The 230,702-nt window shown below is 39.2% G+C and overlaps 4 protein-coding genes and 2 long non-coding RNA genes across 15 annotated transcripts; 4 read left to right on the forward strand and 2 right to left on the reverse strand.

Moving 5' to 3' along the window:
• Window positions 1-693: 693 nt before the first annotated feature.
• LOC148843198 (uncharacterized) lies at window positions 694-4,930 on the reverse strand. The gene is made up of 2 exons (XR_016103578.1): window positions 1,254-4,930; window positions 694-956 (listed from the first exon to the last, which is right to left on the reverse strand). It is a non-coding gene; the product is annotated as an uncharacterized LOC148843198 (long non-coding RNA).
• A 31,728-nt stretch (window positions 4,931-36,658) lies between these two features.
• Window positions 36,659-40,406, forward strand: LOC148843199 (putative receptor-like protein kinase At1g80640). The gene is made up of 10 exons (XM_088956471.1): window positions 36,659-37,085; window positions 37,601-37,771; window positions 37,914-38,143; window positions 38,241-38,373; window positions 38,463-38,526; window positions 38,660-38,756; window positions 38,966-39,068; window positions 39,446-39,564; window positions 39,708-39,797; window positions 39,881-40,406. Exons 1-10 carry the CDS (start codon window positions 36,911-36,913, stop codon window positions 40,043-40,045), a joined length of 1,347 nt encoding a protein of 448 aa, XP_088812597.1. The 5' UTR covers window positions 36,659-36,910; the 3' UTR covers window positions 40,046-40,406.
• Window positions 40,407-58,664: 18,258 nt separating this feature from the next.
• LOC148843200 (protein ENHANCED DISEASE RESISTANCE 2-like) lies at window positions 58,665-196,358 on the forward strand. Of its 9 annotated transcripts, none has more exons than XM_088959601.1 (23): window positions 58,665-59,095; window positions 63,309-63,383; window positions 63,655-63,708; window positions 69,286-69,351; window positions 69,740-69,798; window positions 100,518-100,594; window positions 102,614-102,736; window positions 108,571-108,605; window positions 112,166-112,266; window positions 112,345-112,440; window positions 112,606-112,670; window positions 117,931-118,002; window positions 162,124-162,294; window positions 175,434-175,636; window positions 175,791-175,857; window positions 186,609-186,784; window positions 187,351-187,452; window positions 188,773-188,820; window positions 190,453-190,596; window positions 190,705-190,800; window positions 192,226-192,327; window positions 193,728-193,814; window positions 195,835-196,358. In XM_088959601.1, the coding sequence occupies exons 1-23, from the start codon at window positions 58,895-58,897 to the stop codon at window positions 195,862-195,864; spliced, it is 2,250 nt and encodes a 749-aa protein (XP_088815727.1). In that variant the 5' UTR covers window positions 58,665-58,894; the 3' UTR covers window positions 195,865-196,358. The 9 variants fall into 9 exon arrangements, 8 of the variants coding, with proteins under 8 accessions (XP_088815727.1, XP_088815729.1, XP_088815733.1 ...); XM_088959603.1 differs by lacking the exon at window positions 195,835-196,358 and adding an exon at window positions 194,049-194,314 and having other exon boundaries at window positions 58,707-59,095; XM_088959605.1 differs by having other exon boundaries at window positions 58,709-59,095; window positions 102,665-102,736; window positions 195,835-195,997.
• LOC148843201 (uncharacterized) lies at window positions 73,829-74,533 on the forward strand. Its single transcript, XR_016103731.1, has 3 exons — window positions 73,829-73,942; window positions 74,088-74,172; window positions 74,306-74,533. It is a non-coding gene; the product is annotated as an uncharacterized LOC148843201 (long non-coding RNA).
• An 11,477-nt stretch (window positions 196,359-207,835) lies between the features above and the next one.
• Window positions 207,836-211,936, forward strand: MOL1 (Leucine-rich repeat transmembrane protein kinase family protein). The gene is made up of 2 exons (XM_088956714.1): window positions 207,836-210,761; window positions 211,453-211,936. Exons 1-2 carry the CDS (start codon window positions 208,016-208,018, stop codon window positions 211,761-211,763), a joined length of 3,057 nt encoding a protein of 1,018 aa, XP_088812840.1. The 5' UTR covers window positions 207,836-208,015; the 3' UTR covers window positions 211,764-211,936.
• A 2,572-nt stretch (window positions 211,937-214,508) lies between these two features.
• ASP5 (aspartate aminotransferase 5) lies at window positions 214,509-222,616 on the reverse strand. Of its 2 annotated transcripts, none has more exons than XM_088957549.1 (12): window positions 222,438-222,616; window positions 222,140-222,214; window positions 221,920-222,006; window positions 218,651-218,845; window positions 218,436-218,474; window positions 218,254-218,343; window positions 218,026-218,134; window positions 217,826-217,935; window positions 217,059-217,202; window positions 216,819-216,985; window positions 216,438-216,702; window positions 214,509-214,880 (listed from the first exon to the last, which is right to left on the reverse strand). In XM_088957549.1, exons 2-12 carry the CDS (start codon window positions 222,212-222,214, stop codon window positions 214,749-214,751), a joined length of 1,413 nt encoding a protein of 470 aa, XP_088813675.1. In that variant the 5' UTR covers window positions 222,438-222,616; the 3' UTR covers window positions 214,509-214,748. The 2 variants fall into 2 exon arrangements, with proteins under 2 accessions (XP_088813675.1, XP_088813676.1); XM_088957550.1 differs by having other exon boundaries at window positions 222,352-222,564.
• Between the last annotated feature and the right edge of the window lie 8,086 nt (window positions 222,617-230,702).

Raw genomic sequence — 230,702 nt, forward strand, 5'->3', positions numbered from 1 at the left:
ACTGTCATCGTCCTTGCTTGGGGTTGGGGATGATGTCCAAATTATCAAATGTCCTACCACCAGACTCCATACGGTTAATAACCTAGTAGCAGTGAAAGAGCACATAATAATTTTGGTGAGTCCTCCAGAATTTTCCATCACTTATGCATAAGACCATAACAACAGTTTATTAAAAATATTCATGTATAAATCCAAATTCTAGTTAATTTGGTGGGATACTGAAATATGGTGTTCTTGGTTCTTATTTCAGCCAAAGAGATGCCTAAGACGAAGCTGCAGAAGTGTTGTAATGTATCTTCTCATGTTATTTCTTGTTTGTGAAGCGTGGGTTGAATAACCTTTGGCATCATTTCTGAAATAGTGCATTTGGTTTGTGGAAGTTCAGAATGGATCCATCTGTTTGGTTGGGGGGGATCAAAATCTAATTCCTATTCTTGGTGGGTGGAATGGCATTCCCCATTTGAGGGAATGGTCATTCTCTCCCCCTCTCCCTGGGATGAGCACATTCTGATTCCAATTCTGACTGAACCAAATGCACCCTTACTTTCTTTTTTACCAAGTCTTAAACAATTATCACCAAAATGTTGGCATCTGAGTTTTTTAACGAGAATGGAATAATGCAGTTTTTTTATTTTTTTAAAGGTTGAATGGGATAATGCAGCTAACCTCTATTGGGACAAGTTTCTCACGTAATGACATAAAAGAAATTTCATTTCTATTTAACTTTTTAATGACAAATTTTACAACGAGCTGGTGGGTGAGAGACCTCGTGATTTGTGAAGGATGCAAATGTTCAGGTTGATGCGCGTCCTTTCAACCAATGGTGCCTCGAGTTTCAACCATGTTCTGAGGAACTTGAGAAGCATCAACAAGGTCAGAAACTTGATCCTCAGCTTGAAGAGCAGTTTTCAGTAATAGCCGTTCATTGGCTGGAATTGCATCTCGTGCTTCTCAGCCTGGTCAAATGTGGTCAAGTTGATGGAGGTCAGGGAACTGGAGTTCTAAATGGGTTTTAGTTCATTCATGACTGTAGATCAATTTAAATGGGTCTTGGTTCATTCATCTACTTCTCTTTTTCTCTAAATTCACTGCCCATCTATCCTTGAATGAATTTTTTAACCAAAAACAGAAAAAAGAAAGAAATCTTAAACTAAAAAAACACCATAAAACAATACAAGAACCCAGGATTTTTTCTTTTTTTTGGTCTTGTTGATTGATAACAGAAGTTTTTTGTTGACAAGGAAGCAACATACCGATGGATATGAGGTCCAGATAAATTTTGACTCTAAAGACAGCCAAACTTAGCAAAGACGTGAAGGAGTCTCCCTTGATCTACAATAGTTGTATTCTTATCTCCAGGTTCTGGCTCAGCTCAACGAATTTTACCACTCAGACAAGGCCAACTAGTTCTCTCTCAACTCCGCCACAAGACGTCCCAACCAGGAGTAATAACGGTGGCAACAACCACCGGATAACAGCTTCAGAATCAAAGTTGATTGTGCCAATTAACACACTCAGACATCGGCAAGATAAATCTGTAGCAAGTGCGGCGAGCACATGGCAGGCATAGCTAGCACAATTCCCAAATGCACCCCACAAAAATCAGAAGCTTCTAAGCCTTCAAGGAAGAGCTCCCCCAGATTTCAAGCTATTTAATCTAAGGAGACACTCCGAAAATATGCCAGCTCTAATCCAATTGATCATGGCAATTTGATCGACGAATACAGACTACAGAGTTCAGGTTGCAAGGATATTATCAGCTACTCATCAAGAATAACTAATCGTGGATTGGTTACCTGCAATGGAGGCTGCCAACCTAGGCCATGAACTATCACCCATCGATCCGTCCAGGTAAGTATGTTTTACAATGCTTCTTGATGGTTTCGACTAACATAGGCTGCATTTGGCAAATAAGAACTTATCTTGTTACAAATAGGACATTTTAACTGTAAAATAAGATATTTCAAATGCAGGCTAAATACTCCATCCTCCTGTGACAAACCTTTTCATTGCACCTCCGTCTTATTTCAGCTGGACGGGGTTATGTGTAACAACCACCTGGAAGAGGTGACGTCTGTTTGCTTGAGTTAAAAAAAAAAAAAAAAAAAAAAAAAAAAAAAAAAAAAAAACCTATTATCAAACACTTCTTGAAACAAATCATCTAATTTCATCAAATATATGTTTGGAATCGTTGGAGTTTATTGATTAAATGCAAGGTTCAAAAAATCGTTTGAAAAAAGAAGAAACGCAATAATAAACTCATCAAATATGTGTTTGGAATAGTAAGAGTTTATTGACTAAACGTTTTGTATTTGATTTATTTGAAAAACCCCCCAAAAAAAACAACGATAAACTAATTAATAATTAAAAAAATTAAAATGAAGTTACCCCTAACCATAAAAGCATACATAAACCGAAATCTACTTTTACAAGTCTACACATAATGGATAAACGGAAATCTACTTTTACAAGTCTACACATAATGGATAAACGGAAATCTACTTTTACAAGTCTACACATAATGGATAAACGGAAATCTATTGTACTAACAGCAGCGTTTGTTGAATAAATGCATACCACTTCATAGCCTGCATTATTATTATTGTATTCAAGATCCTTGGCTGCATTAGTATTAGCATTAGCTACATACAAGAACCTTCGGGAATGTATCTTTTGGGATTTTCCAAATGTTGTCCCTACCCATCTAGACATACAAACATGACTTTCATGACCCATTGCCACACGTTCAAAGCACCTTGGTGTTGTCTACATTTGCAATCAAAACGCTTCTGATTCAAGAATGTGAACTAGATAACAGGGGATTTGGCAAATCGAAGGAAATAATGGAGACTCTGTTTTCAACCAAAAGCTTGGCCAGATTCAAAAACTCACTCATCTGTTGCAACCACCAGTTTTTCACTTTTTTTTTCCCACACAAAGTAGGAATACCAATATCTGCGCAATTGGATCTTCTTCTCGAACCCAGCACCATATTTTTTCTCTCCCATGGATGCCTCCCAGGTTCGCACGATGAATATAGACCACCACATAGCCACCGATGAGATTTCTGATCAAATATCAGGAATTCAGCAATCAGCATGCTTTCCAAATCATCGTCCCCATGGAAGCTAGATACAAGGACCCCTGGCACTAAATAATTGATTCAAGAATCAATGGACTCGAACTCAACTCCTTCGAGCTACGATGACCCCTACACGCAACCCCCCAGTTCTTCTCACGCAAACCTGTTGCAGAATCTGATGCTTTCATATCTCATTATTACTTAGAATTTAGGAGCTGCATGTCTACTGGATGAGGAAAATTATTCAAAATGCCTGTATTCAATTTTCACCATCTTCAAAGCTATAAAAAAGTGCAGAGCACAAAGAAGTTACAAGAAAAGCATAAAAAAGAGAAATATAAACCCTATCCCTGACATAGCAAACTAGACTAACCAACATCCCAACAAACTAGACTACATCAGTCATCGGTTGGATGAGGAAAATTATTCAAAATGGCTGTATTCAATTTTCACCATCTTCAAAGCTATAAAAAAGTGCAGAGAACAAAGAAGTTACAAGAAAAGCATAAAAAAGAGAAATATAGACCCTATCCCTGACACAGCAAACTAGACTAACCAACATCCCAACAAACTAGACTACATCACTCATTAGTAAATTTGGGCTATACGAGATATACATGAACATGAAACCCTAGAGTTAAATGGAATGAACGAGTGAGAAGGGTCACAAAAGGAGAGAAAAAAAAAACTGAAGGTTAGAATTTGTGCTAGACATATAATCATATGTCACCCTGAGAGTGGAAGAGATACTGCGCTACTGCAGTGCTTCACTTTAATCGCTTCCTTAGCTCCCGTACAAATCGGGCTTCCTGTTGAAAAAATAAAGGAAGCCCGACAAGCGGAGCTATCGACAGTGACGAAAGTTTCGGACCATCAGATCCATCAACAGGCCACTAATTCCAACGAGTAAACAGTGTAGAAGGCCGACAAACTTGATCTCGAACAACAATCACGACAAGTGGAGACGCAGAAGTCTTCGCAGATCATTTGTCGCCAAATCGTTGTTCATAGGTGCGCCCTTCTTGGTGAAGAAGGCAGGGAAAGGGAGGGAACTCGGAGGAGGCGAAGAGAAAAAAACCGAGCCTGCAAACACATCCCCATCTGCTGCCCTCGCGTCTGTGAGATGGATCTGCTTCGGAACCATTTCAGGCTCCGGACCCAAACGATTTGTCGAACATAAAACCGAATCAACATCGTTTTCCTTTTTTACTTCCTCCACAGCATCATCGACCTTCGGTGGCTTCAACTCCTCCCCACGCTTCAAGATAGTTACTTGGCCCATGACAAGAGTTTTAGCCGGAGGCTTCACAACATTCGTTCCGCATCGACCGTTACCGTTCTCCTTCTCGAGAGACCCCGACGGACTGCGCATTCTGCGGCGGTTCCGCGAAGAATTAGGACTAATGTTAGTGCCAGAGTTAGGGTTAGGGTTTCGGTTTCGGCGATGTCTGATCACAGGCGACGTTAGTGTTTCAAAGGGGATCCGATCTCTGAGACAATCTTCAGAGCGGAGAACAGCAGTTCCCATGGCTACCAACAGGCTGAAAAAGAGAATAAACAACGAATCTCTGGTTTCAATTATTTTCAGGAGTATACAAACCCTGAAACGACCGACGATCGGGTTTTATGGAGAGTAAAGGCGGTCGTCGCGCAAACGTACAATATAGGTTTTCTTCTTGTTGGATTGGAATTTCTAATCTAGAGCCTACATCTTGTCCAGAGCCATTAACCGACATAGAAGATTCTAAAACAACGGTTCTTAAGAATGAAGCAACAAACCTAATTTGAATCATTATATAAGCCGAAATTTCTTAGGCGATAAAATATGATATGGAAAGAGTTAAATAAAAATAAAATAATATTAAAAAGTTAGAAAAACCACCTAGAAAACTGGTTTTCGTGAATCGTGAATACCGTTTATATGACGTGGAACCAAAAACGCCAGTGGCTGAATTATCCACGGGAGGGCATTTTAGTCATTTGAGGTAAAAATGAGAATGTAAATTTGGTCGAAAAAGAAGGGCAGTTCAGGGAAAGAGAAATCGTGGAATCTCGTGAATAGAAAACAGCTGGCATTTGACCGCTTGACACGCTTCTAGAGCGGGCTGGTGTGACGTAGACGTCGACGTGACACGTCTTCCAATCAATCGGTTTGTCTTGGGTGTTTCAGGAATTCTTGATCTTTTCAACTGGGTATCAAAGATCGCTTTCGACGTGGCTCCAGCCCAGGAGGCCCGCGGCCATCGGGCGGGACAGAATCAGAGCGGCCAGCGGTTCAGCGCCAAGAATCAGGTCAGAATTGGAGGGCAAGGACCGAGCCGCAAGTCTTATTCATGATCGCCCTCCTTTTTCTCCCAGTGGGTATGTTATACGGAAGAACCTCTTTCTTTCTCTTTCACGTCACTGTAGAAATTCCATCCCCAAGGAAAAAACAGGACCGAACCCTGTTGGCCAGTCCCGTTGGACCGATGACACGGTGATGTGTTCATGATTCTGGTCCGAATTTATCTTTCCATTATTTTACCAAAAAAAAATTTTGTTTCGGTCAACAATCTTTCAACACAGATGGTTGAACCAACGTTTTAAAAATCAACCCGGAACAGGAACCGTTCTAATTACCAGTTTCGGGTTGATGGTTTGACAAATTGATGGTCTATTCCAACTTAAAAATTAAGATAAAAAATAGTCAAAACCGTTGAATGGATCAACAATCCGACCACCCCGGTCAACAAGTATTGGTCAAATCAATAGTTTTTGGCCAAGGACTCGATTAAACAGAACTAGTTGCTTGGATGGTTCTTAGGCCGAACGGTATGACTAGACTCTAGATCTATTTCCTACCCATGACAATTTTGCCCACACCTACCCACAAAACACTACCCCCGTGCATTGGGAACATCTCCCCATGTTCTTTTATCAAATTTATGTGGCATCTATGAAAATATTATTTTAGTGATACTCATACTCCAGGTGGGTAAGTAACTTTCCCACTTGGGGGGAAAGTTGTTAATACTTAGATATGATAAAATTGTCCCTTTTAATAATGGTTTTTATAATTAAAATGGTAATTTTCTTATTTACCTAAGAAATAAAAGAACAAGGATAAATGCACTTATTCGGGTAAATATTTCCTAGGAAACACTTACCTAGGTAAAAAACATCCCGAAAAGTAAATAGGGCCTTGGGATGGCAATTTCTACCCTACCCCGATGGGTACCGACTCCTACCTTCCCTGATGGGGTGGGCTTTTTTGCTTGAACGACAAGTTTTTGGATTCTACAACCTATACGGGTACAGGTAGGGCATAGTATTAGGCAAAACCTGACCTGCCCCAACCCACATATTGTTGGAAAGCATATAAACTTTATTTACTAGGTCTTGTATTTAATAATATTTTGAATTTTACATGAAGGATGATTGGTAGTTTATGTATCTTTTATATGCCTTAATCAAATAATTGGAAATTTTCATGGGTATTTGTGTTTCTTTATTTATTTATTGCTTATACATGACAATAAATAACAAGAAATTAGATGTAGGTTATAAACCCAACTTACCCTTGCCCTTGAATGTCGGGAGGGTTTGGATTCTCAAAATCCAACCCACTACGGGTTTTGGAGTAGGTCTAGGTTGGGAGGTTTAAGGACACAGGTAGGGTCTAGAATTTACAAAACCTTTCCCGAACCCACCCTATTGCCAATTTACAATCCCTAATGGGGCCTAAGATCCAAGTCTCATAAAAGGCCCATTTGTTTTTAGGGAAATAGGAGGGGGAAAGTTGGTGAGCAGGCCCTTGATCAACTTTCTTGTGTTCTTTTTTTGATAAGTTGTGGATCCCACAATAAAGTTATTTTCCCTAGGTAAGCTCTACCCATCTATCAGGTGAGTAAGGGAAAATTTACAAAACATAAAATGGGACACATTTTCTCATTCTAACAATGGTTTTTGATGAAGGAAGATTTGGCCCGACCTCTTTATTACGAGACACATGGCAGAAACGACAGCTCGGCAAAAGGGGTCAAGCCTAGGCGGGAACAAGGGCACATTTCGCCGAACTAACCTACCTTGTAACAGCTCGGGATGGACTTCGCCGAACTGACCACCTTGTAACAGCTCGGGGTAGACTCCGCCAAATTGTCGCCTTGTAACAGCTTGGGATAGACTTCGCCGAACTGACCTTGTAACAGCTCGGGGTAGATTTCGCCGAACTGACCCACCTTGTAACAGCTCGGGGTAGACTTCGCCGAACTGCCACCTTGTAACAGCTCGGGACACACTTCGCCGAACTGACCCACCTTGTAACAGCTCGGGATACCTCCGAGCTCAAGACCGCCTTGCTCAGCACTTCGCATCATCTTCTAGGCACCAAAGCCAAACAAGTCGTACCATGCTTGGCACCAGGGAAGTCCATGCCCGAGGGCGCCACGCCTGACTGACTTGGGATCTGACGTTTTGGCAGCAGCACTCTAAACGGCCACCTGCCACTGCCATTGACGCCGCCATCTCCAGTTAGACGGTTAGGCAGTGACGGTTCTGTCTCAGCAGAAGGGATGACGGCCGAGTTGACAAGCACAAGGGTAATCATACCCGATCTGACAAGGGCCTCGGGACGAGTACGCGAAGCGACTATAAGAGCCCCCTGCCCCCCGACAACGGAGGTATGCAAACTTTGCGCTATCTGGTATTACCTTGCTTTTGAAAGATTCTAACTTGAGATTCGGAGCCTCTACACCGGGTTCCCCCCGGAGCTTTCCCATCTCTCCCGTTTCAGGATCCCTGCTACCCCGTTCGAAAGCAAGGCAGCGGACAGCTAAGACTAGCCGGATCGCGCTCCATCAATTGGCGCCGTTTGTGGGAAAATGCTTCAAAAAGCCTCCCTCCAAACTTCGATACCCCCTTTCTTCTTCAAAAATCCCAACACTCATGGCCTCATCCAGCAACACCGGACGCGACACGGAGACAAACGCCACCGGGGAGCAACTTCAAGTCCCCGTAGTGTGCGTCGGACAGTTCACCATCCCCCTTTCGGCGGATGGGATCCCCATCCTGAACACGCCACAAGCAGTGGCACCCGTAAACCCTCCTACCACAAACGTCCCCTTTCCTCTCCCCATTGAGACAACTACCACTGAACCAACCACTACTTCACCTCGCCACCCCGCTCCGAGGCCGGTCAAGGCCTCCCCACAGGATGGGCGCCCCCGCCAGGCGAAGGCCTCCCGGCTCCAAAACCACCCCAACAGCTAGGCCTCGTCCCCAGGCCAAAGAGAGAGAAATGTCATCCCCGCCTCGCAACCCGCGGGTGGGTCGGGAACCTCGCCCGTGAGGTCGGCACCCCGGCGCTCCAAGCCCGAGCTCCCGCTCACCGAAAATCAATTCAGCGCCCTGGCGGCGGACTACCAGCACTCCGAGCCCATCGAGCTCGGTAACACGAAGGCCAGCAGCGCCAGCACAAGGCCCGCTCAACGGCGAAGGCGCCGGCGAAGCCGCCAGACCGCCACCCGCACCTTGTCGGAAGTCAGAGGCAAAGCCACGAGCTCGGATGAGGTAGGGGCTACCCCGGCTCTCTCCGTTCCTTTCCCCCTCGCATCGGAACTCCTAGCGGTCCCCTTACCCAGAGACTTCAAACTCCCACCTCTGGACAAGTACGACGGGTCCTTCGACCCCAACGACCACGGTGATGCCTTTCAGTCGCAAATGCACCTCGCCAGGGCTAGCGAATCGTGCATGTGCGTGGCCTTTACCACCACCCTCATGGGGGTAGCCCGCACTTGGTACAGGAACCTGGCCCCCGGGTCGATAAAGTGTTGGGCCCAATTCGTGCAAGTCTTCACCACACACTTCGTCACCAGCCGACGGTGCCCCAGAACAGAGGAAAGCATCTTCGGAGTGGTCCAAAGAGAAGGAGAGTCTATTCGGGGCTACATCAAGCGGTTCAACGAGGCATGCTTGCAAATACCACGGTTGGACCCCGCAGTGCAGCTCGCGGCGGCCAAAAGAGGGGTGACGCACAAAGAGTTCAAATGGCACATGGTGGCCAACCAGCCCGCGACCGTGGCCGAATTCCTCAAACTCGCGGATAAGTTCATGAGGACTGAGGAAGAGATCAACCAGCGAACCGAAGGCGGGAACGAGAAAAGAAAGAGAGAAGGCGAGCTCTCCAACCCGGTGAGTAGAAAAAATCTGACCCGGGAGCCGAAGCCGAACGATTCCTTCCGGGCCCCCTTAGCAGTTCGGACGGACTACACGCCGTTGAACACGAGGCGGACAGAGATCTTAATGACGATCAAAGACGCTCCGTACGTTAAGTGGCCACCTAGCCTGAAGGGAAATCCGAACGATAGAAACAAGAATTTGTATTGTACTTTCCATAGAGACCATGGTCATAGCACCAAACAGTGTAATAACCTCCGGGACGAGATAGAGGGACTCATCCGTCGCGGATACTTGAGAAATTTTGTACAGCACAACAATAACAATAAAGCAGGTCGGCAAGGGGAGCAAGAAAAGGATGCACCCAAGTCTAGCAACAGACCTGCCGAACCGTTGCAGAAGCAGCCTCCGGAAGAGAGGCCAGTTCGGGGAACCATCCATGTAATAGTGGGAGGAGCCCGGACTTCAATTCGCGAGGTGGCCCTCGAAGAAAGGAACCCCCCAAAGAGGCCAAAGACCGAAGAGCCAATCTTTTTCACGGAGGACGACGCGCGAGGAGTCCACTACCCCCATGATGACGCGCTTGTCATTAAGCTAAGGATCAGCGATTTCGAGGTCAGGCGCGTACCCGTAGATTCGGGCAGCTCAGCGGACATCCTCTTCAAATCGGCATTTGACCAGCTGCAGTTAAAGAGGAGCGAGCTGAAGCCCGTGAACACTCCCCTGGTAGGTTTCAGCGGAGAGGAAGTTAGGCCCATCGGGAAAATAACTGTCCCTGTGGAAGTCGGCACATGGCCTTGTGCGGTCAGACTCAACCATGATTTCCTGGTAGTCGCGACCCCCTCCCCATACAATACCATAATAGGGCGGCCGATCACGCATGTCCTACGGGCGGCGGTCTCCACCTACTATTTGGCCATGAAGTTCCCAACGGACTTCGGTATAGGGGTAGCGCGGGGCGACCAGCTCGAGTCCCGCAAGTGCTACGTTGCCGCCCTAAAGGGAAAAACCAAGGCGGCCGACGACCTCGAGCTGGAGCGGCCGGCGGAGCAAGGTGAGGAGCGAGCTTCGCCCACGGAGGAAACATTCGCAATCCAGACTTCAGCTACGGACCCAGCTCGCACACTAAGCATCGGAGCTTCCATCGAAGACCCCCTACGAGCCGAACTGGTGAGTTTTTTACTTCAAAATTTAGATATTTTTGCCTGGTCCGCGGCCGACATGCCCGGCATTAGCCCCGGACTGATAACTCACAAACTTAATACTGACCATGTAGTCAGACCCGTTAGACATAAGAAACACAACTTAGCCCCAGAACGCTGGAGAGCGGTCGACGAGGAGGTTGAGAAGCTCCTCGCAGCAAACTTCATAAGGGAAGTCCACTACCCGAGCTGGGTGGCCAACCCGGTGTTGGTAAAAAAGGCAAGCGGCAAGTGGCGCATGTGCGTCGACTATACCGACCTGAACCGAGCTTGCCCGAAAGATTGCTTCCCCCTCCCCAAAATTGACCGCCTAGTGGACGCGACCTCGGGAAACGAGTTGCTAAGCTTCCTGGATGCCTACTCGGGCTACAACCAAGTTAGGATGGACCCATCTGATGAGGAAAAAACCAGCTTCATTACCGAGTTCGGCCTGTATTGCTACAAAGTCATGCCCTTCGGACAAAAAAACGCCGAGGCAACTTTCCAAAGACTTGTAAATAAGCTATTTCGGCCCCTGATTGGTACGAAGATAGAGTGCTATGTAGACGACATGGTCGTCAAAACTCAGTTTTCACAAGAGTTAATACAAGACTTAGATTCTGTCTTCCAAATCCTGCGACACTTTAGCATGAAGTTGAATCCCAACAAGTGTGTCTTTGGCGTCACCTCGGGCAAGTTCCTAGGCTATATTGTCAATCGGCGCGGTATTGAGGCCAACCCGGACAAAATAAAAGCCATTCTAGATATGAAACCACCTCGGAAAGTAAAAGAGGTCCAGAGGCTAAACGGCCGCATAGCCGCTCTAAGCCGCTTCTTATCTAAGTCAGCAGACCGCTGCCTACCCTTCTTCAAGGCAATCAAAGGCAAAGGGTTCGAATGGACCCAGGACTGCCAGTTCGCGTTCGACGAACTAAAAGGTTACCTCGCTAGTATACCAACCTTAGCCCGGCCCGAGGTGGGCGAGGTTCTACAACTGTACCTCTCGGCGAGCGACGAGGCGGTCAGTTCGGTACTAATAAAGGAAACAGACCGGGTCCAACAACCCATATATTATGTTAGTAAAATTTTGCAGGGAGCAGAGGCAAGGTACCCGGAGATAGAAAAACTTGCATACGCCCTAATAATAGCAGCTCGGAAACTCCGCCCGTACTTCCAGGCTCATACAGTCATCGTCCTAACTGACAAACCTCTTAGACAAGTTTTACTCAAACCCGAAGTCTCCGGTCGACTGACGAAATGGGCCATTGAACTCAGCGAGTACGATCTCCAGTACAAACCGAGAACTGCTATCAAGGCCCAAGCTTTGGCAGATTTTATCGCCGAATGCACTTTCAGCCACGAAGCCCCACAGGTCGAGCCCGAGGTCCCCATTTGTGGCGAACCCGGAGCTCCTGAGCCCATAGAGTTCGAACCCCGTGAAGTAGCATCTTGTGTGGCATCTCTCCTAATCAGGCGAAGAGCGAATTGGGATGAAGAGCCGTGGATCCTTCACGTGGATGGTTCCTCGAACTGGTAGGGTAGCGGAGCTGGAATAGTCTTGTGCGGCCCGAGCGGCACAAAAGTAGAGTACGTGTTACGCTTTGAGTTCGCGGCATCCAACAACGAGGCAGAGTACGAAGCGCTAATCGCCGGGCTGGACCTAGCGCGAAAGTTTAAGGAAAAACACTTGGTCATCTGCAGCGATTCTCAGCTCGTGGTAAACCAAGTTATCGGCGAGTACGAAGCACGCGATCTCTCCATGATCGCATATTTGGTCAAAGTAAAAGAAGCCCTGCTCAACTTCCGGTCACACATCATCAGGCAAATCCCGAGGTCCGAAAACACTGAGGCCGACGCCCTGTCCCGGTTAGTCAGCACGAGTCACAACAATATGAGAACTGTGTACATAGAGGACTTACCTCGGCCTAGTATTCTCGGGGGGACAGAGGAGGTCGCTCCCATCTTAGAAGCAGAGCCGAGCTGGATCGATCCACTCATGAGCTTCCTGATAGACGAAACCCTCCCTATAGAATGCAATGCTGCCAAAAGGGTGCAGCGCCAGGCAGCCAAATATGTCATAATAGACGAACGGTTATACCGACGGTCGTACACGCTCCCCTATTTGCGGTGCCTGCGACCTACCGAAGCCGAGTTTGTACTCTGCGATACTCATGAAGGCTTGTGCGGCGGACACTTGGGGGGCAGAGCACTCGCCCAAAAGGCACTTCGACAAGGATACTACTGGCCAACGATGAAGGTAGAAGCTGTCGAGCTCGTCAGAAAATGCGACAAGTGTTAGAAGCACGCTAACATCCACCATCAACCTGCCTCCGACCTCAAATACCTCGCCAGCTTGTGGCCCTTTGCACAATGGGGCATCGACCTCCTTGGGCCATTCCCACCAGCAACAGGCGGGAGAAAATTCTTAGTTGTTGCGGTAGATTATTTTACGAAGTGGATAGAAGACGAACCTCTGGCAACTGTTACGGCCCGAAACATACAAAACTTCTTTTGGAAGAACATAGTATGTCGGTTCGGATTACCTCGGGTTCTAATTTCCGACAATGGCAAACAGTTCGAGGATATCAAGTTCCAAGAGTGGTGCCAGGACATGGGGATTCGGCAAAATTTCACGTCAGTCGCGCACCCACAGGCAAACGGTCAGACGGAAGTAATGAACAGAGCCATCCTGCGCGGACTGAAAGCACGCCTGGATCGAGCTAAGGGATTGTGGGCCGAAGAGCTACCAAGTGTCTTATGGGCTCACCGAACGACCGAAAAAGCAGCCACGGGAGAAACCCCCTTCAACCTCACCTACGGCACTGAAGTGGTGATCCCGGCGGAAATCGAAATACCAGCGTTGCGATTAGAAACATACGACGATCGGATGAACGGAGACGAGTTACGGACCAACCTCGACCTACTAGACGAGGTAAGGGACCTCGCGCACATCCGAACAGTGGCATACCAGCAGCAGGTAGCTCGCTACTACAATAGCAGAGTAAAGCGACGAAGCTTCTGAGTCGGCGACCTAGTCCTTTGGAAAATTATGGTGCCCGAACCCGGTGTCGGCAAGCTTGGACCTAATTGGGAAGGGCCCTATAAAGTAAGAACAGCACTCGGGAGCCCATATGAACTCGAAACCTTGGAAGGCAAACGAGTACCCCGAACGTGGAACATCGTGAACTTGAGGCGATACTACCTATAAACCACCTAGCGAAGTGGACGAAATCAGGCCATGTGCCACAAGGCAAGCCGAGGAACTTCAACACATTATCAGCTCGGCAAAAAATCAGTTCGTGGCATAAAAGACCACGGAAATCTAAAAACCCGGCAAAGAAACAGCTCGGGAAAGATGAGCAAGGGGAAAAAGGACACTCCATTGCAAGAAAAAGTACACTGGCAAAAAAAAATAAAAAAAAAAAATTACATGCCCGAAGCCACTTCTTCGCCATCGGAAGGCACTTCAACAACACCCGAAGGCCCTGCCTCTCCTTCAGAGTCCGGCTCGCCATCGGCAGCATTGGCCATCTCCCGAGTTATGCGCGAAGTGGTTATGGCACTTACATCGAGGTCGAGGTATGTATTCTAGGTCATCCACCGGCTCAACTTGAACCCCCTCCTGTAAGAGTCCACCATCAGATCGTCAAAACGCGGGGAGGCAATGTAGTCTTCAACTGCCTTCTTTTTGGCGTCTTCAATGCCTTGGGAGAAAATCTGCGTTCTCTCCCTAATGTCCTCCTGAAGATACTCGACTTGATGCTGCAAATCCAACTTCAAGTCCGCCATGTGCTTGACAACTACCCCCATGGCCTCGGCGTCACGTTGAGACCTCGCCTGTCTGGCCATCGCGACGCGAGCAGCCCTTTCAGCAGCGTAAGCAGCCGCCTCAGCAGCCCGGGTATTTGCCTCTGTAGCACGGAAGGCTTCTTCAGCACCATGAGCAGCAGCCTCAGCAGCTCGCGCCTGTCGTGAGCTCCTCTCCACTTGGGCCGCCAAGGCATGAATCGAAGAATTCACCTACCGAAAGAAACAAGTCAGCAAAAAGACAACAGAAGCAACGGAATTAAAAAAAAAAAAAAAGAATCTCACTTACCACCATGGCATGTGTTACGGCGCGGCAAGCGACCTGATTCAAGGGAAGATCGGTCCACGCCGCGACCTCCTCGGGGAAAGTAGCATCCCTACTCTTTTGAAGAGCGTAGTTCGGCATCAACACGCTCCTAAACTCCCCTTGAGCTCCCGAGCCTGAGGGCCCAGCCCGCGTATGAGCAGACCCGGAGTGAGGAGCACTTGAGTATGCAAGAGCGCCCGTATGAGTGGTTTCAGCGAAAGGTGCCCCGGAAGCCTCGTGCACCGGTGGAGTCACTTCGGGCTCCCTGGGTAGATCCTCTGTCATATGGTCTGGGGCTTGGGGCTCCTCATCCATGGGCAGCTCGTTACGAGTTCGCTTGGCGACCCGCTTCCTCCTCTTCATACCTTGGAACAAACGCCCGTCGCGAGTTCTCTCCGCATCCATCACACCTACAGAACGAATTCGACATCAGAAAATGAAGGAACAGCAAACAAGAAACCACATAGCCAGAAACCTACCCAAACTCAGGCCGGCTGCAAAAAGCTTAGCCTCCGTTAAGTAGTGGTGGCACTTTAAGCCTTGCCGTGCCCACTGCCGGAGACCCTTCACCGTCTCTTTATCAAGAGTTACGCCCGAGTCGGGAGCGGCCTCACCCCACCCGGTCTGAAAGGGCCATCCTTGTGCACTTCGCACGCCGAAGTAGTCCCGCTTCCACGCCGGCACCTTGTTAGGGAGATCGTGCAGAAGCTTAAAACCCTGGCGAGGAGTAAGGTAATACGCCCATCTCCCCCCAGGAAGAGGACCCGCCTGTCCCTTGAGCATCAAGATAGAGGAGAATATCTCTAAGTCCAAGGGAAAGTTCTGCTCGCAAAAAAGGGATATCGTCCCCACCAGGTTCCGAATAGAGTTCGGATGAAGCTGGCCAATGGTGACGCCGAAGTGGTTTATGACTTCGACGAGGAGGGGATGGAAAGGAAGTCGCAATCTTGCGGCGAGCTGCTATCGAAAAATCACGATCTCGTCGGGACCGTGTTCCCAAGGAAAGCTACCCGAAGGAATGAAATATGTGTACCCCCTAGGAAGATTGTAGGACATAAGTATGGATTGAAGCCCCTCAGGCGTCATGGTCGAAGGACCAAACCTGTCTAGCATCCGACCTCGGCGGGAGGTAGACGCCAAACTGCCCGAAGCAACTCGGCCCACTAGTTCATAGTCTTCAAGCTCCACCTCGGGATCACTGAGGCAGTCTGGGGACACGGCTCGGTTGGTGGAACCTACGTCGGCCCTACTCGAAGAATCGTCTGAGCTATCAAAGTTAGACATTGGGGAAAAGATAGATTCAAGAAAGTACTCACTGGAAAGTTTGAAGAACAAGCTAAAGAACCGTGAAGACTGTATAACCAGCCTTGACGCGAGCTGGAAGAGACTCACGCGAGTTGGAAGGTTGGACGCGAACTCGATAGACAACCGCAGAAGTGACAAACCAACCGGGGTCCCCCACTATTTATAGCTACAGTAACCAAGAATCGACCGGGCAGACTGAAGACGATCCGACGGCCCACGTTCTTACCAACCGCGTAACCCTTAAATTCGAGACGTGATTGGCGCACGTCTTTCCAAAAAAAGCGAAACGTCAGCACGTCTTTTTGAAACCAACGTCGCTTCGACACGCGTCTTTTCGAATCTGACGCGTCGCACGTCTCCCTGATAGTCGACGGCGTACGTACAGCAGTGGCGTGCCTTTTTGAAATGACCCGCTGTCACGTCCCAGCGGCGCGAGTTGGTTTGAAATTTAAAACGCACGGTCACAACCACCAGCATTCTTGAGTAAGGCACGTTTCCAGCCTTCTCGAAAACCGAAAAAACCCTAGCAAAAGCATCTCGTACAGTGAAGGTTTGAAGGACGGGACAAATCTACAACCACCTCGTGAAAACTCCCCGCACCATGGCAAGGCCCTCGGCACAAGGAGTGGGGGGCAATTGATGAAGGAAGATTTGGCCCGACCTCTTTATTATGAGACACGTGGCAGAAACGACAGCTCGGCAAAAGGGGTCAAGCCTAGGCGGGAACAAGGGCACATTTCGCCGAACTAACCTACCTTGTAACAGCTCGGGATGGACTTCGCCGAACTGACCACCTTGTAACAGCTCGGGGTAGACTTCGCCGAATTGCCGCCTTGTAACAGCTCGGGATAGACTTCGCCGAACTGACCTTGTAACAGCTCGGGGTAGATTTCGCCGAACTGACCCACCTTGTAACAGCTCGGGGTAGACTTCGCCAAACTGCCACCTTGTAACAGCTCGGGACACATTTCGCCGAACTGACCCACCTTGTAACAGCTCGGGATACCTCCGAGCTCAAGACCGCCTCGCTCAGCACTTCGCATCATCTTCTAGGCACCAAAGCCAAACAAGTCGTACCATGCCTGGCACCAGGGAAGTCCGTGCCCGAGGGCGCCACGCCTGACTGACTTGGGATCTGATGTTTTGGCAACAGCACTCTAAACGGCCACCTGCCACCGCCACTAACGCCGCCATCTCTAGTTAGACGGTTAGGCAGTGACGGTTCTGTCTCAGCAGAAGGGACGACGGCCGAGTTGACAAGCACAAGGGTAATCATACCCGATCTGACAAGGGCCTCGGGACGAGTACGCGGAGCGACTATAAGAGCCCCCTGCCCCCCGACAATGGAGGTATGCAAACTTTGCGCTATTTGGTATTACCTTGCTTTTGAAAGATTCTAACTTGAGATTCGGAGCCTCTACACCGGGTTCCCCCCGGAGCTTTCCCATCTCTCCCGTTTCAGGATCCCTGCTACCCCGTTCGAAAGCAAGACAGCGGACAGCTAAGACCATCCGGATCGCGCTCCATCAGTTTTATATGGTAAAAAAGTCATTGTATAACTTACCTAGGAATCAAAAGAACATGGGTAAGTGAATTTATCCGAATAAATGTTCCCCATGAAACATTTACCTTGGTAAGTGGCCTCTTGAAAAACGAATGGGGCGTGAAATATACTATATATATGTAACATAATTATGTACATATAGATATCATATATAATTAAATTACATAAATTTCATAATTAATAATTTCAATATTTGTATTTATATAAATTTATTTATAAGTTAAAAAATAACTTTTAAATTTTCATTTTTTCTTTTAGATACAATAGGGTAGATTTAACTTAAATATGAATTTGATCCAAGTTTGATGTATTGAATTTCAGATCAGATTCATATTTTAAGTTTCAATAACTAGATTGGATTCAGATGTGGTTGGATCAACCTAATCATGGTTTTTAAAATCGGACCGGACTAGATGGTCGGACCAAAAAAACTAGGAACCGGTCAGGTGATCAGTTTCGTTTTCCCAAAATTGGATATTTGCAAAAAAAAAAACGTTGATTTGGTTAGCAAATCGCTGACCTGGGCAGTTGAACAATTCGAAACATTCAATGGTTTTGACCATTTTTTAATTTTTTTGTCAAAAAGAGCCGACCATTCGACCCAGGAACCAGACCCCTAACTGATTCATTCTCTGGATCAGTTTCAAAAACCTTGAACCTAATTACAGTCTTACGTAAAAGGAACTCTGTTTTGAGCATTTGGCAAAAAGTTTTTTGCTAAATAGTTTTCCCATGAATAATGGATGGGGAGATGAACAAAAGAACCCCTTTTGAACCCCCAAATTAGAAATTCATCTTAAAAAAAGTTGCTAAAAAAATTATATGAGTTCAATTATGATATCGAAAAAAAAAAAAAACTATGATGTGGAAAAAACTTGATACCAAAAAAAACTTAGAACCAATCAATTGTCATCATAAAATTAGAAATCAATCGGGTGGATTTCACCAAAATTCACAAGATGCCTTTCCGGTACAATGTCTTTTTGGCATAATAGATGGTCGTTCTTCTTCTAGTTATTGACTTACTTGTCGAAGTGTCTAACCCAACGTATCACCCGGTGACCTAAGACTTTTCCTCTTTGTTGCAGATTAAGCTTTGAGGTGTTCTTCCTACTCTTCATTGTAATTGGTGACCTTAGACGTCATCAACATAAAAAAAAATGGCACCACTCCATTAGGAGTTGAAATCAGCCCCCACAAGATAATTTCTTATAACGTTTCACAGCATATACCCGCCGTGTATTGGGAACATCTCTCAATGATATCTTATCATTTTTGGTATTATCATCAGGAGATATTGCTAATACACGGCGAAGATGTACTATAGTATGTTGTGGGGGTTGATTTAAACTCCTTCATTGGATTGTTTGAATATTCAAAAATGGTTATTTGAAAAATGACACAAACACACATTTCCACATTAATTGAAGTAAAAGAAAGTCACCAATTTACCATTGCTGCAAAAGAAGGCATTGAATACATATAATAATATAGATTAAAAAGCTAAATTTATTTCCTTTGGAATATGTCAATAAATCTCAAAATCCTAAATTTCTAATCCATCTATTTTTGAATGGAGGATAGTTTTGGGTATTAAAAAAATTGATGTCAAGTAGAGTAATGAGATAACAATTTCTAATTGCTTTCAAAGGTAGGACTCACCACCTAGTTGGCCGGAAACTTAAGTTGTTTGATCTAGTGTTTAGTGCTTATTTTAAATTTTAATTATAAAAAAAGTAATTAAAGTGCTTGCCCGGCACTCGACAGTGACAATGAAGGAATAGGGGTATAGAATCAGAATCGGAATGTGTTATTCTGATTCCAACTATTTAGTTGGGCGGAATTGGAATCCCATTCTCATTCATGATTGAATGGTATTCCCCCATTTGAGGGAATAGCCATTCCCTACCCCTTCCTTGGAAATGAAATCCTATTTCAGCTGATTTCAATTCTCATTCTCATTTCTGTCTGAATCAAACAGAGTATGGGAATGAAACATTCTGATTCCAATTTCGGAGGATTTCAATTCCATTTCCAATTCCATTTTGATTGCAAATCAAATGGGCCCTTAAAAAACTCAATTAAACTTTGATTGAGGTATGCATGTATTAATTGAGTGATACAAGCAAATATAAGCAATTTTAGGCGAGACAACACCTCCTTTCTCAACTCAGTGGTGTCACTCTGTTAAATAGAAAAACCCTAGCTCCGATGCATCAATCTTTTAGGATGAAAAACTTGAATGAACTCAGAAAGTGACTATGGTCAGCAACGAGGACAAAGCGAGACCTACTATATGGCGAGAAAACAAGTGAAATTATCAAATAGAAAAACACAACAGACGTCTAAACAACAAGTTTCTCTTCTCTTTGGTGATTTAATGTTCGTTTTATTTATTTGTATATGCTTAGATAGTACTACTGAAGTTGGTGGTTTATCTTCATGTTATGATCTTTATTGATTTTCTCAGCCTTCTTTGTTTGAACTTTGAAGAGGAGTTACGACTAGTCAAGTTTTAGTTTGTTTAGTCCATTTGCTTAGATAATTCTATTTGCTTCCTTCTACTTCCAATTTGACTTTTAGTTTAGCTTTAATGCAATTTTACTGCATTTTCTCACCACCCAGTGAGTTAGTTGATCGAAAACTTAAGAATTGATGATCAACTGATACACGAGTATGCTTCCTTGTTTCTCTCTTCTATGTGCACTTATCTTCCTTATTCTTTTTTTTTTTAATCATATCCTCCTTCTGAGGCTATGTTTGGTTTGAAGGAAAACGTAGGGAAATCTATACATAGGAATGGCAACGGGGCGGGGATTACATTTTCCGTCCCCGACCCCAACCCCCAAATCACCCCCATCCCCGTCCTCGATCCCCATCAGGGAAAGAAATCCCCCTATATCCCTAACCCCAACGGGGATGAATTCCCCATTGGAGACCCGAATCCCCGAGAAAGCTGATGTTTCTTTCTTTACTCTATTTTTCTTTCTTCTAAATTTCTCAATTAGTTTGGATCCATAGTCAAGTGGGGTGATGCAGAATGTTGACCCTTCCCTTCTATCCTTGCTTCATATCTGTTTTTATACATGATGAACTATTAGTATCATCGCCTCCTATTGAAGGCAAGTAGAAATACAATGGATCAACAAATAATGCTAGCAAGCAGGAGATAAGAAAAACATGGTTCCATTGCACACACATGCTCACTTCTTGGATCAAGTATCCTCTTCCACCATGGTTCATGGTCTTCTAGAAAGACTTTAGACTTCCCTAAACTCAAACGCTCTCCATTTCTACTCCTACCCCTACCTCCACCTCCCCCATCCAATTTCAGCAAAGGAACTGAAACCTTATAAACTGGAGATGCTTTTCAAGGCACCGAGAATTGCCTTTTGCCCATACGAATTTAGGGAGTTGTTGTTTTCCATCACGATAAAACCTAAAAAGTTTGATACCCATTATACAAAATACCAGAAAGTTCCCAAGATTAAACCGAAAATGAAATTAAGAAAGAGAAGAAAGAGAAGAAACTGTTGCAAGTTGAGGCCGACGATGAGAGAGAGTTCGATGGGTGACGGCGATGGCGGTTGGCGGTAATAGATGAAGGTCAAAGGAAGATTGAAGAATTGAGTTTTTGTTCTTTCTTCTTTGAGTATCTCTCAATCTCTGTCCTTTGTCAAGACTCGAATGGTAGCCTAGTAGGTGGCAACGATAGACGTCCGATGTCCGATGGGCGAGTGGCGACAATGACAGCGGTCGACGAATCGGCAACAAAGATGAAGGAAGAAGAAGACTAGGGTTCACGGTTCACTTCAGAGTTCTTTGTCTGTCGATTGCCCAGCGTTTGTGTTTTTCAAGTTTTCATCTTTAAAAATAAATAAATAATAAATAGTAAATAATATTATATATTATATTATATAATTATATATTTATTAATCAGGGTCGAGTTGGGGTGAGGATTGCATTCCCCATCCCCGTCCCCGAACCCAATCATGGATTCAGGGATAGTCCCATCCTCGACCTCGAACCCGCCAAAGTACCCCCCATCCCCGTCCCCATCGGGTCGAGGAGCACGGGTACCCGTCGGGAATAAGGAAAATTGCCACCCCTACCTATACAAGGTTTGTAAAGGTTTCCCTACCTTTTCCTTCAAACCAAACACAACCTTATGGTTTCTATTCCCTCTCATCTCCTTTCCTTTGTCTATAGAGAATCTTGACACTCTTAATCAAGCCTTCCATAATATGTTTCATGAGAGGCCATCGGCAGGGAGATCGGCTTCCATCAGGGCAAACCTGTGCCAACACCATTCTAACAGCCTTTTGCAACATTGCATTGGGAAGATCTCTGCATGAAATAAAGCATATAAGTACAGAGATATTCTCAATGCAAGGCAGTAAAGACTGCTCAAATGGGCTTTGCCCTAACTAAAGCTAAACTCGTCGGCAGGGGTGGAGTTACTTAACATCCAATCACATATTTCTCCCAATATCAATGGCCTTTAGTAGTTCTCTTTATAGGCCTATTGACCAGTTCTCTAAATTAGAACAAGGCATCTATAATCTTGGAGGTTAAATTAATCTCATTTGCTTATTTCTTTGTTTCAATGAAGTTATTTTTGCCTCTGATTTGGATATGAGGATGACTTTAGGTGTTCCGTGAACAATGGGTGATACTACAACCCTAGGTATCTAGTAGACCCCAATATGCTTGGAACTTGCATGAGTTAGATGTTTGATTGTAGATTTATGTTTTCCCGTTTGAAATTTTAGATGAGAATGTTGGTCATCCTCTTACTAAGCACATTTGACCAGTCAAGTCCATCTCCATTGTACAAAATTATGTTAGAGCAAAAGTCACTACCTACATTCATGAACCTTTGAAGACAAGAGTGTTTTTCTATGTGAATAACTAGCTCACTTTTAGATACAAAATCTTCATTGGGTTTGATATCTCTGTATAAAACTTGGCCATTTCTTTTGATGGTGCTCCTTATCCCTCCCTACTATCCAACACCGGTCTTTTGATTCCTATTTCCATCCATGTTCCATGCACTTGTTAGGACTGTTACTACGTGTTGAACTTGCCCCGCACAAGAGAGGTGATGTCCTCAATTTCGGGACTTTGTTCAATTGTCAAACATAGTCTCCACCCCCAAGATCCCATACCAGTTGTGTCCCATGACAATTATGTTGTTACTAGACTGGTTCATCTAATCAAACCCTCTATTAACTAACAAGTGGTCCTAATGGACTTCGATGAAGAAATGACTCGGTTAATCCCATGCAAAACTTGCATTCTTCTCCCACTCCTTTTCACTAGCTATGTTAGGGTTTCTCCTAAAACATTCCACTTAGTATTCTCTAAATCACATTTTGTCTACCTTCCCAAATTTTCTTATAGTTCATGTGGGAAATTCTCACGAATTCATTTACTCTTGGTGTTAGAAGTGGAAGAGGATAGACCAAGTTTACATGTCTATGAGGCCTGAATCATTAGTAGTACTTTTCGTGGATTGTGTCATTCATCTTGATAGGGTGGTAGACCCTACGAGTCACACTTCTCAACAGATCTTGTACCTTCCTTCCACAGAAGCTGAGACCCCCACTAAAGGCTCTACACTTCCTGTTAAGGTATATTTCTCCATAACTGTCTCTTTTTTTTTTGAAGGTGGTGGTGGCTAGCCCACAACAACCACACTACCGCTAATGAAATTGTAGGTTGAACTGTCATAGGGGTTGTACGTCCCAAGGATGTTTAAGGGCTTAGGGATTTAGTTTCCAAATATAATCCTGAAGAAAGAACCAAAGGGTTAGTGGTGTTCAAGAAAACTCGTTTGCAAGTATCTCTTTTTGCTATGTCAGATAGGTATGTCTTTCTGAAGATTAGTTCCTTTCCAATTCACTCTAATTTGCTTATATCGTGAGCCCTGCAAATATAGGAGGAATCAGTTATAGAAAATCTCTTGGTTATTTGTTGTAAGTTTTCCTTTTATTTTAATTAGAGATTTTAATGAATTGGTTATTATTAACATCGATCATCAGTCTACCTTTAGGTTGTGTTTGGAAACGATGCAAATGGAGTGTAAATCTTGGTTCAGTGTAAATTTGCACTCTAGTTCACTTTTGCCTATGACGAATGACAAAAAATACATTTTCCAATGCATATTTACATTGATAGTAAGATGTAAAAGTACATCAATTAAAAAGAAGTAAATTTGCATTCAAGCGAGCATTTGATAAAAAAGACATGCTTTATTGGAGTTTGTGTTTGCATGCATTACAGCTAAAAGTCTGTTTGGTAGGAATGTAAACTTTGTTATTGTAAAACTAACCCAATTTTGCAATTTATATGGACCGCTTTACACTCTACATATTTGCATTCACACTTATTTACATCATTTCCAAACACAGCCTTAGGAACCGTATTTGAGGGTCTAAAGAATTTTGTAATCTTTGTTTAAGATTAGATTTGGTATAGATTGTTGTTAAGGGTATGGTCTTACTTGGTTTAATAAGCACAAAAAAGAGAATGTATAAATATATCTTTGGACCGGGCTATTGGCTCTATTGACTGGATAACCTTATTTAAAAGCCTTTGTAGGTTTTTGGCATTTTGGCTTTCTCATGATAAATGTTGTGATCTAATTACTAGTGGGTGGGATTTGTAAATCAATGGTTTTGATGCTTATAGAATCTCCTCAAATCTAGATAAAATTAAGAAGTATATGGTTTCTTAGAACAAGAAGGAGGTGGAGACTTACATTTTTGGTGGGATACTTTGGATGATCTAATGTAAGGCTAAAATGAATTTTCAAGAAAAATATTTGCATGTATCTCTTCTATATCAAAAAAGAGATTAGATAATGGAGGATTTGGAGAGTTTTTAAAGATAGAAATCAATTGTGGCTTTCACATGGGGATAATAATAATAATTTTTTCATGGAAGTGAAAAAATTGAGATAAGGAATTCCATAGATTAGATTAAAGACTCATTGGGGAACTAGGTTTCTAATCATAATGAGATTGATGTTGATTTTGTGAATAATTTTAAAGACCTTTTCTCTACCTCCTATGGTAGGGTTGGCCATGCTCGTTTTCTAATCGAGCCAAGCTTGAGCCCAATGAAACTCGACTCATGAGGCTCGCGAGCATAGTATAATAAATAAATAATTTTTTATTATATACATACATACATACATGCATGCATGCATATATACATACATATACATATAGAAATGTATATATAATAAATAATTTTTATTATATATATAATATTTTTATTTTTATGTATAATAGTAAATAATTTTTATATGTATATTTTTTTGTATATATAATAATAATTTTTTATAATTATTATTTTGTTGTATGTAAAATAAAAAATATTTTTATATGCATAATTTTTATTTTTTAGAAAAACTTGGCTTGTAGTCGAGCCGAGCTTGAACTTGTGAGCTTTGAACCGAGTTGAGCTTGAGCTCAAGTCTCTAGCTCAAACTCTAGCTAAAGACTATTTCAACAAGTCAAGCTCAAACAGCTAAGTATTCGACTCGACTCGAATCCACCCCTATCCTCTAGTCTTGATGTTGAGGAGGTTTATTCCCTTTTTCAGCCCATTATCTCTAATGAGGATAATGATCACTTAATCCTTTTCCCTTCTATAAGGGAGATACGAAAGGTTATTTTTTAGCATAGGATCTTTAAAAGCCACGGGGCTTGATAGAATGCCTACTTTGATCTACAAAGAATTTTGTGACCTAATCGGCTTTGACATTATTTAGTATGTTCAAGAATTTTTTTTAGGAATAAAATACTTTTGATAATATTGAATCACACTTTTATCTGCCCAATTCCTAAGAGGCTTGATCATGCCAAAATTCAAGATTATAGGTCTATAAGTCTTTATAAAGTCATTTAAAAAATTTTAGCTTCTAGATTCAAAAAGCCTTTTGGATAAAGTACCTCCCCTAGTTAGGCTGCTAATTTTAGCTTCTAGACTCAAAGGCCTTTTGGATAAAGTACCTCCCCTAGTTAGTTTGCTAATTTTAGCTTCTAGACTCAAAGGCCTTTTGGATAAAGTACCTCCCTTAGTTAGGTTGCTTTATTCCTAGTAGGTGTTGGACAATGTGATAGTGACTCATGAGATTTGTCACCGTTTGAAACATAGAAAGGTAGGTTTTCGAACCATGGCTCTAAATCTTGATATGGAAAGCTTATGATAGGCTTGATTGGTCATACTTGGTGGTTGTCTTGAAAGCTCTGCTTTTTTATGACTAGTATCGAATGATTTACCATTGTATTTATATTGTCTCATTTTCTCTTCTCATTAATGGATCACTAGAAGGTCATTTTTGTCCCTTCTTGGGGGTTACGTTAAGGGATCCCTTATTCCCTTACCTTTTTATCATTCAGCTTGGATTTCCAACTAATCACATTCTGCTACCCTTCTTACTAACTCAATGACACCGTGACAATTGTCTAATCTTCGTGTGATTTCTTATTACGTGCAACAATTTTCACATGATAATCCACTTTCATCGCCTTCCACCTTGAGACGAAAACACAGTGGCGGCAACTAGAGCTCATTTCCCTCTAGAGTCCCTCCCTTCTTTCGTCCCCTCTGTCGTTCTCTCTCTCCCTTTTTCTTTCTCTTTAGTTACTGTCCATCATCTCGACGAGAATAGAGAACTCACAGCAATGGTATTCTCTCGGCGTAGGAGATCCAAACTGAGATTGGTGACATGTCTAAGAATGTTAAAATTGAAAGTTTAGAGGTTTGGGAAGGATATGAACAAAACAGGCAGAGGAGAATATCTAGAACTTGTCATGTAGATGATGTAGTCAGCTCGTTTGTCTTTTTTCTTCACAACCCACATGCCATACCAAAGAAATGCAGAGGATAATGACAAAAGAGACAAAAAGAAACAAGAGAAGATAAGCGGAAAAGAAGCAAAAAAGAAAAAAATGTTGCAAATTGGGTTAGGGTTTACTTGAGCTATGCTTTGCCCGATGTTGGATGCTACAACAGAGGGGACTTCATTATTCTCCAAACTGCTCATTCCAATGCCGAATACATACTGCCTTGCAATCGAGAGATTCATGGGACGACAATATTCATCATTCAAAGTTGAGTGGAGTGTGATTTCAATTAGGGAAAGCTATTGTCAGTGCTGCTCAACCAGTAGAAGAAGTAGGGCGACAGAGCATTGGAGGATAACTGTGGGAACTTGAAAATAATGAAGAAAAAAGTAACAACTATGAGAGAAGGCACAAGGGTCAAAAAATGGTGAGGTGTATGCCGAAAATAAATAATCATGCTGAGAGAATACCATTGCTGTGAGTTCTCTGTTCTCGTCGAGAAGACAATGAACATTAGCTAAAGAGAAAGAAAAAGGAAGATTGAAGAGGGAGAGAGAACAACAAAGGGGATGGGAGAAGGGAGGGATTCTGGAGGGAAATGAGCTCTGGTCACCGCTGTTGTGTTTTCATCTCAAGGTGAAAGGCGAGGAAAGTGGATTCTCACGTGGAAATTGTTATGTGTAATAAGAGGTCACACGAAGATGGGACAACTCACCCTATCATTTGAGTTAGTAGAAAGGGTAGTAGAATGTGGTTAGTAGGAAATCTAGACTATTTATCATTGCTATGGAGAGCTTTCTAAGCTATTTTTTAGAGATGAAGAGGAAAGTAGGATCGAGGATACTTTCATATCTAAAGAGGCACCTCCTATTTGTCATTTACTTTTTCTGGATGATGTGATGTTGTTCATTAGAACGTACAAAGTTGAGATTGATAATCTCAAAGTGGTCCTTCAATAATTTTAACAATTTTTTGGTAGCTGATTAATTGTGATAAATTAGGCATCATTGTTAGTAAGAATATTCATCCCCAACACCAACGCATAATAAAGAAACAACCCAATACTAGGAATTTGGACTTCAAGTCTAGATATTTAGCTATCCCTCTCTTTTGGAATAAGCAAAAACACCAATATCTTTTGTTCATCATTGATAATTTAAAATCTAAAATGGCTAAGTGTGAGGATTTAGCTCTTTCTATGGTTGATGGGCAATCTTTGTTCCAATCTATTTTTTCAAATTGTTCTTACACAATTCCCTCAAAAAAAAAAAAAAAAAAACTAATGTTCATTTTTAAGAATTATGTGGGGACTAGACCTATTCATGGGCCGGGCTCGGGTCAGGCTTTCACTTGTCACTAATGAAAATATACTAGGCCCGAGCCCGAGCCCGGCCCGACCAATGGGCCTATAACTTGGGCCCGAGCCTAGCCCTGGTAAAAAGCCCGATACTCGAGCCCGAGCCCGAAGCCTGACCTAATTGAAAAATAAAACAATTTTCCCTATTCAAATTATAATTAAAAATTCAGATAGTATTTTTTTTTTCTATTTAAATGAACAATGGGCCTACAAGATGGTATTTTTCCCTTTCTTTTATATTTTAAAACACAATTTTACATTCTTAAATCAAAAAATTTATTCAAATGGACATAATCACATAACTAATTTTAAGTTTAATATTAGGTCGGGCTGGGCCGGGCTCGGGCCAGGCTATTTTGACAAAACCCGAGCCCGGCTCGAATTTATTGTGGGCCGGGCTTTTTTGTCGGAATTTAAACCTACTGGCTTATAAGCATGTTCAACCCCGTCAGGGGGTCGGGTCGAGCCGGGCCGGCCCGTCGAGTCACCCGACCCATGAACAGGTCTAGTGGGGACTAGTGAAAGTTTATTTTCCAGATACTCATCTCCTAAGTGGACAAATTAACTTTCCCTTCTAGGGGAAAGTTGTCAATACTTTGATGACACAAAAATGCCTCTTTTAATAATAAAATTTTTTATGGCTAAGATTGTCATTGCCTTATTTACATGGGAAATAGAAGAACATGGGTAAATGCACTTACCCGAATAAATCTTTTCTAAAAAAAAATTATCCAAATAAATACATTTACCCCAATAATGACTTACCCAAAAACAAACGAGGCACAAGAGAATAGCCTCCTTTTTCTGGAAATCTATAGGCCCTGCTTTGCGGGAATTTTTTTCACGAGGTCGGAGGAGTTTGCTATCTGGCCTATCTTCTTTTTCAATTTCTCATGTTAAGCGGCAAGCAAATATGTCTGCCTGTAAAGTTGCAAGCCATTGTATCTTATGATATTGGAAACTAAAATGAATGAAAGATTTGCTATTATTCAATAAAAAGAGAACTAAAATTATACAATTATATTTAACTCTTATGACCTGCATCAAATAAATGCAAATATCAGTACAGATAACTCTTATTATATTTTTGCAGTTGCACCAATAAAAGCTGTCAAAGGGGAGCTCTATTAACAGCTCAGGTTGTCAAATTTTGATAACCAAAATTTTCTTGTAAATGATTCTATAATGAACAAATTCAGATCTCTAGATTTCTTGTAAATGGCTGTATGATGATAAGTTCCCATACAAAGATTCCTAGATCAATTATAATTGTTGGCCAAAAGTATAAACGGCCATTCTGGCAAAGACCCATTTCCCTAAATTAGCCGATTCATTTCTCTCTCTCTTGAATTGTCATTAATGAGATATCATCTGCCTCATCAATATCAGCAAAGGGCCACCATAATTTGTTTATTAAGCCATACTATCTTACTAGTGAAACATCATTTGTCTAGGGACAATTTCAGAAACACCCTTGTCATTATAATCATCTGCTGCCTCTATCTACTTTGTTAACTAAATTATTAATAAAACTTTCCTTTATTAATTTATTTTTCCAGTTGGCATCGACAAAGTTTTCTAACCCAGAATTCATGTTTTAATTTCAAATTTTACTATCAATATAACTGTTAATTCATCACTAATGCAAACTGGAACCAGTTTGTCCCTCCACTGAAGACTGAAATTTAAAATAGAGCATCCTCGTGCACAGCAGTTACTGATCTCTTAGCTCATACCTGGCAAGTGGGACTCCAGGATTAGGCAGTGTTTGGTAATAATGTGGCATTGTGTCGTTCTTGTGATTTGAGTTGATCAAAAATATGTGCTGCCACATAGGGGTGTCAATTGGACTGGATTTGGTCCAATCTGATTCAGTCTAATGTGAGTCCATTATAAATGGATCTGGACCAATTCAATCCAATGAATGTTTTAAATTAATTTGGATCGGTCCAATTCAATGTCTGAACTGTTCAATCTGTTCAAATTCATTTTAATTTAGATTGGTTTTAACCCAATCCAGTCCATTGACACATATATTCTTATCTTATATCAATGGACCAGCTATTATATAGCTCAATCCAATCCAGTCTAATATAGATATGTTACGGACAGACCATGTCCAATCTAATCTAATAAATATTTTGGACTGGATTGATCCAATCCAATATGTTTTGTTAGTCTATTCAATCTGTCTAAATTGATTTTGGACTAAACGGGGTCCAATCCAAAACCGATCCATTGACACCCTTACTACCACATCATGATACATGAGCTTCATTTCAATTAGAAAAGTGTACGTGTACTAAACCTCAATTTGGCATTTTAGATAAAAATAACAATTTATATTATCAATTCAAATTATTTAGATAAAAAAAAAACTTTATAACACAATTTTACAATGATCATCACAAAATGCAATGGTAACCCAACACTATTGTCGCAAACACCGTTTGAATTACTGGTTCTTTGGTTCGAGAGGAATGCACAATCCGAAGGATGGATACCTTTATATTGCAGTCATAATCGGTAAAAGCAAACATCGTAAACATCTCTCATACTTGTATTATACTTGTATTTATTTTTTATGGAGTGATGTTCCTAATTCAGGGTGGGATGTGACTGTGAAATTAGTGTGAGATATACTTTGTGGAGAGCAAATCCCGATTGTTATATGTATGCAGTTACAGGATCCGGGTGGATTAAAGCGAGTCCATGGCAGTTCGTAGTTCTATGCTCTTGTAATGGGAGGCTTGAGAGCTTAGGTTGCAAGTGGGCAGAGATTACCGATTCATAGGATGTACTACTGATAGAGGTTCCTTACGTAAGGCTTAGTTTGGGAAGAAGGCAAATGCAAATATGTTCACAGCAAAACCTAATACAACATTTCTAAACCTTTGTATTTGCATTGTATATGCTACTTATTTGTATTCTTTCCAAATAGAGTTTGTGTTTGATTGCAATGCAATTTTATTTCTACTAGTACAAATGCAATGAGAGTGCAAATTATCACATAATTTTGTTTTGGGTTATACTTTATTTTGTTTCATGTCTTAATTTATTTCATTTATATTGCAACCAAACAAAATAAGCTAAGGTTTGAACAAAAATAGATCACAATTTACACTCAAATCATTTGCACTGCCATAGTTTTGCATCAGCCCAAATTTATTTGCATTGCAACCAAACTCGTAAAAGGAAAAAAAAATCACCCTAGTCATTTGTCATTAATATATTTGAGACTTAAATAACTAACCATTTGGCGTTATTTGGGATGTGATCCGCTAGAATTACATGGCGGAGAAAGAGAAGCAAACCCAAATTTTCTACTCACTTCCTCTACCTGCACCCTATCCACAGTACATTGAAGCTGCACATTTCACAATACAAAATGATTATGTATGGCTGCAATTCAAGGCAAGTAAAATGTAAATAGAAAGAGTTCAAATAAGTCCCCCACAAGATTGCCCCCACAATGTCCCACAGTACATCTCCACTGTGTATTGAGAACATCTCCCAATGATAATACCAAAAATGATGATATCATCATCAGGAGATGTTCTTAATACACAGTAGGGATGTGCTGTGAGACGTTGTAATGGACAATCTTGTGGGGGGCTGATTTGAATTGGAATAGAAAGGGTAATCATGGGCAGGAAATCCCTTTACCACCCTAGACGAATCTCCTATGTTTGGAGTTTGGACTTGCACCTGTCAACTCTGAATGCGACGGGCTGGGCTGAAGAAGGGCCCATAATATGTATTCAAAATTGTTGCACTGCTCTCAGCCCAACAAAACGCTTGCATGCCCAATCCCTTGCAGGCTGCTGGTCTATGACCCTGCAGATGGGCTGAATTTGCTTACGCCATATTGATTGGTTCCAACTAATTATATTGTGCTTACTCCATATTAATTTATATATATTATATCTATATATCTAGCTTTTGTCAAAGAAAAATTTTGTTAAACTTAAATGAAACCTGCTTTAGAAAGGCTACCTGCCCACCCATGTTACAATTATTCAAAGTTGGGTGAAATATTAATTCAACCACAGTCTTCTAATTTTTATACAGAAAACAATGTCGGAAAGACATTATATCCAAAAAAAAACTTGTGACCAATCAACCTGAAGTTACGAATCAGATGGTATATATCAAGATTCACAGATGGGCTTTGATCGGTCAAAACTCTTTTTGGATAGCATCATAGAATTTCCCAATTTAGAGACCCCACTAAAGAGTTGAACTTTTAGGTTGAATAGTTTTTTGAGATTAGAGCCTGTTTGTCCAAATGGTTTAGATTTTGTTTACCACCCCATTATAATCAATTAAATTTCAACACGAGGGACCATGTTAGAGAATAGAAAAAAATATTTAAAAACCTCACCTACCAGTTTTAGTTTTTAGGTTGAACAGTTTCTTAAGAATAATACTGATAGTAGAGACTAGAGAGATATCATCAATTTATTTGCATATATAGGCATGTCGAGCCGGGATTGGCATTGACAATTCTAATCCAGACAACCTAGATTTCATTAGGCTTCCAGCAGGCTCAAGTAGTGCACTAGTGCCCTTATCTGAGTCCACTTTGCCATTAATGTTTTTAAAACCAGACCGAACTGTCTTTTAGCTAAAAACTGTTGATTTGGTCAATGAATTGCTAATCCAAGTAGTTGAACCATTCGAACCATCAACTTGGATAATGATTTTTGGCCATTACTTATTAATGGTCAGTGAATTGCTAAAACAATGTCGGTTCGACCCGGGAACCGGACTCTGAACGGTTCATTGTCTAGTCTGGTTTTAAAAGCCTTATTTGCTACAATATGATTTTGACACACAGAGCTAAAACCATTAATCATAGCCTTCGATGTATTCAAAGTGGGGTCACAGCAATACATCGAAACTGTGTTGTAGCAAAAGCAGTTACCCCTAACCCCTTAGGCCCTTCCCACCCCCTCTGTGCATTCAACATAGAGCATACATAAACTCTTTACCTACTTGAATAAGATTTCCCAAGTAATAATGGCTGGACAACGTTGGTTGTCCATGGCCACACTCCACGGCCCAAGCTGTAGTAAGCTCTTTTTACATCATCGTCCATGTCTTATCCCAATTATTTTGGAAGGGCTCTTTTTGTACATCGTGTTAATTGATAATTTACTATATACTGTTAGGAGATCGGCTTCAATGCTCGTAAGACTGTGCTCAAACCATTTATACAGTCTTTTACACCATGCATTGGAAATATCTCTATATTTATATGTTTTTTTTCATGGAGAGATATTTCCAAATTCAAGACTATAAGGGATTGTGCCAATGCTGTGAACATGATCTAGTAAGTATTCTATTATTACACACACTAACAACTTGTCTTGTAGTATGCTCTTCCAGCTGCATCAATAAAAGGGCTGGAAGATTGATCGAATAAAAGTTTGCAAGGAGAGCCCTATTGATAGCTCAGGTTATCAAACTTGGACAGCCAAAATTTTCTTGTAAATAATTGTATGATGACTAAATTCAGCTCTCGAAAACGTTTTACCAAAGATTGCTTATAGGCTTTATCTGGCTGAACCCACCTTACAGAGTCCAAAGCCAACCCACATGAAAAGCCCTTCCAAATTAAACTGATATAAGGGAGCCTTGTCAAGATGATGCTTAATTGAGTTAAATGATGTAAGCAAGGTGTCAACCAGTTGATTTGGGATCAAATTCTGCCTGCATCAATGCTGGGTGGGTTTATGGGTTTGGGGATGGGTCCCTCGGTTGTGTAGCCCGTGGAGCAAAAATAAATAAATAAAAAGTTGAAAAAAAAAGTCAAGTGGGCCCTAAAACAAGTTTCCAATACAAAGATTTCTAGATCAATAACAACTTTGGCCTAAAGTATATACAACCTTACCTGCAAAGACACATTTCCCTAAATCACCCAATTCATTACTCCCTCTCTTTCTTGAATTGTCATTGATGGGACATCATCTGCCTCATCAATATCAGCAACTGGGCATCATAATTTGCCTCATAAGCCACACTATCCTATTACTCACTTTATCATTTATCTAGGCAATTTCAGAAACACCTTGGCATTAAACCTGTTGCTGCCTCTATCTACATTTTTAGTACTAAATTATTAAGAGAACCTTCCTTTTTTACTTCTTTTCCCTATTAACATCAACACAGCTTTTGAGGCCAAAATTCATATTTTAAGTTTAAAATTTACTATCAAGATAAGTGTTAATTCATCACTAATTAAAACTCCAACCAGTTTGTCCTTCCCAAGATGGTCGCTGGCGACTGAAATTTAAAATAAAGCATCCTCCTGCACAGTAGTTGCTGATGTGTTATCTCATATCTGGCAAGTGGGTCTCCAGGTTTAGAATACTAGAACTGAATTACTGATTCTTTGGTGCGAGGGATGCACAATCCACCAAAAAGATACCTTTGTATTGCAGTCATGATCAGTAAAAGAAATTCTCAAAAGAAAAAACTTTTGCTTTATATCTATAGTTTGCACTGATATAAGCATGCGCGTACCAAAACACAGGTATAGGATCCAGGCATGTGCACATAAATCCACATCACACAGAAGTACAGGAAGTAGAGAAAAATGGATGGAGCTGAGGTGCAACTCTGCGTTCATCTCTCTCCAGTCTCTTTACTGGTGTTTGGGGGCTTTTTCATCTTAATGAATCTTTAGAAAAACTGTTTTTTAAGTGCTTTTTTGTGGATCAACATTTTCTTAAAATAGCTTTACGAAAACTTGAAAAGCGAAAAAGCAAACCTTTTAGAATTTTCTAAACGATTTTTTAAGCTTTTGGTCCAACAAAAGCCCATTTACTTTCAACCCGGTCCACAGTCCATTACTCCACTATACAGCCTAAGCCTTTAATAACCATTTGAATTTTGAAAGTGGGAACTGGAAACTTCTCACCTTGATAAGTTCATATAAAATACATGGTTTCTATTAAAAAAGATATCTAGGTGTTGCAACTTAGCTGTAAGAATCATTACCTCTCTCCAATAAGAAATCACAAAGAATCAGAGACAAAGCACCAAACCCCACTTACTCTTTCTCTCTTTCTCTCTCTTTCTCTCTCTCTCCTAATTAATTCATCTCATGTATATGCATGGCTACCTTTAAAAATACCTGATGATTAGTCTTAATACAGTACCCACAACTCCAGGACAGTGAATCTATGGGCCCATGTGCACATGGCCCAAAATTTTCTGCTTCTAAGCATTAATAAAGTAGAAATTTTTATTGGACCAAAATACCCTTCTGTTCTTTCACATTGAAGTTCCTTTTTTCCCAATATTTTCAGCAAATATTTCCTTTTTATAAGTCAAGTGGACTTTTTTATATTCAGAAATACAGAGAGGTCTCTGACAAGTGAATAAGTGATACTCCTTGCCCACTAGAAACTAGAACTAAATAGCATGTTTGTCACAAGAATTAGGAATCAGTTGAAGCAAAAAGAGACGAACAGCCCTCGTTGTTGACCCAGTAAGAGTGCCACAGTTGGATCGGGTCAACCCAAAATCTGGTACCAGCCAGTAATGACAGGCTGCTAAAAGAAATTTGGGTTGTCTGAGCACTGAGTATGTCCTTTTTGTCAACATTTGCTTATCAGGAAATCAATAGAACCAAAATCTAATTGAACGGGTATCTTGGCGGGTCGGATCAAGCACAACCGCCCCTACAGTCTCCACCATAGTCCAAAGAAAAAAATACTCTGCTGACCTTTAGATCTTTGACCAAAATGCTGCTATGGTGGGACCCCCGCCCAACACCTATTGTCGACAACAGATTGGCTCATATACATTTCAAGCCTATACTTTACCTAACACGTGATATGTCTTCTATTATTCGAAGGAATTGTTTACAAGGTCAATTCAGTTATTTTGTTGTACACAAGGGTTAACATGGTCATTTTGCAATTTTATAACTACAAAAAGAAATAAAATACATATTTTAAAGCATTAAATTCAAATTAAAAATTCAAGAGAGATCTTACGTGAGTGGCCGCAATAAATCGTTCAGTCGTCTCTCGCTAACTCCCACGTTTTGATCCGCTCCTTCCCTGCCTTCACAAGTGGGAATTTGAACTCAAGTCAACAGAGATCCTTTTGACTGAAATGCCCTTAATGATATAATTAATTTATCAAGGATAACACTGCAAATAACTATAGTTTATTTAGTGCAAGTAGACTGATTGATAATCCAAGTGAAATCTGCCTCACTTAAGGCATAATTGAATCAATTAAACAGCCCTAAATATATTATTTTTATCTATTTTTCCATATTATTCTACCATCTGTTTGATGAAAGTTCTTACAGTCTTTTTCAAACAAGATTCTTGTTATATTTGATGATGATGTATACTACCAAGGATACTGCACAAAGGGTCCCACTTCCTTATAAATCGAAATCTTAGAAGCTGGAATCCAGACCTTCAAGTGTAGTCTCCAACTCCCAATCACTCCTTGATGTGGATGGTTTCAATAGGAACTGCTTTTAATTTCTCTAATCTAATCTAAACTTCATCATTTCTTAGTTGGCCAACTTGTTCCTCTCTGGGTATATAATATATGTAGATTTCTGTCTTGCTCCCTCCCTTCAATTGGTAGATGATAATTGTGCTTGGTAGACAGAAGATACAGTAATGAACTTTTTTTTTTTTTGAGAAGTTTTATTGGTGATGATGGACCTCTGGACTCAAGAGAGCTTTAATAGTCAATCACGATTCTGTGAAGTGAAGCGTCTTCATTCAACAAATTAGATAGAGCTTTTTTAAACCAGTCTCCTCAAGTTGTATTTTTTATGTTTAGTTTGGAAGGAGAGCTCAGACCCAGATGAGCTTTATAGTCTTTGGTTATGGTCAATGCAACTATGCAAGCAAGCTGCTGGTACACTGAGAGAAGGTTTAAAGTGAAGGGTGTTTTGGTCATTTGGGAGGTCCATGAACCCAGTGGCAGCGCCTACTCCCTCCACTTTCCGTGTCCGATCATAGTCACAACTTTTAGGCTTCACCTTTAGATAACTGCCACATGATTGTTCGAGCTAATTTAGCATTTGCCCACCCCAAGATAAAACAGGTTTCCTGTTTTCCCTGCAACAGTCTTTTGTCTCGTTTGGCTTTTGCAGGGAGAGAACGAGCAGAGCAAAAGCGGACTAATTCAAAAAAAAAAAAAAAAGCAAAGAAGATCCAAAAATCCATGCGTCCATAGCTTTCACAGATTTCCCCCATTTTTCTTTCATTCAGGAATACATCCCTCTGTCTGTGTCTTGTCATCAGAGAGAGATGAAGGGTCTTCTTCTTCTTCTTCTACCCATTTGGACTTCTTGCCTTCTTCTGCTTTCAGTCCTCAGTAATGCCAGGCCGGTGCATTTGATTTCCACTATTTCTGCACCTGCGTTGTCCCCTGAACACGAACCCGTTTCTCCAATTTCTGCGACGACGGCGGCAATTTCTCCAGGTATTCGAGCAATGGCATCCGTTTTCTTCGTTTTACTTCATGGATTTCTTGGCTTCTCGAGTTCTGTTCATTTAGTTATATGCTTGCTTTCTTGCTTCCTAGATGGGTAGAGTCATTATGTGATTGTCTTACTTCTAAATTCAATTTTCAAAAAAGTTGAATAACACTGTTCATTACACTCAAACAAAGAGAAAACAGGAGAATAGAAGGTTTACTTTCTTTCTCTTTTCGATTTTGTAAAATTACCGATTTTCTTCATAAATACAATAATATCGTCGTTTGTCTCTCCTAAAATTTCTTGGTCAACCAATCAAATGTTTAAAATTCATTTATTTGATCAAATCGAAGAACTTTTTGCTGAACTATTTATTTTATTTGTGGTCTTTCTATCCATTTTTGGAGGATGCTTTTTTTTTGGTCTTTTGAACTGTTTCTTCGGATTTGAATTTTAATTCGCTTTTTCCCCAAAATAGTACTCCTGTTGAAATGTTCTTGTTGGAATTTTCTGAAACCAGGGATGCAAGAGGTAAGAGCAGAACAACGTCACCACTCAGACAAGAAATTGCTTATACCACTAATCTTTACATCCTCCGCCTTGGGTATAATCATGCTATCTTTCCTTTTCCTCTGGGTTTACCGATTGAAAAGCTCAAGCAACTCTGTTCAGAAGAGCTTGCAGAACTCGGGTATCATTTTCTTTCCAATAAAACCCGCTTCACTTTTCCTTCGTTTATTTGATTGAATCAGTGAAGCTACAGTCTTATACTTCTTTTGTGCATTTGTCTTTGAATTTCAATCTAGTGACGCTATGAGAGTTTTTTGCTTCAGGTCCTATTTTGGGTAGATTAAATTCCTTGAGCATGACTACTACTAAGAAGGGATCCGTTTCTGTAATTGAGTATCGATTGTTGGAAGCTGCCACCAACAACTTCCGTGAGAGTAATATTTTGGGCGAGGGTGGCTTTGGACGTGTTTACAAGGCTCGGTTTGATGACAACCGCCTTGCTGCAGTAAAGAAACTAGAGAGTGGTGGGCAGGATGCTGAAAAAGAGTTCGAGGTGCTGTTTCTCTTGAAACCCGTCTAGATTTCGGTGTTGTTTGATTTCGTTTTATGTCTTAATGATTATGTTTTTCCATTGTCAAATAAAATTGCAGAATGAGGTGGATTTACTCAGCTGCATCCGGCATCCAAATATAATTTCTCTTATGGGCCATTGCATTCACAAAGAAACAAGATTTCTTGTTTATGAATTGATGCAGAATGGATCTCTTGAAACACAATTGCATGGTATCACTTTGTTACTTATCCAAGGCCAGTGGAAAAGAAGTTAAAAGATAGTGAAAGAGTAACAGCTTAAATTTTGGTTCATGTTGTAGGACCTTCTCATGGATCAGCTTTAACTTGGCATATCCGGATGAAAATTGCCCTGGAGGCAGCAAGGTGAGTTTATCAGTTTGTTAAGCCACACTCATTTTTTATTTTTTTTTTAAGTTTTCTCATTTACCTGATTCTGTAGTTTCCTGTAATCCATTCTATTTTTCTGTAATCCATTGACTTCAATTTTGTGATGCAGAGGATTAGAATATCTACATGAACACTGTAATCCTCCAGTGATCCATAGAGATCTTAAGTCATCAAATATTCTTTTGGATTCCAACTTCAATGCAAAGGTAAAAAAATTCTGAATCAGGGAGACTGTCCTATTTTTTCACCAATAATATTTTATTGTTAAAATTGAGACCAGTTGGTCTCTTATTGAGGCTCTTTATAATCAATAATATGTAATATATTGTTGATTTACAATTTTTCATTATTGACCTCTTGTATAACTCTTTAATTCCTTATTTCATACATATTTTGACATTTTGTCTTGATTCAGCTCTCTGATTTTGGTCTTGCTGTAACTGCTGGGGCCCAAAACAAGAACAACATTAAGCTTTCTGGCACTTTGGGTTATGTAGCCCCAGAGTACCTTTTAGATGGTATGCCAATTGAGTTCACTTATTACGTGTTGATTTCTGTTTCTCTCTGATCTGTTCATTTAATGTTTTTTGTGAACCCTGCTGAACTTGATAATGTGCATATTCTGGTAGCTATAAACTTTTGTGTAAATCTTTTCTTCCATTCTTTCTTTTCCCCTGAATTTATCTGGTGGACTTTTAAGGTTGGTTACTTTGCTTCAGGTTATAGACCTATCATAAGTGATATTTATGTCAACTTATATTAGTACACCACATTATTTTGGACAATCAGAATAACACTGGAAATATCCTTTGGTACCTCAGGGTTTCATCACCTTGAATTCCAATTTAGTTCATTAGCAATATTGACCTGGTTGATCATATTGTCAAATTTTCAGGTAAACTGACAGAGAAAAGTGATGTCTATGCTTTTGGAGTTGTACTTCTGGAACTCCTAATGGGAAGAAAGCCTGTGGAAAAGATGGCACCAGCTCAATGCCAATCTATTGTCACATGGGTATGTTTTGTTCTAATCCCCATCTAGGCTGGAAAGTTTCTAGGAAATCGACAATCAGATCCCTAGCTTTATTGCTTGAAACTTAAATAGCTGCTTATGAAATCTTTAATGTCATTTCATGTTTCACTATTTGCTCCATGCAGGCCATGCCTCAGCTCACTGACAGATCAAAGCTTCCAAACATTGTTGATCCCGTAATCAGGAACACAATGGATCTGAAACACTTATACCAAGTATGAACTAGAAACCTTGTATTTTCTTCACTAGTAAACATTGTTGTCTTCTTTACTTAATCAACTGCAGTATTATTGTGTAGGTTGCTGCTGTAGCTGTTCTGTGTGTGCAACCAGAACCAAGTTACCGGCCATTGATAACAGATGTACTGCACTCCCTCATCCCTCTTGTTCCTGTTGAACTTGGGGGGGCACTGAGAGTTACAGAATCTTCACATCCAGTTGGCCCCAAACCCGCTGCTAACTGATCGTGCAAGTTGAACATGAAATTATTAAGCATGTTTCATGGGGCAGCACCATGTCAGGATCTTCAGATGCTTAGAGCACAGATTGGCAATTTCATCAGTCTCAGTTTTTCAAAACATGGTTGATAATATTGCATCTGCTGGAATGTACTCTTTCCAAGTATTCCTGGTTATTTGCTCGTGTGATAATTTTTCTTTGGAAATGGGGAAGATTGAAGTTGGTCCTGTAACAGAAGAAAGGTCTTGGTTCCTATACAAAATTGTAAATTGAAGCAAAGTGAATTAGTTGTTTCATACCTTCCGGAAATTACCTGTGCTGATGAGTAAAAATATCAATATTGAGCAAATCTTACATTTCTGCAAATTCAGTTTTGAGAGCTGAAATAATTACTGTTGTTCTTTGATTCATAGAGATGATTCACTATTGGATGTCTTGACATCTGCCGTTCATTAATATAATATAACCCTAGTGTAAGAGACTAAGAGTCTATTGAATAGAAGATCCAAAACATTTTCACTGTTAACTTCTAATGGGCTGAAAGGGGTATTCCAGATATGGTTAGTATCATTAAATTAGGCTCCTCTCTCTCTCTCTCTCTCTCTCTCTCTCTCTCTCTCTCTCTCTCCCTCTGGTAAGCAACCGAATCATTCCCCAGGATGCATCCAAAAAACTGCTACCAACCACCCTCATTTTGAGCTTTGGAGCTAAACCCTGATAATTTGGATAAAGCTTATTTTAGATGAGAATCTGTCTCCCCACTCCCACTCTGTCTTCCCTTGGATCCTTTTTGGATTGTCAATAAAATATTGGGATGAGGTCATTTCAGCTTTTCTTGAAAAGAAAACTGACAAATCGATCTAAGTGATACCTTGATGGTGGTGTGGGATCAAATGCCATTCAATTTTCAGGTGACATCGACATAGTTGGCTGATTCTATCTTCTTTTGTATGATACCATGACACACTATGAAGATTGTATATGACTCCTTAGTCCTTACAACCCAGAAAACAGAGAAGACAGTGCTGCAAACCTGGAACTTGATCATGAGCTGGGAATAGCTAATTAATTTTCTTCTGTTGCTCCCTTTCAGTTTTCACCTGTGTGGAATAGCTTATGGATGGGATGATTAATCATCCAATCCAATTGAAATGATATTTAAGATCTCCTTGGTGGAGCCCACTGAGAGACTTGGTTGGATTGGGTCAGACAGGGGGGCCATCCCTCAACAGTCACCATGCACGTTTAGAACTAATGCTTTTGTCTCTATTTGATGAAATGGTGTAAAATCATATTGGGCACGGCAGGGCTCAAGAGCAAGCCTTTTTAACTGCTAATAATACAGTTGGGGATTTGTATGAAATTCGGATTTAATCCTCACAAGACCGTCCTCACACCCTCCTTACAGTCCCTTTCATGCAATTTGGGGATATCTTTAAGGCTGCAACTTGGGACGGGTTAGTCCTAACCCAATTCGGAAAAGTTGGGTTGGGTTGGATCGAGTTGATGCTTGGATTAGGGTTAGGGTTGAAATTTAATGAATCCGACTTTATTTTGGATTGGGTTAGGATTGACCCCTTGGGCAATCCAACCCAACCCAAATCTGACTCTAGTACATATACACCATCACATACTATAATTTATTTCATTTAAGATAACCACTTCATTTAATCCTAATTGAAAATACTAAAACCTTGATAACATATTTTATGTTTTTTGAATACTTTATTCTTTGTCTCCTCTTTGTTGTTTGCCACCCATAGCTTGCTGCCCATAAAAGATCTATTATAAATCACCATAATAAGCTATAGTCATTTCAAATACTTTTTTTTCCTAAACTTTGTACTTAAAGAACCAATAAAAACATCAACAAACAAATACTAATAAAATATAAGATTATTATATGTAATGAAAGTTGAGTTAAGATCTAAGATTAAGAAGTTTTACAAGATTTTAAGGGATGGGAAGAAGGTTGGGTTGGGTCCAACCAGAAGTTGACTTTGGGTTGGGTTATGGTTGAAGGAATTCAGTTAGGGTTAGGGTTGGGGGTTTAGAACTTAGGGTTGGCCTCAACCTAACTTAACCCGGCTCGACTTGCAGCCCTAGATATCTCCCTACTAATAAAATTTAGGAAAAATTCCCGATTAGTACCCTGTGATTTGGGCCTAGTGCCATTTTGGTCCCTAAACTTTAAAATGCGATAATTCAATACCTGGGCTTTCAAAACATGCCAATCATTACCTACTATTAACTAGTCCATTAAGTAGCTGTTAAGTGGCATTTGAAAAGACAAATACCCTTCAAGTGTCATCTAATTCTCTTTATCAACCATCAAAATGTTGATAAAAACTGAACAATCCCAAATCCATGCCTCTTTACCCCAACTTTCTTGAATAGAAGAGGTAAGGATTTGGGACTGTTCATTTTTTATCAACACTTGGATGGTTGATAAAGAAAATTAGATGACACTGTAAGGGAATTTGTGTCTTTTCAAATGCAACTTAAATGTTGGTTAATGGATTGGTTAACAGATGGTATTGGATTGGCACGTTTTGAAGGTTCAGGTACTGAATTATCGCATTTTAAAGTTCAGGAAAGTGGCACTAAGCCCAAATTACAAGGTACTAATATGGAACTTTCCCAAAAATTTAAGTACAGAGATATTCCCAATGCAAGGCATCAAAAGTATGTGAGGACGGTCTTAACACAATTTTGTGAGGATTAAGATTCAAAGTTTCCATATGATACATTCCATATTAGGTGTATCGTATTGGGAATTGCTCAAAAGCCCAAATAAAGGGTGTTTCAAACTTGATCATTTTCAAGGGGTAGGCATGCTTAAAACGAGTTCACATCTCTGCCCCACAACACATCCCCACCGTGTATTGGGAACATTTCCTTATGATGACATCATCAGTTCTAGTACTATCATCGGGAGATGTTCCCAATGCACGACAGGGATGTGCTGTTGGGCGGAGATGTGAATTCGCTTAAAACTAATCCCTTAACCTATTTTGAAAAAGATTTATGTTATTAAGTAGTGAAACAACCAATACTTCTTTTGGCGGCTTGGTGTGCTTCGATATGTTGCTTGCAAGCTGTGCACAATTGCTATGCAACCAATGATGAGTGAATATATCTATATTCCTATGAAAAACATTAGCCGTTGAGAGCGATTTTGGGAAAGTCACGTTACCATGAGAGTGGGTAAATTAGTAATTGTCCCTTATTTTATTTTAATAAGAAAGAAAGACATGAAAATGAATAGGTGCACATACCCATCCTAAAAATTCTCTCAACAACCTATGTTGCTGGCCCCCAATACTCAAAGTTATCCCATGCAAAGATTGAAGTATCAATATCGGGTATCATATCGGGCCACTAGGATATGGATACGAATATTCTTTGGAAACACATGGATACGGACGAAAAAATATGGATATGCCGAAAAATGCATATAAATTCCATAAATATATTAATAACATTATTTTTAAGATTAAAATAGCCATAATTGATGTATAAATACATAGAAAATGTATATTCTAAAGGTATATGTGAAAAACATACTATAATTAAATGCATAGAAATCATAAAATTTTATTGATATTGTATCAATCAAGAATACTGGAACATATTATATATATTTTTTACAAATTAATACATGCACAAAGCTATTATTATGTTATTTTCTACTGAATTTCAAGGCACAAAACATATGCAACTATTATATGTGAATTATTATATCGATTATTTTTTAGTTTACAATTTTAATTTTTAATATTAACCAAAATTCAACTAAAATTAATTCTCAAAAGTTTAGTTAACAATATTTTTATTTTTGTAAACAATAAACACGTTACTATAAAATGTAATTAAAATATAAATTATAAATTTGTAAAAATATATAATATTAACTTAAAATATATCAAATATATTAAATTTTCTATGGAACACATCATATGAAAATTCATAATTATTAACTACTAAAATAATTATTCCATTATTAATATTTTTATTTTCATAAATTTTGATATAAAAAAAATCATTTTTTGATATAAATGTAGATTAATGGATTTGACAAATTCCATTTATATTATATTCTCGAGGTTTTTGTAAATAATATTTTTATTTATATATATATATATATATATATATATATATATATATATATATATATACTTTTATTTAGTTCAAGTTAAAATATTAAATAATATTTTATAAAATTTTAAGATACATATCATGTTCAAATTTATAAATATTAAGTACTAAAATAATAATTCTATTATTAATATCTTTATTCGTATAAATTTCTTGAGATTAAACAAATGTTTGATATAAATGTGGATTTAAGAAATTATTTATTCTATTATTTTATAAAATATTAGTTTTGAATATTATTTTTTTATTTTGTTGGAATTGCTAAACGCGTATGTATTTTTTTCCGCATTACACGTGGACACTAGAATGGAAGAAAATTATTTTATTTCATTAAATTTCATAAGATGAAAAGTTGGCATAGTTGATCAAGTGTGCGGTTAAGGCTTTAACTTTGGGTGATTTGTATTTGAATCACTCCAGTCGCATTTTTTTACAAATAAACGTGCGCGCGAGAAACACGTCGATTCGTATTGTTCCGTATTGATGCATATCAGTTGATACAACACGATATGGGTCGATACGCCCCCTATTAAATGCATTGTATCGATATTTAAATCCTTAATCCCATGTAGTGTGACTTAAAAAAAATAATAATAATAATAACATAATTCATTACACACAACCTTACGAGCAAGAATCTTAAAACACGCCCAAGAATCTTTCACTTGGCAAATCTAGCTTACACAAAGACCCTTAAATATGTGTCATGCCCATGTTCCTTTACTTCATGTATTCATGGAGTAAGTTTTTGGTCCAAACTGAAATGACCCTGCAATGTGCAAAATAAGCTCCTTTTATAAGTATGTTTGAAATTAAAAATTTAAATGGCTACTATTAATTGGATAGGACTAGGGTTCTATTTGAATTTTGGGTTGTTGGTTTTGCCCAATTTAATTAGTTAAATGCATCTTTCTTTAATTAGTAAAATTTAGATATCAACTAAAGGGTAAAGATATAAATTAACATTATATAAATCAAAATTAACTTTTATAACCTACACCAAAACAGACAAGTATCTATTTTATATATGTTATAGATAACATTTAGGTGGTTACTTTTGTTAGAGTAAGACATAATTAAGTTATTATTTAGTAAAATAACATTAAGGTTGAAAGCTATTAGGTGGGCCTTGACCCCATGATTGGATTGTTGCATTTTAGAATTGGTGACTAAAGTTCAAATCTTGGAGAGCTTGTGCATCTATCTCGCTCCCATACGCTATATTGGTGGGAGCCTTGTGCACTATGCTTAATTAAGGGCCATTTTAATAATGGTTGAGCTTATAGGAATTTTATTCCTCAGCCTCTTTTTGATTTTTGATTTTGTATCAAAACATTTATCATATCATTCCATGCAAGTCATAAAAGTTAAATCAAAATATCATTATCATATATTATAAGGTTAATACTTAGGGTCTATTTAATTTACAATTACTGGAATCAAAATTAATTGAAATGGACTCTCATTTGGAGAGAAAGAGAGGAAATTACCATTCCCTCAAATAAGAAAAATACTATTTTACTAAAAATGGAAATAAGATTCAGATTCTACGCAAGCAATCAAAATGTTGCTAGACACTATTCCGGCAAATCACTATCGTTACCATCTTATCTTAAAATGTATGATGAAGTTTTTAAATCCACACATGACACGACGTCAACTACGCTCAAAGGCTTAAGGTCCTGAATGGCCTGGAGAAACCATAGCTTTCAAAAGAGTCGACTTAGAAAGATGCCACCAGGGAAAAGAAGCATAATTGACATTTATTGCACTTATTATTTGAGGGAACATGGAATACCTTAGCAAATCCTCTTCCACCGGTTGCACCTAACCACCAACCAAGTCGCAAACCAAACACTAGCTAATTCGTGGCATTGATAATCAATACATCTCAAGGATCATACGTGTTAATTCTTACTTAGACTTCGTTACAAGGCTTTATTGCAAACTGCCAACTGTTTGGTTGGTAAGGTCTGGGGTGATGGAATTGAATACCCTCAGGGATCCGGGTCACCTACGAACAAAACACGTTCCAACTCTCTACCAATACTAATAGATTAAGTTGGAACGTGTTTTGATGGCAGAAAATCCCAATTCCTCCCTCGGGGGTGATAGACTAAAATATGATTTATTAGCAAGTCAGAATAAAATAAAATCTTTATCCTTTGCATTTATAAGTGGTTCGTATTATAACCTGGCCTTGATAGCACTATTAAATTAAATTAAAATTTATTAAGATATTATATTAACAATAAAATTAACTAAAAATAATTTCCATATTGTGTATCATGAACAAAATGAAGAGTTCAATTATGGTACATTCATACGTTAAATCCAATTCTCGATTAATCACATTAAAATAAAATTGTACTTATTTTTCATTGGTTCATGTTTCACAAAATGTATTTTCTATTTATTAAAATGGAATGTACTAAATTGGCACCTCTTTTTCTTTACAATTGCACTTATTTTTTTCTGATTTTTTTTTATTTTTTAAATTTTAAAATTTAACAAAATAACTCAAGTGGCCAATTACCTTTAAAACTTTTAACTCTCTCTTAGCACCCATTTTTTTGTTCGGTCCCTTCACCCTACCTTTTTGTACCCCCTCTTAAACTCCAAAAACTTAGAAACACAACCAGATCAACTTGAGACTTTCTAAAACCTGAAATGCCCTCCTTTAACACAACCCACAAGGTAAAACAACATTTAGATCAACATCAACGTCCAATTAAACAGCATCTCCAGACTTAAAAAACTATAACTTAATTACACATCGATTTTCGTGACTAAACTCCAAAGATCCACCGTTCATCATGTCGACCCCTTTCAAACGGCCCCGATCTATACAACATTCAAACTCCAACTTCTCAAAATCAAATCCAACACACCCATCACCTCAAGACCACTAGGAAGCAATCAACTAGTGAATCACACCATAAATCTACGATGAGCAACCGCAAAAACATCAAGATCCCATTCTGATGGCCCTGAATGATTACCAAGATTGACCATATCTTTTTCAAATCATAACCATCCACTTGACTCCTCCCCTTAATCCATGCCCATTCACCAAATTGTAGCTCAAAATTCACCCGTTTGACCCCTCATTGAGACTATGTCCTATTTTAGTAAATCTTATTAATTAGAGCTTATCATCTGATATCTCAACTTCACATGACAAATCAAACTTTACTACTGTATTCGGAGATCCAGAAAACCCCAACACGTCAAATTTCATGACCAAACACCTCCGTTTGACCGTTGAAAAAGTAAGATTCCATTTCAAGCCATTCGTTAATTGAAAAACCATAAGCTAAGACTATGATCTGAACTAAAACAACCAATCTACACCTTTGATCAAAGATCCATCACTTCCATTAAATTCAGGACGTCCAAAAGTACCAACCCACCGGATTTCATCCCAAAATTCCCCTGTTTGATCATTCATCAAACAAAGATTCTATTTCAATAAATCTTGTTGATTCGAACTTGTTAGCCATAGATTTCAATCATCCTGAGCCTATTTGATCAATCAGACATCACCAATTTGTTCAGATACAAAAAAAAAAAAAAAAAAAACCCTAGAACATCAAATTTCACATCCTAATTCACCCATTTGACCATTAAACTAGAAAAATACAATTTTGACGCACCCGAATAAATTACCATGTCATATGTCCCAACCTAAAGCCTCAAAAGGGTGATGGTTGATGTTAGACCCATTTTTTACCCATTAGAACACTTGGACCAATGAAACAGAGCCTAATAAGCTTAAAAAGCTCAAAATTCCAAACAGACCCCTACTTAAGATCAAGAAAAGACAAAATAGCTTTTAAAAATTCATCAAATTTATGTTTTTTGCCACTGTCAGCCCCAAATACGGGGCTGCAACGTCTGGCACACCCTAAGCTCCCATTGGATGCACAAAACCCGTGAAAACCATCCCTAAATTGAAAACAAGGTTTCACCAAATAGAAAAGCCTAACTGGGCACATATTTCTTTAAAGAATCTTTGCCTATTTATAGGAAAAATCTTTGTGGAATCTCAAACACTGTAGTTGAGTGAATTCATACTTGACCCCCCTCCCATTTTCTATAAATACTAATCTAATTTAAGCTCAATAAGGGAGGAACTGAAGGGAGGAAACCTGAGAGAGGTCTATAGAGAAAGAAAGAGAAAGAAGGGGGAAGGGTAGTTTTCCAACTTTTGTAACACCCCATTCTACTTGAAATTCTAAAATCCTTGAAGCCAAACTCAAGCCTCATCCCCTACTTTACAAACTTAACACTAGAAGCGTTCATCCCATCTCCTGCCTTTCAAGTTTCATTTGAAGTCCTTTCAGTTGTTGGAGAGTTGGTTTCAAGGTTGTACACAAGAGGTAAGCCTCCCATTCAACTCTCTCTGCTTTTAGTTTAATTTCAAATTACTTAAAGTCCTAAAATCCTGGAAAACTTGCATTTCCAACTTCCTCCAGATTGAGAAAAAAAGGTAGAGAAGCGAGGGTCTTAGGGAAACTAGTACTTAAAACCCGATAACATCATTTCAAATCAATTATAGGCGAAGTTGGGAACATTTTTGCCAGATTTCAAGAGTTTTGAGCAATCCTGTTAATTTGTGTTTTTCCAGAATTTGAGCCTAAACTTCTCCCATTTTGGGCTACTACAGTAGCTTGGAGAGAGGGGTGCCTAACACCTTCCCTCTCCCAACCCTTTGAACCCAAAATCTCTCTGTTATGTGCTTCCCTTGGTTAAGGATAGAGTCACTATCAAATGCTTAATTCGAATCTTTCCAAACCCGGAAGTGAGGGCCCATTTCCTCTAAAAATGGGTGGTGACTCCAACTCTTTGAACCGGCCATGAGCTTCTTGGAGCTCACACTCTCCTCATTAACTCACCATTAAATCTTTTAATTATCACTTATTAATTATGTCATTAACTCTCTTTCCTTTAATAACTCATGCCACTAATTCTCTCTTCCCTCCATTACTCCATTAAATTGCCTAAAATTCATTAATTATATCTGTCTTTATCCATTTCAGTTTAATTATAACTTTAAATACATTAGATATATTTACATTAAAATTAGAATTATTAATATAGATTAATTATATTGAAATGGAGATTTTCAATGATACATCATTAGGCTAAGTAATCTACTTCCATTTTAAAATAGTTAATTTTGAGTTAATTAATCAAGTAATTTGCATTTCAAAATAAATATTATTTTACTTTAATCAACAAATAAAATCAGTGTTTTAAAAATTATCTTGGAGGCTGAATAGTTTTTGCTTCTAGGTCATAGGTTATCGATCAACTGTCTAGGTTGGATGAGTCAAACCATGACACATCATCCATTTATAAATGTAGAATATAAGGTCTATTTGTTTTTAATTTTTAATAAATATAAAAGTCAAAAATTAAATTTTTAGGCCAACAATTGAGGTTTTTTTTTGGTATAGTGGGGTTGCAAAGATTGCACAAAGTTTTATCCAAAACAAAGAGAAAGATAATCCCCAATCAAACAACTAAGCACAAAGCTAAAAGCTTATGCATTATATATATTGTAACATGTAACCTAATGGCTATGTCAAAAGGGTCAATGGTTCAATCACAAAGGTCAAACAGGGTGAGTTTTAAGAAACCCATAATTAGAAATAAGGTTTTTTCTTGAAGGCTAATTAGAAATGAGGTTGAGTGATGGTTTGAATGATTCAACCATTTGAGTTAAGGACGAGTTCAAAACATTGAGTGAAAGATCATAAAAATTATATTCCATTTGAAAATAATAAAAATTAATTAACCATACAAAAAATAATTTAATAAGTTTTACTTAAATAAAATAAAATAATTATTAATTATTATTGATAAAAAATATTTGTTAAGATAATAGAAATAATTTAATTAGTAAAAAAGTATAAGATAAATTAAAAACTAATATCAATTTAAAATTAATACAGAAAAAATGCAAAACTATATAACAATTATTAGTTTCATAGTTAATTTTTTCTAATTTAAAGCCGACTTAAGTTCCATTGAAAAATAAAAGCTTAATATAGTTAAGTAAATGTAATAAGGATTAATAAAAACTATATATATATATATATATATATATTTAAATATAATTTATTTAATTTAAAATCAATTTAATTTCCGTTTAAAAATAGGAAAAAATATAAAACTTCTAGGGATTTTCTAACAATCCTATGAAACTCCTTATGTTTTGACCTTAACAAAAACCTCTCCTTTTATTTTGATAAAAAAGGTGCAAAGCCTTCCTTTCATTAGCATTCCAAATAAAAATGCTGATGTAATGTATTAATTTTTTAAAATACGAAATTTACCTTTAGCCAAATTCATTCACATGTAAATTTATTAAATACCTTAAAAAAGATTTGGTTCCTTTTATTTCACTTTGGCCTTTTTACCTGACTTCATCCAAAAAGATTAGGGAAAATTACTCTTTGAAAGTTGTGTGACAAAATAAATTAGTGGATGGTAAAGTTGAAACTTTAAATTGTGTACAATAATGCCTTTACAATGACAAGGATATTTTGGTAATTTCATTGTCTTTGTTACTGAAAAGCCAAGTAAAAGGAGGTATTTGCACTTTTTTTTTTCAAAACCATTAGGAAGGGTCAGACACAAAGGTGTTTATAGATATAAGAGGAGGGTTTTTTATAATTTTACTTAAAAATAGTGTAAAAAATAATAAACCAATAAAAATTAATAAAAAACCAACATTACGATACAAAAATTAGTACAAATTTATTTAGAGCATAGGAAATTGGCCACTCTCACTAAAACACAAATTAGATTGTGATCTGATAATTAAACTAGACATAAGCCAAAAAATAATACTTGAACTGGGCTTAATTGGAAATGTCATAGAGTTCAATCCTTAATTTTGCTTATAAATAAAGCCCACACACTAATAAGCTGTAGGTCTCATGTGAACCCTAGCTACTTTGCCCCATTCCTGATACCCCTATAATCTTTAGACTGTAGTATGTAATTTTACCCCAATTGAAAAAAAAAAACAATTTTGATAATATATACAACACAAATATTTAAATCAAGTTAGATTGGATTAGGTTGGATACACATATGATCCCGTTATAAATGAATCTAACTAGGAATTATTACCACTCTTAAATGATCATATTTGATTTTTTTTTGGTAAAAAAAGATACTCATTCCATTGAAATAAAATCACTAACAGAGTTCATACAAGATTTATCACAATGGAGAAGCTCTCTAAAACAAGAAAAACGAGAAAACAGGCTGGAATGATGGGGTAGGTTGGGGCTGAAAAAACAAGAAAACGAGAAGCTCTCCAAACTTTCCTCTGATGGTATTTGCTCCCCAAAAAGATGGGGTGGGTTGGGGCTGAAAAAACTTCAATGGGTAAATGAAGCAAATATTGCAAAACTAGGATGGAAGATTTTCAAAAATGAAGATAATTTATGGGTCAATGCACAAATATTTGAAAACAATTTTTTTTTGAACTGTTAGTATTAAAAATGGAATCTCTTGGGCTTGGAGAGGAATCCTCTAGTCAAGGGAAGTCTTGAAAAGAGGAATGGGGTGGTAGTTGGAAAATGGTAAATCAATTTATTTCTGGAATGACAAATGGGTGGAAAATTCACCCCTTGAAGAAAATAATGATGAAAACATTGAGAATCCGGAGTTAATGGTTAGTGAATGTATTGACGATCGGTGGAAAGTTTGAAGAGAGGAAAAGGTAATAGAAATTGTTTCTACTTTTTCCTGGCAGAAAATTAGATCCATCTTTATTCCCTCTGTGAATAAGGATGATAAACTTATTTGGAGATTGGAACCAAAAGGTATCACATCTACTTGTGATACATGTGGTGAGTTAGAGGATATCAACCATATTTTCTTCCAGTGCACCTATTCTAAACATATTTGGATGATGGTTTACCCTAACATTGATAGTCCAAAAGATGAAGATGGAAATATGAAAGATTGGTGGGAGAGAATTTCGAACCACAGATAGGAATTTAAATTAGAAAAAAACGGCTTTTATATTATGGTTCATCTGGAAGAGTAGAAACAAAAAGATTTTTGAAAAGTTGGAGACTCCCCCTCCTCAGGTTTTGGAGAAAGCAAGAATGGCTTTTTATGAGAATGTAAAAGTTCATCAAATCGAACTCGTTAGAGAGTGTTCTAAGAAGTGGTGACCGATTATTTGGAAATCCCCAAAATGCAATACAATCAAAATTAATTTTGATGCATCTTATATAAATGGTTTCAATTGTGTTGTGAGGACCATTGCTAGAAATTATGGTGGGAAAGATTTAGATATAAAAGCATATTTTTTGGGTGAAGCCACAATAAATATGGCTGAGGCTTGAGCTGCATGGGAAGCCCATAATATGGCTTGAAACTTCAAAGATTTTCCCATAATTATAGAAGGGGACTCCAAGCTCGTCATTTCCTGTCTTCGTGGAGAAACTCGACCGTCGTGGAGTATACAAAACATCATTGAAGACTGCACTACTTTGAAGACCCAGTTCGCGTTTGGTTTAGAGTACCGGCATGTCTTTCGTGAGACAAATCAAGCTGCTGATTGGCTTGCTCATCAGGGCCAATTCAGTCCTTCAGACTCCTTAAATTTTAATATCCAGGATCTCCCTCCCCGCTAGGTTTTATTTGTAATTGTGATTCTTGGGGATGTGCTACCCCCAGGCTTGTATAACACTGCTTGGATTTATCAAAAAAAAAAAAAAAACAGAAACAAGAAAACGGGCTGGGGGAATTTGAACCCAGAAACAGATTGGGCTTTAGAATTAGCAAGTAGGCACCGCTACTAGAAACTCGATTAACATAAACACAGCTCACACTATCAAAACCTGAAGCTTCCTGTAAAACGTCTTCAAAGAGATGTCTGAATGCTTTTCCAAACTCTTTGTTTAGAGAGAAGACATGAAATTGACATTATCACACTTAAGCCATAGCTTACAAACCAGCTCTTCTCGCTAAATACTCAACAAAATCTAGGAAAATTAGAAATTGGTTGAGTTGCAATAAAGGATTCATTCAAAAATGTTATTAAGATTCAATACCCAGCATGAATTCCATTTAAAAAACTTCCATTCGTCCAAACAAAGGCAAAACGTTCGTGGGGGCCGCTGCTAGGGATGAAAGAATCCCCACTAATCATTGAAGAATCATGGGCTGGTATTTTTGTGAAAACCACTAGCCTCAAGTCTTGCTGAATCTTGTGAACATGATCAAGCACCAAAGTTGGATTAGTCTCCAAGTTATCAAAAATAAAAATGTTTGATCTAGTCTAGATACAACAACATATAATTAGGGATGGCAATAAGGTGGGTTTGGGGAGGGTTTTGTAAATTCTAGGCCTTACCCACTTCCCTAAACCTCTCAACCTGTACCTGCCTCAAAACCCGTATGGGGATTAGAGAATCCAAACCCTCCTTGTACATGAAAATGCAATGCCTTCTTCCCCAACCTTACCTCCCCACATTCAAGAGAAAGGGTGGGTTGGGTTTAGAAGCCACATCTAATTTCCTATTACTTCTTGTTATATATAAGCAATAAGTAAGTAAAATAATCCAAATAAACAAGTTTTTCAATTAATTTGATTAAGACATGAAAAACACAAGCTATCAATTATCATTCATATAAAATTCAAAATATTATTAAATTTAACACCTAATATATAAAGTTTATATGCTTTCCAATAATGTGTAGGTTGAGGAGGGTCAGGTTTAGCCTAATATTGTACGTTATCTCTACCCATATGAGTTGTAGAATCCCAAAACCCATCTCCTCCCCAAAACCCATCCTTCAAAAAAAAAAAAAAAAAGACATGTCCTGGGATAAGGTGGGGGCGGGTACCCACCGGGTAGGGTTTGCCATCCCTACAAAGAATAGCAAAAAGGAGTAAGCTATTGTTAATTTCCACTTGCTCAATGTTCTACTAGTAGAAGGGCTCGCAAAAGCTAAATTATTGTATAGGAGAAATGAATTTGCAAAAGGTAATTTTTTAATTAATAGTTTTTAGGAAAAATATTTACATAAAATAAGTAGAAATTTATGGATAATAATATATTAAATTTAATAAAATAAAATAATAAATAAATAAAATTTTCATATTTGAAGTCAAATTTAATATAAATTAATTAATTTTGTTGTTAAATAAAATACAAATATTTTTCTCAATTTCTTGGCCTAACTTTGGGCTTTATATGGGGGTCGAGCTTGGGCTCAAGATTTAGGCTTGATGGTCCGGTCATGCTTAGGCTTGAGCCTGATTATGTTCCATTGATATAAAGGCAAAGCCTAGCATGGCATATGAATAGGTTTAATCCCAACCCCGAGGTGGAGACAGGGGGACCCCAAGGAGCCATGGCCCCCCTATGGCCCAACAAATCCCCACTCTTCATATATTTTCCCACTCCCCACCCCAACAATTTCACCCCCTCCCCCCAATGGCCATCCATATTTATTCCCCCTACCCCCTAATCCACTTAAATTTTGGCACCCCTCATATAAAAAAAATCCTAGCTTTCCTCCTGCCCAACTTAGACCTAACCTATTGATAGACCTAAATTACCTCCTCCCCAATCCACTTAGATTTTAGCCCCCTCATAAGAAATTCCTAGCTCCGCCCCTACCCAACACAAGCCTAACCTATTGATAGCCCTAAATTATTAGGCTCGGGGAGAAAGAGAAATAATTTGTTAGTAAAATAAATTATTAACTAATTAAATAATTTAGTAAATAAATAGAAATCTATTAATAATAATTTACTTAATTTTGTAAAATAAATACATCAATTAATTATTATAATAAAATAAATAAGTAACTATTTATTTATTATTGGAATATGACTGGTCCAAGTTATCTAGAACCAAATCCAACCCATTGGCAACCCTAAATATTGAGTGCATGTTGAATTAAATAAATAAAAATGACGGATAATAATATTTTTAATTTAATAAAATAAAACATTAAATAAATAATTAAAATTTTCACTTCTGAAGTCAATTTAATATAAATAAATCAATTTTGTTGTTAAATAAAGAATGCAAATCTTTTTTCTCAATTTCTTGGTCAAGCTTCGGGCTTTATATGGGGGTTGGGATTAGGCCTATAAACAGTATTCAAAAATTCAAAATTCGGCACCATCGAATTGAATTTTCCATTATAGATTATATATAATATATAAATAAAAAAATTTGAGATTCTCCATTTTCGAATCTCCTTTCTCATTTTGCATTGAATCACGCAAACATTAAACATTTGAATCTCTGTATCTGTCTCTAGTCTCCATCTCCTTCCAAACCTTAACCCTCCCTTCACCGCTACCACTCGAGCAACCACACCGGCCACATCAACGACTTGACGGTCGAGTACTGGTTACCGGCCATCGCCCCTCATCCTCTACCTCTCCCCAGTTTTCTCTCATATCTCATATAATAACTTCTCCTCTATCTCTCCTCTTTCAAATCTCGATTCAGCATCATAGCCGCCTGAGCAACCACCATCACCAACAACAACGTCAATGATAGTAGTCGAGTAACAATAGTCTCGATGACAACCACCATCATCGGCGGAAATCATCATCTTCTCCTCTATCTCTCCTTCGCTGCACTGCCATCGTCAGTTACAGTAGTCTCGTCTCTAAGACTACAACCCAAGATAATATTGCGAGAGTGCCAACATTCTAGCATCACCGCATCACTGGCCACCACTGCCATTGGTCAAATTCGAATCGAATCGAATACTCGATTTGATAATCGAAATCGAATTCGAACTAAAATATTTGATATCTGTTGGATATCGAATCTAATTCGAATATTAGTATTCACAATTGGTTTCAAATTTGAATCTAGCCTGATTTGATTCGAATTCAATCTGTTTACAGGCTTAGTTGGACTTGGGCTCAAGATCTAGGCCTGATGGTCCAATCATGCTCAAACATGGATATGAATATGTTCAATTGATATAAATGCAAAGGCCACATCCCGATGCGGCCTATGAATAGGTTTAATCCCAAACATAGGGGTGGAGCCAAGGGGATCCAAAATCTACCTATTGATAGTCCTAAATATAGGACTATCAATGGATCGGGTCTGGGTCGGAACTAGTTGGAAGCAAAAAATGACCCAACATGAAATGCCGAGGACCCAAACCCGATATGGTTTGTAATTTTTGGACGGAACCGAACCAATTGGTTCTCAAGATAATCGAGTCTATATAATAAATAAAAAATAAATATTTATGTATAATATATATTTAATATTCTATATATATTATAAGTATAGTATGTATATAACTTATTTATTTAATATATTATACATTATATATAATCTATAATCTATAATATATAATGTATAATGTATAATATATTAAATAAATAAATTATATATATATATATATATATATATATATATATATTCTAAACCGATAGTAATTAGGACCCAGAATTGGCCCATTGGTTCCAGTTCTGAGAACTAGAACCAGCCCAATCAGTTTGGATCGTTGGGTTGGACCCGACCCATTGATCCCTACCTAAATGTTGGGCTCAAGGGGAGAGAATAATTTGTTAATAAATTATTTCTAAATAAATACATAACTTAGTAAAATAAATAAGTAAATGTCTATTAGAACCTTTCTCAATGTCAAATCTCCTTTGTTTTACTAATTTATAAATAATTTATTTACTTTTATTAACTAAATAAATGTTTATATAATAATAATGAAATAAATAAATTAAATAAATAATTTAATAAAATAAAATAAATAAATGTCTATTAAAATATTTCTCTCAATTTCAAATCTATTTTATTTTATTGATTTATAAATAATTTATTTGATTATATTAAATAAATAATAAATAATTTAGTAAAATAAATAAATAAATAAATGTCTATTAAAATCTTTCTCTCAATGTCAAATCTTTTTATTTTATTGATTTGAAATAATTTATTTAATTTTATTAAATAATTAAGTGCTTATATAATAATAAAAGATAAACAAATGAATAAATACAAGTTGAGATAAAGAATAGGAGGAAAGAGAGAATTAAGCGAGAGAGAAGAGGGATGACATTTTATTTTGTAGGATGGCATAATCATAAATAATTTTATATGGCATTGCTGTAATTTTCAAATATCATAGAGGCATAGTTGTAAAGAGAGTAAATTTGTCTTATATGTGGCATTCCTATAAATTTTGAATGCCTTATAGTCAATTAAATTGGAAGGTTGGTCATATATGTGATAGTTTTGTAATTTTCAAATATCATAGAGGTAATTACAAGTTGGAAAGTTTGTCTTATATGTCATAGCCATATAATTTTTGAATAACATATGGGCAATTATATGTCAATCATGGTTTGTCTTTATGTGACATTTTTATAATTTTTAAGGAAAAAAGCAAAAGTTACTGTTAGATTCCATTTCTTGCATCCTGAGGCTTTTTTTTGTACACATTTCAACTTAATATATTTATATAGATTAGAAACCAAGGAGCTAAACCAATCTATCGCTATTCTTGGTTGATTAGAATCAAGTGCCATACCCAAAAAGGAGGCAAACCAATTGGGGCACACTGCATAGCAGTATAGCAAGGCATGATGATACCCATTCAAGTGTTAGCAACTTCCTCCCTCATGGAAAAATTATTTGCCCTATGAAGATAACTGGTACCCATAAAAATAAAATTTCCATGGTCCTCACATAAATCTAAAAAAAGAAAATGGATTTCTTGGTCGCTAGGAACCAAAATTACATTAACCAACTTTCCCCCCTCTCAAAAAAAAAAAAAAAAAAAAAAAGAATGCCCCCTAACTATTGGGCTCCATGGTAAAAAAGAATCTTATTTAACCAAGTAAAACCTACCCATGTCACACGTAGTAATTAACTTTCTCACCTCACGAAAAATTTATAAAATATAATGTGATAAATTTGTCTTTTTTAACACTAGTTTTTTTTTTTATATATATAAAAAGACTATATTATTTACCTTAAAATCAAAAGAACATATGTAAGTAAGAAATGCTACCCAAAAAGCATTTAGCTCTATAAATGCATTTACCTAAATAAATGAAAATTTTATAAACAAACGGAGCCTAAATTTCAAACCCAACCGAAATTTATAAAACAACTGGGCCTAAATATCAATCCCAGCCCCATGAGCATAAAGTCTCAAACTTGATATTTTGAAGCCACATAAAGTCATATAGAAAATTCTTCCCACTAAGTCATTATTTTGATCTACCCTAATTCTCTTGGCCCTTCAACTTACGATTTTTCTTCTCAGTCCTCTCTTTAGTCTCCGCGTGTCACGTACATGCACGTGCCTTGCACGTGAGGGGCTTACAATAGTAATAACGGCAAAAAAACTAAAAATTGCTTATATTTAAGCAACTTCCGGCGTTCCCGCTAAAATCTCAGCACTTCTGTTCTCCATAACCAACAAACATTAAAAACGGTTCCCGTTGGTCGGAGCCCCCTCTCTCTCTCTCTCTCTCTCTCTCTCTCTCCCTTTCTCTGGATTCCTCTTGGATCCCACCTCCTACCTCAGCTTCTCGCATTACGACCAACACATCACAGCTCCGTCTCCTCCTGTTCATTGGGAATTGATCGAAATATAAATTTGAATAAAGGGGGTGTTCGGCAAAGGAGCTGTATGTTGTTTGGATGTCATCGTCGCCCAAAATGGTTAACAATGAAGGATTGGAGAATGGGTCGGAAGAGAGGAGGATGTTCGAGTACTTCGGTTGGGTTTATCATCTGGGCACCGACACTATCGGTCACGAGTATTGCCATCTCCGCTTTTTGTTTTTAAAGGGTACATACCTTGAGATGTACAAGCGCGATCCTCACGAGAATCCCGGCATTGTAAACTTTCTTCCCTTTCTATTATCTTTTTTCCGCTTGATTGATATTTAATTGGTTTTGGTTATTCATTTTTAGCTCTGGGCATTGAAATTTGATCACGAGAACTACTAAAGATGAGGCGGAATGCGCCAGAATCAGTTAACGAAGTCATCTAAATCCTAGATGTAAAAGATTAGTTCAAAACAGATGTTGACTATGCAAGAAAACGATTACAGAGGAAAGCTTACTCCAAGTAAAGAAAGCATTATTGTGGTCTCAATAATGAGCTTGAATTCTTTATTGTAGCCAAGAAATTTACAGTTACAGAGTGACATAAGTACAATTTTTTATGTCTTATTGCTTTTGATGGGTTTATGCCCTTCTTGGAAGAGTTAAAGACTCAAAGCTTTGGCCACGTTGTAACCATACTCGCCATTCCTCAAGCATGCCCGAGAAAACAAAAATGCATGCTCACTGTCATGAGACAAAGTATTGTAATAACTGAGGGACTTGGATTGTCTATACACTTATTAGAAGAGTTAATACTTTGGACATGTTGAAATCATATGACCATTCACCAAACATGTCTGAATAAATGAAAATGCATGCTCACTGTCGTGAGAGAGTATTGTAGTAACTGAGGCACTTGGATTGTCTATGGAGTACCTGTTAAAATTATGCTATATGTAATAATGATGGGCCACAATACTGCAAGAAAACACAAAACATATAAAAATATAACTTAGTGAGCCAGCTTTTACTTCCATTCACATGAAATATTTGGCATGCTTCATAGTGGATTTCTGTTCCACCTTCGCCCGTGGACATAGGCTATAAGCCGAACCACGTAAATCTGTGTGTGTTCTCTGTGCTTGTTTCTCTTCATCTCTACCTTTACTTTAGTTTGGGTGCCATTTGAATCTGTTTTCTTGGGTTTTTCCACAACAATGGTTTTCTATGCACATCACTAAGCTATTGTAGTCTACTTTCTCTCATTTTATTACCTATTGGAGCTAGGCCTAGGTTCCTTTGAATGACTTCATTTCTAACACTATCCTTTCTAGTTTTTCCACTCATTTAACTCAGGATGCACATTTCTGTCGCATTCACTTTTAGGACATATTGCTTCTTGACTGCCCAACACTATACTCCATATATCATTTATAGTCTTGCAACTGTTTTATAAAAAATTCCTTTTAACTCTAGTGGTATTTGCCTATTACATAGGACTCTGGATGCCCCCCCCCCCGCCCCCCCCCCCCCCCCCATTTTGCCCATCCTGCTTTAATTCTATGAATGACATCCTCCTCAATCTCTCCTTGTTAGGAAATATTGAACCGATGTAATGTAAGAGGTCACATGGAGTTATCTCTCGGCCTCCAATCATAAATGTACCCTGAGTTGCACTCCTATTGTTGTTGTTATTGTTGTTATTGCTATTACATTTATATAGCATATATTCTGTTTTGGTCCTACTTATTTTAAAATTCCTATTTCCAAGGTATTTTTTCCATAAACGGTGTTACCCTGTCATGGCATGCTTTTGGTTTCATACAATATTTCCAACTTTTGTGACAACGCTGTGATTGATAGACTTGAATGTATGTACTAATCATGATCGCGTCTAGCAACCTGTCCAAACCAAGGTTCTAAATGTCAACACGGGCCGATACGCCGAGTGTGTCGGCCTGTGTTGGTACATTTTTTTTACGTTTTATTTATTTTTTTCGAAACTGGTTCAGAGGGGCCGGTTGAAGGCCTGGCTACCCTTGGAACCGGTGGCTGACCTGATACAACCCCTGGAAGGGCGTATCGGTAAGCCATCTGCACGATTTGTATCGGCCGATATGGGCCGATATGGGCCGATACTAGAGGTGTAAAACAAGCTGGCATGACACGACCCACGGGTGGCCTACGAGCCATGCTGCCCTCCCCTGGGATAACTTGGGGGGTCGGCCCAGCACGACCCACGGCCCAGGCCCATGCGGGCCCATGCAGTGCCACGAGTCGGGCTGGCCCGTGGGCCAAGCCTTGGGCCAGGTTGGGCTGTGCATCGAGCCAAAGCTATTTATTTAAAAAAATTGACAAAAAACTTAAAATTTTAACTTTATATGAATTTTGATGTATACAATTGCTTATATATACAATAATTAAATAAATTAGTATAATAAAATTAAAAAAATTATTTATTTTATTAATATATTATACACTATATATTGTTATATAATTACCATTTATATAATATTTTATAAGTATATATAAAATATATATAAATAATATATGGGCCATGCTAGGCCGACCCGCTCGGTTGTGCCGGCCTGGCCCGTGGACCTAAAACCCCAGGCCCAGCACAACTTGCATGGTCGTGTCGGGCCTGGCATGGCTCGCGGACTGTCGTGCCGGTCCAAATTCGTGCCGGGCCACGGGCGGCACAACCCGATTTACACCTCTAGCCGATATGTATCGATACTTTGAACCTTGGTTCAAACCTCCTTAGGAGAATCCGAAGCAGCAGAACTAGCCTGTTGTCTCACTATATCATACTCTAAATTCAGACCAGCTAGGAATTCAGAAACCCTATTAGTCTCAACCTGTTTTCTATAAGTTTTTGCATCCTTTTGACTTTCCCACCCAATGGTTTCTAGGTGATCAATTTCATGCCATAAAGATTTCAGAGTGGAGAAGTAAACTGAGACTGGTTCTCCCCTTGCTTGAGATTATTTACTTCACATTTTAGTTCATAGGCCCTAGCAACATTGAGTGGCTGAGGGTAGGTCTCCTTCATCACTTCCCAAATCTCCTTAGCTATTTTTGCCCACAAGTACGGCTAATATGAAGCTGCATAGCCAAGTCATGACCAAATAGTTCTCCTGAACACATTTGGAATATGAAGGGTCTTCCTTGGCTGGTTTCTTTACACCCCCATTCACATAACCTAACTTCCCTCTTCCCCAATTTTCATCATGGCTGACTAAGCTCATTCCAAGTAATTAGAACCATCAAATTTAATAATGGTAACCTGAAAACTGTTTTCTGCCATGTTTCTAGCCCCCAAAACACCTTTCCCTTGAGTCTTAAACTTAGCTCCTGCCATTTCTATAAGAGGTTTATCAGAAGAAACAAGTTCTTAGCAAGAAAAACCCCCAAAAGAGAAACTTTTGTGTTAGAACAAATCTAGTAATCACCCAGAAAATGTTTTGGAAGCTGAAACTAGCCTAGAAATTACCCAGAAAACAGTTTGGAATACTGTAACTGATCTAGGAATCACCCAGAAATTTGTTAACAGTTAGGTCTGGTCGTAAGGTTAAGAAAAAAACCCTAGAGAAAACTCCGAGGAAACAGAAACTCTAAGCCGCTCCTTCTAGATAGGTCACAGTCAGGTCCGATCATAGGGTTAAGAAAAAAACCTTAGAGAAAACTCTGTGGAAACAGAAAAACCTCAGCCACTCCTAGATAGGTCTGATCTATCTCTGATTGGTATTGATCTCAAGGAAAAATAAGAACTTACCCAGAAAAACTGATCGCCACTTCCAATCCGAATTTGAACCCTAAGCTTGACCTTTCTTGTTCTTCTCTGATTCTTCCTGATTAGAAAACACTCTCCAAGCCTCTACAAATCCTTGGACAACTGCTAAACCCTTCCGGTAACCTCCAAGAATTAGCCGATGAACAGATCTTGCCAAACATCCAGCCCTAGGAAGCTCTCATGCAGTTGGCTGGATTAGACACACATGAGAAACCCTAGATTGGCTAATCAGGACTGTTATCAGTCCAATTCTTGATGCAAATTAAATGAGAAAAAGTAACAGGAAAGAAGAAGAAGAAGAGAATAGAGAGAAGAAAGAGGAGAAGAGAGAAGAGAGAGATGAGAGAGAGTGTGGGTTGACCAGAGTTGTCGCCCTACTCAACTATTTATATTAACATCAAAAAATAAGGCAGCAATTACACTAATGCCCTTACTGCTTACATAAGTAAATAACTAACAAAACTAACAGCAACCTAACAACAAATATACAACAACATATCTATCAATATATATATATATATATATATATATATATATATATATATATGTGCACAAATACATAAATACATACTTGGGTGTACCCCCCTGCATACTTATCCTTCCTGTTTTAGGATATTAGTTAAGATGTATATATGCTGTTACATATATGTACTTAGATTCTACTTTTTCTCCTTGTTTACTTAAAACGCCTTCCTTTTTTGAGTGCAGATACCTATCAGGAAGGGTGTCATTGGGCACACTCTTATGGTTGAGGAGCTAGGGCGTAGGAAGGTCAATGATGAGGTAACGTATGAATGGTCTTTACTTTCTTTGTTTCAGTGTTATATGTGCATGTTGGATTTTTACAGTTTATAGAGCTTGTGTGCTTTTCTTCACTGCGATATGCTTTCTTAACAATTAAATAGAAAAAAAACGTAACTTCCCTCCCTTCCTCCTCTCTCCTAACCATGTAACTGGATTTTGTCATTCTTTATTTGGTTCTTGGATCTTGGTTTCTCTTTTGTCTGTTTTTATGTGTCTAACAATAAAAATATATCTTTTAAAACTTCTCTAGGATATGTATGTGCTACGCTTTTACAACCAGTTGGGTGACACAAAAAAAGGAGAAGTAAGTTATCATATTTTGTATTTTATTTGTTTGTTTCAATTGGTTCTAGAATCTACAACACATAGGCATCAAGTATAGGAACATTTTCTATGTATCTTTTCGTTTTGGAAAAAAGATCAGATACTGTTTTGGAATTTGCCTTATGTACTAGAATTATTTGCTCGTTTTCTGATAAGTAAAAACTTATGCACTAGAATTATTTGCTTACAGTGCTTATTAAGTTTTTTCCCTTCCTTTTTCTTGAAAAGGTAAATACAATTTGTATTAATGTGTGGCAGAAAAGAGAAAACAACCATAATCATCACAATGGCAGTCCTTCCAGATCACTATCCAACAGCAGACGCCCTCTATACTGAGTAAAAAGACGCCAACAAAGCCCCAAGTGCCAGCCCCAATTGGTCTCTTTACCCCTTAGCCTGAATCAGGTCCAATTTCTCTAGTTGATATAAGTCTTGGGCGGAAATCTCCTGGAATAACTTCTGGGCATCAAGACTGCAATCAAAAATCTCCAAGAAGCCTCAAACAACTGGGCGACAGCATAGGAGAATGATCAGAAACTTATGTCCCCATATATCCTGCTGATCCTAGAGTGTATAGTGTGAGAGAAGAAGAGAAAATGAAGGGACCTGCTCTGATACCAAGAAGGAAACTAGAACGACAAAAAATTAATGTTTAATCAAAGAAAACAAGTAGGAAATCAGAGAGGAGAGTTCAGTTTAATGGAGGAGAGAGAGAGAGAAGAGAAGAGAAGAGAAAATGAAGCGACCCACTCTGATACCAAGAAGGAAACTAGAACGACAATAAATTAAGTTTAAAAGAAAACAAGTAGGAAATCAGAGAGGAGAGTTCAGTTTAATGGATGAGAGAGAGAGAGAGAGAGAGAGAGAGAGAGAGAGAGAGAGAGGGTTTCGGAGGAGATAAGCAAACCATCTCTCAGCCCCCTCTAATCTTCTTTTATCTGCTCTAATCACAATTAAGATGTAATTGCAATGTTGCCCTTAGTAGGGCGGCTGGAGTAAAAGAATTCCGAATAACAAGGCCCAAAATGACTTGGACCCATAAATATTAAAAATAAACAAATGAAAGAAGTAAAAAAGGTGTGGCCCAACAGCTCAACAGTATGGACTGAAAATTTTACTCCCAGCTGATGTAGTAGTTTGTCTCTTGTATGCAGTTGGCTGGGTTCATGTTTGGGGTGGAACCCCGCCCCCCTTGTGGTATCTTTATTTGCTCTCTCTAATAAAACCTTACCTTTCAGAAAAAAAAATCCTTAATAGTCTTGCCCTTATGAAATGAAGTGTAGTTTGGTCCTAGCTAGTGGTGGAGCTAGGAATTTTCTTTTATTATTATTATTTTTTTTTGGGGGGGGGGGGCAAGTTAGATAGTTTTTTTGGCTTATGTTAAGGAGAAAGCTATATTAGGCCAATCACATTATGGGGATTCACAGCATAAACAACAAAAATATTGTTACAAAAAGTCAGAAATGCATAAATGATGAGGGGTGAGAGAACTGCCATATCTTTGGGTTATAGGTTTTGTGGCAACTAGAAGTGTAAAATGGCATATGTTATGCATATAAATTTATTTTGTACATTATAAAATATAAAATATTATATTTAATATATTATAAGTGTCATATTATCATATTTTTTAGAATGATAAAAGAGAATTTCATTAGAAACTGAAAAAAGAGGTACAATGCAAGACAGTTGGTTGTCAAGCTGACATACCAACCAAACTCCAGACAAACTCAAACGGCAAATAGCTCATTGTTACAAGGCTGTAGTCCAGAAGTTCTCTAACAGATCAGTTCTGTTCACTTGATTGAAATCTGGAAGATGAAGAACCCAATCTGAAGCTACTGTACCCACTGTTGCTACCAGATGATCAGTGCTCTTTGACCTGTCCTTAAATACACTTCTATTTCTCTCATTTCAAAGTGATCAGCAGACTGCAAACAGGATGCAACTCCACAGGATCCTGAATTTCTTGGTTCCTTTGAGTTTGGGCCATTTAGAGAATAGTTCTTCTGGAGAAGAAGGTTGAAACACCATTTGTCCAAACAGAAATAAGTAGAAATTCCAATAAAATTTGCCACAATACAGGAAAAGAACAAATGAAGGACTGTCTCCTCCTCCATGTGACATAAATAGCAGCAGTTCGCCAAATTAAAGCCTGTCTTCAGGTGACCTGTAGTGAGAATGCTGTCATGGGCTACCAACTGGGCAAAGGCTTCCACCCTTGGGGGTACTGGATTACCCCACACTCCTTTTATCTGACCTGACTCTAGGCTCTCTCTTACTAATGTCTTGTATAATGATTTTACTGAGAACTTTCTATCTTTGCTCTCTTTCCACAACAAACCATCTCCTGTGGCTACTGAAATGTTTATTCTTTCTAGTTTTTCCAGCAACATAATACACTCTTTTGCTTCTTGGTCCAATAAAGGTCTTCTGAATTTGGGATTCCCGATCAACTGCTCCCCTCACCTCTCGTAACACTGATCAATTGTAACTTGTTGTTCAGTCAGCCTGTAACCTTGGGCAAACCTCACACAATTTTCCTACTTCAGTCCATTCATCTCCCCAAAACATAACACTAGATCCATCCCCAACTTTGAATCTCACCAATCCCCTGAACTCCTGATTAAATCTCACGATTCCTTTCCAAACACTTACCTCGTAAGAGCTCCTTCTCTTGGTTCCCATCCAAGCCTCACAACCCCATATTTCCCAACCACCATCCTCCTCCATAAGGCTTCCTTTTCTCTCTTTTGCCCAAATCTCCACAGCCATTTCCCTAACAATGCTTTGTTAAGAAATTTTATCCTTTTCAGCCCTAAACCTCCTCCCTCTGGCTTGCAAACCTTTTTCCATTTTACCAGATGGAACTTCTTGGAACCCCCACCCCTTCCCATAAAAAGTCCCTTTGAACCTTCTCAATTTTCCTAGGAGAATTCTTCCCCCCAAGTGATAGATACTGGCCTTCCACCTATCCAGCCTCTTCTCCACCCTCTCTATAAGGGGTCTCCAAATACTGACATCAATTGGATTACACCCCACCGGCTGCCCAGGGTAGAGGAAAGGTAGCTCCCCAACCTTACAGTCCAGCACCACTGCAAAATGATCCAAAGCTTCCCTACTCAAATCTCCCACTCCTATCAATATGCTTTTTTCTAAATTCACTTTCAGCCCTGTCAACATCTCAAAATTTGCCAAGATTTCTCTCAGATTTGCTACTTAATTTATTGAGGTGTCTAAAAAAATTAGAGTATCATTTGCATATTAAGGATGAGAGATACACAGACCTTCTCCACCTACTTTAAAGCCTTCTATGCAACCCCTTTGAGCCCCTTTCATCATAAGGAGATTAAGTGCTTCCATCACTAATACAAATAACAAGGGGGAGATTGGATCCCCCTGTCTCAACCCTCTAGACGCTTGAAAGAATTCTGATGAGACCCCATTGATTAGCAATGAAAAAGAATCTGAAGATATACACCCATACATTCAACCCCTCCATTTCTCCCCAAACCCCATCAACCTTTGCATTTCCTCTAGGAATCCCCACTCAACATGATCCTACCTTCTCTATGTCTAGTTTACAGACCAAGCCCAGTCTCCCACTTCTTATTCTTGAGCCAATGCATTCACTAGCCACCAGCACCCCATCCAGAATTTGCCTCCCCTCTACAAACTCCATCTGAAATTCCCCTACCACCTCATGAATCACCTTTTTTAATCTACAAGCCAAAACCTTTGCCAATAATTTATATGGACTAAACTTATTGGCCTGAAATCTCTTATATTCACTGCCCCACTCTTCTTCTGAACTAGAGAGATAAAATTCCCTGAACATTTTCATAAAATCCTCCTCCATGAAATACCAGCAGATTTTAATGAAGTTGAAATTGAAGCCATCAGGTCCTGGTGCTTTATCACCATTAATCTTCAAAGCCTCTTTAACCTGTCCTACCTCAATCTCCCTCTCTATCCATCTTGCTGATCCCTCACTTAGCTGCCTAGGTTCTAAGCCCCCCGAGGCCACCCAGCTCCAATGCCATCCTGTAGAAAGCCTCTTGTAATAGCCCTATCACTTTCTCTTGTATCTCTCCCCATGTTTCTACCATCTCCTCTATTTGAACTCTTGTGATCATATTTCTTCTTCTCTTTCCAGTTGTAAAAGCATGAAAGAAGGGCGTGTTTTTGTCCCCTTCTTTTATCCAAGTTGCCCTAGATTATAAGTGTCATATTATAACATTTTTATATAAAGTATAAGGAAAATTCCATTACAACCCACAACTTAAAAAAAAGGTGCAAGCCCACAGGCAAGGCTGGCCTGCCATGGGCCACAGTCCCAAATGGCCCACTATAGTGCGGGTTGCACACCAAAAGCATGGCACAACTCACATTACACCTATAGTGGCATCTCCCAAATGGCCAAATCCCAAGCTTGTGCAAGGCTGCAAGCCCCCCACCCTATACTTTCATGTCATGCTAGCACGGCTCGCTATAGTGTGGGTGGCACAACAAAAGCATGGCACAACTCACATTACACCCATAGTGGCATCTTCCAAATGGCTTAATCCCACAAGTAGAGGAAGTAGGGTTCAAAGAGAAATAGGGTGGGATGGTTTGGATTTATTATGGCTCTTTTATGAAAGAAATAAACATTTTATTTTTATTTTTATTTATTTTTGTGAAGGGGCATTAGAGAGTTAGAGAGCGGTAATTAGTGGGACTTTTATGCTTTGGGGAGGCCAAGGACCCACTTTATTACATGTCCGCCCCTGCCTCCACCCAGCAACTATATAAGTAATGTTGGTTTTAACAAAATTCTTGGAGGGGCCAAGGACCCCCAACCCCCAACCTTTAGACTTCGCTCCGCCCCTGGTCCTAGTATACCTATGCAACACCCAAACTCTTAGTATATTAATGTTGCTTAACAAGTTTATGATAAACCTAAATGAAAATCTCTGAGATTGAACACTATAAATCATAAATATTTCTACTTATCTGTCCATTACTTTACAATTATTCACCGGACAAGAAAAACGTAAGGAGGATGTTCCAAGAGTTTTGCCTTAAGTCCATGTCACCCACAATATCAATGGGCAATTCGTTCTACTATCTTTTTGACAAAACTGCCCAATAGTGTCAAGATGGAAGAAAGAAAATTTTTGTTACACTGCTTTTTTTAATAATTTTTGTAGTGTTCTAGTCTATAGCAGGATGTCTTCTTTCCCTCCTTTTGTAAGCTATTCACATATATAAATAATAAAATGTTTATTATGAATCAAAAGAAAAAACAAGAAAAGGAAATGAATAAACACCACAAGGTTCATGATATTGACTTTCTTGCAATATCTCCAACTCCCCCCTCCTCTGGGAAACCTTGATATAGGATCTACTATTTGGATTATGTGCCCAAGTCCAGCAGCACCACCTGAATAGAATGCATGTGTGATCCTATATTCGAGTTAATTTCTGTTTTTTTCTTCACCGTAGAAATGTGGATCCCTTTCTTTATCTTCTTGGAATGAGCTCATTTTTTATGGAACTTTGATTTCTTTGCAAGATTGCTTGTACTACTGCTGGAGAAGCTCGGAAGTGGATGGAAGCATTTGATCATGCCAAGCAACAAGTATGAAAATTTAGCTAAAGTGATATTTAATGAAATATGGTATTCTGTTTTAGAAAATCCATTGCGGTTCTCTTGGTCTGCAAGTTATATGTATATTGTTTGTCATTGCAATATAAACCTGTATTTTTTGTGTTTGCTACAGAAAAATGTGTCAAGGGTTTAGACTGCTTCAACCATAATTGATCATTAAAGATAGAGAAAAAGAAAAAGAAAAGATTAGTCTTAAGATAATATCTTGTTTGCTTTTCTTTCCTTTGTCAATAGAAAACTTGTCTTTTCTTTCCTTTTCTTTCCTTATTATTCCAATATTGATTTGTTCAATGGAGAGATCTGCTGATCTCAGAATTGGATTAATATTTGTCTTACTGATGCACTTTTTTATTTGTAGGCTGAGTATGAACTTTCAAGAGGAAGTGGCACTACAGGGAAATTAAACACAGAAAGCGAGTATGCTTGATATTTTTATCTGCATGCTGTGAATGGCTTGCATGGGTTGTATGTATTCTTTGAATTGTTTTAAGGGGATATCTAAATTGTTGGTTTGTTAAAACATGAAGAAAGTTACAAACATGGTTCACAATTTCGATACCAATAGACATTTCACCATGCAGAGATGGGAAATTTTGCTTATTGACCAAGCCATTTGGAAAATCTAAAAAGTCAGGAAAACTTTATAAAACATGGAATTAGTTAATAAACCCTTAGGCTATGTTTGGTTTGAAGGAAAAGGTGGGGATAGGAAGGGATTTACGGGAAAACTTATACAATGTTTTGTAAAGGTTTCTCCACCTTTCCCTTCATTTCCCTGCATTTTCCTTCAAACCAAACATAGCCTTAGGTAATCATCAGAAGTATTGCACAATTAAGGCCCAAAACACATGGATTGGTACCATGGGGACGTTAATGGAGGCAGCAAAGTGGAAGCGAGCATTGAAGGTGGAAGCAAAAGAGTTCCTGATTGAAGAAATCTGAATCAGAAGACTGAAGAGCTTGAAGATTAGAGAAGCTAAGAAGGCTGTGGTACTGACTGAAGGACTTGAAGCTGTTGAATGGGTATGGGACTTCGTGTTCGAAGTAAGTTCAAAAGGCAAGCAACCCAACTGGAAAGAGCTTGGTACTGAAGGAGGAAGAAGGTACGTGATAAAATGCAAAAAAACATTTTAGGCAAGGAAAGAAGCAACTGGTGTGCTTTCTCCAAGGTAGGAAGGGTCAAGGATGGCAGGAGGTTGCAAGACTACTTGAAGAATTTTTGGCTCGGGCAAAAGATGTCCAGACTGAGTAGAGCTCAAAGGCTGTAGTGAGAAAGAGCCTATTGAACAGGAGTTTCTGATAGTTAGAAAGGTAAATGGAAACAATAAGCTCATAAGCCTCCAGCAGCAGGATTGGGGGAGAAAGTATGGGGTTGAGATTAGGGGTGGCAACGAGCCGAGTTTTTACGAGTCATTCGAGCTTGGTTTGGCTCGATTTAAACTTAGCTTTGAGCTGAATTCGAGCCCAATTTATAGACTTATTTACCAATTGAGACGAGCTTATACATATATACATACACACCTACCTATATACATACATATAATATTTTTATTTTATATATAATAAAAATAACTAATTATTATAATTATTAATTTTTTAAATATCAAATAAAATAAATTTTTTATATATAATTTTTTACTTTCATAAAGCATTTTACTCACAGTCGACTTATTGGAGTTCAACTCATGTTATCTTGGTGAGCTGAGCTTAAATAACTAATTTGGCTCAATTCGACTTGACCCCCAGTTGAGACCTCTTCACCAACTAACTGAAAAAGGGTTGCTGAAACAATTCTGCAGAAACCGAAGGTTATTTCTATCCAGTAAGATTGGCGACCTCCATTGAAGTGCAACTATGGAAGTAGGGGAGAAGGAAGAAAGACGGAGGGACCGAACTAAGCACTTTACGTGGGGCGCAAGAGAAGAAAGTTGACATTTTTTTAGCTAAACATTGACCTGAGACTCAAAAAGCAATAGTCAAATGACCAATTTAGGAGCTCAGGAATAAAAGATGGGAAGACAGATGGCAGAACTTTTATGCAGGCCCTGACAAGTGGTTTAATGAACAACAAGAAGGTGGGCAACATTCATTTGTCAAAAGAGATTGGGACCAGGCCGGGAGCTAAACAAGTCCAGGCTCGGCTCATGGACCTAAACCATGTGATTTTTTAAATGGTCACGTGGGAGGAGGTGGAGTGGCTTTTAAAAGCCCAACCCAGCCTATTATGTCACGACTTCAAAGAGAGTCATGTGCCTCATTTATACATGGCAATTAGACCTGTTCATGGGTTGGGTAGTTCGATGGTCCACCTGGTGTGTGCCTCGGTTGGGCTTGGTCAATAGGCCTCTAGACCTGACCTTGGGCCTAACATAATAAGTTCGACTGTGTTTTGGGCTGGGCTTGGGATTTGTTAAAAAAGTCCGGCCCGACCCGTCTCAGCATTATATATTTTATAAAATATATAATATGTATTTTATATATTATATAAAATATATAAATAATATAATATTTATTAAAAAATATATTTATAATTTAATATATACATTTTTTATTCTTTTCTTTATAATTTCTCTCTCTATTCAGTTGCTTCAACAATAATAATAGTATGGGCTAAATTTCAGGCTCGGGCCTAGGCCCGGGCTTCAGGCTTTTTATGAGGGCTGAGCTCAAGCCCAAGTTGTAGGCCTGATGGTCAAGCCAAGCTTGGGCTCAGGCCTTAGAAAAATCTGTTAATACAGAGTAAAAACCCGGCTCGGCCCGACCCATGAACAAGTCTACTAACAATTGGGTTGGGTCAAGACACTTCAAGTTGATTTTGGGTTGAGTTGAATTTCGGGTTGGGTTATGAGATGCTAGACCCTAATCCTAAATGTTGAGGTTAGGATTGATCTATGGATCAATTTGGGTCATTCTAAAAAATAATTAAAATAAAAAAAATAAAAAAAAACTACATGAAAATATCAAAATTAAGGGAATTAACCTTATAATTCTAAATGTAAAATAAAAAAAATTGAACATTTAACAATTTAAAGAATAAACAATAAAGAGTAAAGATTAAATAGAAAAAATTAAAGAGTGGAAACTTCAATGCATAAATAATCCTAATTAGACTTGACAATCGGATCAACGGATTCACCCATGATCCAACCCAATCCATTTTTTTTTCGGATTGGGTCAGGTCGAATCATTCTCACATTCATAGCTAAATATGAGACCCTGACCCTGTTTTTTCGGGTTGGGTTGGGTCGAGTTCGCGGGTTGGGTCAACTTTTTGGCAGGTCAGGCTAAAATTGTTGGGGCGATGATGGATTGTAACACTGGTCTATCATCGTCTCCATCGATCGATCCTAACCCTGTGAACTCCAAACATCACAGCCAGGCGGAGCTCTCAACTTAGGCTTGGATTCCAAGCAAGGGAATCCTGTCTATTCACCTGAATGACGCAATCCGAGGTTCAAAAAGCCACTGTTGAAGACCTAGGAGGAAAGTGAGGGAGAAAGTGACGCGGAGTTGTATGAACCTTCCAACATAGGCAGTATTGAGGAAGACAAAACCTTGCAACTGAATGAGGAGGAGAGCTTTCATGCGGAGCTCCTATTTATGGAAGAGGTTACAAACGACAGAGAAGGTGAGGTCGAAGCTAGTACTACAGAGAGGGAGAAGGTATCTTTAGCAGAAGTAGGGAAGTCTGCGTCTCCCAATAAGAGAGACTCAAAGTTGAGATCGCAATTAGCTCAGTAACCTGGTAAAGAGATTTCTACTCCATTCTCTGGAAGGAAATCTGACTCACCAGACATGGAAGAGCGTGGAGAACCACCCGAACCTCCCATGTCAGTTATTCTTGTCAATTTTGTTTTTGGTACTGATAGTTTCCCGGTGCTTGGTACAGATACAACGGTTCCCTCACCTGTTTCCGAACCAGATACTGAAGGCTTGAAGGGGACTAGTATGGCAGGGGTGGAGGAAGGGAGGGGAGTGGAAAGAAGAACAATGGAGAATGAGGAGGCTGATAGAATCTGGAATTTGATCTGGGGTGAATTTGAGGGTTTAAAGAAGAAAGAAATGGAAATAGAAGATAGGGGTAAGTTGAAGTTATCTAGACAGAGGGAAGAAGAAGAAATAGGGGTCCAGGGTGGTAAAGAGTTAGAACTTGGATTCAACCAAGGGAATGGAATGGATAAGATAAAGGTTTATGGTAGGAAAAATGAAGAAAAGAAAAAAAAAAGAAGGAAGAAGTCAGAAGTGGAAAGGTTGAGGTTGGATGTTGAAGTGATATTGAGTTTAATGGAAGTGGTGGAAGAAGGAGAAAACAAAACTAGGGATAAAACAGGTTAATAGGGTTATTTTTTGAAAAAACATTATGAAAATAATCAGTTAGAATGTAAGAGGACTTGGGAGTGCGAGGAAAAGAAGAGCTATCAAAGATTTACTGAGAAGGGAAAAGCCAGAAATTGTTTTGATACAAGAAACTGAACTGATGAAGATGGATGGGAGGTGGATAAGAAGCATTTGGAGTTCAAGGGGTGTTAGGTGGTCTTTTATGTAAAAGAACTATTGAAGGGTAGTTTTGTAATTCTACTATACTTTATTATTCTTTCTTGTACTGTATAGGCGTGTACTTTAGTATACAGCTCTTTTGTTCTTTGTTCTCTTTGTAAGGACATTCTTGTTCATTTACCTAAGATTAATATAAATCTCTTTTCTAGGTTGGTTCGATTAGATTGCACAACCCTAACAGATCTGAACCTTTGTCACTTTCCTTGCTCTTTCACTTTCTCACGAACTGACATGGTATCAAAGCAGGCTTCTCTTTGATCCTTATCTCATCCTTTTTTGATCAATTTGACAACTTTAATCATTGCCAATTGACTTTGGATTGTTTCGATTTCTCTAAAGACACGCTCTCTGTGTTTTGTGCATCTAGGGAAAGAGATTTCATTAGATCTCTCTCGTATGACATCGGTTTGCAGTAAGAATTGAAAGGAAGTGTCGCCTAGGCCCTCTCATCGTATTCTGAAATTTTCATCGAGATCTGAGAAGTTTTGAGAGAGATCTATACATCTCTTCTAGGTGGTTGCATCCAGACTTTACTTTTCTAGGTTGTGTTTCAAGTTTTCTCCATTTACTGGAACTTGGACAATTTCTGGTGATTGTAAGAGGCTTCTATTATTAGTTTCTTTGACTCTCATAGTTTGATTACTATATTGCTTATTCGATCAATCTTTACTTTGTTTCCTTTTCATTATGGCTCTGGAAAAGATTGAATTTATTTCTGTTAAGTTCGATGGGAACAACTATGCTCTTTGGAAATTCCATTTTCAGTATTTTGTTGAAGGGAAAGGCATGTGGGGTTACATTGACGGTTCCACTTCCATGCCTAACACCAGTAATGTCAAAGGGCTGAAACAGTGGAGAACAGAGAATGCTCAAGTTACCTCATGGATATTTGGCTCTATCATGGATGTCAGTATTCTGATGGGAGGTCTCAAATCTGCCAATGACATGTTTGAATACCTTGAAAAAGTATATCAGCAATCGAATGTCTAGACAATATCAGATTGAAATTGATATCTTCTCTTATGTTCAAGGAGAGAAGCGGATTTAGGAATACTATGCAGGATTTGTATATCTCTGGACTGAATATGAACTGGCTCACTTTGGGTATCTGTCTACAAATTGTTATGTGAAGACTATGAAGAAGCATCTCAATAAGAGAAAGACTGTGCATTTTTTGATGCACCACAGGCCTGATTATGAAACTCTACGCTCCAATATTCTCAATAGAGAACCAGTGCTTGAAGTTGATGCAATCCTTGGAGAGTTGTTAAGGGAGGAAACTCGTCTTCTTACCTTATCTGCACTAGATCAGAAGAAGGAACATGAGATTGATGCTATGTTTTTAGCTACCACACAGAAAGGTAAGAAAGACTTTTCAAAGTTGCAGTGTTATGAATGCAAAGAGTTTGGTCACGTGGCATCCCATTGCAAGAAGAAAAACTTTTGTACCTACTGCAAACAACAATGACACATTATAGTGGAATGCCCAACTAAGCCTCCCAAGAAAGGACAACATAAGGCTTATCAGGCCTCAACTGAATCTATTTATACTGATACTGCCACCTCATCATCAGCTCACAAACTAGATGCTCAGGGAAATCTGATTGAAAAAAAAGATTTATGAGCTCATATTCAGTTTTTTTTTTTTTTTTTTTTTGCTTTTTCTGCTTTTGGACTGGCTAGTAAGTTTGTTTCTTTGTATTCATCTCCTTGCCACATGTGCATTATTGATTTTGGGGCCTCAAATCACATGACTGGGGCCTCCTTCAGTTAGTCTCCTAAACCTAGCACCTTTGACAACCATATTATTACTGTTAGTGGTGATTCTCTACCTGTATATGGTTGTAATGATTTATTTTTATCCACTACTAAGACCAAACCCTTACATCTTCCCAAAACTTTCTATGCCTAAATTGACTACTAGTTTAATTTCTGTTGGCAACTCGTTGATGATGGTAATAATGTCTTATTCTCGTGATGGTTGTTTTATTCAGGACCAGCACACTAGGGAGCTGAAGGGGAAGGGGCGTAGGCTTGGGAGGTTGTTTGCTCTGGAATTCGAGAATAAGAGGTCTTCACCGGATTCTTGTTTGCTATCCGTTACACCTAGTTCTTCTATTTCTTCCTGTAATAATGTCTGGCATTTATGGCATAGACGTTTAGGTCATACTCGTGCTAAAAGTTTGGATCATTTAATTTCCTCTGGTTGCTTTCCTTTGAATACTTTTTCAGTTAAAAATGTTGATAAATCTTGTTTAACTTGCTGCTATAGTAAAAGTCATGTTTTACCTTTTCCATCTTCTACTGAACATGCATCTGCTATAGTGATGACTGTACTCGTCACGCATGGTTTACTTTCTTCGAAAGAAATCAGAAGTCTTCTCAATGTTTAAGAACTTTCATGCCACAGTAATGACCTAGTTTAAAAGCACCATAAATATTTTGAGGTCAGATTCAGTGGAAGAGTACTATGATGGTAAGGATGGTGAGTTTCAAACCTATCTTAAACAACATGGCATTCTGTCCCAGAGAACTTGTCCTCATACTCCTCAACAGAATGGAGTATCGGAGTGCAAGAACCATCACATTGCTAGTATGGTGAGATCCTTGATACAAAGACTCTCATACACCCCTTACCTTTTGGGTGGAGGCGACCTGCGCTGCTATTTATCTCATCAATAGTCTTCCTACACCTATTCTTGAAAATTCTTCTCCCCATCAGTCCTTATTTCATCGTCCACTAAACCTATCCATACTTCGTGTCTTCGGATGTGTTTGCTTTGTCCACCTCCCTCCCCATGAACGCACCAAGCTAACATCTCAATCAGCTATGTGTGCTTTCATGGGATATAGTACGGAACACAAGGGGTTTCTCTATTATGATCCCAAAGTCTGTTGGTTGCGCATTTCTCGCAATGTCATCTTTCTTGAGAATCTTTCATTCTTTGAACATATTTGTAAATTGTTTGCACCATCCATTTCTATTCTTCATAATTTTGGATCTAAATGTGATTTTCCTTCTCTCCAACCTCTTTAGATGTATTTCAGGAAGAATCCAGTTCGCCCATTGCCTATACCTCCTCCACCTCCAGCAACAGTGACTGGTCGGTCATTCCTCTCCACCCAACACTATTGTAAGTACAAATTCTCCTCCTGAGGATTTACCTTCATCTATTCCTTTACGTCGATCATCTCGTATTTCTCGTCCACCTGATCACCATGGCTTGTTTTCGAGTCATAGCTCCTTCTCAGCTATTTTTTCATCCACAGATATTCCTAAGTCTTACAACCAAGCCATAGCAGTTGAGCATTGGAAAGATGCTATGGATTCAGAGGTTCAGGCTTTATTGGAGAATGATACATGGGATCTTGTCTCTCCTCCCCCAAATGCCTCCATAATTGGTAGCCGGTGGGTTTACACCATGAAACTCAAATCTAATGGTACTCTAGATAGATATAAGGCCCATCTGGTTGCTCAAGGCTACAAGCAAGAGTATGGAATTGACTATGATGAAACTTTTGCACCTATAGCCAAAATGACAACAGTTCATTTGCTTTAGCCATTACTACTCTCAAACAGTGGACAGTTTACCAGATGGATGTCAAGAATGCCTTCCTCCATGGAGAGTTACAGGAGACAGTTTATATGAAACCACCTTCCGGTTACTTTGACAATCCTCTGTTGGTGTGTAAATTGAAGAAATCCCTATATGGCCTTAAACAAGCTCCATGAGCTTGGTTTGATCGTTTTCGTACAGTAGTGTTGGAGGCTAATTTTCAGCAGAGTGCTTCAGACTATTCTCTCTTCACTCTCAAGTAGGCTTAGGGATTGACTCTTCTTTTGGTCTTTGTTGATGACATCCTTATTATTGGAGATGATGTGGATGATATTAACAAACTCAAACTTTTGCTTAGTAACTCCTTCAAAATGAAAGATCTTGGGCCAGTAACATACTTTCTTGAACTCGAAATTCAAAGATGTCATCGTGGTTACTTTGTCAACCAACATAAATATGCTTTTGATTTGGTGACTCTTGCTCGCTTGACTAACTTTAAACACGTTGATACACCTCTGGAGCTTAACTATAAGTTGAGTAAAGATGAGGGTGATCTCCTTCCTGATGCTACCCTGTATAGACAACTTGTAAGTAGTCTTATCTACCTAACTATGACTAGATCGGACATTTCCTATGCGGTTCAGATTGTGAGTCAGTTTGTTTCTGCTCCACGTTAGCCTCACTATTCCGTAATTCTCCGGATTATTCATTATGTACAGGGTACACTATCACATGGCTTATTTTTCTCATCCTCATCATCCACACAACTCTGAGCTTGTGCAGATGCCGACTGGCCAGGTTGTCCTGACACTCATTGCTCTACTACTGGCTGGTGTATACTCCTTGGTGATTCTCTGATTTCTTGGAAATGCAAGAAACAACAAACGGTTTCCAAGTTATCTACTGAAGCCGAGTACAGAGACATGTCTTTAGTATGCAGTGAAATAATCTGGCTTAAGGGACTACTTCATGACATGAATATTGATCACTCTTCTGCTATTCCTCTGTTTGTTGACAACATGAGTGCAATCAAGATTACAACCAATCCTGTATTTCATGAGTGCAACATATTGAGGTGGATTGTCACTTCATTCGTAACCTTCTCCATGCGGGTCACATCTCACTCCCACATGTTTCATCGGATCTACAACTTGCGGATCTCTTCACCAAAGCCATGACCAAAGCTCGACATAACTTTCTTGTTGACAAACTGATGCTATGAGGGGGAGTGTAGAAGAGCTACTAAAGGGTAGTTTTGTAATTCTACTGTACTTTATTATTCTTTCTTGTACTGTAATAGGCGTGTACTTTAGTGTACAGTTCTTTTGTTCTTTTGTTCTCTTTGTAAGGACATTCTTGTCCATTTACCTAAGATTAATATAAATATCTCTTTTTTGGGTTGGTTCGATTAGATTGATCAACCCTAACAGATCTGAACCTCTGTCACTTTCCTTGCTCTTTCACTTTTTCAAGAACTGACATTTTAGCCCTTCTTGTGGGGCCTTAGGGGGAATGGTGGCAATGTGGAAGAATGATGTGGTAGAGTCAATGGAGAAATTGATAAGGAGGTTCTCGATATCAATGAAATTCAAAAACATCAAGAATGGTTTTACATGGGTTCTCACCAATGTCTATGGTCCAAATAGATATTGGGAAAGAAATGAAATGTGGGAGGAATTCTACGCTATTAGGGGCTTATGGGATGGACCATGGTGTGTGGTAGGGAATTTTAATGTGGTGAGATTCTCAAATGAAACAAACAACACCAACCAGTAGGTTACCGCTAGTCTGAGGAGATTCAATGAATTTATAGACTTATGAACTAAAGGAAATTCCCTTGTTGCAAGCCCAATTCATGTGGTCAGATTTCCAAGAAGTGACCTAATGCTCAAAATTAGATAGATTCCTCTTTAATGAACTTTGGGAATCCCATGTAGGAAACCTAGTGTCTAGAGCCTTACCTAGAGTCACCTTGGATCACTGTCCTATTAAGCTATGTTCACAAACCTTTGCAAATGGCCCTACCCCATTTAGGTTTGAACTTTGAAAACATGTGGCTTATACACCCAAACTTTTTGAGGAATGTGAAGGCATAGTGGAATGAGGTGTTACGTGGAATGGAAAGGGGTTAGATTTCACAAAAAATTAAAGAGATTGAGAGAGAGAGAGAATTAAGGAATGGAATAGGGAGCAGTTTGGAAGAGTAGAGGAGCAAAAGGTTACTCTCTTGTCTAAATTAGAGGAGCTAGATGAGAAAGAATCCTAGGGGACTCTAGTTGTAGAGGAAAGAACATTAAGATGTAGGGTTAAGAAAGAGTTAGAAGAAGTATTCTTAAGAGAAGAGATTTGTCGGAAACAAAAATCTGGTTGCAAATGGATTAAAGAAGGGGATGGTAATACAAAATTCTTTCATGCCTTGGCAAACAGGAGGAGGAAAAATTATGTAGCCAGCTTAAAGATAGGATGGAAGGAGATAACCAATTAGGAGGAAATTGCTAAGATTTTTGTGAACCCTTTCAAATCAATTTTTAGAAGGCCTTTGAATGAGATAATGAATATAGCAGGAATCGGGTGGCCATGTGTGGAGATTGAGTTAGCTAATTGGTTGGAAAGGGATTTTGAAGAAGTGGAAATTCGAAATATTGTTTTCTTAATGGATAGATCCAAAGCCCCCGGGCCAGATGGGTTTACAATGGCCTTTTACTAGGATTGGTGGGAAATTGTAAGAGATGACTTGATCGAGGTTTTCAAGGAATTTGTAGAGAAGCATAGAATTAGCCTAGGGGTGAATGCAACCTTTTAGCTCTTATACCAAAGGGAGCTGATGCTAGTCATCCAATGTACTTTAGACTAATCATTCTAGTAACCAGCATTTACAAGATCTTATCCAAGGTCCTCTCGTTGAGATTAAAATTAGTTCTCCTAGTCGTAATCACACAAAATCAAGGGCTTTCATTCAGGGGAGGCAGATAGTTGATCAGATTCTAGTTGCTAACGAATGTGTGGAGGACTTGAAAAGATCGAGGATGAAAGGTTTTGTTTGCAAGTTGGATTTGGAGAAAGCTTATGACATGGTGGACTGGACCTTCCTTATTGAGGTGATAAAAAATTGTGGGTTTGGGGAGAGATGGTGCAAATGGATCTTTGGTTGTGTTAAATCTTGCCACTACTCCATTTTGCTTAATGGAATTATTAGAGATTTCTTTCCAACTCGTTGGGGCTTGAGGCAAGGTGATCCCTTCTCACCCTTTCTATTCACCCTAGTAGTGGATATGTTTAGTAGAATGATCTTAAAGGCCAATAGGGAGACTATAATAAAAGAGTGAAAGGTTGGAAGAAATAGGGTCCCAATTACTCATTTGCAGTTTTCTAATGATATTATAATATTTTGTGAGGGTGGAGAGCAAATTTTGGTAAGGAATTTGAAAGAGCTGGTGAAGAGGAACTGAAATTTAACGCAGATGTGCATGGTAGGAATCAACTTGAAGGAAGAGGAACTGAACATTACAGCAATATTTTAGAGTGTCCTATTGCCAGTTGGCCCCTAACCTACCTAGGACTTCCTCTAGGTGCAAACCCCAAGGAAAGCAGATTTTGGAACCCCATAGTGGAGAGATGTGCAAAGAAATTGGCAGCTTGGAAGAGGAGTTATGTATCTCTGGGGGGAAGGATTACTCTGATCAAATTCACACTTGCTAACCTGCCAATCTATTTCCTATCAATGTTTAGAATCCCCTAAAAAGAAGCCAAGAAAATTGAGAAGATTATGAGAGATTTCTTGTGGGAACCGGGTGTTGGAAGGAAGGATCATTAGGTTAAATGGGAGGTTTTGTATAGGAATCTTCAACAAGGAAGATTAGGTATTGGTAGCATGGATAAAAAGAATAAGGCTTTGCTAGGGAAATGGCTTTGGAGGATGGAAAGGGACAAACTATGGCATGAAGTAATAGGCAACATGCATGAAAAGTTGGGGTGTAGGTGTATCTAACAAAGCTACTCTGGCCTCGCCTTGGAAAGCTATTCACAACATTCTATGTCACTTTCTTTGCTTCATCAGGTATGATGTTTTCTCTGGGGTTTCTGTTAAATTTTGGGAGGATACTTGGGTTGGTTCTTGTCTGTTAATGGAACTCTTCCCCTCTTTATACTTTGTTTCTTTGTACAAAAATGTGTGTCAAGATTTGTTGTTTCCCCTTTAAATCCTGCGGGACTCAGTTGGGACTTTGGATTCCATGTAGGTCTTAGGGATAACGAATTTTTGGCTTGTCCAGACCTTTTACAACTCCTTCAAATTGTTTGCTTGGAACCTGGTAAAACTTCAGAAGTGGATTTTGGCCCTCAACCCTAAGGGTTTGTTTTCTTGTGCTTCTTGGTTCAAGACCTTTTGTGATTTCTCAAGTTTCTTCCTTTCCTTTTAAAGAGTTTTGGTGTAGACCCACTCCAACCAAGGTAGTACTTTACCTATGGAGATTACTATGTTATTTGATCCCTCCTGTTTTACTTAAGGTTTTTAAAACCAAACTGGACAGGGAACCGTTCAGGGGTCCGATTCCCGAATGGATGGCCCGTTCTGACAAAGAAATAATAAAAAAGTAAAAAACATCCAAAAAGTGGTCCGTGTCGATGGGTCACCGCCTAGGTCAACGGTTTGTTTACCAAATCAACAGTTTTTGGCCAAAAAGCGGTTCTGGGCCTGGTTTTTCCGGTCTGACCATCCTGTCTGGTTTTGAAAACATTGGTTTTACTTGGTCAAAGAAGAGAGGGAGGATAATGTGATGTGTCAGAGCAGCCTTGATTTGGACCATTTGGGAAGAGAGAAATGCAAGAATCTTCTCAAAGGAGAGAAGCAAGGAAGAAATCAGGATTTGTGAGATGGTTAGGGTGATCCACTAGATCAAGACTTTGGAGTTGTTCTCTCAATTCTCCTTTGATGATATCTGGAGTAATTGGGAAGTAGTTGCTAAAAGCTCTATGAGAAAGGACAAAGTGAAGGTGGTCTAGATACTACCAATTGAAGGTTTTGTTAGCTGAATTTTGATGGGAGTAGTTGAGGTAATCCAGACCCTTTTGGAATTGGAGGGGTGGTGAGAGATGGAGAAGGTAAAATTATAGCACTTTTTTCTGGCCCTACGGTATGGGTGATTCTCTCAAAGCAGAGCTGCTTGTTGCAATTAAAGGGGTGTAGATAGTGAGCTAAACTTGACAAATGTGGTGATAGAGGGGGACTTGAAATTGGTGGTAGAATGGCTAAGGAATCTTGAGTCTACAATTTGGTGCTACAGGAGTGAAATGAAAAAAAATTACATGGCTAACAAGGAATATGAATTTAAGGATACAATGGGTGAGGAGATCAACAAATGGGATGGTGGATGCTTTGGCTAAACAAGGGGTGAACAGGTCTATTTTATTCAGGGCACAATTGTAATGTGTTCTCTTTTTGTATGAGAGGTAGTAGCTCGTGCCTCTCTAAGGAATGATTGTAAAGATTTTAACATAATGTTTGTTGAAGATTAATTAGTTTTATGATGTTTTTCTTGAAAGGATGAGAGATCCATCCCATGGACGCCCAAAGATTGCGGAATAAGGGGCGAATTTCAAAAATTTTTCTCTCCCTTCAACTGGGAATCACATTCCCTATTTAGAAAATCATATTTTTAAGGATCAATCTTGAACCTTAAACTGAACCAGATCTGAACCAAAAGGAATGGGAGAGAATAATACCTGATACGGAGAAGTAATATCTCCCAACGAAGGTGTTCACGCCCAAGGAAGGATCCAAAGACTGCTCCCACTGAAGATGGCGCAGTGCAGGATGGAGTAGAATCAGTAGTGTTCTTCCCCAAGAACCTTGTCCTTCGCAAGAAACAGCAAGATGGAACGTAAGCACAGTTTCCTTCTCAATCCTTTCTCAAAGAACTGATGTCAAGATCCAATCTTAACTTCTCCCGCAGCTGGAGATCGAACTGGCAAACAGGGCGACAAGAGCAGGGAGGCGGCAAGAGAGTATTCGCAGGGTGCAGAATTCTCTCTTCTTGATTTCAGCACTAAAGAAGATCTGATGTGTTTATTGGTATCTCTCAAGGCTGCCGCCCCCTCCTTCTTTTTGTTAACTTAAAAGATCAGCTCCTAATCCCATTAGGAGGTGCTTATCCAAATCATATTTGGATCAGCCTTCTCTTCTAGTGATAAGGATAAACCCTTATGTTATCTGCAGATTAGATTAGCTTTATCCTAATCCCATTAGGAGGTTTCTAGATCTGAATCACATTCAGATCTGGACTCTCTGAGTGGATAGGATTAAGACCCTAGCCTAACTGCTAATCCATCTCAGAATTCGCCCATTTAATTAACTAAATAAATAGCCCAGTTCGAAATGGGCTTTAGGCCCATTAAGCTTATGTGCTCACTCAACCTTCCTAACTGCTGCCCAGTTGGGCTTCCTTGTATGGCGTGGGACCCAAGCATTGATCTATACATCAGCCACATGGGTTCGGCCCAGCCTTTGTTACAATGCCTGGTCGAATACACTGTTAAATACAGTGAACCCCCTGAAACCCATCGAATGGGATCTATGGGCCCAACACTTACCCTAAGTGGTCCCTGGGCCAAGCCACCTTGTAACACCCAGGGACTGTGGGCAGATGCAAGATTAGCCCATCATGTATTATCCTCAATGGTCTTACACTTAACCTCTCAGCCCATAATGATCATACACTGCCCGACAAGAGAGGACCTCTCCCTCGGCTGCAAGGAACAGTGTTGCACTCTCCACTTATATGGATCCCGGGAATTAAAACCTTTTGCAAACATTTTAGAAACCATAATATATATACTTTTATATCTCATATAAAATATACTTTGCAAAACAAATCTCAACGATTGAAATCGGCTGCCGGCAGTCTTGGTTTCCAACAGTGAGAGCGCATCCCCGATCATTACCTTTGTCCGACAAAGGGGCTGATCCTGTCACTATGATCACCCACTCAGATGAATTCTCGGATTGTCCCAACATACCTAGGTTTTGACCCCCGCTAAGGATCTCACTGATTGGTACATCAAAGACACCCCGATCCGACACCTAGTGCAATATCATAATCGAGTCTAGGGGTCGGGTGTAACTTTCCAGTTTTGCCCATCAATCTCCAAGGTCCAGGGCAATTACGGAAATCTGGTCCAGTTCAAAGATTCAATTAATCCCACACTGTATATGCCTAGGGTCTCACCCCGGTTGCTGAGACAAGCCACCCCAACCGACTTGGTGGCACCACAGTGTCAGCCTTGTCAAGATAGGTCTCCCCAGACCGACCCACTAGCTGTGAACATTCTAAACTAACACGAGTCTCAATAAGTGTCCAGTTTAAGGGTATTACACAGAAACATACCAAGGGAACATGAATCAAATATGCACTTTTATTCATTTACAATAAACTCATAAAGTACATCAATTTTGATTGAAGCTAAGGGCATACAAAACTGTCTAACAGCTCCCACTTGCACTTAGGTCCAATCAGGTACTAGCCGGAGTCCCATGCTTTCCACGTGTTTCTCAAACACTTTCTGTGATAGTGGCTTTGTTAATGGGTCTGCTACATTTTCTGCTGACGCTACCTTCTGAATCAGGACGTCCCCTCTACCAACAATCTCCCGCAGTACGTGGTACTTCCTCTCAATGTGCTTCGACTTCGAGTGGGCTCGTGGCTCCTTAGCCTGAGCAATGGCTCCATTGTTGTCACACAACAATGGGATGGGTGATGTGTTGGACGGAACTACTCCCAACTCATGAATGAACTTCTTCATCCATACGGCTTCTTTGGCAGCCTCACTTGCAGCAATGTACTCGGCCTCGGTCGTGGAGTCTGCAGTGGACCCCTGTTTGCTGCTTTTCCAGCAAACAACACACGATCCTATCGTAAAAACATATCCAGATGTAGACTTTCTATCATCTGGGTCTGACTGGAAATCGGCATCTGTATACCCTTGGATCTGTAGTGAGCTACCGTCGAATACTAGACAAAACTCTTTTGTCCTTCGAAGGTACTTAAGTATGTTTTTCACAGCAGTCCAATGCTCCTGCCCTGGGTTGGCCTGAAATCTGCTTACTACACTCACTGCCTGAGCTATGTCAGGACGAGTGCACAACATGGCATACATGATACTCCCCACGGCAGAGGCATAGGGAATGTCTTTCATGCCATCAATCTCCTTAGAAGTCTTGGGAGACATCTTCTTGGAGAGAGTGACTCCGTGCCTGAAAGGAACATTTCCTTTCTTGGAGTTTTCCATGCTGTATCTTTTGACTATTTTGTCAATGTGGGCAGATCGGGATAATCCTATTATACGCTTCGATCTATCTCTATAGAGTCGAAGACCCAGTATATAGGAGGCTTCTCCAAGATCTTTCATGGAGAATTGCTGTGATAGCCATACTTTCACCGTAGTTAACATACCTACATCATTCCCAATGTGTTGAATGTCATCTACATACAGAACCAAGAAGGCAACCTTATCTCCACTGTACTTCCTGTAAACACAAGGTTCATCCGGATTCTGCTCGAAGTCAAACGATTTGACGGCAGAGTCAAAACGGATGTTCCAACTTCTAGAAGCTTGCTTAAGTCCATAAATGGATCTATTAAGTTTACATACCATGTTTTCCTGACCTGCAGCAATGAAGCCTTGTGGCTGCTGCATATAGATATCTTCAGTAAGATCTCCATTTAGGAATGCAGTTTTGACATCCATTTGCCAAATCTCATAATCATGGTATGCTGCTATAGCTAGCAAGATTCTAATGGATTTAATCATGGCCACAGGCGAAAAGGTTTCCTCATAATCGATGCCCTCTTTCTGAGTGTACCCTTTCTCCACCAGACGAGCCTTGAAGGTCTCAACCTTACCATCGGGGCCCTTCTTCCTCTTCCGGAAGGGTTGGTTTCTGTGTGTGTGGTATTAAATTATTTTTTGAAGGTCTCCAATCAATTTTTTCTTACTGTTGAACTGTTTGAAGTAAAATGGAGTGTTGGAATGCCGAGATGAAATCTACCGGTACTATGGGACTGGGTGTTGGAGGTAGTAGTGATATTTTTTGGTCTATGATCATTACTACAGTAAAACTTGATGGTACAAATTATTTGGAGTGGGCACAATCAACTAAGATGGCTATTGGTGCCCGTGGAAAATTAGCTTATCTCACTGGGGAGAAGAAACCTGATACAGACTCTTCCCAATGGGTGCAAGAGAATTACATGGTAATGTCTTGGCTGTGTAATTCTATGTTACCTCATATTGCAAAAAAATTCCTATGCGCTAATACTGCTAAGGAGATTTGGGATAGAGTGACTGAAACCTACTCTCAGAAGCAAAATGAAGCCAGAGCCTATCAGTTAAGAAATCAGGTGACAAGTATGAAACAGGGAGAAAAACCTCTTGCTATGTATTTCTCCATGCTGAAAACCCAATGGCAGGAAATAGATCACTTAGAAACTGTGGTATGGGAAAGTGTAAATGATGCAGCAACTTATCACAAACTGGTAGAGAGGAATAGGGTTTTTGAGTTCTTGGTAGGGCTGAACCCTGAATTTGACATTGCTAGGCAGCATATTCTTTCTATGGAGGGTCTAACACTCTCTCAGGCCTATGCTTTCGTCTCTGGAGAGGAGAGTAGGAGGAATGTAATGCTGAGACAGCCTGGGATTGACCAGTCGGCTATGGTTGGTACAACAAAACCTATGTCGAATGGAGACAGGGGGAGTAGTAAGACTAGAAGGGAAGATAAGAAGGACTTGGTGTGTGGTTATTGCAAGAAGCCTAAGCATACCGGGGACACTTGTTGGAAGCTTCATCCAAATCTTATGCTTGCTCGAATAAGAAACAAGAAGGAAAATGCAAATGTAGCCACTACATGAGACTCTTCAGCCCCTCTCTCCCAAACTGATTGGGAATCCATTACAATAGCAGCAGTGAGAACAGAATTGTAGAGGTTTGGACATCTTATGAGTAAGAAAGATTCACCCAGATCTAGCCTTCTAGATGGATAGCAGAATGCAGGAGCCAACTACACCACTTCCTTTGCACATGCAGGTAGTTCATATGCAATTGTGAATCTTGCATCCACTTTAGGTGAGGAGGGACCTCCCTGAATTATAGACTCAGGAGCATTTGAGCATATGACTAATGCCCCTACCATTTTCAGTTACTATCAGTTGTGCTCTAGTAGAGACAGAGTCTCTATAGCAGATGGTTTACATATGCCCATTGCTGGGAAGGGGACAGTTAGAGTGACCAATGATATAACTCTGTCATCTATTTTACATGTCCCTAGACTTCATACCAACCTACTGTCTGTTAGTTATTTGACAAAAAATTTGAATTGTTTTGTGACCTTTCTTCTTGGTAATTGTGTTTTGCAGGATCTGGAGTCAAAGAAGATGATTGTGAGTGGTCGTGAGGTGAATGGAGTCTACCTTCTAGATGAGATTCCGAGACATCAGGGCCATCATGTTAGCAGCAGCAGTAGTAGTGGGCCAGAGTCAATAAACCAGATTATGCTTTGGCACAATCGCTTGGGACATCTTTCTTTTTGTTCTTTGAAATATCTTTTCCCAAAGTTTGAGTCTGTTCAATTATCTACTTAGGAGTGTGAGAGTTGTCAGTTGGGAAAGCATTGTAGACAATCTTTTAAACTAAGTAATAAAAGAAGTACTTCTGCTTTTAATATTGTTCACACTGATGTATAGGGGCCATATCAAATCCCTTCCATGGGTGGATTCCGTTATTTTCTCTTGTTTGTGGATGATTATACATAATATTCTTGGATATATTTGATGAGATCACGTAATGAGGTTCCTAACTTAGTACGACAATTCCACCAGATGGTTCTCACACAATTTGGAGTGAGAATTAAGGCTTTTAGATTAGATAATGCTAGAGAGTACTTTGAGAATGACCTAACCACGTTTCTTTTAGAACATGGTGTAGTTCATTAGAGTAGTTGTGCATATACTCCGCAACAGAATGAAGTTGCTGAGAGGAAAAATAGACACATTGTGGAGGTGGCAAGGAGTCTTATGGTGTGTGTTTCAGTTCCTGTGCAGTTCTGGGGAGATGCAGTTCTTACATCCGTACATGTGATTAACCGTGTTCCTTCATGGACTTTGGGGTTTAAGGTGCCATTTAGCCTCCTTTTTCCAAATGGAGAGATATTTCATCTACCTTTGAGGGTTTTTGGCTGTGTTTCTTTTGTTCACATTCTTGGCCCTCATCGCAAGAAATTGGATCCTAAGGCCAACAAATGTGTTTTTCTCGGGTATGCTCATAACCAAAAGGGGTATTGCTATTATGACCCAGTGTCGAGGAGCAGATTTGTCACTATGGATGTTACATTTTTTGAATCCACATTCTTCTCGAATGGTTCTCCTCAGGGGGAGGGTTTTGGGGAGGAGAACTCACAATCTGTTCCTCTTCCTGTTTCTGTGGTGCCTCCATCAGTTCAGCTAGCATCTACATCAATTCAGCCATCACCTGCACCATCAGTTCAGCTAGCATCGGTTCAGCCAGCACCTGCACCTCCAGTTTCATTCCCTGAGCCACTACGGGCAGCCTTACAGCAATATCAGCGCCGGCAGATGATGGTTGACGCCACACATCCTCGACCCTCACCACTCTCTGTCAGTCCTTCTAAAACTCCAGATTCGGCAGATATAGTTCCAGGTATTCCCCTTGAGCCTGAGCCTGAGCCTGTTATGTTTTCTGATGATAATGTTTCTGTCCCTGACACCATTGTTGCAGCTGATCCCACTGACCTTGATCTTCCCATTGCACTTCGTAAGGGGAAGAGAAAGTGTACAGTCCACTGCATTTCACACCATCTTTCCTACATTGCCTTATCACCCTCCTACCGTGCTTTTCTTTCTTCCCTGGATTTTGTGTCTATACCCAGGAATGTTACTGAGGCTCTCTCCAAACCTGAGTGGAAAACAACCATGCAAGATGAGATGGATGCTTTGGTCAAAAACCAAACTTGGTAAATAGTTGATCTCCCCTCAGACAAGGAGACAGTCGGATGTAGATGGGAATTCATAGTGAAGTATAAGGCCGATGACAAGATAGAGGTACAATAGTGGTATAAGGCAAGGTTGGTAGCAAAAGGGTATAATCAGATCTATGGTGTTGATTATCTGGAAACCTTTGCACCAGTAGCTAAGATGAGTTCAGTTCGTATCCTTTTATCTCTAGCAGCCACCTATTCATGGCCCTTGTTCCAGGTTGATGTCAAAAATATTTTCCTCGATGGTGACTTACAGGAGGATGTATATATGGACATTCTAGCAGGCTATGAAAATGTTGGTAAAGGAAAGGTGTTCAGACTCAGAAAATCTTAGTATGGACTAAAACAGTCACCTAGGGCTTGGTTTGACAGGTTCAGAGGGGCAATCATCCGTTTTGGATACACACAGACACAATCTGATCACAACCTCTTTGTGAAAAGGAAAGATGCTTTGGTGTCAATTCTGATTGTGTATGTGGATGATATAGTGGTGACAAGAAATGATCTGGAGGAGATTGATGATCTCAAAAAATCATTGCAGCAAGAATTTGATATCAAAGATCTTGGTGAGCTTAAATACTTCTTAGGGATTGAAGTTGCAAGATCCAAGCATGGGATCTTCGTCTTACAGAGAAAGTATGTACTTGACCTACTACGAGAAACTGGGAAGTTGGGGACCAAACCAACAGACACTCCTATTGATCCAAATCACATAATTAATGGTGTGGATGGTGAATTGGTAAAGGATGTTGGGAGATATCAAAGAATGGTGGGCCGGCTGCTGTATTTGTGTATGACACGACCAGATATTTCTTATGCTGCCAGTGTTGTGAGTCAGTGCATGCATGCACCTTGGGTTCAGCACTAGGAAGCTATTGAGAGAATACTTGCATATCTGAATAAGCACCCTGGCAGAGACATTCTTTTCTTAAATCATGAGAATCTGAAGCTAGAATCCTTTACAAATGCAGACCGGGCAGGATGCTTAGATGACAAGAGGTCTACATCAGGAGTGTGTACCTTTGTGGGTGGAAACTTGATCTCCTGGAAGAGTAAGAAGCAAGCGGTTGTGGCAAGGTCAAGTGCAGAGGCTGAGTATAGATCCATGGCTCATGGTGTCTCAGAACTTCTTTGGATTAGATCTCTTTTGAGTGAGATTGGGGTGAAAGCAGAGGAACCTATGATGTTATACTGTGACAATCAGGCTGCAATCAATATTGCCCACAATCCAATTCAGCATGATAGAACAAAACACATTGAAGTTGATAGACACTTTATAAGAGAAAGGGTAACAACCTGAGAAGTTTGTTTTCCTTATGTCTCTTCAGAGTTGCAGCTGGTTGATGTTCTCACTAAAGGGGTGGCAAGGAACAAGCTTGAACATGATCTACGCAAGTTGGGAATGTGTGACATTTACTCCCAAATTGAGGGGGAGTGTTGAAGATTAATTAGTTTTATGATGTTTTTTTGAGTAGATGTTTTATGTTAGTTGTTAGATAGGAGGTGGGGACCACAGTAGTTATGTGAGTCCAAATTTTATTATGTTTTTTGAGTATTATATATAGTTGAAAAACAACCCACTTGATGTATGGAACTGTTTGAGATTAGATGCAAACCAGAAAATAAACAAACAAGAGAGGGAGAGAAGAGAGAGTTGGCGGCAATGAGTGTTAGAGAGTAAGAGGTTCGAACAGAACCTCTCTCTAACACTCTAAACATCTTATTAATAAGTTAATCTTTGACAAATTACAGAGAGGCCCTTGAGTGGGCAGGAAAATACAAAAAACAGAACATTATAGAGTATGGGCCCAGAATAAGGCCCACAACAGAGAGAAATATAACATAACATGAAATGACAGTCTATGGGCCATTCGGCCCATCTTCTCTACACTACCCTTCAAGCTGAGCATAAATGTTAATCATGCCCAGCTTGCCAGTGTCATGTTGAAGCCTTGCCTTGGAAATGCCCTTGGTGAGGAAATCTGCCAATTGTCCTTCAGAAGTAATGAATGGAAGACACACTTCACCGGAGGAGACTCTTTCATGAATAAAGTGTCTATCAACCTAAATATGTTTGGTTCTATCATGTTGTATCGGGTTGTGAGCAATGTTGATGGCAGCCTGATTATCACAGTACAACATCATGGGTTTGTCATGATCAATCCCAAGTTCTTCCATTAAGGACCTTAGCCACAACAATTCCGAGACTCCATGTGCCATGGCTCTATATTCTACTTCTGCGGAGGATCGAGCCACAACTGTTTGTTTCTTACTCCTCCAAGAGACAACATTACCAGCCACCAGACTGCAATACCCTGAAGTAGATCTTCTATCATCAATATTTCCAACCCAATCAGCATCAGTATAGGCTTCAAGTTTCAGATGACCATGTTTGGCAAATAGAATTCCTTTTCCTGGAGTGCCTTTCAGATAACACGAAATCCGTTCTGCTGCTGCCATATTGGTATCTCTAGGAGCATGCATGAATTGGCTAATGCAACTGACAGCATACGCAATATCTGGCCTAGTCATGCACAGGTACAAAAGCTTCCCAAGAAGTCTCTGAAAGACCCCTTTGTCTTCCAACAAAGTTCCATCCGAAGCTGAAAGTTTGTGACTCATATCAATAGGAGTTGCAACTGGTCTTGCACCCAATTTTCCAGTTTCAGACAACAAATCAAGGACATATTTCCTCTGGGAAATAAGAATCCCATCCCTGGATTTGGCAACTTCTATGCCAAGGAAGTATCTCAACTCCCCCAAATCCTTAATCTCAAATTCTCTACGGAGGAAAGACTTAAGGGCCAGAATGCCTGAGGCATCATCACCAGTCACTGTAATGTCATCAACATACACAATGAGATACACTGCTAGAGATCCACTTTTCTTCACAAAAAGAGTATGATCTGACTGTGTCTGAACATAGCCAAATTTAACAAGTGCAGCTCTAAATCTCTCAAACCAGGCTCTAGGAGATTGTTTGAGGCCATAAAGAGATTTCTTCAGTTCACATTACCTTTCCTTGCATATCTTTCCCATACATTCCTGGAGGAAGACACATGTAGACCTCCTCATGTAAATCACCATTCAGAAATGCATTCTTTACATCTGACTAATAGAGAGCCAATCAAAGTGAGCTTCCAGAGATAAAAGAACCCTCACAGATGTCATCTTAGCAATAGGGGCAAAAGTCTCCTAATAGTCAATCCCATATGTCTGTGTGTAGCCTTTTGCAACAAGTCTGGCCTTGTACCTCTCAATAGTCCCATCTGCCATGTATTTAATGGTAAAAACCCACTTGCATCCAATTGGATCCTTCCCTTCAGGCAAATCCACCACCTCCCAAGTATCATTTTCATGTAGAGCATCCATTTCAGTCTGCATGGCATCTCTCCATTCTAGAATCCCAAGAGCTTCTGATACAGACCTAGGAATGGGGTTAGAAGCAACTGAAGAGAGGTAGGCACAATATGAGGGGGAAAGTAGGTCATAAGAAAGGTGTTTGGAAATGCAGTATGCAGTACACTTCCACTTTCCTTTCCTAATAGCAATGGAGACATCAAGATCTGGGAAGGATGATTCCAAGGGAGCTGAAGCAGTACCTGTTATCTCATCTGTGATTGGAAGTGTATGAGTCTCATCTGTTGTAAGGGAAACCACTTGCTCATTCTTGGATCTTTGCCTTTGATACACTTTGGGATTATGGGTAGGATGAGGAGGTAAAGAAATAGGAGCACTAGGACAAGAGGAATGAAGTGGCTGATCCTCCTTTGATTCATTTGGTGAGGATACAAATTTGTCAAGAGACTCAACTGGGACAGAAGGGGAAGAACAAAAACTTGTGACAAACTCTCCCCCTGTTGACAATGTCCTTCTTGAAAGGAACCATAAAAAGGAGAAAGTTCATCAAAGGTAACATCTATAGAGACATGTCGGGTGCTAGTCTTTGGATCAAAACAACAATAACCCTTTTGGAATGTGAACATAATAGGTATAGCCAAACACACGAAGAGGAATTGGGAAGAGATCCTTGTCTGGATGAAGAAGACTGAAGGGGGATTTAAACCCTAAAACCCTGGATGGCATACGGTTTATGAGATAGGTAGTAGTAAGTATAGCATAACCCCAAAATCTTGTGGGAACATGTGAGGCAAATAAAAGGCTCCTTGCAACTTCAACAATATGTCTATTTTTCCTCTCAGCAACTCCATTTTGTTCAGGGATTCTAACACAGGAGCTTTGGTGAATAACCCCCATGTCAAAGAGATACAAGGATAAACTCTTCTCAAAATACTCTTTTGCATTATCAGATCTGAAAACCTTAATTCTGGTATCAAATTGAGTTAAAACAAACTCATGAAATTGCCTCACAAGTCTTGGGACTTCATCTCAGGATTTCATTAAGTATATCCAAGTGAATCTAGAAAAGTCATCAATAAACAGGATAAAGTATCTGTAACCCCCCATAGAGGACAAGTGGTAAGGCCCCCACACATCAGAGTGTACAATATGAAAAGGAAAAGAAGATCTTTTATTGCTCACAGGGTAATTTTTTCTACAATGCTTTGACAACTGACATAACTCACAATTGAGACTGGACACACTGACTCCCTTAAACAGTTTGGGAAGCAAATGACTTAAAGCAGAAAAAGGTAAATGACCAAACCGACAATGACTCAACATAATTTGACTGACAGACTCTGAAGAAGTAGAACCAAAAGCAACATTCTTGGGATGATCAAAGCATTGGCCAGGGGTGTCGAGCAAGTATATTCCATTCGCTTCATGGCCACTCCCAATCACCTTCTGAGACTTCAGGTCCTGAAACACACAATGAGAAGGGAAAAAGGTTACACAATAATTCAATGACTTGGTCAAGCTACTTACAGATAACAAGTTGGTATTTAACTTAGGTACATGAAGAGTGGAAGATAAGAGTAAAGAGTCTGTAGGCTTGACAGTTCCCTTGCCAGAAATAGGGGCAAGAGAACCATCAGCTAAGGTGATTTTGTCACGACAAGGAAGCAAATCATATGACACAAACAAAGTGGAAAGGTTGGTCATGTGATCAGAAGCACTTGAGTCAATGATCTAAAGGGTCTTGGGATTACCTGAGGTGGATGCATGGTTAGCAGAATCCCTTATACCTGAATGAGCAAATGCGGTGGTGGCTGGACTTCCAGAAGGATTGGATGATGAAGTTACACCTTCAAGCTGGCTGATCATCTTTCCAAACTTCTCATATTCAGATTTCATGGCTGCCAATTGTGTACTGGCAGACTCAACCTCCGTATCTGTACTTGTGGCTGCATGTGCACTTCCTGTCTTTCTACTATCATTCTTCTTCTGGAATCGGATAGGGACAAGACCGGGATGCAATTTCCAGCACTTGTCCTTGGTGTGTTTCGGTTTCTTGCAATATTCACACACCACCTCCTTCTTTCCTGTGCCACTGGGAGCTCCTGTAACCCCTTTGGGTTTAATTCCCATATTTGCAAAATGATCATTGGTACTGACTCCTTGAACCTGCACTTGCCTCCTACTTTCTTCACTACTGACCAAAGCATATGCTTGAGACAATGAAACATCTTCATTGGATAAGATGTTTTGCTTTGTAATGTCATATTCAGAATTCAGCCCTGTCAAGAACTCAAAGACCCTATTCCTTTCAACCAATTTCCTATATGTTTCAGCATCCTTAGGGGTATCCCATGTCACAGCCTCTATCAAATCAATCTCTTGCCATATAGATTTTAGGACTGAGAAGTATGCTGCAAGTGACTTCTCCCCCTATCTTAGATTCTTCACATCATTTCTCAGTTTGTAAGCTCTGGCAACATTCAACTTCTGGGAGTAAGTTTCTGCAACACTATCCCAGATTTCTTTAGCTGAGTTCATCCACAGATAATGCTGACTAATCTGTGGCTGCATTGAGTTCACAAGCCACCCAATCACTGTGTAGTTTTCTTGCACCTATCTCTCATAAGATGGATAATCCTCTGGAGGAGCTTTCTTGCTCCCAGAAATAAAACCCCATTTTCCTTTGCTACAAATATGGATTTTCACTGATTGTGACCAAGCCAAGTAGTTGGTCCCATCAAGCTTAACTGTAGTTACAGCCAGTATAGAATCGGTTGGGATTCCCAAAATCTGTCCATATTCAGCAGCATTCTTGTTTTCAAGGCTTGAGAAATCCATCATGTAAAGGCTCCAATTAGGATTTTCAATAGGTTTCCCAAGGTACTGGGGTCTTGATGAGTTTAGTTTGAGTTGAATAGGCAACAACAACTAGCTCACAGAATCGGTTCAATCTTGATAACTGTGACAGTCCAGTTCGGTGGTAGTTCTTTCTTTACTGTTTCAGCCTTCAAAGGACACCTAACAAACCTCCAATCACAAGGTATTTCAGGTTCCCAACAGCCGTTGTCCGAAAGAGAAGAAAAAAGGCCACAGTCCTTAAGAGACCTTTTGTCAAACACTCAGTGTGCAGTAGTTAACAGCCTACTGTTAACTAGAAGAAACCACTTCAAAGTGTTCAATATAGGTCCAAGAAGAGGCTGGGGTGAAGATGAGACTAGTACCACTTAGTTTTAGATCAATTTTTGCAGCTTGGCAGTCCAATAATCAGCCGAATAGCACTTCCAAAACAACCCCAAAATTTCTGAGTAGAATCAGTCCAGCAATAGTGGGCCGAATGGAGGTGGGCTTTGAATGCTTTAACAGTCCTCCCAAACAACAAAAAATAACCCAGCAAAGGACTGGGAAAAGACTTACAGCAAGAGAGTCTCTGGTTTGAACTATAAACCAGGCCGAACACTTGTTCTCTGAGATAACTTCGAAATTCTTTTTCTCTGATTTCAAATTAGGCCAAACAACTTGCTCTCTAATTCTTCCTGGTCACCGAACCCTTCTCCAAGTGTATAGAAGCTTGGGCACCCTCCAATGACCTCCAAGAACCAGGCGGATGACTGTAAACTTTCAGCCCTAGAACCTCCTCATGTAGTTGGCTGAACTAGAACCACATGAGGGACACGCCAATCAATGGTCCGCTCTGGTACCAAGTTGAAAAACAACCCACTTGATGTATGGAACTGTTTGAGATTAGATGCAAACCAGAAAATAAACAAACAAGAGAGGAAGAGAAGAGAGAGTTGGCGGCAATGAGTGTTAGAGAGTAAGAGGTTCGAACATAACCTCTCTCTAACACTCTAAACATCTTATTAATAAGTTAATCTTTAACAAATTACAGAGAGGCCCTTGAGTGGGTAGGAAAATACAAAAGACAGAACATTACAGAGTATGGGCCCAGAATAAGGCCCACAACAGAGAGAAACATAACATAACATGAAATGACAGTCTATGGGCCATTTGGCCCATCTTCTCTACATATATGCTGTTTTATGTTTTGCGCCCTATAAGGGCATAGTTGTCTTTGTACTGCTCTATTATTTTAGTATAAATAATAAGTGAAGGGGGCGGCCAGATTATTGCTCTCTTTTCTTTCAACTTCTCTTCTTCTCTTCTTCTCCTTCTCTCTTCAAGAAACTACTTTCTTTCATATTTTTTAATTCAACGGATTTCTATTGTCTTTTAATAAAACTTAAATTATTCACCAAAAAAAAAAAGAAAATTAGGCCCAAAACAACATAGCAAACAACTATATAAATTATTAATCAAAAAGAGAAGATTGGGATACTTAAACATGCATCTTTCTCTGTCTTCCTTTTTAATCTTTTACCTATCTTTTTCTTCATTGTGTGTGTCATGTACTTGCCATTTTGACTTTTGTCTTAATAGCAAGCCTATCATCCAATCACCCAATCCTCATTTGTTCTTTTATGAAAATATTTGTACAAAACTATGATGATTTTAATGAAATATTGGAAAAGGTTCTAATAGTATTCTAAAATTTTAAATCCTTATTTAGTAAAGGTTATGGCATGTGACAAGTATATTGGAAAACCAATTTGGGATTATGCCAAGCAGATCAACCATGAAAGCTATTTTTGTATTATAGATAGAAAAGTTTAGAGAGAAGAAAAGAGATCTTATGGTTTTCATTGATTTAGAGAAAGCATGTGATAGGGTCCTTGTAGAAGTAATCTAGTGGGTTATAGAAAAGAAAGGAATCCTAGCTAAGTATGTGAAGCTAATTAAGGATATGTATGAGGATGCAAAAACCGACATTTGAACACCTGTGGAAGAGGCATTAAATTTTGCAATTACAATGGGTTTTCTCCAAGGGTTAGCACTTTGTTAAGACACAAATAAAGGGAATAGAGGGACAAGTGTACAAGAAAAGGCCACGTCAACCTTTAAGTAATGTAACTGACAGCCAACCACTAGAACAAACTAAATAACAAACTGGACAAGTGGAGAGGCTGATATAACAGAATTGTAATGGAAGTGTTATAAATAAGGAAAGGAAGCCAGAAGAGGAGGTATTGATTTTGGGAATTCTCTCTCTCTCTCTCTCTCTCTCTCTCTCTCTCTCTCGTCAGGAGGCAGGCTTCCTCGAAAAGTCCCTGAGTTAGGCAGTTACCTAACACACTTATTCTTTAATTATTTGCACTAATCATGGATGAAGTCGCTTGGGCAATCCGGGTTTATTTGGAATGGGGGTGTTTTGAGGAATGAGTTTGGAGAGGTGGTACTGCTCTACTTGGGTCCTTTACGAGTTGGAGATTCTGTTAGAGAAGAGTTATTAGCTGATGTACAAGGGGCGCAATTTGCAAACCATTTGGGGGGTAGAGCAGTTAATCATTGAAGGGGACTCCAAGGTGGTGGTGGGCTGGCCGAAAAACTCCTAAGGATGCTATATGGTGTTACAAGAATGAAATTAGGAAATTTAATTGGCTGACAAGGAGGAATATGCTGATTTCTATACAATGGATGGGGAGATCAGCAAATGCTATGGCTGATGCATTAGCCAAACAAGGGGCAAATAGGGAAGAATTGTTTTGGGCTCAGCTGTGATTTATGTAATTTATTACTAGCTTACTTGTGAGCTATTGGGAGAGGCTGAAGCTCACACCTCTCCATGGGATGTTGTATGAATTTACAATTCTAAAACAGTTTTTGAATTAATAAAACTTCTATTATTTATCAATAAAAAATCATGGATGAATTGACTAAACATAAGAGGAGGTCTTGTGTTGCTTGATGTTTATCGATGACATAGTATTAAATGATGAAACTTAGTATTTTCAACCTATCGTTGACCTGGCTGGTTGAACTGTCACTCGGCCATGATTCCGGGTCCAGTTCTTATAAAACTCGGAAATTCCTCAAAAACCGTTTGACCTGGGTAGTTGAACCGTTGACCTATTCAACCTGGTCATTAGGTCACAGGTTGCACACTAAATATGTATACAAACTTCTAAAGGCCATAACTTTGCGCTCATATGTCTGATTGGGGTGATCTTTTTTTTCTTATTTTGGGTAATTTTCCATGTTATTTTCCCCAAACCTCCCAAATTGCAACTTTTAGAATTTTTTTTACAAATAAAAGCTAAAATTGATTTAAAAATATAATTTAATATAAAAAATGCATATAAGGTCTTGGGGGATAATCAAGTGGAGTTTCTAGAATGAAGATTTGAGGATGAAATTAAGGAGGCAATTTTTTCAATAGATAGGTCAAAAGCTCCGAGGCTTGATGGTTTTATAATAGCCTTTTACCAAGATTCCTAGGACGTAATCAAAGCTGATTTGGTTAGAGTCTTTAGTGAGTTTCATAGAAGAGGAGTCATTAGTTCAGGTATGAACTCACTTTGGTCCCAAAGAAGAGTGATGCTAACCATCTAGGGGATTTTAGACCTATTAGCCTAGTCACCAATATCTACAATTGTCTTTGAGAATTAAGAAGGTGATTCCCTTACTTATTTCACAATTTCAAGGGGCTTTTATTCAAGATGGGCAATTAGTTGATCAAATTCTAATTGCTAATGGATGCGTGGAGGCCCAAAAGAGGTTAAGAAAGAAGGGGGTTGCAATCAAGCTAGATTTGGAGAAAGACTATGATTTAGTGGAATGGGAGTTTTTAATTGATATCATGAGAAGGTGTGGCTTTGGGGACTTGTGGTGCAAATGGGTCAAAGGTTGCTTACAAACTAGTTACTCCTTAGTTATTGTTAATGGTTTAGTATTTGATTTCTTTGAAGGGTTTCGTGGCCTTAGACAAAGAGATCTACTCTCTCCCTTTCTCTTTACTTTGGTAGCTAAAGTGCCAAGTAAAAGGAGATGACTTGAGGACTCAGTGTTTTAAAAGCACAAGGCTCAAGGGCCAATTTGTGCCTGAGGCGCAAGGCGATGCACACTTCTTTTTAAAGCAAGGTGCAAAAATACAAAAAAAATGCTAAAAAGTAAAAAATATTAAACATAATATTAATAAAAAATATATTATTAATTGCCTTTTAAGAAGATACTTTATTAAAATGAATGAATGAACAACATTGGCAAATAGGGGCTTGCCTTGAGGGGTATGGTTGGGGATCCATCCCTGGCCCAACCGCTAGGTTTAAAAAATGCAAAATAGCATAAAATTCTCAAAAGGCACACGCCTAGGCTAAGTCACAAGGCGCATCAGGCAAACGCCTAGGCACAGAAGGTGTGCGCCTTTTGAAAGTGTTGCACCTAGGACTTGGGTGAGGCGCCTAGCTTCCTCCCCTAAAATGTGCCTCGTCTATGCACCTAAACACACCTTTTAAATCACTGTAAGGGCTATGCAAAAATCTTTAGGTTGTGAGAGGGGAGAGTGGCCCTTGAAATCCACCCTTGCCAACCTTCCAGTGTACATGTTAGTTTTTAGGATGCCCCAAGAGGTAGTGAGGAAAACTGAAAAAATCATGAGAGATTGTGTATTTCATTGTACACATGTTGGGTACCTCATTGTGTTATTAGTTCATTGTCCTTTTTCATATGTACTATTCTCAACCAGTTTTTAATTTTTGTTTTCCTTTTCTTTTTTGTGGAAGGCTTAATCTTGAAGGACATCGACCTTGGATGAGACGATATGCAAATAGCTTGAAAAAGCTTATAAGAATTGGAAAAGGTGAACATCATAATTATCTTAGTTTGTTTTATATTTGGGTGATGACTTGTTACCCATCAGATTGTAACCTCTTTTTGTTTTAATGAAAGTTTTTCTTATAAAAAAAAAGGCTCTAGAGTGAGCCTTGGACATGGTTGCTTTTAGTTTTACATATGATTCTTTGGTGACAAAATATTCATATTGAGATTTTTGGTCTTATTTATCATTTTCTATGGTCTAGGTGTAGACACTCATTTAGAGTGAGACATTTACATGTTTTCCATATATACAAATGTTCTTGTGTTACAACATTTTTTTTTTGCCTTAAGAGATATTCTCTATGACTTCGTTTATTCCTGTATATGGACAATGAGTTTCTGAAAGGGTTTACACATTGTCTACATGCAATTGTGCATGATGTGGAATTGTCCATGTACCTAATGGATGCTTGTTGCACATATGTCTTCCTTCTGTATCTTGCCTCTGCATGCTTGTGTATCTGACATGAACTTTTTGTTTAATTGGTATCAAAGTTATATTAATACTTAACGAAACATACCATATGTACACAAAGTGCAGCCACCAGTGCCAATTGACTCAAGCCACCTAAATAGAAGAAAATAAGAAATAAACATCTTTTTTCACAAGAGAGTCTAGATCTTTGGCATCCAGCATGAACGCCTTTTTCAAATGGATTCAAAGATTTGCAAATTCCTTAGCCCACTCTCTGGCAAGAGGAGTTAACAGGGAGGAATGATTGGGGGGAAATACAATTCTACAACTGCTGTTTCAAGGATACGTTGGTGCTGACCAACAAGGTAGAGCCTGCAACTGCGATGCTGTACAGTAAAGTGGCTAGGGAGAACAATCAAAATTCAGGTAAAGAAGGACCTGTACCAAATCAATTATCTCAGCAGAATGTTCATAAGGAAGTAAGTAAGAACCACCTTAGGCAAAATTGGAACTTGCCCAAGAGGGATAAAGAGCAGGTCATGGGAAGGGATTGGTGTGTTGAAAAGAGGATGGAATGCTCTCAAGCAGGACTCAAACCAAGGGGATATGTGACCATCAATCCTCCAGATTAGAAAGACCACCCGAATGCAGCTCTTCTGTCCCAATTACTCCTGAAAGAAAAAATCCTTATAACCTTGTCCATTCGGTTTTAGTTACTGATGACTGCTCTGTGTTTGTAGTTCCAAATTCCCTCTCAACCCCAGAGCTGGAAGCCCATGATAAAGATAGTGGACAGACTTTAAGGAGTGGGAAGGAATACAAGGAAAGGATTCAGAGGAGGACTTGGAGAGGAATAAAAGAATTTGGGAGATCATTGTGAGCTTTTCAGAAGAATTTGAAAGGAAGTATTTAAAGGAGGAAGAAATAAATAAAATAAGTAAAAAGCTGATGAATTAACTGAGAGAGAGTTTGAGGGTGAAAAGGCAATGAATTTGGGGGACTTGGTGGCAGAATTTGTAGGAAAATTCCGGTGCAAACTGAAGGATTCAAATACCCTGAAAGTGTTCTTACGGAAGCAGGAGGAAATTAAGTGAAGTAGAGAGATTAAAGAGAGACATGGAGGGGGATAAAACTTTTGGAAGGAGAGGGGAACAAAGAGAGGGGAATAAGTAGATTGTCTTAAGTAGGAGGGTCTAGGAGGTAAGATTGAAATGAATTAATAATCTGGAATATCAGGGGTATAGGGAGTGTGAGGAAAAGAGAGAAAATAAGAGAGGTTATTAAGAAGCTGAATCCGAACATGGTGTTACTTCAGGAGTCTAAATGGGCAGATTATGATAGTCATGAATATGGTGATGGGCTAGGTAGTGCTTGACTGCTTGTACCTTTTGCAATGCATATATTTTAATTTTTTCCAAACATTGATAAAATTGATGATAAGTTCCCAATAAAAAAAATAGAGCATAAATAATTCTTTCATCTTAGCTGTGAAGCTGTGAGGCATATTTACCTCATCTTGTGTAACTTTTTGAGTTTAGAATAATGACATCTAGTTTCTTCTGTTTATTTTAACTTTTGGTATTATAGGCCCAGAAATGCTTCTGCGTCAATCATCAAGGCTTGGTAATTTCTTGTCAGATGGATTTTTTGAAGGCAATGTGGGGGATGCAATTGAAGCACATGAATGGAAATGCGTCCGCACTGTTAATGGTATTCTTTCTTTCTCTGAGGCTTTTGTATTTATACATTGTTGTACGTCTAATCTATATAACTGGCTGTTTAACTTCTTTTGTGTAGTTGGTTTCCCTTTACTTATTTTAAAGGAGAACAGAGATTTCTGTGAAAAAAAATTATAAATGAATTGTCCACAATATTAATATTTTTAATGAACAAAATCCTGACAACATTTCAGATCCTAATTAGCTGCCTCTTCCTATTGAAGATCTTACCATTTGTTTGTTTTCAATCATAAAATAGACCATGAATGGAACTGCACTTATATGTTTGCATGAGATACTCCTGAAATTGCTGGTCATGCTGCAAATCCTTCACTACCATTCACTGGATTCAACTGTGGCTCCCTGAATCAGAAAAATGAAGAAACTTTGACCATCCAACACCAAATGAGAAGTGATGCAGAGGTTATTGACCGCCTCATCCTTTTTTTTCTTTCATTTTACAGAATACAACGGTTCAGTATGTATGTATGCATATATGCATATATATTAAGGGAAATTTACTAGAAGCACCAAGAAGGAAAAAGTACAACAATACCAACCCTCTCTAAGGAAGAAATCTAGGAAATTGCTGACCAATCTGTTTCTTATATACCAAACTTTCCCAAGAAACATATTCAGTGTATATTCTACTATTACTTATGAGTTATGACAGATCTATTTGCAGGAAACATGGTATCCAAGGTTCAAAGTATTGCAGGGTATGCATATCGGTGTGTATCATATGATATCTGGTTTCAGGGTCACTGGTACATTGAATATTGAACTTTGGTTAACATGTTTAAATGACAGTAGTCATGCCAATGTACAAGCTTTTGAAGTGACAGATTAAAAAATGTAAAAGAAAAAATAATAGTATTCTAATGATTACACAGTAAGTATCGAGTGTGTCGATACTTTAAACCTTGATGGTATCAGAGCATAAACTTCTATAGATCAAATTATTTTCTCTATTCTTCTCTTATGCACTAACCATTCTCTAGTGAAAGATATTTTCTTTTAACAATGATTCCTTTTTGGTTTAATTTCAGATATGTAATTGGTTTGTCAACTTGACAACCATTATGTTTGAGATGTACTGCATTTTTTCAGTTTAATGAAATTTTCTTTTGATTCTTCAAAAAAATATTTTCATCTATTTTTAAATGGTTGTTGGACCAAGATCTCTTTGTTTTGAGTTGCTGGACACTCTGAAGGTTAAAGAAGTCCTTGTATGGACTCAAACGATCACCAAGGCCTTGGTTCAACAAGTTTCATCTAGCTATGCAACAAATAGGCCACAAACAGTGTCAAATTGATCATGCATTATCTGTGAGAAGAGAAGGAAAGATTACAACCCTGATAGTGTATGTTGATGACTTGGTAATCATGGTTGATTGAAAAGCTGAAATTTAGAATCCAAAGGAGTTCCTAGCCATTCAATTTGAGGTGAAGGATCTAGGTCCCTTGCAGTATTTCCTTGTAATTGAAATGGCTCGCTCACAAAAGGGGATCTTCGTTTCACAAAGGAAATACATCCTAGATCTATTACAAGATTTAGGAAAGCTAGGGGTGAAGCCAACTTACTCTCCCATTGATTTAAATCACAAACTGGGTGATTGTTGTGGTGAAACTATCAAAGATGTAAGGCAGTTCCAGAGATTTGTGGGAAGGCTCTTGTACCTGTCCATGACCTAACCAGACATTGCTTATGCCATGGGTGTTCTTAGTCAGTTCATGCATGCCCCCTGAGACCACATACTTAAAGGTAACTAAGAGAATCCTTAGGTACCTAAAGTAGTTTTTGGGGGCTGGTTTACTATTCTAGAATCATGGGCATTTGAAGGTTGAGGTATATACAGATGCTGACTAGGCCGGATTAGTTGATGATAGAAAGTCCACTAGTGGGTATTGTACCTTTGTGGGAGGGAACCTAGTCACATGGAGAAGCAAGAAACAAAATGTAGTAGCTAGGTCCAGTGCTAAAGCTGAGTATAGAGCAATGTCCCATAGAGTGACTGAGGTTATGTGGATAAAAAATCTATTGAGTGAGTTGGTTTTCTATTTGATAGTCCCATGTCCTTGTATTGTGATAATAAGGCTTCTGTTAATATTGCAGCCAATCCAGTTCTTCATGATAAAACTAAACATATTGAGGTGGACAAACACTTTATCAGGGAGAAACTTGTTAATGGGGAAGTGTGTGCTCCATATGTTAGTTCCAAGGAGCAATTTGTGGACACTTTTACAAAGGGCCTACATCACTTGCGGCACAGTGACTTATGTGACAAGTTGGGCATGATTGACATCTATGTCCCAACTTGGGGGAGAGTGTTAAAACTGTCATAAATCTGTACTTTAGTGCCATAGGGGCATATCTATAATTTACTCTTTATGTTTTATTAGTTTGGGTTGCACTAATATAAATACTAAAGCTGATGCCACCAACCTATCCTTTTGACTCCAAATCTTCTGCCTTCTCTTCTCTTTTCTCTCCTCTAACATTCTAACATTCTAACATCTTTTTACCAAGAAAACAATTAGCACTTAGTTTATGATTGGGGTCAATGGGAGTTTCAATTGGTTTGCATCCATCTTTCCAGCCTCATGAAGGATGTCAAGGACATACTTTCTCTATGAAATGAAAATTCCATCCTTTGGCCTTGCCACTTCAATTCCAAGAAAGTATTTGAGACTCCTGAAATCTTTGATCTCAAATTCAGAAGCAAGAAATGACTTTAGTTTCACTATTCTAGAGTTATCATTTCCAGTGACAACAATATCGTCAACATACACTATCAACAAAGTCACTAGGCCATTAGCCCTTCGTATGAAAAGAGTATGATTTGCCTGTGATTGAGTGGACCCAATTTTAAGAATAACCTTTTTGAATCTATTAAACCAAGCTCTAGGAGACTACTTGAGCCTATAAAGGGATTTCTTTAGACTATAAACCACCCTCTCTTACTATTAGGGAAACTTACTCTTGGGGAAGATCCATGTAGACCCCCTCTTGAAGATTTGATTGAGGAAGGCATTCTTCACATCCATCTGGTATAGAGGCCATGAACAATGGGTAACAAGAGATATAATCACTTGGATAGAGTTCAGTTTGGTCATAGATGCAAAGGTCTCTTGATAATCAATCCCATATGTTTGGGTGTACACTTTTTCCACCAACCTAGCTTTGTATCTTTCAATTAAGCCATCAGCCAAGTTCTTAACTGTATACCATTGTTTTAAAACGTGGAGACGTGACGCAAGGCGTTCCACTACCTAGAGGCATGAGGCGTAGTTCAGAATGCAAGAGGCATAAGCCTCCCGAACACAAGGAGGCATAAGCCTCCTTAAGAGGAGGGGGGTTAGGAGGAGGATGAAGAGGAAGGGGGGATCTCATTTTTTCTTTATTTTAATAAAAATCTTTTATATTAAGAAGAATAAAGATGCATAACATTAGTTGAAGGGGGGGGGGTCTTGTCGAAGCGGAGGCAAGCGAGCTTTCTTGAGGCGTACGCCTTATCTTTTCTTATCTTTCCTTTTCTCTTTTTTACTTCTCTTTCTTTTTCTTTCCCTTCCCTTTCTTTTCCTTTCCTTTTTCTTTTTCTTTTTTGTCTTTTTATATCAAATGTGCATGAGGCGTACGCCTCTGGCACGCCTTAAGAAAAAAGCATGAGGCGTACGCCTCTTGCACTTGAGGCGTATGCCTCAGAGGTGTCAGCACCTCTGGCATACGCCTCAAGGCGTTTTGGGAGTGCCTCGCCTGGAACGCCTCCCACACCTTTTAAAACACTACTGTATACACCCACTTGCAACCCAATGGGACCTTAGCCTCAAGAAGTGGAACAATCTCTTAGGTTTGATTCTTTATGAAGGCCTCCATCTCTTGGTATGCATACTTCCACTAAGAGAACAACATTGCATCTGTAACATTATGAAGAATAAAAATGGAGGAAACGCCAGAAATATAGGCATAGTAGGAAGGTGAAAAGCATCATAAGAAACATAGTTAGTGATGGGATATGCAATGCATTTCCTTTTTCCTTTTTGAATTGCAATGGGAAGGTCAAGGTCAAATTGTGAGATATGGGGCTTAAAAAAGTAGGAATAGGAAGCTTAAAGTCAACATGAGTCTCAAGTTCAAAGTTGCTTTTAGAATTACCTAGAGCTGGGTGGCTAGATTGTATGGACATTCAACCTTAGGAGTAACCTTCCTTCTGAGCCTTATGAATCACTATTGCTAGGATTACTACTAAGGAATAGGGAAAGGATGAGTAGGAATACTGTCATTGCAAGTAGGAAGGGAGGAAAATGAACCAAGAATATCCACAAAAACAAGAACAAGGAGACAAAATGGAGTTCAATCTTCACAAACACTCTCCCCTTGAAGAGAAGAATGGGGTGGCTGAAAAAAGGAGAAGACTCAAGAAATGTAACATCCTTAGACAGTTGGATAGAGTGGGGGTCAAATCACTTGTACCCCTTTTGGACTAGAGAGTAACCTAGAAAAACATACTTGATAGACTTAGGATCAAGTTTGAAGCGAGAAGGATTCAAATCATGAACAAAGTAACTACAACCAAAGACTCTGAGAGGAAGACAAAATGGGATCATTAGAAAGGAGAAGCTGATCAGGAGATTGAAGGTGAAGAGTTCGTGAAAGAAATGTTTTAATGATGTACACTGCTGCTTCAACTGCATTTCCCTAGAAAGTCTAGTTCCGATTGTCCTCCCCGTGCTTAGGTCCTAAAATAGACAATGCAAATGGAAAAGTGTCACTTAACAATTATGGGATTTGTTTAGAGTCTTCTCCCCCTAGCGCATATTGCAGGTTAGCTTTCGGAGTTGGTAGACTCGAGCTATATTTCTTTCTTGGAGTATGTGTCCATAACACAACCCCAAATATCCTTGGTGGTGGAGAGAAACATGTAGTTGTGGGCAATATGTGGCTGCATTGAATAGACCAGCCATGACATAACCAATGAATTATCTCGCACTTGGAAAATTTAGGGCCATCAAATTTCAGCTTCACCTCCATGCCTATAATGAATCCCAACTTACCCCTTCCTCCAATGGTAAGCTTGGCAGATTGAGACCACTATTCACTTTTCACCAATTAATATAATCAATAAAAGTTCTCTTTCTGACCATAGAAAAAAAATGGTTTTTCCAAGTGGAAGAGCAAGCATTTACTTGGAAATGGAATGAAGCTTGATGTATTGGATAGCTTATCTTATTAAGCATATGCCGAGCAAGGTGTTACAATATTGGACCAACATTAGTTATTGTTCCCTCTATGTATGGTAAGTTGGATTCTAAGTCTATTCCTTGTGTCTCCCTTGAGTATTCTCCTCAAAATATAAGTATTATGCAAAATACACTATTTAAATGGACACAACTATGTAACTGAAAGAAAACATACTACTATGTACAAGTTACATAATGCCTTTTAAATACAACTACATAGCTGTCACCTAGGTAAGTTGGACACTAAGTCCATTATCTTGTGCTTCATCTTGACACCTTAAAGGGTTATACATTCTTCTACTTTTCTATCTAGTTGATCTCATAAGAAATGTGCGTAGCATCTTAAGAAAAGTTTCAAAAACTTCTAAAATGCTATGAGGAATAATTTTTATTCTCTAGCTAAACGTTTAACTCTGTGCAAGTAATGTATGTGATGAAACCACTTGTACTCTGCATGCTCCAATGAGTATGTAATGGAAGGATTTCTCTTTGAATCCATTTGCATGTCATTTTGTTTCTTTTTTATTTTTCAGTAGGGTGGATTTATCATTGCCCTTTGTAAATGCTTCCATTTTGTGCTTTCAGGTATTAGAATATTTGAGGATATAGATAGTTTCAAGGTATCTACTCTCACTCAAATTTTATTCATAATGCCTATATTATGTGATATATGTTTTCCAATATTATGTAGATTCCCAAATAAATTGTTCATAGTTGTCTTAATGGATGCATTAATACATAATTCAGGAGAAAGAATCTTGTTTTTGTTTTTTCCTAACATGATTAGTTGGATCTTTTCTTATATTTTGGATCTTTTGAGATCTATACTAGGCACTTTTCTTGCTCCTTTGATGTGAGAATTGAAGCACTTATTGTCTTTTCCACTTGAAAGATATTTAGAAAACTAAAATTTCAACCAAAATTAATAAGCTAAAACCAAAAGTTGAAGAGGATTCTACTAAACTTGATTTGAGCATCAAATGATATATTCACCACCAATCGGTGGAAATGTCGATTTCCCAAATATAGGAAACACATCAGAAATATCATATGGAATATTGTAAAAATTATCGACATGGTGGAAATATTGTACAATACGAAAAGTATAGAATGATATTTTATGAAATGATAAAAAAACCATTGACATACCTTTTTTAATTATTATCTTGTTCCAAATCAGTAAACAAAGCTAAGAAGCTAAGGTTATAGGCAAAAGAATGTGTTCTGCTACACCATTTTGCTATGGAGTATGGGAACATGAGCTTTGATGAATTGCCCCTTTTTACAAGGAAGAGTCATAGATGCTTTTCAAAATACTCGCATTGCCAGACCTTTTTATCTTGATGTTCTTCTCAAATTGTGTTTCCACCATTTTAAAGAAGTGTTTAACAATGGAAGGAACTTCATCTCTACTCTTTATCAGGTATAGCCAAGTATATCTAAAGTAATCATCAATGAATAGTATAAAATATTTATAGCCACCTATACAGGGATAGTATAGACCCCAAAAAGTAGTGTATATCATGCTGAAAGCAACGTTACTCTTTCTATTACTTGCAAGATATGTATTTCTACATTGTTTTGAGAGATGACAGATTTAAAATTGCATACTTAAAATGGACACAAACTTACACAAGTTTGGTAACAAAAACTTAATGAACTTGCATATCTTGAAAAGAATCAAATTTTCCTTTCAACATTACTCGGTCTAGCATAGTAATCCTTGCTTAGAGACTTGATAAAAAAGGTAAACTCCATCAGCTTTATGTCCAGTTCCAATCGTCCTCCAAATTTTTGTCCTAAAAAGCATAATGAGAAGGAAAAAAGGTCACTAAAAAACTAATATATTTGGTAAGAGAACTAACAAATGAAAGGTTTTTGTATAACTGGGGAACACAAAGAACAAAGCTCAGGGAAAGATAATGAATAAGCTTGACTTCATCCAAGCTAGAAATTGGAGTCTGAGATCCACCATCTACAGTGATTTTTACTTCCCCTAGGGCCAATTTATAAGTGAATTGGAAAGGCATAGCAGTCATGAAGGGGACCCAAACTTCTCAAGCTGAATTAGTAGGATCTTGAGCTTCTCCCTCACATCAAAGGGATCATGTGTAGGTACATGCACACTAGGAGGAAGGCAATTAACTGCAGTAGTAGCAAGATGAGCATTTCCCTTCTTTGTTGTTTTAAATTTTTAAGGCTTTAAATGTGGATTTAGTTTCCAACACTTTGTCCTTGGTGGGTTTTGGCTTCTTGTAGTATTCACATACCGCTTCATGAGGCTTTTCATTAACACCATGTTTATTTACACACTGCTTGCGTTTGGAGGACATGTAAGCTGAATGGTCCATCACTGAAGTCTGCATCATGGAAACTCTTCTACTCCCCTCTCCTTGTACCAAGGTGTATGCAGTAGCATGAGAAGCAATATTTGCACTCGAGATATGATGTTGGGTAAAATCATACTCAGCATTCAACCTTGCTAAGAAATCAAACACTCGGTTTTTCTCAATATACTTTCGGTACTGTTCACCATCCTTAGGATTCATCTACTCTAAGGCCTCTAGATGGTCCATTTCTCCCACGGAGACTTCAAGGAAGAGAAGTACATGGATACAATCCTCTCTCCTTGATGCATATTACAGGTTTCTCTCTAGAGTTGGTAGACTTGAGCTGTATTTTTTTGCCTAGAAGTACATAGCTATAACATGATCCAAAATATCCTTGGCAGTGGAGAGGAATATATAATTCTGCGCAATATGAGGCTGCATCAAACACACCGACCATGACATGACCAAAGAATTATCCTGTTCCCATTTGGAAAAATTTGGGTCATCAGGTTTTGGGCCTTTTGGCATCCCCTCCTTACTAGTAATGAATCCCAGCTTAACCCTACCTCCTATAGTAAGCTTGGTTGGTTGAGACCACTATAGGAAGTTGGTTCCATCAAGTTTCAGTGAGTTATCATACCACTAGAGACATGAGCATTTCTCAGGAGCACTCCAAAAACAGTCTATTTCACAATTTCATTTGACTTGGATAGGTTTCTCGACAGCTCTACAACACTCCAACAACCAACTGACACACACTAGATCCACTAAGATAGGGAAACACTTGGTTGGGGTCCAATAGGAGGCCAAAAACTGAACTGATGATAATATATGAGGAGAACAGAATCTCCCAAAAAATACCTAGGGTTCAGAAAATGTGGAACCACTTCCCATACATCTAGAGGAGTCAAACGACCCAAGAACAACAATTTTCAAGCAAGTACCAACCTCAAATGGAGAGGAGAAAAATCCAAACATCGAACCAGTATTTTTCTATAAATTCTAAGTGTGGAATCCAGGAAAAATCATAGGAGCATTAAATGAAGATGAGAACCATACCAAAAAAATCCCTAAAATCAAGGAGCACCAAACTGAACCAGTTTCAAGAGTTGTTGTTGGTACCTATATGACTGCTGATGTCATCTGGTGGCGATATGATGCTACCAGGTTTTCCTGAGTTCGAGAGTTGACAAAGAAGGCTCTTCCAATATTCCTTCCCGCTCTGATACCAATTTGTAAGAGTGTGGGAGGAAGAGAAGAAGAGAAGAGGAAGAAGAAGAGAGAAGAAGAATAGAGGAGGAAGAAGAGAGTTACGGGAGAAGAGGGTGTGTTACTGTTCACACCCAAAAAGTGCATCTTATATCAAAGAAAAATTTACATTTATACCCCTATATGGGCACCCAAATACAAATAAGAATGGAAGACAACAATGCCCCTCCCAAATACATATTCTCAATATCTTGTACTCCACATAGTGCTGGTAGCGTTCACTGGGGAATATGTCAATTCCAGTAAAATTTCATGTTGCTACCCATGGAAGTGGAAATTGAAATTTGTCATGGAAACTATCTCTTGTACTCCACATGTTGCTGGTATGTTTATGGGGAATGTCGATTTTGGTAAAATTTTGTGCCGTTACCCATGGAAATGGAAATATGTCGTGGAAATATTAGGGAAATTAGGGACATTTTAAATCATGCCAATATTAGATGTGAATGGCAGAAAAAAAGGTTATTGACACTATCTTTTGGATCTTGCTGACTGCTATTAAGGTCAATGTCTAATTTGCATTATTGTCCTCTATCCTATAATCTTCAACATTTTCTTTAAAATCTTTTAACTCTATGTAGAGTGAGAAAGGTGTCCTCTTAAAGTCTGTTGGAGTTGTTGATGCAAATTTGGATACTGTCTTTGATGTGGTTTTGAGCCTTGACCGACATAAGAGATATGAGTAAGTCAAATGAATATCCTTTTTTTTCTCTTTTTCAATAGGTCAGGCTATTTATCTCTCTAAGAATGGTCTTTGCAGGTGGGATATGTTGACAGGTGACCTAGAGCTTGTAGATTCTGTCAATGGGCACTATGATGTTGTCTATGCAACATATGACCCAAAACATCTAACCCGGTGAGTTGTTACTAGTGACTAGCTCCTCTCTTCTTTTGAAAATAAGATGCACTAGTGCAGTGATCATTGAATCTAATTACAGTCCTTTTAATAAAAATTATTAGAGAACTTTCTAGCATTTTCATTGTTGCTTTATTTATTCCTTGCATATCTTGCTATTTCCAGGTGGCAATCCAAAAGGGATTTTGTTTACTCTAGGCAATGGTTTCGTGGACAAGATGGGTCATATAGTAAGAGTCCTTATTAATACCATGTCTTTTCTCAAAATATTATATTAATATTAAAAAGTATACAAGATTAGGGGTGTTCATTATATAGTTCAAACCGCAAAACCGAATCGAACCAAACTGAATTTGCAGTTTGGTTCGGTTTATACCTATAAATGGTTTGGTTCGGTTTGAGAATTTTCTAAATTGCAGTTTACGGTTTTGGTTTGGTTTATTGAATTTTATAAATCAAACCAAACCATAAACTGAAATTATATATATAATATAGATATATGATATATAAACATTATATATAATATATCTAAAATTCTAAATGAAATGCTAAAATTATAAATATATAATGAACTCTTTATTTTATTATAAAATAATAAATGAAAGTTTTAAGTTTTAAGTTTTAGGGGAGCTATTTGGGTTGGGTTAAGCCCAAAAGAATCATAGAATGGTCCAAAGTCCCCAAACCGTATTAGAAACTGCACCAAACCATAATAAAACAGTTTGGTTTGGTTTGGTTTCAATACCAAAACGGTTTGGCTCGATTTAGAAATTTCTCAAACCGTAATTTACCGGTTTGGTCTGAGATCTTCTCCAAACCACACTGAACCAGACCGTAAACACCCCTATACAAGATGCACATAAAAGGGGAAGATAAGGACAAGGAGAAAACAAAATATCAAACTCCAAAAGCTAGGTTTCCCCAAAAGAGGCCTTGTAGTGTCAAGAGAATAAAATACAACTCCAAAGACAAAATACCACCTAAAACACAGAAACAACCTGAAAGGGACCCGCCAAACAGTACCTGCACTTAAACAAAACAGCCAGAAGGACCACCAACCTGACCAATACCAACATGAGACCATTTCTTGATCAAATTTGTCAGGATGGCTGACTGTAAGTTGGCCATTTCTTGATCAAATTTGTCCAAATGGGTAATCATGATCTTATTGCATAGAAAGCCAAATGTTGTGTATATGACACCAAAATCAAGCCATATCCATATGGACAAGTTTTAACCACTTAAATTTGAGCCACAAGTAATTATTGAGACAACTTTATCTCTAATATCCAGTTGAAGTCCAAAATAATGTTTTAAAATACAAAGGTGTGAGGGAGCCACTAGGATCTACTAATGTACAAGTATAAGCCTTGAAGTGTAGGCTTCAGTCTCACAATATCTTAGTATTAGCCTTGAGAATTGATGTAAAACTCTACATCTCTTCTTCTTTTTCTTCTTTTTCTTCTTTTTCTTCTTCCTTCTCTTAACATACTTAACTGTTCACTAAAACTCGAGTATGCAGCTTGAGAATGAAGGATATGTGATAGGATGTTGAGAAAGGGAATAGTGGACTGAGTCACAGTCTTGAATTTGAGTCTTTGGCAACTCACCTTAGTACTCTAATTCTAGATTGGAGTTGAGGGGTGCAAATTGGGCTGGGTTAGGTTGGGTTTTGGCCAATCCTAACCTAACCAAAAGTTCTAAACCCCCAACCCTAACCTTAACCCAACCCAACCTTACTCCCACCTCATAAAGTCGATCAAATTCAGATCTAGACTCAATTTTAATACATTTGTTTGTTTGATGTTTTTATTGGTTCTTTTTAGTACTGAAGTTGGAAAAATAAATGCTTCAAATGATTAGAGTCTATTATGAGTTATGACTTATGATAAATCTTCAATTGAAAATTTGAAATCTTGAAATCAACAATAATGAAACATAAAATTATGGAAAGAAAACCACTAATGACTGCTAATATTAGCCACAAGAACATATCATATAACTGTGTGTGTCTATGTGCGTACACAATAGTCAGGTTTGGATTGGGCCAGGTTGTCCAAAGGATCAACCTTAACCCTACCAAAGTTAATTCTGGTTCATACATTTCAACCCTAACCCTAACATGATCACCAACCCAACCCAACCCAATTGGGGGAGAGCAGTAAAAGTGGGGCTGTTTTGAGTTTCTTTCCTCAGGGGGAGAGTAGTGAGAGTGGAAGTGGGGCTGTTTTGAGCAGTGGGAGTGGAAGTGGGGCTGTTCCTTTACCTATTCCACTGGGTAATGAAGGTTGTAGTGGTGAGGGTGGTCAGAGGGAGCCGGAGTTGAGAGTCTATCACAGGCGATGCAGGCAGGTTGATCCTAGTCTTCGGTAGTCCCGGCCAGATCCAGTTCCTTCTGCGGCTCCAGATCCAGAGCCTACTGAGATACCTCTCGCTGTTACCACTTCCCCTCCTGTGGATGACCTTGATCTCCCTACTGCCATTCGCAAAGGGAAACGACATTGCACCACTTCTACAGCTCACAACATCTCACAGTTCCTATCCTATGATCGTCTATCACTATCTTACCGGTCCTATCTCACTTCCATTGTCGATGTCCCTATTCCAAGAGCAGTGCAAGAAGCCTTATCAGTTCCAGAATGGAAAGATGCAATGCAAGTCGAAATGGATGCCCTGTTGAAGAATAATACCTGGACACTGGTTGACCCACCAAAAGGAAAGAAACCGGTGGGATGCAGATGGGTATTCACTGTGAAGCATAATGCTGATGGCTTTATTGAAAGATACAAAGCCCGTCTGGTTGCAAAGGGATTCACTCAGACTTATGGTATAGACTACTTGGAGACCTTTGCCCCAGTAGCCAAGATGACCACCATTCAAGTTTTGTTATCCCTTGCAGCAAATCATTCTTGGCCCCTGTTTCAGATGGATGTTAAAAATGCCTTTCTGAATGGAGACTTACAAGAAGAGGTTTACATGCAGTTGCCTCCTGGATTCTATGATACAGAGACAGGTAAGAAGGTTTGCCGACTGAACAAGGCATTGTATGGTTTGAAGCAGTCACCTAGAGCCTGGTTTGATAGGTTCAGATTAGCCTTGGAAGGTTTGGTTATGTACAGGCCCAGTCAGATCATACACTATTCATCAAAAGGATGGAGTCCTCTCTGACACTACTAGCAGTATATGTAGATGATATTGTGGTGACAGGAAATGACAATCATGAGATTGAGTCTCTCAAGCAGCTCCTTCATCAAGAGTTTGAGGTAAAAGATCTTGGTGCACTACGGTATTTTTTGGGTATTGAGGTTGCTAGATCCAAGCAGGGGATTTTTATCTCTCAAAGAAAATATGTTCTAGATCTGTTGGCGGAAACTGGAAAGCTGGGTGTTAAGCCGGCCGATACGCCCATCGAACAAAATCACAAGATTAGTGCAGAGGGTGGGGACCCTCTTGAGGACAAAGTTATGTTCCAGCGGTTGGTTGGAAAGCTTCTATATCTCTGTCTCACTCGGCCGGATATCAGCTATGCAATTAGTGCTGTCAGCCAGTACATGCACTCCCCTAGAACTTCTCATCTTCTTGCGGCAGAACGAATATTAGCATACTTGAAGAGATGCCCGGGTAGAGGTATATTACTCAAGAACAATAATCATATGAGGGTGGAAGTCTATACAGATGCCAATTGGGCTGGAAGTGTTGATGACAGAAGGTCTACCTCTGGATGTTGTGCCCTTGTGGGAGGTAACCTTGTCTCTTGGAGGAGTAAGAAGCAGAATGTTGTTTCCCGCTCCAATGCTGAAGCGGAATACAGGTCAATGGCTAATGGAGTGGCTGAAATCTTATGGCTGAGGTCACTACTTGAAGAGTTGGGTATTGACTATGAAAAGCGGAATACAGGTCAATCACATCCAATATGCAGCTCGCGGATATCCTCACCAAGGCTGTACCGAGAAAGAAGTTAGAGACAGACCTATCCAAGTTGGGCATGATAGATATCTACTCCCAACTTGAGGGGGAGTGTAGAAAACACTGATGTGGGCCCCACTGTAGTGGTCCCCACTGTGTTCGTAGGACAACAGTATTTGTTTCAGTTATAGCAGTGTCAGTTTGAGTCAGTTTGCTAATTCAGCTATTATTTATTTCAGTTTTATTTACTTTCTTTATTATGTAAGTACCAAGGGCAGATGTGTCCTTTCATCATGTACTAAACATAAACCTATAAATATTAAGAGAGTGGCGGCGGCAGATCAGTCAAGAATCTGTCCCTCCTTTCAGCAACTTGTGTTCTCTTGCTTCTCTTCTATTCTCTCCCTTTTTCTCTCATCTTCTTTTCTGTTTTACAAACCTAAAACCTTTTAGGATTCAAGACTGATTACAGTCTTGATCTTCTACTCTTACTACTACAAATCATGTCCTTTATGAGTTTTCCCAAAGCTCTTCTAGCCCTTCAACTCGTAAGAAATCACTTCTTCTTATGGGTTCTGTGATAGTCTTCTCTGCACATAACCAAACCATCTTAGTCTATTTTCTATCATTTTTTCACCTATAAGTGTTACTCCTGGGTTCCATAGTTGTCAAGGCAATGCCTAGGCACTATAAATATGTTTATATTCTTTTTTTTATATTATAATAATAAAAACGAAATTATTATGTAAAATATTCATTTTTTGGGTTTATATACTGGTTTTTTATTATTTTCTTATTTGTTAGGGTTCAATCAACACACGAGTTGGTGTGCATGCTGTCTTGAATCCTTGAAGACTTCAAAACCTGAACTAATAAGCAAAGAAGAACATAAAATTTTGTCCAATAAACACATTTTTCTTATTTTTTTGTTTCTGTTTTTCTTCTCCTGGATATGCCAACTTTCTATGTTTTAATTTGTAGTTTGTACTTTTTGATAATTACTAGTGAAAGATGATTGCTGGTTACTATGTTTTAATATGTTGATTTTATCAAGATGTTGGTTTTACAAAGAATAGTTTTCCATGCTAAATGTCAACCATTACTCCTGACCTCTCTATCCAAGCCACACATATCTTTTCATGCTAGCAAAACTGTCTACCAAAGAATTAGCTGATCCAGAAATGACATACACCCTTTATTATACTAGTTGTTGAGCATATTTGTTACATGTAAACTAGTGTTTGAATTTTTTCAGTTAGCCCAAATAATTAAACAAAAATTAGAATCTAAATGTGCTAATATAATAGTGGAAAGAATGCAAAAGGAGAGCTAAAGTCTTAAAATGTACTTTTTACTTCTTATATGGTAAAAGGGTTCTGTTTATTCTACAGATTGGCAATATTTCATCCTAGTACATTGACTATTTGTACTATCAAACTAGTGGTTCTGATTAATAAATTATAAATGACATGTTCAAGTTTTTCCCCCTTTTGAGATTTAGTTAAACTGCATATGGCGTACAAGAAGAATTAGACCATAATCCATACCAAAACCTTTACACCTTGTATGCATTTTTTGCTGCAGCCATCTTACAAAGTCCAGCCATACACAATAAGCGGCCTCCAAGACCCGGCTATCGACGTGTCAGAATTAATCGTAAGATGTTCTCAAATTTAAGATCTTAATATTTTTCTGTGGTGTTGAGTACTTTCATCTTTCATATTTGGCATCATAAAAGGTTTTGTTAAAGTGGGCATATTCAAACTTTACAAATTTGATGATACCAAACATTATGCTATTAGCCTAGGAGATTAATATATGATAGGCAGTCTTACTATAAGATTTTCACAAAACAAACCATTTCGGGGATAAAAGGCAATTTGGCCACCATTGCAGAAGGTCCAAGTATTAATGCTTTCAAAGAACACTTCTATTAGAATAGTTAATGTTTAATGTAGTATTTTCCGCAGCAGCACAGGTATATTTTTAAATTTTATCTTCTGTCGCCCTATTTATATTAATAAGAACTAGTGCCACCAGATTGATTATTGCTCTCTAATCTCTCTCTTCTCTTCTCCTTGAAGACCCTAAGCTTGCATAGTGGGAATAGGATAACTCACTGGTAATGTCTTGGCTGGTCTGTTCAATAAAACCTCACATTGCTCATAACTACATGTTCCTCTTGACTACTAAAGATATTTCGAACAGGGTTGTTGCCACTTACTCACAAGTTAACAGTATTGCTAGAGTATATCATCTTAGGAGAGAACCTTGTAATATGCATCAGGGGGAGAGAACAGTGGCATGTATTTCTCCTCTCTACAATCTCGTTGGGAAGAAATGGGCCATTTGAAAACTTTTGAGTGGAATGATCCTATAGATGTCGAGCAGTATAGCAAGTACATTGAGGAGAACAGGGTCTTTGACTTTTTGGCTGGCTTAAATCCAGAGTTTGATTTCACTAGGCAGCATATTTTGAGTGTAGGCATTGTCTCTCTGGCTACTGCTTACTCTCTTGTGCAAGGGGAAGAAAGTAGAAGGGCAGCCATGGTGCAACCGTCTATGATTGAGCACTCTGTCTTAATGTCCTCTAAGCCTAGGCCAAGTGGCGGTAAGCATCCTACTACTAAGAAGTTTGATGATGTCATCTCTGAATATTGCAAGAAGTTGAGGCATACTAAGGAAAGATGTTGGTAACTCAATCCTCACCTTGAAACTGAACAAGTTTAAAACTGGAAAGAAAGGCAGTGCTCATTTGGCCATAGTTGGTAACGAGGGTCAGTCTTCTAATGTGAGCACTCAATCTCATGACTCCTCTGACTTGATGGATAAACTTCAGAGTCTTCTATTGCACTTGGAAAAGAGTGGGGCATCCTCCTCATTTGGTTCTAGTAATCCATCCAGTGCACATGCTAACACAGGTACTTCTCTTGCTTGTTCTGTCATACAACCAGTTCGTACAAGAGAAGAGAACAAAGTTCTAGGGTATAAAACCAAATCTATCGGCTCCACCCCAAGAGTCAACAATTATAGATATTTACAGAGAAGTCTAGGACTAAAGAAGAAAATAAATATTTACATAAAAGCTCTCATAGAAAATAAACAAGAAGGAAAATACAATACAACAGGGAATACAAAGTATGATACACCAATGAGACTCTTCACACTCCCCCTCAAACTGATGCAAAGGCATTACCATCAATTTGTTGACAAGGAATAAATGTCTAGATCTCGTCATGGCCTTGGTGAAGATATCATCAACCTGCACATTAGAGGCAACATGAGGGAGAGAGATAGAGCCAACAAGAAACAAGTCTCTAATAAAATGGAAATCCACCTCAATGTGCTTCATCCTTTAATGAAAAAGACAAGGTTAGAAGCAATCTTTATAGAACTAGTGTTGTCTGCATACAAAGGGATAGGAGTAGAGGAGTGACCAAGTTCCCCAAATAGAGATTGAAACCAAACAATTTCACTGCATACAGATGACATTGCCTTGTACTCTGCTTCCGTAGATGACTTGGAGATAGTTTATTGCTTCTTACATTTTCATGAGATAAGAGAATCACCCATGAAGACATACCACCCGGTAGTGAAACGACATGTGCTAGGGCAGCCTGCCCAATCTGCATCAACATAGGCCCTCAATTGAATAGGGGAGGATGAAGAGAAGAATAGTCCTTGTGATAAAGTGCCCCGAACATAGCAAATATCCGAAAAGAAATAGAAAGTGCAGATAACTTGGCTACTCCCGAAAAGAAAGAGATATGCTCAAGGAAATTGTGTCTAGTGTGAGTCATAGCCTTGGTAAAGAGATCGACCAACTAAAGATTGGATGACACATGAGGAAGAGATCAACCAACAAATGAGTCTTTCATGCCTTCATGAAAGACTGGATTTGAGGCAATCTTGATTGCACTCATGTTGTTAGCAAATAAAGGAATGGGAGTTGAGTGATCAATGGTCAAATCATGAAGACGGGCTTTAAGCCAGACAAGCTCACTACAAATAGAGGACATGGCACAATATTCGGCTTCAATAGATGATTTGGAGATTGTCTGTTGCTTCTTACACTTCCAAGAGATGAGGGAATCACCTAAGAAAACACACCATCCAGTGGTTGATCGTTTGGTGTCAAGGCAACCGGCCCAATCAGCGTCAGCATAAGTAGTCAACTTATGAGACGAGGAAGATGAGAAGAAGTCCATGAGACAAGGCTCCTCTAACATATCTAACAATCCAAAGGACAATAGGGAAATGAGGTTGCCGAGTTGATACAAACTGGATGACTACTTGCACAACATAGGATATGTTTGGCCGAGTCATGGTGAGGTAAATAAGGCTTCCAACAAGCTAACGATATAATGTAGCATTAGGAAGGAGTTGTCCATCATCCTTATTGAACCTTAGGTTGAGTTCCAATGGGGTATCAACTTGCTTCAAGTCAGAGAGATTGACCATCTTAATCAAGTCACTAGCATACTTGTGCTGATTAAAAAAAATATCCTCGATCACTTTGGGCGATCTCAAGACCAAGCAAGTAGATTACCAGACCAAGATCCTTCATTTTGAAGGATTGGTTGAGAAGTTTCTTCAATTGAGTGATCCCTTCCAAGTTATCGCCAAAAATAAATATATCATCAACATCAAGGATTAAAGTACTGGTATCGAGTATCGCATCAGACAACTTGGATACGAATACAGATACTGATACGCTTTGGAAACGCATGGATACGAACGAAAAATATGGATACACTAGGGAAATACATAAAATTTTCATAATACATAATAATATTAAATTTAAGGTCAAATAACCATAAATAAGCATAAATACATAGAAAATGTATATTTTAATGGTGTATATGAAAAAATATATTACAATTAATATAATATGATGCATATATCATTCAATTTTATTGATAATGTATCAATCAAGAGTCCAAAATGCAAAGCATATTTTCCTATTCTATTTCAATTATTATATCAATTATTTTCGATTTTACTATTTTTACTTTTTTTACATTAACAAAGAGGTCAACCAAATATTAAATTCTCTATGTAAATTAAAATATCTATTAATAATTTATAAAATGTACATTCTCAACTTAAAATATACCAAATCTATTAAAATGTCTAAGATACATACCATATGCAAATTCATAATTTTTAACTTTTAAAATGATTATTCCATTATTATATTTTTATTACTATAATTTTCTAATTAAAAATCTTGCTTTTTTGATATAAATGTAGATTAGTAGATTTGATAGATTCAATTTAAGATTATATTCTTGAACAAGAATGTTTTTATTTTCTAAATAATAAATATGGTTTTGTGTAATATATATCGTGTGCAAATTTATAAATTTTAAGTACTAAAATAATTATTCTCTTATTAATATTATACTTTTATAATTTTTTTGAGATTCAAATAATATTTTGATATAAATGTGGATTTGATATATTATTTATTTCTACTATTTATAAAATACTGATTTTAGGTATTACTTTTTAAATTTTTAGTTGGAGTTAACCGTAATATGTATTATTTATTTGAATCACAATTAAGTAATAAAGAAATAAAATCTGTATTCATTTGAAGCGCATGCGCATTCACATCTCGCGGGTAGCATATCGTTATATATCGGTCCGTATCAATATATATTAGCCGATACAGTGCGATAAGGATTGATACACACCAGTATCGGCCTAATACACACGACTGGCAGGATACATCTCTAGTCATAGCGTATCCCATGCCAGACACTAATGATACCGATACGATACACTCCGTATCAGATGTATCGTATCGATATTTCAATCCTTGGTCAACATACACTAACAGAAGAGTCACTCCCTAGGGACGTTTGAGAATAAAAAGGGAATAACATGAGGAGCTCTGCTGAAATACTGCTTGAATAATAACCCCTCTGAATTTCTCAAACCAAGCTTGTGGGGCTTGTTTGAGCCCAGACAAAGACTTCTTAAGTCTATAGACTAAAGTAGGATCATCACAGTAGCCTAGAGGATGTTTCATATATACCAACTCACGGAGACGCCCATGAAGAAAGACATTCTTTACATCCATTTGATGAAGAGTCCATTGCTTAATAGAAATGATGGCAAGAATAAGCTGAACATTAGTCATCTTAGCCACCAGTGCAAATGTCTCTTCATAGTCAATGCCATGTTCCTGTTTGTACCCTTGATCATCCAAGCGATCTTTATATCTATCCAAACTGTCATCAGAATTCAGCATGACTGAGTACACCCAATGACTACCAATAGTGGAGGCATCTGCTGGAGCAGAAACAAGCTCCCAAGTACCATTTTCCAATAGGGCTTGAATTTCCAAGTCAATTGCAGCTTTCCAATACCCAATGTCTCTTCATAGTCAATGCCATGTTCCTGTTTGTACCCTTGAGCAACCAAGCGAGCTTTATATCTATCCAAACTGCCATCAGAATTCAGCTTGAGTACAGCCAATGACTACCAATAGTGGAGGCATCTCCTGGAGCAGAAACAAGCTCTCAAGTACCATTTTCCAATAGGGCCTGAATTTCCAAGTCCATTGTAGTTTTCCAATACCCAATTGCTGCATCTTGTTGGTAAGACTTTGGGATATTTATGGAAGACAAAGTAGCAAAGAGGGACCTATGGATAGTAGAAAATCCATAGCGGTCAAGAGGACAGGAAATTCTGGAAGAATGTCATAAAGGAGTGGGAGTAGTAGGTGAAGGATCACTTGCATGAAATAGATGTGGGTGGAACAAGGTCTAAGGATGATAGAGGAGCAGGCATTGGAGTCGATGAAGGAGGTGGAAGCATAGGCATTGGTGTAGCTGGATACATCCTGAGATAGAGTTGAAGAGGCAAGACTGGAGACTCAAAATCACTTGTAGGAGTAAAGTTATGCAAAACAAAAAAAGATGGTGTAGGTAATTTAACATGTTCAAAGAAGAACAGATTCTCAAGAAAGATAACATTTTGAGATATATGAAGACGACGAACTTTAGGATCATAACAAAAAAGGCCTTTATGTTCTAAATTGTATCCCATTAAGGCACACATAGATGATTGGGCAGTGGGCTTAATGTGTTTATGGGGAGTGAGATGCACAAAACAAATGTAACCAAAGACATGAAGTGTAAAGTAGTTTGGGGAACAATGAAAGACACAATAAAATGGTCATTGATTACCAATGACTAAAGATGGAATAATGTTAATGAGATACACAACAATGCTGGCCGCCTCCACCCAAAAGGTAACAGGAACATGGGAGTCAAGCAGAAGGGATCTCACCATACTCAAGATGTGTCGGTTATTGCATTCAATAACTCCATTTCGTTAAGGAGTTCCTAGGCAAGACCTTGGGATAGAATACCCTGTTTCTTTAAATAGATTTGAAACTCTTCATTTTCGCCATCAAAATATTCTCCCCTTGAGTTAGAACGTAGGATACGAGTGGTGGCATTATGCTAGGTCTTTACCATGGTGTGAAAGTTTTGAAAGGTAGAAAGAACTTTTGATTTCTTCCGGAGAAAGTAAACCCAGGTTTATCTAGTGCAATCGTCAATAAATAAAACGAAATATTTGTATCCAAGTCTAGATATAACATGAGACAACCAAACACCACTATGTATTTATTGAAAAGGAACAATAGCATGCACAGAAGAAGATGGAAAAGGTAAAATATGACTTTTACTAAGACCACAAGTTATGCAAGACTTGTCAATATTCTTAGAAACAGAAATAATAATTGGTAAGCAACTAGAAGAAAATAAGTGATCCAAGTTCTTAGCATGTGTGTGGCCTAAACATCTATGCCATAAATGCCACACATTATTACAATGAGAATGTAAAACATCACTAGTAGTGGAAAGATGACAAGAAGCCAGAGACGAAGATCTCTTCTCAAGCTCAAGAGAAAACAGCCTCCCAAGCCTATGCCCTGATGTAATATTAGGTATATGCCGCAAGGGGCACTTTAGTCTTTTCTCCTTTCTTTTAAGTTGTACGGTTGCCCTAGTATATATAATAAAAAAGGCTGGCACCACTATCATCATCTTGAGTCTCTCTCATTCTCTTTCTCTCTTCTCCTCTTCTCTCTTCCTCTTCTCTTCTCTTTGCCCACTGTTCTATTGATTAAAACATGGTATCAGAGCAGGACAGTGCTCTGTAAATCATCTCCTTCTATTCGAAACTTTTCCCTGCTCCTCTAGACTGAGAATGGAAGAGACAAGTGCAAACTCCATCTAAAGACTGTTCGTTCCAGTTCCTGCCCCTGTTTCTTGGACCGCAACTGATTCATACGGCACCCAGAGACCAGTGGATGACTGATTGAGTCTTCTTAAGAGGTCGGCATTCTCTTTCTGCGGTTTTCTGTTTGTTCCTGAGTTGGAAACTATAGAGAATCCTGGACTGAATACAAACAGAAGTTAAAATCAACTTTTTTCTAGTTCTTGGCTGGTTAAGTTGTTCTGCTTGATTGAATTATATAAAGGGAGTTTGTCCCTCTTTGTGGGTGTGAAGACCCAATAATCTTCATCTTTGAGGAACCTAGGTAGGTCATAAGTGACCTGGTTCGACTGACAGAGTGCAGCAGCCTTTTTTTTAATGTGTTCTATAGTTCGTATTGCCTTAAGAAGGGGCCTATCAGATCTGTGAATATCTGTGACAGCAAGGCCAATGCTCTGATTTAGCAGTTCTTTGTGTTAGCCTAGTTGGGTGAGGACTGTAATAAGCTTGTGTCTGCTGCCTACATTCGGTTCCCATGAATTCTGAAGATTCTGCAACTTCGGAAATCACCTCATATCAAGGAGGGATTTCTGGTGGTTATGATACCCTTCACTTTCCTATCACCATTACCCCCTTGGACGGCAGAAATTATTTAGCTTGGTCCAAGGAGATGTGACTGTACATTACTGCCAGGGGTAAGGCCGGATATATAACTGAGAAGACAAAGGAACCTAAGGCTGGAACTGCTGATTATGATAAGTGGGACCAGGAAAATTGCATGATGATGTCTTGGCTTGACCTCAATGCTGCCATCAATCAAGCAAAATTTCATGTGGGCTGAGACAGCAAAGGAAATTTGGGATCAAGCCAAGGCAACATACTCAGAACAGAGACACTATGCACGGATTTATCAGCTACAGGCAGAATCTTCAACATGCAACCAGGGTGAGAGGAGTTTATCAGCCTACTACTCTGCTCTCGCATCTGTCTGGAAGGAAATGGACTACTAACAAACCATTGAATGGGAGAGTGAGAAAGATGCCAAGGCCTACAAACAGTTGGTCTCCCAGCAATGGGTGTTTGCTTTCCTTCTTGGCCTTAACCCCATGTATGAGCCTATCCGCTACAGATTTTGGTTAGCAAGGATGTCCCGTCCGTCCAAGAGGTGTATGCTTTAGTTCAGTATGAGGAAAGTAGGAGGTCTGCTATGAATCCTCCTGAAGGGGAGACCATAGCTTTAACCGTGCGAAGTAACACCAATTCAGCAAGAAAGCGGGAAAATCAGAAAAAAGTGGATGATAAGGATAAATTGTGGTGTATTCACTGCCAAAAGTCTAGACACACCCGTGAGACATGTTGGGAACTGCATGGAAAACCAAAATGGGCACAGGAACTCAACAAGAAATCAGCACAAGAACAGAACAAGAAGCCAACCCAAAAGATGTTCACCTCAGCCAACCTCACCTCACATGAGTCTCAGGATTGTCCCTCTAGCTCTGATCCCAAGGAGGATATTATCAGCTCCTATCAGGCAAGAAAATTCCAGATCCACACCTTCTACCTCCTTTGCCTCTTCCTCAGGTAACTTAGCCTTTGCTTTTCATGTGTCTACTGATACCCCAGAGTCCCCGTGGATTATTGACTCTGGTGCCTCCAACCATATGACTGGTAAGTCAACTTTGTTTTTATCATATACCCTTCCATAGTTTTCAAGGCGCCCAGGCAAGTCTAGGCGATGAAATCAGAAAATAGTAGGCCTACGTGTTTCTACCCTTCATGAGCTAGTTACATGGTTTTATACATTAACCTACAAACCTCTAAACTAAATTTTCTACTTATGATTCTTGTAGTTGTGCTTAAAGCATGCAACACAAAATATTAGAAATAGAAATTCGGACTTAAAAGAAGAACTTAAGAGGACGTAGCCCCTGTGTTTGACCAAGAAAAGAAGAAGAACTTAAGGAGAAAACAGGGAGGTAGAGCCCTGTTTTAGACCAAAAAAAGGAAAAAAGAACAAGGGGCTCCACTGCTGTTTTAGACCAACAAAAACAAGGGAAACACTAAATAAAAGAAGAAAATGAAAGGAAGGGGGCAGAACCCCTTGTTTCAGATCACCAGTGAAGAAGAAAAAATGATGAAGAAATTCAAAGAAATGAAGAAGAAAAGGGGGCGGAACCCCTGTTCCAGATTACCATCAAGGAGGACAAAAGTGCAGGTAAAAGGGTGAAAAGTTTGCAGGAAAATGAAGAAGAAACGAAGGGGGCAGAGCCCCTGTTTGTTTCCAAAAATGATATGCAAAAAACGGATGGAAAAGACAAAAAAAAAAGGAAGAACCAACAAAAAGGAAGAAAAAAAGGCTGAAAACTGAGAAGAAGAAGATGATTCATTTGACTACCTGGCATATTCGAAGTTGTTTAGACTTTTAGTTGGTTATGCAGCATTGCAACAACAGTTGGAGTTGGACTGTGTGTGAAACATACCTGACTGGACAGCTCTCCCTCTTCTATTCAGTTCTGCCATGAAAATAAAACCCTAAAAAGACAGCACTCTTCTTCTAATAAAAAGAGTGATAATGTGTGATAGGTTCTATTGTAATAACAAAAACTAACCAATAAAAACTATTTGCAGCAAAAGAAAAGTAAAAAACAATATAAAAATATTAAAGAATCAATGTATTAATGTGTCTTGCATCTAATCTAGGCGTGCACCTTGGAGTTAAGCGCCTGCCTAGTCGTCTAGGCGTGCGCCTAATACAAACTTTGTATGGCGTCTGGGCGAGGAGAAGTTTGAAAACCGCCTAGTCGCCTAAGCATTGCCTTGACAACTATGTACCCTTCTCTCTGGAAAAGATAAAGTGAGGCTAACTGATTGATCCTTCTCCTTCATTGCTGATCGAGGATCTATATCTTTACCTTTTGTTCTCTCATTATCAAATGTTTTGCATGTTCCAAAAATGCCCATTAATTTGTTATCCATTAGTAGTATTACACATGCCTTGAACTACTCAGTAACTTCCCTTCCCAATTCTTGTGTTTCCAGGATTTGGATTCCGGGAGGACGATTGGTAGAGGGAGATGGCCTATATGTGCTAGAGAATAAAGTTGGTCTTGTAGTCTCAGAGTCTTCTAGTCAATCTAGTAATAGTCAAGTTTTTTTGTGGCACCATCGCTTGGGTCATATGTATTTTAAGTCTTTGAAGTACTTATTTCCAGAGTTATTTAAGTCTGTTTCTGTTAATGATTTTCAGTGTCAAGTGTGTCAACTAACCAAGAATTGTAGAACTTCATTTCCTTTACGTAATAAAATATCGAATTTTCCTTTCCACATTGTGTTCTCTGATGTTTGGGGACCTGTAAATATTCCAACTGAGAATGGCTACAAATATTTTATCTCTTTTATTGATGACTTTTCTCGATTCACTTGGGTGTACCCTATGCAGTCACGAGAAGAAGTTCCTAAGCTTGTGAAAAATTTCCAACGAATGGTCTACACCCAATTTTAGACAGAGATTCAAGTCTTTCAATCAGACCATGCCAAGGAGTACTTTCATGGTGACCTCTCCAACTTCTTTACTTCCTGTGGATCTATTCATAGGAGCTCTTGTGCAAGAACTCCCCAACAAAATGGGGTTGTAGAGAGAAAAAACTATCATATCTTAGAAGCTGCTCAAGGACTCTTGCTGTAGGTGCAAGTTCCAAAAAGATTTTGGCTGGATGTTGTTATGACTGCCACATATATTATCAACAGGATGCCCTCTCGGCTGTTGGAATATAGGTCCCCTCACCAACTCCTCTTCCCCAAGGCTCTAATGCTTCCCATACCCATGCGTGATTTTGGGTGCCAGTGCTTCATTCATGATCTCTCCCCTACTCGGGGTAAACTTGATCCTAAGGCTATTATATGTGTTTTTTCTTGGATATCCCCTTTCTCAAAAGGGTTATCGCTGTTTTGATCCGATCTCAAGGAAATATTTTGTCTCAATGGATGTCTCGTTCTTTGAAAATGTTCCCTATTTTTTTGTTTCCCCTCAGGAGGAGAATCTTGGTGAGGAGAAACAAAAACAAACTCAAGTCTCATTGCCTTCCCCACCTGACCCTCCTCCATTTTGTGTCTTTCGGAGACAACATTACAGAAGTCAAGGCCAGCAGAGTTCAATAGCCAAAGGACAGCTTGAAACTACGCAACCAATGCCATCGAACTACCAGGAGCTGAATCAATGTCCTCACCCAGGTACTACTATCCCTGTTGAAACTCCTGAACCCATTGACATTGACACTTCAAATTGTGATCTAGACCTTCCTATTGCAAAAAGGAAGGGGGTTAGATCATGCACCACACACCACCCCATGGCTCAATTCTTATCCTATGAAAATGTCTCATCTTCATTTGTTGCTTTCCTATCTGAAATTGATAATGTCTCAGTCCCTAAAAGTGTCACAGGTGCTCTCCATTCTCCTAAGTGGGCAGAGGCTATGAAGGAAGAAAACAATGCCCTACACAAAAATGGCACATGGGAGTTGGACCTTCCCAAGGGAAAGGAACCTGTAGGGTGCAAATGGGTGTTCTCTGTAAAACATAGGGCAAATGACACAATTGAGAGATACAAGGCTAGATTTGTTGCAAAGGGTTTTTCGTTGACTATGCAGAGACTTTTGCGCCTGTGGCAAAAATGAATTCTATCCGGGTTCTTATCTCTTTGGTAGCAAACCTTGACTGGGAGCTTCATTAACTAGACATTAAAAATGCCTTCTTGAATGGGGATATGGAGGAGGAAGTATACATGACTCAACCTCCTGATTTTTGTGCTAAGGGTAAAGAACAAAAAGTGTGCAAATTGAAGAAGCCCTTATACGGCCTAAAACAATCACCAAGGGCTTGGTTTAGCAGATTTCACCAGGCAGTTCAACAGATGGGGTTCAGGCAATGCCACTCTGATCACACACTTTTTGTAAAGAATGAACAAGGGAAAACAACAACTCTGATTGTTTATGTGGATGATATTGTCATTACCGGTGACTAGGTCTCAGAGATACAAAGGTTAAAAAGGTTCCTAGCTACACAATTTGAGGTGAAGGATCTAGGTCCATTGCATTACTTCCTTGGAATTGAAGTGGCCCGCTCCAATAGGGCATCTTCATCTCTCAAAGGAAGTACACCCTAGATCTCTTGAAAGATATAAGAAAACTTTGGGCCAAATCTGCTGACACTCCTATAGATGTGAATCATAAACTTAGGGACTGTGGTGGTGAGCTTTTGGAGGATCCAAAGCAGTACCAAAGACTTGTGGGAAGACTGCTCTATTTATCCATGACTAGGCCTGACATAGCATATGCTATGGGGGTTCTCACAGTTTATGCATGCTCCTAAGGTAGCACATCTAGAAGCGGTAGATAGGGTATTGAGATATCTAAAGAAATTCCCAAGGACAGGCCTATTGTTCAAGAAGCATGGTCATATGAGAATTGAGGTTTACACTAATGCTGATTGGGCTGGCTCCGTAGATGACTGGAAATCCACCAATGGTTACTGCACCTTTGTAAGGGGAAATCTTGTTACTTGGAGGAGTAAGAAACAGAGTGGTTGCCCGGTCCAGTGTAGAGGCAGAATATAGGGCCATGTCACATGGAGTTGTAGAACTACTGTGGATCAAGAACCTTTTAAGTGAATTGGGTTTCCAAGCTAAAGATCCTATGTCACTCTATTGTGATAACAAAGCAACTATCAACATTGTTGCAAATCCAGTACTCCATGATAGAACCAAACATATTGAAGTTGACAAGAATTTTATCAGAGAGAAGCTTGAGAAAAGAGAAGTTTGCACCCCTTACATCGGCTCAGAGGAACAACTTGCAGATGTCTTTACTAAGGGATTGAATTCCTTGCGGCATTATGATCTATGTGACAAGTTAGGGATGATTGACATCTATGCCCCAACTTGAGGGGGAGTGATGTAATATTAGGTGTATGCCGCAAGGGGCACTTTAGTCTTTTCTCCTTTCTTTTAAGTTGTATGGTCGCCCTAGTATATATAATAAAAAAGGCTGGTGCCGCTAGCATCATCTTGAGTCTCTCTCATTCTCTTTCTCTCTTCTCCTCTTCTCTCTTCCTCTTCTCTTCTCTTCGCCCACAGTTCTATTGATTAAAACACACCCCTTCCCCTTCACTTTCCCAATGCATTGATCCTATATAACACAACCATCATAAGAAAACAAAACCAAGTTACCATCATCAACAAGTTGACCCACATAAATAAGGTTGGTAGTTAATTAAGGAATAAAGAAGGTTTTTGGGAGGTGGAAGGAAGATGATTGAGAAGTAGAAAGAAATTAATCATCACAACCAACAATTTTTAATGACTCGCCAATCACCACTAGCAGTAATACTCTCGTCAATAGAAGAGTAGGGTTTAGGATTCTAACCAAAGGAGGCCCAATCATATGATTTGAGGCCCCTAAATCTATAATCCACATATGGCTAGGAGAGAAGCAAGCGGTAGAAGACTCACCAAACTGGCTGATAACAGAGAAGGTAGATGAAATAGCTGAAGACATAAGATTCTGTATCTTCTCCTCAGCCAAAGTACCAGAAGATTCCCCCTTTGAATCTGAAGTGGAGGAAACAATAATATCAAATGAAGACTTTGTGACTATCTGAAGTGCCTTGTGTTGACTCTTGTTACAATGAGAGGCCACATGTCCGAACTCCTTGCACTCATAGCACTGAATTTTGGAAAAGTCCATCTTTCCTTTTGGCTTGGTGGCTATAAACACAGTGTCATATCCATGTTCTTTCTTGCTGTCAAGGGAGGACTGTGTGTACAATCTAGTTTCCTCCCTTAAATGTTCACCTAATATGTTGTCCAGATCAGGCACATTTTCCCTATTGAGTATGCTGGACCTTATCAACTCATAATCAGGTCTAAGATGCATAATTTTCCTTTGATTGAAATGCTTTTTCATAGTTTTCACACAATAATCAGTAGTTGTGACCTGAAGACTTACAAGCTCATATTTTGTCCACAAATTAACAAAACCAGTATAGTATTCATGTATTTTTCTCTCCCCCTAAGTGTATGAGAATATGTCCATTTCAATCTGATATTGTCTAGACATATTTGACTATTGATACACCTTCTCAAGGTAGTCATACATCTCCTTAACAGTTTTTAGGCCCCTCATAGGAATATCTACATCAATAGTAACTGAATTCAATATCCAAAATATGTGAATCAGTCATCTAATATCAAGATTAAATTTAGTGATTAACAGAATAGAACAGATCTGAATAACTGTATAAGAGAGGAAGATGGCGAAGAGAAGAGGTAAGAGAAGAAGAAGTCGAATTAATCACCCTTCTCCTCTAACCCTATTTTTTATTAATCTCTAAAAAAATTGATGATGACAAGTATACCCCTAAGTGGGCGGCCAGCTTGGCAGTTACATAAAGAAAGTAAAATAAGAACAAATAACAGGCCCATTAAGTGAGGCCCATCAACATAAAATAAATGATAAAATAAAGGATATCACATGAGAGGCTGTTAGGGCCCATTCGGCCCAGTCTCTTTACACTCCCCCTCAAGCTGAGCATAGATGTCAATCATGTCCAACTTGCTTATATAGTGTGTCAATTTCCCCCTGGGAACTCCCTTGGTCAAGGTATCAACTAGTTGCTCTTCTGATGTGATAAATGGTAAACAAACTTCTCCTCAAGAGACTCTTTCCCTTATGAAATGCCTATCAACCTCAATGTGCTTAGTTCTGTCATGATGAATAGGATTATGTGCAATGTTGATAGCAGCTTGGCTGTCACAATAGAGCATCATTGGTTTTTCGTAGTCCACCCCTAACTCCTCTAGAAGGGATCGTAGTCATAGTAATTCTGACACACCATGAGCCATTGCCCTATATTTTGCTTCAGCTGAAGATCTAGCAACTACTGATTGTTTTTTACTCCTCCAAGACACAATATTCCCATCCTGCCCAATCTGCATTAGTAAAGGCTTCCAGCTTCATGTGACCATGCTTAGCAAATAGAATAACTTTCCCTGGAGTACCTTTCAAGTAGCACAGAACCCTTTCTGCAGCAGTTAGACGAGTATCTCTGGGAGAATGCATAAACTGATTGAGAACACTTACTGCATAAGAAATATCTGGCCGAGTCATGCAAAGGTATAACAACTTCCCAAGCAGTCTCCGAAACACTCCTTTATCAGACAAAGGTGCACCATCTGTGGCAGAAAGCTTATGATTAGGATCAATGGAAGTGGAGATGGGTTTAGCTCCAAGTTTACTAGTTTCAGCAAGAAGATCAAGGACATATTTGTGCTGAGATATGAATATACCATCCTTAGATCGAGCAACTTCAATGCCCAAGAAATACCGAAGATCTCCCAAACCAAGCCCGAGGAGATTGTTTGAGACCATAAAGGGATTTGTGTAGTTTACACACCTTGCCTTTCATTTCTTTCCCATACACTCCTGAAGGTAGAGACATATAGACCTCTTCATGCAGTTCTCCATTCAAGAAGGCATTCTTAATATCAAACTGGTGTAGGTGCCAGTCAAAAGTAGCTGCTAGAGAAAGTAAAACCCTGACTGAAGCCATCTTAGCTACAGGAGCAAATGTCTCCAGATAGTCAATGCCATACATTTGGGTGTAACCCTTAGCAATCAATCGAGCCTTAAACCTCTCAACAGAGCCATCAGATTGATATTTAATAGTAAACACATTTACAACCCATTGGTTCCTTTTCTTCCGGCAAGTCCACAATGTCCCAGGTATGATTCTTATGCAGTGCATCAAGTTCGGTCATCATAGCATCCCTCCATTCAGCTTGAGATAAAGCTTCCGGTACAAACCTGGGTATCACATGGGAAGAAACAGAGGCAAGAAAAGAGTAGTATGATGGGGAGAGAAGGATGTAAGATAAGTGTTTGGATATACAATGGGATGTACACTTCCGCTTGCCCTTGTGAAGAGCAATAGGAAGGTCAAGGTCTGGAATAGTCAGAGATGGGTAAGTAGAGGGCTGACCTGTTTCCTTAAGAATGATGGGAGTGGCAAGATGCTCTTCTGAAGGAGTGAAAACAACCTGCACATGTCTGATTCTCCGCCTTTGGTACCACCTCTGGAGAGCAGGAGGGGGAGCAGGGACATCAGGGGTAGGTCCAGTGGAAGAGGTGGTACCCTTCTGTGTTGAAGCATATCCCAGAAACACGCACTTATGAGCCTTGGGTTCAAACTTGTGCCTTTGGTGACTATGAATATGCACATAGCAAGTACACCCAAACACCCAGAGAGGAAGAGAAAAGAGATCATCATCCAGGAAGAGAAGACTAAAAGGTGTTTTAAAGCCAAGGACCCGGGAGGGCATACGGTTGATCAGAAAGGTAGCAGTAAGAACAACATCTCCCCAAAACTTTATAGGAACATGAGATGCAAATAAAAGGGATCTGGCAACCTCAACCACATGCCTGTTCTTTCTTTCCGCCATCCTGTTTTGTTGTGGAGTGTAGGAACAAGAACTTTGATGAATAGCCCCAAAAGTTTCAAGATAGGTGGAGAGGGTTCTCTCAAAATACTCCTTAGCATTGTCAAAGCGGAATATTTTGATACGGGTATTAAACTGGGTGAGGATGAGTTCACAAAAATTTTTCACAATAGCTGGTACTTCATCCCTGGATTTCATGAGATAAATCCAAGTGTAACGTGAGTAATCATCAATGAAAAGGATAAAGTACCTGTAACCCCCCATGGTTGGCATGTGGTATGGCCCCCACACATCAGAGTGAACAATATGTAAAGGAGAAAATGACCTTTTATTGCTAATTGAATAGGAATGTCTACAATGCTTTGCCAGCTCACATGATTCACAATGAAGACTCGATAAAGACACTCCTTTAAACATATCTGGGAACATATGACTCAAAGCAGAAAAGGACAAGTGACCAAACCGAAAATGACATAATAAAATTTTGTTAACAGACTCTGACACGACTGACTCTAAGGCAACTCCATGAGGTGGTCCCAAAGCTTGATCTAGTGTGTCCAACAAGTATATTCCGTTCGCCTCATGGCCACTCCCAATCATACTCTAAGACTACAGGTCCTGAAAAACACAATGAGTTGGAAAGAAAGTTGTGCTGCAATTCATTGACTTTGTTAAGCTACTAACAGATAAGAGGTTTGTGTTAAGCTTAGGGACATGAAGAACAGAAGATAAGAACAGGGTGTCAGAGGTCTTTATATCACCTTTACCAGAGATGGGGGCAAAGGACCCATCGGCAAGGGATATTTTCTCTTTCCCAGAGAGGAGGTGATATGAGCAAAACAGGTTAGATAGGTTGGTCATATGGTCTGATGCACCGGAATCAATAATCCAAGGGATTTTACGATTACCTGAAGTTGAAGCATGATTCGCAGAAGCACGAGTACCTGAGTAAGCAAAAGCCGATGAAGATGTTGTACTGTTGGAAGGGTGAGTTGAAGAAACCATAGCTTCCAAGTGATTTAGGAACCTCCCATACTTCTCAAAATCCAGCTTCATTGCAGCCAACTGCTCAATAGTTGATTTTTCTTCGCTTTCCTTACTTCCCCCTTCAGGCACTGTAGCAGCATTAGCAGTCTTGGATTTTCCCACCTGACTGCCCTTCTTAGGGTTATTATTGTTCCTAAATCTATCAGGAAGAAGTTCAGGGTGAAGCTTCTAGCAGGTGTCCTTTGTATGCCGTGGTTTCTTGCAATGTTCACACAACTGCTCTCTTTTCTCAATAGGGCCCTTCGGTTTCATTCCCGCATGTGAAAAATGTTCTGTAGATGGACTCTGCAACTGCACCTGCCGCCTACTCTCCTCACTACTTATCATAGCATATGCCTGTGAAAGAGTAACCTCATCCCTGGCCAAAATGTTTTGTCTGATAATATCAAACTCAGGGTTGAGTCCAGTGAGAAACTCAAACACCCTATTTCTCTCCACTAGATTTCTATACATTTCAGCATCCCTTTACTCTCCCATACCACTGTTTCCATAACATCAATTTCCTGCCATAGGGACTTTAGTATAGAGTAGTAGATTGCCACACTCTTCTCCCCCTGTCTCAGGTTCTTCACATCACTTTTCAATTTGTATGCTTTGGCTACATTCAATTTCTGTGAATAGGTCTCAGTTACACTGTCCCATACCTCCTTAGCCGAAGACATCCAGAGATAGTGATGGCTTATATGAGGTTGCATAGAGTTGACTAACCATCCTATAACAGTATAGTTCTCTTGCATCCATCTTTCAAATTCAGGGTCTGTCTCTTCGGGTTTCACCTTGCTGCCTGTGAGATACCCGAGTTTTCCTCTACTATAAACATAGATTTTTATAGACTGGGCCCAAGCAAGATAGTTCGTCCCATCTAGCTTAATTGTGGTAACACCATCAAAATGGAATCTACTGGAGCAGGTCTAGAAGCTAGCACCTGCTTGAACTCACTTCCGTTTGTCTCCATTAATCAAACGAAAACCAAAGAACATAAAATTTTGACTATGTAAAGTTACTTGAAGTCAAACCAAAACTTGGGTGCTTGAAAAACTAGGGTTTTGCTCCGTCCAGCAAATGGGCGGGAGGGAGAAGACACTGCTGCACCTACCAGAGTAACCCAAACTCTTCCAAACCTGAACCGCCCTCCTTTAGCAGTCACAAGACACCTTCCAAGAATAGAGCGCCACACCCAAGCTTCACCTTTCCTGGTAACTCGAAAATCTCCAGTTGGCTGGGTTTTGGGCAGCAGAAAAACAGCATCACTTCTTGGCAAAATCTGGCCAGAACTAAACTCTCCAAACCCTTCTACCAACTAGGCAAGTGATTCTCTATACTATAGAGAACCTCTCTCTCCATACACTCTCTTGATTTTAGAGTGTACAGGAACAAAGAAAAAAGAAGAAAGAGGAACTGAACCCGCTCTGATACCAAGATGTGAATCAGTCCTCTAATATCAAGATTAAATTTAGTGATTAGCAGAATAGAACAGATCTGAATAACTGTATAAGAGAGGAAGATGGCAAAGAGAAGAGGTAAGAGAAGAAGAATTCGAATTAATCACCCTTCTCCTCTAACCCTATTTTTTATTAATCTCTAAAAAATTAATGATGACAAGTATACCCCTAAGTGGGCGGCCAGCTTGGCAGTTACATAAAGAAAGTAAAATAAGAACAAATAACAGGCCCATTAAGTGAGGCCCATCAACATAAAATAAAAGATAAAATAAAGGATATCACATGAGAGGCTGTTAGGGCCCATTCGGCCCAGTCTCTTTACACCAAAAAACTATTTTGGGCATTATTGATTTTCCATTGTTTAGCATCTGTAACATCAGGGATGGTTGTGGTACCATCCAAATAACCCCACATACCCTTACCTTCAACAAAAAATTGGAAATAGAACTTCTAAAGAGCATAGTTTGTTCCATCAAACTTCACAAAGATGATGTCACTCCTTTTGTATCCCATATTCAGCCAAGAAAACGAAAATACAATAGAAAAGTTGATAATAATGACCAAAAGCCAAGAAGCCACCTTAAGGAAAAGTAAGATAATCACTGGAAACCACTGAAAGTCTGAAACCCTTAGGATGAGCAAGCAAAGTCTGAAACTTCAGTCTAAATGAATGACAGTCCAAAAAAGGAAATTGTAAGTAGCAGCCACCCAAAGGAGAGGATCAAAACCCCTTCAAATCTTCACCAAAGCAAGAGAGATTTGTACAGAAGAGATATCAGATCTAGGCGACACCAGATCTGAAGTGTGGCCTTGATCTGTGGTCTCCCAAGAGAGATATAATGAAATCTCTCTTGCTGATTGCGCAACTGTCTGAACAGCAGGTAGTGTTGATCAAAACAGCCCTACACACTTCCACCAGTTGAAGAGTGCAGTAGATCTCAGTAGAGGGATGAGATTACTGCCCACAAAGAGTAACAAAGAAGCAGGATGGTGATCAAAAAGCAACCTGCTTTGATACCATGTCAGTTCCAGTCGAAGAGAAGGAGAAACAAGAGTCACACAAATTGATGGGTGTGTTCTATGTCTGACACGCCCAGAAAGAATTATATATATTATTATGTGGATGGATAGTTTTGTCCTTACAAGAATAGATAAATACAACAGTGTACAAAGAAGTATACAAAAGAGACAAATAAAGGTAAATTTACAATATTAGCCCTCATCCTCTCTACACTAGCAACCACATTCCATTTCTTATTTTTCAAGTGGTCAAATTACTATCTACAAAAGCGAAATTACTTTTTGACTTCCTACCAGATGGAAAATTAGCCGATCAACATCTATTTACCCTTCCACCCCCAAATTGTTTATTATTTTTTTATAGTGTTCCCATGAACTAGATCTCCTTTTAGATTCTGTAATGTCCAAAAAATCTGAGTGTTGATATGTGATAAAGTTCTGATCTGCACTAGAATTCTGTTAGTATTAGTATTAGAGAGATATTAGAAGGGATACTAGAGAGAATAGGAGAAGAAGAAGAGAAGAGAAAAGAGAAGAGAAGGAAAATCTGGTTTGAACTAGAGAGCTTAATCTCTCTCTCTAGTCAGCCAGGTTATATTTATATGTTTCTAGTCAATAAACAAAAGACTATTATGTCCCTACTTAAGTATGGTACACATCACTTAACATAAACATTACACATCAGCTTTAAACATAAATAGAAAGACTAAATTATCCCTATACAGTTGACACTAACACTCCCCCTCAAGCTGATGAGTACATATCATATAGTCCCAGCTTGTTACATATGTAGTCCACTCTTCCCTGACTCAACGCTTTGGTGAACAAGTCTGCCCATTAACTTCCAGTATATATGTAGTATCTATCACTCTACTAAGCACCTTTGTAGAGAAGATGGGCCGAATGGCCCATAGGTTGTTTACTCTTCTTGTTATTTTGGGCCCATCCTGTCAATGTTAAGTTATTTTTTTTAAGTTCTTTGTAAATTCTGCCCAACTAAGGGCCTCCTTGTAATTACTCAAAAATATCTAATAAAACAGTGTTAGAGGGCTGAGATAGAGACTGTTCGAAAAACTCTTCTCAGAACCCTCATTGTCGAAACACACAAGTCTCCTCTCCTCTCTTCAGTTTCAACATGGTATCAGAGCATATCTGAACTTGAACGTCCTAGGGCTGGAGGCTTAATCACGTACTACCTGATTCTTGGAGGTCATTGGACAAGCCCAAGACTAGAATCTCTAGGAGAAGGGGTTCGGTGACCAGGAAGAATCAGAGAAGAAGAAAAAAAAGGGGAAGGGGAACAGCTCGGTTCTGTTTTTGAAGCTCGACTGTGTTTGGACTGCTGAAGCTCGAACTATAAGTTGTGCTCAGTTTTCTGGTTCTGTTTTGCATTACCTTCAACTGTGTTTGGACTGTTGAAGTGTTCGAAAATCCTAGCTGTTCTGTACTACCTTCAACTCCATTAAATCTGGTTTAACCCAGAATTTTCTGGGCTGTTTCTCTTCTTCTTGGACTATGTTGTGTCATTGTCGGATTATGTTGTGTCATTGTCGTTTTGGTCATCTGTCTTTTTTGGCTTTGAGTCATCTATTCCCTGAACTGTTTAAGGGAATTAGTCTGTTCAATCTTCATTGTGAGTCTTGTGAATTGTCAAAGCATTGTAGAAGCAAGTATCCTTTGAAAAATAAAAGATCTTTTGTTCCTTTTAATATTGTGCATTCTGATGTGTGGGGGCCTTACCACTTACCCTCCATGGGTGGCTACAAATATTTTATCCTATTTATTGATGACTTTTCACGATTCACTTGGATATTCCTAATGAAATCCCGTGATGAAGTCCCAAGACTTGTAAAACAATTCCATGAATTTGTTCTAACCCAATTTGATACCAGGACTAAAATCTTCAAATCAGACAATGCAAAAGAATACTTTGAGAAAAACCTATCTTGCTATCTTTCTGACATGGGGGTTATTCATCAAAGCTCATGTGCTAGGACCCCAGAACAGAATGGGGTTGCTGAGAGGAAAAACAGGCATATTGTTGAGGTTGCAAGAAGTATCTTATTTGCCTCACATGTTCCTACCAGGTTTTGGGGTGATGCTGTATTTACTGCTACCTATCTCATTAACCGCATGCCATCCAGGGTTTTGGGTTTTAAGTCTCCCTTCACTCTTCTTCATCCGGACAAAGATCTTTTTCCTATTCCTATTCGTGTCTTTGGCTGCACCTGTTATGTACATGTTCCAAGTGTCCAAAGGCATAAATTTGAACCCAAAGCCCAAAAGTGTATCTTCCTTGGTTATTCCCCCAAACAGAAGGATTACTATTGTTTTGCTCCAAAGTCTGGCAATCGGTATGTCTCAATGGATGTCACCTTTGATGAGTCTTCCCCTTTTTATGGTTCCTCTCTAGAAGGACATTGTCCACAGGGGGAGAATTTGACACAGGTGTTTGCTGTTCCTCTTCCTGTCCCTGTTGAGTCCCTTAATGTGTCTGCCTCTCCCTCAAATGAATCAAGGTTGGATCAGTCGTTCCATTCTCCTTGTCCTGGTACCCTACCTCCTCGTCCTGTCCTCAATCCCAAGGTGTATCAAAGGCAAAGATCCAGAAATGTGCAGGTTGTTTCTCCTACAACACATGAGCCTCCTACACTTCCAGTCACAGAAGAGACAACAGGTACTGATTCAGCACCTTTGGATTCATCCTTCCCTGACCTTGATATTCCCATTGCTGTTAGAAAAGGAAAACAGAAGTGCACTACACACTGCATTTCCAAGCACCTTTCTTACAGTTTGCTTTCACCTTCATATTTTGCCTATCTCTCTTCTGTTGCTTCTCATCCTATTCCCAGGTCTGTATCAGAAGCTCTTAAGATTCCAGAATGGAGGGATGCTATGAAATCTGAAATTGATGCCCTACACAAGAATGACACATGGGAAGTGATGGATTTGCCTAAAGGGAAGGATCCTATTGGTTGCAAGTGGGTCTTTACTATCAAATACTGAGCTGATGGTACCATTGAAAGGTACAAGGCCAGGCTGGTTGCAAAAGGCTATACACAGACATATGGGATTGATTATTTAGAGACTTTTGCACCTGTTGCCAAGATGACATCTGTGAGGGTTCTTCTATCTTTAGCTGCTCACTTTGACTGGCCCCTTTATCAATTGGATGTGAAGAATGCATTTCTGAATGGTGAATTGCATGAGGAGGTTTACATGTCTCTTCCTCCAGGGATGTATGGAACTGATATAAAAGGGAAGATATGCAGACTGAAGAAATCTCTTTATGGACTAAAACAGTCCCCTAGAGCATGGTTTGAGAGATTTAGAACAGCACTTGTTAACTTTGGTTATGTGCAGACACAGTCCGATCATACTCTTTTTGTGAAGAGGAGTGGACCTCTGGTAGTATACCTCATTGTGTATGTAGATTATATTGTAGTGACGGGTAATGATGCCTCAGGAATTCAAGATCTAAAATCTTTTATCCATACAGAGTTCGAGATTAAAGATTTGGGGGAATTGAGATACTTTCTTGGCATAGAAGTGGCTCAATCCAAGGATGGGATTCTTATCTCCCAAAGAAAGTATGTTCTTGACTTGCTCTCTGAAACTGGAAAGATGGGTGCTAGACCAGCTGCTACTCCTATTGATATGAGTCATAAACTCTCAGCCTTAGAAGAGACATTGTTAGAAGACAAAGGAATCTTTCAGAGACTTCTTGGGAAAATTTTGTATCTATGCATGACTCGGCCAGATATTGCATATGCAGTCAGTTGCATAAGCCAATTCATGCATGCTCCTCGAGACACTCATTTGGCAGCTACAGAGAGAATCCTAAGTTATTTGAAGGGCTCCCCAGGAAAGGGTATTCTGTTTGCCAAGCATGGTCATATGAAACTTGAAACTTACACCGATGCTGACTGGGTCGGGAACATTGATGACAAAAGATCTACATCTGGGTATTGCAGCTTGGTAGCTGGTAATGTGGTTTCTTGGAGAAGCAAGAAACAATTGGTTGTTGCTCGGTCTTCTGCTGAAGCAGAATACAGGGCCATGGCACATGGGGTTTCTGAATTATTATGGCTAAAATCTTTGATGGAAGAACTTGGAGTTGAATATGACAAGCCAATGATGTTATACTGTGATAATCAGGCTGCCATCAACATTGCTCATAACCCAGTGCAACATGATAGAACCAAGCATATTGAAGTTGATCGACACTTCATTAGGGAAAGGGTCTCTTCGGGTGAAGTGTGTCTTCCTTTCATCACATCTAAAGGACAGTTGGCAGATTTTCTTACCAAAGGCATTCCCAAGGCAAAACTTCAGCATGATACCAGCAAGCTTGGCATGATTGACATCTATGCTCAGCTTGAGGGGGAGTGTAGAGAAGATGGGCCGAATGGCCCATAGGTTGTTTATTCTTGTTATTTTGGGCCCATCCTGTCAATGTTAAGTTATTTTTTTTAAGTTCTTTGTAAATTCTGCCCAACTAAGGGCCTCCTTGTAATTACTCAAAAATATCTAATAAAACAGTGTTAGAGGGCTGAGATAGAGATTGTTCGAAAAACTCTTCTCAGAACCCTCATTGCCGAAACACACAAGTCTCCTCTCCTCTCTTCAGTTTCAACAACCTTCTCTCTCACAAAGTGACACTCAACTTCTATATGCTTTGTTCTCTCATGAAACACTGGATTAGAAGAGATGTGGATTGTAACTTGATTGTCACAATAAAGCTTCATTGGAGTGTCAATCAAATATCCCATCTCCTGTAAAAGATTTCTCAGCCACACTAATTCACAAGTGGTATGTGTCTTAGCTCTGTATTCAGCTTCTGTACTGCTTCTTGCCACAGCTATTTGTTTCTTACTTTTCCATGTCACCAGATTACCTCCAAGGAAAGTACAATAACCTATAGTGGATCTTCTATCAAATACAGAACCAGCCCAATCAGCATCGTTGTATCCCTCTATTTCAAGATTTCCTCCACTCTTATATATCAAGCCACAACTAGAAGCTCCCTTCAAATACCTTACAATCCTTAGAACTGGATACTAATGTGGAACCCAAGGTTTCTGCATAAACCGTCTCACCACACTAACTGCAAATGAAATATCTAGCTGAGTAATGGTTAGCTAGTTTAGCTTACCTACCAACTGCCTGTACCTTCCAGGATCTTCAAATTCCTCACCCATATCATTGCTCAACTTGGTATTTGGTTCCATAGGTGTTTTAGCTGGTTTGGCATCTAACAATCCTATTTCTTCCAACAAATCAAGAACATACTTCCTCTAGCACAAATTAATACCATGCTTAGACCTTGCTACTTCTATCTCCAAAAAGTATTTTAATTTACCAAGGTCCTTTGTTTGAAAGTGCTCTTGCAGGAAGGTCTTCAGCCTATCAATTCCCATTCTATCACTGTCAGTAATGACAATATCATCTGCATATACCACCAGTAAGATCTTCCCAGCATACAAATCATGATTGAATACTGAGTGATCAACCTGACACTTTTTCATACCAAACTTCTTTATCACTTCACTGAATCTACCAAACCACATACAAGGAGACTATATAAGTCCATAAAATGTTCTTCTTTAGTCTGCACACCTTACCATTCTCCCCCTGAGCAACAAACCCTAGTAGTTGCTCCATATAGACCTTTTTAAGGAGATCACCATGTAAAAAGGCATTCTTGATGTCAAGTTGAAATAGAGGCCAATCATACATAGAAACTAGAGATATCACAGCATGGACTTAACCAATTTTAGCAACAGGAGAGAAGGTCTCCATGTAGTCAATACCATATGTTTGGGAATACCCTTTGGCAAGCAGTCTAGCTTTCAACCGCTCTACACTACCATCAGGTAAATACTTAACAATGTATACCCACTTACAACCAACAGCCTGCTTACCACGAGGGAGTGTAGTGAGATCCCATGTATGATTATGAGCTAAGGCAGAGAGTTCTTCCATTGCATGGCGCCACCCTGGAGAGGCAAGGACTTCTTGGACACCCATATGAACGGGAATAGAAGATAACAAAGAAATAAACTGGTGATGGGAAGCAAAAAGGTGAGTGATAGAAACATAATTAGAAATGGGATGAAGCGTGCAATTGCATTTACCTTTCCACAAGGCGATAGGAAGATCAAGGTCAGAAATTGGGGGTGTGACCGGTGTGGTAACAACTGTCGGATCTGTCGACTGTGACGAAGTTGGAGGAGGAGCTTGTACATGTTGTCGATGCATATACACTTGATGGATGGGTGGCCGTTCAATAGGAAGTTGCACCACAGGCAAAGACTTAGTCACAACTGGAACAAGTGGAATGGGGTCCTCAATAGGAACTGGAATAGGAGGAGGTGAGGAAGAAGAAGAAGAAGGGACATTACCTGACCCCAAGAAAAATGGAGTATATTAAAAGAAAGTAACATCAGCACACACAAAGGAACATCGAGAACTAGGGTTATAACACTTATACCCTTTTTGGGTCCGGGAATAGCCAAGGAAGATACATTTAGTGGATTGTGCATCTAATTTGTCCTTTCCCGGTCCAAGATTATGAACAAAACATACAAACCCGAAAACCTTAGGAGTAAGGGGAAACAGAGACAAAGTAGGAAACAAAGTGGTGAAAGGGGAATGACCTTCAAGGATGGGTGTGGGCATCCGGTTAATTAGGAAACAAGATGTAAGCACAACATCACTCCAAAAATGTTTGGGTACATTCATATGGTGCATAAGGGATCGAATAGTTTCCAAAAGATGACGGCTCTTTTTCTCAGCTACCCCATTTTGTTGTGGGATGTAGGTACATGAAGTCTGATGAATAATGCCATGTTGTTCCAAATACTCCTGAAACAGTGTATAAAAGTATTCTCGGCCATTATCAAAACAAAGAATCTTAATGTGTACACCAAATTGGTTGCGAATTTCAGCATAAAATTTTTGGAAAATGGAAAACAATCCATTCCTTTCTTTCATTAGGTAAAGCCAAGTCATCCTTGAATAATCATCAACAAAAATAACAAAGTATGATGAGTTATTGCTCACCTCAGAACAAAGAGAGAGAGATAAAATGGGATATTCATTCACGCCACTTACTACATGATCAAGGCCTTATATAGCTGGCCTACATGTATGCAATCATGAACAAAATATCTTCTGGTGGTAGTGTAACTAACTCTGGAAAGGCTCTGCCAATGTGGCATGCTAGCCTCTTTGTCTTCTAGTGAAATGCTGAACGGTGGAGGTCTGCTCCACACCTGCAGTTGGGTTCGAAGGGGGTGTTTGGTTCCCAACAATTCCTCCCCCCTTAACATTGACCTTGCCCTCAAGGTCTAGGTTTGGAAACCTTTCATTCAGCCTAAGATAAGGTTCCCAAGTGGCATCGTCTGGAGGAAGCCCAACCCACTCTACTGTTAGACAGTTTTTGTATGCCCTTAGCTTCAATCTGATTTGATGTGCTTTTGTTATTTAGTGGAAATAAATAAAGTGCATGTTTGATTCATGTTGTTTGGTTTAATTCTGTGTAAAACCCTAAAACTGGACATTTATAGAGACTCGTGTTAGTTTTAAATGTTCACAGCCGTTGGATAAGTCTGGGGAGATTTATCCTGCCAAGGCTGATGCTGGTGTGCCACCAAGTGTTGGGATGACCTCTCTCAGCCACCAGGGTAAGACCCGAGGCACATGCAGTGTGGGATTACTTGAATCCTTGAACCGGACCAGATTTCCAGTATTGCCCTGGACCTTGGAGATAGATGGGCAAAACTGGAAAGTTACACCTGACCCCTACACTTGATTATGACACTTCACTAGGTGTTGGATCAGGCTGCCTTTGATATGCCAATCAGTGAGATCCTTAGCGGGGATCAAAACCTAGGTATGTTGGGGCAGTTTGAGAATTCATCTGAGTGGGTGATCATAGTGACAGAATCAGCCACTTTGTCGGACAAAGGGTAATGATCGGGAATGCACTCTCTCTGATGGAAACCAAACTGCCGGCAGTTGATTTCAATCGTTGGAATTTTGTTTTGCAAAATTAATATATTTATATATATATGTACGGTTTCAAATTGTTTGCAAATGGTTTTAATTCCCGGGATCCATGTGAGAGGAGAGTGCGGCACTGTTCCTTGCAGCCGAGGGAGAGGTCCTCTCTTGTCGGGCAGTGCTTGATCATTAAGGGCTGAGAGTTTAAGTGTAAGACCATTGAGGATAATACCTGATGGGCTAATCTTGCACCTGCCCACAGTCCCTGGGTTTTTATAAGATGGCTTGGCCCAGGGACCACTTAATGTAAGTGTTGGGCCCATAGGGTCCATATGATGGACTCAAGGGGTTCATTGAGTTTTTCAATGAATTCGGCTGGGCCTTGTATTAAAGGCTGGGCCGAACCCATGTGGCAGGTGTGTAGATCAATGCTTGGGTCCCACGCCATACAAAGAAGCCCAACTGGGCAGCAGATTGGAATGTAATTAGACACTGAACACTTAATGGGCCAGAAGCCCATTTCGAGGTGGGCTGATATGATCACCCATCCTTGGGGCGAATCTGAGATTAATGTTAGTAAAAGGATTGGGCCTTTAGCCTTATCCACTCTTGGAGACCAAATTCAAATTAGATTTGAATCTGGTAACCTCCTGATAAGATCAGGAATAAGCTAACTTTATCTGCAGATAGGATTAAGATTATCCCCTATCCAAATACTGATTTGGATTGGGATAACTCCTAATTAGGAGGATTCTTAATCAAGAAGAAAGGAGGAGAAACCCTAACCAAGAAAGAGAAATATCAGATTTCGAACCACCCTTGAAGAGATATAGGATATCTCCTGCGAATTGAGATAGGATCTCATTCATACTCCAGAAAAAGAAAAAGGCAGCTCAGCCTTTTCGCCTTCAGAGTTCTCCTCCTGCCGCCGCCATCTGTTTTTGCAAGATTAGATCTTTGCAGAAAAAGAAAGTTAAGAAATTTGTTCTTGACATTAGTCTTGCAACAAAGACTAAAAGGATTCAGTGTTTAGTGTTTCCAGAGGATTCTTGTGAAGGATCCAGTGTGTAGGACGCACCCTGCTGGTTCTATTCCATTCACAGTTGTGTCATCTTCAGCAGGAACGGATCTTGGAGCATTCTTTGGGCGTGAACACCAACTTTGGGAGATACTGCTTCTCCGGATCAGGTATATTCCTCCCATTTATCTTTTGGTACAGATCTGGTTTGATTATGGTTCAAGTAGGATCCTTGAATATTGTATTCTAAATTTAGGGAATATGATTCCCAGTTGGGAGAAGGTAGGAAATTTTTGAAATTCGCCCACCCATTCCGCAACCTTTATGGCGTCCATTAGATGGATCCTACCATTCTTTCATCTACCTTGACTTTGGGCACAACCTAACCACCTCGTCGAACCCAACAGAAATCCACAATTCTTACAGGTTCAGTATCAAGGTCCCCTTCTGCAGTGAACTGGGGTAAGTTGGGTGAGACAGGGGTCTAATTCCCCACTGCCTCTTAAGAAGTAAGATGTGAAATACTGGATGCAGCTTTGAGGTCGCAGGGAGATCCAACCAATAAGCAACAGGGCCCACTCTTTCCAGAACCCTATAAGGCCCATAATACCTAGGTGCTAACTTGTGCCAAGCCCATCTTACCACTGAGATCTAGCGGTAAGGTTGGAGCTTGAGATAAACGAAGTCACCCACCTAAAATTCCAATGGGCGGTGGTGAGCATCATAGTGGGCCTTCATTCGTTGCTACTTGCTAGGCCTTTGTCAAATTGGACTTAAGCAATCTAAGGATCTCATCCCTTGCAATCAAACGGGTCTTCACTTCTGCCACATTGGATGACCCATACTCATATGGTAATATGGGAGGAAGTTTTCTACCATAAAGAGCCTTGAAGGGTGTCATTCCAGCAGCCGACTGATAGGTCGAGTTGTACCAGTATTCTGCCCACGGGAGCCAGTGAGCCCACTATTTGGTCTTTTCCTCTGCAAAACATCTAAAGTAGGCCTCCAAGCAACGATTAAGAACTTCAGTCTACCCATCAGTCTGCGGATGATAACTCGTGGAAGGGTGCAGTTGGGTTCCTTGCAAGCGAAAATATTCCTTCTAGAATGAACTCAAGAAAGCAGGGTCCCGGTCTGAGACAATGGATCTTGGGGTCCCGTGCAGCTTGCCGATGTCCCGGATGAAGATGTCAGCCACCATAGCTGCAGTGTATGGGTGAGGTAATGCAGAGAAATGGCTGTACTTGGTGAGACGGTCAACCACTACCATGATAACCGCCTTTCCTGCAGAACGAGGAAGACCCGTGATGAAGTCCATGGAAAGGTCTTCCCACACCTGATCTGGAATTTTGAGAGGTTGTAGAAGGCCAGCGGGAGACTGTGATGAGTATTTTTGTTGTTGGCAGGTTTGACATTCAGATATATACCGTAATACATCCTTATGTATTCCTACCCAATGATAGTGGCTGTTGAGCCTCTTTGGTCCGTAGCACCCCTGAGTGTCCTCCTAAAGCGGAGTCATGAAACAACCTTAGCAGTTCAGCTTTGTGGGCCGAATTCTAGGCAACAACAAACTGACCCCTGAAGAAAAGATCAGGCCCCACAACTTGGTAACCAGAAACTTGTGAAGGGTCTCGATTCCACTTATCTCTAATGGCCTGCAACTCTGGATCAGACCTGGCTTCTTGTCGTATAGCTTCAAATAAAGGGAAGCTGGGTGAGAGCATGTTAGCTGGGCTAACTCTTCTACTCGTGACAATGCATCAGCTACTTTGTTTGTGGCCCCCAACTTATATTCTATGAGGTAGTCAAAGCCCATCAGTTTACTAAGCCATTTTTGCTGCTCCGGGTTATGCACCCTTTGTTCTGCTATGTACTTCAAACTTTGTTGGTCTGTTCTAATAACAAACTGGCATCCCAAGAGGTATGCACGCCACTTTTGCACTGCCATCACTACAGCCATCATTTCTTTAACATAAGTGGACTGATTTTGGTGAGTTACTGAGAGAGCCTTGCTGAAATAAGCAATGGGCTGCCCTTTTTGCATCAGGACGGCCCCTACTCCTACACCCGAAGCATCACATTCTATTTCAAAGGGCTGAGAGAAGTCCGGAAGAGTGAGGACTGGAGGGCTAGAAACTGTTGTCTTCAATTCTTCAAAAGCCCGTTGGGTTTTCTTCAGTCCACCTGAATGAATCTTTCTTTAATAGACACATTAGTGGGCCGGCCATGAGCTCATACCCCTTAACGAAGCGCCTATAATATCCTGTAAGCCCAAGAAAGCCCTGCAGTGCTTTTATAGTAGTGGGCTTGGGCCACTTCTGAATGGCTTCTACCTTTTCTGGATCTGCCATGACCTGACCCGCTGCAACCACATGCCCTAAGTACTGAATTTGTCCTTGCCCAAAGGAACACTTTGTCATTTTGGCATGTTACTGATTTCTCCTCAAATTTGTGAGGGTGAGTTTCAGGTGTTCCATATGTGTGTCCCAATCCCTGCTATACACAAGAATATCATCGAAAAACACCAAAATAAATTGCCTTAGAAATGGCCTAAAGGTGTCATTCATGATGGCCTGAAAGGTTGAGGAGGCATTTAAGGCATAGCCAAGAACTCATAATGGCCATCGTGAGTCCTAAAGGTCGTTTTGTGGATGTCAGACTGGTGGACCCGGATCTGATGATACCCGGAGCACAGGTCTAATTTGGAGAACACTAATGCCTCCCCTAACTCATCAAGTAGTTCATCAGTAAGGGGTATAGGAAACTTGTCATTCACCGTAATTTGATTTAAGGCTCGGTAATCTACACAAAAGCGCCAACTATCGTCCTTTTTCTTTACTAAGAGCACGGAAGATGAAAAAGGGTTGGTGCTGGTCTGTATATGCCCTTTTTCCAATAGCTCTCTTAGTGCCTTTTCAATTTCCAGCTTCTGAAAGTTAGGGTATCTCTATGGCCTCACGTTGGCAGGATTAGAGCCAGGTAAGAGAGGTATCTGATGATATGAGTCCGGGATGGGAGTAATTGGTTCGGATCCTCAAATACATCGCCAAACTGATTGAGTATCGACCATACGGCCCCATGTTGGACTTCAGTGGGGTGAACACAGCCCTGGTTGTCCAGAATTGGAACTGTGGGCCGAAGGCCTAAGTGCATAAATATGGGTTGGGTGGCAGCTTTGGAGGCCTGTATCATGGAGGTTAAAGTATCACTTCAAGGGCCTGGAGGCTGCACCCCTTGTAAATGACAAGACCGGCCATCCTAGTGAAAATCCATTTTCATTTTGGCCCAATCACATAGTGCAAGGCCCAGACCACGCAACCAATGAACCCCCAAAATAATATCAGCCCCTGAGAAATCCAATGGGTGGAGATCTACCACAAAATTATGGCCTTGTATGAGGATTTTCTCCTTCTTACATACACCATTACATGACATCTGACTCCCATTAGCCACATGAATCGAAAACAGAAGGATGGGTTGTATGGTCATACCTAGCTGCTTAGCCAAACGGGAAGTGATGAAATTCAGGGTGGAGCCACTATCAATTAAAATCATCACAATCCGGCCCATCAATCTCCCTTCAGTAGAAACCACTATCTGCTAATTCGGTCAAGCTTCTTGTGAAAGGAAGAGGAGAAAGTTGTAGATTTCAGCAATAGAAAGAGAAAAGGGAAGGAAGGAGAAGAAGGTTACCAAGGATTGTGTATCATTACCCTAGCCGCCATCCCCTCATTCTATTTATATTTAACTTAAATATGAGATATTACAAAGATGCCCTTAGTAGGGCGGCAACTCAAACTAAATAGTTATAACCCTTTAAAAAATAAAAACTAATGGGCCCAAGGCCCAACAGCTTCTTGATTTAAAAGAAAATAAACTAAACACAAATCAGCCCACTCAACAACACAAATCGGTGGCCCCACTCAACACTCCCCCTCAAGTTGGGAGTAAATGTCACACATTCCCAACTTGCGTAGATCATGCTCCATCTTATTCTTTGCAACGCCTTTTGTGAGAACATCAGCAAACTGCAGATCAGAAGAAATCTATGGAAGACAAACTTCTCCAGAAGTTACCCTTTCTCTGATAAAATGTCTATCTACTTCAATGTGCTTAGTTTGGTCATGCTGGACTGAATTATGGGCAATATTAATTGCTGCCTGGTTATCGCAGTATAGCATCATAGGTTCTTCTGCCTGTACACCGATTTCTTCTAACAGAGAACGAATCCAGAGAAGTTCTGAAACTCCATGTGCCATGGCCCTATATTCGGCTTCTGCACTTGATCTTGCCACAACTGTTTGTTTTTTACTCTTCCATGAGATTAGGTTACCCTCAACTAGGGCGCACACTCCTGAAGTTGATCTTCTGTCATCAAGGCATCCTGCCCAATCCGCATCTGTATAAGCCTCTAGCTTCAACTGTCCATGATCAGTAAGCAATATGCCTCTGCCTGGATGTCCCTTCAAATAAGCAAGGATCCTGTCAACTGCCTTCCAGTGCTGGTCTCGTGGAGCATGCATGTATTGACTCACTACACTTACTGCATAGGAGATGTCTGGTCTTGTCATACACAAGTATAATAGCCGACCCACAAGTCTTTGGTATCTCCCAAGGTCCTTTACTGGTTCACCTTCTGATGCACTGATTCTATTGTTTTGATCAATGGGGGTGCTAGCTGCCTTTGTTCTAAGCTTCACTGTCTCTTGGAGAAGGTCCAAGACATATTTCCTTTGAGAGATAAAAATTTCATGTTTCGATCTTGCAACTTTGATGCCTAAGAAGTATCTCAGTTCTCCAAGATCCTTGATCTCAAATTCCTTATGCAGGTTCCTCTTCAGACTATCAATCTCACTCAGATCATTCCCAATGACAACAATATCATCCACATAAACAATTAGGATTGACACCAAAGATCCCATGCGCTTCACAATCAAGGTGTGATCAGATTGAGTTTGAGTGTAGCCAAAAACAATCAGGGCCTTTCTGAATCTGTCAAACCATGCTCTGGGAGATTGTTTCAAGCCATATAGTGACTTCTTCAACTTGCATACCATTCCCTTTTCAGCATCATCATAAAAACCAGCTGGAAGATCCATATACACCTCTTCTTGCAGATCCCCATTTAGGAAAGCATTCTTCACATCCAGTTGAAACAAGGGCCAAGAGTATGAGGCAGCAAGAGAAAGGAGTATCCGAACAGAGGTCATCTTTGCAACTAGCGCAAATGTCTCTAGATAATCAATGCCATAGGTCTATTTGTACCCTTTTGCAACAAGTCTTGCCTTGTACCTCTCTATACTTCCATCTGCCTTATACTTTACTGTGTAAACCCATCTGCATCCAACTGTCTCCTTGCCTTTTGGTAGGTCCACAATCTCCCATGTTTGATTCTTAATCAAAGCCTCCATCTCTTCCTGCATAGCAGTCTTCCACTCAGGTTTGGAGAGAGCCTCACTAACACCCTTGGGTATAGACACTGAATCAAGAGAAGAGAGACAAGCACGGTAGGAAGGAGAAAGTCCATTGTAGGATAAGTACTGTGAAATACAATGAGCAGTGCACTTTTTCTTCCCTTTTCTAAGAGCAATAGGGAGATCAAGGTTATATGTAACAGTGTTAGTAGGACCAATGGGAACTGAAATAGTAGTGGGATCAAGAGGAATACCTGAATCTGTATCAACCGAATCTGGAGTCTCCAAGGAATCGACAGGAAGTGGTGTGAGTTCTGTTGTAGTGGAATCAACCGCTTTATAAAGTCTCTTCCGTGAGTAATGTTGTGAGATGGAACGCAAAGGAGGTGGCAAGGTAGGTGACATCGGGTGGTGGTCAAGCACAGGAGTAGACACAGAGACTGGAACTGGGAGAGGGATTGACTACTGACTTACTTCCCCAAAACACTCCCCCTGAGAAGGACTCCTTGAGAAGAAGTACGTAGATTCAAAAAAGGTAATGTCCATAGTAACAAACCGGTTCCCAGAGACTGGACCATAGCAGCGGTACCCTTTCTGATTCTCTGCATATCCAAGGAAGACACATTTCTTTGCCTTGGGATCAAGCTTCGAACGGTAAGGACCAAGGATATGCGCAAAGCAGACACACCCAAACACCCTTAGAGGAATATGAAACATCTCCCCCTGGGGAAAAAGAAGGCTGAATGGAGTGCTGAATCCAAGTATACGAGAAGGCACCTTGTTAATCAGATATACTGTCGTGAGAACTGCATCACCCCAAAAACGAACCGGAACTGTAGCTGTGATCATCATGCTTCTTGTCGTCTCAACAATGTGTCTATTCTTCCTCTCTGCAACACCATTTTGCTGTGGACTGTAGGAGCAACTACTCTGATGGACAACACCATACTCCAATAGATATGAGGCAAGATGTCTCTCAAAATATTCCCTAGCATTGTCAGATCTGAACATCTTTATTCTCGTTCCAAACTGTGTTAGTACCATCTGGTGGAATTGCCTCACCAAGGATGGTACTTCATCGCGGGATTTCATCAGCTAAATCCAGGAATGTCGAGAGAAATCATCCACAAATAGGAGAAAATAGCGATAGCCACCCATAGAGGGAACATGATAAGGGCCCCACACATCTGAATGAATAACATCAAAAGGAGAACATCTTTTATTACTAGGTTTAAAAGAGTGTCTACAATGCTTTCCAAGTTCACAACCTTCACACTTCAAACTTGATAGACTCACAGACTCAAACAGTTTTGGAAACAAAGAACTCAAAGAAGAAAAAGATAAATGACCCAGACAATTACGCCAAAGTATAATCTGATCCACAGATTCTGACTCACTATCCCTGCAAACATGATGACTTTGGTGAAGAGGAAGAGCATCCAGGAGGTAGATTCCATTCACTTCACGACCACACCCAATCGTCCTCTTTGAATCCAGATCCTGCAAAATACAGTGTCCAGGAGAAAAAATTACTGAGTAGTTCAGATTCTTAGTCAAACTACTAACAAATAATAAATTGGTGCTCAATCTTGGCACATGGAGGATAGAGGGTAAACAAATGGAATCATTAATCTTGACAGATCCCTTCCCAGCAATAGGAACATGGGATCCATCAGCTGTGGAGACCCTATCTCTGCCAGAACAGAGCTGGTAAGAGGAGAAAATAGTGGAGCAATTGGTCATGTGCTCTGAGGCTCCAGAGTCTGTAATCCAAGGAGATCTCTCCTTACCTGAAGCAGAAACATAGTTTGCAGTGACATGTGAACTACCTGTGTGGGCAAAGAAGGTAGAGTGAGCTCCACCTGTGCTATCTGTACCTTGTTGTCCACCTACGGCTGAACTAGAACTAGCTGTATCCCTCTGATTCAGAAGTAACCCAAACCTTTCAAGCCCAGCCCTTACTGCAGCAGCTGCAACGGACTCCAAAGCAGTTGTAGTAGGGGGGCCGGAGTGTCACCAGTAACTGCCATGTGCGCATTTCCTTTCTTATTCTTCAATCTGGTCGGCACAAGATGTGGGTGAAGCTTCCAACAAGTATCTCTTGTATGGTTAGGCTTCTTACAGTAGTCACTGACTAAGTCCCTATTGTCTTCCTTCTTGTTTTCATTGCCATTCTGTTTAGATTTCACAGCACTTAACATAGCGGACTGATTAGAAATGAGATTCTTCATCATTGCATCCCTCCTGCACTCCTCTCCTGACACAAAGCCATATGCTTGGGAGAGAGTGACATTGTCCCTGGAAAGAAGATGTTGTCGTGCAATGTCATACTCAGGGTTAAGGCCAGCAAGGAATTCGAACACCCTATACTTCTCTAAGTGTCTTTGATAGGTAACCGCATCCTTGGTGGTTTCCAAAGAAAAAGTCTCTAGATGGTCGATCTCCTGCCACAGGGTCTTAAGGACTGAAAAATAGGCTGCAATAGATCTATCTCCCTGCCTTGTAGCAATAATCTGATTTCTCAGTTGATAAGTCCTAGCAACATTCTCCCTTTGCGAATATGTTTCTGCAACCCCATCCCATATCTCCTTAGCAGCTTTTGCCCATAAAAAATTTATACTTATATGTGGCAACATGGAATTACACAACCATGTCATTGAAAGAAGGGTAGGATCCATCTAATGGACGCCATGAAGGGTGCGGAACGGGTGGGCGAATTTCAAAAATTCTCCTACCTTCTCCCAACTGGGAGTCATATTCCCTAAATTTAGAATACAATATTCAAGGATTATACTTGAACCATAATCAAACCAAATCTGAACCAAAAGGAAACAGGAAGGATTATACCTGATCCGAAGAAACAATATCTCCCAAAGTTGGTGTTCACGCCCAACGAAGATGCCAAGATCCGCTCCTGCTGAAGATGACACAGTTGTTGATGGAACAGAACCAGCAAGGTGCGTCCTACACACTGGATCCTTCGCAAGAACCCACTGGAAACTCTGAACACTAAATCCTTTTCAGCCTTTTCTGCAAGACTGATGTCAAGAACTGATTTCTTGACTTCTTTCTCCTACAAAGATCGTATCTTGCAAGAGGGGCTGGCGGCGGCTGGAGGAGAACTCCTGGGACGAAGATGGCAGAACAGCTTTTCTTCTCTCTGGAGTTCTTGAGATCAAAATCTCTGTTGCAGAAGACTTTCTTCTCTCTCTTGGAAAAACTTGGTTTGAAATCTGGTATATTCGAATTCTTTCTCCTCCTTTCTTCTTAATTAAGAAATCCTCCTAATTAGGAGTTATCCCAATCCAAATAAATATTTGGATAGGGGATAATCTTAATCCTATCTGCAAATTAAGTTAGTTTACTCCTGATCTTATCAGGAGGTTACCAGATTCAAATCTGATTTGAATTTGGTCTCCCAGAGTGGATAAGGTCATAAGCCCAATCCTTTTTACTAACATTAATCTCAGATTCGCCCCATAGATGGGTGATCATATCAGCCCAGCTCGTAATGGGCTTTTGGCCCATTAGGTGTTCAGTGTTTAATTAGTTTCCAATCTGCTGCCCAGTTGGGCTTCTTTGTATGGCGTGGGACCCAAGCATTGATCTACACACCAGCCACATGGGTTTGGCCCAGCCTTTATTACAAGGCCCAGCCGAATTCATTGAAAAATTCAGTGACCCCCTTGAGCCCATCACATGGACCCTATGGGCCCAACACTTACATTAAGTGGTCCCTGGGCCAAGCCATCTTATAAAAACCCAGGGACTTTGGGCAGGTGCAAGATTAGCCCATCAGGTATTATCCTAAATGGTCTTACACTTAACCTCTCAGCCCTTAATGATCAAGCACTACCTGACAAGAGGAGGCCTCTCCCTCGGCTGCAAGGAACAGTGTCGCACTCTCTACTCACATGGATCCCGGGAATTAAAACCTTTTGCAAATGTTTTTGAAACCGTACATATACATATATATATATATATAGATATATTAATTTTGCAAAACAAAATTCCAACGATTGAAATCAACTGTCGGCAGTTTGGTTTCCATCAGAGAGAGTGCATTCCCGATCATTACCATTGTCCGACAAAGGGGTTGATCCTGTCACTATGATCACTCACTCAGATGAATTCTCAGACCGCCCCAACATGTCCAGGTTTTGACCCCCACTAAGGATCTCACTGATTGACATATCAAAGACAGCCCGATCCAACACCTAGTGAAGTGTCATAATCGAGTCTAGGGGTCAGGTGTAACTTTTCAGTTTTGCCCATCTGCCTCCAAGGTCTAGGGCAATACTGGAAATCTGGTCCGGTTCAAGGGTTCAAGGGTTCAAGCAATCCCATACTGCATGTGCCTTGGGTCTTACCCTGATGGCTGAGACAAGCCATCCCAACACTTGGTGGCACATCAGTGTCAGCCTTGGCAAGATAAATCCCTACAGACTTATCCAATGGCTGTGAACATTTAAAACTAACACCAGTCTCTATAAGTGTCCAGTTTTAGGGTCTTATACAGAAATATACCAAACAACATGAATCAAACATGTACTTTATTTATTTACACTAAATGTCAAAAGTACATCAAATTGGATTGAAGCTAAGGGCATACAAAACTGTTACCATATAATTTTCCTGCACCCACCGAGAGTTTCCAGTTTCAGGTTTCACCTCTTCACCAGTAATATACCCCAATTTTCCACGAGCCCCAATGGCCATCTTTGCAGATTGGGACCATTCCAAGTAGTTTGTACCATCCAACCTAACTGTAGTAATGGTCCCAACTTCAAAGGGGTCTCCAGCACCTCCTCCCACAGGTCCCATTTCATTCCCGGGCTTATATTCAACTCTGTGTCCCTCCATGCTTCTCAAAAGGGTATAGAAAACAAATAAAAAATGCAGCAAGAACAAACAAAACACCTTTTGGAACCAACGACACTCCTTTGGTGTCCTGGACTTTCTTCCCACGAAAGATTCCTTTTTTGTGGGATGGGAGAAGAGAGAGAAAAAGCAACCGCCCTCTCTAGAAGCCTCCAAACCACGTGGGACTTGAATCGCCCCTTATAAAAAACTCCAAGGAACCCTAAAAAATTAGGGCACCACTACCTAGGTCAAAATTGAAGAGTCCAACAAAAACAGGACTCTTCCCCTTTCTCCAGTTTCTCCTGATTCTGATGAGAAACCCTAGACCAGCTACAGGGCATACAGATCCATCAAGAAAATCCAAAAACTGGGCTTACCTGAGAGCTTTGATCAGCCTCTTAAATCTCCATGCAGTCGGCCGATCTAGAGATGCATGAGAGAATCACTTCCAGAACCTTCAACCTGCTCTGATACCAAGTAGAAACCACTATCTGCTGATTCGGTCAAGCTTCTTATGAAAGGAAGAGGAGAAAGTTGTAGATTTCAGCAATAGAAAGAGAAAAGGGAAGGAAGGAGAAGAAGGTCAACTAGGATTGTGTATCATTACCCTAGCCGCCAGCCCCTCATTCTATTTATATTTAACTTAAATATGAGATATTACAAAGATGCCCTTAGTAGGGCAGCAACTCAAAATAAATAGTTACAACCCTTTTAAAAATAAAAACCAATGGGCCCAAAGCCCAACAACTTCTTAATTTAAAAGAAAATAAACTAAACACAAATCGGCCCACTCAACAACACAAATCGGTGGCCCCACTCAACACTTTCTACTTGCATGGAATGGAGAGAGTTGAGGCCCATGAGGGCATGTAAGGAGATCTCGGCCCCGTCAATTTCTGGCCCATCTGGAATCAGTTCACATTCGATCGAGTTCTTTGGGTCGGGCTCGTTCGTTTCTTCCTCTATCTGTAGGAGAAATACTCACTAGACCCAGCATTTATGGCCCGGTTCAAACTTGTCATCACAGTTATAGCAAAGGCCTTTCTCGCGTTGGGCTTGCATCTCAACCCAAGAGAGGCGCTTGAAAGGCATAGTGGGCTGGGGCAGTATGGGCTTATGAGGATCATCAACCGGTTTCATGGGCAATTGGTCCACCCGTGGAGTCTTCAAGATCGGGTAGGGCCGTTTGCTAGCTCGACGAAGGTTACCGATTCTCTCTTCTTGCAAGTGAGCTAATCCCACTGCAGCCATGACAATCGCCGGACGGAATGCTCTCACTTCCAGGCAGATATCTTCTCTGAGCCCTCCCACAAAACACCCTACTAAGGCCTTCTCCGGCCAGCCGTGCACCCTGGTCGCCATCCGTTCAAACTCGAGCTGGTATTCCGCTACCGTTCCAGTCTGCTTCAGCCTGGTGATCAGCTCGTCATAGTCCACGAACGTCGTCGGCCCAAAGCGGATACACAAGGCTTCAGTGAACTCCGACCAAGTAACCTAGGGATGATTCTGGCAGTACCACTGGAGGCATAGAATCATGTCTCCTTCTAGATGAATGGAGGCAATGGAGACATGTTGGTGGGCAGGAGTTTCATGGTACTCGAAGTATCTTTCTGCGCGGAAGATCCAAGGAATGGGATCTCCACCGAAATAGTTGGAAAATTTGTTCTTAGTGACTTTCCCGGTGAGGTAACCCCCTATCTTTTGGCTACTGGAAGCAAAGACTTCCGCTCCTGCTAGGTGACTGGTCTCGCCGATCTGTTGCTAAGAGGCGATGCTAGAGCCAAGCACTCTGAGTTCCTTGAGTTCGTTCACCACCCAGTGAAGTCCGACCTCAATTTGGTCGAACCTATCATCCATGGTAGTAGAACGTGTCTGTGGCATCATGAAGCCTGGGATTTGGATTACAGGCTCTGATACCAAGTGATGAGTTACCGCTCACCTTGGAAGCCCCTTCAAGAGTGGCTTAACCTCCTGAAATAGAAGATGGAAGAATGGGGATGGGAGGAAGAAGACAACAAAGAGAGAGATAAAAAGGGATATTCATTCATGCCACTTATTACATGACCAGGGCCTTATATAGCTGGCCTACATGTATGCAATCATGAAGAAAATATCTTCTGGTGGTAGTGTAACTAACTCTGGAAAGGCTCTACCAGCGTGGCATGCTAGCCTCTTTGTCTTCTAATGAAATGCTGATCGGTGGAGGTCTGCTCCATACCTGCAATTGGGTTTGAAGGGGGTGTATATCTGAATGAACTAAAGAAAAAGGACTCAACATATGATTATCAACCCTAGGACTAAAGGGAACATGGTGATGCTCCCTAATTGACACAACTCACAATCCAAAACAGAAAGATGACTCAACGACGGAACAAAAGACTTCATTACTTTAAGCGATGGATGACCAAGTCTATTGTGCCATCAGATTCATGCTCTCCACCAATCTTCATCCCTGTCTTGAGATCCTTAAAAACACAAGAAGAAGGGTAAAAAGTGATAGAGCAATTAAGGGACTTGATCAACTTACTAACAGATATAAGATTAAAAGGAAATTTGGTAACGTACAAAACTGAGGATAAGGATAAAGGGTCTATGTCAACATTACCAACACCACAAATGGAAGATGTGGAACCATTAGCAAGGGTAACAAAGTGTGATGTGGGGCACTAAGAAAAGGAGGAAAACACACCTAGAGTTCCAGTCATGTGATCGAAGGCTCTAGAGTCAATAATCCAGGGGTTGGGTTTGGGTACCAGACAAGCCATGCCTGAGTGTGCAAGAGTGGCGGTATTTTGTTGAGATGTGGCATGAATAAACTGCTCATACTCATCACGTAGGACACTCATCATCTCCTTCCCGGAAACATCTGTAGATATAGAAGGCATCTGATCAGCTCGTTGACTCTCTTGTCTGGAACCACTATCATTGGCCACTACATGATTTGCCCAAGTTGAAGGCGGTCCATGCAAATCATAACAAAAGTTGATGGTATGTCCTTCCATACTACAATGTGTACATCTACCACAAACTCCCCCTGAATCTCAACCTCCAATATGTCTACCACCATGACTATACATAGGTCCACCACCACCACTACGACCATACACCAGTCCACTACCACCACTACGGCCGGATTTAACTCACTGAGCTCCACCTCTAACACCACAGCCTCCCCTTCTCATCACTGCAAAGGCAGACCTATCAGAGATATTAGAATTCTCTGTAGGCCCAATAGAGATCCTTCGAAGACAAGAAAATACCTCTTCTAGAGACGGAAGAGCCAACCCTCCTAGTATTTGTGCTCGCACTGGTTCATATTCAGATTTCAGCCCTACTAAAAATCTGGTCACATCTAGTTCTCTCTGCTGTCGCTGAATTTTAACATCAGGAGTGAGGGGATGGTACACATTCAACTCATTACGAAGGTTCTTCATGCTAACATAGTACCCTTCAAGACTTTGATTACCTTGTTGCAGATTAAAGTACTCCTGATAAAGTGGATACACTCTAATAGTATTGTCTTGTCCCGAATATAGTTTCTTGGCATGGTCCCAAATCTCCTTGCTTGTATCTCGGAAAATGAAATTCACACTGATCTTGGGTTCCATACTATTCCATAACCAGGTCATAATCTGTGCATCTTCTTGTTCCCAATCACTATACTCATGAGACTCAGTGGAGGGTTTTTCTTCCCTTACATGCTTCACTTTCTTCTTATCTCTAAGAAAGACCTCTACAGATTTCACCCAAGGCACATAGTTCTCCCCATTCAATTTGATAGAAGTAATCTGAACATTCAGGTAGTCAGTGGGAACCATCACACTAGATTTGTTTTCACTGTTGTCTCCCATATCTGCAAACTTTTTTTTCTAATTCACTTCTCACCACACTGCACACTAGTAAAAACCACCTACAGTCACAATTTCAGCAACACCTGTCACTGATTTCTTCACTCTCCACACCACAAAGCTACCACGCAACTACCTGAATACACACCATACCACTAGCAACTCACCAACCACTCGATCCACACTGAAATACCCACATAACCCACCTATTTAATCACCAAAAAATCAACCTGCACTCGACTGTCCACTACCCCACCTGAAACAGCCCTCTTCTCACCATCGATTAGGGGGGGCTTCCTACAAACCACTGCAAACACCCACCAACGTACTGACCGAAGGCATGAGCACCTCCAAGAGGAAAGGGCAACCACTCCTTTTCAGCTCCTTTCCCTATCTCCAACAGATGATGAAGAAAAATTGAAAAACCCTAGGCTGAATGGCAATAAAAACAGAATTCTGGGCAGATCTGATTTTGTCACAGTTTCTATGATACCATGATAAAGTTCTGATCTGCACTAGAATTCTGTTAGTATTAGTATTAGAGAGATATTATAAGAGATACTAGAGAGAATAGGAGAAGAAGAAGAGAAGAAGAGAAAAGAGAAAAGAGAAGAAAAGGAAAATCAGGTTCGAACTAGAGAGCTTAATCTCTCTCTCTAGTCAGACAGGTTATATTTATATGTTTCTATTCAATAAACAAAAGACTATTATGCCCCTACTTAAGTATGGGACACATCACTTAACATAAACATTACACATCAGCTTTAAACATAAATAGAAAGACTAAATTACCCCTATACAGTTGACACTAACAATATGGAACTTGTGGTGATTGCACAAATGGATTGGTTATTCTAACCACAGAGGAGTTGTTTAATATAGTGATAGTCAAAATAGTTTAGCTTCACAACCAAGTGCCTATGCCCATCTGGATCATCAAATAATTGTCCTTTTCCTTTTTTGTTTTAAATACTTTTCCTTTTTCTTTCTTGAGATTTGAGAATCTAGATGTATGTGTATACTTTCTGTTTTTTTTTTTTTTTTTGTTAATGTGTTTTGTTGATTAGTTAGGTGGTTGCTTTCCATTACAAGTCTGTGGTATTATTTTGTCTATATCTCATCTTTTTCAGTTGTATTTGCTTCTTTAGAGATCAAAAGAATTATTCTTAGAAATGTTAGGTGTTAACCTTTTTTCTTGAAGTGAAGATGTAATTGCATGTGATGTGTGTGTGTTTTTTTCTTTTTTTTTTTTTTGGGGGGGGGGGGGGGTGGGGGAGGTAAATATTTTAAGCATATTTATTCATGAAATATGTTTAAAATATGGAACATGTATTGAATGCACTGTGTTCATGATTTTTTGTTTCACTTTTATCATTCTGTTTTGCAGCTTCAACATGGGAGATTAGAGGTCTAAATGAACCCCTGGATTCAAATGCTGCAAGATGTCTTGTGACACTAATTCTGGAGATAGATCCTCATGGCTGGGGTAAATGGAAGAAAAATGACCATTCAAAGTTTGAATACACAATTCCTAATGCATTGTTGTGTCAAGTAGCAGGTTGAGTGGTCTATACCTGATCTTTTTTACAGATTGAATTGCTTTCATAGATTAATCAGTAATGACATGGCTTAAAATTATATTGTTAATCTATTACTCACCTGCACTATTGTGTTTGGTACATGGGAAAATATTAATTGCATGAAGACCACTATTTATGTTTTCCTGTTCCATATAGCTAGTTATCTCATATACATTATACAAAAACTGTATTCCAACTACAGCATTTAAGTGTTCCACTAGCAAGCATCATGTTTTTTTCTGCATTTATTTTGAAAAGCCTGGCTTTTGCTTCCTCGTTATTAAAGTTTCTAATAATTAGCATACTGTTCTTCAGATTGCTCTTATAGTGGGGCTAAAGAGAGTCAAAGGCCACTAATATAGTTCTTCTATGGGAAAGAAACAGAAACAGCAAAGATACTTAAAAGTGGCTCTCAAGAAACCAAAAGAGCAGTATCAGATTGAGCGAAAATATAGAACGAGGAAAGGCAGTTACAACTCCTAAAAAGCTTTATGTAGTTTACTTTCCTTCAAGCTTCATAGAATAGCTAAAATTTCATGCTAGTGCCTTAGGACAAAATTAGAAATTAGAAATCCTCAAAAACAGTTTTTAAATAAGTTGTAGATCCCACCTACAATAATATGAAATAAAGAAAAAAAAAACAGAAGAGAATAAGAAGATTGAAGAAGATGGGAAAGAGAAAAGTAGAGGAAGAAATTGGAAGAAAGGGAAGGAAGAAGAGAGAGAGTTCAAAACCTCTCTTCAGCCCCCAATGATCTCTTTTATTCTTTTGTTGTAAAAAATAAGGACAATTACATGAGTGCCCTTAGTAGGGTGTCCATCACTAAAGACAACAATAAAAAAAAAAAGAAAAAACAATCCCATAACTAAGGCCCACTACTTACTAACACAAGTCATAAACATATCTTAAAGAAAAGTAAAGAACCTTAGGCCCATTTGGCCAATCATCTCTACACTCCCCCTCAAGCGGAGCATAGATATCAATCATGCCCAGCTTGTTTAGACAATGTTGTAACTTTTCCTTGGGACACCCTTTGTCAGAGCATCTGCTAACTGTTGCTCTAAGGCAATAAAAGGAAGGCAAACTTCTTTGAAAGCTACCCTTTCTCTTATAAAATGTTGGTTAACTTCAATATATTTTGTACTATCATGCTGAACTGAGTTGTGAGCTATGTTGATCATAGCCTAATTATCACAATAAAGCATTAAGGGCTTATCATGTGTAATACCCATCTCCTCTAAAAGTGACCTGAGCCATAACAACTCTGAAACTCCATGTGCTATTTCCCTGTACTCTGCCTCAGTCGAAGACCTGGCTACTATTGATTGTTTCTTACTCCTCCAGGAGACAATATTCCTTGCAACCAAGACACAATAATGTGATGTAAATCTCCTATCATCAATACTACTACCCTAATCAGCAAATGTGTAAGCCTATAGCTTCATGTGCCTATACCTAGGGAAGAGGATGCCCTTTCTCGGAGTTCCATTCAAGTAACACAGAACTCGTTTTGCAGCAGCCATATGTGTGTCTCTAGGGCATGAATAAACTGATTCATCACACTAACAGCATATGAGAGATCTGGTTGTGCCATGAAAAGGTATAGCAACTTCCCCAAAAGTCTTTGGAACACTCCCCTGTCTGCCAAAATCTCACCATCATCAGCTGAGAGTTTATAGTTAGCATCAATAGGTGCAGAAGTTGGTTTGACACCAAGTTTCCCCATCTCTGTGAGAAGATCTAACGCATACTTCCAATGGGAGATGAAGATGCCACCTTTAGACATAGCAACTTCAATTCCCACGAAATATCTCAATTCCCCTAAATCATCAACATAAACAATAAGGAAGGTAACCTAAGTGCCTCTCCTCTTTACAAACAAGGTATGGTTAGATTGTGGCTGTGTATAGAAACTCATGAGGATTGCTTGAGGCCATATAAAGATTTCTTCAACTTGCATACATTTCCCTACATTTCCTTACCATACGTATCTGGGGGAAGTGACATATAAACCTTTTCAGCTAAGTCTCCATTTAAGAACACATTCTTAACATCAAACCGATGTAATGGTCAGTCATAATTAGACCTATTCATGGGTCGGGCCTGGTCGGGTTCAGGCCGGGCTTTGCCTCTTTATCAACAGAAAATGTCCAGGCCCGAACCCGAGCCCGAGCCCGTCTCGACCTTTGGGCCTAGATCTTGAACCCAAGCCCAGCCCTTATATAAGGCCTGAAACCCAAGCCCGAGTCGAAAGCCTGATCTGCATATAAAATGTCCTAATTTTTGTGTAATTTAATAAACTAATATTATATTAATTTGGTAAAAATTTAATAAATTAATACATTAACTCATATTTTCTGAATAGTAAATTAATATTTGATAATAGTTTAATAAATAAATACATATTATGTATATTTATTATATATAAATAATGTATATTTCTATTATATGTAATAGTATCAGGTCAATCTTATTTAAGAAAGCACGAGCCCGTAGGCTTAAAATTTTGTCCAAGCCCGAAAATTATCGGGTCGGGCCAGGCTGGCCCGTCGGGCAACCCAGCCCATGAACAGGTCTAGTCATAACTCACTACCAAGGACAACAAAACTCTCACTTAAGTCATTTTTGCAACTACTAAGAAAGTCTCCATATAGTCAATTCCATATACCTAAGTATACCCCTTGGTTGCTAGTTGAGCCTTATACCACTCAATGGTGCCATCAATATGGTGCTTGATAGTGAACACCCACTTACATCCCACTGGTTCCTTCCCATGAGGCAAATCCACAATATCCCAAGTATTATTTTTGCGAAGTGCTTCTATTTCAGTTCTCATATTCTCCCTCCATTATAGCTTAGACAAGGCCTCTATAACTGACTATAGGCTGAGAAGAAATGGAGGCTAAGAAAGAATAATAAGATGGGGATAACATGCTGTAAAATAGGTGTTGAGAATACAATGTGTTGTACATCTCCTCTTACCTTTTCTTACAACAATAGGTAAGTCTAAGTCTGAGAAGGGAGGTTTTGGAGCAGGTGGTGAAGTACTTGTCCTCTCTTCAAGAGTTAAGAGTGTCCAAGGCTTAGCTATAGATGGGGGAACAACCTGCTCATGCCTGTCTATGGTACCACTTGTAAAGAATAGGATGAATAGTAAAAACTAGAGGACTAGCAGGAGGAACAAGAGGAGCATGAATGGACTAGAGGGAACCACCTCTGCCACTAGAACAGAAGGAACCACAAATGACTCAACCTCAAAATCAACTAGAAAAGGTGAAGGAAGTGGTGAAGCAAACAACTCAATGGAATGCTCCCCCTTAGGACAATGACTAAAAATAAGTGACCCTACAAAGGTAACATCCATGCAAACAAAACGAGTCCCACTAGTGGGATCAAAACAGCAATAACCCTTTTGTGTGGAGGCATACCCTAAGAAAATGCACTTTTGGGCCTCGGGTTCAAACTTATGTTTCTAAGAGATAGGAAGATGAACATAACATATGCAACCAAAGACACACAAGGGAATAAGGAACATTTCACTCTCAGGGAATAGAACAACAAAAGCATATTTGAACCCTAAGACTTAAGAAGGCATGCAATTAATAAGGTAGGTAGCTGTCATGATTACATCACCCCAAAATCTCATTGGAACATGGGAGGCAAAAAGGATGCTCCTGGATACTTCAACATGTTGATTCTTTCTCTCTACCACCCTATTATGCTCTGGAGTACGCGAACAACAAGTCTGATGTATAATCCCAAACCTCTCAAAGTATGAAACAAGATCATTCTCAAAATATTCCATAGTATTATTTTATTAGAATATCTTGATGCAGGTATCAAATTAGGTAAGCACAAATTCATGAAACTACTTCACTAGTTTGGGTACTTCAGCACAGGATTGCATAAGGTAAAGCCATGTGTAACGAGAAAAGTCATCAATAATTAGAATAAAATATTTATAGCCACCCATGTAAGGTAAATGGTTTGGTCCCCACACATCAGAGTGCACAATAAGAACTTTTGCAGTGCTTTGACAACTCGCATGACTCACAATGTAAACTTGACACCTTAGTTTCCTTAAACAAAGCTGAAAATAAAAAACTCAACGAAGAAAAAGAAGTATGACCCAAATGATAATGACAATAACATAATATGATTTACGAATGACTAACTCTGCACATTTGAACCAAAAGCTGCTCTCAAAGGTGATACTTGATTTTGTCCAGGCATGTCCAATAGGTATATCCCATTTGCCTCATGACCATTCCCAATCACCTTTTGAGATTTCATGTTCTGGAAAACACAGTAAGAAGGAAAAAATGTCACACTACAGTTCAAGGATTTTGTCAGATTACTGATTGAAAGCGAGTTAGTATTTAGTTTTGGAACATGAAGAACTAAGGATAAAATGAGGGTATCTAAAGCTTTGATGTTTCCTTTGTCAAAGATGGGAGCAAGGGAGATCTTATCTCGACCAAATAAAAGTTGGTAAGTAGAAAATAAATGGGACACACTAGTCATATTGTTAGAGGCACCAAAATCGATTATCTAAAGGATCCTATGATTACCTAAGATTGAAGTATGATTTGCAATAGCACAAATACCTAAATGAACATACACAGAAGAGGAGCCATTTCCTGGAGATGTAATAGCTGCAGTAGTAGACTCTAAGTGGTTGATGAGTCGTTCATACTTCTCATACTCTGCTCTGGTAGCTGCAGTAGGATACCTGTTGGAAACTACATCCAAAGCTTATACCTCCTAGATTCAAGAAAAACAACTTGTTCCCCCACTAACTTCTCATCACCAAAACTTTTCAACCTCAAAAGAGGTGGCTATACTGGCATTGCCACTCTTCCCAGTCCCACCCTTCTTACCATTGTTGTTATTCTTGAATCTAGGAGGTATAAACTTTGGATGTAGTTTCCAGTAGGTATCCTTTGTGTGCTTAGATTTCTTGCAATACTCACATATTATATCTTTCTTCTTAGTGCCAGCCCTTGGCTTCACCCCAACATTTACAAAATGATTCATTGAGGCCTCTATAACCTACACCTGTCTCCAACTTTCCTCACTTTAACCATGGCATAAGCTTGGGACAAGGTAACTTCATCTTTTGCCATAATGTTTTGTCTGACAATGTCATACTCGGGGTTGAGTCTCATCATCCTTTAGTACACCCTTGTCTCCATCAAGTCAATCTCCTGCCAAAGTGATTTTAACATAGAAAAATAAATAGCTTGTAAGCCCTATAGGTCTCTATAACACTGTCCCACACCTCTTTTGCAGTCTCCATCCATAGGTAATGCTAACTGATATGAGGTTGCATGAAATTTACTAACCAACCTACTACAGTGTAGTTCTCTTGCATCCATCCTCTGCAGGTTTCTGCTTGGTCCTAGTGATGTACTCCCATTTTCCTCTACTGCAAAAATGAATCTTTATAGATTGAGACCAAGCTGAAAAATTGGTTCTATACAACTTTACCGAGGTTACTGCCCCTAATATAGTCTCCACAAACCCTCTTGGACCAAACCCAGAATCAATGGAGAGTTTCATCTCACCTCCAGTTTGCTCCATTGGCCAAACGGAGATAAACGAAAATCAAAATAGGGTATTACTAGTCAAGAGGGTGTTACTGTCCTAAGTCAAAAACTACTCTTCAAATAACCAAATTAGGGTTTTCACAAGACCCGACAAATTGGGGAAAGGGAGAAAGTTTGGCCACTCCTACCAGAGTCTTCAAAAACTTTTTCAACTTATATCGATCTCGAAGATAGTTAGAATGATTCTATTCTATCCCCAAGCGGAATTCTAGATATACCCCGTAATCAAAAGGCTCTCCAGTTAGCTAGGGTTTTTGGGAAACCCTCCAAGAACCTTCCTTGGGCCCTAAACCAGCAATGCAATCTTCTCCAAAAACCTCCTCTAAATGGGCTGAATACTTGTTAATCAGTTAACCAATCAACTCCACATACAACCTGTGTATGGGATTAAGAAAAAGAGAAGAGAAGGTCAGACTGCCACTCTGATACCAAGTTGTAGATCCCACCTGCAACAATCTGAAATAAAGAAAAGAAAAAACAAAAGAGAAGAAGATTGGAGAGAGAAAAGTAAAGAAGGAAGAAGATAGAAGCAAGGGAGGGAAGAAGAGAGAGAGTTCAAAACCTCTCTTCATTCCCCCAATGATCTCTTTTATTCTTTTGTTGTAAAAAAATAAGGACAATTATATGATTGCCCTTAGTAGGGCGTCCATCACTAAAGACAGCAACAAAAAACAATTAAAAGAGAAAAAGAAGGCCCATAACTAAGGCCTACTACCTATTAAAATAAGTCATAAACATAACTTAAAGAAAAATAAAGAAACTAAGGCCCATTCGGGTACAGAGAAAATTCCAGCTTCATAGGATTCATAGTATAGTGTTTCCGGTGCAAGTTGAAATTTGACGATCCTAAATTGCCCTAACAGATTAAATTGCCCCACTAACTAAACCCAAATAAAGCAACAGCTTTTCCTGGATGCCTTCTTCTCTTTGCATATCTTTGAACTAACTCTTGATAAGAAAGACACCATTCAGCAACCGTGAGCAAATATCAGCAACCAGCTTCCTTCTTCAAAGGTATTTGTTTTCAAAAACTTCCCTGTTCCTTTCCAAATGCACCAGCACACATTGAATGGCACTACTCTCTGTGGGATCTTAACCTTCCCACTCCTTTATGTATTTGGCAACTGCAAAAATATCTCATTTGGATTTGATGGATTTGGTTTATGCAAATTAAAGTTTTCAAAGAATGTCTCCCATATGAATTCCACCTAACTACAATGGATAAAAGGGTATCTAAAATTTTCCTCTGATTATATAGTTGGAAGTTGAAAAATTATTGCTTTTAAATGATCCAAAGTCACAAGCCAAGTAAACACTTCAACTCCAGAGTAAACACTTCTTACAATCAACATAATGCATTATAAAGGACTTTAGAGTCCTAAATTAGCTTCTAAGCTCTTTTTACTCTCCAAGGGTATAGGATTCTCTACTTTGTTATGAACTAAGACTGCAGAACCTTTAGCACTTCAAATTGTAAAGGCAATAACCATTAGCTGCCACATTATCCTACAAGTGTCATAATTTATTCATATGACAGTGCATATTGGTAACTCCAGATAATGGTACATGCCATGGATAGACATGAATAATTGTAGTGCACCTTGGACTGATTGGATTAGAGAAGGGCCAACCTGGAACTCCAACCAGAAGAGATGGAAGAGAGTGTGAGAGATGATTTGCCTTGTTAGTGGAAGGATCAAAAGAAGAAAAGGATAAAAAATGAGAAAAGAAGAATGAGAGATCCGAACTATTGGGTGTGTCCACTCCATTCACTCCACTTCAAGTGGGGTGTACATATTTAATCATGCTTAGCTTGGTAAATACATTAAACAACTTGGCTATATATCACCCGTTTATTCAAGAATCTGCAAGTTGATTTTCAATCTTCACATAAGGTAGACATATGTCTTTAAAGTCGACCTTTTCTCTAATAAAGTGAATATCTACCTTAACATTTTCGGTTGCATGATGCTAAACTTGATTATGAGCTATATTAATTGCAGATTTGATGCCACAACACAAGCTAATAGGTACTATCACTAGAAACTGATCCAGTATGAGCTTCAGACCTAGTAGTTACAACACACTATGAGTCATGGCTTTAAATTTGTCACCAGCACCAGATTTTGCAACAAGTGATCACTTTTTTACTTGTCAAAGTAAACAGATTTCCACCGACTAGAGTTCAACCTACTAAAATAGATTTTGAGTCATCAAGGGCTCCTGCCTTGTTTGTATCAATGTATGCTTCCACACAATGTAGTCAGACTTGGACCAGACATAGAACAGTTATGGTGACTGGCTCATGGACTTGAACTGTTCAACCATCAGTTCTACTGTTTGACTCATTTAAATAAAAAACCTGAAAAAAAAACTAAAATGGCTCTAGAATATCTTTTAAAGCTATTTTCTAATAGAATCTAATTTTTCAAAATAAGCTCATAACTATAAATATTAGAGGGTACAATACCTTTCATAGATGTAAATGGGGTAAGTTTGACCAAGTCAACATTATAAAATTCAGGCAACCAGAAAATTGTTCCGTGTTGTGTGGGTGATGTAGATGGTTTTCATCAATCATTGACCAAAGCTCAGAATAAGGCAAAAAGAGAGATGGAAAATATTGTTCATGTCAACAGTCCAACTTTTGGGCAAAAATGTAAGGCTTAATTTCTTTTAATCCAATCATTGGGTTATGATAAATTTGGACATTTTGAAGCTTAAGCATAGAAGAGACCCTACAAATCTGAAGCTAATCAAACTACAGGAAAGATTTTATCAAGGAAGGTTACCATTGCAGGATTTTTGGGAGTGCCAACAATTGGTCAAAATCAAAGTCAAACATTGACCAATGGGCCTTACAACCCCACCTTAAAGAGTTTATGGTTCAAATTTCATGTCAATTGCATTGTTATTTGGTATGTTATGGTTAGTATTTTGGTTATGGGAAAATATGGTCAGCTATCTTTTTTATAAGGTTATTTTAGAGAGTACAATTGGTAGGTCCCAATGTCTTTTATGGTTAGTCTTTTGTTTTGTATGTTTTGTGTATAGTATTTTAGGACGATCTCTGTTGTATAGCTTTTTTCAAGGGGTTAGGTTTTTTTTGTCCCCAATCTTAGGCCTTTTTCATTTACACAAAAAAAAATTCAGTGGCCGCCTGCCCCTCCACTGGGAGTAAATTTTGGGGTTTACAGAAAAAAAAGTAGTGTACAACAACCAGGGGTAGTTTAGGAAGTCAATATATGCTTTCTAGGGTTTTAAGACACTATAAAGACACCTAACACTATTTGTGTCAGTTTTCATCTTTATTGTTATTGAACTATGTTTGTTTTCTTCTTTTTTGGATGGGAACACTAATTCCCTTCATGCTTTGTACAATGGAAGGGGAAGAAAGAATTTTATGGGCTAAGTTGGTGGTTGATAAGTGATCACTAGATAGGAAGAGATAGCTATAGAATTTGTGAATCAATTAAATCTAGGTATAGAAGGCCTTTGGGGAATAGATTAAGGGTGGAAGGCTTAAAGTGTCCATGTTTATAAGATGACATTGCTAGGTGGTTGGACCAATTGAAATCCAAACCAACGCAAAGTCATTAGGTTGGGTTAGGGGTAAGAGTGGGGTTTCAACAAATTGGATTGGGTTAGGGTTGACTTTAAACCTAACCTAGCTTGATTTTCACTTCTATGTAAAAATGTATTCCTTTCATCTTGAAGAAATAGTTGGTTAGCCACGAGTGTGAGGTTCCATACCCACACTCAGGCTCTAGTGTGTGTGGTTCCATACCCACACCTAGCTGTTTCTAATTTCTTTTGAGATGGGCCGGCTGGCCTTATCCATGTTATGTTTATCCTCTTTTCTTGTTGTCTTAGTAGGACTAGGACTTTATGTTTTTTCTCCTATTCTTGTAAGGAACCTAAAGCCATAAATAAATAAGTGTATGGGGCGGCAGATCATCAATCACCGAACCCCTTCTTTCCTTTCTCCTCTCTTCTCTCTTCTTCTTCTTCTTCTTCTTCTTCTTCTTCTTCTTCTCTCTCTCTCTCTCTCTCTTTTCTTCTTCTTTTTGAACCTGTATTACTTCTCATGTGGATTTAATTCAGCCGACCACATGAGGATTGTTTAGGGATGAAAGGTCAGAAAGATCCTTACTTCAGCTGATTCTTGGAGGTTGCAAGAAGGTTTTTAGCAGCTGTCCTAAGATTGGAGAGTGCTTCCTGTAATCAGGAAGAATCAGGCAGAAATTGAGTGATCAAGATTGGAGGTGCCGATGAGCTTTCTCCTGGTTCTTTGATCAAGATTCAAGGTGCTGACAATAGTCGATTGATAAAGTTTGAAGACTGAAGGTAGCAATCAGTTTTCTGGGCAATTTTCTCCTTTTTCTTGAGGCCGACAGCAGAGACAAGTTGGCATTCTTCAGTTTTTCTAGGCAAGTTTCTTCCTTTCTTGAGGCCGACAGCAGTAAGAGGTAAATTGGCTATTTTTCTTCATAAAGTAAGTACATTTTCTTGAGATTGGTATTCAAAAGGACTTTGTTATTCATTCAGAAAGGGACGGATAGAAAATCTCAGGACTAATATCAATCAGTCCAGGACTGATTTTTGGGAAAAAAAACAACCTAAAGTCTAGGACTGGTATCAATCACAGGACAGTAGTTGACTGTTATCTAACTGCAAAATCATTGTCCTAGATCGGCTGTTATCAGCCTTGAGGTACAGTTTTTTTCTTGTCATGGTAGTTTAAAGTTTCTCCTTAATCATCTCCTAACTTAGAATGGAGTACAAGAACCAGGGGGAAGGTGTTTTTGGGACTGGTAGTTCAGGTAACATGACTGAAAACACCTTTCAGATTACAACTGTTAAGTTTGATAGATCAAACTACTTAGAATGGGCCCAATCAGCCATGATGGCTATTGGGGGTAGAGGAAAATTAAACTTTTTGCTAGGGGATGTGAAGGAACCCCCCAAGGAGGACACAAGAAGGAGATGAACTTTGAAGCAAACCCAAGGAAAGAACCTGGCTCTGATACCACTTGATGTGGGCGGAAAGACAAGTTACATGCAGTACCTCAAGTATACAGCAATAAGCACAAGAAATACCAAGCTGAAAACAACAAAATAAGTTGGATTTTTAGGGATTCCAGACCTGAACCCGAAGTAAAACTCCTCCTGGAACAGTTCCGCTACAGTAACAATGGCAGCAAGCTGGCCTCCCGTGCGGACACGCAGCGATGGAGGGATTGGAAGGTGCCAAGATGGGTCGACTCCTCAAAACCCAAGCTTCCAATGCTTGAAAACCGTAGTTGGGGCTGACCTACAGCTCAAACAAGAAATAAAGAACCAAAAAGACCCCTACAGAAACAGCCTCCTTCTCTTTTATAAGACTCACTGGCTTGCTGGACAAGCTAGTTAAAATATTTACACATAAGCCCCTAGAATGTTTCCCTCTCACCAACTCCTTAGGAACAAAACTAACTTCAAATGAACACCTAAAAGATAACTTTTGTTACAAAAAGACCCAAGAGACCAAAACCCAACAGAAATGCACCCAACTGCCCTGACCAAAAATCTGACTTATAAAATGACGAAAATGCCCCTGGTCCCAAACTGTCAACAGAGCTACCCAAAGACAACAATTTGGGATCCCACTACAAAAAACATGCAAAACAGAATACATCCACACAAAAAACATGAAAGCCATTTACAATTTTAGGAACTTCATCTTTATTGTGCATAGGGAATATCCAAGTGTAGCAGGAACAATTATCAATCAAAGTAATAAAGTATCTGTAGTTGCCATCAGATGGTATAATAGTAGGGCCCAAAACATCTGAATACACAATATGAAAAGGAAACTAATATTTTGTTTCTTGAAGGAAAAGATGTTCTACATTGTTTGCTTAGCTGTCACGTTTGACATTGGAAATCCAACATTGAACAAGACTTAAATAAAAAAGGGAACAAATACTTCAGTAACTCAAAGCACACATGACCCAGGTGATTATGCCACAAAAAAAATGACTCTTATTTGATTGACTCAACTAACTACTCAACTCTGATGCTGGTGCCACAAAACCAACTTTATTCTCAAAGACATGAAGACCATCCACCATGCTTCTTCTACCAATCATCTTCTCGAAGATTAAATCCTGAAAAACACAAGAACTAGGGAAGAAGGTTACATAACAATTCAAGGAATGAGTAATCCTACCCTTTTGCTATAGATATTTGGGAATGGTTTTTCTCTTTGCTTGGGCGCAAGTGGACTTTGCCAAGGGAGGTGTGTAAGTTTTTTGACCCTTCTACTTTTGTTTGGCCTAAGAAAAGGGGCAAGATCATGTGGATAAATGTAAAAGCAGCTGGAATTTGGACTCTGTGAGAAGAAAGGAATGCTAGAATCTTTTTAGAGAAGGAGAGAAGTGAGGAAGCAATAAGTGATTGTGTAATGGTGAGAATAATACACTAGATTAGAACTTTGGACTCTTTATTGCATGTTTCTTTTGATGATATTTGGAGAATCTAGGGGTGGTGGCCAGAAGTGCATCAAGAAAAGTAGGAGTAAATGTAATTTGGAAGCCTTCATATGAAGATTTTGTGAAATTGAACTTTGATGGGAGCAGTTAAGGCAACGTTGAAAGTGATACAGATAGCAAGTGAGTTGGGCTTGAGAAATGTGGAGATTGAAGGAGATTCGAAATTAGTAGTTGGTTGGCTAAAGGAACCAAAGTCCATGACTTGGAACTTTAGGGAAGAGATAAAGAAATTTAAATGGCATACTAGAAATATGAATTTGATGATAAGTTGTGTTAGGGGATCGGAAAATGAGATGGTGGATGCATTGACTAAGCAAGGGGTAAATAGGCGTTACTTGTATTGGGCTCAGTTGTAATTGTTTTTTCGTATTGTGCTCTATAATTTGTGAGAGATAGCACCTCATGCCTCTCTTTGGGGATGCTTGAAATGCCTATATTTTTGCTATTTAGTCAAATTTTACTTTATTTATCAAAAAAAAATAACACAGTTGGATTATGTAATCATCCAGCAATATGGCTGATGCCTTGGCAAGGCATATGATAAATGGAAATTGGTAATATTGGGAGATTATGTAGTGCACACATTATATAAATTGTACTAAGTGTAAGTAGAAAGTGCTATCCTATAAAAGAGGTGCTTGGCACAACTTCAGATTTTGTATCTCATTCTTTTTTCACAAATTAATAAAATTTCTGTTTGTTAAGATGATTTCTTGATGATAAGAGTGGTTATGGTGGTATTAGTAATAATAATAGTGACATTATCAACAAAAACCCATACTATTCCAAAAAATAGTAGAGTTGTTATTTGAACTGAACCAAGATTTTGGCATTACCCTATGTTTTGAGAACTTGTCAATACCTGAAGCAGAAACTATCCAAAAGTATTTATTTTCCATCATCCTTCACTTTTCTATTTTTTAGCCATCCAGAAGACAGGAGTCTAATGTTACTGGTCCCATTTGATTGTTCAGCTCTCAAGGAATACTTTGGCGCAAACCCTGCACTGACATGTGATTTTTCAACCAATATCCTACACTCAAAATCCTCTAATTCCTCTGGTATCAGTAATGAATTTGAGGATGGGAAAGTGAATGAGGAATTTTATGATGCAACTACTGCTGATTCGTTGTGCAAAGATGAAGATAGTGATGATGGCCTAGAGCTTACAAAGATGGTTTGGTCTCTAAAACTATCATTCAGATCAAACAAAGGGCACCACTAATATTTGAATGGATTTTATTTTGCAAGTTGTTTCTGTTTATAGAATTTTATAAGTGGGTATTCAGAACCTTTACTTTGTTTGTATTTACCCTTTTGTTTTATATCAGGACGGAAAAGTGAATCTGAAGAATGTTTCATGGGCTGTTGAAAACTTGGCTTTGAAGCATAATTCAGGTATCTCTTCCTTTTGTAATGGTAGTGTGACACCGCCTTGTATATCATGTTCTTACACACTTATAATGTATGTACTGTTTACTTTGTGTTGTATACTAACATTACTTGTACTACTGCTAAGTTTCCTACCTTAAGCTTTTAATATAAAACAAAGAATTCTAGTTACACAAAAAAAATAAATAAAATGCAATGTTAATATGGCTGGTGATGGTGAGGAGTTGGTCAAATGGGAAGTGGTGTGTAGGGCCAAAGAGCAAGGAGGTTTGGGAATTGGAAAGTTGTTACTCAAATTACTGCTTTGCTTGGTATGTTGTGGCACTTTCAAGGCTCTTGCATGTAGTGAGAATGGGCCAAATGGGCCTTAGTAGCTTTATTTCTTTTAAGTTATGTTTTCAAGCCTATGTTCTTTCAGTTATGGGCCTCCTTTTTTATTTTATTAGTTCTTTAGTGCTGGCCACCCTATTAAGGGCATCTAAGGAATTGTACTCAGTTTTTATATTAAGAAATAAAAGACATCTTCAGGGGACTAGATAAGAGATCGAACATCTTCTCTTCTCTCTTCCTTCCTTTCTTTCTTTTTTTTTCTATTTTTTCTGATTTATTGCAGGTGTGTTTCACAATTTTGTATCAGAGTGGGTTCTCACCTTCAACTTTTTTCTTCTTTCTTAGCCCATACACAATGTGTATGGAGAACTAACCGGCTGATTAAATAGCAGCTTATGTAACCCAGTTAGGAGGGTTTTTGGAGATGTTTTGTGGAGACTTTCATCCTTGGTTGAACTTAGAGGCAGGTTCTTGGAGTTTTTTTTCCAAAAACCCTATGTAACTTGAGAAATCTTGTTACAAGTCCTAGAGACACTTTGAAGTTGGCACTTGGGGATCAAAGGGGAGCTCTTTGATTTCTATTAAGGGCGGTTTGTGTTGAACAGAGTTCTGAAATCTTTGAAAGGAGTGGTTGAACTTTCTCTCCTTCTCCCATCCGATCAGGTCCTGTGAAACCCTAGTAAACCTTATTTTTATTTTTGTTTGCATTCATCCACTCAATGGAGCAAACTAGAGGAGAACCCAAATATCCCACAGATTCCGGGTTTGGACATGGGGGCCTATGGAGACTCTATTAGGGGCATCGACCACTGTGAAATTGGATGGAACCAATTATTTATCCTGGTCTTAGTCAATTAAGATACTTGTGTGTAGTAGAGGGAAATGGGGGTACATTACTAGATCTCCTATTCTTGTTCCTCCCCCTCCTCCTACTAGCCCTCCTGTTTATACTACACATCCTATTCTCTAGAGGTGGTACCAGCAGCAAAGACTAAGACAGACGAGGTTGTTCCCACATCTCAAGTTGAGTCTCAAGCACTCCTAATCACTGAAGAGAGGACAGGTCCGACATTGTTACCACTAGCACCCCTATTTCTAGACCTTGACCTTCCCATTGTTGTGAGAAAAGGTAAGTGGAAATGTACAATTCATTGTATTTCCAAACATCTTTCTTACAGTCTATTGTCCCTATCCAACTATTCCTTTCTAGCCTCCATTTCCTCTCAACCCATCTCAAAGTCAGTGACCAAAGCCCTAGCCAAACCAGAATGGAGGGATGCTATGAGGGCTGAAATAGAAGCAGTATATAAAAATAATACCTGGGACATTATTGACTTGCCAACTAGAAAAAAACCTGTTGGGTGTAAGTGGGTTTATACCATCAAGTATCATGTTGATGGGTCAATTGAGAGATATAAGGCATGTTTTATTGCCAAGGGATATACCCAGGTGTATGGGATGGATTACACTAAAACTTTTTCTCTAGTTGCTAAAATGACTTCTGTAAGGGTTCTTTTATCTTTGGTAGTGAGCTATGATTGGCCCCTTTATCAATTTGATGTTAAGAATGCATTCTTGAATGATGACCTCATTAAAGAAGTGTATGTTTCTCCCCCCTGGTATGTATAGTAAGGAGATGCAAGGCAAGGTGTGCAAATTGAATAAGTCACTTGATGGTTTGAAGCAATCTCCATCTGCTTGGTTTGACAGATTTAGGGCTGCTCTTGTTCAATTTGGATATACTCATACTCAATTAGATCATACCCTCTTTGTTAAAAGGAGAAATACTTTGGTCACATTCCTTATTGTTTATGTGGATGATATTGTTGTTACTGGCAATGATACATAAGAGGTCAATGATCTCAAGAAGTTCCTTAACTCTTAATTTGAGAACAAAGACTTGGGGAAATTGTGGTATTTTCTAGGCATTGAGGTTGCTAGTTCTAAAGAAGGTGTATTCATTTCTCAATAGAAATATGTGTTGGATCTTCTTAGTGAGACTGGGAAACTCGGTGCTAAACCTGCCTCCACCCCTATTAATTTGAATCATAAACTCTCAGTTGGTGATGGGGAGCTTTTAGCTGATAAGGGAGTGTTTTAGAGATTGTTGAGAAAACTTATTTATCTTTGTATGACTCCTCCAAACACTTCATATGCTGCCAATGTAATAAACCAGTCCATGCATGCTCCCAGAGACATATTGAGAAGGGCATAATGTTTGCTAAACATGGTCATATGAGGGTAGAGGCATATACAGATGTTAATTGGGCAGGTAATGTTGATGATAGGAGGTCCATATCAGGTTATTGTGCAATTGTGGCTAGGAATATTGTTTCTTGGAGTAGTAAAAGCAATGGTTGCTAGATCTTCAATTAAAGCAGAATATAGGGCTATGGCCCATGGGGTTTCCGAGTTGTTATTGGCTTAGATCTCTTCTTGATGATATGGGTGTCTCATGTGACAAGCCACTAATATTATATTTTGATAACCAGGGTACTATTAACATTGTTCACAGCCTGGTTAAGCAAGATAGAACTAAGCACATTAAGGTAGACAGACACTTTATATAGGAGAGAGTGGCCTCAAGAGAGGTGTGCCTTCCCTTCATTGCATTATAAGAGCAGCTAGCAGATTTCCTGACTAAGGGAGTTCCAAAGGAAAATCTTCAACATCATATGAGCAAGTTGGGTATGATTAACATCTATGCTTAGCTTGAGGGGGAGTGTAGTGAGAATGGGCCGAATGGGCCTTGGTAGTTTTATTTCTTTTTATGTTATGTTTTTAAGTTTATGTTCTTTTAGTTATGAGCCTCCTTTTGTTTATTTTATTATTTCTTTAGTGCTAACCGCCCTATTAAGGACATCTAAGGAATTGTACACGGTGTTTACATTCAGAAATAAAAGACATCTTGAGGAGACTAGAGAAGGGATCGAGCATCTTCTCTTCTCTCTTCCTTCTCTTCTTCTTCCACAAGCTTTTTCTGAAACCTTTCATTCTTCTTTCTTTCTTTTCTTTTTTTATTTTTTCTGATTGACTGCAGCTGTGTTTCACGACTTTTCACAAGGCCATTATGAGTATTCACGTTACATTGGACAATGGCTGGGATGCTAAAGTGGCTTCTAATTCTTCAGAAAGTTCTCCTTGGAAATCTATTCATGAGGTTCAACTCTCATTCTTAAGCTATTATTAGGTATGGTGTGGGTTGTGGACTTAGGGTTTTTTTTAGAAGATTTATGGTTGGGCAACACCACTCTCAAAGAGCAATTCCCCTCGTTGTACTCTTTGTCAAATTATAAGTTGGAATGTATCTCCAAGCTTTGGTTTGTCTCCCTACCTGGGTTGGATTGGGATTTTGACTTTGGAAGGGATCTTAGAGAAAACGAATTCAATTCCTTATGTGTCCTTTTATCCAAGCTTGAATCTATGTTCTTGAATAGGCAAGTCGATGATAGTAGGATTTGGTCAGCCTTTCCCTCAGGTTTGTTTTCTTGTGCTTTGTTTTTCAGCTCTCTAATCCATTCAAATAGTCTGGGGATGGAGTTTGTGGTGAAATAAATTTGGAGTAGACCTGTCCCTCCTAGGATTCAGGCCTTCTGTTGGGAGTGGTTCTGGGAATGATCAACACCTGTGATATGCTGCAGAAAAAGAAGACCTTTTTATGTGCCCCTCTCCTCATATTTGTTCTTTGCAGAGTAAGCAGTGAGTATCTTTTTTATTGAGCAGTGAGTCTATCTCCCATTTAGTAATCTCCTGCAACTTTGTGAATTGCGTTTGGATGGAAATTTTCTCTCTATTTGGTGTAGGTATGAAGCTCCTCAAGATGTGGCAGGGTTATAGTAGAAATCTTGCTGAATTAAAAAATCTGTAAAAGAAAAGATGTTTTCTTGAAGAAGAGAAGGGAGAAGAAGAAGATGATGAAGAGGATTGAGTGAGAAAAGGGTGCATTTAATCTGGCTTTCCCCTTCACTAGTATTTATATTAAAAATATAAAGTGGAGTACAATGAAAAATATGCCCTTATAGGGCGATAAACATCTAAAACTGCATAAAACACTTAAAAGGCAATCAACAAAAGGCCCAACAACAGTATTGTGGTCCCCACTTCCTATCTAAACAATAAACGTATAAAAGATTACTACTAAATCTGCATAAAACTGATTAAATCCTCAACACTCCCCCTCAAGTTGGGAGTAAATGTCACACATTCCCAACTTGTGTAGATCATGTTTAAGCTTGTTCTTTGCAACTCCTTTAGTGAGGGCATCAGCCAATTGCAATTCTAAAGAGACATAATGCAAGCAAACTTCTCCGGTTTCTACCCTTTCTCTTATGAAGTGCCTATCAACTTCAATGTGTTTTGTCCTATCATGCTGAATTGGATTGTGGGCAATATTGATTGCAGCTTGGTTGTCACAATATAACATCATAAGTTCCTCTACTTTTATTCCAATCTCACTTAGTAGGGACCTAACCCAAAGTATTTCTGAGGATCCATTTGCCATGGATCTATATTTAGCCTCTACACTTGATCAGCCACAACTGCTTGTTTTTTACTCTTCCATGAAATCAAGTTTCCACCCATAAAGGTACATGCCCCTGATGTAGATCTCCTGTCATCCAAACAACCTGCCCAATCTGCATCTGTATAGGACTCTAGTTTCAAGTTTTCATGGTCTGAGAAAAGAATACTTGTGCCAGAGTGCTTCTCCAGGTATGCAAGTATTCTTTCAATGATTTGCCAATGTTGAACCCGAGTTGCTGTTAGACAGTTTTGTATGCCCTTAGCTTCAATCAAAATTGATGTACTTTATGAGTTTATTGTAAATGAATAAAAGTACATATTTGATTCATGTTCCCTTGGTATGTTTCTGTGTATTACCCTTAAACTGGACACTTATTGAGACTCGTGTTAGTTTTGAATGTTCACAGCCAGTGGGTCGGTCTGGGGAGACCTATCCTGACAAAGCTGACACTGTGGTGCCACCAAGTCGGTTGGGGTGGCTTGTCTCAGCTACTGGGGTGAGACCCTAGGCACATACAGTGTGGGATTAATTGAATCTTTGAACTGGACCAGATTTCCAGTATTGCCCTGGACCTTGGAGATTGATGGGCAAAACTAGAAAGTTACACCTGACCCCTAGATTCGACTATGATACTGCACTAGGTGTCGGATCGGGCTGTCTTTGATGTACCAATCAGTGAGATCCTTAGCGGGGGTCAAAACCTGGGTATGTTGGGACAATCCGAGAATTCATCTGAGTGGGTGATCATAGTGACAGGATCAGCCCCTTTGTCGGACAAAGGTAATGATCGGGGATGCACTCTCACTGTTGGAAACCAAGACTGCCAGCAGCCGATTTCAACCGTTGAAATTTGTTTTGCAAAATATATTTTATATGAGATATAAAAGTATATATATTATGGTTTCTAAAATGTTTGCAAAAGGTTTTAATTCCCGGGATCCATATAAGTGGAGAGTGCAACACTGTTCCTTGCAGCCGAGGGAGAGGTCCTCTCTTGTCGGGCAGTGTAAGATCATTATGGGTTGAGAGGTTAAGTGTAAGACCATTGAGGATAATACCTAATGGGCTAATCTTGCATCTGCCCACAGTCCCTGGGTGTTACAAGGTGGCTTGGCCCAGGGACCACTTAGGGTAAGTGTTGGGCCCATAGAGCCCATTTGATGGGTTTCAGGGGGTGCACTGTCTTTAACAGTGTATTCGACCAGGCCTTGTAACAAAGGCTGGGCCGAACCCATGTGGCTGATGTGTAGATCAATGCTTGGGTCCCACGCCATACAAGGAAGCCCAACTGGGCAGCAGTTAGGAAGGTTAAGTGAGCACATAAGCTTAATGGGCCTAAAGCCCATTTCGAACTGGGCTATTAATTTAGTTAATTAAAGGGGCGAATTCTGAGATGGATTAGCAGTTAGGATAGGGTCTTAATCCTATCCACTCAGAGAGTCCAGATCTGAATGTGATTCAGATCTAGAAACCTCCTAATAAGATTAGGATAAAGCTAATCTAATCTGCAGATAAGATAAGGGTTTATCCTTATCATTAGAAGAGAAGGCTGATCCAAATATGATTTGGATAAGCACCTCCTAATGGGATTAGGAGCTGATCTTTTCAAGTTAACAAAAGGAAGGAGGGGGCGGCAGCCTTGAGAGAGACCAAGAAACACATCAGATCCTCTTTAGTGCTGAAATCAAGAAGAGAGAATTCAGCACCCTGCGAATACTCTTTTGCCGCCTCCCTGCTCTTGCTGCCCTGTTTGCCAGTTCGATCTCCAGCTGTGGGAGAAGTCAAGATTAGATCTTGACATCAATTCTTTGAGAAAGGATTGAAAAGGGAGCTGTGCTCACGTTCCATCCTGCTGTTTCTTGCGAAGGACAGAGTTCTTGGGGAAGAACACTGCTGATTCTGCTCCATCCTGCACTGCGCCATCTTCAGTGGGAGCAGTCTTTGGATCCTTCCTTGGGCGTGAACACCTTCGTTGGGAGATATTGCTTCTCCGTATCAGGTATCATTCTCTCCCATTCCTTTTGGTTCAGATCTGGTTCAGTTTAAGGTTCAAGATTTATCCTTGAAAATATGATTTTCTAAATAGGGAATGTGATTCCCAGTTGAAGGGAGAGAAAATTTTTTTGAAATTCGCCCCTTATTCCTTAATCTTGGGGCGTCCATGTGATGGATCTCTCAACCCTTCAGTTGCATGCATGTACTAACTCACAACACTGACAGTATAGGAGATCTTTGAACATGTCATACACAAATATAATAGTCGGCCTACCATTCTCTGATATCTCCCCACATCCTTAACCAATTCACCATCCACAGCATTAATTCTATGATTTGGGTCAATAGGAGTATCAATTGGTTTGGTTCCCAACTTCTTAGTCTCTTGTAGTAGGTCCAGTACACACTTCCTCTAAGAGATGAAATTCCCATGCTTGGGTCTTGCAACCTCAAACACAGGAAGTATTTTAGTTCACCAAGATCTTTGATCTCAAACTCTTACTGTAATGGTTTCTTGAGAGCATCAATCTCCTTCAGATCATTTCCTGTAACTACTATATCATCCACATACACAATCAGAATTGACACAAGTGCATCTCTCATTTTCACAAAGAGGGGGTGATCAGACTGGATTTTTGTGTACCCAAAATAGATAAATGCCCCTCTAAACCTATCAAACCATGCCTTAGGTGACTGTTTCAAACCATATAATGATTCTTTCAGCTTACAAACATTTCCTTTACCAACATTTTCATAAAAACCAGTTGGGATGTCCATATATACCTCCTCTTGCAAATCACCATTAAGGAATGCATTTTTATCATCAAGGTAAAATAGGGGCCACGAATAGGTGACTGCCAGAGACGAGTATTCGAACTGGACTCATCTAAGCAACTGGTGCAAAGGTCTCCATATAATCAACACCATAGGTCTGTGTATACCCTTTTGCAACCAACCTTGCCTTGTACCTTTCTATACTGCCATCAACCCTATATTTTACAATGAACACCCATCTACATCCGACTGTCTCCTTATCTAGAGGAAGATCAACTATCTCCCAAGTTTGGTTCTTAACCAATGCTTCCATCTCTTCTTGCATAGCCATTTTCAACTCAGGTTTGGAGAGAGCTTCAGTAACATTCCTAGGTATAGACACAAAATCTAAGGAAGAAAGGAAGGCTCGGTAGGAGGAAGATAAGGCACTATAGGAGAGATGGTGTGAGATGCAATGGGCAGTACACTTTCTCTTCCCTTTGCGAAGTGCAATGGGAAGATCAAGGTCAATGGGATCGGCTGCAACAATAGTGTTAGGTACAGGAGCATTATCATTAGGAAAAATAATAGGCTCGAGCTCAAGGGGAATAGGCTTGAGAAAGTGTCACAATCTCTCTAGAAAGGATATGTTGCCTAGCAATGTCGAATTCAGGGTTTAACCTGGCCAAGAACTCAAAATCCCTATTCTTCTCTACCAACTTGTGATAGGTTAATGCATCATTCACACTTTCCCAAACCACAGTTACTAAGTGATCTATCTCCTGTCAAAGGGTTTTTAGCATGGAGAAATACATGGCAAGAGGTTTATCTTCTTGTTTATACTAATCACTTGATTACTTAACTGGTAGGTTCTAGCTACATCCTGCTTCTGGGAATAGGTATCAGTCACTCCATCCCAAATCTCCTTTGCTGTATTAGCCTATAGAAAATTTTTGCCAGTGTGGGGTAACATGAAATTACATAGAGTAGAAAGCCTTATGTGCTGATTTCAGCCAAGCTTCTTGTGAAAGGAAGAGGAGAAAGGTGGGGGTTTCAGCAATAGACAGAGGAAAGGGAAGAAAAGGAGAAGAAGGTCGACTAGGATAGTGATACATAACCCTAGCCGCCAGCCCCTCATTCTATTTATAATTAACTTAAATATGGGATATTACAAAGATGCCCCTAGTAGGGCGGCAACTCAACTAAGTACTTACAATTCTTTTAAAAATAAAAGACTAATGGGCCCAAGGCCCAACAACTTCTTAATTTAAAAGAAAACAAACTAAACATAAACCGGCCCAACATAAATCAGCCCACTCAACACATAGCAAGGACATCACCATGTAATTCTCTTGTACCCATCGGGAGGAATCTGTATTAGGTTTCTTTTCCTCCCCAGTTATGTACCCTAGTTTTCCACGAGCACCAATGGCCATCTTGGTTGATTGTGCCTATTCTAAATAATTAGTACCATCCAATTTAACTGTGGTAATAATTCCAGACCCAAACATATCACTTGTACCTCCAACATCTGGACCCATGTTACTAGTTGACTTCTGCTCAGTACTCCAGCCCTCCATCTCGGCTTCAAACAATTCAAAACCAGCAAAACACTAGGTAGAAAGTCTCTAAGATCAGATCAACCTCACTCATAGTGGCGGCTAACCTTTCTGGAAGGAGAAAAACCTATATGGAGAGAAAACCCTCTTATCCCACCATCTCCCACTGGAGAGAAGAGTGATTCAATCACTCTAGAAAGCTTAAAACTATCCAGAAACCCAAGCGCCCAATCAACAAAGGGCCCAACAAGAGTGTTGTGGTCCCCACTTGCTATCTAAACAACAAACATATAAAAGATTGCTGCTAAATCTCCACAAAACTGATTAAATCCTCAACAGTTATTAGTCCAAATTTACTAAACAGTCTAAGAAAAGAGGTAGAATATTGTGGAGGGCAGCAAGGGAAACAGTTGATTGTTAGAATTCAATAAGGGGTAGAATATTTAAGTGGGTTGTTTTTATGTCATTTAGGTTAAGAAAAAAGGCAACCACTCACTGGGTAATTTGGTTTTACAGGTGATTGTTAGAATTTCATGTTTTATTATAGGGTTGCAAGAAAGTGCTGTTGTTTTTATGTCGTTTAGGTTAAGATAAAAGGCAACCACTCACTGGGTAATTTGGTTTTACAATTGATTGTTAGAATTTCCATGTTTTATTATAGGGTTGCAAGAAAGTGCTGTCACCATGTTAATTCATCGAATTATTGGGTGATTTGATTTTTCACTTGAACCAATCGCCTAACATGTTAGGCCTTGTTAATATTTCTAACTTGTCTTGATATGATTGTAGACCATGTGAGCGCACACAACCCAACACATATTACCTAGGTTATTGCTCCTTCAGGCATTACCGAATTTTAAGATACCACAAGGGGGTGATCTTCCTTATCTTCATATTCTTGTTGGATCTGCGGATTCCACTTCAGCTAAATCCTACCTTGCTTCAAGGAATGAGACAACAATACTTTGTTGAGCATTTACTATATTAAACTGGAGTATGAATCCTATTTTACAATAGGGTAGATGCTTAAATAGTTTGGATGGCCTTGGATAGGTGCCACGAATAGGTGACTGGAGTATGCTCAAGGTAAAATAGGGGCCACGAATAGGTGACTACCATATCAGGTAGCCAGATCTAATATCCAGAGTTAACATATCATTCAGATGAATCCTGAGACCAGCAAACTCTAGGGCTTATGTGTTGGCTGAAGTGAACTAATCCAACATAATCTGTATTTTTCTTTGAGCATGGCTTTGTTCTTTGTTCTCTTTCTTTGTCCCTTTGCTATGCCTTTCTTTTATTTTTAATGAAGCTTTTTTTTTCTCTTGATGATAAAAAAATTATAAAGACTTTTCTTATAATAGTGTACATAAAACCATTTATCAAAAAAATAGTGTACATAAAACCCAACATGTAGTCTCAGTGTATGTGAAGGTTATACAGTTTCTAATTGGCAAGGAAAAGATGCCATATTTTAAGTTTCTTGCCATGATAGTTATTGCCATTCACGTATAAATCCATGTTTGCAGCATCAAGCTGTAAGATTGCAATCAATTACTTTTGCTTACACTCGATGATACTTAAATATTTGGATGCAGTTTCAGTTGAATCCAATGAATTGGATGACAAATTTTCTCCAATCAGTATTGATGCAAGCCAGTTTCATGGTTCCATGTGCCAAGGAAAAGATGAAACTGATGTAAACTGTTGGGCTTCACCTGGAGGACAAGGATTTATGATAAGAGGAAAGACATACTTACATGATAATTCTAAGGCAGGTTTCTTTCTATTTTGGCACTTGTAATACACATTATTTCAAGGAAAATTACTGTTTGAATAAATGTACAATGGTCAAACTGCCATCATTTCTAGAATTGTATCTTAATATTATTTAGATATCCTTGATTCAAAGATTCATGAAAGTGCAGTTTGAGTTGCAATTACTGGGTAACTACCACCTGCATTGTTATATAGTTCGGTGCTGAATCGTGGGTAACTACCACTTGGCCCCACTCATTCACAGCTTGGAAAAATGACAAGACACGGGAACTTTAATGACCAAAGAGCCAGTGTGCCACTGGTTTTGCCCTTTCTAAAATACCTTGACAAAAAAGCCTTGAGTAGCAGCCATTTGATTATCCTCAGCATTGCCTTAACAAATACTTTTGTGTATTTCCTGCTAATGCAATCATCTTACTTATTCCAGTTATGAATATTGTATAGATTGTATGTTACTTGCACTAATTTAGACATTATATAACTCTTCAAGAAATTTTCATATAATTGGAGTTTTTGACCTATCAATAGAGTAAACGCATTGCATTTTTCCTTTATTTTAAGGTAATGGGAGGAGATCCTCTTTTGAAGCTTTTAGCAGTTGATTGGTTCAAATCTGATCATAACATGGATAAGGTTGCACTGAGTTCCAAGTGTCTTGTTCAGGTAAAATAAAACTTACTGCCAATTTTAGTGATTAAGTAGGATGATTTACATTCAATTATGCAATTTCATTGATCATTTTCTTTTATATTTTTATCATTATCATCCAAGCTTTGTCCCCACTATATGGGGTCCGATATATGAATCCTACCGTCATTCTGTTCTGTTTAATGCCATACTTATCGTTAAATTATGAGCTTAAATCATTTCTTACTACTTCAACCAAAATCCATTTTGGTCTGCCTATCCCTTCTAGCCCCTTCAACTTGCAACAATTCAGAAACCATGGATTTGGCAAAAGGTTTTGAATGCTGGCTGCCAAGCTGATGCAACCCTCTATCCAGGATTGGGACTGGCAGTGTAAGACAAACCCACACTGGCAGAGGTGTTCTTTTATATTTTGTTCTTCCAATTCAACTTGCCTATGGTTCTCTCTTTCCTCTTTTTGTCAACCTTTTTCTTAGTACTGTAATAATCTACTTTGTTTCAGATACCTATTAACTATTATTAAAATGTGATTCAATATGGCTAGTCAAGAATAATTAAATTCAAAGATACAATATGAAGGATCTTATGTTAGGATTCAACATCTCAACATAATTTTCACCTCAAATTTAATATATTAGTTATATTACTTTTAGAAAAATCAGATGCTATTGTTGCTTGTTTTGGGGTCTGTTTTCATTGTAGCTACTGTAGCTACAGTAGTACGAACCAGTAAGGAGAAGAGGAAAGAGAAGAGAAGAAGAAGATGAAAGAACTGTCGAACTTGATAACTAAACCCTATCAGTCGACCTCTTAATAATGATTAGGCTTCTAATTAAATGTACAAGGACTAAACTGCCCCTACTTAGCTACTGTAGCTACTGTAGCTACATAGCTACAGTAGTCCGAACCAGTAAGGAGAAGAGGAAAGAGAAGAGAAGAAGAAGAAGATGAAAGAACTGTCGAACTTGATAGCTAAACCCTATCAGTCAACCTCTTAATAGTGATTAGGCTTCTAATTAAATGTACAAGGACTAAACTGTCCCTACTTAAGTATGGGACAGAGAACCTCTAATAAGACTGCCACATAAGCTCATAACTTAACCAAGGTGAGATGACTAATCTACCCTTATTCGGCTAACTCTAACAGGGTCTAAGAGTTGTAAAGAAACAAATTCAGTTTAAAAGAAGGCTTTGGATTATATATAAACTCAAATGTGTATATATAATATTATATTATATATACATTTCAGTTTTTCTATATATTTTTCTTTTAATTATTTTAATATAACCTGGAAGATCCTAATTCCCTGTATAATATCTGCTTCTCAATTTCAGTCAGAAGCTGGGAAGAAACTTCCATTCATTCTGGTCATTAATTTACAGGTATGTAATAGTATCTTTTGACATAACCACTGTGAAGAAAATATTGTTATCTATTATTTTTTTCATATAGATAGCAAAGATAATTACATATTATATCATGTAAAAGAAGAAAATGGGATACAAGATGCATATAAAAGGGCAGGAGACAATGAAAAAAGAAGGAAAAATAAATCCTTTGCACCCTACCTCCAAGAAAAGTTCTAACATCTAATCTACAAAAGAAGCCCAGAACTGATACCAAAAAACAAAACTCAAAAAGAGAAGATTCTAAACAGTAAATCTGGACCTTGAAGTCTGCACCTGATCTCTTGAAGAAACTCACTTCTACCCTCAAATTAACAAGCAAAGCCTGCTATAGAAAATCCCATCCAATTGCAATTCTAAAGGAGCCACTCACTCATCAATTGAGCTCTAGACAACTAGACTGGTTGAACTCACCCTTCAATGAGAAGAATGCCATAAACCTAAGGTTAACTTGTTCAATCTGGTCGGTTAAAACTATTGATTTTGCCTAGGGTTGCTTGGATATAAGATCAAGTCAGTCTTAAGTGATTAACGAATTCTAATTTTCTTCGTTTGTTATCCTGTAAGGTCTGATATCTGATGTAATGGAAATCTACCTTTAGTAGATTGAGGACCAGAAAAAAATATATTATTATTATTTTTCAGTCCATACACAGTCCAGTACTAGCGGGGGGTAGTTTCTGATTATTTATCCAGTTCACACACAGTAGAGTTGCTAGAAAAGCATATACAGCATCAAATAGTAGTGAAACAATCACCACCCAGGACAAATCTGGCCCTACGGTCACCAAACATCTACTTCTTGCTGCTGTTACAGCAAGTACAGGTCATACCCTGACTTATAATGACAACATAAAGGGTCACAAGATCCACAAAAAGATTGAAAAACAGGTTCTAAACCCTTCACATCAATCACATGAACCTCTTACAGAAGGTTCTATTAGTACACGACCAAGAGAGAGAGAGAGGGAGAGATGAAAAGCCTTCTCAGACCAGTCCGATTGGTATTCTCAAGCTTCTCCAAGAGAAACACAGCCAAAAGGGATGGAACACTTGGTCGATTCTGTTTTTCTGGCCTAACAGACCTGCTCTGATACCATATTATCTTGGGAATATCAATAGAAAGCTGAAAGAGAAGAGAAGAAAGAGTGGAGAAGAGAAGAGAAGAAGAATGTGAGGCAAAAAGTCCTGTTGGTGGCACCAAGTATTTATACTAGGGTGATCATAAAATAAAAGGAAAATTACAAAAGTGCCCTTGCAGAACTAAAGGTGAAACGATTACAACATTTTAACAAGATCAACAAAAACTGGCCTGTTAACACTCCCTCTCAAGTTGGGAGTATGGCCATCATTCCCAACTTGCCAAGAGCACTTTGTGGCTTCAGCTGAGGTACTCCCTTGTAAAGATGTCTGCTAACTGTTGGTCAGTTGTCACATAAGGGAGACATACCTCTCCAGTCTATATCCTTAACAAAGTGACAATCTACCTCAATGTGCTTGGTATGATTGTGCTCAATTGGATTATGTGCTATAGATTGATTTCTTGCTATAATATAATTTCACCTTTTGAGGTAGAAAATGATGTTATTGTTCTGCTTTTTTTTTCAGGTCCCAGCAAAACCAAACTATAGTATGGTTCTCTATTATGGTGCTAACAGGCCTATAAAGAAACAATCTTTACTGGATAGATTCATCGACGGTTCTGACATGTTCCGAAATGCGAGATTCAAACTTATTCCAAGTATTATAGAGGTGTGAAATGTGGTAACCTAGATCAAGAACCTCTGAATCTCTGGATTTTATCTTTTATGCATACTCTTTGTGCTGTTGGTTGCTAATGCATTGCGGTGAGTCACCCAGGGATATTGGATGGTCAAGCGTGCAGTTGGGACAAAAGCTTGCCTTTTGGGGAAAGCAGTAACTTGTAGATACCTTAGAAAAGATAATTTCCTTGAGGTAAGTAAAAACCAAATTGGTTCCAGAATCCTCTTGTCACCCTAATTCTGATTATTTATGCATTGGTAATCAAAATTAAATATTGTTGTAAATTTGAACTAAGGAATTAACTCAATTGTCAAAACTAGATGAAATGAATTTATAACAATCTGGATAATCTTACACTTGTTCACCTACTTGACAACAATTTCAGCCCCAAAAAAGGTTGTTGAATAAAATATTCCTGGCTCATGTGATCTTATCTTGTCTTTATCTGTAAGTGGTTAGATGATATTAACGTGTGACCAGGTATTTTCCATATACATTCTCTTAATTTTTTCTGTTTTAATTTTTTTTATTTATTGATTAATAATAATAAATATTATTAAAATACATCATCATTGTCTAACCCTTGCCCCAATTATATAGGGTTAGGCTCTTTAATCCTGTTCTGCCATTCTGTCCTGTTCAGTACCATATCCAGCATGAAAAGATAAATAATGATTTGGCAAAAATTTTAATGCCAGCTGTCAACTAGACACAAGCCTCCTTTATCCAGGACTGGGACCAGCAGTGTAAGGCAAGCTCTCATTGGCAGAGTTAAATATCATTAAAATATATTAGAAACTTAAAATGTACAGTTGGGGGAGAATGAGAGATATTAGTGTCATCATACATGCAAATACATACAAAATAATCATAATCTCTTGCCAATTCATATCAAAGCCCATGCATGACATGTCTTTAAGTCTTTAAGCACCAAAGCCTAATCCAGACCATCACACGCGTATCAAGACTAGTAGAGAGGTCATGTAACCCAACTCATCAAATGTCTGAGTAGTGGTTGTATCCTAAATATAATAACAAAGTTCTATCCACTATAAAGCAAATATCCCTCCAAATTCTTGGAAGGAGTTCTGTTATAGCCTTAAAAAACTCTTCCACTCCTTTACCAAATTATTCGAAAGACCACTAAAATATTTTCTTCCACAAAATCCATTGGACTTCAAAGCAAATAAATGGTCAAGTTTATTAACTAATGAGACCAAGATTCCTCCAACCCGCTTGAAAGACAAGTAAGAATGCCCAAAAGTTTCCAACCACATTATAATGTAGAAGTCACTATTTGCCATCCTCAACTGTTTGAGCAAATCCATCTCCAATCCCTATGTTAAATGTCAAAACTCTTCTTTTAATGATTCAAAAAAAGGAAATGAAGTTACAAATTCGTGCATGTGACATGATAGTTCTAATGGAAACCAGCTTATACTCAGCGGCATGTGAGGTAACGGAGCTATGTGAAATATTTTTCTAGTATCTGCCTACATATGGTTGTTTAGTGACGTTAAAATTTTGTTCAATGGCACAGATTTTCTATAAAGTTTTAAGAGGGGAGAGATCCTCACATTTATTGCACATTGGTGCTGATGTGAATTTATTTTTCAGATTGATGTGGATATTGGTTCATCATCTGTTGCAAAGAGTGTCATTGGTTTAGTCCTTGGATATGTTACAAGCATAGTCGTTGATCTTGCAATTTTAGTTGAGGTTTGTGCCTTTACAACTTCAATACTTAATCACGTATCATTCTGATCATAGGATGAATGCAATTATGAATATTGCAATCCACTGTTTCATGCTGATGCAATATCTAAACTTCTTCTCATTACTCTTTTAGTATTTATGCCCTCAATAACCATCTTGCTTAAAGGAATATCCCTTGATGCAAATCTTTTGAAAATGGATTGAATGAGGAACCCTTTCTATTCAAGCAGACCTGATCATATAGTTATTTTCTGTTTAAATTGAGTTTTACATGGTCTGATGGGATTGTCAAATCATGACAGAAGATCAGCTTATCAGAACGTACACAATCTGTATATGGTGTGCACAAACAGGTAAAAGAAAAGAATGAATAGGAGAGGAGAAAAGAAGAACAAAACAGAGGAGCTGCAGGAACAAACCTGCTGATCAAGGAGAAAGAAATCTCCCAACCGGCCAGGCCTCAATATATAGATTTTTTATACTAAGATTAAATTACAGTACTACCCCTGTTTATGAAAATACTGTGATTCTTACCCTATTTAAGCAAAAAGTAGAACACACATATACCCCCAGATATAAATAAGAGTAAACAGCAAACAAACAGTAAAAATAAATAATAACTACCTTCTTAACACTCCCCCTCAAGCCAGTGTATATATCTCATATAGATCGAACTTGTTATCAAAGAAGTCAATCTGAGGTCAATGTAGTAGAGCCTTGGTGGCAAATTTGCTAGCTGATCTTCAGTCTTCACAAATGGGGTATTATTCACCAATTCAAATCTTTCTCAAGTGAAATGGTAGTCAACCTTAATATGCTTTGCTCTTTCATGAAATATAGGGTTCAACATAATGTGTACAGCTGCTAGTTGTCACAGTGAGGATGCATTGGAAATTAAGAAGTGTCACTATGATTCCCATCTCCTTAAGTAGACTTTTGAGCCATATTGAGTGACCTGTTAATCTGTTATATGACTTCTCACTCTATAATCTGCTTCGACACTAGATCTAGCTACTACATTTTGCTTTGCGCTCTTCCAAGAGACAAGATTCCACCTAGGAAGGTGCAATACCATGTAGTAGGTTAATGATTTATACGTGAACCCTAGTTAAGAAAATTTGACAGTATTTATTAGTAGGGGATCCAAAATATGCATGCTCTATTGCCTTAATATTCCACTGCTAGACAGAAACTATTTTCAACAGAAACCAACAATCATTTATCCTAACATTTTCAAAGTTGATTATGTAAAATATTCTTGCCAATTACTTTAGAGTGTTTCAAATAATTTTGTTTGCATTGATGCTTACAACAGTCATCACTATGTTTTGTGATGAAATCGCCTCCTATTGAATGAAAATTCAGTCCCACAAAATAAGAAATTGATGGGGCTATGTTTGCAGGCCAAGGAAGAGCCAGAACTTCCGGAGTACATTCTTGGGACAGTTCGTTTGAACCGTGTTAGGCCAGACTCTGCTGTACCTTTTGAGGTTTGAGGCTCTCCCAGTCAACACTCAATACCTAAGATTCCAAAAGTTTTAAAAAAAATCAGGTCTAGGTCCAAAAGGGCCAAAATCCTATATTTAAAGCCATGTTCCTTTGTAATATCCATGAGCTATAACCTATTTAGGGGACTTTGAAAATGTTCAGAATATTAGGAAAAGATAATTCTTCTTTTTTGGGAGGTGTAATCTGATATTTGATCCACCATTACATGCATGTAGTGCAACATATCAACTGATTAAATCTACAAATTCAAGCCTTCCCCGGTTCAAAGTCCAAGGCTTAGTGGAAATAATGTGATAAGTTCAATATAATGAAGCTGAAATTGCACCATCTGCTCAACCACAAATTAATTTGTGGCATCCCATCTAATAGTGCAACTCAAAGTAGAAGGCCTTTGAAATGAAATACCAAGATCCATTGTAGAATATCAAATATTAGCATGTTATCTCTGTACAGAAATGTAAAAATGGATATTAGAGAAGAAGTCCCAGATGTCGCAAATTGCTCAAAGCAGTCTATTGACATTACTTTTATGCAATATTGAACAGATGTACTTGATGGGCTCTTTCAAAGTAATCCCTAAAGTTTTCCTTTTTCTTGTCTTGATCATCTTATATATTCCTATATTTTCACATCTTATTCATCTTATATCGGTGGTAATGGGATTTGCGTTGGACAGTGTATCTCTCAGGTCAAGTGGTGTTTGTATTTGACTATTATTATGAATAAAAGTGCAATTGTTTCATGTGTCAAGTAATGTGCTTCTACTAATTTAACCCTTGTACTGCATTTTAGGATTATGCTTGATGCATCATATTCAGCATGCAGTCTAAATGGTCTCATCAATAGATACACTTGGGTAGTTTAATCCTAAAGAGCAGACTGTCTCATCTACTAGGATTGTAACACAGTGTGGAAATGGGTATTTACTTGAAACGCTAATCAGGATCAAATTTTAGATTATTCCTAGACTTTTGGATAGGTGGAATAGTTAAACAGTTGCTTGTGATCTCTGACTTGATAATGGTACTCAGCTAGATATCTAGCATAACTAATTTTGATATATCAATCAATGAGGTCCTCTTTGGGGGTCCAACACCATACAAGAATGGCTTCTCTCTTATTCTTTGAGAAATTAAAAACCTATTGGAAGTGATTCAAACAAAACTGGGTATTATCTAGAATGACTAGAAACCTAGCTAGTTTGACTAATCAAACTAGGACTGAATTAGTAACTAATCTTAGATCAGCCATTCCCTAATTCAATTAGTACTTTTCTATAGATTAATTAGGCTTTATTATAAGTCTATAAATAACAAAGACTGCCATCTTCAATTTGATTGAACCGCTTGAGAGGGAAGCTTGATTTCTTGGGTGCAAACTCCACAACAGTTTTGCATTTGTGAGGATCATTCTATTAGGTAAAGTTCTTATCTTTCTTGTGGTTTTGGGTCCAATATAGTTTGGTTCAAACCCCAAAATCGATCTTGAGGATAAATACATGTTTTCTCCCATGCAATTTTATTATTATCCTAGTCGAATTCTTGGGTTCTTGAATCCTAATTTGGAAAAAGTTTTGAACAGAAAATTCACCCCATATGATAGTCACATCTTCCAATTGGTATCAGAGCATTTGGTTTAAATTTTTTGGAATTTGAATCATGCCCAATTAGACCCAATCTTGATTTGATTATCTTGTTGAAATCGAATATAGCAATCTACTCTATTTTATTGGTTCAATTGAAGGTTTAATTAGATTACATCTTAGGGAAAAGTGATCTTAAAAATTAGGGTTTAATTCATGTGATGATTGGTATATATCTAATGTGGTTTGGTCGAATTAAAGTGTGTGCTTTTATCTATTTAATTTGTATCATTAAAGGATTGTAATTCAACTTGGACCAGTTTTCAAAGTTTTTGTTTTTCTTGTTTACAATCAATATGTATTAGGTTTTTCCTGTTGTAAGAATTAGAAAAATACATTATTTTTTTATTATTTTGGAGGGCCTGAAAATGGAACAAAGAGAAGCATGATAGAGATCATGGATCGATACACAAGATGGAGATCTTGGTTCAATTTGCAAGATGGGATCTTGATCGAAAAGGAACTAATCAAAAAGCACAAACCTATAACCATAATTAGTATGAAGAAGAGAGGGAAAAGAAAGCTCGGAAAAAGCAGTGACGCCCCAATAAAAAGCAAAAGAGAGACAAATCATCTAACAAGTGTCACTTCTGCAAATAGATAGAACATTGGGAGAGAAACTACTTGTAATACTTGGAATCCATTAAGAAGAAGCCTATCAAATCTATCTTCATATGTGTGTAATACATTATAGGGGTTCAAGGAAAGCAAAAGATTGAGTAAAAGCAAGGTAATGCTTTACATGGGGACATCAACAAATGTTGCTACTACATCTATAGGAGTAGTAGAATTATCTTTTAGGGATGGAATTTTAGTTTTTTAAAAAAATTATCCTTGTACTCTGCAATTAAAAAGAAATTTAATTTCTAACTCAACTTCGTAATGATGGATATTCTTTTTTTTTTGTTATAAGGTTACTATTTTAAATTGAAAAGCAAAATCATTGCTATAAGTGAAATAGAGAATGGTCTCTACATACTACATCTGCATCCTTCCCTAGAATCTAATGTGGCTGAACAAACAAAAGTTACCATTTTCATTAAAAGAACTCACAAAACTGTTAACCCCACCTACCTATAGCACTACAAGCTTAGCCACATAAACAAAGAAAGGATCACAAAATTGACTAAGGATGGTCCTTTGGATTTTTTTAAACATAGAAAATCTGTTCGATTGTAAACATGCATGCAAGGCAACATGACTAAAGGGTCATTTACTAGAAAAGCCCAAAGATCCATGAGTATATTAGATTTGATACGCGCATGCGCGCACACACACCCCAATATATGTGGTCCCATGAGCATATGGCACGAGGTGGATATGTCTACTTCATTTACTTTTTCCAGTGATTTTTCATGGTATGGATACATATACCTAATGTGACACAAATTTGAGTCTTTGAGGGGCTCAAGGAATTTAAACAAAAGGTCGATAAGCAGTTAGGGTAAGTTGATCAATGCCCTTCAATCATATCAAGGAGGTGGGTGTCTCTAAAATGAATTCAATGACTATTTCAGGGGTAACGGAAATCTCACAGTTATTCCCTTCACCATAGCTAAATGGTGTATTCAAAAGAATAAATCAAACACTATTAGATATGATTCAATTCAAAATCATTCACTTAGATTTACCCATATCCCATATCCTTTTGGGATTGTGCACTAAAAACTACAATGCATATGTTGAATTAGGTTCCAACCAAATCAATTTCGAGGACTCTCTATGAATTTTGGACTGACAAGAAATCAAGTAGGCGACACATTAGAATTTGATGTTGCCCAACACATATCAAATGAATGAGTGCTGACAAACTAGAATCCAAAACAACCAAATGCATATTCGTAAGTGACTCCAAAGATTCTATTAGGTATCTATCCTATGATCCAATTAAGCAAAAGGTCTTTCTTAAATGGAATGCACACTTCATGGAAGATGACTACATTCTTAATGATCATCCTCCTCAGGAAATAATTCTTAAAGAGGAAACCACTATCCCAACCATCTACAAATATTGTTGATTCTACACCCCAACTAAAAAGGTCTAGCCAAGTATCAAGCCTCCTACTATTAAGAATCGTTCTTGATAGAAGTCAATGACAATGAGACGAATCCTCTAACTTATTTAGAACTATGTTAGACATAGATTCCTAGTAATGGATAGATGTCGTACAAGCTAAGATGGATTCAATGGAAACCAACAAAGTCTAGACTCTTGTAGATCTATCACAAGGGTTAAAAGCAATCAGCTACAAATGATCTTCAAGAGAAATAAGGGCTTTGATGGAAAGGCTGAAACATATAAGGCTTGTCTTGTGGTGAAGGGTTATACTTAAAAGGAAGGAATCGATTATTAGGGGTGTCCAGGTTCGGTTAACCAAACCATGGCACTTTTTTATAAACCGAACCAGAGGTACCGGTTTTTCCAATTCTCCAAATCGAAATCGAACTGGTACCACCAATTAATCAGTCCGTCGGTTTCAATTTTTGACCGGTTCGGTTCTTCGGTTTTTCAGTTTTTTATATTTATAATATATATTATACAAATATATATATATAATATTATATTATAAGTAATAAATTATATAATATATTATAAATATTTGAAAATATATATAATATATATAATATATTTATAAATAGATCATTAAAAATATAATATAAGTATATATTTATATATATAATGAATATATATTTACATATAATATATATACCAGTCGGTTCGGTTAACCGTTGATTTTTTTTTTGTAGGTTTACCAAAAACCGAACTAGTCCTTCAGTTTTTCAAAAATCCCAAACCAAAACTGAACCGATTGGTTTGGTTAACCACATTTTGTGGTTCAGTTTGGTTTTTCGGTTTATCAGTTTTTCATGGACACCCCTATCGATTATAATGAAACATTCTTGCCCGTGACCATATTGAAGTCCATTAGGATCTTATTAGTCATTATCACATACTATGACTATAAGATATGGTAAATGGATGTTAAAACTACGTTTTTGAATGGAGGTCTTACAAAAGAAATCTACATGCAACGACAATAAGACTTCATTACTAAGAGACATGAACACATGGTGTGCAAATTAATAGATATCCATATATGGGTTGAAACAAGCTTTGAGAAGTTTGAATGTTTGGTTTGATTCAACTGCCAAAGAGTAATACTTTGAACAAAATCAAGATAAACCTTGTATATACAAGACACTAGTGGGAGAAAATGTAGTTTTCTCATATTTTATGTTGATGACATTCTCTTCAGTGGAAATGATGTAGAAATGTTGACTGAAGTTAAGGTATGGCTTTCACAAAGTTTTTTATGAAAGACATAGGAGAAGCATCCTATATCTTAGGACTTCAGCTTTATAGAGATAAAACAAACTGAATTATCGGGTTATTTCAATCTTATTACATAGATCAGATCGTGAATACATTCAACCTGCAAAACTTCAAGAAGGGTATGGTACCTTTCAGACATGGAGTCTCTCTCTCCAAGGACATGTCACCCAAGACACTTGAGGAAGTGGAGAACATGAAGTTTCCCTATGCCTCCATCATGGGGAGCCTCATGTATACCATGTTGTACACTCACCTTGATATAGTGATGACTATCAGTGTAGTAAGTAGGTACCAATCCAACCCTAAAGAGGGGCATTGGATTGTTGTGGAAAACATACTCAAATATCTTGAAGGGCCAATGATTACTACTCTATCTTTGAGGGTAATGCATTGTTGATTTTGGGGTATATAGATATTAGCTTCCAAATAAATGTAGATGATAGAAAGTCATCGTCGGGATTTATCTTCCTATTAATTTCAATAATTGTAAGTTGGAAAAATAACAAGGGTTAACAATGGATTCTATGATCAAATTTGAATACATTGTTGCAAGCGAGGCTGCCAAGAAGGTCATATAGATGAAGAAGTTCATTCAATAACTTAGAGTAGTTCCCAATAACACATCTTTGATTCCTCTATTGTACAACAACAAAGGGGTAATTTCTCAATCTAAGAAGCCAAGAGCACACTCAAAGTCAAAGCACATCAAGCATAAGTATCACATCATTTGTGAGATTGTGTAGTGTGGGGACATCGAAATTGATAAGGTACCACCAACAGATAATGTGGTGAAACCATTAACTAAGCCATTTTAGTAGAAAGTATTTGAGAAATATATAGAAAGTATGCCTACAATTTGTACCTAATTGAAATTGAAGTGCAATTATTCATGTGACAAGTGGTGTATTTATATTAATTTAACCCTTGTACTATATTTTAGAATTATATTTGAACATCATATTCATTATGTAGTCTAAATGTTCCCAACTAGTGGATAGTCTTGGATAGTTTAATTCTGACAAAGTTGACATTCACACACTCCCTAAGTGATGGAGTGGATTGTATCATCTGCTAGGGTTGTGACCAAAAGTATGGGAATGGATATTTTCTTGAATCACTAAACAGGATCAAGTTTCAAATCATTCCTAGACTTTTGAATAGGTGGAATAGCTGAACAATTGCTTGTGATCCCTAACTTAATAATGGTACTCAACCGAATATTTAATAGAGCTACTTTTGATGTACCAATCAATGGGATCCTCTTTAGGGGTCAACATATATGGGTATGTTAGAGCAATTAATGAGGGACATCTAGGTAAGTGACCATTGTGATAGGATCAACCACTTTGTCAAATAAAGAAAATATCTGTGAACATACCATCTTCAATGGGAAATTAAAAACTATCGATAGTGGATTTCAGAGTTTGTTGAAATGCAAAAGTATATTTATTGATTTTAGAAAAAGGTCTTTGTAAAATAATTCTTTCTTGGGATTCATTGATGAGAGGGTGTGACACTGGGCTATGGGGAATAAGTCATTCCTTGAATCCCAATGTTAGATGTTGATAGTTGAGAGGTCATGTAGCAAATGACTTATTTGGCCTAAAACTATGATGGACATATATTAGTATTGAACCATTAGACTTGGGCTCATAGGGTAGTTGAGGCCCAAGTATGTAATAACAAGCAAGGTTCAAAATACCGATATGCCCGATACGTCAGTATGGGCATATCGGGCAATATCGATAGCCTTTTGAATCCTTTTTATTTATTTTTTAAACCAATTCAAGGGGGAGCAGTTTAAGGCTCCTCCACCCCCTGAACCGGTTGGAACCCCGATACACCCCTACAGGGGGTATATCGGGGAGCTCTCGAAATGATACATATCAGCTGATACGGGCTAATACATATCGATACTTTGAACCTTGGTAACAAGTACTAATGGGTTGAAATGTTTAGGCCCATACTTTAATGGACAATTCACTCTTTAGTTAGAGAAAATTCGGCCTAATGGTCCCAACTCACTTTAAGTGAGAGAGTAAACAATATAGTGGTCGATCACTTGGGTGTGGGTTCCACACCATACAAGAATGGCTTCTCTTATTCCTTAAGAAATTAGAAAGCTATTTCAAACAAGATTGGGTGTTATTTAGTATGACTAGAAACGATAGCTAGTAGTCTAACTAGGACTGAATTAGTAACTAATCTTAGACCAGCCATTCCCTAATTCAATTAGTACTTTTTATGGAAATTAAGGATTATTAGAAGTTTATAAATATGCATTAGAGGCTGGAATGGGGTTACACGTTCAGCCATTGTAGAGAGCAACAATCAGTCCAAAATCCCTAGACCATTCCTGGGGTCGAACTTTCATTGTTGCCTTTCTTTTTATGTCATATTGAACCATATTTAGAAGTGCAAATCAGATCGTGCCGCCCGTGGCCTGGCATGGCACGGAACAACCTATATAAGGTTTGTAAAGGTTTCTTTACCTTTGCCTTCCTTTCCCTACTTTTTCCTTCGAACCAAACATAGCCTAAGTGTTTATACTTCCTCTTAAGTTTTAAGCTTTCTTTTCTACAAATGAATCTCACTATCTTTGTTGTTCTTAGGTTGCTTAACCGCAAGTTTCTTTGGTCCCAAATGAGAGATACGTTACAAGAATTTGAAAATTTAAAAGCTGAGTTTGATGGCAATGGTAATTGGTGTGCCCTGCCCTGGTTCCTATTATATAGTAGATGACAAGCTTGCATAATATATACCTTTGGTTGATTCCTATTATGGTTGGATAGGCTTTAAAATTAATTTTAGATATTAAAATTAATTGATTAATACGGTGCAAGTAATCAAATTTAATCTGATTTGGATAAGTTCGGGAGTTCTTATTTGAATAATCACTTATTTTGGGTCAGGATCACATCAATAAGTGTTTATTTGTGTTTAGAAAATAAGTCCAAATAAATGCTTATTCGAGAAATCTAAATTTTAGGATTATTTTTAAGTGTTTTTTTTTCTGGCATGTCTTGACCGCCACAACATTTTGAAAAAAAACCTATACTACCCCCTGTTTTTCAAATAAACACTCCTAAATTTCACCTTAGGCTCAGTTCATGGTCGGGTGATCATGGGCTGGGCCGGGCCCAGGTGTATGGGCCTGTGTCAGGCCTGGCCAGGATTTGGGCCTGTCTTTATATAAATAGATGTTATATTTTATACAAATGTAAAATATTATGTGTTATTTTATAATATTTATGCATAAAATATCATATAATATAAATAAAACAAATATGTATTCAAGGTTTAAAATATCAATACATATCGCATGGTATCATGTAAATCGTATTGGTATCGAAGGTCGCATGAATAACATTTCATGGGCTGGGATTGAGCTTAGCATTTTTCCAAAATTTGAAGGGCCCAACCCGAAGCCTGTGCCCAAAACAGTGTAAATGCCAAACCCAAAGTGCAGCCCATGAACAGGATTAAAATTTAAAAACGATGTACTGGGAGTTGGAGGAAATTAATAGTTTCAATGTTTAATATTCATCTTGAGAATCCTATCTGTAAATATCAAACTGAAAATTTTAATTTAAAAAAAAAAAAAAAAACTGTCGTGGATCCAGCTGAGCCTAAACTAGGGCTGTCAAGGGGTCACGTCTGAGTTAAGTCTGAGTAGAATTAGAACCGACTCAACAAGAAATATTAAGAAACTGAAACTGAGCCAGATGGATCCAATCAGTTCTCAGGACAATTGGGTCTGACCCAATAGATCCAATTATAATAAAATTGCTGATGTCTGAATTGGTTCAAGACTGGATAGAACAAATTCTGAATGGATAATAATCGGTCAAGAACTGGAACCAACCCATCAATGCCAGATCAAACCAAATCCGGCCCAATCGATTATCAGGTTGAACCCGACCAATTGACAGTAGTAGTCTGAACACAAAACCCAGACTTAAACCTAGAAATTTGCAGGCCAGTCTAAAAATGATCACCCTACATCATGGCCTTGTCAAGTTGGCTATGCTGCATATGTATTACAAACATGTGGAATTTCATCATCGTTCTGATTTTGCAGCAAAAAATCATGCTTTTGAAACCCAAGATGTTGAGTCGTACTTGGACACACTCATGTTTTTCAGTAACCTCCGGCCCCCGGCCACAACTGCACTGGACACCATGCTAATACCTGGCAAGAAGTACTGTGTTGTACCCTTAAACACCCACTAAGAAAATTCAGAGGATCTCCTCACTCCTAAGAAATTTTCCTTGACTCATCCCTATTTAAGAAGATAAAAACAGCATTGACATAGAGATGAAAAGGTGGAATGATCTCCATTGGTTGGTTGTTTGCAAACCACCACATTAGAAATCCCCCTAATATTCGTGTGCTTTAGTTACAAGAATGAAGTTGTTTGATCACAGGAAGCATAGCCTAGAGAGCAAGCATCAGTAAAGAATAAATTAGTAAAATGTTTAGGTTGTGTTTGGTACTATTGTTGTTTCTAGTAAAAAGTTTTAGGTCGATCAATATAAAGTGGCATACAATTGTTGTTTGAGGTTATTTATGATTGAAATAGGCATACTTTGAAAATGCACTATGAGAGGCTATTTCAACAAACATCAATTTGGTGTTTATTGCCCCATGGGTAGGGTCTAATCATTGTAACTAAACTAATTTTCACATGTGATTTGACAACACACATCTCTCTCACCAATTTGTAATGATGAACCCAAAACGTTTCAAGTAAAAACAGTAATGGTACTAGGGATGTTAATGGACTGATTTTGGGTTGGACCCATCCAAATTAAAATCAATTTGGACAGACATATTGAATTAGAGCAGTCCAAACTTAATGATCCAAAGTATTTATTAGATTGGATTGGACGTAGTCCATTTGCAATGAATTTATATTAGAGTGGATTGGATTGAACCAAATATCTGGTCTATTGAGAAAAGATAAGAATATAAGTGTCAATAGACCAGGTTTGAATTGGAACCAATCTAAATTAAAATAAATTTGAACAGGTTGGGTGGTTCAGAAATTAAATTAGATCAGTCCAAAATGGTTCAAAATGTTTATTGCATTGAATTGGACCTGATGCATTTGTAATGGATTCACGTTAGACTGGACCGGATTGGACAAAATCCAGTCCATTTGACACTCATAATGGTACCAAACACAGCTTAGCTTAGTTACTTAGGCTTGTTAAATTTCACTTATCTACGACCTTAAATTATCGTTCATTCAATAAAGTTGTCATTGAGTCTTTACATTTTTAGCTTGTACTGGTTGGGGAATTTGTGGTTATGGTTTGGGGATGTCAGTAAACCATCTTTACCTAGTACTGATTATGATGACTTATGATGCCTCTCGTACACATTTTGTGCCTTACAGGATTAAGCTCAAGGGAGCTAAATCACTCAATTCCTTCTGGACGTACCATTCTTTTTTCTTTCTTGGGTCCAAACATCACAATACGAGTCGCAATTTCAACACTGGCCAATTCCACTACGAATTAGAATTTAGAACTGGAGAGAGATTCTCATTCTAAGCAAAAGACCATTTTACTTTGGAAGGCAGCATGGCGGGGCCCAGAAAGAGACAGTAGGAGACAAGAGGTTTCATGGGTCCCACCCTGTCTTTACTCCTTAGCGACTCAGGTAAGAAAGTAGGAAACTATATACTGCCTGAGTGTGCCTGCTAGTTGCCACCATGGTTGAAAGTTGAAACTTCCCACAGAAGGTTTTTCCTTTGGGAGATAATACCCATTACCCAAATGAGTTTTGAATCGCTTTCCGGCGACACTTCCTTCTAAACCGACCACCCTTCAGCAATGGGAACTGAGTTAACAACAGTTGCTGCAACAGACTCAGAACCCGTTCATCTCTGAGTCTCTAGCTTGCTAACACAGCTTCTGTGCCCCACACGGAGGAGACGGAAACCAATAAGCTCAACCCATTTATATCCTTTCATGAGACAGAGGAAAAAACCAAGACAGAAAGACAATTACCAGTTGCCTTTCTTCCATCAGCCCAAGGAGTAATCTTCACTAAAATGATACTTACATAAAAAATGGTCAAACAGTGTTAGGATAGATTACAAAATGTACTCATACGTACATTGTTATACAGAAATATCCACAGACATTGATCCCCACCCTCTGGGTTTATATTGCACGCGCCACACTTTTTGAGTACTTCTCTGGGGTTTAGGTAGTCAGCCGATTTGGACTGAATTTAGACTCCTAAACAGCATTAACTTTACTTCACTCTTGGCCAAGGCAGTGACTTTTGGCCCTTGAACGGTCCCAAATCTGGGTCGACACTCGACAAATGTATTTACCCATGTTCTTTAATCGCTTTTCTTTAACTTTGTTGATAAACTGGGAAAGATCAGAAGGAAGACAACCCCAGAGAAACAGAGCATAGACATCTCCGCCTTCGTCCCCCCTGCTTTATGCTTTAAATTGATTGATTCTTTTGAGACGGTTGTGTTTCTGCAACTCTTTTATCCATCCCTCTTCCAATTACTACTATTAATCGTCACTGTTGTATTGCTGGTGTTTGATTTTTTTTAATCAACATCTCTCTCTCTCTCTCTCTCTCTCTCTCTCTCTCTCTGTTCGTGTTTAGTTTCCACTAAAAGGATTCATTCCCCCACGGTCGGTGCATGTCCTTTTCACCAATCTGTAGGGGGAACTTTACGCTTTCCCTTTCCCTTCTCTCTAAGTCTTTGTAGACTTGTAGTTTCCCTCAGAGCTCGTACGATCCAAATCTGTACCGTTGTTTTGAAATGGAGCCCCATTTTCAAAGATACGATCATCTCCAACATCTCCTTCCTGGAATCATGACCCTTTATCATTTTATGACGTCCTTTATTCATTCCGGTCAAATTCAATCGTTCAAAATGACTTTTGACCCATGAATGAAAGGACCACCGTGCTTGAATTGGTAGGCTCCACCCACCACAGAAGGCAAACCACCCTTTTGGGCAGCTGGGCCAATAGGAACCCAATCAGATTATCTCCACCTTCCAATCATCTCAACTCGCCATTGTTTCACAAATGACAGATCAACCAAAAGAATGGCTCCGTGCTTATGATTAGGGGTGTTCATTATGGGGTCTACAATGCCAAACTAAAGATTCTTTTAAATTTCTGTTTATGTTTCAGTTATGTTTTCTAAATTTTAGAAATCACACCAAACCGTAAACCAACTATGCTGTATTGACAAGAGTGTTTGGCAGTGACTGTGGAATACCACTAACAGTTCCGATCAGTGGCGGAGTCGGGATTTCTTTTGGGGAGGCCAAATTAAATGGTTAAACAATAAAATGAGATAGGGTCTATTACAATTTTTTTAAAGAAAAAGTAAATATTTTTTTTATTTTGAGATTGGAGGAGCGTTAAAGAGAAATCCTTTACATTTTACTTGATGCTTTGGGGGGCCAAAAACCCATTTTATTAGGTTTTGATCCAACCCCACTTAATAACTACAAATAAATAATGGTTTTAATAAAAGTTTTTTTTTTTTTTTTGTGTGTGTGGGGGGGGCAGTCCCCCCAATCCCCCACCAAGATACTTGACTCCGCCCCCGATTTCAATTAGAATAAGTGATTTGTTATAAGTGGATGAAATTAGAAGAGCTAGGGGTAGATCAAAAAGTATATAGACAAAAATAGTAAATAACTATTTAATTATTAATAATTTAACGGTGGATATGATTTTAAATAAAAGGGATTGGCGAAACAAGATTCATGTAGCTGACCCCATATGGTTGGAATAAGGCATGGATGATGATGGTGTTGATGACCATGAAACTAAACCATAAACCAAAATATAAATAAATAAATATAATAATAAAAATAAACTCTCTTTCTTTCTGTTCAAGTTGAACTTAGGTCATTTGGATAATTAATGGAGTTGACCTTGGAGTCTTAAAAAAGTATTGTTCTAATCAATTTTTTATGCTCATGTATTATACCAATTCGATGAGTCAATGATTTTATTTTTATGGTGACGTAACTAAGACTATATTTAGTATTTAGGGTAAATTGTTGAATCCTTGAGACCATTGCTAAAACCTCCTTGGTGTTGGTAATTATAATCATCTTCCCTTAATTTTCTGGCATAATTGCAAGTAGACCTCTTCTGTTAGAATCCTCTAAAAAAGCATGAAAATGTTCAAAATACCCATACAATTATTTTGTCGAAAATGTTTATTTTTCAAGTTCTCTCTACATAAAATAGTTATCTCAAATCCTTTGATCTCTTTTCTGAAATTGATTTATTTTTTAAATTAGCTATTCATATCAATAACTCAAAGGTAAAGCTGCAACTTTAAATTCTCTTTTTTTAATAAAATTTATTCTTTTGTAGGAACCAGCTTTAATAGTAACTTATGGGTATGTTGAACATTTTAAGAGGCTAACAGAGGGGCTCATATATATCTTCTCCAAACCGCACGAAACCAGATTGTAAACATCTTTTTTTTTATCATCAACTGTAAACACCTTTAACACCCCAGCCTTTGATGAATCTCACGTATATCACGGGTTCTCTGCACACGTCTGTCCGTGAAGACACGATACTTTTGCCTTCTTTCCTTTATATTTTGTAATGTAATGGAAGCTAGGGCCTGAACGGGACCAGCCCCACAAATTAATTAGTCACGATCCATGCAGCCCATGCATAAAACCAGGCACTAGTGCCAACTTGTGTTCTGTAGGTCAACCTACTGCCACAGTCGAGCAAGACCAACTGTTTGATGGGATCCCACCTGACAGATCATTGATTAGATGAATATGCTCATGATGGCAGCCCATGTGCCAGTCCTCTCCCCATCATAGATCTTCTGGAGGGTCCCACTTCACAAGCAAGATGGACCATAACACCAAAGTCAAAGAAAGAGAACCGTCTGATGCATTCTCCTGCAAATGATAGAATCATAGAATTCTCACACTTTCACTGTTTCCCATTCAAAACCCATCTCTGCTAAAATCATGGGATTCTTTCTCTCCAGTGAAAAGGGAGAGGAAAAGGAGCTGCAGATGATGGCATAAACTTGAAGCTTCTCCCCTAGTGGCCAGCACCATCCAAATAAACTATCACCCACTGGTCCCCTCTTGCTGGTGCACTCAAAAGCAGATCAATTATGTTCTCTATCAACCCAAATCCTACGACGTCATTTGGTCCATTTGATGAACTTTCTCCAGTCCCCATGCAGTACACCCTATTATAAAACTTGCACAAACTTTTTGTTCCACCGGAGTGTCCGTGTCTCCCTCTGCTCATGTTTCGATAATCTTTCGAACACCTCTTGTACAATACCAGTTCCAATGGTGAAATTCTGGAGCTTCATCTGGTGCTTCCTCGTCTCTCTTCTATCGCTTACGACAGCAGTTTCAGCTGTTGATGTCTTCTCGGAGGCGCTGCTGGGGCTGAAATCCGAGCTTGTAGATGGTTCGAACAGTTTGTATGACTGGTTGCTAACCTCTGGCTGGAGTTCATCTGACACAATACATGCTTGCTCTTGGTCTGGGGTCACCTGCACCAAGAACTCTAGCATGATTGTTGGGTTGGACCTGTCGAAGAAGAATCTCTCCGGTGTAATATCCGGCAAGCACATCGAGCTGCTGGTCTATCTGGTGGACCTCAACCTTAGTCACAACTCCTTCTCTGGGCATCTTCCGGCTGAAATATTCAACCTCACCAATCTTAGAAGCTTAGATATAAGTAGAAACAATTTCAGTGGCCGCTTCCCTGCTGGGGTTTCCGCTGTGCAGCACCTGGTGGTTCTTGACGCCTTCAGTAATAGCTTCTCAGGCCCCCTGCCACGGGAGGTCTCACAGCTGGAGTCGCTCAAGGTACTCAATCTAGCTGGTAGTTACTTCGAGGGTCCAATCCCATCAGAGTATGGGTCTTTCAAGAAACTGGAGCTGCTTCATCTTGCAGGAAATTATCTGGATGGTGAAATCCCTCCGGAACTGGGGATGCTCAAAACAGTGACACATATGGAGATTGGCTACAATGCTTACCAGGGAAATATCCCATGGCAATTGGGAAACATGAGCGGGCTTCAGTATCTTGACATTGCTGGCGCTAACCTCTCTGGTCCAATCCCAGATCGCCTCTGCAGTCTCACCAACCTTCAATCGCTGTTCCTGTTCAGGAACCAACTCACTGGACCAATCCCATTGTGCTTTGGCAATATTGTGCCTCTCATGAGCTTAGATCTCTCTGACAATCAAATTTCTGGGTCCATTCCACACAGCTTTGCAGAGTTGAGAAATCTTCGTCTACTTAGCCTCATGTATAATGACATGAGTGGCTCAGTCCCCGAAGGAATTGCAGATCTTCCATTCCTAGAAACTCTTTTAATATGGAACAATTTCTTCTCTGGACCACTGCCACCGAGCTTGGGCAAGAACTCCAAACTTAAATGGGTTGATGTTTCTACAAATCGTTTCACAGGGGGTATTCCACCAGATATCTGTGCCGGAGGTATGTTGTATAAGCTGATCCTATTCTCAAATAATCTTACAGGTGGGCTTTATCCTGCTCTTTCAAACTGCTCTGCTCTTGTCCGTCTCCGGGTTGAGGATAACTCCTTCTCTGGTGAGATCCCCTTAAAATTTGGCCTCCTTCCTGATATCACCTATATAGACATCTCTAGAAACAGGTTTACAGGTGGGATCCCCCAAGACATATATCAAGCTTCCAAACTTCAGTACTTCAATGTCTCTCAGAATCCAGGCCTAGGAGGTGCCATTCCTACAAAAATATGGTCTCTTCCGCTTCTTCAAAACTTCTCAGCATCCTCCTGCAATATTTCAGGAACGTTGCCTCCATTCGGATCTTGCAACTCCCTTTCTGTACTTGAACTGAATGGCAATAATTTATCAGGGAGTGTGCCAGAAAGTCTGGCCAACTGCCGGGCTATTATGACGATGGATTTATCTAACAATAATTTGACAGGTTATATACCAGTTGAGCTTGCAAGTCTTCCAACTCTCAGTGTCTTAGACCTATCACATAATGAGATCAAAGGTCGCATACCTTTCATGTTTGGAAATTCTTCAAGCCTAGTACTTCTAAATGTGTCTTTCAATGATATGTCTGGTTCAATCCCTTCTGGAAAGAATTTTAGATTGATGGGTTTAAGTGCTTTTACTGGAAACCCACAGCTATGTGGAGGACCTCTGAAACCCTGCCCTTACTCAAAAGAAACTTCCGGTGTAGCTGGTTTTGGATTGGGGAGAAAAAGTGCAGAAAGGCTTACATGGATTTTGCTGTGTGTAGGGGTGGTTTTAGTTCTTGCAGTGTCAACTTTGGTCATCTTTTATTTGCAGCGTGGAAGTAAAGGCCAATGGGAAATGGTTCCTTTTATTGGTTTCCCACAATTCACAGCAAATGACGTTCTGAGGAGCCTCAGTTGCACAGAATCCATGGAGAGGGTGCCAACCTTATCAGCTTCGATCTGCAAAGCAGTTCTTCCCACAGGGATAACAGTTTCAGTGAAGAAGATTGAATGGGGTGTGGGGAGAAAAGGTGTAATGTCAGAATTTATAACCCAGATGGGCAATGCAAGGCACAGTAACCTGACCAGATTGTTGGGGTTCTGCAGCAATAAGCATATAGCCTATCTTTTTTATGATTACTTGCCCAATGGAAATCTGGCAGAAAATATGAAAATTAAAAAGGATCCAATAATTAGTACATGGTCAGCTAAACACAAACTTGTAATTGAGATTGCAAGGGGCCTCTGCTACCTTCACCATGATTGCTACCCTGCAATTCCCCATGGAGATCTAAACTCGAGCAACATAATGTTTGATGAAAATATGGAGCCCCATCTGACTGATTTTGGATTGAAAATATTGGTACAGATGAATGAAAATTCACTCGTAGAGAGGATAACTGGAGCTTTTTCAGCATCAGGCACAGGTACATAATTCTGATTTTTTGTTCTCTTACTTACCTTTATGGTAACTATAAGTTCTAAAAATGCAAGTCTTCTGTTCCACCATTACAACCATACATGACTTAATTCAGCAAACCGTTATCCTATCAGCATGGGATGGAAATACACCAATCCTGTTTCACCAGTTCACTCAATTTAGTACCATTCTGAGTGATCGGATCATTATTACAACCTCGACCATTAACCACTTCACCATTATAGTTTACTAATATACAAACTTTTGCCAACATATACTAAGCCTTTGGAAATATCACCCTCAAAATTCTTTCCAAGCCTAATAGAATCTTAAAGGGTGATAGGAAACAAAATGGCATTGGCTGAGTGGTGTTTTGATAATTTCAGTTATGTCATTCCTAATCAATTGCTTTTGTTGAAGAATAATAGATATTGTTTTACTACTTCTGGTTCTAATATCCTTCCCAGCCTTGTGTCAACATCAAATGTTAAGTTACTGTTTCTAAAATAAAACCACAGGTAGCTCTTCATTCTTTTTCCAACCAAACCATAAAAATTAAAAAAATAATAATAATAATAATAATACTAATTTATATAATGACTTTGTCTAACAAAACTCGGGACCTTTTATTCTGGTGTACTTGTTTTTATACTCCACTTTTGTAGGTATCTGAATTGTTCTAATTCTTTTGTGGTCAGGTGATCTGAGCACTACCATAAAAGAGGAGCTGCATAGAGATATTTACAGTTTTGGGGAGGTCCTTGTGGAAATTTTAACCAATGGTAGGCTGACAAATGGAGGGGAGAACATACACAGCAGAACAAAAGAGGTCATTCTAAGAGAAATTTATAATGAGAATGAAGTCAGCACTGCCAATTCATTGGAGGAGGAAATAAACCTGGTCTTTGAAGTTGCTTTGCTCTGTACCAGGAGAAGACCATCTGATAGACCATCCATGGAGGAGGCCCTGACACTTTTATCAGGTCTAAGGCCACATATGAAAGTGTAGTGATTTTGAGTTAGAAGAGTTATAATTCAAGTCCCCATGTGACCACAACAAAGACATGACATCAGTATCCATCTCATTGAAGCTACTGCATGCTTTTTTTCAGTTTTCTTTTCCTGTGTAATTATCAGCCATTTTAATATTAAAATAATGCCTATCAGTCTGTATTTTTAAAAGCATCTCTGATGGCACTGTGATTAACTTGCTGCATTTGTTTAAAACTTTTAAGGGCAATGCAACATCTAGGCCCCTTTCGTTTTTTGGTAAGTTACTTACCCAGGTAAAAGCAGTTACCTGGGTAAGTTTTTCCTGGGAAACACTTACCACTTACCCATGTTCTTTTATTTCTCATGTAAACAAGGCAATGACCATTTTAGCCATAAAAATCCATTATTAAAAAGGGCATTTTTGTCCCTTTCAAGTGTTGACAACTTTCCCCATAGGTGGAAAAGTTAATTTACCCACCTAAGAGATGGATATCACTTAGGGTAAGTGATACCCAGGAAAATAAACTTTCCCTGATCCCCACAAATCTGAAAAAAGAACATGGGATTCTTGTTGCATGATCATAGTAATCCGGAAAAAAGAACGCCCCCCTAATTTCAGGCACAAGTTCAGGCAATTCATTCAATATCATAGTCCTAGTAATCACAGCTTGCTTGCTGACACTGAGCATCTCTGATGGAATATGGATAACTTGTTGCATTTCTTAAAGGTATTTTGATTCTTACAAGATCTGAATCTTTAAGACTTTTAAGGGCACTATTACGATATTATCCAATGTTGGTTCCAACTATATGGGTAGGGGTGGACTGGATACAGTCCTAACCTTTGGTATTTTTTGCACATAGTGACCGCTCTCAGACTCGAACCCACATTCTCAGGTTGACAGCCCGAGATTTCAGGGAAAAGGCTCAGGTGCTTACTTTCATATAATGATCTTGCTAAAGTCGCAAATACAACTTGCTTGCTGGCGCTACAAGTTGTATTGTACCATTGTTCATGCAGTTCATATTGAACGCGTAATTACTGATAACAATGAGATCAGAACTGATAAACCAGTGAGTCTCAGCAATTTTCAATGACAAGAATCACTGCATTGTCAAAGAAAGACTTGCTGTACTGTCAAGGAAAGAAAGACAAATGTGGCCTTGTTTTTCGTAACACCAAAAGATGCAACAAGTTGCATACATTTGGCAATGTCTGGTTGTACCAGAAACTTGGGATCAAATCCCACCTGCACCAGAGTTGGGTGTTCTGGGTTTGAAAAGGTAGCCATCAGTTTTAACACAAGCACAACTTTGGAAAAAATAAATAATACAAACAAAGCATCCTGTATCATCTCCATCATTAATCCCCGCTGCTCCGTGAAAAGATTCTGCAAATCAGATTTAAATTTTGTATTGCATAATTTAATCAATTTTTATCTATGATTTTCTTTCATGGGCACATTCCCTCAAAGCCATCGACTCCTGTAATAACCACCACAAACCCAGTTTAATCCACCTCGAACCAAAACCAAATCAGCCAGTCCATTTACTAGCCCGAGTTATCAAGCAATTCGAGACAAATCATAAGAGCAATGTAAGAATAAACTAGTGATTGCAGCTAGCTACCTCAATTAACATGGCATAAAAGATACCAAAAACCTTTAGGAAGAAAAATATAAATGACTTTCATTCTCCAACCTAGGGGGCTTTTTCTCTTCTTCCCTCTTCCTCTTTCTCTCAGATCACCCACCACCGGGATACAGCAGCCCGATCCCTCTCCGACCCCTCCAGGGGTCCCGCCATCCTCTTCCCCATCCATTTTCCCCCTTTCCTCCACCGTCAACTCTCGAACCTTTGGGGATCTTTGACCACTGCCTCATCCAAGTCAATGGGCTTACAACCCCTCAATGATCATTATTCATTTATCAGTCACTATGTCAAGGTGCTAATGCATCATTTTATTAACATCACAACTTCGAATATCTATATCTATATATATGAAGTTCATTCATAATGTACGAGTTAGGGCAATCTATACTTGAGGCCATTCATACAGTTTTACAGAAAGCTAACTGCCAGAGGATTCAGATATCCAGCCTTAACTTTCACCTTGCTAAAACAACCAGCAAGTCTGCAACTAGGGCTTTTCATAAGAACGCCCAACCCGACCAAACTGATCAACCCAGACTGATTCAACCTGAATCGGCCGAGCTTTCATCAGCATGAGTCGGTTTCGGGTTGTGTAAATTCCTAAGCCGATTATTCGGGTCAATTTCGGTTTTTACACAAGAAAACCGAAACTGACCCAAACCAAACCAACTTAGTTCCTAGTCCAAACATGAAGTTCCAAAGCCCATTAGGCCACCTAGTTTTTGAATGGTTGCAAGAAACTTTGGATTAGTAGATAGTGATTAATGAACAACTTTTGTGATTAACTATTCATTTAAATTTCATCATAAGAGATGGCTGAAATGATGTTCAAATTATGACTGTTTTTTAAATTAGCAAGATTTTATCACAGGGATGAACTTAGAACCGAAACCGACCCAACCCAACTCAAATCAACCAGGTCGGTTTTGCTTAACACTGTGTCAGTTTCGGTTTCTACATCAGATTACCCGACCAGGTCGGGTCGGTTGGAAAAACCGTAGTAAACCGACCCAACCCGACCCATGAACAGCCCTATCTGCAACTTAATAATATGCAGAAAAGATGTTAATTCAAGCAAATGAAAACCAGCCACAAGACCACCAAAGAATTCTTAAAGGTCCTTCCAGGACAAGAAAATTTATTTGGCATTATTAGGACTTAAAAGACAAGAGGTTCCCAGCAGTGACACAAAAAGCCTAAATTACAACACATCCATATAGAAATTATGACAAGTGATGAATAGTGGCGAACTAAAGGGCTCAAAATTTCGATGGAAGGTACCCAACAGACTGAAAAGCCTTGTGAAAAGTATAAGAAAAAAACAATTTATTCAGGATCCAGCCTCTTTTTAACTGACATTATGGTAAGAATCAATGATGGCGTCTGCAAGATATTCACATTTTGCCAAAGATAATCCAGCAAGAGATATCCTTCCGTCCTTTGTCATGTAAACATGCCACTTATTCGTCATGTTTTCACTCTGATCAAACAATAACAACCAAAAAAAAGTATCAGAAATCCCGAAATATAACACATGGATGATTAGTGATAGTACACTATGGAAATCAGTTTTTGAATGAAATAAATTGTGGTTTTCACTATTTAAATTGTAAAACATGTCAATACATGAGAATGGAGTGATGATCAATCTAACAAATCATAGTGCACATAATCAGAAACTGGAGCAGGAAAGGTGGACCATCAAAATTGAAAAGTTATTAAGGTTTTGAGCACCTTTAGAAGTACAATATACTTATATAGCATTACGTATTGTTATGTTAGAATTTATTATTATTTTTGTTCTGGGATTATTTTCATCGAACTAATTATGAGGGCCTGTTATATTGCTTTATTTAGGTTTTAGGCATGAAAGTGATCTTAAGATCTTATTGTATTAGATTTTTTATTTTGCCAACTAGTCTTGTTTATCAGCTGTATTTAAATAATTGACCAAGGATATTAATAATTGTAATAATAATAATAATAATGATTGATATAGGGGCAGTTTCAAAAGAAGTTATTTTTTATAAAAAAGAGGAAGGTGTTGCATGGTCATCAACGGAAGGAGATGGAATGCATGTTCGAAAGATTGACTGACATGGGAGAGATGGATAAAGGGCGTAATTGTTTTATAATGAGAGAGAGAGAGAGAGAGAGAGAGAGAAGAGAGCATGAGGTGAATGTGATATTTGTATAAAGGCTTTCTCAAAAGTCAGAAATAGGGATCTTGTTTTGAGCAGACAAGCGGTTGATATTGGACCATGGTTCTAATTTTTGAAATCAAGATTCAGTGGCAATTCTACTCTCGAATTGCTTGAATCAAGATAACATATGAACCATACTTCCATGTAAACACCAACCAGAATCCAACCTGACTAAATGAAAATGGAATACCGAACCATACCCAACCCATTCCACAAATAACCCCTTATACTCAACCAAGGATATATCTACATATGTTTCAAAGCTACCATGTCAATGGATCAGCTATGGAGTGGGTTGACCTCAATCCAAACCTGACCTGAAACCCAATTAAGGATGGCTTGACCCTAACCTGATAGGGTCAGGTCAAGGCAGGTTAAAAACTTAACCCAAACCATTTGACATCACTATTCCTTACTAAGCAATAATAGGAATGCTAACACTGCTCATACAGTAGAAATGTGCAGCCTATTGCAGCTTTAAATCAATTGAATTATGGATAATATGTGAATTGTACCTTTGTGTAAATGATTTTGGGATCTAAGCAACTAAGGCATGTTAACCCATGCAGTAGCGATGAACAGCCTATACACCCTGCTTATGAATAAGTTAATATTCTAGAAATCAACAGAAAGGTAATACCTGGTTCTATTTAAATTACAAAGAACTTCTAAGAACATCAAAATAAAAGATGTCTTGGATGCTTTTTCCTATTTAAATGAATAAGACTAGCAAGGATCTCCGTACCAGGAGATTAGAAATTCAAAAATATCCTAGAAGAATAAAGCAATGGCTAATGAACTAGTCAAACTATTTAAACTTGAAAGGGATATACCTGGGCTTTGTTGAGTCCAGTAAAGGAAAACATGCCAATCTGCTTCAGGATAAATGACCAATCTTTCCCACTTTTATCCTTTGCAGAAAGACTGTCAAATAGTTTTTGTCTCACATTCTTTATCCTCCCAGCCATTAACTCCATCTCTTCTCTCCATTCATTGAAGAGAGCTGGGTCACCAACAACATTCGCAACAATCCTAGCCCCATGAACTGGAGGATTTGAGTACATTGGTCGAGCAAGTCTTTTCAGCTGGCTCTTTACTCTGTACATGGGAAATATACAAATTAAAAGGTTGCAACCAATATACGCTGGATCTAATACATTTGAACCATGCCCATGCCCTTTTAAGTATAAAACAGACATTAAATCTCATTTTACCTTGCTGCTGCATCTGATGATGAGCACACAACATTGATAGCTCCAATCCTTTCTGCATAAAGCCCCAGATTTTTGCTGTATGACTGAGCAACCAGAAGCTCCAAACCACGTGCAGCAAATAATCTCACCGATGAGGCATCCACATCAAGGCTTCCACTTGCAAACCCCTAAAAATGCATTTCAGGCTTAGACACACATCTACCTCCCAGCAATAAGTAGTCAACTCAAAACTAACTCTACCTGGTATGCAACATCAAAGAAAGGGATGTGGTTCTTTTCTTGAATGACATCAGCAATTTTCTCCCACTGTTCAGGGGTTGGATCAATGCCAGTAGGATTGTGAGCACAGCCATGAAGCAACACAAAAGACCCAGCTGGTGCGGCCTGAAAAAAGAAAAGTGAGCCAACTATTAGATACCAAAAGTATCCTCATCAACTTTGGAAGTATTTCATTGAAACAAAAAGGAAATGAAATAAAAGGGAAAATAAAAGTATAGCTAAATGAAAATTTATTGACACTTGACACTAAATGGTTCTGTCAATTTCTTAAAGAAAACCGAGACTCTTTTCATCAGTCCAGGATTTCCTTTTATTAGTAACAATCTAGACTAATAAATAATGTGTTCACTTAATGTGTGATTATGTATTGCTTATCAAAATTCTTTTTATGAAATTGAACGTAAGATTGATTATAAAATGTAGAAAAAAAGTAAAGCTAATGCATCTTAAAAGGGTAGAAGTAGAACCCAACACAACCCAACCCACATATAATAGAGCCCCATGATATAAATTATATAATAAAACACCTTGATATCCACTAATCCATTTCTGCTAAATGAGTCAAGTATTGGACTAGCATGAGCTCATTCTTTGAAACACCCTCTCTAGCAAGAAAGTAAGTTATTAGATCTGTTATTTGTTAGCTCATTGGGATGGATCTATCATTAAAACCAATTATTCTGCCTTTGCAGGTTGGACCAAACTATTATATGATAAAAATGCATTACCTTTATGTCTGATATCATCCCATCAAAATCTAGACCAACTGTTTTAGGGTCATAATATCGGTATTCTGACCAAGGAACTTTGGCATCATTGAAGATGTTCTTGTGGTTACCTGAAACAGACATTCAGTGATGATAAATTAGTAACATTTAAGTGAAGAAAACTAAATAAGCTAAGGATTAAATGCAATGACAACACACACCCCAAGTTGGTGATGATATCAGAACTTTTGCACCAGGAAAATAGCGTTCTATAAGTGCTGCAGCAAGGCGAAGAGAACCAGTACCAGAAAGACCTTGAACAGTTGCAACCTGGAAAGAGATGTTTTGAAATATGCAGTGAAAAAGATGAACCTCAGAATAGATGCAGAAACAATGGAAATATAAGAGTAATCCATTGTTGTGAAACATAAGAAGATAATCTTCCATACTCTTCCTTCTCGGATGACAGGATTGTCAGCTCCAAATAACAGCTCTGCAGTAACTTTATTGAATGCAGCCAAACCTTCAATTGGAAGATACTACAAGATTGAAGTAATATTAAATGTCAAAAGGCAGGCTAAAATGAAAGAAATGATGCCAGACAATCCCAGTCATCTGATATTTTGAGTACCTCTTTGTTTTCCCCCCTCTCCAACATAAGAGTCTCTGCCTAGAGAATTCTCATAATAGTCAGTATGATCTCAATTTGTTGTCAAAAAAGAAAAATAGAACAATTCAAATATCAAATATACCATTAAAAATGACAAGAAAATTATGTTTACAGGACAAGCCTGCATAAATATCCTGCAGAAAAGCATTTGTGACGGATTGAAGGAAAATACCAACCTTCTTAACTACATTAAGCACATATGGTTGGAGCTCTTCCGTTCGGTATGCTCCAACTCCAAGATTGAGTTTTGCGTCATTTGTGTCTGCTCTGAATGCTTCAGAAACCCCAAGAATTGGGTCTGGCGGGGCCATTGTTACACCCTCAAAGCGAGAAACATTGACAGCAACAGTCATAGATATCCGACCAAAAGACTGCAAAATCAGAAATAAGATATAAGACATAACTCAGATACTGATGGGAGGGGGGAGACAAATCAAACCAGTCCATTATTTGAATATGGAAATATAATGAGGAATCATATAGAAAATATGAAACTTTTAAAGCATTGTAAATTTTCAGAAACTATAAAAGCACTCTAAAATATCAAGGAAGCGTGCACTGGTATTTCAGAAAAAAATGATAAAGGAATCACCAAAGCACACTCTTAACTCATTATGCTAACAAAAACAACCATATGATACAGACCAAGAAAATTAGTATTATAATTCCAATTTTAAGTCTTAAGAATAAAAATCTTCATAAAGCATTGTCTAATTAGTATTATAATTCCAATTCTTCAAATAAATAATTTTTTATTTCCAGAGGAAAAAGATATAGACCAAGTAAGACAAGAAATCTATAAGACGTCCCCTCCACACATTATTCCAGTATTCCAGTACCTCATAGTGAATTTAAACATGGAATGGTCCCTTTTATGTGGACCTATAGGGTAGGTTCTTCTACAGTTCTACTTATGGTGTTTGTGTTTGGAAACTTGGTCCTATTGCAAGACTGTAATCAAGGTTTTCACTTTAGGAGTTTATCCAACAAGGGTACTTTGCATTATAAGCATGTCATAAACCCAGCTGGTCCAGCATGGACCCGAACCAAACCAAACTGGTCCAACCCCAGGTAACAAACTTAGCCTCTCAGGTTAGTGACTTGCACTGACCTAGTATTAGAATATTCTAGAGAATTCACTAATAAAATAAAGAGAAAAATGGGGACCCAGGACCTATTTATGGGGAAAATCCAAAATCTCTCTCTGGCTCATTCTTCTATCATCTCCCTCTCTCCCATGGCCTTCAATCTCTTACTACTGAAATTCCATATCTGACAAACTACAGTGACCTAATCCTTCGTTGGAAGGTATGTAGGCAGCTCCTCCAGGGGTTCAGCCGACTCCCTTTCTCCCCTACCATGGCCTTGCCAGAACCGATGGGCTTACAATATCCAAATCACAACTTATAACACTTCCATTTACAACATGAACAATTCTTTTCTTTTCTTTTCTTTTCTTTTCTTTTCTTTTTTTCCCATTTTTTGGGCAGGGGGATAAGCAGCCTTGGAAGTAAGTATTATATATTATGATCTTCTTTGTTTTTCTTATTCTCTCTAAACCAGTCTTGCACTTATAGAGAAGTCTTTTCTTTTGATTTCGAGTGATCTTTTATCCTGGTTTTGACAAAAGTAATGAGAAATTTGGAGCACTAAAAAAATAATTAGTAAACTGTGTTCGACAAAGAAGGTTTATCTTGAATGTCAATAGGCCGCATGTTTGTAATATAAGATAAACCTTCTTTGTCGAGCACAGTTTACTAATTATTTTACTCCTTGTAATCAAGCACCATTAATTTACTCCTAGCAAACATTATGCATGTGCTTGGGAAGAGAAAGGATAAAAAGTATTACAACCCCCTACAATACTTTCTATCTCATTTGCTATTTGAAATGCTATATAATATTCTGATAACAATCTTGGTTGAGTAGATGGAAACCCTTCATAGAAATAACAAATGGACGCTTGTTTCTGTTTGTGAGAAAGAGGAATTTGATGCCTAGTCTCAAGTCCAAAGAAATAAAGGGGGAGAGAAGAAAGAATACGAGACCTATGGATGAGGATTCTTGATAATATTAACCTTACATCATAATGAAGCCAAATGCTGAGAAAACAACATACCCAGCTAGTGTTAGTTCAAATAAATGAAATTATTTGCTTGATATGTTTTTACCAATAGATTTCACTACACATAGTAGAAAGTTGATTTGGTTTCATTTGTTTGCAAATGATGCCTAGCCACTTTCATGTTTAACAATTACATGACAAATGCCTTTCCTGAAAACACTGACAAATGCCTAACCACTTTCATGTTCTGCTCTTTAAGGCATATCCTTTTTTATGAATATTTAAGACATAACTTTTAAACCATTTCTAATAGACTCTGCATGTTACTGATTTTGGGAACGTCTTATCATTTTTTTTCAATTTTCTGATTGAGAACGGTAACCTGTATTAAGATAAAGATATTTTGCAAGAAAGTTTAGAAGCTTGATTTTCTTTGGGTTTTTTATCAATGATAGCTTAATGGTTTTAAGACTGTTTTGGAAGTATGAGTTGACTAGTTTCTAAACCTGAACCAGTGCTGAGAATTTCTCTGAATAAGGTCAAACTTGATTGTTGAGGATTAAGTAGGACTTTTTAGAATCAACAAATATTTAGAAACTGAATAAGGAGGATGATCCTGATTAACAAGGATTATTATCTCTATAAAGTCAAGGGAGTGGCGCTATTTCTTAGGGGCTTTGGTAGTTGCTGCTATGTCTTCTTCTTTTTGCCCCCTTCCTTTCGTGGGTAGCAAGGAATTGAGGGGGGAAGTGGCTTAGATATATAAGACAACATAACTAACATACTGACATAAGATATCTTTGTTTATCAAAGTCAAAGGAAGCATAGCGTAGGAATTAAAAATGAAAGATTTATAATAAGTATATGTGGGGCAATAAATCAGAGTAAAACAAATAAATAAATATAAAAAAAAAAATAGCAATAAGGTAAGTTGAAAAGATTCTCTAATCACAATCAAATGCAATATGAGTTCCATATTAAATTTCGAAGGAAACTAAAAGTATAATTAGACATAATTGTAACTTACAACAAATTAAAAATAAATGAATCATATAAAATTGACATAACACTTTCCCAAAGTAAAGTCAAACACATAAAACGAAAATTAAAAAAAAAAAAGGAAAACAAATTTAATATCAGTGCACCAACGAATGATGTGGGTTCCACAAGCAAAAAAGCACTCCAAGGATCCAATGAAAGACTGTACCAGCCCCCAGTTTAGATTCTGAACAGGGCAGTTTACATTGCTTTGTGTTATTTGCGAAACTAAACCTTAACTCCGATTCTATCACAGGACAAACTTCTACTTTTAAGAATACATAATCATTAGAATAATAAATTTTCCTTATTTCTCTTTTTCTACCATTTCAATGGGACTACCTGTGACTTGAGGGAGGAATTTCCCTTCACCTTGAGAAACGAATTTGTCAAGCCGGAGCTACCGAACTTCACTTTCTGCGGTGGCACCTGATCCCAGAACAATAATAGACGTGTTTAGGGAGGGAAAAACAAACAACTAGATACAGAGAAATAGATAGTGAACTCTAATAATCGAGAAACAAGTACAGAAGCAGGATTTTCGATAAAATCGTAGCAATACCTTAGAATTCTCACTTACGGCTAGCAAAGCCAAAGGAGAGGCGGACCCGAGGGAAAGAATCGTCGACGAAGCCATCTGAAATAAATTAGCATGAACTGATAAGATCAATCTGGTTAAACTTATCGAAATGGTGAAACAACCGATTTTCTACGATATTTGATGAACTCAGAAAAAAAAAATGCCATTCTATCTACGCCTGGGACGAAATGAACCTTGAGGATGCTTGACTGTATCGAAAACGATGAGAACCGATTGGAATCAGCACCGAATGAACGGAAAAAAACAAAAACAAACTCACCTGGACACAGAAAGAGAACCAGGACAGAGACAGTTAAAGAGTAGTTTGAACTTCAAAGATCTCCTGCTCTTGGATCGGAGCTATGAAGAAGAGAAGAGGTGAAGTCGAGAGAGACGATAAAATCTACGGTGGTGCGTCTTTGCATTTATATTTGTGGTTGATACTATAGATGCTGACGTGCTGCATGAATGCTACAGTCTACTGGCTGAATGTGCAACGCGCAATAGACAGATCGGGCTCAGTGAAACTCTTGTCTAGTCATGGACACAGGGCCCACCCGTTTTGTATCTCGTTGTTCCATTGTTGTTACACTTTAGCATTTCTCTTCCACTGTTTTGTACGAGCACACAGTCTCCGGTCGTCGCATCTTTCAACTGCCGAGTGACATCGGCATGAGCCTTTCGATGTTGGCAAAGGGGGTGGGCGTGCCTTTTCGGGATGAATGACGTGTGTAAAGACGGATCAGCAATCTGCACGCTGGAAGATTGATAGCATCCGCCGAGTTCAGATATGCTACCGATAAAACGAGATCAGATAGGCGCCCCACAGCACATTACTCCCGTGCGTGCATTGGGAACATCTCTAATACATGGCACGGGGGAGATGTTCCCCATGCATAACGCTGGAAGAAGATTTGATAACATCTGTATGGGGAGAGCGAATTCCAATAAAGAGGTGAGATGAGCGCCCATCTTATCTCGCCCTACGATGCATCGGTACTTCAAAATCCAATCTACTATTAGTCTACTAGTTTTGGGGGCGAGGGTTAGGGGACTGAGTTCACATCTCTGCCCCACATCTCATTCCCGCCGTCTATTGGGAACTTTAGGGCTGTGGGGATGTGTTGTGGAGCAGCCCCTTGTGGGGCGGAGATGTGAAATCTAGGGTAGTCTAGATCTCCTTTCCACAAGAACTCTGCCGACGTGACTACGTTTATTGAGTTTAGATTTGTGCCCTACAATGTCTCAAGCACATCTCGGAAACATCTCTGGATCATAGTACTAGAATCAATGATGTCATCATTGGGAGATGTTCCCAATACAGGACGGTATGTATCGTGAGATGTTGTGGAGTGTATATCTAAACTCCTACACACTACCTCGTGTATTGGGAGCATTTCTCTGTGCATAATACTACCCAGAAGGATTATATGTTTTCCATGTGTGACGGTGATATTATATGGGTAGACGTGGGCAGAATTCTTGTAGGTAGAGATCAAGACTTGGGTCAGAGAAGTTGGTATGGTCTAGAATCTATAAGACCCTTCCTAAACCCACCTTAGTTTCTTGTTATCTGAATCTTTTTCCCATAAAAAATGGTTTCAACATGTTCTTACATAATTTGTGTCCCCACACATCTCATACACTTCACATAACTAGCTAAAGGGTTCTCTCTTTAGATGTACAAAGTTGCCCTATACCCATGCATCAGAATAGCACCACCCAAGAGGTGGCTTGTTGGTGTATAGACCTGTTCATGGGCCAGGTGGCCCGACGGGCTGGCCCGGCCCCCAGACAGGCTTGAATGTGGTTATAGGCCCATGGGCTTAAATTCGGGCCAAAAAGCCTGGCCCGCAATAAATTCGAGCCAGGCTCGGGTTTTGTCAAAATAGCCTAGCCCGGCCTGACCTAATATTAGACTTAAAGTGAGTAATGTGATTATGTCCATTTGAATAATTTTTTTTTATTTAAGAATATAAAACTGTGTTTTAAAATATAAAAGAAAGGGGAAAAAACCATCTTGTAGGACCATTGTTCATTTAAATAGGAAAAAAAAACTATCTGAATTTTTAATTTTAATTTGAATAAGGAAAATTGTTTTTTTATTAAGTCTGGCTTCGGGCTTTTTATCAGGGCCGGGCTCGGGCACAAGTTATAGGCCCGTTAGTCGGGCCGGGCTCGGGCCTAGCATATTTCCCTTAATGACAACTGAAAGCCCGGCCTGACCCATGAACAGGTCTATTGGTGTATTAGCGAGTTTATTCTAGTAGTGGCGTGAAATGGAGTCCCGCAACCACCACTTTGGGGAGAAAAGGGGTTAAGGGGTGATTAATACCAAAAAACAAGAAAAAAAAAAAAAAGCTTAGGCAGTGAGAATGAAGGCTTTGCCTTCAACTATATAAGGCCCCACCTTGGCTCAAGTGTTCACACATGTATCAACTAATTATTATTTATTTATATGTTAAAACTTAAATTTTCTATATCTTATATAAAATAATAAACATTTAATATAAAATAAAATATATTTGTATATATATTACATGTATAATATATTATATTACAAGCTAGGCCGGGCTTAAAATGTTGGGTCCAGGCCCAGCCCAAAATTTTCTAGGCATGATGCCGGCCTGGGTTGGGTCGGGCCAAGAACGATCACACCTAACTTCCACATAAGCCAGGTTCATATGAGCTTTAGATTTTGATAACATGGCCCATACAGTTATGATGTCCCTACATATAAATAGTATTTTATCATCATCATCATTCAAGCATTATCCCGATTATAAGGGGTTGGCTACATGATTCTTGTTTTGCCAATCCATTCTATTTAAAACCATATCCCCTATTAAATTATTAGTGCATTAGTGCTTAAATCATTTCTTGCTACTTCAACCCATGTTGTTTTTTATCTACCCTAGCTCTTCTATCCCCTTCCACTTATAACAAACCATTTTTCTAATTAGAGCTATTGTTGGTATTCTATGCACATGACTAAACTATATTAGCATACTCTCTCATTTTACCACTTATTAGACCTATTCCTAAGTTTCTACAAATGGCTTTATTCTCGATCTTGCCCTTTCTAGTTTTTTCACTCATCCATCTTAGTATTCGCATTTCTGCCATACTCATTTTTATTTGATATTGCATTGAGATATTTGATTGCCAATATACCTTTTCATGATATTGATACATCTCACAAGTTGTCCTATACCCATGCATTGAAACAGTAATATCAACATCCACTAAACCAAGAATCCAGTAAGCAATCTTTGCATTATCAATATTCTAGTATTGGATGGCCTTTACATTAGTAGGGTATAAATAGTATCTTATTATCATCATCATCATCTTCCATGCCTTACCCAAACTATATGGGGTCAATTACACGAATCTTATTTCACAAATATTTTATTTAAAACTATACCCATTGTTAAATTATTAGTGCTTAAATCATTTCTTACTACTTCTACCCATATCCTTTTTAGTTTACCCCAATCTCCTTTGGCCCCTTCCACTTGTAACAAATCATTTCTTCAAATTGGAGTTGTTGGTGGTCTTCTATGCACATGACCAAAACATCCTACCCTATTCTCTCTCTCATTTTATCACGTATTGGGGCTACTCCTAGATTTCTATGGATGGCTTCATTTTCAAACTTATCATTTCTAATTTTTCACTCACCCATCTTAGCATTTGCATTTCTACCTTACTCATTGTAAAGATACTAGGCCAAATGGGCCCTAGCCCATTAGTGTCTTTCTTACTAGTTATTTCATGTTATGTTTTCTTATTGGACCTTTTCTTTATGGGCCTTTAGTTCTTTTTATATTTTTCTAAGTTTAGTGCTGATGTGGATGCTGGTGTAGCCGAAAGCATGTCGTTAACCACTTCGGAACACCAGTGTAGAGATTTATAAATTTTTTCAATCCTCACATAACCTTAAACAACGTAGTATGTGGTGAGGAAGGGGTCGAACCGACAGGGAAGCAAGAATAAAAATATTTTTTTGTTTGTTTCGGATAGATAAAAGGAAAATGGATCTAGGATTTGCATAAAATAAGAAATGGGATTTATTAATGTTGAAATTAAAGATTCGAAATTAAACAAGACAATAATTAAAATTCAGAAATTAAAGAACACTGAAATCAACAAAAGAACAAATAAAAGTGATCCAAAATTCGGATCCAGTGGCGGTAGTTGTCCAAGAAGACGAAATACAAGTTTTCTCCTTCCGTTCAGCCCTTGAAACCCTTGAGACACATTAGCCTTGAACCGGACAAATTTCAGATATGCAAAACACACAAACGAACAAAAATTAAATCTAAAAAGATTGCTAGAATAAAAATAGCATAAAAAAAATAAAGAAAATGAAAAGGATGGCTGATCAAATCTAGTGGTGGTAGTTGCAGATTGGATAGATTGCTTGCAGGAACCCCTCCTGACAAGACCTGGCGTCCTTCCCTTCTACAACCCTTGAACTCCTCAAAAAACCTTAGCCTGGTGAACTGGGTGAATTGACCAACCCTTTCTCCAAGGCCATTGGGATCCTTTTTATAGAGAATGGTGGATAAAACTAGGATTAGAGAGAAAGAGGGGGTGGTTGCTGGGTTTTTTGCAGAAATATGGGTGCCCTAGGGTTGAGAATGGAAGGTTAGGATTGTTCTAAGGTGATCCTGAGGCTGAGAAGAGAATGAAAGGGTGCCCAATCTTATGTATGGCTGAGATTTGGGCTCCTAAGATTGGATGGTGGAGATTTAGGTGCCTAGGGCTAAAAGGTGGATATTAAAAGGAGTGGGTGGTGCTCTAGAGTGAATGGCTGAGATAGAGGGTAAAATAGAGGGCTGAGATCTAGTGGCTAAAGGCTGCATGGTGGGGATTACAAGTTAGGTGGTGCCCTAAAACGAAGGGTGGAGATTAAATGGAATGAAAGGTGAGGATTTATCAGTTAAGGACGGCTAGGGTTTATTATAAGTGAAAAGAATGAGTGGGGAGGCGCCCTAGTGTCACGGGGTTAATCAGCGAGGCCCCGTGCGGTGCTCGATGGGGTCGAGAAAGCCTACGAAAGCAAGCAACAATACACACCAGGCAACAAGAATGCACACAGATTAGACAAAAGGTAACTTGTGTTGCATTAATCAGTGGTAAGCATAAGCACATAGTACAGTGTCGAGGGGATCTCGTGCTTAACCTTTACACGCTTATGAACTCACTCGACTACCTACATCCCCTCAAAGAGTACGTTAAGCTTTTGGGGGAGTGACATTAAGAAACATCAAAATAATGAACATTCATACTATGTATTTACAATAACGCCATTGGCGGTCCCCCCTTACAAAATACATGCATAGCCCACCCATGACACATATGCTGACACCTGGAAGGCACGCGGTTGGCACTCTGATGGCTCATGGTAGGTGCTTGATGGCGCGGCAAAGGAGTCACTCGTGACATTCTCTCCCACTCAATTCGATCTACGTCCTCAGAGATCGGCTTCGGCTGGTCCCTTAGAGTCACTACTGAGGAAGGAAGGTTCTTCTGCTGCTCCCGAACCTGCTGTCGTCCAAGGCCGAGGTGTATAGTCTTGTAGCATGGTTGGGTTGGACTATTCTGTTGGGGTTTCCTAGGGCTAAGTCCTTTCCTGGCAGCCTCAAGGTATGTTAATGGCTTATTGGACTTGGTTATCGGGTAGGTTTGGGCCAGGTAAGGGTCAAAATGATGGTTTGGATTGTTGGGGTGTTGGTTCCCATGAATTTTTCCCCAAGGGTGACTCACAAGGCTACTACATGATTCAGTCCGAGGGATGGTGCGAAAGTGGTCCCTAGGCAGCTTGGGTGGCACTCGCTTTCCCCTGTGGTTGTGGTAATAGGCGATGTTGAACTTGGACACAGCCTTGGGTCTTCTGCTTTGCTTGATGGTTGTCGACGCGCACGAACTCTGTTACTGGAGAGGTGTAGACGACTGGATCCCCTACTGTTTCCTACTGCTGCTGTAGTTGCTGGCTCAAGGTGCGGCTTCTTCAACTTGTGGAGTGGGTAACTTCTCTACTTCCTTCACGTTGGCGCTGAACAAGGCTTCTCCATGAAAAAGTTGTAGTGCAGAAACTTGCTTCCCATGAACCCGGGTAGAAGTCACAACTGGTACCATGCAAGGGGAGCGCTCGTCCAAGATGCACAGAGAGTTGATGTGAGGCAGGAGTGCGGCTTCTGCTTGTCTCATGAAGTCCATTCCCAAGACAACTCGGAAGTCATCCAGGGGTATAATTGAAAGATTAATCTTGTTTGTCCATGGCCCCACTTGGAGGTCAACCCCACGAGCCATGCCTTCAATCTCCTTTGCCCCGGAGTTCACAGCCTTGATCCACCATGTCTCTTTCATAGTGTTCAGCTTGAGTCGCTTGGCCTTGGCAACTAAAATGAAGTTGTGGGAGGCCCCTGTATCAACAAGGGCTTGAGTCGGCTTCCCGTCGAGGAGGATGTCTACATACTTCAGCCCCCTTTGGGCGCTCTTTGGACTTCCATGATTGGCCTCTTGCTTCACCATGGCGTTGAAGAGTTGAAGGGCGCCCACTCTTGGCGCCCGCACAGACTTTTCCTCATCACTTTGCTTGTCATCACTGAGCTTGGCGACAAGGGCATTGATCTTCTTCTTGGTTGGGCAATTGCGAACCAAGTGATTTCCCCCACAAAGGAAGCAAGAAAATGGGGACCTAGCAGTTCTGGGCTTGTAATGGTGCTGAGGGCCTTGCTCTCCTTGTGGCTTTTTCCCGTAGTCTTGTCTTGCTAGCTTGTTGAAGCTGGAGTTATCGTACGGAGGGTGTGAGTGACTTGCTCCCCCACTCAAATTAGGGGAACGTGGGCTTTCTGGCTTATGACCTTCTTCATCTGACAAGCTAGTCTCATTGAGTTGCTTCGCCACCGCCATTGCCGTGGCGAGGTCCTGTACATTGCGGCGTTGGAGTTCTAGTTTGGCCCATGGGTTCAACCCGTCCATGAAGTTGAACAGTAGATCCTTGTCGAACATGTCCATGATCTCCAAGGTAAGGGCTGAAAACTCTTTAACATAATTGTGGAGTGAGTCCCCATGTTGGAGTGCTTTCAACTACTTCCGCGCCAGGTACCCCACGTTCTCTGGGTAGAATTGCCGCTTTAGTTCTCGTTTGAAATCAACCCATGTCTCAATGGTGCACGTACCCTGTCCAATGTATTGGCATCGCCTGCGCCACCATAGCATAGCAATGTCAGTCAAATACATGATCACTGTACGAATTTGCGTTAGGTCATCATCAATGCCAGCGGCATGGAAATATTGTTCCATCTGCCATAAGAAGTTGTCAAGTTCTCTAGCATCTCGGGAGCCGGCATAAGGTGTGGGCTCCCGAATCTTCACACGAGCAGGGGCCAGTGTTGTGGAGGGGCTTGGAGTGCTGGCCACCAGTCTCTTGAGGAGTGACATGTCTCCTCTTAGTTCATCCACTTGAGTCTGGATGTCAGAAGGAGAGGCCATGGGTACTTTCATGGCCATCCATTCAGCTTTCATCTCATCCACCTGGTCTTGGATGTTGGATCGAGATGAGCTCCCTTCTTGTTGAGATTTTGTTCCAAGGACTTCCTTGAGGGTTCTATTCAGGACGTCTTGGACCTCATTCATAATGCCATTTAAACGGGCTTCTAGCTCCACCATGGAGCTCTCAATTGTTTCCACATTCAAGTGGATTTCTTCTACTCGGTCACGCATCTCCCCAACAGTCACTTCACAGTGAATGATGCGTGTGTCGAAGGCAGCAAGCGTGTCAACTGACTTTTCAGGCTTGCTTGTCTTGGATGTGCGACCCCTTGGGGCCTTCTCTGCAACGGCTTCATCGCCTAGAGACTCATCAGTCTCCCTTGCATGGGCAAAGCCATGCCTAATCTCGTCAGTGAGTTCCTTGTTGTGCTTCATTGCGCCACCACTAGTGTTGCTATGCAAGGGTCACGAGCGTTGAGGAGCAACCTGCTCTGATACCAACTGTCACAGGGTTAATCAGCGAGGCCCCGTGCGACGCTCGATGGGGTCGAGAAAGCCTACGAAAGTAAGCAACAACACACACCAGGCAACAAGAATGCACACATATTAGACAAAAGGTAATTGTATTGCATTAATCAGTGGTAAGCATAAGCACACAGTACAGTGTCGAGGGTATCTCGTGCTTAACCTTTACACGCTTATGAACTCACTCGACTACCTACCTCCCCTCAAAGAGTACGTTAAGCTTTTGGGGGAGTGACATTAAGAAACATCAAAAGAATGAACATTCATACTATGTATTTACAATAACGCCATTGGCGGTCCCCCCTTACAAAATACATGCATAGCCCACCCATGACACATATGCTGACACCTGGAAGGCACGCGGTTGGCACTCTGATGGCTCATGGTAGGTGCATGATGGCACGGAAAAGGAGTCACTCGTGACACTAGGGTTTGCTAAGGAGACAGGAGTATGCTAATATAGTAGGAGGGGTGTCATTCTGGGTTTAGCATATAGGAGGCGCCCACCTGTGTT

Source organism: Nelumbo lutea, chromosome 8 (genome assembly GCF_056320005.1).
Source record: "Nelumbo lutea isolate HS-2025 chromosome 8, American lotus-T2T, whole genome shotgun sequence".
Classification (NCBI taxonomy): domain Eukaryota; kingdom Viridiplantae; phylum Streptophyta; class Magnoliopsida; order Proteales; family Nelumbonaceae; genus Nelumbo; species Nelumbo lutea.

What these genes read in the sequence shown, in the direction of transcription:
- ASP5 (XM_088957549.1), bottom strand. Translation starts at nt 222,214, where the DNA reads ATGGCTTCGTCGACGATTCTTTCCCTCGGGTCCGCCTCTCCTTTGGCT. An exon ending in CCGTAAGTGAGAATTCTAAG is followed by an intron (nt 222,007 to 222,139) that starts GTATTGCTACGA and finishes TTCTGGGATCAG; the next exon opens with GTGCCACCGCAGAAAGTGAA. An exon ending in ATTCCTCCCTCAAGTCACAG is followed by an intron (nt 218,846 to 221,919) that starts GTAGTCCCATTG and finishes CTGATTTTGCAG; the next exon opens with TCTTTTGGTCGGATATCTAT.
- LOC148843199 (XM_088956471.1), top strand. Translation starts at nt 36,911, where the DNA reads ATGAAGGGTCTTCTTCTTCTTCTTCTACCCATTTGGACTTCTTGCCTT. An exon ending in GAAGAGCTTGCAGAACTCGG is followed by an intron (nt 37,772 to 37,913) that starts GTATCATTTTCT and finishes TTTTTGCTTCAG; the next exon opens with GTCCTATTTTGGGTAGATTA. An exon ending in ATTCCAACTTCAATGCAAAG is followed by an intron (nt 38,757 to 38,965) that starts GTAAAAAAATTC and finishes GTCTTGATTCAG; the next exon opens with CTCTCTGATTTTGGTCTTGC.
- LOC148843200 (XM_088959601.1), top strand. Translation starts at nt 58,895, where the DNA reads ATGTCATCGTCGCCCAAAATGGTTAACAATGAAGGATTGGAGAATGGG. An exon ending in GCCTAGAGCTTACAAAGATG is followed by an intron (nt 175,637 to 175,790) that starts GTTTGGTCTCTA and finishes GTTTTATATCAG; the next exon opens with GACGGAAAAGTGAATCTGAA. An exon ending in TTATTCCAAGTATTATAGAG is followed by an intron (nt 190,597 to 190,704) that starts GTGTGAAATGTG and finishes TGAGTCACCCAG; the next exon opens with GGATATTGGATGGTCAAGCG.
- MOL1 (XM_088956714.1), top strand. Translation starts at nt 208,016, where the DNA reads ATGAACTTTCTCCAGTCCCCATGCAGTACACCCTATTATAAAACTTGC. An exon ending in TTTTTCAGCATCAGGCACAG is followed by an intron (nt 210,762 to 211,452) that starts GTACATAATTCT and finishes TTTTGTGGTCAG; the next exon opens with GTGATCTGAGCACTACCATA.